This window comes from Cajanus cajan, chromosome 8 (assembly GCF_000230855.2).
Source record: "Cajanus cajan strain Asha chromosome 8, NIPB_CcT2T_4, whole genome shotgun sequence".
In the NCBI taxonomy this organism is placed as follows: domain Eukaryota; kingdom Viridiplantae; phylum Streptophyta; class Magnoliopsida; order Fabales; family Fabaceae; genus Cajanus; species Cajanus cajan.
The window spans coordinates 48,179,643-48,468,000 of NC_138524.1; the positions used below are offsets into that span (position 1 = coordinate 48,179,643).

Here is a 288,358-nt window from a genome sequence, read left to right on the forward strand (position 1 = left end):
GAACGGCCCGTTCTAATTCCAGAACGGCCCGTTGTCCAAACCAGAACGGCCCGTTTGCTTCTACAATTTTGGCCATACTCACTATTCCAGAACGGCCCATTTCAAAATTGAAACGGCCCGTTCTGGGCCACGAATTGGGCCTTTGGCCCACGAAAAATGGGCTGTTACAATACTCCCCTCCTTTAAGAAATTTCGTCCCCAAAATTTTTGTAATGGTAGACTTCTCTCTTCTTACTTTCTATTCCTTATGCAACCTCACTACGTTACTGATATACAACTCTATCAATTTTATCAAAGGATTTCTAAGGGTAAGACATATAAACTTGGCGAGTCTATCCACTGAAACACAAATAAAATTAATCTCTTAAGCGTCTTAGACAAACCTACCACTGAGGTCTATCCACTCACCATCTCACTTCCAAAATGGAGCGTCTAAGTGCTACAAAATTCTTAAAGATTTCTAGTATGCTAACCACAAGTATACAATTGCTTTACTCCTCTCTTCATCTTAGGTCACTACACTTCCGCTGCGCTACTCTGATACATCGTAGTAGCTCTTAAATGAATGCTAAGAGTACTCTTATGTTCTTTTTCTAAGATCATCCATTAATTCACTAGTCACTTTCAACATAATCAATTCAATGCTCCTAAGGATAATCTCACACACCAAGCATAAGTCTTTAAATTCTTCAATCAAATCTAATCCTTAAATCATCAAGAATGACATATCAGAGGTTATCATAATCAAGGCATCTGCCACAATATTAGTTTTACTTCTATGATCATTTCTAAAGATCAAGCACCTAAGCGTAAGTTCACTAGGTATACATATCAGATCTCTAATTTCACCACTCCATCTACACCTAAGTCAAATTCTTATCCATCACCTTATCCTATAGCGTCATATCTTGTCCACAAAGTTATGCCTCTCCAATTTCCTTCAACAATCCATTCATTACTCAAGTCATACTTAGTCTCACACTACTAAGGGTAACCTTATAAGCCAAACTTAAATCTCTAATTTGAGCCAAAAGGATTCATCTCTCTAATCATAAGGAAATATAAATATAAAGGTTTCCTACACAAAACATCGGTCACCACAATGACTTTACTCAAATAACAACTAAGTTTGAAATATTAGTCCTCTAGAAAGTTAAACTATCTCTTTTGTCTAATAATTAACTCCTTCAGTCAACCAATAATTAAGGCTCTAATTATCAATAAATACCTCAAGCTTAGATTCATATAGGCAGTATCTCTAAATATTACAACTGCTAACTTAAAAAATCATAGGTAAGGTAATTCCTCTAATGAGTTTTCAATTTCCTAGAATCATAAGCTACTACCTTTCCTTCTTGCATCAACACTCCACCCAAACCTATCTTAGAAACATCAACCCATACCACAAAAGGCTTACTAAGATTGGCCAATGCTCACACTAGTGCACTAGTCAATCTTTCCTTAAGAATTTGGAAACTACTTTCACACTTACTATCTCACACAAAAATAACACTCTTCTTACTCAATTTGCTCAAAGGTAGTGCTATCTTAGAAAGTTACTCAATCAATATCCAACAACAATGAGCTAATCCAAGACACTCATAACCTCGCTAATAGACTCAAGTATCTCTCACTTAAGCACAACTTCTATCTTAGATAGATCTACGTTTTACCTCCACAAGAAATTACATGGCTTAGAAAACTCTTCTTATACAACCAAAATTCATACTTAGATAACTTAGCCTAAAGCTATCTTGGATAAATCCTCACTCTTAATTCCAATTTGATGATAGCACACCTTAAGGTCAACCTTACTGAACACCCGCTAATTGATCCATAAGGTCATCTATCCTCATATCAACATACATGCATATCAAATCATATTAGAATACCTATTTAAACCTTTATATATATCATTCCCAATCATATATATGAATCTATCACTATTTTACACCATATAACATGTGCATGAACTTAACTTTACCACATAGCATCATACAACCTTTAACAACCTTATAATCCACATGACAACACCTAAGAACATCATAACAAAATCATTTTTATCCTTGCATTGCCTAGTAACTCAAAAACATCATGATAACATATACCTCCCTAAGCATGTATGAATTGATCATCTTTTACACCATGAACCAATCATATCATTTTAATCAACCTTTCAATGACCAAACCTCAAAACATCACCAAATCCATTTTTAACCTTGTTATGCCTAAAATCTCAAAAACATTCATAACAGCATATATCTACCTGACACATAGAGTTATATTCATCCAAATGATTTCAAACCTATCTCAAAAGAAAGCTAAAAAAAATAAGCTACAACTTTTATGAAAACATAAGATTCCCAAAAGATCATTTTCTTAGCTAAAAGTTCAAAAAAAAAAAATCACCACAAATGTATTCCGCTCTTACAACTAAACTTCTGATCACCAAAGCAATTATAACTAAAGTTCTAGACCTCTGTTTTATGTTATTCCAGTTTCATTGGAAAGATAATATCCAAAGCCACAACTTTCATGAAGACCACAACATCTAATTCTGTCAATACGATACTCATACTGGCACAACAAAACTCTAGTGAAAATATCTTCTACACCAAACAACAATAGTGTATGCCACAAACTACCTCGACTCTTTCCAAACTCACACCTCAATTTCTCATTCAAGTCTCTCACTACTATCCTCAATGAAAACAACTCACATGCTACCTAAACCATAAATAGTTAACATGCCAGTACTAACACTCAAGGGAATTACCGTCATTTCAATCTCTCACCAAGGAGACAATCACCTTAGATTCAACCGCTACAACTATAGATGTCAGAAACTCCACCAATCGCAAATTCTTAGTACACTCGACAAATCAATGTATCACTTACATCTAAAGTTCTAGTTGGCTAGCACAAGGCTTCGTTCACTATTAATGGCACATGTGTTCGTAACACGAGCGATACTATTTAACCACTACTTCTTACATAAGTAAGAAGTATCAAAACCAATGAGTTATCATCAACTAAGCTATATCATATCTTCCAAATAAATCCTAAGAACACAATGCACACAAATAAACAAACAAAATCAATCATCACATTAGCACATCAATAAGTTACAATCAAATCATCACATTACTCATCACCCAAACAAGCATAGTAGACTCATAACTCACGGCCGATTGGATCGACCTGCTCTGATACCACTAAATGTGACACCCTTACTACCCCAACACATATATTGTAATAATGAAAACTTAACAAAAACAATTTCTCTATTTCGGTAAAAGGGTTCACATGAGAATCTTCAAAATTATTCTTCAATAACCACAACGATAAAAATGAAACGTGAGAGTTTACAAATGATTTTCAAAAATAATATTTACAATTCTAATTCCATATAACAATCTATGTCCTAAAGAAAATCCTCTGCCCCGATGTCACAATATCAGAGCATAACCACAACTCAACCGTTAGCATTCTAGATGTCACTCATAGTCGGATCTTCCTCACCTAAAATATCCACAAATCGCACGGTGAGAAAAGAAAACATCTATATATATAACACATAAGAACACACAACATATTATCTCATTATAACTTAATATTCATAAATATTTCAACATATCGTATTTCAATCAATCATACATCGTCATCACATCATAATTCTCAATCACACCAATCATCACAAATCTTGCACTTCACACTATGCCAAGGTCACGCTACCCATTTAACAATCTCAGGCCGTGCTCACCCCTGATATAACACTGTGCCAAGGTCACGTTATCCCTATCCCAGGGCCGTGCTCACCCTTGACATGTTAACCAAGGTCACGATACCCACGTAACAATCCAGAGCCGTGCTCACCCCTGATATAACACTGTGCCAAGGTCACGTTATCCCTATTCCAAGGCCGTGCTCACCCCTGACATGTTAACCAAGGTCACGGTACTCATGTAACAATCCAGAGCCGTGCTCACCCCTGATATAACACTGTGCCAAGGTCACGTTATCCCTAACCTAGGGTCGTGCTCACCCCTGACATGTTAACCAAGGTCACGATACTCATGTAACAATCTCGGGTCGTGCTCACCCCTGGTCATAGGTGTGAAGAACCACAATCACATCTCATTCACATCCACATTCACATTCACATCCACATCCACATCCACATCCACATCCACATCCACATCCACATCTCAATTCCACAATACATACACAATCCACACAAAATGGTGATTCACATACCCCTCAAGTAATTCATCATCTAGATCATCAAATAATATAACAATAACATTCATAAACTAATATAACAAACAACAGAATTATCAATTTAATATAATTTTAACGTAAACAGTAAAATCCCCAATTGTTCCAAAACCTAACTTACATGCACTTTTCTATAATTTCGTTCTCTCTCCCAGAGCATCATTTTTACAAGTTAAACATATATTCGTAATCCTAAATATATATAGAATCACATAAGATAATTAATTCTCCAAACATAAATAATTATAAAATTATTCATAACCCTAAGGGCTCTTCCTCTACCCAATTTCCTCATGTAACTCTACATATAAATAATCTCCTTTTCCCCCGTACCTGGATAAATAGGAACTCGGGCAGAACCTCCTCCTCTTTTTCCTTAAATAAGGATCGGAACTAAAACTGGAGCAGAACCTCATCCTCTGAGTTCCCCTTGGTCTTCAGAGAGAAGAAGAGGAACGAAAGAGAGAACAGAAGAGAAGAGAGAGTGAGAATGAGAGGTGTGTAGAAATGAGAGGATTTGAGGCCTATTTATAGGATTTTTCGCCCACCTACCACTACGGCCCGTTCCAAAATCGGAACGGCCCGTTCTGGGGCCTTCAAACCTACGTAAAATTTTCAACTGGAACGGCCCGTTCCCAAACCAGAACGGCCCGTTCTCAAACCCAGCAGAACGGCCCGTTCTAATTCCAGAGCGGCCCGTTCTCCAAACCAGAACGGCCCGTTCTCCAAACCAGAACGGCCCGTTCCTTCTACAATTTTGGCCATACTCACTATTCCAGAACGGCCCGTTTCAAAATTGAAACGGCCCGTTCTGGGCCACGAATTGGGCCTTTGGCCCACGAAAAATGGGTTGTTACATCCATCGTATTCCATTCATGACATAATTTATTGAGATCTCTTCATTTTCAATAATTTCAGGTACCTGAGTTTCTTCTGGAACTGGAATATTAGTTATGTCAGAGAAATCTTTTTGAGTTTTTACATCCTCAATTTGGTCATTTTTCTCTTTAGCTCCCTTTTTTATTCCAGGATTCTTATCCTTGGAACCAATTGGTCTACCACGCTTCAGGCGTATTTGTGACTCGTTTGTAGTATTAGATTGTCCAACGGGGACTTCAACTCTTATTGGAGCATTAGCCGCTGGTACATATGACTTAATCACCCTTTTTGGATCTGTGAATACATTTGGTAATTGGTTGGCTAGATTTTGCAAATGAATTATCTTTTGAACTTCTAGTTCACATTGTTCTGTACGAGGATCAAAATGAGATAGTGATAATTCATTCCAACTAATATCTTTTTCTAACTATTTGTGTTCTTCCCCAAATGTTGGGAAAATCAACTCATTAAAAGAATGAGATGTGAATTCACCAGCATTATCCAAACGAATTTTCTTAATTAGATAGTCAGGAAAATGAGCTCTTAATCTAATTAGTTGAGCTAATAATCTCGCAAACGTCTGGTTGCGAATTGATAATAAACAAACATGTGACCATCTTGTTGATACATCAATTAAAATGATAAAATATCTAAATGATCCACATGGGGGTGTATTAGTCCACAAATATCACCTTGTATCGTTCTAAAAATAAGATAGATTCATCCCCAATTTTTGCTGGTGATGATCTGATTATTAACTTCCTTTGAGAACAAGCAGTACATGAGAAAATATTTAATTGAAGAATCTCCTAGTTCTTCAATAAATGTCCACACATGAATTTTCAATTATTTTTTGCATCATAATAGTCTTAGGATGACCCAACCGGTCATGCCAAACCTCAAATTTATTTTGATTTGTAAACTTCTGGTTTACAATAGCATGTGTTTCAACTGTATTAATATACATGCAATACAGTCTATAGGAAAAAGCAAATAATTTTTCCAATACTTCCTTTTTATTCAAGTGGAGTTTCGTGATATAAAGATATTCTACATTTCCTTCATTGTTTGTTTCAATATGAAACCCATTTAAACGAATATCCTTGAAACTTAATAAGTTTCTATAAGACTTAGAAGAATATAATGCATTTTTAATATGCAACTTCATTCCTCCCGGTAACAATATATTAGCTCTTCCGGAGCCTTCAATTATATTTGTAGTACCAGATATGGTACTAACTTTGATTTCTTGCATCTCTAAATTTGAAAAGAATTTATTATTCTTGAGAATTGTGTGAGTCGTTGCACTATCAGCGAGACACATATCTTCAATATTAATGCTATGGTCAATATCCATTCTTAAAATATTTGTCTCGATAAATATGATCTTCTTGAAGAAAATTCTTCACAGCTTTCTCTTGTAGTTGTAACACCAATAGGTAAAAGACTATCGTGCTGATAACGTGTTCTAAAAAAAAGAAAAATAGAGAGAACATATAAGATAATATGAGATGGAGAAAAGAATCTGACTGGTGTACTCTCTTTGGGAGAGGAGTAACCTATTTATAAGTACATGTGGTAACTGAACAATTACACAATAAAGGGAATAATACATAACGAACATATAAATGGTAATGATTGATAATGAATATTGGCATCCACTAATTAAGTCACTAATTATTATTCATAACAATAATAAAAAGATTGCTTTGTTTGGTGTATATAATTTTTTAAATAATTTTATTTTTAAATTTTTAAGTAATAAAAATAATATTAAAAAACAATATTTTTATAAATATAAAACAAATTCAAAATTTTTAGGTTTAAGGATCAAATATAAAATCAATTAATTTATCAAATATTGATAACTTTTAAACACCTTTATTAAATAAAATATAGAGATCTAATATATATATATATATATATATATATATAGAAACCGATACTATAACCATAGAAATTAAAGGATTCTGACACCTTAAATTTCATGGATAAATGAGTTTAAAAAATAAAATCCAAATAACCAGAAATTTCAAATTAAAAATTGATATCAGATAAATTATTCAAAAGGACTAATTTAAAAAAAAATTATAAAGATAAGAAAGATTACAAAAATGGTTGAAGATTGAAATTAGGTTTTCATGCTTCTAATTATCTCAACTCCTTTCTACCTAATCATTAGGCTAGTGGTTTAAATTTTATTTATATAAAAGTGAGATAGAATTACAAAAATTAAAAACAAAAAATTATAATAATACTATAAAAACATTAAAAAAAGAGAAAAATAATAAATAATATAACTGAAAAGCTAATTTATATTATAAATTCAAAAGATTAAATCAGAAAAACTATAACATACTAACAAAGTATTTAATTATAATAGATGCTATTATAAGATAAAACATCTAAAGAAATATATAAAATAATATAAAGATATAGAAAATTTTATAAAGATAAATTATTAAAAATATTAAATTAAGATAAAAGTGACAACAAATAATTACAGTTGTTGGACTATTAGGATATCCTTCAATTTTTCTGTATTATATAACTCTTCACACTCTTTTAACCTAAGTATTGTGAAAACCTCTACCGAGGCATCAACGTGAATTACTCAGGTTATTGTTTCTTTCTTTATTTTCCCCAACATTAGTTTTCATGCCTTTTGGCATTTTTTTCCCTTGTTCAATCTAATTATTTCTTGAGTTGAGGCATTTAGTATAGATGAGACTCCCACATTAAATATAGTCGGATACTATGTGTAACATAAAAGATAACTCCAAGCATGTGGTTCAACGATAGGGGTTGATCCTGCCTTGTGTATGCAGCTGCATTAAATCTTGGGATTGACTATCCCATTCTTTGAGGTGCCTAGCAAGGAGATTAGTCACCCTTATCAAGAATGAATACTCTAGGAACGAACAAAAAAAGAAAAGACCACATCCATACACCTGATGCTTTGACTTGTGTGATACTCACGTTCTTGAGATCTCGTGTTTTCAACAATTTTGAATTGTTTTATTAAAAATGATTTTTCATTCAATTACCTATATCTATTATATCATTACACATTTTAATATTTGTCGAACAATTATTTGTAACCTTTTAATATTTGTGTAACTATTAGAAATAAGAAATGTTCAATAAAGAGTTTGAAAAGCTGAAATTGGGATAATTTCATGGTGATCGGATATACAATCGTATATGAAAAACCCTATTTTTTAATCGTGAATAATATCGTAAATATTTTGCAATTAAAATTATTTTATATTTTATATATCAAAATTTATAATAAATATTCTCCTATTACAATCATTTTGTATTAAATTTATAATAAATATTCTTATATTAAATTTAATATATATTAAAATTAATTAAATATTTGCATATTTGTATTTAAAAAACTGTTACAGATTTTAGATTTTATTTAATATGGATTATAATAATTTTAGATTTTACTGATTTTATTTTCAGATTTTAGATTTTCGTTATGATTTTATAATATTTTATTTAACCGAATTATGGATTCGTCAAGTTTAAAAGTATAATACAAATATTGTTACAGGCCCATAAAAGGCGTAAAGCATAAATGTAGTGTGACTCACTTGATACGGTTATTTTTTACTCTTTTGACAGCGAAACACCTCTTTAGGAGTGACGGCCATTTTTCATAACTTAAATTTCGTTGCAGAAAATGTGGAACAGGGTGAATGATATAAAAAAATTCATCGAAAATGGTGTTAAAACAAGGCATAGATCCATGTTTGTCATCATTGGCGACAAGTACCACAACCAGGTATCCTATTTATGAATATCCAATACAGAATGGAATAAAGAAAAAGGTTGATTATATCCAATTCATAAAATTGGTAAGGAGGAGAAAGTGGAGTATTATATAGAATTTTCTATCGTCAACATTCATCTTATTTTAAACAATTCAAATTTGAGATTGATTATGATTTAATTCCATTAAACTTCTTTCCATCGATCAAACAACAAGCATTTTGAAAATCCATTTAAGGCTAGCATAATTTGAGTACTAAGTGTAGTTTCTACTATGTGCAGATTGTAAATCTTCATTTAATGCTTAGCAATGCACAAATAAAATCTAAGCCAACTGTTTTATGGTGCTATAAGGACAAGCGGTATGTAATTGATGAATCTATCTTGTGTTAATAAACTGCAATGTACTGATTGTGATGACGTTTGAATGTAGTCATAAGAAAAAATATGAGCAGAAGATTGAAAAATTGTGGCAGAAGGGTCTCTTGGATTGTGACCAAGCCAATCCATTTTCATTGTTTCTGCATAACGTAAAATGTTGTTTATATAAGAATTCAGAAAGTATTATGGGTAATACATATGGAATGTGCATTCTGCAGGTATCTTTGACTTCCTACTAGCTCAATCTCTTATCTTTTTAGGTTGTCTTTCTCTGTCTTTTTTTTTTTTTCCAAGATAAACTAGTTTTGTCTTTGTCTTTTCATTTTAGGATTTTGAGGCGATAACGCCTAATCTGCTAGCAAGAACGATAGAGACAGTGGAGGGAGGGGGCCTGGTTATTTTGCTGTTGCGTTCTCTATCCTCATTGAGAAGTTTGTACACCACTGAATCACACACTGAGGTTATTGGGCGCTTTAATGAACGCTTCTTATTATCACTTGCTTCTTGCAAGTCATGTTTGTTCCTGAATGATGAGCTGAATATTTTACTAGATTCATTTCACGTAAGGTCTATTGTCCCAATTTCTATCAAAGAGGTACTCTCTCTTCGTATTTAACAATTCTTTCCTCTTTTTTCTTGATGGAGGTTGTAGATGACTTTGGCCTTTAATGGCACGTAAAATTAAAGACATGCTTGTTATGTACTTTGTTAGACATGGGAGGATATGAAGACCTACTTATAAAGCTAGCAAATATGCAAAATGAATTCTGCGTGTTTTAGTTTTTTCCTAGGTTTAATTCTAATGACTTCAAAGGGTAATTTTTGAATATAATGATAAAAATAGGTATTTTCCTCCCCTGCAAGAGCGTAGAGGGACGATGTTCTTATTTGTTGTGCTTTTAATGTATGATAATAAATGTTTCATTCCCTTTCCATTCCATTCCTTTTCTCGGGAGCCAAGCAATATGCTTGTATGTTTAAATTTTTGTGGAATATTCTGCATTTATTTGTCTTTGAATTTATGTTAAAGGACTTTGGGGGACCCTCAAAAGCATATCTGAATCTGAAGAACCTTCAAGAAAAACTAAATGAAAATTTATTCATTGGACCATTGGTTAAGAAGTGTTGCACATTGGACCAGGTAATTGTTTACCTCTCAACCTTTCATTGTCCACTGTGGTAGACCAAATTGGTTTTTCAGTGTTCTTAATGTGAGCTCTATATGGTTTCTGTCAATAGGGAAAAGCTCTTGTCACATTTATGGATAAAATTTTATCGAGGTCACATCCTACTACAACTGTTGCTTTGTTGGCTGCGCCTGGCCGAGGGAAATCAGCTACCCTTGGTTTATCTATTGCTGGAGCCATTGCTGTGGGGTATTTTTCTTTAGACATCTAGATATGATTGTTTATGATAGGTGCACAACTGTTTTAGCTTCTCATATGAAAATTATCGGTGTAGGTATTCAAATATCTTTGTAACTGCACCGAGTCCCAAGAATTTGTCAACCTTGTTTAAATTTATATGCGAAGGACTTAATTTACTTGATTACGAGGTATCGTTTCTCTCCTGCATTCACATTTATAGCCATTATTTACAAGAATGTGAATAGGAACATTTTATGGTTTCTCTCCTGCATTTACATTTATAACCTTGTTTGTCAACGTTGTTTAATGGTTTTTCAATGTGAATAGGGACGTTTTGATGAGGTTAAAAGTCAAAATCCTGAGTTCAAGAAAGATACTATAAAGATAAATATTTACAAGCATCACAGGCAAACAGTTCAAGTAAGTTCATTGGTTGTGCTTCTACATTAATATAAGTGACTTAAAAGATGTCCTCGTGTTAAAAAAACTTATCGCTGTGAGATTACAAGGAAATGAAATTCTGGACTTCTTTATGGTTTTGATTTCTTTCAGTATATTTCTCCGCACGAGAATGAAAAGCTTTCACAAGTTGACATGTTGGTTGTTGATGAGGCTGCTTCTATTCCTTTGCCATTGGTGAAGTCTTTGCTTGGCCAATATCTGGTTTTTTTGTCTTCTACTGTTAATGGGTATGATAATGTTTGTTTTGGTGAAACCTTCCATATAGATTTATCTATTTATTTGTATTGTTAGACATTCCTCCCCCCCCCCCCCCCCAACCCTTTTTTTTAACACAGTATGATATATATTTCCATTTAAAAAAGTTATTTGTACTCGATGCAAACTGATTATTTTTCTTTTGAACTCATGGAAAGTTATGAAGGAACTGGACGCTCTTTATCATTGAAACTTTTGCATCAGTTGGCAGAGCAAAGCATTGTATCTTCCAAGAGCACAGAGGACACTGGTTCTGGTAAACATATTTTCTTCTAGCTTTTAAAATGATTATAATGCATAATTTTCTTTTTGAAGGGACATGTGTATTGTTGCTAAAATTTTTATCTCTCAGGTCTTACGAAAATTGAACTGAATGATCCCATCAGATATGCTTCTGGAGATCCTATTGAAAATTGGCTTAGTTCGCTACTTTGCTTAGATGTTTCAAATATCATCCCGAATCTTAATAGGTTATTTCTAGAATATTTTGTATTTACTTGGAAGTGATGTCATTTTTTTAATATCTCTGTTTACAGTTCTTTTGTCCTGAAATTAGGTTTCCTCCATGTAATGAGTGTGATCTATACTACGTGAATCGAGATACCCTCTTTTCATATCACAAAGATAGTGAAACATTTTTGCAGGTAGATTCAGATTTATCTGGTGATGTTTTGGGTCTATATTTTCTTGAGTTTAAAAGGATACTAAAATATTGGTAATCTGACAGAGAATGATGGCCTTATATACTGCATCACATTACAAGAATTCTCCAAATGATTTGCAACTGATGGCAGATGCTCCGGCACACCACTTATTTGTACTACTTGGTATACTAGGCTTTCTTTCTTGTTCTGTGTTTCAACTCTGTAAATCAATGTAACATCTCCTTTGTTCTTCTCGAGTTAGGCATATATATAACAGTAATTTTATGACAGGACCTGTTGATGAATCAAAGAATCAACTCCCTGATATTTTCTGTGCCATTCAGGTTTGCAGATGTTCCTCCTTGTTTCCATTTTCAATGTTTATTTAGGAAAGAGCAAAAACAATGTTTAGGTGTTTTCACCTTTGCATGTACAAATATTTAAAAACAAGAAATAAAGTGAACATAAGATAATATTTTTGTAATTATTTTGTGATAACATGAAATGGACACATAAAGTAAAAGTACCAAAAAATTAAAATAGAATAGAGACCAAGTTTACGATACTAATGGAAAATACAAGTCTGTGTCAAGGTGATGGTGGGTCCTAGTCTTCTAAAATACAACAAACATGTGTTAAAGCAAGGAAATAAACTAGCCTAGGCATATTTTTTAATCAGATAGCTTAGGCAATCTGAGTGCTCCCAATCTTTCTCAAAAGTCCCAATGAATTCCCAATTATTTCTCTATCCGAATATGAGGGGTGCTAGCAACACTTTCTTTAACACGTCTCTTAACACACTCATTCTCATTGGTTAGAATTTATTGAAATTTACAATATTAGGTGAGAGAAACATTAAATAGGGTGAGACTCACCAAAATGCGTTTTCCAATAAGTTTCAACCAATTAAAGAGAGTGTTTAAAAAAGTGTCAACCCTACACCACCCCGTACTTGTAGTTACACGTAACCAGTAGTATTTGGCATCTGAATATAACCCTTTTAGCAGAAACACGTAACCAGTAGTTATGATACCCTACATCACCCCGTCTTCTTTCTCCTTACACCATGGTTATTTTAAGGGTGTTATCATTCACCAAAGAAAGCATCAAATCTAACCATAAAGAGAGATCTTGAATTAGATGGTATATAATTGTTTTTTGTCTTGTGATCTTTTACGAAGCTAGAAGCCTATGACATATCATGGAATATGTAAGAAACAATCATTTTGATGTCAATAATATCTGCAAACTAAATCGATATCTTTTACTGGTTTAAAATGCTTGAAGCTTTTGGCTTCCTTTTAAGTTGACACTTGATAATGCTCAACAGTTTTTACACATACGTGGAGCTGTTGTACATGATGTTTGACTTCTAAACTTTCCTTTTTTTTTCCTTTGTACTTTATCATGCTGCACAAAACTTGTAATTTGAGGAATATCTTAAGTGTTTTGAATTTTATGGTGGTTGCATGATTTTCTGTACATGATGTTTGACTTCTAAGCTTTCGTTTTTTGCCTTTGTACTTTATCGTGCTGCATAGAACTTGTAATTTGAGGAATATCTGAAGTGTTAGAATTTTGTGGTGGTTGCATGATTTGCTTTACTTAGCTACAATTTTTTTTTTATGTTTGTTTGGTGTTAACTTTATAATTTCTTGTTATGTATGTTTTTAATTCTGTTTATCTGTTTATTAATGTTGCTTTCTTGTTTTGACACCCCATATTTCATATATTTTATTTACAGGTTTGTCTCGAGGGGAAAATATCTAGTCAGTCAGCAATCCAAAGTTTGAGCAATGGTCATCAACCTTTTGGAGATCAAATACCATGGAAGTTTTGTGAGCAATTTCGAGAGACTGTTTTTCCTTCCCTTTCAGGTGCTCGCATTGTACGCATTGCTACACATCCGAGTGCCATGAGGGTAACTTCTATTTTCTGGCATACAGTTCTATATTCCTCCAAAATCGTAATGCCCTTCTTATCTTTTATCTCTCTAACTTCAGCTTGGATATGGTTCACGGGCAGTTGAGCTTTTAATACGGTGAGTGGATAACATTTCTTACTTTTGGTATTTGTGTATGATAAATTAGTTCTCTAATGAAGCAGCCGACTCATGTTGTAAGTAGGATTGTAATTATAGTAAATAATACTTAATTAGTAAAAATACATTCTTGTGTGGTCTTGTACACAAATCTAGTATACTCCATTTTCTACTGCAAGGCTGTTTCCTTTGGACCTAGTGGTCATAGATTCTTGTGATGGAAACAGCCTTTATATCTATGGAACCAGGTTATGCACATCTAACCCTCTTAAACTGCAAAATGGTGGGAGCTCCATTCACAATGTTGTTGAAAATAGGGCTTGGCTTTCCTATGAATCTAGTTTATTAGTACTTTGCAATAAAAAATGTTGTAACATGGTTCTCATTTTAGTCTTTTTATATGTCAAAATGTTAAGCAGAACATTTTCAATCTAATCATTTACATACTGTCTACAGTTACTATGAAGGACAAATTGCTCCAATCTCCGAGATTGATGATGAAGGTGAAGTGCAAGCTACGAGACTTAGAGTTATGGAAGCTGCAGAGAAGGTAAGTTTCTTCTACTCAAGACTGAGTAATATTGTATTTCTTGTATCAATGGGCGAGGCGAATATTCAATACGACCGGGACAATATTTTAACATATTCTTTTACATTATCTCAACACTATGTACATCATATGCAATTATGCATCCAACTTGTCACATGTAAGTTATTAGAGGACCCATAGAGATTTAATAAATATAATGATGTTGATCCTTATAATTGACCAAGAAAATTTTGATGATTTAAAGATAATATTTTCTGTACTTAAATGACAATTGACTTCTATATGTTTTGTCCGCGGAAAACTGAATTGGAGAGGTGCAATGCACACTGGTTATCACACAGGTTCCAGCGGACAACCTCACAAGAATGTAGTTATTGCAGTAAATGTTTCAACCTCAAAGGATCACAATTCGCATGAGCCATAACTTCATATTTAGTTGTAGTGTTGCTCTTAAATGGAACAAAGTTTTTGCTCTTCCATGAAATTAGATTTCCACCCATGAATAAGTGTAGTGTTGCTGCACCTTAAATGGAACAAAATTGTGTTTTGTTTCCTTTAGTTTCACAGCTAATGAGGTTTTCATAAAATCTTTCTATTTTTAATATTTGTAAAAGACGAATTAAATGAGATAAAGGAATAATATCAAACAGTTAGGAGGTTAAATGACAATAATAAACTACATTGAAATATAAATTCATCAAGGAGAAAACTCTACTATGCAGAGATAAAATAATACTCAGCAATATAGAATAGAGCATGATGCTTCAAGAAAATAAATGAAATGTACTAACCATAGAAAATTCAGAGCTGAAGAAAAACAACAAACTATATTGATTTGTTATTGTCTGCGCTTTTAAGCATATAAATATGTGTATCATATCAATATATGCTTGACCATTGTATTAATTATATGAATATATGAATTCAGGCATCACTAGTTAAAGAAAACATAAACCCACGAGCAGATCTTCCTCCTTTGCTGGTACATTTGCGTGAAAGGCGCCCAGAGAAGCTCCTTTACATTGGTGCCTCATTTGGGCTAACCTTGCCCCTGTTTTGCTTTTGGAGCAAGCTTAAATTTGCTCCGTTCTACATTGGCCAGATTTCAGTTAAGCTTTTTTTGTTTTAATTAATGGTAATAGTGCATGAGTAATTTTATCTTTTAATAACCAATTAAATGTTGTTTGCTTAGCATAACAGAATGCTGTGACCGGTGAGCATTCATGTATGGTCTTGAAAGCCCTAAACAATGATGAAATTAAAGTTGATGGATCAAATGAGCGGGATTTTTTAGGCCCATTTTACCAAGGTGGGTTCATCATCTGTTGTTGTTATGATCTCTTTTTATTATTTGTGATTCATTTTGTTAATTCTTGGTGATTTGAAATGTTCACTGTTTTAGATTTTATTCAAAGATTTACTAGGCTTTTATCTTCTACATTTTGTCGCATGGAATACAAGCTTGCTATGAGGTTAGTATTGAAAGTGTTTATTATTAGTATTATTATTATTATTATTATTATTATCAATTCACAAATATTGACATGAATGTTTTGAAGTTACTTGAATTCAAGGGAACTAGAGTTATGAAATATATGAAAATCGATTAAATTGTTGATAAGATTTCCACATCTTTATTTTTTAAAAACAGAAGTATTATTATAAAATATAAAGTGCAAAAGATGAGGATAAGATATGGTTCTGAAATCAAACTGAACACACTACACAGAAAAGATAAAGCAAACTTGAAAGACGGATGAATAAAAAAGCTTGATGGTCTTTTCTTATGTCTAATATCTAATATCTTTAAGAATATACTTCATATCACATCATGAGTTTTGAAGATCACTTTATCCCATACTTATGGGAAGAGAGACACTATGTGCCTTATGTATTTATTTTTAAAAAAATAGATATAATAAATAAAAAATGATTTATAATTGGAAGGTGTGAGTGATTTTGCGGTAGTCATATGGGTAAATAGACCAAATAACTACGTACACGAAAAAGACATCTGTATTATATATATAGAGAGATAAATAGATGTATAGATTAGAAGCAATAACTTGTGAAAACCACTTTATGACATTAGAATGGACACTGAAAATATAACTTCACCTTAGAAGAGAGGTCTGACTTTCAAAGGAGATTAGCAAATTAAAGTGGGGCTGCTTCTTTTGGAAGAAAGAAACATAGTTAACTTGCATACTCCATGAACCAAAACATTAATATGCCCTCTTCTTCATGAACTAAAAACATGACTTTTCACTTTGGTTTTTGCTAAATACTTCATTTTCACTGTTCTGTATAAATATAAAATAAGGCTTTCTTGTACATGAAATGAAATTAAGCGTAACATCTTACATGTGAAGGGAAATTTGCTTTTCTTTATTTTTGATTCGATGCATAATAGTAAGATTTGAAACTAGAAAAGCATCTCGTGTCTTTCACAAGATACCACTACCACTCTTCCTTTCTTCCATTTTCTTTAATGTAATTTTAGATAAGGAATTTGTTTATGGTATGAGAAATTAAAAGTAGATTATATTATGTTTTTATTATTCCATAAAATTTAAAGATGATTCATAATCTTATTTATTTATTAGAATTCCGATCTGTAAGTGAATATATTAATAGCTTTATGCCTTTTGGAATTTCTTGAATTAAGTAAAATCTGCACCTCTCTATTGTATATCGATCCATCTTTGAAATGCTCATTGTAGCGATAATTTATACAGGATCATAGATCCAAAGGTCAATTTCACAGAGCAAGAGTCTAAGAAGACCACTCCTGGTAAACTTTTGGGATCAGTCAGAGAATATTTATCACCACATGATATGAAGCGACTAGAGGCATATGTCAACAATCTTGTTGACTTTCATCTGGTGAGATATCAAATGTTGGAATCTGGTTACTTTTTCTTAATGTTTCTTGATGAGGACTTGTCATCTTATGTCTAACAATAAAATGTGATTCCCTTTAAGTTTATTATAGTAGAATCTATCTTCCTTTCCCCTCCCTCCTTCAATATTTTGGAAATTAGTACATTCTTACCCGAAATATTTGTCTTTTTATTCAGTATTATTGTTCACTTACTGAAGTAAACAACATCATATGGTGGAAAAACGGTGGTGGATAGCGGCTAATGGTTGCAAGTCAAAAATCTAGCATAACACGCATGAAAATCATACTAAAAGAACTGTATAATATAACAATATAAAATAAAAAAACTAAGAAGATAAAGAACCATTGAATCAAGGTGACATTCATATAGAATAGAGATTAAGCAACGAGTGAAATAGAGTAAGAATAGTATGTATAGGATCTTAAATTCAAATCCTATCACCGTTATTGTAATTTTTATAGATAAAAAGACTGAAGAAAAAAAATGTGGAATAGACAAAGAATTAGAATTAGAATTAGGATCTAAGGTGAAGATTGTCTAATCCTTATCTCTAGTTGATATCTAATTACTAATGCGGGTTGAATAATGGGGTCTCAACAATCAATTCACATCTAGGGCTGGATATTTGGTGTGTGGACAAATGTTGGTTTAATAACAGAGATCTTGGGACAATAATAGAATGAGTTTAAAACTTAATTCAACCCTACAAAACTTAACTTGTAAATTGATAACTGCCCCAATTTTTATAACCACTACTTGGTAGTTTGTAGTTGATGTGGGACTCTTAACACCCCTCCTCACTCTAGGCTAAACATATGAAGTGTGGACCAATGCGGGTGAAATAAAATGGATCTCATCCCCCCAAGTGACTCATAGGATTTAACATTGAGACTATGGAACCAATCTAGAATTTAGACATTTGGGCTAACTCAATGTCACAAACCTGATTTGTAAGGTGAGAACCGTTAAAGTCCTATAAGCACTACCTAGACCATATCATTAGTTGTAATGGGACTCTTAAGACGCCTTCTTGAAGTGTGGATTAATGTGGGTGTAATAAAAGTGATCTCAACAAGAATAGAGTAGGTGGAACATGAAGGACTTGAGAGACATATAAAATAGAGAAATATATAATGCGTTGTTGTGTATAAGCTGCAATACCAAACCCACTACGGCTACCATTTTATGACACACACTATTGAAGCCATGGTGTAATTATACTAGTTCATTCTATTGATATAATATAATGCTGAATACCTTTCTATGCGATTTGGAGTGCTTTTAAGCATGATATTGACATTTGTTTTTGTTTTTTTAATGTCAGATTTTAGATTTAGTTCCCATTCTTGCACATATGTATTTTCAAGAAAAGCTTCCAGTGAATTTGTCACATGTTCAAGCTTCTGTGTTGCTCTGCATCGGTCTGCAAAATCAGAACATTTCGTACATTCAGGTCTGGTTAACAACTTACTATGTTGTTTACTTGCAATTACTATCAAATGTCTTGGTAGAACCTAATGACTTGTACATGCAACCAATAAAAACAAGCATATGATAAATCTCTTGAATTGTCTACATTATTTTCATTATTATTTTGAAGTTTGATATTCTATATTACTTTGTTCAGTTTTAGATGTATGAGTAGATCCCATTTTGTTCTTGTCATGATGTAAAAAAAATCCCATTTAATGTCTTCTATTGCTTTTTAAAATGATGTTGGAATATATTTTCTAATGAGTTTTCATCTTATAGGGACAAACGAAGTTGGAAAGACAACAAATATTGTCTCAAATTTTAAAGATTATGAAAAAGTTTTACAAATATCTTTATGGCATTGAATTCAAGGAAACTGAATTGCGATCGAAAGAAGTAAGCTTTTGAATGATTAATTAACTTTGTTGCTGAAACTCATAGCAAGTATGTTTATTGAATTTTTGTTTTGGACTATTTTATCTTCAGATTGTCATGGAACCCCATGTATCTTTGGATGAAGATCACATTGCAGCTAAACAAGTTGAGGTATATATTTTATTTTACTTATAATCTAACCTATATCCCTATTCTTTCCTGTTTCTAGCATCACTTTTTATTAACTATTATATCAAATCATTTTCTGTATAGGATGACATGAAGTCAAAAGCGGAAGCACCCACACCCTTCACTCTTGAATTGCTTCAACAATATGCCATTGATGATGGGGGATCTGGTTTTGAGACCGTGTTAAAAGATAATGGTGAAAAAATATCCACGACTGGTCTTATTAGTGTAATGTCTAGAAAGAATGTTGTTGAGACTGTAAAAAATGAAAAAAAGCGACGCAAAGACAATCTCAACCATAAATTAAGCAAAAGGAAAAGATCTTAACTAAGATCCGTTAGAGGAAAAAATGGATTGTATTGAGTTTTTTTTGTTTTAGGTTAAAATACAAATGATATTTATATTGAACATATAATCAAATTGTAGTGTTATACTTGCAAATAGAGTTGTGTTGATATCTCAATTCACATAGGCTGCCAACAAATGGGTTGGACTTTGTTGGCTTTGGAAATAAATTGATCAACAAAATTGTTGGTTTGTCTTGGTCCACCGAGTGATAGGTTATATAACTTAGAAAAACTTTAATTAATTGGAAAATAATGATTATTTATTTATTTATTATTAAGACATTATACTTGTTGCAGATGACAATTAGTGAATGTTAGTTCATAAAAATCAAAGTTGAAAATTTCAAGTAAACGTAGTTAACTTTTAATATTTTTTGTCTTTTATAATTTTTTTGTATAGCTCTTGATTAACATGAGATAGTTAGCAAATTAAGAGTTAATACGTTTCTTCAATTTTGCAAATGAATAATGTTCTTTAAAAAAATAGATCATAAACTCTTATTAGTGCAAATTTTTGCACGAATGAAATAATATATTAACTATTCTGTTATAAATTTATTTTAAAATAAAATAATATATAGATAAATAATTTATGGCATTATTAACTATTTTAAAAATAAAATTGGAGCATAATTGTGATTGTATAATTTGCACTTGAACAGTGTAATATTTAACAAGAATCCTCTTTCTCATGAAAATTATGCAATCACATAATTAACAATAACATGAGACATGTGATAGATGATGTGTTGAATTGTGTTTATTGTTGTTGTGATGCTAAGTTGTAGAGTGTTGAATATGTGTTGAATTGTATTTATTGTTGTTGTGATGCTAAGTTGTAGAGTGTTGAATGTGTGTGTTTTGAATGCTAAGTTGTAGAGTGTTGAATATGTGTGTGTGTGATGCTAAGTTGTAGAGTGTTGGCGCCTAGGGTTGATTTTCTTTTGTTGACTACCTTTTTGTGGTAGATCATTTGTAGATATTATAATTACATATCTCGGAATCTCCTTTATAATAAGTATAGATAATATTTTTATATAAAAAAGGTTTTGATAAATTTTAGAGGAAAGAGAGTTGAAACTTTTGAAGGGAAAAGGATTCTTGTAGAACCTTTTAATAAAAATATTTTAATCCAAATATTTATATATATATATATATTGACTTTTTTCTCTTTTTTTTTTAATACATTTTTATACATTTTTTTTAATTTATATTTAGTTGCAGCTTATTTACTAATTTTTTGCTTTAATTTTGATATATTTTTTTAAATCATATATATATATATTAATTTATTATATTTTGATAAATAATATTTTTATATAAAAATGTTTATTTTATATTATCATAAAATATAATAATTATTAGAAATTGTTAAAATATTTTAATCTAATTATTTTCATTTTGATAAATATTGATAATATATTCTCATTTTGAAATAAAATCAAATAATAATACTAATATATTATAATTGATTAATAGTGTATTAGTTTCAATTTGCATTACTATATTTTATTTATATAAATAATATTTTTATATAAAAAAAGGGTTTTGATGAATTTTAGAGAGAAGGGAGTTGAAACTTTTGAAGGGAAAGGAGCTGTTGTAGAACCTTTTAATAAAATATTTTAATCTAAATTTATATATATTGACTTTTTTCCTCTTTTATTTATTTTTTTATTTATTTATATTTTTATATATTTATTTATTTAATTTATATTTAGTTTCATTTTATTTACTAATTTTTTCTTTAATTTTGATATATATATATATATATATATATTATATCATATATTTTTATATTATCGCAAAATATAAAAATCATTAGAAATTATTAAAATATTTTAATTCAATTATTTACATTATTTTTGTATATATTGATAATATATTCTCATTCTTAAATATTATTTTATACAGCTAAAGATTAATATTATTTTCTTTTGACAATTATCTTAAGTTTTTTTTTTAAAGAAGATGGATATGCTAATGCATCATTATGTAGGCAAGAGATCCTAACTAGGTTAACACCTTAGCCCACATCATTCATCTGCAACATATCAAAAGGAGCTAAAATATAAAGGAATATAAAAGTACAAGTACAAGTGGAGGGACCAAACCAAGACCCACTAAGCAAAGTGAAAAAGCAAAACTAAGTAGCTAGACATTGCCACCACAATAGGCATAGTTCACAAAACAAATCATTCAAACTAGGTACAGGCAGGTTGCACTCCCTAAATGTTCCAATTTAAGAGAATTTAGCAATCTTGACGGCCTTTGCTTAGGATCTTAGCTGATATGTAGCATAAGTTTGCTTGGGCCTACCCGGGGGGTGCTTTCAATATCAGTTGCTGTCTCAACACCACTCGTGACTGTTGCAGCCTCCTTGGCCTTTTTTGCAGATTTTGTTGAGGCACTAGCAGCCTCTGTCTCAGCTGATGGACAGGTATTTAGACGAGACAAAATTGCAGCATAAGCCTCTCTAGCATTGAGCTAGTTGGCCCTAAGGGTGCCTATATCCATTGCACCATTTTGCAACTGGCCAGCTTCTAAACCAGCTGGATTTCTTCTTGCAGTGTCATAAGCTTGCGCAGCCTTGATCCAATTAGCCTTAAGTTTGTCAACCTCTGCTGCACCAAAATGCACCTCATTTTTAGATTTTCTCCTACTAGCGTCAGCCTGAATTAAAGGAGAAAGATCTATCCAAGGGAACATGCCATCAGATGAATTAGTGTCACTCTTGTTGACTTTTTTTGCAGCCAAACTATCTCCAGCAATTGGATATTGTCCATCAACTTCAGCTACGTCTGGAATAATGATTTTTGGAGTTACATTTACTACCTTAGTAGCTGAGTCAGCAGCTGAATGAGCAGCTGGATCATTAGTTGGATCCGTGACCAGATTTGCGTCATGATGATGGGTTTTAACCGACGCTGTCATTGTAGAAAAAATAAGAGAGACGAGGTAATACTAATGTTGTGGGTGAACGTAGCAACTCACTGTGTTTTTTTATTGAATAAGAGATGGCCTTTAAATAGCCATTTTACAACGTACTGAACTAACAAGAAGATAATAAAATATCTTATCAAATCAAAACTTATCAAAAAACTATCTTATCTAATCTGAAACAAAATAACTCAAAAGATAAATCAAATAATTCCAGATAACTTAAATCGGATATCTCGGAATCTCTAGAAATTTAAGATTTTCTAACAAAACTCCCCCATAATCTTAATTTTTTTTTTTCGATGCCTTTTCCACCAGAGCGCGATACTCCTCCGCGGATCATGGCCCCGCGAGCCACGCGACGTCCAGCACCCCCGGCGCCGCGGTGGCCGATGCCTCTTTTGGGACACAAAAATACCTGTTGTTCTTTGGTCCACCTCTAAACCCAGAAAATACTTCATGATGCCCAAATCGGTCATCTCAAACTCCCTCTTCATCACTTCTTTAAACTCCTCAACTAGCTCAGCTTTGCTTCCCATCTCACTCTTCTCAATTGATCTGATCTCCTCATCCATTTCTTTCTTCCATCTCTCATCAAGTACCACCTCTTCAAATTTTATGTCTTCTGTTCCTGTCAATAGACATACTACATGTAACTCGTCAGTGGAGTTGTAGATGTCTTGCAAGCTCCGAGTTCTAAGCTGCTCAGGTTCATCATCTTCCTCGGAATGCTCATTGGTCCTATCCGAGCTTCTCCCTATTATCTCCGAGCTCTCCCTCTCAGAGTTCGAGCTCCCCGAAGTCTCTTCGAAATTACTCCAGCTCCACTCGCTTTCCTCATCTACCTGGACATCTCAGTTGTAGATTTGGAGAACGGGCCGTTCCAGAGGGAGAACGGGCCGTTCTGGTTTGGAGAACGGGTCGTTCCGGAGGGAGCATGGGCCGTTCTACTGGGATTGGCAATGGGCCGTTCTGGTTTTGGAACGGGCCGTTCCAGTTCAAAAATTTGCGTAGGTTTGAAGGGCCCAGAACGGGCCGTTCTGATTTTGGAACGGGCCGTAGTGGTAGGTGGGCGAAAAATCCTATAAATAGGCCTCAAATCCTCTCATTTCTACACACCTCTCATTCTCACTCTCTCTTCTCTTCTGTTCTCTCTTTCGTTCCTCTTCTTCTCTCTGAAGACCAAGAGGAACTCAGAGGATGAGGTTCTGCCCCAGATTTAGTTCCGATCCTTGTTTAAGGAAAAAGAGGAGGAGGTTCTGCCCGAGTTCCTATTTATCCAGGTACGGGGGAAAAGGAGATTATTTATATGTAGAGTTACATGAGGGAATTGGGTAGAGGAAGAGCCCTTAGGGTTATGAATAATTTTATAATTATTTCTGTTTGGAGAATTAATTATCTTATGTGATTCTATATATATTTAGGATTACGAATATATGTTTAACTTGTAAAAATGATGCTCTGGGAGAGAGAACGAAATTATAGAAAAGTGCTTGTAAGTTAGGTTGTGAAAAATTTGATGATTTCTGTTTGAGAAATTGAGGATCCCATTAGATTCTGTATGTGTTGAGGATTATAGATATGCTAATAATTTGTAAGAATGATGATCTGAGAGGGAGAACGAAATTGTAGAAAAGTGTCTGTGAGTTAGGTTTTGGAACAATTGGGGATTTTACGGTTTACGATAAAATTATATTAAATTGATAATTATGTTGTTTGTTATATTATTTTATGAATGTTATTGTTATATTATTTGATGATCTAGATGATGAATTACTTGAGGGGTATGTGAATCACCATTTTGTGTGGATTGTATGCGTATTGTGGAATTGAGATGTGGATGTGGATGTGGATGTGGATGTGGATGTGGATGAGAATGTGGATGTGGATGTGGATGTGGATGTGAATGTGGATGTGGATGTGAATGAGATGTGATTGTGGTTCTTCACACCTATGACCAGGGGTGAGCACGGCCCGAGATTGTTACATGAGTATCGTGACCTTGGTTAACATGTCAGGGGTGAGCACGACCCTAGGTTAGGGGTAACATGACCTTGGCACAGTGTTATATCAGGGGTGAGCACGGCTCTGGATTGTTACATGAGTATCGTGACCTTGGTTAACATGTCAGGGGTGAGCACGACCCTAGGTTAGGGGTAACGTGACCTTGGCACAATGTTATATCAGGGGTGAGCACGGCTCTGGATTGTTACGTGGGTATCGTGACCTTGGTTAACATGTCAAGGATGAGCACGGCCCTGGAATAGGGATAACGTGACCTTGGCACAGTGTTATATCAGGGGTGAGCACGGCCTGAGATTGTTAAATGGGTAGCGTGACCTTGGCATAGTGTGAAGAAGTGCAAGATTTGTGATGATTGGTGTGATTGAGAATTATGATGTGATGACGATGCATGATTGATTGAAATAGGATATGTTGAAATATTTATGAATATTAAGTTACCATGAGATAATATGTTGTGTTTTCTTATGTGTTATATATATAGATGTTTTCTTTTCTCACCGTGCGATTTGTGGATATTTTAGGTGAGGAAGATCCGGCTACGAGTGACATCTAGAATGCTAACGGTTGAGTTGTGGGTATGCTCTGATATTGTGACATCGAGGCAGAGGATTTTCTTTAGGACATAGATTGTTATATGGAATTAGAATTGTAAATATTATTTTTGAAAATCATTCGTAAACTCTCACGTTTCATTTTCATTGTCGTGATTGTTGAAGAATAATTTTGAAGATTCTCATGTGAACCCTTTTATCGAAACTGAAAATTGTTTTTGTTAAGTTTTCATTATTACAATACATGTGTTGGGGTAGTAAGGGTGTCACATTTAGTGGTATCAGTGCAGGTCGATCCAATCGGCCGTGAGTTGTGAGTCTACTAGGCTTGTTCGATAGATGAATGATGGAATGCATTGAGTGTGAAGCTTATTGATGTGCTAATGTGATGATTGATTATGTTGTTGTTATTTATTTATGTGCATTGTGTTCTCAGGATTTGTCTGTTAGACATGATATAACTTGATGATGCTATTTTTGATTGCTCTTTCTTAATCTCATGATTGCTTAATTATTTTGATACTTCTTGCTTATGTAAGAAGTAGTGGTTGGGTGGCATCGCTCGTGTTGCGAGCATAGGTGCAAGTAGTGGTAGTAGACGAAGTATCTTGCTAACCAACTAGAACTAGTGGAAGCTTGGATGTGGGTAAGAAATTGACTTATCGAATGTATTAAGAGTTTACGATTGGTGGCGTTTCTGAAAGTTATAGTGGTAATGATTGAATCCAAGAGGTTATGTGTCGAGCATTAGAACTTTGAGTGTTCTTGATGAAAGGTCAAAGTGTTGGTGATTTCCTTAAGTTTTGATGCTTGCATATTAATCTTGTTAGGGGTTAGGTTGCATGAGGATTTGATTTTAGCTCTAAGTCTTTTGTGGAATAGGTGAATTATTTTCGTTTAGGGATTGTAGTTGGAAGCTTGGATATGAGTTTAAGGTAGAAAGAAGTAAGTTTGGAAGGGTTGAGGTATTCTGTGGGATGTTAGTGCACTATTGTTGTCTAGTGTAGGAGATGTTTTCACTGTAGTTTTGTTATGCTAGTAGGAGTACCGTATTGATAGATTTGGATTTTGTGGTCTTCATGGAAGTTGTAGCCTTGGATGTGATCTTTTCAATGGCACTGGAATGAGGTAAAATGAAGGTTTAGAACTCCAGTTATAGTTGTTTTGGTAATCAGAGGCTAGTTATAAGCGTTAAATATATCTGTTGTGATTTTGAATGGTTAGCTGAGAAGAGGATCTATTCAGAATCTCATGTCTTCATAAGAGTTATAGCTTATTCTTTTATCTTTCTTTTGAGATAGGATTGAGATCGTTGGACAAGTGTAACTCTCTAGGTATCATTTTCCTTGACAGTTATTGATGGGATATGTATGCTATCATGATGTTTTTGAGTTACTAGGCAATGCAAGGATAAAAATGATTTTGTTATGATGTTCTGAGGTGTTGTCATGTGGATTGTAAGGTTATTCAAGGTTTTATGATTCTATGTGGTAAAGTTAAGTTCATGCACATGTTATATGGTGTGAAATAGTGATAGATTTATATATATGATTGGGAAGGATGTATATATGAAGGTTTAAATAGGTATTCTAATATGATATCCATGTATGTGGATATGATGATAGATGACCTTATGGATTAATTAGTGAATGGTTGTGTGTTTAGTGAGATTGACCTTAAGATGTGATATCATCATATTAGAGTTAATTTTGAAGATATATCCAAGATAGATTTAGGCCTTGTAATTTCTTGCACGGATATAACATAGATCTACCTATGGTAGAAGTTGTGCTTAAGTGGGAGATATCAAAAGTCAATTTGTGAGGTTAGAAGTTTTATTGAGATAGTTTATAGGAAATTTATTGAGTAAATTTTTAAGATAGCCGTTCACGGTTTAGGCTGCTCTCGTTTATCTCGTCGCTACTATAGGAATTGCTTTTGCTTTCTTTTCTTCTAGCTACTAAGATGTTTTAGTTCACTAAGTTGTCTTTTTCCTACCCATGAATTTAACAGTAGTTCAAAAGGTTAACCTATATCGAGGATCCCCGGACCTATGCTTATTTTCAACTCCCCAAAGCATTTCGTCGCTTACTTCTCTAGGTTGCTTACTATTTGACTAGATTGACTAGGAAAGACTTGCCTTTGTATGGGATAATAAATGTGAGAGTATGTTTCAAACTCTTAAGGAAAGATTGGATAATGTTACCGGATTTTAGTAAGTCTTATGTGGTATACCGTGATGCTTCTAAGATGAATTTGGAGGTAGTGTAGATGCAAGGAGGAAGGGTAATAACTTATGTTTCTAAGCAATTGAAAATTTATGAGAGGAATTACCATACCCATGACATTGAGTAAGCAATTGTGATATTTACACTAAGATTTGGAGACACTACCTATATGATTCTAAGTTGGAGGTATTTAGTGATCATTAGAGCCTCAAATTTTTTTTGACCCGAAGGACTTGAATATGGGACAAAAGAGATAGTTGGAAGTTTTGTGGACTAGGATTTCAATCTTAGTTGTTATTTGCATAAAGTCAATGTGATGGTTGATGCTTTGAGTAGGAACCCTCTACATTATTTTTTCTTATGATTAGAGAGATGGATCTTTTTGGCTGAAATTAAAGATTTAAGTTTGACTTATGAGATTACTCCGAGTAGTATGAAACTAGGTATAACTTGAGTAACGAGTGAATTGTTGAAGGAAATTGGAGACGTATAATTAATTGATTAATTTTGGTGACAAGATATGAGACTATAGGATAAGGTGATGAATAAAAGTTTGACTTGGGTGTAGATGGACTGGTGAAATTAGAGAAATTAGAGATCTGATATGTATACCTAGTGAACTTACGCTTAGGTGCTTAATCTTTAAAGATGATCACAGAAGTAAAACCAATATTGTGGCAGATGCCTTGATTATGATGACCTCTAGTATATCATTTATGATGATTTAAGGGTTGGATTTGATTGAAGAATTTAGAGACTTATGCTTTGTGTGTGAGATTATCCTTAGGAGCATTGAATTGATTATGTTAAAAGTGACTAGTGAATTAATGGATGAGATTAGAGAAGCCTAGGAGTCAGATCCTTTCTTAGAGAACCAAGTGGAGAAGATTGGTAGAAGTATAGATAACCATTTATGATTAGAAATCGACATTGTTTTGAGGTGCAAGAACAAACTTGGGTGCATAGTAACCTTGAATTAAGGAAGATGATTTTAGAGGAAGGACATAACAGTACTCTTAATATATATATTTAGGAGCTAATGAGATGTATCGGGACCTTAGGAGGATGTATCTGAATAGCGCAGCGGAAGTGAAGTGACCTAAGGTGAAGAAAGGAGTAGAGAAATTGTATACTTGTGTTTAGTATGCTAGAAGTCTTTAGGAATTTTGTAGCACTCAGACGTCCCATTGTAGAAGTGAGATGATGGGTGGATAGGCCTTAATTGTAGGTTTGTCTGAGATGCTTAAGAAGTTGATTCTATTTGTGTTTTAGTGGATAGGCTTGCCAAGTTTACTTGTTTTGCCCTTAGATATCTTTTGATAAAGTTGTATATCAATAAGGTAGTGAGGTCGCATAATAATTAGAAAGTAAGAAGCGAGGAGTCTACTATTGCAAAAATTTCGAGGACGAAATTTCATAAAGGAGGGAAGTATTGTAACAGCCCAATTTTCAATGGGACGTAGGCCCAATTCGTTGCCCAAAACGGGCCGTTTCAAAAGTGAAACGGGCCGTTCTGGAATAAGTTAAAGGCCCAAAATTTGAGAAGCAGAACGGGCCGTTCTGGAGGGAGAACGGGCCGTTCCGGTTTGGAGAACGGGCCGTTCCAGAGGGAGAACGGGCCGTTCTGGTTTGGAGAACGGGTCGTTCCGGAGGGATCATGGGCCGTTCTACTGGGATTGGCAACGGGCCGTTCTGGTTTTGGAACGGGCCGTTCCAGTTCAAAAATTTGCGTAGGTTTGAAGGGCCCAGAACGGGCCGTTCCGATTTTGAAACGGGCCGTAGTGGTAGGTGGGCGAAAAATCCTATAAATAGGCCTCAAATCCTCTCATTTCTACACACCTCTCATTCTCACTCTCTCTTCTCTTCTGTTCTCTCTTTCGTTCCTCTTCTTCTCTCTGAAGACCAAGAGGAACTCAGAGGATGAGGTTCTGTCCCAGATTTAGTTCCGATCCTTGTTTAAGGAAAAAGAGGAGGAGGTTCTTCCCGAGTTCCTATTTATCCAGGTACGGGGGAAAAGGAGATTATTTATATGTAGAGTTACATGAGGGAATTGGGTAAAGGAAGAGCCCTTAGGGTTATGAATAATTTTATAATTATTTCTGTTTGGAGAATTAATTATCTTATGTGATTCTATATATATTTAGGATTACGAATATATGTTTAACTTGTAAAAATGATGCTCTGGGAGAGAGAACGAAATTATAGAAAAGTGCCTGTAAGTTAGGTTGTGAAAAATTGGATGATTTCTGTTTGAGAAATTGAGGATCCCATTAGATTCTGTATGTGTTGAGGATTATAGATATGCTAATAATTTGTAAGAATGATGATCTGAGAGGGAGAACGAAATTGTAGAAAAGTGCCTGTGAGTTAGGTTTTGGAACAATTGGGGATTTTACGGTTTACGGTAAAATTATATTAAATTGATAATTATGTTGTTTGTTATATTAGTTTATGAATGTTATTGTTATATTATTTGATGATCTAGATGATGAATTACTTGAGGGGTATGTGAATCACCATTTTGTGTGGATTGTGTGTGTATTGTGGAATTGAGATGTGGATGTGGATGTGGATGTGGATGTGGATGTGGATGTGAATGTGGATGTGGATGTGAATGTGGATGTGGATGTGAATGAGATGTGATTGTGGTTCTTCACACCTATGACCAGGGGTGAGCATGGCCCGAGATTGTTACATGAGTATCGTGACCTTGGTTAACATGTTAGGGGTGAGCACGACCCTAGGTTAGGGGTAACGTGACCTTGGCCCAGTGTTATATAAGGGGTGAGCACGGCTCCGGATTGTTACATGAGTATCGTGACCTTGGTTAACATGTCAGGGGTGAGCACGACCCTAGGTTAGGGGTAACGTGACCTTGGCACAGTGTTATATCAGGGGTGAGCACGGCTCTGGATTGTTACGTGGGTATCGTGACCTTGGTTAACATGTCAAGGATGAGCACGGCCCTGGAATAGGGATAACGTGACCTTGGCACAGTGTTATATCAGGGGAGAGCACGGCCTGAGATTGTTAAATGGGTAGCGTGACCTTGGCATAGTGTGAAGTGCAAGATTTGTGATGATTGGTGTGATTGAGAATTATGATGTGATGACGATGCATGATTGATTGAAATACGATATGTTGAAATATTTATGAATATTAAGTTACCGTGAGATAATATGTTGTGTTTTCTTATGTGTTATATATATAGATGTTTTCTTTTCTCACCGTGCGATTTGTGGATATTTTAGGTGAGGAAGATCCGGCTACGAGTGACATCTAGAATGCTAACGGTTGAGTTGTGGGTATGCTCTGATATTGTGACATCGGGGCAGAGGATTTTCTTTAGGACATAGATTGTTATATGGAATTAGAATTGTAAATATTATTTTTGAAAATCATTCGTAAACTCTCACGTTTCATTTTCATTGTCGTGATTGTTGAAGAATAATTTTGAAGATTCTCATGTGAATCCTTTTATCGAAACTGAAAATTGTTTTTGTTAAGTTTTCATTATTACAATACATGTGTTGGGGTAGTAAGGGTGTCACATGACGTATATTTCTCTTTATCTATTACTATAGATAATCAAACAACTATATATTTAAATATTTTTCTTCCATTCATTTTCTCTGTCTTTATCTCTACTTTCTATATATAGATTCATTGAAGTTTTAAATACTCATATTTATACTCGTTACTTTGTATTTTACTGATTTACTTAAATATAAAATTCAAAAATCAATAAAATGTAAATTTAAGAAATTAATACAACTTAAAGAGAGATTTTTAATTCAATCAGTTATTAGGAACAAAAATAATTATTTAGTGTAATTATTTTAACTTTAATGTTTTAAGTTTTAAATAAAGAAGATTTAGTCTAGAAAAAATTCCATTAACCCCTACTTGAAGTTTTTCTCAATAACGTCATACGTATATCTCTTCTCAAAATTTTAAGTGAGTATTAATTTTCTTATTTATTTATTTAAGTGGGACATAAAGATAATACTATTTATATACTAATAAGAGAAAATAATTTATTAATACAAATATCATTAATTAAATGAGATTTGATCTCTTATTTCATTATTTCAACTTTTTTGAATTTTATTTTAAATATCATGCACACTGTGATTTAAAAAATATATTAAATTTAAGTAATAATTTTGAAAATGAATTGAAAAAAATCTTATTTTCAAAATTGAAGATCAATGAAAGTTTTCATGAAAATGACATGCATAGTATTGGATGTAATTTAGAAATAAATGATAGATACATATATATGATATTTGCAGAACATAATTTAACTTTTTTTCCCTTATTTAATTAATAACGTTATTTTCAAAGAGATGAGTGATTTTTAATAATTAAAGAAAAGATATGGTATTCTTAAATTTGGACGTCATGTGTTGGTATTTTTCAAGATAAGTAAAAAAAAACACATTTATGCTAATTAGTTTATAATTTATAATAACCTAAACATATAATTATATATAGGTAATATAATATAAGTCATACCTCACACACTTTGATTTATATTTATCTTATTTATATTTTGAAAACACCCATATAATAATGAAAATATTATATAGTACATTGTTGTGTGTATCGATGCGATTAGGATTGGTTGCATTTGAAAAATAATTGGCTTAAATTTTATTTAATAATTTCAGACGGATTTAAATCCGTGGGAAATTCTGTTCAGAAATTTCAGACGGATTTAAATTCGTGGGAAATTCTGTTCAGAAATTTCAGACGGATTTAAATCCATGGGAAACTCTGTTCAGAAATTTTAGACGGATTTAAATCCATGGGAAAACTACACCAAAAGTGGCATTAGATAGCGCTATTTAGAGAGCGCTTAATTAATAAGTGCTGTGTTTTAAAACATAAAACATTAAAAGAGCGCTTAATTAAATAAGCGCCATAATAAGGTTTTATATAGAGAGCGCTTATTAAAAAAAATGCTATCTTTGTATTATTTTATTTATGAAAAAATATGTTATAGCACTTTTTTAAAAAAGTGCTTTCTAAAAAAAATAAATAGATAGTGCGTTTGAATAGAAGCGTTATTTATAAGATTTTATAAAAAGTTTTATATAGAGAGCGCTTAATAAAAAAATGCTTTCTTTGTGTTATTTTATTTAGAAAAAATATGTTATAGCGTTTTTCTAAAAAAGTGCTTTCTAAAGAAAATAAATAGATAGCGCGTGTGAATAGAAGCGTCATTTATAAAATTTTATAAATTAATTATTTTTTTAAAAAATTATTATGGCGCTCATTGAAAAATCAGTTTTGTAAATAAATAAAAACAAAGCACTTATTAAAAAAAACGCTTTCTATTGGTCCCTCACGCTTTTTATTAAAAAAATTAATCTGAACAGATTTTTATTCACGCTTTCTATTAATTGGTCGCTCACATACGTTCACATTGTTATACTGTTCAGATTTTTATTCACTGTTCAGATTTTTATTCACACTTTCTATTAATTGGTCCCTGATCACGTTCACATTGTTATTCACTGTTCAGATTTTTATTCACTGTCTCTAGCCTTTCGGTTCTTTTCCTATTCTCTAGCCTCTCGGTTCTTTTCTTATTCATTGTCCCTCTCGGTTCTTTTCTTATTCACTGTCCCTCTCGACCTTCATGCCATAATCATCTTTATCCCTCCCGATTGTGAAATCTTCCTTCACCATCGTTGTTGTTCGATCGTAAAGTGTATCTCAAGTTACGCTCAGCAATCACGTTATTGACTCATATTTCAGTTTTTATCATTAGGTGTTTTTTTTTTGTTTCTTTATCGAATATTTTTTTCCATTAATGCTTAACTTTGATACAAGTTTGAAACAAATATTAAATTTCGTTTCTTTTCTTTCTGTATATTAAATTTTGTTTCTTTTCTTTCTGTACTTTTTCTTTAATCAATTTTCTTTGATCAATAGATGAATGCAATGCACCGTGACAAATTACGTGATGAAGACGTTAATTTATGATAAATTTTAAGATGCTAATCTTTTCCATGGAAAAATCTAGGGCTTTTTTTTGCAAGATTCATCCTTGACTAGACTTTTTGCAAGATTCATTGAAGTTACGTTCGTTTCTTCTTATAAGAAATAAAAAAGGTGAGTTCTTGTATATGCGATTACCTTCTTTTAGTCAAATATTGCATTTATTTTTTATTTTTATATTTACTATTTTTGTTTTTAGTTGCGAGTTTGCTGCGAATGATGTAGGATGGATTTGTGTTGTTTTGAAATTTTAATAATTAGACAAGATTATCTCTGCTTTATTGCATTCGAATTTCTGGTTTTGTAACCTTTTACACTTACTATATTATTGCATTCTTTCTGTAACCTTTTATACTTACCACTGTGCCACCGAATAAGAAGGGGCTTGGTTCATAGGGTTGTAGTGATTGGTAATCTGCATATTTTACAAAAAAACATTCAATTAATCACAAGACACAAATGCATAAAAAAAAACAAAAAAAAAAAAGAAGATTTGCCTCCTATATTATCAAATATATGTACAAGGGAATGAAGTGGTTGAATCTCTTACTCTTCGTAAGACTTCTGTTCCCCACCCTGACAAAAGAAGAAAACACGAGGGCACCTATAGAAGCAATTATCAACAAGCCTCACATTCACCTCACCCGCTTCAAGTGCCATTAGGGCACTCGGAATCCCCCCGAACAAGTAGTTCCCCCCAACAGAAGCCTCTTCAACCGCGCCACTCCACCTGAGTTTGTTGACTTTGGGTGAGATGCTGGATGAGTATATCTGCTTGAAGGAGCAGAAGGTGATGTTGGATCAAGATCGGGTCGTTATGGAGCAAGAGAAGAACCGGGTTCAGATGCTGTTGCAAGGCATGCATAATGTGATGACTGCTTACAATGCCAGTGGAAACCTCCCTGCACCTTCTGCAAAATCAGCGGTTGTAGCGGTTCCTCAACCAACTTTTAGTTACAAATCTCATCCAGGGAATCCTACTTCTGTGCAAAAAAAATTGAACACACCATCAGTGCCTCAATCTAGCAATTTAAATGCCGAGGGTGGAAACATGTTGACAGTACCAACAGTGAATGTATCTGACAGAAAGAGAAAGGATACTAAAATTGCGGATGCTCCTCCCGCTGCTAAAAAATCTCGTGGTAGATCATCCAGTAGGAAAATCCCTGTCCAAGGTCAAAATGCTCCTCAACAATCTGATAACGTTGTCAATAATACAATTGTAGCTCAGCCTTCAGCCATTCAGCCTTCATCAGAGAACTGCATACCCAGGCAATCACAAGTTCAGGGATCCAATGTTGCTAAATACTTATTCAACCAGTCTACAACATCTGTTCCAAGTAATTCACCGGTTCCAAAGACACCACCTAGAACAAAATCTTCTCACAGTGATACACATGTATCCCCTTCTGAGATTTCTTCAGTTGCAACCGATAAATGTGCAGTTACACCCAGCCGTTGCGCTGTAAAGCCTCCACCGACCAAAACCCATTGAATGACAGCGTCACCTGCTGCAGCGCGGGAAGCTCGAACAGCGCAAACGGAACGGCGCAGTTTAGCCTGTTGGAGCTCAAATCCAGAACTTGCAAATAGTTTAACTTTTTAGAGGTGGAAAGCATCTTGGAAGACTCGGGAAATTCAACTTTTGTTGTGGGTAACTCTGCATTGGCCTGTAACAGAGGTAGGCTCGTTCCTTTGAGTGCATGCGTTGTTGACTACTTTGCTTCCTTTTTGATATACACGTGTTCGAAAGGACATGGGTAAGACACTATTTTCCTAATTATTGGTGTACCAATTTTAATATAAATAAATAAAAAAGGTTATTTTAATTCAGGTTCATATTTTATGAATATAATATATAGCACATCATAAATATCGGTGGCACTATTTTCCTAATTATTGGTGTACCAATTTTTGTTACCAAGATAAAATGTATGGTTACCTTGAAAAGCCAACAACAATTTAACAAAATGAAATATGATAACTAATTTTGATTCAAGAACAATATTATTAGTAGTGATGATAATATATTAATTATTATATATGTTTAAATTTTCTTTCCAAAATTATTGACTTTAACTGGTTTGCGATTTTGGCTAAGACACTTTTTTTAATATTTATTATTATTACTACTTTTTAATTAAAAAAATTTATTTTTCTCTTAAACAAGTCACTTTTTAAAATTTATTTTTTTAATATTTATTATTATTACTACTATCATTAACTAGTTGATTATAATCACTTTAATTGTCAAAAAATTATTTTAAAATTTCTACTTTAATTTTATTTTATGGCAGGTTGATATTGTTGAACTTGCAACTACTATTGAAAAGATTGAAGGCCTTATTGTACTTGTTGAAAGTTTTTCCTTTACAGATTTAAAATATTAAGGTAAGTCTTTAAAGAATTTTCTTTTTTATTTTATTATTTGATGTATGAAAATTATAGATAAACAATAATTTTTTTTAAAACCATGCATTTATGTGATTAGATGTTAACATTGATGTAAATATTATCAATGACTAATATGATAGATCAAGAAAAAATGGATCGAAAATGGATGTCTGCTAGTCGATTGTCAAAAGAATATGAAGATGGGGTGAAAGAGTTTCGTAGATTTGCAGTTGAGCATGCAAAAGATCCTAGTAGAATTATTTGCCCTTGCTTGAAGTGCTGTCATTCAAAGGTAGTTAATGCGGATGTGTTGGAAGAACATTTAGTATGTTTCTTACTTTTCTTTTATTTTCTCCTCTTCTATTTAATTTTGAATATTAATAACTTTTTGTATTGTTGAAATTTAAAAATTATTTAAGTTATTAATTATATTTAATTTAAAAATTGTTAAATATTAAAAATTGATTATTATTTACATTTGTAAAGTTATATATATATATATATAAATGTATACAAACAAATTAAGCATGTGATAGAATCTAATTATCTTATTTAAATAAAAAATTTAAATTTTAAAATTTTTAAAATATCTTAATTAAAAAAAAATCTCAAACATAACATAAGAATTAATTTGAAACATTGTCTCTCAAAAGCGCAAAAACGTCATGTAGGTACTTAGACATAGATAGCGCACTTAAAAGGAAGTGCTTTTTATTTGCATATACATAGTTAGCGCACTTAAAAGGAAGTGTTGTCTATACATTCAAAGATAGAGAGCACTTCTTTTTAAAAGCGTCATGTAGGTACTTAGACATAGATAGCGCACTTAAAAGGAAGTGCTTTCTATTTGCATATACATAGTTAGCGCACTTAAAAGGAAGTGCTTTCTATTTGCATATACATGGATAGCGCTTTTTTAGAAGCGCTATCTATTAATAGACATCGTTCAAATAGAGAGCTCTTTTTAAGCACTGTCTATCATTAAAATAAGCGCCATCTATTGATGTTTTTGACGTAGTCTGTTCAGAATTTTCAGATGGATTTAAATCCGTGAGAAACTCTGTTCAGAAATTTCAGACAGATTTAAATCCGTGGGAAATTATGTTCAGGAATTTCAGACGGATTTAAATCCATGGGAAATTCTGTTCAGAAATTTCATACAGATTTAAATCCGTGGGAAATTCTCTTAGAAATTTCAGACGGATTTAAATCCGTCGAAAATTTCGTAAAAAATTTCAGACGGATTTAAATCCGTCGGAAATTCCGTCGAAAATTCCATCATTTAAAAATCCGTCGAAAATTCCGTCAGAAATTTCCCACGGATCTAAATCCGTGGGAAATTTCTGACGGATTTTTGTCCGTGGGAAATTATCCGTGGGAAATTTAACTTTTTCTTGTAGTGATAATTAACAAAATAATGTTGTTATAACTTCTCATATTAATATCTTAACATTTATAACATACAATAAAAGGAATTTCTTATTTGGTATACATACTTTTAGACAATTTTATCCTTAAATTTTTAAATGTTAAAAATTAATCATTTTTATAGAATTAAAACTTAAATTCAAGACCTTTAGGTTTGAACACTAAATACAACATTAATTGATCTATCAAATAATAATAATTTATAAAAAAAAATTATTAAATAAAATATAAAGTCACGAAGTGTCTCAACCACATTATATATAATTATAATAATAATAATAATAATAATAATAATAATAATTGTGTTGATTTATTTCCCAGTGCTTAAGTTGTGAATGTAAGTTGATGATAATTACATCTAGTTCATAATATGTTGATATATGATGCTTATCTAAGTTGATTAAGAAGTAAGTTGTTTATTATTTAAAGTTGTATGATGTAAGTTAAGATAAGCATGAGATGCATGTTTTAAGTTGTTGTTACATAAAAATTATAGGAGAGAAAAGTTGTTTTGAAATTAAATATTCATTCTTGTTGATATAAATTGTGGTGCTTAGGGAGACCAAAGTTGAAAATTCTTCAGTGAGTAAATTACCTCTTGATTGGGAAGTTTTTGTCTCCTATAGGTTTTTCAGTTAAAAATAGTATGGTGGAGGTTGAGTCATACTAATTAAGAAGGGACCAACAAAGTAAGATATGAAATTGAAGGATAAAATCCTTAACTAATTGTTGGAAAGGTGCATAGTATTTGAAGGATAATTGACAGGTTAATTCCATATAAGGCTTAAATATGCATCCTAAGGCCATGGTAGACTCACATCCAACTTGTTCTACCTTGACAATAACACTAGATTTTCCTAGTTTAAGTGTCAAAATCTGAGAAATCAGTTTAAGTTATTTACCAAGCCCTCAAGGTGGCTTGAAGTGTATGTACATAATCTAATTGTGATAGGTCAAACATAGTGATTCAATAGGGTCAAGCTACTTAGACCGCTCACTTTTATTGTAGGAGATCTCCATAAGTGGATATGTGTGACAACACGTTAGTTGTTTAAAGTTATTTAAGTTGTGATTAAAGTTATTTATGTAAAGAATGTTATATATGTTGTAAGTTATGATAGTTGTTGAAAGTTGTGATTAATATTGCTATGTTATGGTTGAAGTTGATTTAGTTGTTCATTTGCTTAATTTTTTTTAGTTGATTATTTACTACTACAAAAACACTATTTAACATCGCTATATTTACATCGATTTTAGTAAAACCGATGTAAATCATAAACGCGGTGACAAACTTGTAAATAAATAGAAAATGTAAACATATTTACATTAGTTGGGAGGAGAAACGATGTAAATATGAGCATTCTACATTGGTTTTATGATTGAATGATGTAGAAATGGAATCAGGAAGTTATTCTACGGTTTTACTTATGATCAATGTAGAAATGAGACCCTCGTATGTGCCTCGCGAACACCCTAGGTTAAAGCATACCCTTTCACTCAGCAACGTCCCCAGCCGCCGCCAGCAACGACGGAGAGCGAACCCTCTTCTCTTCATCTGGTGAAGCGCCTTCTATCTTCCCTTTCCTCCTCCTCTTTCACTCACACTCACCAACTTGTTACTATCACAACACGCATCCTCACCGGTGCCAACATGCACCGCCAACTCCCCCACCTCCACCACCTCCTCCTCTCCTCTCACCCCAACCACATGGCCCACTCTTCCATCACTTCCATGGTCTGGGTCCTCGCCCAATTGGGCCACGTCGACCAAACCCTCTCCCACTTCAACCTCCTCCTCCGCTCCACCCTCTGCCTCAATCGCCCCGACCTCGTCACCTGCCTCTACACTGACATGCTCGCTGCACGTGTCGCCCCTCAAACCTACACCTTTAACCTCCTCATCCCGCGCCTTCGACCACGCCCTCCAACTGTTCGACAAAATGCCCCAAAAGGGATGCCTCCCCAATGAGTTCACTCTCGGGATTCTTGTTCGCGGCTTGTGCCGCGCCGGCCTTGCCAAACAGGCCTTCAACCTCCTTCACAATAACACTTTCTCCCACATTGCTAACAGGGTCATGTACAACACTCTTGTTTCTTCGTTTTGTAGAAAGGACATGAACGACGAGGCTGAGAAGCTTGTTGAGAGGATGACCCAGCAAGGTGTGTTGCCTGATGTGGTTACCTTCAACTCCAGAATCTTGGTGCTTTGTCGAGCTGGGAAGATTCTAAAGGCTTCGAGGATTTTCAGAGATATGCAGATGGATGAGGCATTGGGCCTTCCTAGGCCCAATGTTGTGACTTTTAATTTGATGCTTAAGGACTTCTGCAAGCACGAGATAATGGACGATGCTAAGGGTTTGGTTGAGACAATGAAGAAAGTTGGCAAGTTTGTCTCTTTGGAAAGTTATAACATTTGGTTATTGGGGTTGCTTAGGAATGGAGAGTTGTTGGAGGCTCGGTTAGTTCTTGATGAAATGGCGGCCAAAGGTGTTGAACCCAATTCTTATCACAATGTTAATCTTGCTTCATGATAGCTTTTTATGCTTCATGTAATCCTGTTTTGGCAGTGGCAATTTAGATTCAACATCATGAAGCTGTTTTGGATCTACAGGTGATAATTCTTGCTAGGGAATCTGGATTAAAGCTAGAATTGTCTAATATTCTAGTTGAAAGCCTTGTGCTAGAACCATTGTGAGTAAGAACCAATTTATATTGATTGTTAAGTTTTTGGTTTTAGCATGTAGCATGTTAATTGACAAAGATGTTATGATGATTCTATGCAGGGTTGTGCATCAGCTCAAGAGTTTATGCAAGAGCTACCAAAATTTGATCAGGAGTTCACAAAGAATAGTATTCCATATATGTATGTATATTTTGTTAAAGTATTTAAAAGAATAATTGTATTCCATATAGACCTTGATTCAAGTAAACAGAACGGTATAAGAATTGATTTATATTGGGTTTATGGCTTCCTGTTTGTGTCCTTCAAAATATATATGTATGTATATTTTCATTATGACACCTCTCTCATATATCACAACTCAAATTGTTATATTTGAACTCTGAAGGTCTTGAGATACGTGGGAGTGGTGGACGTGACTAATAAAAAAAGAGTGGTAGAACTGCGAAGATACAAGAAGGATCTTCCGTTTGCACAATTGTTTGGGTTAGATAATATTATTGCATTTACAACAAGAAGGTATTAGGATCAGCCTCTAATAGTTCGTGGGCCAGGAGTTGGTGCTCAGGTCACAACTGGTGGAATATTTTGTGATATTTTACGACTTGCTTCATATCTTGGTGCTCCATCATAAACATACTCTTCATAACTTTCACTTTTAATTCTTATGTATGAATTTTTAGATAGTATTTATTGCTTCATATCTTGTATGTTACTGTTTGGTGCTAGAAAATCATGTGTCTAATTGGAACGTGTCAAATTGTTTTTGTGTAATTTGTAAACAAATTTCTAAAGCTATATATATGTTCATTACAAGTAATTAGAAAGAATCCAAAAATAAACATGATTTTATTTTTTTAAAAAATGCAATCTACATTGGTTCTCAAGAAAACCGATGTAGATTTATGCTTAAATCTACATCGGTTTTCAGAACCGGTGTAAAAATGTATACATTTTTTAAGTTGCTGTATTCTACATCGATTTTTGAACCGATGTAGATGACTTTAGAGAACCGATGTAGAATATGCATCTTGTAGTAACGATTGGAATGTTGTTCTCCTTGATTTTATGCTTTAAAGTTATAAAGCTAATATGAGGTTGAGTTGCTTATATTGCTTTGATGGTTTTAAATTGATCAACATATTTTTGTTGCTAAGTTATGAATATTACTAAAGTTATTGCTATAATTTTAAGTTGAAAAGCTAACTTGTTGCCTTAGTTGTATATGTTGTTATAAATTGCTTATTTCTTACATCATATCGTATGTCATTTTCTTTCACAAGTTTATCCTTATTTATTTTTTCATGTTATTGAATTGCGATGATAATACTTGGTATTGAAATAGGGCAAGATATCGTTGGAGGGCACACTTGGTGATGATCATGTTGGAGATGGCCTTATTATGTTGTGTTGTTATGATACAGTAGTTGTTTTAGAGACACTTAATTTGTGTAAAGGTTTCTATGTTTTACTAGATGTATACTTGTATATATGTACAAGGTTTAATTATAATCCCATAAGAGACTTTATGTTTTAAAGTCAAAATTGATTGATTTAGTAGATTTTGTATATTCGATTGCACAATTGTTGTACTATATTAAGTGTAGTAACCTATCATATGGTTACCCAATTATTTTAAAACTGTAGAGGATCTTAATTTCATTATGAACAACTCAATGTGAGACAATGAAACACAATTAAGTTTAATATAAACTCTTGAGCTAAAACTACCAAACAACTTTAGTTTCAAAACTTATTAATATTTTAATGTGTAATGCACATGCATACTTATTATACATAATTAAAAATTAAAATAAATTATTTACATAAAAAAATGTTACATTTAGATATATAAATTATATTTAACATTTGTAATTTATATTGTAGAAAAAAATCATTTTTTTATTTATTGATAGTTTATTTTAAAATATTGATATTCATTTCATTAATATTTATGATAAATAAAAACTAGATTAGATAAAAAAGTAAAAGAATTTCTACAAACTTTTTCATTATAGAAAAATCCTAAAAATATTATTACACAACATAAGAATTTGTTTTTAATATATTAAAGTCGATTTTAAATTTTTTACTTCAAAATAAATTTTAAAGAGGAATTTTTTTATATTAGAAAATAGTTTTGTTGTTTTAAAGATATGTTCGAAAGAAAATACATGGCAATTAAATTATTATATTAATATTGAATTAAAGTTCTATTTGGATATTTTTTTGGAAGTACTAATTAAAGAAAATTTTAAAAAATAAGATAAACTTATCCCATTAATTAAAACCAGTTTTTGGGAAGTTTCAATCATTTAATTAATCTAAAAAGTTGATTTAAATTCATGCATAAGTTGATTTTAATTTTAATAGAGGAAATTAATTATGTTTTTCTTCTCCAGCAAGTGCTTATAAGAAAGCTCGCTAACTAGCTTGGACCGATACACTGCTTGTAATTCATATATTTGATTTTCAAGGCTCAAAATCCCTCTAAATAGGGTATCTAAAACTGCAATTGGCATTCCTTCACTTTTAATTGAGGTAACCTTTGAGCATTTGCTGACACACAAAACCCAGACAAAAAGAGCAACATTCCAAAATTTTCCATTATCTTGGCTTTAGGACCTATTATGTCCAATGCTATGTAAGGTCCACACTATAGAACTTATATGCATAGTTTTAAAAATCAGATCGGTGATCAAACTGGTTTGGGTACTGGGTCAGTGGGTCAAAGGTTAAACCGGTGGGTCATTAATAGAATCACATGACTCGGTTTTTATTAATTTTTTTTAAATATTTATATTAAATATATTTTATACTTATAAATTTTAATAAATTCATATCCTATTTTACATTTCAGTTTTCATCTTATTTAAAATTATCTTTATTTTTATTTTATATAAAGAAATACATAAAAATTACATGTTAAACAGTATATTAATACAAATTAAAAATATAAATAATATGTATATATATAATATTCTTACAATTTATATTACAAAATAATATATGTAATATCTACATAGATATTATATTATTAAATATATAATTTAGAATTAATAATATATTATAAAAGTTATTTAAGTTGCATATATTATATACAAATATATTAGAATAAATAGTTATTCTTATGCTTAATAAGACTCTTTACTCTTCCATTAACAAATTTATTTCTCATTGTTATTTTTGTGGTTTGTGGTCCTTTAAAAATTTTTTTTTAAAAAAAATGTGGTTGAACCGGTTTGACCCATCGGTTCATTGGTTGAACAAGAAAATTGACCGGTTCAATCCAGTTTGGAACGGGTCGAATGCATAACCGATCCAACTTAAGATTCAGATCAGCTAGACCACCGGTTCTCGGCTCAACAGATCCGGCCGGCGGTCCGATCTGGGTTTTTAAACACTGCTTATATGTACACCAATAAATATTAAAAAACATGATACCACTAAAAGTGCGCTTCCTAAACAACCTGGGATGAAACATTCGAAGTTAAGTGTTCCACGAAACCCTACCTCAGTATGATGTATTTCCATTTTCTCATCACAAAACTCATCTGCAAAATATCAATATGACAACTTTCTGTGTATATAAAGAAAATATATCCAAGTACTAGTATCAAATAGCTTACCTGCAATATCTCGATTTTCATGGATCTTAGAGTCCTTCACAATAATCTGATCTCCAACAAATATATTTACATCCACAAGTGTGGTACATTCATCATCAACATCAATTGTTCTATCACCCTTTTGTAGAATCTGATTTTCTTTCACAACTTGAGAGGGCAATTACCATATGTAGAAAAAAATACGTTATACATTATGAAGAATTAAATTGATTGCAGTAATATATATATATATATATATATATATATATATATATATATATTAAACAATGTTGAGAATCTGAATTAGCATCTATTATTTGAGTGTATTTCAGATTAATGGAGCATGTACCATCCGTATCGCTATGCCGAGCTCGAGCTCGGCATCTCAGCGCAGCGTGACCTCGGACACGCGCTGAGCCACGTCAGCCCGGCATCCAAATAGGTCATGAACTGATCTCAGGCCTAAGGCCCAACGAAACCCTAATTCACACAAAGGTACGTGCATTACTTATACGAGACATATACTCCCACAAACACTAACTTTAGCATCGGAGTCTCTTTTGCAGGTACCACCCCCATCTTGGAACAACAAGCGTACCAGTGAAGGAGGCTCGCCGATCTTACCCAGCAGATCGTCCCCCACGACCGATCTCCGGTAAGAACATTTGGCGCCCACCGTGGGGCCAATCAAGACATAAAAGCTACTAAATGCAGGCTTCATCCGTGAGGTCAGGTACACCACGTGGCTGGAAAACGTGGTCCTGGTGAAGAAGAGCTCGGGGAAGTGGCGCATGTGCGTCGACTACACTGATCTGAACAAAGCATGCCCCAAGGACTCGTACCCCTTGCCGAGCATCGACAGGCTGGTTGATGGAGCATCTGGGCACGCCCTCCTCAGTTTCCTCGATGCTTACTCCGGGTACAATCAGATCATGATGTACCCACCAGACAAGGTGCATACGTCATTCATCACCGATCACGCCAACTACTGCTACCGAGTGATGCCCTTCGGCCTCAAAAATGCGGGAGCCACCTACTAGCGGCTGATAGACAAGGATTTCCACCAGCAGATCGGACGGAACATGGAGGTCTACGTCGACGACATGGTAGTCAAAACCACCTCGACCGAGGATCATGCTGCCGACCTCGCCGAGGTGTTTGGGCAGATCAGGAAGCACAACATGTGCCTCAACCTAGAAAAGTGCGTCTTTGGCATCCAGGGAGGTAAGTTCCTTGGATTCATGATCACTAAATGGGGGATCGAGGCCAACCTGGAGAAGTGCAAAGCCATCATTCAGATACAGAGCCCTCAAAATTTGAAGGAAGTCCAACGCTTGGCGGGGAGGTTGGTTTCCCTGTCCCGTTTTATCCCTAGGCTGGCAGAGAAAGCGGGGCCCATCTTCACCCTGCTGCGCAAGCCGAAAAATTTTGAATGGACGGATTGGTGCGAAGAGGCTTTCAAAAGCTTCAAAGCCTTCCTTACGACTCCGCCAATTCTCCAAAGGCCGGATCATCAAGCCGACCTCCTCCTTTACCTGGCCGTGGCAGAAGACGCGATCAGCACAGTTATAGTGCAAGAGAACCAGAAAGTGCAGACGCCAGTCTACTTCATCATCCGAGTCCTCCAGGACACAGAGAAACGGTACCAGACGATCGAAAAGCTCGCACTGGCGCTTGTCACCGCAGCTCGGCGTCTCCGACCCTACTTCTAGAGCCACCAGGTAGTCGTCAAGACCGACTACCCAATCAAACAAATCCTGAGAAAGCCAGAGCTCGTCGGGCGGATGATAGCATGGTCGTTAGAATTGTCTGAGTTTGGCATCCAATACGAAAGTTGCGGCGCCCTGAAAGCTCAATGCCTAGCCGACTTCGTTGCCGAGCTAACGCCAACCTCAGTCGATGAACCGCAGGTATGGGCTTTACATGTTGATGGGTCCTCCAACTCTAAGGGTGGTGGCGCAAGTATCATCTTGGAAGGACCAAATCAAGTCACTTTGGAGCAATCCCTCAAGTTTGGCTTCAAGGTGTCCAACAACCAGGTGGAATATGAGGCACTTCTCGTAAGGCTAAGGCTGGCCCGCGACCTCGGAGCACGAAGAGTGAGTTGTAATAGCGACTCAAAACTCATGGTAGAGCAGCTCAGCGGGACATACCAGGCCAAGGATGCTCTTCTACAGCGGTATTTCCACATGGCATCACATCAGATCTCGTCCTTCGACGAGTTCACTATACAGCATGTACCACGAGAGCAAAATACCAAAGCCGACCTCCTATCAAAGCTCGCCAGTACCAAACGCCTTGGATAGCATCGGACCATTATCCAAGAAACCTTGCATTCACCCAGCTTGGACGACAAGGTCGTCAACACCAGCGATAGCGAAGAGCAAAGGTGGATGACATGTATTTGGAACTACTTGAAGGCAGGAGTTTTACCCAAAGACAAAGATGAAGCTCGAAAGATGAGGGTAAGGTCGGCTAAGTTCGCAATTATTGGAGACGAACTGTTCAAGCGCGACATCTCTACTCCTTTGCTCAAATGCTTGACCACACCTCAAGCCACTTATGTCATCAAAGAGATCCACCGAGGTATATGTGGCATGCATTCCGGAGCGCGCTCGATGGCGACCAGGGTGCTTCGAGCTGGATACTACTGGCCCACCTTGAAGTCGGACTGCCAAGCCTACGTGCAAAAATGTAAAGAGTGCTAGTAGTTCAGCAACACGCATCGACAGCCACCTGAAGCTCTCCACCAGATGATGTCTCCGTGGCCCTTCGCCTAGTGGGGAATGGACATCTTAGGACCGTTCCCCCTCACGAAAGGTCAGCTCAAATTTCTCTTGGTGGCAATCGACTACTTCACCAAGTGGATTGAAGCGTGCCTACTCGCCAAGATCACCACTGAGAACATACGGAAGTTCACCTGGAAGAGCATCATATGCAGGTTCGAAATTCTGCATTCCCTTGTTACCGGCAACAGCCGACAATTCATTGCGCAGAGCTTCGAAGACTTCCTTCGGGAACTTGGAATTAAGCACCTCCGACCTCGGTGGAAGACCTGCAGACTAATGGCCAAGCAGAAGCCGCAAACAAGGTGATACTCCGAGAGCTCAAGAAGCGGCTAGGGAATGCCAAGGGACAATGGGCTGATGAACTTTCCAGCATCCTCTGGGCGTACCATTGCACCCCTCAATCAACAACGCAGGAGACACCTTACAGGCTGACTTACGGAGCTGACACAATGATCCCAGTGGAAGTCGGGGAGACGTCTCATCGACGCCAGGTCTTCAACAGCAATCAAAACACTCAAGAGATAGCAGCCGATCTCGATCTGATTGACAAGCTCAGAGACAAAGCTCAGATTCATGAAGAAGCTTGTAAACTCTGAGCTTCCAGACGATATAACACGAGAGTGCGACCTCGCTCTTTCCGAGTTGGTGATTTAGTGTGGCGACTATTGGGCGACGCACGAAGAGACACGTCAGAAGGAAAGCTTGCTCCCAATTGGGGTGGCCCATTCCGAGTGATAGAAGACTTAGAAAATGGGGCATACAGGCTAGAAGAACTCAGTGGCAAAGCTATCCCACGGACTTGGAATGCCACGCATCTCAAGTTTTATTTCAGCTAAATTTGTACGAATGAGCTGTGCACTTTTTTCCCGCCTCAGTCTTTTGTCCCAAAAAATAGAAAAATGGGTTTTGGTTGAGAGGGTTTTTAATGAGGCACACATAACATCAATAAAATAACTCATTCTTTTCCATTCATATTCTCTTAATTCTGCATCATTTTACCATAAGATGCTTCATGTTACACCAAGGTCGAGTTCGAACCTTGGTACAATTCATTGCACTCTAAACCGAGGTCGAGTTCGAACCTTGGCACGATTTATTTTACTCTACACCGAGGTCGAGTTCGAACCTTGGTACGATTAATCCCACTCTACACCGAGGTCGAGTTCGAACCTTGGTACGATTAATCCCACTCTACACCGAGGTCGAATTCGAACCTTGGTACGATTAATCCCACTCTACACCGAGGTCGAGTTCGAACTTTGGTACGATTAATGCCACTCTAAACCGAGGTTGAGTTCGAACCTTGGTACGATTAACTTCACCCTAAGCCGAGGTCGAGTTCGAACCTTAGTAAGATTTACTTTACTCTAACCCGAGATCGAGTACGAACCTTGGCACACATTATTTTTATCCTACGCAGAGGTCGAGTTTGAATCTCGGTCTGAATCGTTCTATCTCACCAAGGGTCGAGGTCGAACCTTAATACGAATCATTTACTCCAGGCCAAGTTTGAGCACCAGAAAAGCACAAAAAACACAAGTGCATAAGCAGAAGGTCAAATAGAACCACCAAAAGCGCGAGGATAAAATCTCGAAAGAAAAAATATTATATACACAACAATGTTTGCAGAAGTTCAACACATGAATCCAAAGAAAAAATCGAGCAGAACAGAATAAACTAAGCTATTACAAAATCGGCCTAGGCAGAGGCATTGTCGCTTGAGCTATGCTGGACATCGTCCTCTTTCACCAGCTTCCCGAAGCGCACCTCCTTCTCAACATGCATAGCGGAGAAGTCGAACCCCGGCGCAAGAAGACTCTCCTGGCGAGCAGCCTTGAGGAATCTCCTTTTGTGCTCGAACAAGACAGCTCGCTCAGTTCCTTCGAGCTTCCTCTCCAGCTCTGCCTTTGTCGCGACCATCCTCGCCAAGTCCACCTTCAGAGCGGCGACCTCCTCTTCTTTCCCACCAAGAAGCACCTCATCGCAAAGGCGCTTCTCGACCGTCGCCACCAGATCAGCCTTGAGAGAGGTTACCTCGTCTTCCAGGGAATGCACTCGACTCCGGGAAGAATTGGCGAGCTCCCGCAGCTCACTCACCTGGGCAGCATGAGTCTCATTAGACCTTAGAGCAATCTCCAAGGACTTCTGAACTCTCTCCAACTCCCTTCGGGTGGCTTGAAGCTCGGCCTCGTTCTGCAGCTTGGCATCCTCGAGAGCACCTGCCAAGGCCCTGTTCTCTTCCTTCAAGGCCTTGGCCTCCTCCTTCAAAGGCTGAACTCGAGCCTTCAGCTTTGCCAAGTCCTCCTGCTGCTTGGACCACTTGTGCTTCCAGTGGTCCACGATGGCCATGGTCCTCTGCAGGAAGACCTCGGTAGCATCAAGGCCTTCCACGGGTCCGACCGACTCGATCATGGCTCGGTCAGCCGTGCTCAGCGAATCTTTGGCGAAGAATTTCACCGAGGTAACCCCCGTGCTTCAAAGAGAATCTATATCCTCCGAAGCGCTCATGTGGTCCAACCGCTTCTGAGAGCGCTCCTTCCCAAAGCGATGGGCGAGGTATTGACTTTTAGGAGCCCCCTTTGGTAGACCAGACGGCAGCGCCGAAGTCGCTGGAGTGGATGACGGTATCTCGGAACTTGGCCCCTTGCCGCGAGCCTCAGCAGAAACAGTAGCAGGAGTCCCATGCTCAGTGTGAATAATCAATTTTATCCAGATTCACAAAAATAATGAAATGCACATCTACCATGAAGAGAAGGAATTTCCAAAGTATAGAGGCAACACCCTATGACAACCAGAGAGTTAAAAAACAAAAAAGTGAAGTAGCCCAGAACGGCCGTTCCAAATTTGGAACGGGCCATTCCAAGTTACAAAAAGACACCACAAACCTAATTGAGAACGGGCCGTTCCGAAATGGGAACGGGCCGTTCCAAGTCAGCAGAAAGGCCTACAACCCTAACCCAGAGCAGGGCGTTTTGATCTTAGAACGGGCAGTTATTTTTTTGGAACGGGCCGTTCCAAATTGGAACGGGCCGTTCCGAAATTCAGAACGGCTGTTGCGCGTTTAGAACGGGCTGTTTTGAATTTAGAACGGGCCGTTCCAGATTCACATTTAACACATAACGTCCATTTTCAGAATGGGCCGTTCCGATTTTGGAACGGGCCGTTCTGAGTCAGGTCTGACGTCTATAAATAGACGTCTGGGGCACAGTTTTCAGGACCTGAAAAATTTCGTCCAGTACTCTTCAGAGCTCGAAATTTTTTCTCTCTTTTCCCCCTCTCTTTTGTATTTCTTAAAATTTGTGAGACACCTCTGTAGTGTGAAAGGTAGCCAAAAAGCACCTTCTTGATCATCATATTCAAAGATTCAACTCATTTGGTATCGTTTCTTCTCTTAATTTATTTATTATTATTATTATTTTATTTTTGTTTGTTTGTTTATTTATTTTTGCTTATTGTTTGTACATAGTGAATACGATTTGTTGCCTTTAAGATTATTATTTAAAAAAAATATTTAATATACGACCAATAATAATGTTAATTGAATAACATTTTTATCTTTAACATTATTAGGTCCTGGGATTTAATGACTAGTCATTTGCTAGCTTAAACTCTCATATATGAAATTTCTTTCTAAAGAGTAAAGATCTGTTGCAACCAATAACGTTAATTAAATAGCATTTCTATTTTTATCGTTATTGGAGGGATTTATTGATTAGCCATTTGCTAACTTGGATCCTTGTGCAAAGTCTATTTCTTTAAATAAAAATATAAACATAATTTTTCTTATGTACATTTATTTTTATGGTTAATGATATTAATTGAGTAGCACTTCTACCCTTTAATATCATGTAAATCATAAAAGTTAATATAATACTTATTCATTGTCCTACACTTTAAGCATATTTTAGTATCAACAAATAAAAGTCAATAACATGGATTGAATAGCAATTCTATCTTTCATGTTATTGGAGGGTTTATTGATTAGCCATTTGCTAACCCAAATCCCTATAATTTTCTAATAAAAAAAAATAAAAAAGGGGGCATGTTAGATTAAAGAAAATATATCTCACATACGTTTTTGAGGAATAAATTAAATATTTATAAATTCATATAATTTTGCGCAATTAATTAAAGGTACTATTTTTACGGGCGTTGTAGGGTGCTAATACCTTCCTTACACGTAATCGACTCCCGAACCCAACTTTAATTTTAAAGATTATCTTTTAAAGAGTTTTCCAATGTTTTTCCCTTGAAATAAAATATTGGTGGCGGCTCCATTGAAAAGAAATGTTAGCGTCATCCCGTCGTGATCCCGGTTACGACAGCTGGCGACTCCACTGGGGATGTTTGAGAGTCAGGCCTTGTTAAATTAATTGCGCAAAATTATGACTTTATAAATATTATTTTTTTCCTTTCCTTTTATTTTATTTTATTTATTTATTTATTTGTTGTATTTATTTGTTTTATTATTTCTGTTTGATACGCATGCTTTGTTTGGATTTAAGTTTAAATTAGAGTTTTGTTTATTTTATTTGCATGTTTGTTTGTTATCTTACACACCCATTAACACTTGTACCTCACACACTTTGGGCTCTATACCCGAGCCTATGCGAGCCTAAGAAGAGAAGGTGGCTTGATGACTGTTATTGAGGGGCTTGATGCTCACTTGACCGTTGTTGAGTTACCGCTCAGGTTGTTACTAGTTGCATGGGTTAATCATATTGAGAGGGTATGTTCCCTACTTGTGATTAATTCATGCGCTAGGTCCTTATTTATATGATAAGGGAAACCTGGGGACCAATAAATCTTGGGGAGTTTTTAGATCCACCCACAAAACCATGTACTAATAGGTGGACTTAATGACCTTCCAAAGTAGGGTGTTAACCTTAGAAATTTACTACCCTAGGCTTACCGTAATAGGTCACATCGCACTACTCTCTATCCCTCTTTTGATATATGTTCATACTAACAAAAAAAATGTTATACATTCATGCATCATAAATTTATATTCAATATCAATTTTTTAGGTTGTTTTTCTTGCCTAAAATAAATTTTTTAATAAATAAAGGATAAATGATAAAAAGTCATGCATACATGCATATTAGGGGCATAGTAAGTCACATTTTAATTAAGTCTTTGTCTCATTTTTTTTCTTCTTTTCATTTAATTAAGTCCTCATCTCATTTTTTTTTCTTTTCTTTTAAACCTTAAAATAATTGATAGTATTCAATATGGAGGAGATTCAAAATCATACTAGCAATGCATCAGGGTTAAGTAAGAGTATCAGGATAAATGTGCTAAAAAATGATCTCCAAAGGGTAGGTAAGATCTGCCAGAAAATGAGTAAGGAGGTTCGTGCGAACTTTCAAAAGAAATATGGACAGATTCTGGATTTGCTATTGGTCTCAATAGAAACTAATATGCTAAGTGCATTAGCCCAATATTGGAATTCAGATTTTAGGTGCTTTGAGTTGCCTCATATGGATTTGGTTCCCACAATTGAAGAATATGAGATAATACTAAGGTTACCTCTCAAAGAAGAAGCTGATGTTTATCTATATAAAGGGAACTATGTATCAAGAGAGAAAATTGTTGGTTTAGGGTTTAGGGTTTAGGTGATTGGGAACATTTCAACAAGACTCTAGCTCTACTTATTTATGGGTTAGTTTTGTTCCCATTCACAATGGGCTTAATCGATCAAGCAGCTATGGATGTGTTCTTCGCTTACGAAACACAAAAAAAGAATCCTGTTCCAGCCATTCTTGCCGATAGTCTCCTCTCTCTGGAAGTATGCCATCAAAAGAAAAGAGGAATGCTACGATTTTGTAATCATTTATTATATGTTTGGATCATGACCCATTTATATGCTTCCAATCATATGGGATATATGCCAGATCCTCTAAGAAGCTTCCATCGTATTCCAGTGAAGAAATTAGAAGCATCAGAGTGGAAAGGAGATCTTTCGACATTAAAAGAAGAGAATTTTACATGGGTATGTCCTTGGTACCATCCTAGAAATACAATTTTTAGTTGTGGGGATTTCTTGAATGTTCCATTAATGGGGTCGAGAGGATGTGTAGCATACACCCCAACAATTGCTCTTAGACAACTCAAATGGACTCAATTTGTGCCTCAGAGCAAAGAGTTAGGAGGTTTGAGCTTTCAATATGCTTCAGATAATATGAGGCAACAGGCAGAAGTTAGAGCTGCTTGGGGGAAGATCAAAAAGAAAGGGGAAGCAGAGCTTGGAAAACCTCGTGTGACAGCCTCTTCAGAATATAAAGAATGGAGGAAGGCCAGAAGAATTTCCATCCCGATTCTCAAAGAAGTCCAACATGAAGAGAGTCAATCTCATGAAACTAACCAAGCATTGACTTCTTTAACCTCTCAGTTAGAAGTCATGAAAGCTCAAATGAGGTTGATGGAAGAAAAAGAAGAACGTGCTCAAACTGAAATAGAGATTCTTAAGAGGCAATGTCAGAAGAAGGACATGGAAATTGAACACCTAAAAAATGAATGTGCTGATGCTTATGAAAGTTCAACCCATGTGAAAAAAGTAAAGAGAATGGCAGAAAAAGAGTCAGAAACCCTTTTGAAAAATATGGAAAGAGAGATTGAAAAAGTAAAAAATGAGATGGCAAAAATCCAAGAAGAAAAAGAGCGTTCAGAAATAGGTGATCGTGAGAAAGAACAAAAAATAGAACGCATGCAAGAGGAGCTAACAGATGCACACCAAGAGGTAGAGAAATGGTGGAATGTGGCTATAGAATACTCTGAGTCACTCAAGATGGCTAGTCAAAATGAAGAACAATTATTGAGAAGAATTGACGATTTAACATTAGAGCAGGACCAGCTAAAATCTGATGTCAATGGGTTACATTTAATTGCAAAACACCATCGTGAGAAGGTGAAAGAGTGGATGAAGACGTGTGGAGACATGACTGAAGCTGTCCAAAAACAAGTCGAAAGCTTGAAGATTCATGTGCACGAAGTAAATGAAGAGATCAACTCAAGTCCTGGAATAAAGCTTCCTTGGAAGATCTTCAAGCTCGTGAAATTTTGTCAAAATTTAGCTAGGAGTCTCATGTAAAATGAGATAATACAATTATTGTAACCCATTTTGATTTGGAGTATAATAATAGCACATTTGACTTGATATATTGTTTTAGACATCATTTATTGAGGAGAGAATTCTCCCTTGAATGATTGTTGATCACATTTTTATCTTGAGATGATTGATCATTGTTTAGAAATGTGTGGTTCGTACTCTTGCATTGCTAGTAAGATGACCTTATCCATTGAGGAGTGAATGCTCCCTTGAAATAAGTGTCAACCGTTGTATAACCTAAGAGATTTTGCCTCTAGCATTAAGATATGGGGAATCACTCTTTAATTTGAATACAAAACCAATATCTTCACAAAAAAAAAATTAAATAAATAATAATAATAATAATAATAATTTGTGTCTTCTTTTTTCTTTTATACTCATAAAAATTTACTTTGTATTTTGAAAGCAATAAAGCAAAAAAACAAAGTGTTTCCTCGGCATCGTTATAGAACACGCTCTCAGGCCAAGATCATGGATGAGATGGAGGAACGCAACGAAGAAATGAGAAATGATATCAATTAACTGAAGGAACAAATGGCTCAAATTATAGAGATGTTGCAATCGATACAAGTGAAAAACATGGAAGGGACCCCTCCATTAGCTAGAGGAGAATCATCAACCTCTCATGCGTATCCACTTGGCTTTACCCCAGCCCCAACACAACCATTAACTCTACATCTTAATCCCGACCAACATGTTGACCCTCCAGAGGTCCAATGGCCACAATATGGCCTTCCGCCCAACTACACACCTCCAACAATCATGGATCCTCCGGATAAGCACCAACCATTAGTGAACCAGCCGCCTAAACAAATGCCACCAACCCAACCTGAGGTTCCACCTATGAATGCCACCTCTTACAAACATCAAATTCCCTACCAAGCCCAAAATCCTAATTTCACCAACCAAGGGAATCCTCACCAAACTTCTGGGGGATATCAACCAACCTCAGGAATTGAACATGTTCAGTCTAGCGAAAAGTTACAAATTCTAGAAGAGAGGCTAAAGGTTGTGGAAGGAGGTAGCTATGATATCGGTGAAGCTGTCGATCTTTGTTTGGTTCCAGACATAGAGTTCCCCCCAAAGTTCAAAGTTCCTGAATTTGATAAATATAAAGGAACAAGTTGTCCAAAGAATCACATGACCATGTACTGCAGAAAGATGGCAGCGTATGCTCGCAATGATATGTTGCTTATTCATTGTTTTCAGGATTCTTTAACTGGGGCAGCTTTGAATTGGTATATGCATCTTGAACGGGCCTATATCCGCTCCTGGAAGGATCTAGCTGATGCTTTCCTTAAACAATACAAATACAATATTGACATGGTTCCAGATAGATTTGAACTACACAACATGTCTAAAAAGGATGGTGAGACATTTAAGGAATATGCTCAGAGATGGAGAGAAGTGGCAGCACAAGTGGAACCTCCTTTGTCCGATAGAGAAACGGTAGCCCTGTTCATTGATACTTTACGAGCATCGTTCTATGATAAGATGATTGGGAATATTTCATCAAATTTCTCTAATATAGTTATCATTGGGGAAAGGATTGAGAATGGCATGAGGAGTGGGAAGATTGTGGTTGACCCAGTTGGAATAGCTGGTTCAAGGAAATTTTCAAGTGGTGCAGGAAAGAAAAAGGAAGGAGATACAAACGCAGTGACATTCAACTCTCCTGGGATACCTAAAAACAAGTCTCCTCATTTCTATACCCCTCACATGGCCTACCCAAATATTACCACCATCTCACAATATCCTCAACAACCGGTCCATCAAGCTCTGCAAGCTTCACCCGCAACATCCACCATACGACCATCTCAATCTACCCAACCATGGAACCAAAATCCTAGTCATACAAGGTCACAAAACACCCAAGACCGAAAACCAATTGAGTTTGACCCTATCCCTATGTCCTATACTGAGTTGTTCCCTCTCCTACTACAAAATTCCTTAGTAGTACCTTGCCCGATGAAGCCCGTGGAACCACCATATCCTAGGGGGTACGATGCTAATTCTAAATGTGATTATCATGCAGGAGCTATTGGTCACTCCCTCGAGAATTGTAGAGCTTTAAAATTTAAGGTACAAAGCTTGATTAAGGCCGGATGGTTAAACTTCAAAGAGGATAATCCTAATATCGGGAACAATCCTCTACCAGGGCATGGAGGGCCTACAGTTAATTTTATTGAGGAGAATAAAGATCAGCTCATGATAAGGAGAGTGAAGGATGTCAAAACTCCCTTAAACCTCATTTTTGAAGAAATGTGTAAGTTTGGAATGTTGGAAGGAAGTTATGGTAAACAGGAGGGGTGTGGATTGCATCCTGGTAAGAGTCACAAGATTGATGAATGTGACGAGTTTAAACAAATTCTACAAGATTTAATGGATAAGCAACTTATACAGGTCGGCTGTTTTGAAAGTCATGTGTGGGCTGTGGATTCAAATGTAGGTTGCCCAAAACCCCTGGTTGTCCATTATACCAGGGGTACGAACATTTTGAATGTTGACAGACCAAAGCCTATCACAATACAAGTACCAAAAGCTTTTCCCTACAGAGATAACAAAGCAGTGCCATGGAGATATGGTGCAAAGGTTTGCATTGATGTCTCTAAAAAGGGATTAGAAACCACCGACATTACAAATGTTGCTGGGGTTGGTGGAATGACTCGAAGTGGTCGAATTTACACTCCTGAAGAGTTGAAAATCAAACAAGCTAAAGAGGTAGAGAAGAGTCACGAGAAAGGGAAGGAAGTAGTGGATGAAAGGATAATCAAAGAGCGAGAAGAGGAGAAAAAGGAAGTCTCCGATGAAGAGGCACATGAGTTTCTAAAACTCATACGACAAAGTGAGTACACGGTGATTGATCAGTTGAACCGAATCCCTGCCAGAATATCACTTTTGTCATTGATGATGAATTCTGAATCCCATAGAAGAATATTGCTGAAGATATTGAATGAAGCGCATGTCGTTCATGACATTTCTGAGGAGAAATTCGAAGGTATTGTTGGAAACATCACTGCCAATAACTACCTTACCTTTACTGATGATGAGATACCAAAGGAAGGAGCAGGGCACAATAAAGCTTTGCATATATCAGTAAAATGCACGGACCATATCTTGGCAAGAGTTTTGGTTGACAACGGTTCTTCGTTGAATGTGATGCCAAAAGCAACATTGGCAAAACTTCCTTTCGATGGATCATACATTAGGCCAAGCACTATGATAGTGAGAGCTTTTGATGGGTCTCGTAGAGAAGTGATCGGCAAGATAAGCTTACCTATCCAAATTGGTCCCGTTAATTTTGAGGTAGTATTTCATGTGATGGACATTGCACCAGCTTACAGTTGGCCTTTTGGGAAGACCGTGGATTCATTGTGCAAGGGCTGTACCCTCCACACTTCACCAAAAGCTGAAATTTATTGTGGATGACAAGTTAATCATTATATTGGCTGAAGAGGACCTATTGGTTAGTAAACCTTCATCCACTCCTTATATTGAAGTTGCTGAAGAAGCTTTGGAGACTTCATTTCAAGGGCTTGAAATTGCAAATGTAAGTTATGGAAAGAACATCGTGAAGCCACAACCATCTGGTGCCTCCATGATGGTAGCTAAAACCATGTTAGGGAGTGGATATCAACATGGTTGCGGACTAGGAAGAGATGCACAAGGACCAAGCCAATTCCTTGAATTGATAGATAATAAAGATCGATTTGGTTTGGGCTACAAACCCTCAAAAGCTGACAAATGGCGGGTTGTGTATGAGAAAAGAGAAAGGAGGCTAGCCAGGCTAGAAAATAGGGAGGCAAGAATTAATGGGGTCCCTATCTGTGATCTACGAGAAAGCTTTTGGAGTGCCGGGTTCGAGTTTCCAAACTTAATAGCTGTTGTTGAGCAAGACTTTCATGAGGACGAACAGGCTAGTCTGGTTCGCGCTTGTCCACCGAACATGGAGCTTAATAATTGGGAGATTGTCAAGCTGCCTGTTGTTTTTAATTCAAATTTAAAGTAATTTTCTTGTAATGCTAATCTTATTGCTCTGCCCAAGGCTTTAAGATTTATTTCATTGAATAAGGGCTCATGTATTTCCTTTTAATATTAAATAAAATGCATTCATTCTTCTTTCATGTCTTGCCTCTTCCTTTCTCCTTAATCTCTTTATCAATCTTATCCTAACTTCAAATAATGCAGATTTGAGAAAAATGCGCTTGAAAGTAACAATGCTAGTGTTGCATCAAATAATTTTGATTGTCCCGTTAATCAAACTTGTGAGGAAATAGAGGATGATTTGGAGCCTTCCCCTGAGTTATTAAGATTAGTGGAACAAGAGGTCAAAGAGATTCAACCACATGAAGAGCTAACTGAGACAATTAATTTGGGCGACGAAGAGGAAAAGAAAGAAGTCAAGATTGGCACGCTCATGAAAGAAGCTGAACGTAATAAGTTGATAAGGCTTTTACATGATTACAAGGATGTATTCGCTTGGTCGTATCAGGATATGCCAGGGCTTGATACTAGCATAGTGGAACACAAGCTACCGTTGAAGCCAGAATATCCTCCCGTCAAACAAAAGTTGAGACGAATGAAACCAGAATTATCTTTGAAGATTAAAGATGAGGTCAAAAAGCAATTTGAAGCAGGATTTCTAGCTGTTGCCAAATATCCACAATGGGTTGCCAATATAGTACCTGTTCCTAAGAAAGATGGGAAAGTTCGTATGTGTGTGGATTATCGAGATTTAAATAGAGCCAGTCCGAAGGATGATTTTCCACTACCTCACATTGATGTGTTAGTGGATAGCACAGCTCAACATTCATTCTTTTCTTTCATGGATGGATACTCAGGATATAACCAAATCAAGATGGCTGAGGAGGACAGGGAGAAAACGACATTTATCACACCGTGGGGCACATTTTGCTACAAGGTTATGCCATTTGGGCTAAAAAATGTTGGGGCAACATATCAGAGGGCAATGGTGACTTTGTTTCATGACATGATACATAACGAGATTGAGGTCTATGTGGTTGACATGATCGCAAAATCAAGAAAAGAAGAAGATCATGTGATCCATATGAAGAAATTGTTTGAGCGGCTAAGAAAGTTTAAGTTGAGGCTAAATCCATCGAAGTGTACTTTTGGCGTGAAATCTGGTAAATTGTTGGGATTTATAGTCAGTCAAAAAGGGATAGAAGTGGATCCCGACAAGGTTCGAGCAATTCTTGAGATGCCACCGCCTAGCACAGAAAGAGAAGTTCGAGGTTTCTTGGGAAGATTGAATTACATTCCCCGATTCATATCTCAATTAACAGCTACTTGTGAACCCATTTTCAAATTGTTACGTAAAAATCAACCAATGAAGTGGAATGATGATTGCCAAGCAGCCTTTGACAGAATAAAACAATATCTACAGAGGCCGCCAATTTTAGTGCCACCAGTCCCTGGAAGGACTCTCATTATGTATCTAACAGTGCTTGATGGGTTTATGGGTTGTGTCTTAGGCCAACATGATGATTCTGGAAGAAGAGAGCAAGTTGTCTATTATTTGAGTAAGAAATTCACCGATTATGAGATCCGATATTCATTGTTGGAGCGAACTTGTGCCTTGGCATGGGCAACTCATCGTCTAAGACAATATATGCTTTGTCATACAACATGGTTAGTGTCTAAAATGGACCCAATCAAGTACATCTTTGAAAAACCCACTCTCACAGGAAGGATTGCTCGATGGCAAGTTCTCTTATCAGAATATGACATCACTTACATGACCCAGAAGGCAATTAAAGGAAGTGCTTTGGCAGATTATCTAGCACATCAGCCTATAGACGACTATCGATCAATGCAGTGTGAATTCCCAGATGAGAACATAATGGCACTATTTAATGGAGAAAGGTCACCACAAGAAGATAAATGGATCATGTTGTTCGACGGTGCTTCCAACATGTTGGGGCATGGAATTGGAGCTATACTCATTTCCCCAAAAAAAAATATACTCCTATCACGGCTAGGTTGTATTTTTATTGCACCAATAATGTAGCAGAATATGAAGCATGTACTCTGGGGATACAAGCAGCTATAGAAGCAAAATCCAAAATACTTGAGGTATACGGTGATTCAGCCTTGGTTATTCATCAGTTAAAAGAGGAGTGGGAAACTCGAGACGCAAAATTAATTCCTTACCAAGCTTACATTAAGGAATTGATAAGGAAATTTGAGAAAATCACTTTTAATCACATCCCTCGAGAGGATAACCAATTGGCAGATGCACTAGCCACCTTGTCATCTATGTTCACGTTGAGTAATGATGAAGATATGCCACTTATAAAGATTCAATGTCGTGACCAACCTGTATATTGTCAGTCAGTGGAAGAAGAGCCAGATGGAAATCCTTGGTACTATGATATTAAGGAGTATATCAAAAGTAGACAATATCCACCAAATGCTTCAGAGAATGATAAGAGAACTTTGAGAAGACTAGCCATGAGTTTCTTTCTAAATGGAGAGGTGTTGTATAAGAGAAATCATGATATGGTTTTGCTTAGATGTGTAGATGCAGTTGAAGCTCAACAGATTATCAAAGAAGTTCATGAAGGCTCTTTTGGCACTCATACCAACGGGCATGCCATGGCAAGGAAAATCTTAAGGGCTGGTTATTATTGGTTAACCATGGAGAATGATTGCTTTAAATACATGAAGAAATGTCATAAGTGCCAGACATATGCTGATAACATCAATGCTCCGCCAACTTCCCTTAATGTTTTATCATCACCTTGGCCATTTTCGATGTGGGGAATGGATGTTATTGGCCCTATTGAGCCGAAAGCGTCAAATGGACATCGCTTCATTCTAGTTGCTATTGACTATTTCACCAAATGGGTTGAAGCCGCTTCATATGCCCATGTGACTCGAAATGTGGTTGTAAAGTTCATCAAAAGGGAATTAATTTGTCGTTACGGTGTGCCAAGCAGAATCATTACTGATAATGGAACAAACTTGAACAACAGAATGATGACGGAGTTATGTGTTGACTTTAAAATTCAGCACCATAATTCTTCTCCATACCGCCCAAAGATGAATGGGGCAGTTGAAGCAGCAAACAAGAACATCAAGAAGATCATTCAGAAAATGGTGGTGACATACAAAGATTGGCACGAGATGTTACCCTTTGCCTTACATGGATATCGTACCTCAGTTCGAACCTCAACTGGGGCAACCCCATTTTCCTTAGTTTATGGAATGGAAGCAGTCCTTCCAATCGAGGTTGAAATTCCATCTTTAAGAGTATTGATGGAAGCTAAATTAGAAGAAGCAGAGTGGGTCCAAACCCGTTTGGATCAACTAAATCTCATTGAGGAGAAAAGGTTGAATGCAATTTGTCATGGCCAATTATACCAAAAAAGATTGAAGAAGGCGTTTGAAAAGAAAGTACACCCTAGAGAGTTTCGAGAAGGAGACCTAGTGCTTAAGAAAATTCTACAAGTTCAAAAAGATCATCTTGGTAAATGGGCACCAAATTATGAAGGACCTTTTGTAGTTAAAAAGGTTTTCTCTGGGGGAGCTTTAATCCTCACAAATATGGATGGTAAAGATCTCCTACATCCTGTAAATTCAGATGCAGTAAAAAAATATCATGCCTAAAAAAATATATGAAAATAAAAATAAAAATAAAAATGCTCGATAGATTGAAAACTCGAAAGGGCGATCTAGGCAAAAGTTAGAGTGACCCGCTAGGTTGAAAACTCGAAAGAGCAATCTAGGCAAAAATTAGGGCAAAAAAAAAAACTGAAAAAGGAAATCTAGCAGATAGGTATCATGCCTATTTTGAGGTATCAATTGGGGCAAGCCATGACGGAGCTGAAAACTGGGGCAAAATGCATTGAAGTATCCTCTAAAGTTTATTGGCGAGCAATCAAGATTATAGAAGTGCAGTACTAGCATTGTTCATCTGGAAAGCGTCACTCACATGATAAATACCTCCCATTCCTACCATTGTATATATCTGTCATTCTTGTCATACAATGACTTCCTTTGTAAACACATTTCTTTCTTGAATAAAATTATCCTACCTTTTTGTTGCCAATTCTTTTTGCATTTTATGATAATATACCGAAAGGAAATGCATGTTACTTCTACAAAAATAAAATTCAAGGCATTACAATTTATTTTTATGAGTTTTAAAAGCCACAGTATGCTTGATAATTTTTGGAAAAAGCGCAACCAACAAAATAACTTTGTTTCAACTCATAAGTTCTTACAATAGCTTAAGGGTAACCCAAGGGAATAACCAACTTTCATTCAAGTAAAAGAACGTTCAAAGGCCTCACTCATCCATGATACTTGGCTGTGTGTCACGATGAGGAATTTATGAAAAATAAAGCAAAAGCAAAAACAAAAAGGGAAATAAACAAAAGTTTAAGTCTTGAAAGTTGTGTCTCATAACATTTTGCATCATATCACATTTCATTTGCATCTCTTGCTTCCTAGAACTTATGACGTAGAGTTTTTAGGCTAAGCACCTACTTCACATTTGACTTTCTTTTTAAGCCCAGTATCTGCCTGGCACCAGTTATATTTTTCTTTTTAAGCCCAGTATCTGCCTGACACCAGTTATATTTTTCTTTTTAAGCCCAGTATCTGCCTGGCACCAGTTATATTTTTCTTTTAAAGCCCAGTATCTACCTGGCACGAGTTACATTTTTCTTTTGTATAAAGTCCAGTACTTACCTGGCACAAGTTACAATTTCTTTTTATAAGCCCAATATTTACCTGGCGTGACCCATTGACTAATTCAGCACAAGCATCTGGTCGATCCAATATCAACATTCAATCAACCCAGCACCGACATTTGATTGAATTGGCACCAACAATCGGTCGATACAGCACAAGCATTCGACCACTCCAGCATTAGCATTCAGTCCATCAACATTCAATCAATCCAGCACCAGCATTTGATTGAATTCGCACCAACATTCAGTCGATCCAGCACAAGCATTCAATCACTCCATCAAACACAAATATTCGGTTCATCAAGCACAAGCATTCAACTATTTCAGCATAAGCATTCAGTCAATCCAGCACAAGCATTCGACCATTCCATCAAGCACAAATATTCGGTTGATCAAGCACAAGCATTCAACCACTTCAACATTGGCATTCAGTTGATCAAGCACAAGCATTCAACCCCTCTAGCACAAACATTCAACATTAACATTCGATTGATCCAGCACTAGCACTTGATGATCCCAACACAATATTCTAGCATTGGACTGTTCAAGCAAAAGCATTGAATCTTTCAAGAACTTACTCCATCAATAATAGGAGCTATGTCTTGGGTAGTTGGATAAAATTAATTCACATCTTTATTTATTTCTTATCACAAATGATCTAAATTACCTTATTTAGATTATTTAATAAGAAATAAGTAAAGAGGGGCAACTGTGAATAATCAATTTTATCCGGATTCACAAAAACAATGAAATGCACATCTACCATGAAGAGAAGGAATTTCCAAAGTATGGAGGCAACACCCTATGACAACCAGAGAGTTAAAAAAAAAAAAAAGTGAAGTAGCCCAGAACGGTCGTTCCAAATTTGGAACGGGCCGTTCCAAGTTACAAAAAGACACCACAAACCTAATTGAGAACGGGCCGTTTCGAAATGGGAACGGGCCGTTCCAAGTCAGCAGAAAGGCCTACAACCCTAACCCAGAGCAGGGCGTTTTGATTTTAGAACGGGCAGTTATTTTTTTGGAACGGGCCGTTCCAAATTTGGAACGGGCCGTTCTAAGTGACTAACAAGGACCTAAATTCCTTATCTGGAACGGGTCGTTCCGAAATTCAGAACGACCGTTGCGCGTTTAGAACGGGCCGTTATGAATTTAGAACGGGCCGTTCCAGATTCACATTTAACACATAACGTCCATTTTCAGAACGGGCCGTTCCGATTTTGGAACGGGCCGTTCTGAGTCAGGTCTGACGTCTATAAATAGACGTCTGGGGCACAGTTTTCAGGACCTGAAAAATTTCGTCCAGTACTCTTCAGAGCTCGAAATTTTTTCTCTCTCTTCCCCCTCTCTTTTGTATTTCTTAAAATCTGTGAGACACCTTTGTAGTGTGAAAGGTAGCCAAAAAGCACCTTCTTGATCATCATATTCAAAGATTCAACTCATTTGGTATCGTTTCTTCTCTTAATTTATTTATTATTATTATTATTTTATTTTTGTTTGTTTGTTTATTTATTTTTGCTTATTGTTTGTACATAGTGAATACGATTTGTTGCCTTTAAGATTATTATTTAAAAAAATATTTAATATACGACCAATAATAATGTTAATTGAATAACATTTTTATCTTTAACATTATTAGGTCCTGGGGTTTAATGACTAGTCATTTGCTAGCTTAAACTCTCATATATGAAATTTCTTTCTAAAGAGTAAAGATCTGTTGCAACCAATAACGTTAATTAAATAGCATTTCTATTTTTATCGTTATTGGAGGGATTTATTGATTAGCCATTTGCTAACTTGGATCCTTGTGCAAAATCTATTTCTTTAAATAAAAATATAAACATAATTTTTCTTATGTACATTTATTTTTATGGTTAATGATATTAATTGAGTAGCACTTCTACCCTTTAATATCATGTAAATCATAAAAGTTAATATAATACTTATTCATTGTCCTACACTTTAAGCATATTTTAGTATCAACAAATAAAAGTCAATAACATGGATTGAATAGCAATTCTATCTTTCATGTTATTGGAAGGGTTTATTGATTAGCCATTTGCTAACCCAAATCCCTATAATTTTCTAATAAAAAAAATAAAAAAAGGGGGCATCTTAGATTAAAGAAAATATATCTCACATACGTTTTTGAGGAATAAATTAAATATTTATAAATTCATATAATTTTGCGCAATTAATTAAAGGTACTATTTTTACGGGCATTGTAGGGTGCTAATACCTTCCTTACACGTAATCGACTCCCGAACCCAACTTTAATTTTAAAGATTATCTTTTAAAGGGTTTTCCAATGTTTTTCCCTTGAAATAAAATATTGGTGGCGGCTCCATTGAAAAGAAATGTTAGCGTCATCCCGTCGTGATCCCGGTTACGACACTCAGCAACAGGGGCGCCCACCCCTAGCGCCTCCGAGCTCGGAGGCACCGAAACCTCAACAGCATTCCCCGCCTGCAGAAGACAACCCTAAGTCAGGAAATCAGGAGAAGGACAACATAGAAGAAAAACCATAAAAAGAAAGAGAAACAGAAAAAGGGCACTAACCTCGGTCGCCTGGGCAACTTGCTCGGAAGCCTGCGCTACCTCCTTGGTGGCCACCTGGGGAGCTCCCTTGGGCGGAGAACCCCCAGTAAGGTCGACCGCATCGACGTCAGCAGCCTTTGAGGTCACTTCCTCAGCATCTCGAGGGGCAGAGGTCCCCCCGACCTCTTTCTCTCCCCTCTTTCTTTTTCTTCGGGTCTCTAGGGGGGCCACCTCCTCCTCTTGAGGCTTAGGAACCTCAATCTCGGCAACATTGTAGTGCAACTTCAACTTGCACCACTTGTTTTTGCCCATTATACTTGCAAGTACAACAATCAGATACGTCAGTAAAAGCAACAATTCCCAAACCCTTAACAGCCAAAAAGACAACGATATACTCACTCTCTAGGCCCCTTTCCCTGTACACCGAGTTAGCAAGCGACAAAACGAGCTTACAGTCCAAGGGACGAGGGAGCGCCTCTAGGCTGGCAATGGCAGCATCCTCTGTGACACCCTTCTACCCCATAATAGATAAGTAACAACAATAAGAATAATTCAACAAATATAACAGCAAGAAGGGTCCACATATTTTAATAAAAACTCATAGGTTCACAAGTCTTGAAATAAATAGAAATAATAATAATAATAATAAAGTTTTACTCTTAAAAGAAAATTATCAAGGTCTCTAAAGAAAAATGAAAGGGATCCAGAATTTACAAATATAAGGTGAATATAAAACTCCTAAAAATAAGTCTCCTCAAACGACAAATAACAATTCATAACTAAAGCATCCTAAATTCATGCCCCAATGTCACATCCTATCAGAGCAGAACCCTTTCCCTTTAGAACTCAACACTATGAGTGCCTTCATCTTCACCTAAAAGAAAACCACATAAAAACAGGACGGTGAGAGATAGATAACATCATATATGAACATAGAGCTACCCAATTCCCACCCCACACCGTGCACCAAAATATCATCATTAACTATAAACAACAAATACATCTCATATAATTACCAAACATCATTTTTTTTCAATCATACAAGCTTTCATACACATGCTCACTATATGCTCATACACATCTCCTCTCCTAAGAGTCTCAACTTGGCACTCCGCACAATGGGCGTACCTCGTCAATTCCCTTAGTTGTTGCCAATGCGGGCATACCGTTCTCACACCCTCCCAGGGCCGGTATGTTGCACGGTTAAACACCCAGCGGCCCGTGCAAAGGCAATCCACCCACCGTTAAACCCTCTGTGGCCAGTGAGCTGCGCAGTTAAACACCCAACGGCCCACGCATGGAATGCCTCCCGTCATGGTCCCCCCTGTCTCAACCCCTCTCTGGGCCCAGGGTCCAATGCAATATAGCCACGTCTGGCTTCTCAAGCACCACATGCAACTCATAAGTCTCATGCAACTCATGCATCCCACGTAACTCATAATTAATGCATCTCCATTATATAACATCATCACATGCCAATAACAATCCATGCAATATCATCCTCACATGCTAGGTACCTATCATTAATTTATCAACATCATAGATCACAAATTTCACATAATTCTTCACACACATCACAATATCTGTGACATTCAGTTAATAATTTAACCATAACTCGAGATATACATATCCTTTCTAAGTGATCCCGACTCCATTAGTATCCTAACATCAATATCTACAACTTTCGTGAAGAACACAAATCCTAATAAAGTCGTTTAGGTTACCATTCAGGGCTCACAAAAATTGATGTTGTGGTTCGCACACAGATTGGAAGGCTCAAATTGAAACTCACATAACTTGATCAAATATTAATATTTTTACACGATTCTTGTGTCTAAATGGTAGCCCCAGATGTCTGGTTTCTAACAAAACAAACGACACTCGATTTGGATAACTACACAGAAAGATATCGCAAAATTACAAACGTATGTCGGGGTCCCGACGCCCGACGCCCAAAACTGGCGCTGAGCGCCCAAAACTGGCGCTGAGCGCCCAAATCTCTGCCCAGACTCCCCTCTGTGAAATTAAACCTGCGTTTTACGAGTTTTAACAAGGTTTTTACCAATTTTCACTACTTCTACACCCCGTTGGTTCAGTTTAACTCCATTTATATTCTTCATACGTTCCAAATCAATCCATACACATCTCAAGCCTCAAAAATTGGTTTCCATTGGTTTTACAAAAAAAAAATCTAAACTCTTCTTAACACATAAAATTCAAGTCATCAAATTTAAGGATAAAGAATTAACAAGAAAGCCCCAATGGAATTCAAAGACAATTCAAGAAATAAGTTCTTCGAAATGAATTAAGAATTTAGAACATCGATTGCACAGATAATCGTTCAGAATTTTAAATAGAGTTCCTAGAGGGACTTAGGGATTGCCCTCACTACCCGAACACCCCTATATTCACATATGAAGAAACCCATCTCCCCCGTACCTGGATGAGCAGAAGATGAATGGTTTTGGTGTGATCTAAGATCGTTCCTGAGTACTCTTCCTTAGAGCTCTTTGTTTCTCCTCTTTTTTTCCCTCACCCTTCAGAACGCAAATGAGGCAGATAGGGTTAACACCACCTGACTCCTTTCTTAAAATTAATCCATTGGACTGGGTCAACCCAACCCATTTTCCTTCTCTTCTAACCCACTTCTAATTTTCCTCAAAATAATTAAATAAAATAAATACATGTATATTATAAAATATTTTTTCTCTATAATAATAATATATTTCTGACCCTAAATATAATAATATAATTTCAATAACAAAATATCATATAAAATCAACCTTCTCTTAAAACATATAAATATTTATTTAAAAATGCTAATAAAAATACTTATTTAATACGTACAAAATAATTGTCCAAAATAATAATTATTTAAAACGTACAAAATAATATTCCTCTATAATTATTAAAATAATTATGACCAAATACCATCTAATAATAATAATAATAACCTTTTTGAAAATTGGGGTGTTACAATACTCCCCTCCTTTAAGAAATTTTGTCCCCGAAATTTTGTAATGGTAGATTTCTCTCTTCTTACTTTCTAATCCTTATGCAACCTCACTACCTTATTGATGTACAACTCTATCAATTTCACCAAAGGATATCTAAAGGTAAAACAAGTAAACTTGGCGAGTCTATCCACTAAAACACAAATAGAATCGATCTCTTAAGTATCTCAGACAAACCTACAATTAAGGTCTATCCACTCACCATTACAGTTCCAAAATGGGACGTCTAAGTTCTACAAAATTCCAAAAGACTTCTTGCATACTAAACACGAGCATACAATTTCTCTACTCCTCTCTTCACCTTAGGCCACCATGCTTCCGCTGCACCACTCTGATACATCCTCCTAAGGTCCCGATACATCTCAGTAGCTCCTAAATGAATGTCCTTCCTCTAAAATCATCTTTCTTAATTGAAGGTTACTAAGCACCCAAATTTGTTCTTGCACCTCAAAATAACATCGATTCTACTCAAAAAAATTATCTACACTCCTACCAATCTTTTCCACTTGGTTCTCTAAGAAAGGCTCTAACTCCTAGGCTTCTCTAATCTCATCCATTAATTCACTAGTCACTTTCAACATAATCAAATCAATGCTCCTAAGGATAATCTCACACACAAAGCATAAGTCTCTAAATTCTTCAATCAAATCCAACCCTTAAATCATCATAAACGATATACCAGAGGTTATCATAATCAAGGCATCTGCTACAACATTGGTTTTACTTCTATGATCATCTCTAAAGATTAAGCACCTAAGCGTAAGTTCACTAGGTATACAAATCAGATCTCTAATTTCACCACTCCATCTACACCCAAGTCAAACTCTTATCCATCACCTTATCCTATAGCCTCATATCTTGTCACCAAAATTGTGCTTCTCCAATTTCCTTCAACAATCCATTCGTTACTCAAGTCATACTTAGTCTCACACTACTAAGAGTAACCTTATAAGCCAAACTTAAATCTCTAATTTGAGCCAAAAGGATTCATCTCTCTAATCATAAGGGAAGATAAATATAAAGGTTTCCTACACAAAACATCGGTCACCACAATAGCTTTACTCAATTAACAACTAAGTTTGAAATATTAGTCCTCTAGAAATTAAACTATCTCTTTAGTCACATAATTAACTACTCAGTCAACAGATAATTAAGGCTCTAACGATCAAAAAATACTTCAAGCTTAGAATCATATACATAATGTCTCCAAATCTTAGTATAAATATTAAAGCTACTAACTCAAGGTCATAGATAAGAAAATTCCTCTCATGAATTTTCAATTGCCTAAAATCATAACCTACTACCTTTCCTTCTTGTCACAATACTCCTCCCAAACATATCTTTAGAAGCATAACTATATATCACAAAAGGCTTACTAAGATCGGCCAATGCTCACACTAGCGCACTAGTCGATCTTTCCTTAAGAATTTGGAAACTACTATCACACTTACTATCTCACACAAAAATAACACTCTTCTTACTCAATATGTTCAAAGGTAATGCTATCTTAGAAAGTTACTCAATAAATATCCAACAACAATGAGCTAATCCAAGAAACTCATAACCTCGCTAATAGACTCATGTATCTCTCACTTAAGCACAACTTCTATTTTAGATAGATCTACGTTATACCTCCGCAAGAAAATTACATGGCCTAGAACACTCATCTCATACAGTCAAAAATCATACTTAGATAATCTATCCTAAATTTATCTTGGATATATCTTCACACTTAACTCTTAATATGGTGATATCACATCCTAAGATCAATCTCATTAATACACAAACATCCACTAATTGATCCATAAAGTCATCTATCCTCATATATACATACATGCATATCAAATCATATTAGAATACCTACTTTAAAATCTTCATATATACTATCCTTAAGCATATACGAATCAATCATCGTTTACACCATAAAGCATGAATCAACTTTACCACATAACATCATACAATCTTAAACAACCTCTCAATCCACCTAACATCTTAGAATCATGACAAAAATCAATTTTTATCCTTGCATTGTCTAACGATTCAAAAATATCATGACACCATACATATCCCTTCAACAATGATCAAAGAAAATGATACCTAGAGAGTTATACTCATCCAAATGATCTCAAACCTATCTCAAAAGAAAGCTAAGAGAATAAGTTAAAACTCTTATGAAGACATAAAATTCTAAAAGATCCTCTTCTTAGCTAAAAATTTCAAAAACCGCAGCAGATATATTCGGCGCTTACAGCTAGACCTTTGATCACCAAAGTAGCTATAACTGGAGTTCTAGACCTCCGTTTTACCTGATTCCAATTCCATTCGAAAGATAACGTCTAAGGCTACAACTTTTATGAAGATCATAAAATCTAAATCTGTCAATATGGTAGTCATAATGGCACAACAAAACTGCAGCGAAAATATCCTCTTCACCAAACAGCAATAGTATATCAATATATCTAAGGCCACAAAAATACATCAACCCTTCCAAACTCACACCTCAACTTCATATTCAAGCTTCTCACTACAATCCTAAACCAAACAACTCACATATTTAGCACAACAGACTTAGAAAATAAAACTCACATGCTACCTAAACCATAAACGGTAAACATGCCAACACCAACACTCAAGGGAATTACCAACATTTCAATCTCTCATCAAGGATACCAAAACTCCAATTCTCATATACAACCTCCTTGGATTCAATCGCTACAACTATAGATTCTAGAAACTCCATTAACCGTAAACTCTCGACAAATCAATGTCTCACCCAAATCTAAGGTCCCAATAATTTCTAGTTGATTAGCAAGGCTTCATCCACTACTACTGGCACATATGCTTGCAATACGAGCGATACCACTCAACCACTACTTCTTACGTAAGCAAGAAGTATCAAAACAAATAAGCAATCATGAATAGCCTCAACTAAGCTATATCATGTCTTTCAGCCAAATTCTGAGAAAACAATATAAGTGTAAGCACAACACTAACAACACAAGGGAAACATCATCATCATCATCATTATCCTCATCATAAAGCAAAACATATTCCATCATTCATCTACCAAACAAGCATAGTAGACTCATAACTCACGGCCGATTGGATCGACCTGCTTTGATACCACTAAATGTGACACCCTTCTACCCCATAATAGATAAGTAACAACAATAAGAATAATTCAACAAATATAACAGCAAGAAGGGTCCACATATTTTAATAAAAACTCATAGGTTCACAAGTCTTGAAATAAATAGAAATAATAATAATAATAATAAAGTTTTACTCTTAAAAGAAAATTATCAAGGTCTCTAAAGAAAAATGAAAGGGATCCAGAATTTACAAATATAAGGTGAATATAAAACTCCTAAAAATAAGTCTCCTCAAACGACAAATAACAATTCATAACTAAAGCATCCTAAATTCATGCCCCAATGTCACATCCTATCAGAGCAGAACCCTTTCCCTTTAGAACTCAACACTATGAGTGCCTTCATCTTCACCTAAAAGAAAACCACATAAAAACAGGACGGTGAGAGATAGATAACATCATATATGAACATAGAGCTACCCAATTCCCACCCCACACCGTGCACCAAAATATCATCATTAACTATAAACAACAAATACATCTCATATAATTACCAAACATCATTTTTTTTCAATCATACAAGCTTTCATACACATGCTCACTATATGCTCATACACATCTCCTCTCCTAAGAGTCTCAACTTGGCACTCCGCACAATGGGCGTACCTCGTCAATTCCCTTAGTTGTTGCCAATGCGGGCATACCGTTCTCACACCCTCCCAGGGCCGGTATGTTGCACGGTTAAACACCCAGCGGCCCGTGCAAAGGCAATCCACCCACCGTTAAACCCTCTGTGGCCAGTGAGCTGCGCAGTTAAACACCCAACGGCCCACGCATGGAATGCCTCCCGTCATGGTCCCCCCTGTCTCAACCCCTCTCTGGGCCCAGGGTCCAATGCAATATAGCCACGTCTGGCTTCTCAAGCACCACATGCAACTCATAAGTCTCATGCAACTCATGCATCCCACGTAACTCATAATTAATGCATCTCCATTATATAACATCATCACATGCCAATAACAATCCATGCAATATCATCCTCACATGCTAGGTACCTATCATTAATTTATGAACATCATAGATCACAAATTTCACATAATTCTTCACACACATCACAATATCTGTGACATTCAGTTAATAATTTAACCATAACTCGAGATATACATATCCTTTCTAAGTGATCCCGACTCCATTAGTATCCTAACATCAATATCTACAACTTTCATGAAGAACACAAATCCTAATAAAGTCGTTTAGGTTACCATTCAGGGCTCACAAAAATTGATGTTGTGGTTCGCACACAGATTGGAAGGCTCAAATTGAAACTCACATAACTTGATCAAATATTAATATTTTTACACGATTCTTGTGTCTAAATGGTAGCCCCAGATGTCTAGTTTCTAACAAAACAAACGACACTCGATTTGGATAACTACACAGAAAGCTATCGCAAAATTACAAACGTATGTCGGGGTCCCGACGCTCGACGCCCAAAACTGGCGCTGAGCGCCCAAAACTGGCGCTGAGCGCCCAAATCTCTGCCCAGACTCCCCTCTGTGAAATTAAACCTGCATTTTACGAGTTTCAACAAGGTTTTTACCAATTTTCACTACTTCTACACCCCGTTGGTTCAGTTTAACTCCATTTATATTCTTCATACGTTCCAAATCAATCCATACACATCTCAAGCCTCAAAAATTGGTTTCCATTGGTTTTACAAAAAAAAAATCTAAACTCTTCTTAACACATAAAATTCAAGTCATCAAATTTAAGGATAAAGAATTAACAAGAAAGCCCCAATGGAATTCAAAGACAATTCAAGAAATAAGTTCTTCGAAATGAATTAAGAATTTAGAACATCGATTGCACAGATAATCGTTCAGAATTTTAAATAGAGTTCCTAGAGGGACTTAGGGATTGCCCTCACTACCCGAACACCCCTATATTCACATATGAAGAAACCCATCTCCCCCGTACCTGGATGAGCAGAAGATGAATGGTTTTGGTGTGATCTAAGATCGTTCCTGAGTACTCTTCCTTAGAGCTCTTTGTTTCTCCTCTTTTTTTCCCTCACCCTTCAGAACGCAAATGAGGCAGATAGGGTTAACACCACCTGACTCCTTTCTTAAAATTAATCCATTGGACTGGGTCAACCCAACCCATTTTCCTTCTCTTCTAACCCACTTCTAATTTTCCTCAAAATAATTAAATAAAATAAATACATGTATATTATAAAATATTTTTTCTCTATAATAATAATATATTTCTGACCCTAAATATAATAATATAATTTCAATAACAAAATATCATATAAAATCAACCTTCTCTTAAAACATATAAATATTTATTTAAAAATGCTAATAAAAATACTTATTTAATACGTACAAAATAATTGTCCAAAATAATAATTATTTAAAACGTACAAAATAATATTCCTCTATAATTATTAAAATAATTATGACCAAATACCATCTAATAATAATAGTAATAACCTTTTTGAAAATTGGGGTGTTACATCCTCCGAGGCCGTCAACTAAAGGTCGCCCGACCCGTGAAACCTGGCTGGAGCTTGCCGCCAATAAGCCTGGAAAGAGAGGATTCACTCCTGACCCAGTCGTATCCAGGAATGCCGGTGAGGGGTTCCTTTGGCTGGTTCTCCCCCTTTTTCTTTTTGGCGGCAGCCGTTCCAGCAGCCACCGCCTTGCCGCGCACCTTACCCTTTCCCTTGGCAGGCGCAGAAGTTGCGGCACCACTGTTACCAACCATCAAGAAGGAGAAAAGATTTTAGGAGAGGGAGAAGATTGAAAGATCGAAGTACCTGGTACTCCTTTGACAAACAAAAAGACAGAAAGGAGAGGAGGAAAACTCGGTTGCCGGAGAAGGCGACGGAGGAAAATGGAGATGGCAGAAGTAGGAAGGCAAAGAAAATCGGCGTGCCCAAGAAGCCAGAGAGGAAAGAGAGTGCAAAGAGTAAAGTGAAAGGGGAAGAGGCGCGAGAGAGAGAAAAGAAACCTCCAAAATTCAAAACAGTCACGACACGTGTCAGCTAGGGAGCACAACTAACGACACATTTAATGATCCCCATTATGACAAGCACAAGTCATCATTGCGTAACCGTCACTTCCCATTAACGCGCCGCCCACGCGTTATGGGAACGAGGCAACGATTATGACACATGGCATCTTTACAGACGGGCGTACGCGAAGGGTCACGGCCCCTTGAGGAGCTCGGTCTTAACTCGTCGACCCACGATCTTCGGAGCTCGGGGGGCTAGTGTACCATTCGTACCGCTATGCCGAGCTCGAGCTCGGCATCTCAGCGCAGCGTGACCTCGGACACGCGCTGAGCCACGTCAGCCCGGCATCCAAATAGGTCATGAACTGATCTCAGGCCCAAGGCCCAACGAAACCCTAATTCACACAAAGGTACGTGAATTACTTATACGAGACATATACTCCCACAAACACTAACTTTAGCATTAGAGTCTCTTTTGCAGGTACCACCCCCATCTTGGAACAACAAGCGTACCAGTGAAGGAGGCTCGTCGATCTTACCCAGCAGATCGTCCCCCACGACCGATCTCCAGTAAGAACAGAGCATTATTAGAATTTTTACGGTTATGAATTTTAGTTATAGGAATTATAGGTGCTGTTAGACTTTTATGAGTATTTACATTTGTCATTTAGTTTTATGTTCATAAGCAGAATTTGTATCAACTTTCAATTGTGTTTTGTGTATTTAAAAGGTTGCAAGTATGAATAAAAATATGAGTTTCAGCCTTCTAATTTTTCTGAATTCCAACAAGTATTATCAAGAGCTTGCTTCTTACAGGTTGTGAAGGAAAAATTTATTGAGTGCTAAACACATTGAGGTTGAGTGCAAACACTAAATTGCGTGATTTATTGTTTAAACAATTTTTGGTGCAAGGATGTCTACTTCCACCAATTCACCTGCAATTCCAATGTTTAATGGTGAAAATTATCATATTTGAGCCGTCATGATGAAATTTGTTTTAAGATCTCAAGGTTTATGAAATGTTGTAATTTTGGAAGCTGATCCACTACAATTGAGAGAAAATCCAACCATCGTACAAATCAAAGTTTATGAGGAGGAGAAGCTGAAGAAAGATAAAGCCATCACTTGTCTACATGCAAGACTTACAGATCATATTTTTACTAAAATCATGGACTTAGAAACACCTAAATAGGTGTGGGACAAGATTCAAGATGAATTTGAAGGCAATAGCAGAGTCAAATCTGTTAGACTTCTCACATTGAAGAGAGAATTTGAATTGATGAAGATGAAGGATAATGAATTTGTCAAAGATTATTCTGGCAGATTAATGGATGTTGCGAACCAAATGCGACTTCTTGGTGAAACATCATTTACAGATCAAAAGGTTGTCGAAAAAATCATGGTTTCGGTGCTTGAAAGATTTGAAGCCAAGATTTCTGCAATTTAAGAGTCTTGTGATTTGCAAACTCTGACAATTACTGAATTGACCAGAAAGTTTCATGCACAAGAACAAAAAGTCTTCATTAGAAGTGATGAAGTTGTTGAAGGTGCCTTTCGAGCGAAGCACAATGGAAGGAATTTTGGAAAGTCACGAACTTTCAATAAGAACAAAGGAAAAGATCACTACTAGAAAAATGGAAATTAGAGACGGAAAAAATCCGTCACAAAATTAAAGAAAATCCGTCACAAAATTATTAGTGACGGAATTTGTGACGGATTTTGGGTCGTCACAAAAAATGGCGTCACAAAATATTTAGTGACGGAAAATTCAGTCCGTCACAATTAGTGACGGAAATATGTCGTCACTAACTAATAAATTTTCCGTCGCAATTTGTGAGGGAATGCATTCGTCACAAACTGGGTTCAAAATCCGTCACAAATTGTGAGGGATTCAAAATCCATCACAAAATCCTAATTTTTTATTTTTACGAATTTTTAAATAAAAAATAATTAAATTATTCCAGATTTATTAATTATATAATATATATTATTTTCACTTTTTTTTTTCTAATCTACAAGTATTAATTATTAATTTTCAGATAATTGGCAGTGGTAAGATTCGAACACCTTACCTTCTACTCATTCTAACCTTAACACTTCTTCTCCAGCCATCTGTGCTACCTTATCAGTTCAGTACTTATTTAACAATATATATATAAATATGAAAGAATATCAATTTTTATCACAATAATATCAAACATCATTAAACATCAAACTAATAAATTTAAAATAGATTCATAATTAAAATCATAATATAATTTATTTTAGAATTTTTATTTTATTAAATTAATTGGAAATTAATTATATTTTATCATTTTTTAATCAAGTAAATGAATGATAATGAATTAACAAAATTTTTAAAATATATTTTAATTAAAAGTATATTTTTAGTAAATATTTGAATATAAAAGTATTTTTATAAATAATTAAATGAAAAATTTATTTTAAAATTTATTTCTCTCATAACACTACTTAAGTAAAAATTTTCAAAAAAAGCTAAACTTATATTTGTTTGCATTATTTTTCCAAAAAAAATAAAATAAAAAAAAGATCAAACCTTTTGATAATTAAATCATCCAAAAATTAAGACAAAAAAATAATGTTGATTGGACCAAACTACCGAATACGTACGGGCTGAGTTCAGTGTGATATACTCCACCAAAAAGAAAAGGACAATAGACTCCGAAACTGTAATGCATAAATATAATTTGAAAATTAAAACAGTTTATTCGAAACGGTTACACGAGGAAAAACGAAAAGAATAAATAGTTGTTTAGATTGTGAAACTTGTAATCAATTACTAAAACCTTATATTCGATTACTAGATGATTTTATAAATTTAACTTTAATTCTAATACTTATAATCCTTTAACTAATTTTTTAATTAATAAAAAATATTATAAATAATGATTTTTTTTATAATATTTATTAAAATTATACATGTAACACTTAAATCCAAAATAATAATCAAGTGCCATAAATTCTCCAGTATCAACCATATATATATATATATATATATATATATATATATATATATATATATATATATATATATATATATATATATATATTATTTTTACATTACTTGCATTCACAGATATTGATCTGCTATATTAGAGTCACATCTTTATTAATTTATTAATGAGTGTTTTTACTTTCATATATTATTTTATAAATTATATATTATAAATTATCATAAATATTTTTTAAACTAATTATAAAAATTAAAAGAAGTTTAAATAAATGCAAATGACAAAATTCTAATTTTTTATTTTTACGAATTTTTAAATAAAAAATAATTAAATTATTCCAGATTTATAATTATAAAATATATATTATTTTCACCTTTTTTTTTCTAATATACAAGTATTAATTATAAAGTGCATTATATATAATACATATAATACATTTTATAATTAATTATATATATATATTTTCTAATATATATATATTTTCACCTTTCATTAATTATATAATATATATTAAATGATTCCATTTAGGTGTATTATAAAGTATGATGATAATATTTTTATATATTTATTGATAGACTTAATTGTATTTTTTATTAAATGATCAAGCATAATGAATTTTCTAGCGTCAACCATTATATATATATATATATATATATATATATATATATATAATTATATATCATTTATAAATATACTTTTATATATTTATTTTTAGTTTTTTAGTTAAAATGGAAATTAATATTGTATTTTTATAATTTCATAAGTACTTTTAAATTAAAAGTTTTTTCCTAATTCATATTTTAATTTTTTATACTTCAAAATGACAAGTTATTATTTAAATTAATTCATTTCTTATGTTTTAATTTTTAATCTTTTGATGAAAAAAAATATTTTAGTTTCATAATTTTTTAATTATTTTTTTTAGCAAAATATTTTTTATTTATACATAATTATTAAATATAATAATTGTACAATAAAATTTTCTATCTTGAGAGGGATACGTAATCCCTCACAAATTGTGACGGAATTTGTGACGAAATACAATTTTTAAAAATTTTTCGTCACAGAATCCGTCACAAATTGTGAGAGATTCAAAATCCGTCACAAAATCCTAATTTTTTATTTTTACGAATTTTTAAATAAAAAATAATTAAATTATTCCAGATTTATTAATTATATAATATATATTATTTTTACCTTTTTTTTCTAATATACAAGTATTAATTATAAAGTGTATTACATAATATATATAATACACTTTATAATTAATTATATATATATATATATTTCCCCTTTTATTAATTATATAATATATATTAAATTATTCCATTTAGGTGTATTATAAAGTATGATGATAATTTTTTTATATATTTATTGATAGACTTAAGTGTACTTTTTATTAAATGATCAAGCACAATGAATTTTCTAGCGTCAACCATTGTATATATATATATATATATATAGTTATATATAATTATGTATAACTTATAAATATACTTTTATATATTTATTTTTAGCTTTTATAGTTAAAATGCAAAATAATATTGTCTTTTTATAATTTCATAAGTATTTTTAAATTAAAAGTTTTTTCCTAATTCATATTTTAATTTCTTATACTTCAAAATGACAACTTATTATTTAAATTAATTCATTTTTTATGTTTTAATTTTTAATATTTTGATGAAAAAAATATTTTAGTTTCATAATTTTTTAATTACTTTTTTAGAAAATATTTTTTATTTATACATAATTCTTAAATATAATAATTGTATAATAAAATTTTCTATTTTGAGAGGGATACATAATCCCTCACAGATTGTGACAGAATTTGTGATGAAATATTTAGAGAGGAATAAAATCCGTCACTAAATCCGTCGCAAATTTTTTTATTTATTAGTGACCCCGTTTGTGACGGAATTGTTAGAGACGGAAATTTTTCCGTCACAAACTCTAAAAATAAGTAGTCCGTCACAAAAATAAATTTCCGTCACAAAAGTCGTCACTATTAGTGACGACATTTTATCCGTCACAAATTTTCGTCACAAATTTTAATTTTTTTAGTAGTGGATGAAGGTTCTCGAAAAAAGGAAATTTTTTGCCTTGTTTTCATTGCCAAAGAACCAACCATTCTAAAGAAGATTGTTGGTTTAAAGATAAACCACTTTTTCACTGTAATTTTTGCAATAAAAATGGTCACAATGAAAAATATTGCAGATTAAAGAAGAATCAGCCACTACAAGAAAATGACGATTTTGCGACGGTTATATGGCCTACATTGCGACGGTTAGTGTGACACCCTCTACCCCATTATTAATATACAAAAAATGTAACAATAAAATATTTCTTTTCTTCTTTTTGGGTAAATAAAATCTTTCATAGTTGACAAATATTTCAAATATAACAAGGTAGAAGATTCACATTCGTAACTCATAAATCATAACTCCAGTGTAAAAATTATAAAAGAAAAGAAGTTAAGATTTTCAATACAATTTAGTGTAAAACAAGAAATCATATATATACAAATAATAATAAAGGAAATATAAATTAACTCCAGTAAAGGTGGTAGTGCCTCCTGGTTAGGGATTAATTTATACTCCCAAATCATATAATAAAATATAACAAAGATGTACATTTTGGTCTTTTATCAAGAACGTTTAAATTACAATTCTTAACATACATTTTCCTTGAATTATAAACTTTATCTACGTTGTCTCTTCGTTAGAAATTACAAAAGAAGAGAAACTAAAGTTATTAAAACAATAACATATTAAACTAAAATAACTATGCCCCGATGTCACATCCTATCAGAGCATGCCCAATTGAAGCCTTTAAGCCTCATCACCAACATCTTCATGATGCTGATCACCTGCATCATAATTTAAACATATACAAGAACAACAAGGGAGTGAGAAACATCTCACTCAGTTTCAGGTGCAGAAATAAAGGTTAAATAGCCCACACACACAACAAATATAATTAGTCACATGTAAATAACATACATAAATAATCAATATCACATATATATTCATTTATCATGCTATGATGTCATGGACTCGACTCATAAATGCGTGCATGTGGCGCCATAAAGAAGTTTCACATATCATCACTGGTGACCCTAAGGTACACCTTGTTAGTCGTGGGTGACCATAAGGTACACCTTATTAGCATGTTACATCGTGGGTGACCATAAGGTACACCTTGTTAGTCGTGGGTATGCGGCCTCAGCGGAACACCTGGAGTAATATATGCATATGATGCATGTCATACATTCATAATCTCATGGACTCAACATTTAACTTATTACAGAATTTCATTTAATACATCATGTCCTCATTTTTCATAGTCTCATAATCATAGTTTGTCTCAATAGTCCATTCTTAGGTCTCATGTCATTTGTCCATATTTCACTAGGTCATGTCATAAATACTCCTCATAAGGTCCGCACAGGAATTCACAGAGATCCAGAGAGCATTCTTGTTCATATTAAACCTCATTTATTATTAACATTAATTTCATATTCATTTATTACTTTCAACAAAGAACAAAGTAGAATAAATAGAAAATCGGACAGAACAACGGCACCTTTAACAAAAACAAAGTAGAGTAAATAGAAAATCAAACAGAACAACGACACCTTCAACAAAGAACAAAGTAATGTAAATAGAAAATCAAACAGAACAACGACACCTTCAACAAAGAACAAAGTAAAGTAAATAGAAAATCAAACAGAACAACGACATCTTCAACAAAGAACAAAATAGAGTAAATAGAAAATTAGACAGAACAACGACAAGGGATTGGGGGCCAATCCGACAAACAACTATCTAACAATTATCCCCACACCCCTGAGCGAGGTTCTCACTCCCCCCCCTTACCTGGATAAGCGGAGTTGAAACTTGGGCAAAGCCTCCTCCTCTGGATTCCCTCCTCCTTTCTCTCTCTGTTTCTTTTTTTTTCTCTCTCTCTCTCTCTCTCTTTCTCTTTCTAAGATTTCACTTCTCACTTCAGTATAAAATTTTCACCCCCTGCCTCTTATTTATAGGCAATCTGACGCACCCGGAACGGCCCGTACTGATTTCGGAACGGCCCGTTCCGGATCCTTCAAACATGGGCAAATTTTTCAGCTGGAACGGGCCCGTTCCAAATTCGAAACGGCCCGTTCCCAAAAAAGCAGAACGGACCGTTCTGAAACCAGAACGATCCGTTCTCAATCTCAGCAGAACGGCCCGTTCTCCCTCCGGAACGGCCCGTTCTCCATACCAGAATGGCCCGTTCCAGGCCCGTTCTGGGACTACAAAAACCTCACATTTTCAACATTTGGAACGGCCCGTTTCACTTTTGGAACGGCCCGTTCCGGAACCCAAAATACCCCTATAACTTTATTAAAATTACGAAAATGCCATTATAATAATAATAATAAAAATTGGGTGTTACAATTCTTCCCTCCTTTTAGAAATTTCGTCCCCGAAATTTACCTGAAAACAGAAATGGATAAGCTTCTCGCATCTTGCTTTCTAATTCCCATGTAGCACTTTCTTCAATATTTCCTCCCCAAACGACCTTAACCAAAGGGATTTCCTTTCCTCTTAGTTGTTTCACCCTCTTGTCATCAATTCTTAAAGGAACCGTTTCATAGGTAAGATTATCCTTCAACTGAATGTTGTCAGACTCAATGATATGGGAAGGATCATGAACATACTTTCTGAGTTGGGAAACATGAAAGACACTATGGAGATTTGAAAGAGATGGAGGCAAAGCAATTTGATAGGCTACTTCACCGATCCTTTTAAGAATTTGATAAGGACCAATGAAACGTGGAGTAAGCTTACGGGATTTCAGTGCTCTGCCTACTCCTGTCCAAGGAGTGACTTTAAGGAATACATGATCACCTTCTTTAAACTTAAGGTCTTTTCTCCTCTTGTCATTATAACTCATTTGCCTACTCTGGGTTGCTCTCATCTTCTCTTGGATCATCTTAACCTGTTCAGTAGTTTGTTGAACTATCTCAGGTCCTAACATGACATTCTCTCCAGGTTCTGTCCAACATAAAGGTGTTCTATATCTCCTACCATACAGAGCCTCATATGGTGCCATCCCAATACTAGAATGGTAGCTATTATTGTAGGTAAACTCTATCAAAGGTAGGAAACTATCCCAACTACCCCCATGTTCCAAGATGCAAGCCCTCAACAAGTCTTCCAAAGATTGTATTGTTCTCTCAGTTTGACCATCTATTTGGGGATGGTAGGCTGAACTCAATCTAAGCTTAGTGCCTAAAGCCTTGTGCAAACTCTCCCAAAATCTAGAGGTGAACCTAGGATCTCTATCAGACACTATACTATTAGGAACTCCATGCAACCTCACGATCTCACTGATGTACAACTTGGTTAACCTCTCCAAAGGGTACCTAATATTAATGGGAATAAAATGGGCAGACTTAGTCAATCTATCCACAATGACCCATATAGCATCCAAGTTCTTTACAGTCTTAGGTAATCCAACTACAAAATCCATAGAGATGCTATCCCATTTCTGTGACACCCTTTACCCCAACATACATATACAGTAATTATAAAAAAATAAAATATTTCATCATTAAAAATCAAATTTCCAACCACGTAAGGGTAAAGAGTTCACATTCATAAACTTAATACAAATAACATGTCGGTAAAATTACAAAGAAATAAAACTGAATTTTCCAAAATAATTTAATAAAAACATCTTAACACTAATCATATCTATGTCCTGATGTCACATGTCCTATCAGAGCAAAACCCAACATAGAAGCCTAAGCTTCATCATCAACATCCTCAGCCTCACGCTGATGATCACCTGTATAACAGTCAAAACAAAACAACACGAGAAAAGGGAGTGAGAAACATCTCACTCTGGCTCACAGTGTAGAAATACACACCGGATAGCCAAACACAAACAATACAGATATAGCATAGACATGTTAACACAATATTACATCTTACTCATCCAAGACATAAAAATATCAATTTATTATATAACATTGAAAATGCACATGTATGGACACGGACTACATATTATCATGCATGTGGCGCCAGTAAAACATCACATGGCATATTGCCGCTAGCAATACACGAAGAGTAGTCTAGGAGTACATGCCGGGTCACACCCTCTGCGCACTCTCACTAGAAGGATATACTACCAGAGTCTCGTCGGGATAGCTAAGCCGCGCAAGATACATCCCATGCACACAATGGGCGAGACTGGGACTTCCAAACCGAGCTATCCCCAAGGACTAATCCCCAAAGCTTTTACACTAGGGGGCCTTCTCTGGCGGTGTATTCCATATCGTACCCTTAAAACACTTATGCAAATGATGCATGTCAATCAAGACTTTATGCATTCTCATATCACATTATCATTTCTCATTCCCATATCACATTATCATGTCGCATTATCACTTTTCACATCATCTCATCATATTCACATAGTCATCACTTTTCACATCATCTCATCATATTCACATAATCATCATTTTTCACATCATCTCATCATATTCACATAGTGTCTACAGAGCACTCAAAATCATATCAAAACTGATATATTTTAAAAAATAAACACATATTTATACATCTCATTCAACAAGGAATACATCAGAACAATCAGAAAACAAAACAGAAAACATTCATATTTTTCCTGTTTCTCATAGGGTTCCCACAGGAACCCACAGAGCACTCTAATTCATATCAAAACTTGTTTATTTTCAAGATTATATACATATTTACACTCAGCAAATATCAAGAAACACAACAGAAAACTCAGAAGGTAAAACAGAAAACATTTAAAATTTGCCTCTTACAATTATTAATGCATTCCCTTAGGGTTTCCCATAGGAACCCATAGAAATCTCAATTCATACGATTAATTACATATAAGAAAACAATAGGCAAAACAGATACAATTGGGAAAAACTCCTCATACATAAGCATACAAAAAATGCAACAAACACAGGATTGGGGGCCAATCCCACTACCCAGCATACAATCCCACACCCAGAGCGAGGTTTCTCACTCCCCCTTACCTCGATAAGCAGAAGCTGAATCTTGTTTGGTTGCCCCCTCTAGGTTTCCCTTCGCCTTTAGAGAGGAAGGAGGAAAAATATTGGAAAATGAAAAAATGAGTTTTAGAGAGTGCAAAACGCTCTATTTATAGGCATCAGGCCGCGGCCAGAACGGCCAGTTCCGAATCTGGAACGGCCCGTTCTGGGCACACGGAATACGTACAAAAGCCTCTCCCAGAACGGCCCGTTCCAACAGCAGAACGGCCCGTTCTGGGGTTTCCGGAACAGCCCGTTTCAATGTGGAACGACCCGTTCTGAGTCAAACTTTGTTCTTTTAAAATCACATCCGGAACGGCCCGTTCCCAAAGTGGAACGCCCGTTCTGGGTTAAAATTTTACCCATGCATGTCTGATTTGGAACGGCCCGTTCCCAAAGTGGAACGGCCCGTTCCAGAGCTATGAAAATTCAGAATTATTAATTAATAAATAAATAAATAACACATATATATATATATCAAATTAAAATAAAATATCAATATAATTTAAAACATGATTTTCTTCAAATAATAATTATAACAAAATATCATAATTAATAATATTTATACAAAATAATTTTCATAAATGATTATTATTAAAAAACTTTAAAACTTCAATCAAACCCATTTAATTAATCAAAATAATTATAAGGAAATAATCTTCATAAATACAAAAATAAATAATAATTATTCGTAGTATTAATAGGAAAAATTCAGGGTGTTACAATTTCCACACAGGCACATCTAAAGGTTGCATCAGACCTGAAGGTTTTTGGTGTTCTACCTTAGCTTTCTGACATACTAAGCAAGCATACACAAATTCCTCCACTTCCCTCTTCATCTTAGGCCACCAAAACATCTTCTTAAGGTCTTGGTACATCTTAGTGGCTCCTGGATGGATACTAAGGATACTCTTATGACCTTCTTCTAGGATTGCTCTCTTAAGCTCTAGTACATTAGGAATACACAACCTATCCTTAAATTTCAAAACTCCATCCACTCCAACTCTAAACTCACTTTTCACACCTTGATTCAACTTCTCTACCTGACTCAATAAGAAAGGATCCATCTTCTGACCTTCTCTAATCTCATCTATCAAGCTATTAGTCACTCTCAAAGCTCCCAACTTAATACTCTTAGAGGTCAACTCACACCCTAAGCTCATATCCCTAAACTCCTCAATCATTTGCAATTCCCTAATCATCAAGGAAGACACTTTCAAAGATTTTCTACTCAAAGCATCAGCTACAACATTAGCCTTGCCAGGGTGATAATTCAATTGAAAGTCATAATCTTTAAGAAACTCTAACCATCTCCTCTGCTTCATATTCAATTCCTTTTGGTCAAACAAGTACTTAAGGCTTTTATGGTCACTAAAAACCTCAAATCTAGACCCAAACAAGTAATGTCTCCACAACTTAAGCACAAATACTACTGCAGCTAACTTAAGGTCATGGGTAGGATAGTTTTGCTCATGAATTCTAAGTTGTCTTGAAGCATAGGCTACTACCTTACCCTCCTGCATAAGCACTCCTCCTAAACCCAATTTAGAAGCATCACAAAATACCTCAAAAGTCTTACTAGGATCAGGTAACACTAACACAGGGGCACTAGTTAATCTCCTCTTAAGCTCTTGAAAACTTTCCTCACACTTAGAATCCCAAACAAAAGGTTGGTCTTTCTTCGTCAGCTTAGTCAAAGGAAGAGCTAGCCTAGAGAAATTCTCTATGAACCTTCTGTAATAACCAGCTAGTCCTAGGAAACTCCTAATCTCAAATACTGATTTAGGTGTTCTCCACTCTAACACAGCTTCTACCTTAGCAGGATCTACAACTATCCCACCCTTGGATATCACATGTCCTAGAAAGTTCACACTATCCAACCAAAATTCATATTTTGACAATTTAGCATACAACTGCTTCTCCTTAAGGGTTTGAAGAACGATCCTAAGGTGCTCAACATGCTCTTCCCTAGTCTTGGAATACACTAAGATATCATCTATGAAGACCACTACAAATCTATCCAAGTAAGGGTGAAAGATCCTATTCATGTAGTCCATAAAAACACCAGGTGCATTAGTCACACCAAACGGCATAACTAAATACTCATAGTGCCCATAGCGAGTCCTAAATGCAGTCTTAGGAACATCCTCAGCTCTCACTCTAATCTGATGGTATCCTGACCTTAAATCTATCTTACTGAACACACAAGTTCCAACTAGTTGATCCATAAGGTCATCTATCCTAGGCAAAGGATACTTATTCTTAATGGTCACTTTATTCAGTTGCCTATAGTCTACGCACAACCTCATGCTCCCATCTTTCTTCTTAACCAACAAAACAGGCGCTCCCCAAGACGAGACACTAGGCCTAATGAATTTTTTTCCTTGTAATTCCTCTATTTGTTTCTTAAGCTCAACTAACTCTGTTGGGGACATCCTATAGGGTGCTATAGATATAGGTGAGGTACCTGGCACTAAGTCTATGCCAAACTCAATCTCTCTCTCAGGTGGTAAACTAGACACATCCTTAGGAAATACTTCTGGAAATTCTCTCACTAAGGGAATCTCATCTAGCTTACTATCAGTCTCAAGTGTTAAAGAAGCTAAGATCATGTACACTCTTTCGTTTTCTTTTAAACAAGTTTTAATGTCAGCAGCACTAAGAAATTCCATACTCTTACATTCACCAAAAGAAATAGATTTCTCAAAGCAGTTTAAAAGGACATGGTGAGAAGATAACCAATCCATACCAAGAATTACATCTAATTGACTAAGAGGCAAACAAATTAAGTCAACTAGAAACTGCTTATCAGAAACTGTCAAAGGACATTTCAAACACACTAGGGATGTAGTCACAGGACCATTAGTAAGGGTTTCCACAACTAAATCAAAATCTAACAAAGACACAAGCAAATTCAATTTTTGGACACAAGAAACAGAAATAAAGGAATGAGTTGCACCATAATCAAATAGTACAACAAAAGGAGTCTCAGCTATGAAACAAGTACCTTGTATCAAATTTTCTGACCGAGAAGCTTCAGTACCACTAAGAGCAAATACTCTCCCCACAGTCTTTGGACGCTCAGTTTGCGAACCCGATCCAATAACACGTGTTCTTCGTGGTTCAGGACATTGGGTGCTGATGTGACCCTTGCCACTGCAATTGAAGCAGGTAATCTCCTTGTCAAGACGCTCAGACTGATTATGACCAACACGTCCACACTTCCCACATCTTCCTGAAGGAGTGGACACAGACCCTCCAACACTTCCAGTAGCACTAACAGTGGATCCTCTAGTAAGCAACTTGCTTTTATTAGCAGCAGCTTTACTCCCTTGAAATCTATTAGAAGCGGAGAATGGCTTACTCCTTCCCGAAGTACTAGAATTCACAGCACGGATAGGACCTCCAACTCCTTTATAAAAAGCAGCACGAGCACGATTGTCACGATCATAAATGCTGCACTTATTGACCAGAGTGGGAAAGTGATATATCTCCTGATAGTTAATTGTAGTTTTCACTTCAGGACGCAGACCATTTACAAATTTTATGCATTTAGCTCTTTCACCACCCTCACCATGGTAGTGTGTACAATAACGAACCAAAGCATCAAATTTGGCAGCATACACAGTCACTGTGTCGTTCCCTTGATTCAGCTCAAGGAATTCCATTTCTTTTCGACTTCTCACATCATCTGGGAAATACTTCTCAAGAAAGACCTTCTTGAAGTTGTCCCAATTCAAGTGCACCCCTTCATCAATCATCCTTCGAAGTGCTCCTTCCCACCAAAAGTGAGCATCAGCAGTCAACATGAATGTGGCCAACTTCACCTTCTGAGCGATAGGACAATCCATAACATTGAAAATTTTCTCTATTTCTGTTAGCCAATTCATAGCAGCATCTGGGTCATATCCTCCTTTAAAGGTAGGTGGGTGATTTCGTTGAAATTGCTCCAACCAGTTAGGAGTAACTTCAGTCCTATTGTTATTATTCATAGCTTGTGCTAATGCTTGAAGAGCATCGGCAATCGCACGATCATTTCTACCAGCCATAGTATAAGAGAATAATACAATCAATAAACATAATCAATCATCATACTAGCATACCAACAAGTTTTACAATCAGTTCAGTCCATCATTCATGTACCAAATAAACATAGTAAACCAAATAAGCATAGTAAACTCATAACTCACGGTCGATTAGATCGACCTGCTCTGATACCACTAAATGTGACACCCTCTACCCCATTATTAATATACAACAAATGTAACAATAAAATATTTCTTTTCTTCTTTTTGGGTAAATAAAATATTTCATAGTTGACAAATATTTCAAATATAACAAGGTAGAAGATTCACATTCGTAACTCATAAATCATAACTCCAGTGTAAAAATTATAAAAGAAAAGAAGTTAAGATTTTCAATACAATTTAGTGTAAAACAAGAAATCATATATATACAAATAATATTAAAGGAAATATAATTAACTCCAGTAAAGGTGGCAGTGCCTCCTGTTTAGGGATTAATTTATACTCCCAAATCATATAATAAAATATAACAAAGATGTACATTTTGGTCTTTTATCAAGAACGTTTAAATTACAATTCTTAACATACATTTTTCTTGAATTATAAACTTTATCTACGTTGTCTCTTTGTTAGAAATTACAAAAGAAGAGAAACTAAAGTTATTAAAACAATAACATATTAAACTAAAATAACTATGCCCCGATGTCACATCCTATCAGAGCATGCCCAATTGAAGCCTTTAAGCCTCATCACCAACATCTTCATGATGCTGATCACCTGCATCATAATTTAAACATATACAAGAACAACAAGGGAGTGAGAAACATCTCACTCAGTTTCAGGTGCAGAAATAAAGGTTAAATAGCCCACACACACACAACAAATATAATTAGTCACATGTAAATAACATACATAAATAATCAATATCACATATATATTCATTTATCATGCTATGATGTCATGGACTCGACTCATAAATGCGTGCATGTGGCGCCATAAAGAAGTTTCACATATCATCACTGGTGACACCTAAGGTACACCTTGTTAGCATGTTACATCGTGGGTGACCCTAAGGTACACCTTGTTAGTTGTGGGTGACCATAAGGTACACCTTATTAGCATGTTACATCGTGGGTGACCATAAGGTACACCTTGTTAGTCGTGGGTATGCGGCCTCAACGGAACACCTGGAGTAATATATGCATATGATGCATGGTCATACATTCATAATCTCATGGACTCAACATTTAACTTATTACAGAATTTCATTTAATACATCATGTCCTCATTTTTCATAGTCTCATAATCATAGTTTGTCTCAATAGTCCATTCTTAGGTCTCATGTCATTTGTCCATATTTCACTAGGTCATGTCATAAATACTCCTCATAAGGTCCGCACAGGAATTCACAGAGATCCAGAGAGCATTCTTGTTCATATTAAACCTCATTTATTATTAACATTAATTTCATATTCATTTATTACTTTCAACAAAGAACAAAGTAGAATAAATAGAAAATCGGACAGAACAACGGCACCTTTAACAAAAACAAAGTAGAGTAAATAGAAAATCAAACAGAACAACGGCACCTTCAACAAAGAAAAATGTAAAGTAAATAGAAAATCAAACAGAACAACGGCACCTTCAACAAAGAACAAAGTAAAGTAAATAGAAAATCAAACAGAACAACGGCATCTTCAACAAAGAAAAAAATAGAGTAAATAGAAAATCAGACAGAACAACGACAAGGGATTGGGGGCCAATCTGACAAACAACTATCTAACAATTATCCCCACACCCCTGAGCGAGGTTCTCACTCCCCCCCCTTACCTGGATAAGCGGAGTTGAAACTTGGGCAAAGCCTCCTCCTCTGGATTCCCTCCTCCTTTCTCTCTCTGTTTCTTTCTCTCTCTCTCTCTCTCTCTCTCTTTCTCTTTCTAAGATTTCACTTCTCACTTCAGTATAAAATTTTCACCCCCTGCCTCCTATTTATAGGCAATCTGACGCACCCGGAACGACCCGTACTTATTTCGGAACGGCCTGTTCCGGATCCTTCAAACATGGGCAAATTTTTCAGCTGGAACGGCCCGTTCCAAATTCGAAACGGCCCGTTCCCAAAAAAGCAGAACGGCCCGTTCTGAAACCAGAACGGTCCGTTCTCAATCTCAGCAGAACGGCCTGTTCTCCCTCCGGAACGGCCCGTTCTCCATACCAGAATGACCCGTTCCATGCCCGTTCTGGGGCTACAAAAACCTCACATTTTCAACATTTGGAATGGCCCGTTTCACTTTTGGAACGGCCCGTTCCGGAACCCAAAATACCCCTATAACTTTATTAAAATTACGAAAATGCCATTATAATAATAATAATAAAAATTGGGTGTTACAGTTAGAACTGCCGCAAAGACAACATTGCGACGGTTTGGGAACCGTCGTAGAATCGTCCGTCACCAGGCAATTTTGCGACGGTTATCAGAACCGTTGCACAAACCGTCGCAAAATTGGAATTGCGACCGTTTCATCAACTGTCGCACCAAATGCCTCTATATTAACATTGCGACCCTTTCATCAACTGTCGCACCAACTGCCTCTAAATTAATATTACAACCCTTTTTTACCCGTCGGAAATTATAATTTTTTTTATTTTAATAAATTTATTAATGTAACAATCCTCATATTTGGCCTTTCAATGATTTTATTTCACGAAATTTCACTGTTTAACATGTTTTATCCTTACTTGTGCAATTTCTGGGAAACTTCCCAGAAGGTCACCCATCCCTGTACTACTCCAGGTCAAGCACGCTTAACTGTGAAGTTCTGATGAGTAAGCTACCGAAATGTATATGTATGTTGTCAGTATAACTTGTACAAATTAATTCATTTAAGTCATTCTCAAATATACAATCTCATATTTGTACTATAATAATAATATATAATAATTTTATATTACAAATAATAATAATAATAATAATAATAATAATAATAATATATTTAGTTATTCTTTATTTATATGTACTTACTTTTATAATTAACATCTACTTATTTCGATTTAAAATTATAATTTAAATTATTTAAATTTTTTAATTTATAATGACAATATAATTTATAAAATTATAAATATTTATTTATTACATACTTATAAATTAAATTTTAATATTTTAAATAAATTATTAATTAATTTAATATATTTATTTACCTTAAATCAAACATATAAAATTAAAAAAAATTGTATTTATCCTTGTTTTATTTTCTAATTATCAACTATTAATAAAATACTAACTTAAAATCTTATCTAATTATATATAATATTCTCATATCAAATTTAAAACCAGATATTAGTTATACAAAAATATTAAGATCATATAGTAAATTGTCAATAACATTTTAGTTAAATAATTTAAAATAATTAATGTTTCAATTATATTGTTAATTAGAAAATAATTTATTTCAAAACTAATTAATTTTTTTATATTAATTATTAGTAAAATTTAATAATTTTTAAATTAACAATTAATTGGATCGATGAAATTCAACACACACGATGAGTTATTGAGCGGAATAACTTTACCAAGAGTTATTTTGTAAGTTATCTTAAATCAAACATATAAAATTCAAAAAATGTATTTATCCTTGTTTTATTTTTTAATTATCAACCATTAATAAAATACTAACTTAAAATCTTATCTAATTATATCATAATATTTTCATATCAAATTTAAAACCAGTTCTTACATTTTTGACAAATATAAATTTTTCTGAAATATTACATTAATAATATAGCTTTTCCTACAAAAATTTTCTCATCGAAAATATAAATTTTCCGACAGATTTAATTTTGTTTTTATAAGAAATCATCTTCGATTAATATAACATTTTGTGTATATGATATAACAGTAAAAGATTTTCAATTCAACGGTTAAATTTACAAAATTCACATTTAATATAAAGTTATTGAGTGGTGTAACACTTAGTAAAATTTACACTGATGTAATTATAAACCCCCTCATATATATATATATATATATATATATATATATATATATATATATTAAATGTGACTTTTACTAAGTATTACACTGCTCAATAACTTTATTTTAAATGTGAATTTGGTAAATCCAACTGTTAGATTGAAAGTTCATATCTCTCATAGATTATATATACAAAACTTTATATTAACCCAAGATGATTTGATACTTCATTTTTATAAAAAAAAATTGATGTAATATATTCATTTCAAAATACACTAAAATATAAACAATTTGATTACCTCCCAGTTGTTCAATTTTAACAAAATTTGATATACACTTATAAAGTGATATGAACTTTTAATTTAACGGTTGGATTTACAAAATACACATTTAATATAAAGTTATTGAGCAGCATAATACTTAATAAAAGTTACATTGGTATAATTATAACCCCCTATATTTTATATATATATATATATATATATATATATATATATATATATATATATATATATATATAGGGACGGATGTAGTGGGCACTTGCCCCACTACTATTTGACATATACATAATTTTTTATCTAAAAAAATAATATATTTTAAAAAATAAAAATTATATTCTAATAAAATAAAAATATAGATTCAGAAAAAATGTTTCTTTATTTTATATCTGTCAAATTTTTGAAAGCAATTAATTCTCATGTAATAAAAAAAATTTCTTAATAATGAATTAATTTTTTTAAAAAGTTTAATTATAATATATATATGTATATATATATGTCTTAATATTCACATATATAATGTAATATATTAAAATAAAAAGTTTTTTGATAAAATAAAATTTTTACCATGCATGTTTATCTTTTGTGTTTTTTATTTATTGTATACGTTGATTGAAAAAATCAAAATAGTAAAATTGTATATATTGATTAAAAAAATCAAAATAAGAAAAATCAGAAGATTTATGTTCCATTTAGAATTGTTATTATAAGATATATTTTAAAATAAATTATCATCTAAAAATATATATTAGATATTAAAAACATATTTATATCATAAATAAATTAAACTGGATTTTTATAAATTTTAACATATTTATTTTTATATTTTTAATAGTGTTAAAAAGATGGAAATTTAAAATAAAATTTATAAAATTTAACATTGTAAATTATTCAATAATATGTGATGTGATAACTCAAAAATTAAGTTATAAAATGATAATTATACTTATTTATATACTCTAACACATCTTACATACAAGATAAATTCATAAGTTTGTTGAAAGATAAATTTATATTCTAGTCACGATTTTGAAATTATATAAAGAAAAAAAATCGTGTACCTCATGTTAAAGAAAGTATATATAAAATTGTTAATAAAATATAAGTTCATTAAGATAATATACATAATACTTCAAAAAAAAAAACTTTTAAATTCTAATAAAAAAAATGCTGAAAATTTTGCGACGGTTTATGACTAACTGTCGCAATGTTAAATTTGCGACGGTTTATGATTAACTGTCGCAATGTTAAACTTGCGACGGTTTATCATAAACCGTCACAATGTTAAACAAATTTTGCGACAATTTATGATAAACCGTCGCAATGTTAAACAAATTTTGCGACGGTTTTGAAAAACTGTCGTATGAAGGGTCGCAATATCAAAGCGACGACGGTTTCTAGACAACCGTCGCAATTTATCATTTTTCTGGTAGTGAGCCTGAACAACAACTAGAAAAATGGCAAATGTGATTGAAGAAAAAAGTGATGATGAAGATGAGTATATATTTATGGCATCTCAAGAATTCAATTCACATGAATTGAATACTTGGCTCATTAATAGTGGTTGCACTAGTCACATGACTAAATATTTATCATTTTTTACCTCCATTGACAAATCAATTGAGTTAAAAGTCAAGATGGGAAATGGTGAAATTGTACAAGCCAATTTAAAAGAAACAATTTCTATTGCAACCAAGAAAGGTATGTTAATTGTTAAAGATGTTCTCTACATTCTAAAATTGGACCAAAATGTTCTTAGTGTTCCACAAATGCTAAGGAATGATTATGGAGTCTCTTTTAAAGAGAATTATTATTTTATCATGGATGAACATGGTTTAGAGATTGTAAAGATTGAGATGACCAAAAATGGTTTTTATTTGAAATTTGATTTGGTTGAAGATCATGTGATTTTATTGCTAAAATTGATGAGAGTAATGTTTGGTATGAAAGATTTGGTCACACTTTTATGCAAGATGTATTTGATATGACAAATTCCAACAAATGATATTCAAAGACAGGAGGAGGAGTTAGATTGAATGAGAGAAGATCAATTGGCAGACATCTTCACAAAAGCACTTCCAAAAGGAAAGTTTGAAAACTTGAGAGGGAAACTTGAAGTAATAGCTACTGATACAAGGAGGAGTGTTGAGAATCTGCATCACTATCTATTATTTGAGTTTATTTCAGATTAATGGAACATTATTATAATTTTTACGGTTGAATTTTAATTATAGGAATTATAGGTGCTGTTACACTTTTATGAGTATTTACATTTGTAATTTAATTTTATGTTCATGAGCAGAATTTGTATCAACTTTCAATTGTGTTTTGTGTATTTAAAAAGTTGCAAGTATGAATAAAAATATGAGTTTCAGCCTTCTAATTTTTCTGAATTCCAACAAACAACAAAATCAACAGAAGCAACTCCAATTCTATTTTCAGTTTAGCAGGCCATCATCATTCCTAAATTATGCATAACCATCCAAGTTAGTTTCGGTTCCACTTGATATGAAATGCTTTTACATAAAAAGAAAACTCAATACAAATATGTTGGAAGCTTCAGCTTAATGCACAAACTTGGCTTTACCCCAAAGGATTCCCATATCATCATTTTCAGCTGGTAAATTGATGTTGAAGAAGAAACTTTTAGACTAATGGAATTCCCAGTTTTAGTCTTTCGAGAACGTTTGGTATTTCGGGAACGTTCGGATACCCATCTGTCTGTTTCAACAAAGCCCTTTGAAGCCTCCAAGATTGATCTGGGGACCTCCTTTCCGCGGACAAGAATTACATTAATGTCCTTATTGCAATAGATAAGCTTCTGCATTAACTCACAGCTTTGCTTTTCTCCAATGTAACTTTCACAAACCTGCATAATGAGGGGGAGATTATAGTTCCAGTAAAAATTAAATAGAAAAGTTTCTACTTCTTAGTAACAACATAAAGTAGGTTAAATTAGTTATATGGTAGCAAATATGGGAGTGGAGTGGACACTGATAATGTGACCTAAAATCAAACTATTCACTCAAGAATAAAATTATTTTCAGTCAAGTCACATAAACACACATCTGGAAGTAGTTTTTTGAAGACGCGATTAATGCTTTCATTTAGAAACATGCACTACACCCATAAAACAAAGGGTTATTGTGCCATGCATATGCTGAAAATAGCTAACAGGAAAACTAGAAAAATCAAAGACAACATCCATTCATATATATCAACAGAAAATACCATATTGGATTATTTGTCAAATATATGCAACTTGTTTCCACCATTTCTTGAGAAATTTTTAAGATAAGAAACAAAATGCACAAAATGTGGTATTTTTGTAATTATTAGAAGAAAACTAAAAGAAATATATCCACAAACCATGCACAAGGTTAACTACTAAGAAACCAAGGTGCAAGAAAATCAGGATCAGGGCTGAAATAGCATATCCAATAGAATATGGCAGAGTTTTGGATTACCTTGGGACAAGTCTTAATCACAAATTGTCCATTCCCATTTTCATTATTCACTTTAGCCCAAGTGTTGAGCTGATCCTCACATATTGGCATCTCTTTGCGATCCAGTCAAAGCATTTTCTAAATAATTAATATTTGTTAGATATTTGATTTTGTCTTGCACACGTAGCAGTTTTATTTAGTTTTATTTTAGTTTTATTTACTTTTCTTATTGTTTTGAATTAGTCCTAGACTTTATGAGAAAGTAACCACTTAGTCCTAGTCACCCTAGACTTTAGGAGAAAGTAACCACGTTACTTTAGTTAGTTTCTTTTTTTTTTTCTGCAAGGCATTATAAATGTATTGGCAGCCAGAATAGTAGAATTTAATTCCCATTATCTTCACTCCAGAGTTAATATATTCATCTTAATATTTTGTTTCTTCTCTCTCCCGCTGTGCTCTGCTTTTGTTTTTGTTGCTGCACTTGTCTCTCAAAACCAACAACTGGTATCAGAGCTCCATTCTTACGGACCTGTGAGCCCTATTCTTACAGACCTGCGAGCCATTTTTCGTGTTGACTTGTGAAAATGGAAGCCGAATCAAATTTCTCTCAAATTGCACCTCCAATCTTCAACGGAGAAAATTATGATCTTTGGGCTGTCAAAATGGAGGCTTACCTAGAGGCTTTGGATCTTTGGGAAGCTATAGAAGAGGATTACGAAGTTCTTTCGCTGCCGGATAATCCCACTGTTGCCCAGATCAGAAGCCACAAGGAGAGAAAAATACGAAAGGCAAAAGCAAAGTCATGCCTTTTTGCGGGTGTTTCTCAAACAATCTTTACAAGAGTCATGGCTCTCAAAACGGCAAAATCAATATGGGATTATTTGAAGGAGGAGTATGCTGGAGATGAAAGAATTCGAAGCATGCAGGTACTTAATTTAATGCGGGAATTTGAGTTGCAAAGGATGAAAGAATCCGAGACAATCAAGGAATACTCTGACAAATTGTTAGGTATTGCCAACAAGGTGAGGTTGCTGGGCAGCGATTTTGCAGATTCCAGAATTGTCGAGAAAATTCTGATGACGGTGCCGGAGAGGTACGAAGCATCTATAGCTTCGTTGGAGAACGTAAAGGATTTGTCTAAAATCACTTTGGCTGAAGTGTTACATGCCTTGCAAGCCCAAGAGCAGCGAAGAATGATGAGACAAAATCATGTTGTAGAAAGTGCTTTGCCGGCCAAGCATCATGAAGTTGAGCAGAGAAAAAAGAAACATTTCAAGAAGAATCAAGCATCAAGCAATCAAAGTCCAACAAGAAACCAAATGAAAGGCAAAGGAGGTAAGAAAAACTATACCTTGTCAACACTGTGGCAGAAAAGGTCATCCACCTTTCAAATGCTGGAGACGACCTGAAGCAAAATGCAGCAAATGCAACCAGATGGGGCATGAAGCTATAATTTGCAGAAACACAAATTGTCATGATGAAGGAGCTCAAATTGCTGATCAACAGGAGGAGGACCGACTGTTTGTGGCTACTTGTTTCCTGAGTAGTGAATCAAATTAATGAAAGTTGGCTAATTGATAGTGGGTGTACCAACCACATGACCTTTGACGAGGCACTCTTTAAAGATTTGAGGCCAACCAATATCACTAAAGTCAGAATAGGAAATGGTGATTATATCACAGTCAAAGGAAAGGGGACAGTTGCAATCACAAGCTGTGTAGGCACAAAATTCATTCTTGATGTTCTTCTTGTTCCTCAACTTGACCCAAAACTTGTTGAGTGTTGGTCAACTGATTGAAAGAGGATTTAAGGTTATTTTTGAAGACAAATACTGCTTGATTCAAGATGCAGCCGGACAAGATATGTTCAAGGTAAAAATGAAAGGCAAAAGCTTTGCTCTAAATCCATTGGAGGAGGAGCAAGCTGCCTTCTCACTTAAGGAAAATATCACAGAAATCTGGCACAAAAGGCTTGGACATTATCATCACCAGGGGTTGTTACAGTTGAGTGAAAAAGGATTGGCACGTGATGTTCCTGAGCTTCAGGATCGAATTTCAAATTGCAAAGCTTGTCAATTTGGCAAGCAAAATAGAAAGCCTTTCTCAAGGACAACATGGAGAGCTTCAAAGAAGCTGCAATTAATTCACACAGATGTTGCTGGACGTCAAAGAACACCTTCTTTGAAAGGTAACCTTTATTATATTCTCTTTATTGATGACTTTACCAGAATATGTTGGATTTTTTCTTCAAGAATAAATCAGAGGTGGCTGAAATTTTCTAGAAGTTCAAAGCCAAGATTGAGAATGAAACTGGTTCCAAAATTCAAATTCTGAGGTCAGATAATGGCACTGAGTACACATCTAAAAAATTCAATCAATTTTGTGCGAATTCCGGCATTGAACATCACCTGACTGCTCCTTATACCCCACAACAAAATGGGGTCAGCGAGAGGAGAAATTGATATATCTTGGAAATGACGAGATTCATGTTGTATGAGAAGAACTTGCCAAAGGAATATTGGGCAGAGGCAGCAAGTACAACTGTTTTTCTTCAGAATAGACTTCCCACCAAAGCACTAAACGATCAAACACCATTTGAGGTCTGGTATGGTTACAAACCATCTTTTAAATTTCTCAAAATATTTGGTTGTTTGTGCTTTACTCATGTTCCACAGAGCAAGCGAGATAAGCTAGACAAGAGAGCTTCACCAGGTATCTTCATAGGCTATAGCATTGTCAGAAAAGCCTATAAAATATTTCAGCCACAAACAGGGAAGATAGTTATTAGCAGGGATGTTCACTTTGTGGAAGATGAAGAATGGAATTGGGATGATAAAGGGAAGACAGATATGACCTCTCCAAATGTGAAGCTCAAGACTCCATTCTCAACCACACAGAATGAAGATGAAAACTGGCAAAATGAATTGGTGGATGATGTTCCAACACGAGGTACCAGATTACTCTCTGAAATTTATGAAAGATGCAACATTTCTGTATGTGAACCTGCAGATTATGAAGAAGCAAAGAAAAATCCAAATTGGGTAGCTGCAATGAAAGAGGAGTTATCAATGATCGAGAAAAACCAAACTTGGATTCTTGTGGAAAAACCTCAAGGCAGAAAAGTAATTGGGGTCAAGTGGGTATATAGAACCAAGCTAAATGCTGACGATTCTCTCAACAAACACAAGGCAAGACTCGTGGTGAAAGGTTATGCACAGATTTTTGGTGTGGACTACTTAGATACATTTGCACCAGTTGCTCGATTGGAAACCATAAGGTTGTTACTTGCTATAGCTGCGCAAAAAGAATTGGAAGGTTTATCAACTTGATGTTAAATCAGCCTTTTTAAATGGTTTCTTACAAGAAGAAATCTATGTTGAACAACCCCAAGGCTTTGTGAAGGAAGGAGAAGAAGACAAGGTTTACTTACTCAAAAAGGCTCTTTATGGGCTAAAACAAGCCCCACGATCCTGGTATAGCAGAATTGATGATCATTTGTTGAACTTGGGATTTGTCAAAAGCTTAGCTGAATCAACATTGTATGTTAAGCATAATAAAGCTAATATTCTTATCATCTCACTCTATGTCGATGACCTTCTTGTAACAGGAAGCAACACAAGACTTGTAGAGAAGCTTAAGAAAGAAATGCTGGAGGTATTTGAAATGACAGACCTTGGCTTAATGACATTTTTTCTTGGCATGGAGATCAAACACGGAGAACATGAAGTCTTTATTTGTCAAAATAAATATGCCAAGGAGATTTTGAAGAAGTTCAAACTTGATGAATGCAAAGAAATGAGCACTCCAATGAATCAAAAGGAGAAGCTTAGCAAGGAAGATGGAACTGAGAAAATAGATCAAGCATATTTCAGAAGCATGATTGGGTGTCTCATGTACCTTACAGCAACCTGTCCTGACATTTTAAATGCTGTAAGTATTTTATCCCGATTTATGCATTGTCCAAGTGAAATGCACCTCAAGGCAGCAAAGAGGGTGATTAGATATGTCAAAGGCACTTGCAATTTTGGCATCAAGTACAAGTGGACTGAAGAATTCAAGTTAACAGGTTTCTCAGATAGTGATTGGGGTGGCTCAATTGATGATATGAGAAGTACTTCTGGATATTGTTTTAGCTTTGGATCAGGTGTGTTCTCTTGGAGCTCAAAGAAACAAGCAACTGTTGCTCAATCTACAGCAAAAGCAGAATTTGTTGCTGCTACAGCTGCTGTTAACCAAGTCTTGTGGTTGAGGAAAATTTTAATTGATCTTAATATGGAGCAGAAGGTAAGCACGGAGGTTTTTGTTGACAACCAAGCTGCAATAGCTATTTCTCATAATCCGGTCTTTCATGGGAAGACTAAGCACTTCAACATTAAGCTGTTTTTCTTAAGGGAAGTACAAAGAGATGGAGCTGTTGACCTTGTTTATTGCAAGACAGAAGACCAAGCTGCAGATTTATTCACCAAGCCACTTTCAATCAACAAGTTTGAGTTCTTAAGAAAGAAGACTGGGGTTTGCACATCCAAAATCAAGGAGGAGTGTTAGATATTTGATTTTGTCTTGCACACGTAGCAGTTTTATTTAGTTTTATTTTTGTTTTATTTACTTTTCTTATTGTTTTGAATTAGTCCTAGACTTTATGAGAAAGTAACCACTTAGTCCTAGTCACCCTAGACTTTAGGAGAAAGTAACCACATTACTTTAGTTAGTTTCTTTTTTTTTTTCTGCAAGGCATTATAAATGTATTGGCAGTCAGAATAGTAGAATTTAATTCCCATTATCTTCACTCCAGAGTTAATATATTCATCTTAATATTTTGTTTCTTCTCTCTCCCGTTGTGCTCTGCTTTTGTTTTTGTTGCTGCACTTGTCTCTCAAAACCAATATTGCAGATATTCCTTTGGTCTCAATATCACCCCATTCTTCACAGAAGCATTTCCAATCATCCTCAAATATGATGGTGAAGCTACCTGCCTAGAATCCAGAATGTAAAATATCATAAAACTGAGAAGCGAAAAGACTTACTTTCTGAAGCATTTATGTCACATTTATACGCAAAACGGAAGAAAGAGAAAGCATGTTGATATTGGGAACATACTATTGAAGAAAAAAAAAAGATTTGAAGCATACTAAAATTACTGAATTTACTTTCTGCAAATAAAACATCAACAAAATTGCAGGTGCGCACACAGGGGCGGAGGGACGGGGGGCTGGAGGGGCCATGGTCCCCCATTTTTCTTAAAATATATCAAAATTACTTTAAAAGTAGTTTTTTGGCCCCCATAAAACTTGTAAAATAATATTATAAGTTAATAGATGAAAATCATCATGTTAGTTTACACTTAGAAAAAAGAAAAACAGAAATAAATATAAAAATTAATATATAATTTGATAGAAAGAGATAAAAAAAAGTATAAATGATATTAAACTATTTATGATGTTAGAATATTCACGTATAATTGTTAAAAAAATCTTGGTCCCCCTCAAGACAAAGTTTTGGCTCCGCTTCTGGGCGCACATATATGTCACTTGACCACTAAATTGTAGAAATTCCTTTATTTTTCCAACTTACAAAAGATTCTCTCGAGATTATAGCACGCATCTGAAAACCAGTTCAGGAGGCCTTTCAACGAGTCGTGAGTGCTGAAACAGACATAAAATCATGAAATTGCTAAAGACTAAACTTGACAGATCGGTTGTGTGTGAGAAAACCCAATCACAATGACAATTTAAGAGTTTGAATCCACAACTAAAATTCGTTACATATATGACATAAAATAACCTTTCAAGTAAATACTTTCATAATATTTGCATACCAAAAAAATTCAACTCAAATTTAACAAAATGCTAGTAAGAAGTATACTAAACTGAGACATGCACATTACATTCATATGAACAAGATGTACATAACATGACAAGAAAACCGAGGTGACGTAACGGTACCTTTCCACATATCAGTGAATCAATTACCCCATCTAAAGTTTCAGGTTTATCTGAATCCTTGACAGCTAAATTAATGTAATTTCTCCATTTTGAAATCCAACGAAGAAGGAACTAAGAAATACTTGCAATGTAGAGAAAGCGTCATTCTTTTACCAACAAATAGTTTCTCATGATTTCGGCGCTGCGTTTGTTTTACTAATCTGCATCGTGAAAACAAATTCACTTTAAATTTTCTCTGTCAGTCCTATATTAATACAAATGTACAAAGAAATCACCTCAAAGAGTCCTCCAAGCAAGCGACTTTAGATAATTCATCACTGCATTGAGAACATTCTCTGGAGTCTAAAGGAAAAGTAAGACAACCTAAAGGATCATCAGGTCTAAGAGAAATGGCATCTTTATATAAGAAAAGCCAGAAACTGATGGAGGACCATCCTTGAAGAGACATGTGGGCCCCATCACTAGGTCCATGGCTAGGAGGGTCGAAGAGGAGGAGGGTGTTCACACACCTAGGGATACTCTCCTCATGATCATAGAGTATTAGTACTCTCCTAAGCCTCATTAGTATAGGGTTTATTTTATTTGCCAATTTTACCCTTGTATTTTGGGGTATTTTAGTCATAGGATTTATTTTCTTTGTATTTCCTATTTTACCCTTGTATTATGGGGTGCTTTAGATGATTAGGATTTTTTAATTTGGGCTAGGGTATTACATAGGAGGTGACGCCTAGTTTGGTGAGTTTGGACCTATTTTTTGGTGATTAGAAAGGCTTAGGCCCAATGGAGGACAAAGGTTGCATGGACTTATCATGCACCTAGAAATAGCCAATCTAATCCCATAGATTCCAAACTTGGCCACCAAGTTGCATCTAGGGTTAATTTGGCATTACATTTGGAGTGCATTTGCCTTGGCATTTTCGGCCATGCACACCCTAAATGCAACTTCTCCTATAAATACTCCACCCCCCACCACTTGTAAATACTTTGGATGTATATGAATTTGAGTGAGCATTCTTATGCCTCAAGTCCCTATCCTTAGTCCCTAGCTAAATTCGGCTAGCCTACCTTCATTCTCCACCCTTGGAGAGTGAGACCTAGAGTGGCCTCCACCTACCTTGGAGTGAGCCAACCTAAATCACCAAACACCATCACCTAAATAGCTTCCGCCAAACACCTCCCTTTTCACGCAACCCACTCCTTTCTCCACCCCAAAATCTCCTTGTGTCTTTCCTTTGTTGAACCTAGATCAAGGGCAAGGCTTCCTCTCCATCATCTCTACGTCATTTCATGGAGAAGGAACCCATCAAGTGGTATCAAGAGCCAAGGTTCTTCAAGGGTAACATATAGTACTTTTGTGTCTTCTTTGAGTCTTCTTCTTGTTTTTTTTGCTTTCGGTCATTTTCTTTCTCCTTGCCTTCTTTGTGTGGCCGAATAGCTTTAGGGTTCACACCTTGTCCTTGTGAGCCTTCCTTGCCATTTTAGGTTTCCATGTTTTTTTTAGGGTTGCCATGCTTTTCATTTTTCTTGAGTCTCATATGAACATGAAGAACATGCTTTTTGATTTTTGAATCCACCTAAAGTTTTGTCATTTCTTTTGTTTCCTATATTTTGTCAACATAAATTCCATGTATGTGCCAAACACTTTGCATGAAACACATGAACAAAATATGCCATATTGCATGATAGTGGGCGTGACATTTAGAAGTTCTTTAGAGGTCATTCATGCATGCTAAATAGTCCTAGCATGTTCCTTGTAATTTTGAGTTTCCATGTGTGAAATGCTTCCTTGCACATGCATATAACTTGCTGCCCACTTTTCCCTTGCATTCCACTTGTTTTGGTTAATTTTGTATGCTTAAAGGAACCCTAAAAGAATCTAAGAGGTGGCTGAAAAAAAAAAAATTGTGCCAACAACTTGTACCAACTAGTACAAACCTTTTCCACTAAAAAGATTCCTTAAGGAACCACTAAGAAACGCCACTTGTCATCCTCTCTTCTCCTAAATTTTTTAACCTAATTTTTGACCAACCACAAGTGCAAAACCTAAGCAACATTTGGGCTTAATTTTAAAAAAAAAATTCGGACCCAAGATATATTAAAAACAAGATTGCCGTGAGCAACAAAGAACAACATCAAAGAACAAAAAAAAAAAAATTATTGGACCAAAAAGGACTTGTTGCTAGACTTGTGGACTTGGACAAATACCTATGCATTTGGGAGTTGGACTTATGACAATTTGACCTTATTTTGGGACTTTCCTTTGGCTGGACCGAAACACAAAAAGAACTTAATCAAGTGGACTAAACACTAACCTAATTCTAGTGCCTTTCTAGGATTATTCTTTGTGTGCTTCCTTTCTTTGATTGAGTCTTAATTTTTTTTGCTTGTCTTTCTTGGCCTCTTTTGTTTTGTCATCTTAAATTCTCTTTGAGTTTAGCCTTTCTTAATTGTGCTTTTCAGTTTTTATTTCTTGGACTCTTGCTTTGGGTTGGTTTTAATTTCATTGTAGGTCAAAACCCACTCTAGTCAATTTTCACACCTTTGGTGGATTTGAGTGGAGGGGTGAACCGAATCCAAGCCTAGCCTTTGGAGGGACTTACACCACACATAAAGGAGTGAACAAACACTTGGAGAGGTCTAACACGTTTGTTCATTGTGAAGGAACCCCATTGGAGGAGTTTGAAGACTTAAATTCTTGTTTTTGTCTAATTTTTTGCTTACTTTTTCTCTCTCGGCCTCTTTGTTGTTTTTGGCCTTAGTTTCATTCTTTTGGTTTGTAATTTGGCCATTTCTAAACCTCTTCAACTTGGTTTTAGTTCGTGTAGTTGAAGGTGATTTGAAAACCTTCACCTAGGACCTCGACTAGAACATGTTTTAAGTGCTTTCCTTTTGCATGTTTTAAAGCTTTTAGTAGTATAATTGCTTAGGACTTTATCTTTGTGCAATTACGTTTAGAAGGCTTGTTTTGCCTACTAGGGGTAACGTGCACACACTCACCTTTGATTGTGCCAATTCGTTTTTGTAAGAAAAAGTAGAAAAGGCTTAGTGATTTTTTACTTGATAGGGCTTGGTTATTAAGTGATTCCTTGTAGTCCACCTCCCCTTGAAAGTTCACTTTGTGCACTTAGGCCTTTCCTACCTATCTTGCACCTTGAAAACCTTTTCGCGAAAACCTTTTATCACTCACTCTTTGTGAAAACCATTTTCAATCCCTTTTTGAAAACAATTTGTGAAAACCTTTTCTTGATCAAAGATGAGTGATCATTCTAGTGTCCATGGTCATAATTCTCGTAGTACTAGGTCTAGTGTTAGGGATGAACTTAGGGAATTGAAAGAGTACCTAAGAAAAAAAGAAGAGGAAAATATAAAAAGAGAAGAAGAATTGAAAAGGAAAGAAAAAGAGTTTGAAAGAAACAATGAGGAAATAAAAAGATTACTTGAAAGATTAGTTGTGGGAGGAGAGGCTAGTGGTTCAAGACCAAGAGTCACTTCTCCTCAACCCTCAAGAGGAAAGGGGCATGTGCATTCAAGTGTTCATGAGGAGGAAGGGCATCACACCCAACCTCCAAGTGATACCTTCATTAGTAGCCATCACAATGATGGTTACTATCAAAGACCCCCAAGGCATCATAGACATAGGGAGTCTTCCAATAGGGAACCTAACATCACTCTTCCCCCATTTCATGGCAAAGATAATGTTGAAAATTATCTAGATTGGGAAATGAAAGTGGAACAACTTTTCTCTTGCCATGGAGTGAGTGAAGATAGGAAGGTTTCTTTAGCAACCCTTAGCTTCCAAGGGCATGCTATGTATTGGTGGACCTCCTTAGAAAAAGAAAGGAGAATAAACCATGAGCCTCCAATTCAATATTGGAATGAGCTCCGTAGTGCCTTGAGAAGGAGGCATATTCCTCTATACTATGACCGAGAGCTTATGGATAAGCTACAAAGATTGAAACAAGGGTCATCTAGTGTGGAAGAATATAGGCAAACTATGGAGTTACTCGTGATGAGGGCTGGGATAAGGGAAGAAGAGAGGACCACCATTTCAAGATTCCAAAGTGGTCTTAACCTTGAAATAAGGGACAAAGTTGAGCTCTTACCATATAGAGATTTGAATGAGCTTGTTCAACTTTGTTCTAGGGTGGAGCACCAACTTAAAAGAAAAACTTTTAGAAAAGACTCCACTCCATCTTATTCCAAGAGTTTTAAGAAGGAGGGTCCCTCTTCCAATCTTTTTCCCAAAGAAAAAGCAAAAGAAATCTCTCAAAAGACGTCTTCCAAAGACACTAAAACAAGTGACATCAAGTGTTTCAAGTGTCTTGGCCGTGGGCACATTGCTTCACAATGTCCCACTAAGAAAACCATGATTTTAAGGGGCCAAGATCACTATAGTGTTGAGCTTAGGAGAATTGGAAGCTTTAAGAGTTTTGATGATCACAACATGAGAGGAACAAATTGGAGATCACAAGTGTACAACAACAACATTGGACACAAAAACAAAGTCAAGGAAGAGTCAAGAAAAATGTGTTGGAGAATGGCTATGTAATAGAACTTAGGAGATGAATTTTTATATTTGTGTATACTTGTATGTGTGCTTTGTGCATTGAGCAAAACTTGTCTAAAATCAAGTAGGGAGTAGATGATGATGAGTTGAGAACATTGGAAAATTATTTTGAGTCTTAAAATGAAGTTTTAAGAACTGACTCAAAATAATCGATTATTGTTAAATATAATCGATTATTTCAGCAAATGGGCTAAGTGGAATGCCTTGCTGTAATAATCGATTATCTGCCAAAATAATCGATTATTCCTGGAACAACTCTCTGGAATAATCGATTATCCAGCTAAATAATCGATTAAATTGTTCTTGGTTGATTTCCAGAAATCTGAAGAACAAAATAATCGATTATTCTTTAAAATAATCGATTATCTGGGTTTGAACTTTTATAAATAGACTTGAACTATTTTGAAACTTCATAACTTCGAGTAAGAACTGATAATCAACTTCTAAAAACGTTTTAGAGAGTCTGTGTGACATCTTGGAGAGGTTTCTTTGTGAAAATCCAAGAAGAAAAACATTTGTGAAAGATCTTGTGAAAATCATCATCATCATCATACTCTTGAAAGAGAAGGACAAAGAATTGTTCAAGAACTCCAGGTGAATTCGTTTCATTTTTGTTTCTTTGTGAATCTTTGTGGAAAATCTTGAGAAGGGTTTCTCAAGTGATTAAGGTTCTTGTAGTGGGATCTACAAGGGGTGCTTTCTTGGGGTCAAGAAAGTGATTATCTTTTAGTAGTGAAGTATATGCATGTGTGTTTGCTTGTAAACCTTCTTGCTTAAAGATAGTGGAAAAATCTTAATCAGGTGGTGATTAAGGACTGGATGTAGGTCACATGTGGAGTGGCTGAACCAGTATAAAAGACTTGTGCAATCTTCTTCAACCTTATCTCTTGTTTTGCAATTTCTTGGTTGAGCTTTAAGGAAGATAAAATTTGATTAGCAAGTGTATGTAATTCTTGATGGTTTAAATCTGTAATTGATCATTATTAGTGAACCTCATAATGTTGTAATCAAGTTAGTGTATTGCATTCATATTATCATAACAAGTCTTGAGAAGTGCTTCATTTGAAAATTCTGTCATAGAAAAGTTTGTAATTGAAAGTGAAGATCCAAAAACTCTGATAAATTTTTAAAGGGTCATTGAATCCAATTCACCCCCCTCTTGGATTTGGCCATTCTTTTCTAACATATAGTAGCCTTGATGAAGCTACTTCTTCATCTTCAAGTGATGAAGAAGAAGTTTTAGCATCCGAGGAAGAGACTTACCCATGTGAAGGAGACTTATTAATGGTAAGAAGGCTACTTGGTAATCAATCTAGTGACTTAGATCAATCCCAAAGAGAGAACTTATTTCACACAAGATGCAAAGTTTTAGACAACATTTGTTCTCTCATTGTGGATAGTGGATCTAGCTGTAATTGTTGTAGTACTAGATTGGTTAACAAATTAGCTTTGACTACTCTACCTCATCCTAAACCTTACAAGTTGCAATGGATCAATGAGGAAGGAGGGATTGTAGTTGACCAACAAGTAAATATTCCTATCTCCATTGGCAAGTATAAAGATGAAATTTTATGTGATCTAGTGCCATTGGATGCTAGCCATATTTTACTTGGGAGGCCTTGGCAATTTGATAAGAAAACCATGCATGATGGCCTCACTAATAAAATAAGTTTTCACCACCTAGGTAAGAAAATTATTTTGTGTCCTCTATCACCTTCACAAGTGAATGAGGACCAAATAAAAATGAAAGCCAAGAGAGAAGAAGAAGAGAAAACAAAAAAAAAACAACAAAAAAAAAACAACAAAAAAAAAACAAAAGAAAAATTCCCCCTTGAATGAAGAAGGGGAAGAGAAGGTATCAAGCTTAGAGGCTAGTGTCTCCTCTAAGGGAGTTGTACACAAAAGTCATTTTTCCCTTAAAAATGATATTAAGACAACTCTTTTGTGTGAACAACCTTTATACCTTCTCTACTTCAAAGAGACACTAGCTGCCACTAGTCATGAGCTTGAGTCTCTACCTCAAGAGGTTCAAAAACTTTTAAAGGAGTTTGATGATCTATTTCCTCAAGAGGTTCCTAGTGGACTTCCACCTTTAAGAGGAATAGAACATCAAATAGACCTCATACCGGGTTCTAGTCTTCCTAATAGGCCCGCCTATAGGACTAACCCACAAGAGACCAAAGAGATAGAAGCTCAAGTTGATGACTTGTTGAAGAAGGGTTGGGTTCAAAAGAGCCTTAGCCCTTGTGACGTCCCCGTTCTTTTGGTGCCTAAGAAAGATGGCAAATGGAGAATGTGCACGGATTGTAGGGCCATCAATAACATTACAATAAAGTATAGGCACCCAATCCCTAGGTTAGATGATATGTTAGATGAATTACATGGGGCCATCATATTTTCCAAGATTGACCTTAAAAGTGGTTATCACCAAATTCGAATCAAAGAAGGTGATGAGTGGAAAACTGCTTTTAAGACCAAATTTGGCTTATATGAGTGGTTAGTGATGCCTTTTGGCCTCACTAATGCCCCTAGTACTTTCATGCGCCTAATGAATCATATTCTTAGGGATTGCATAGGTAAATTTGTGGTTGTCTACTTTGATGACATCCTTGTGTATAGTAAGACCTTAGATGAACATCTTGGACATCTAAGGCAAGTCCTAATAATTCTTAGAGTCAACCACCTCTATGCCAACCTTGAAAAATGCACTTTTTGTCAAGAACAAGTTAAATTTTTGGGCTTCATTATTGGCAAAGAGGGAGTGCAAGTTGACTCCGAGAAAATAAAGGCTATCCAAGAATGGCCCACCCCAAAAAGTGTTGGAGAAGTTAGAAGTTTTAATGGCTTAGCTAGCTTCTATAGAAGATTTGTAAAAGACTTCTCCACACTTGCATCCCCTCTTAATGAGCTTGTTAAGAAGGATGTACCCTTCCTTTGGGGTGAAGCCCAAGAAAAAGCATTTAAAAACCTAAAAGAGAAACTCACCAATGCACCCATTCTAGCTCTACCAAATTTTGATCAAACCTTTGAGCTAGAATGTGATGCATCCGGTTTGGGCATAGGTGCTGTGTTACTTCAAGGAGGTCACCCCATTGCTTACTTTAGTGAAAAACTTCATGGGGCCACCTTGAATTATCCCACCTATGACAAGGAACTCTATGCCCTCATAAGAGCTCTCCAAGTTTGGGAGCACTACTTGGTGACTAAAGAATTTGTTATTCACACCGACCATGAGTCACTCAAGTATCTTAGAGGGCAAGGAAAGTTGAATAAAAGGCATGCAAAGTGGGTGGAATATCTTGAACAATTCCCCTACATCATCAAATATAAGAAGGGAAAGAGCAATGTGGTAGCCGATGCCCTTTCAAGGAGGCACACCTTGCTCTCCACCTTAGGAACTCAAATACTTGGCTTTGATGATGTAAAGGAATTGTATGAGCTTGATTTAGACTTCCAAGCCACTTATGCCAAATGTCTCCAAAAGCCTTTTGATGGATTCTATCTTCTTGAGGGGTATCTTTTTAGAATGGGCAAACTTTGCATACCCCAAGGATCCATTAGAAATCTTTTGGTCAAAGAAAGTCATGAAGGAGGTCTCATGGGCCATTTTGGGGTTGATAAAACCCTAAGTTTCTTGAAAGCTAAATTTTATTGGCCACACATGAGAATAGATGTCCAAAGGCATTGCTCCAAATGCATTACTTGTTTGAAGGCTAAATCAAGAGTAATGCCTCATGGACTCTATACCCCCCTTCCTATAGCTAGCTCCCCTTGGGTAGATATTAGCATGGACTTTGTGCTTGGTCTTCCAAGAACTCAAAGGGGATTTGACTCCATCTTTGTGGTAGTGGACCGTTTTAGCAAAATGGCTCATTTTATACCATGCCACAAAGTGGATGATGCTAGCTATATAGCTAAACTTTTCTTCAAAGAAGTGGTCCGTTTGCATGGTCTACCCAAAACAATTGTGTCCGATAGGGATGCCAAGTTCCTTAGTCATTTTTGGAAAGTTTTATGGGAAAAACTAGGAACTAAGCTCCTCTATTCTACTACTTGTCATCCTCAAACCGATGGCCAAACCGAAGTAGTAAATAGATCTCTATCCACTTTGTTGAGGGTACTCCTCAAAGGAAATAAGAAAACTTGGGATGATTGTCTCCCCCATATAGAATTTGCATACAATAGAGTAGTCCATAAGACTACTAATCTTTCCCCCTTTGAAGTTGTCTATGGCTTTAACCCAATCACTCCTCTTGATCTTTTGCCCCTCCCTAATACCCTTTCCTTGTTTCACAAAGAAGGAGTATCTAGGGCAGATTTCATTAAGAAATACCATGAAAAGATCAAGAGTCAAATTGAACAACAAACTCAAAAATATGCCAAATACAACAACAAAGGAAGAAAGAAAATCACTTTTGAAGTAGGGGATTGGGTTTGGCTTCATTTGAGGAAGGATAGATTTCCTACTCAAAGGATGTCCAAACTAAACCCTAGGGGAGATGGACCATTCCAAGTCCTTCACAAAATAAATGACAATGCATATATATTAGACCTTCCTTCTGAATATGGCACTAGCTCATCTTTTAATGTTTGTGATCTCACACCATTTTTAGGAGCTGAGGAGTTGGATGAAGAAATTAATCTGAGGACAGATGTTTCTCAAGAAGGAGGGGATGATGGAGGACCATCCTTGAAGAGACATGTGGGCCCCATCACTAGGTCCATGGCTAGGAGGGTCGAAGAGGAGGAGGGTGTTCACACACCTAGGGATACTCTCCTCATGATCATAGAGTATTAGTACTCTCCTAAGCCTCATTAGTATAGGGTTTATTTTATTTGCCAATTTTACCCTTGTATTTTGGGGTATTTTAGTCATAGGATTTATTTTCTTTGTATTTCCTATTTTACCCTTGTATTATGGGGTGCTTTAGATGATTAGGGTTTTTTAATTTGGGCTAGGGTATTACATAGGAGGTGACGCCTAGTTTGGTGAGTTTGGACCTATTTTTTGGTGATTAGAAAGGCTTAGGCCCAATGGAGGGCAAAGGTTGCATGGACTTATCATGCACCTAGAAATAGCCAATCTAATCCCATAGATTCCAAACTTGGCCACCAAGTTGCATCTAGGGTTAATTTGGCATTACATTTGGAGTGCATTTGCCTTGGCATTTTCGGCCATGCACACCCTAAATGCAACCCTAAATGCAACTTCTCCTATAAATACTCCACCCCCCACAACTTGTAAATACTTTGGATGTATATGAATTTGAGTGAGCATTCTTATGCCTCAAGTCCCTATCCTTAGTCCCTAGCTAAATTCGGCTAGCCTACCTTCATTCTCCACCCTTGGAGAGTGAGACCTAGAGTGGCCTCCACCTACCTTGGAGTGAGCCAACCTAAATCACCAAACACCATCACCTAAATAGCTTCCGCCAAACACCTCCCTTTTCACGCAACCCACTCCTTTCTCCACCCCAAAATCTCCTTGTGTCTTTCCTTTGTTGAACCTAGATCAAGGGCAAGGCTTCCTCTCCATCATCTCTACGTCATTTCATGGAGAAGGAACCCATCAGAAACCCTCGGTGTTAAATTATGATGCAAATTCTAGAAAAAAAAAGAATATTCTAGAAACATAAGATAATATGTATAAGAAAGAAAAAGAATATTTTAGAAACATAATATAAGATGTATAAGAAAGAAAAAGAATATTCTAGAAACATAAGAAAAGTTGTATAAGTCTCTAGAAAATAAAAGAGTGTAGAGACTTGAAGAGTCTAGAAAATTTTAGATATTTCTGCCATCATCTAGAGATGGAGCACCATACCTATAAATAGGCAAATTGGGACTTTATTGTAACAACAACAACAATTACCACAACTACTACTACTCTCTAAATACAAATAAGTTTCTATTATTCCACCAACTATTCCCTTGACAACTATCATATACTAACAGTAGTATCAGAGCTACGTTCGGTCATCTTCTAGGCGTAGAAAAATTACCCAACTACTTCTAAAATTCCCTTCTATACTTATAAACATTTTTCTTAGATCTATGACCTCCAATACTGTTAATTTTTCATCTGTCCCTTTACTAGTTTTTACTGGTGAAAATTTTGATCTTTGGAATCTCAAACTAAAGACATATTTTATCTCACAAAAACTGTGGGATATCGTTCAATCTAGTTATACAAAACCAGATAATACTATCACTCTGTCTAAGGAAGAGCAGAAGAAGTTAGAAGATTGTGAACAAAAGGATGCCCAAGCACTGTTTGTTCTTCAAAAAGTTGTGGGAGAAACTATTGCTAGAAGGATCATGGATGCCGATACTGCAAAAAAGGCATGGAATATTTTGGAAGAAGAATTTGAAGGCAATGAACAGGTACGCTCCGTCAAGCTACACTATCTAAGAAGAGAATTTGAGACCATTAAAATGAAGGAATCCGAGACCATTGAAGAATACTATGGAAGAATAAAAGAAATAGTTAATAAAATGAAATTATATGGAAAAGAAATTAAGGAGAAGAGAGTGGTAGAAAAATTTCTTATCACTCTCACAGAAAAATATGATTCCATTGTAGCTTCCATAGAAACTTCCTCGGATCCATCTTCTCTATCAGTGAATAAATTAATTGGTCTCCTCGGAATGCACGAAGCAAGGTTAAATAGTCGTGTCGATACAAATTCAATTGAAAATGCATTTCAATAAAAGCTTAAATTACAGTCTAGAAATAAAGAAGTTGGAGGAAAGAACAATGCCGGAGAATATTCTAGAAACAAAGATTCTAGAAATTTCTCTGGAAACAAAAAAGATAAATACCCTTCATGTGGTATTTGCAATAAGCCGGGACATGCAGAAAAAGATTGTTGGCATCGTGGAAAACCAATATGTCACTATTGCATTAAACCTGGTCACATGGAGAAGTACTGTCGTAACAAAAATAAACATCAAGCAAATTTATATAAGAAAAGCCAGAAACTCTCAGTGTTAAATTATGATGCAAATTCTAGAAAAGAAAAGAATATTCTAGAAACATAAGATAAGATGTATAAGAAAGAAAAATAATATTCTAAAAATATAAGATAAGATGTATAAGAAAGAAATAGAATATTCTAGAAACATAAGAAAAGTTGTATAACTCTCTAAAAAACTAAAAGAGTGTAGAGACTTGAAAAGTCTAAAAAATTCTAGATATTTCCACCATCATCTAGAGATGAAGCACCATGCCTATAAATAAGCAAATTGGGACTTCATTGTAACAACAACAACAATAATTACCACAACTACTAGTACTTTCTAAATACAAATAAGTTTCTATTATTCCACCAACTATTCCCTTGACAACTATCATATACTAACACTCAGGAACAAGCAACCGCTTAGCACCAACAGCTTGCTCAGGCATAAGTTGTCCGTGTGGACAACTAATGGCTGCTGTTGGTCCAGCATCAACGTCAGATGGAGCATCAACAACTTTTCTTTTCCACCAGTGCTGCAACCTACAAAATTAAAATCATCGCGACGGTATGACAGGCTTTAGTATTGTTACTTTTGAACTATCCTAACAGCCAAGGCAAGATAAAACATAAATTAAAACTGATCAAAACGGGTGATAGATATCTTTAACTACGGATCTGTTTAGATAAGTTTCTCCAGAAAAAAGAAATATAAGAAGCTTATCCATAAACTAAAACTAGCTTTTATATGAGTTAAAAATTAGATTTTGGAAAAGTTAATAGGAGAGAACTTCTAAATATTAGCTTAAGGGGAAGTTAATTTTGTTTTTCCTTCCGGTTTTTCTCTCTTAATCTCTTAGAAGTACTTTTGAAGAAGTTTACACGAATCCTAATGCTAAGCTAGGTAAATTCTACTATTTCATAATGAAACAGAAAACCCAACACTTAACCATATCTGCACCGCCCCTTATCCCTTTCTAAATAAGCAGAAATGGCAGGAGAAAAATTTTGCAGTCATACCATGGTCTAGACACATAGTACATTCCATCTTCACAACTTCCATCAAGAATATCTCGTGCAAGTTGCTTCAATGATTCTCTTTGATCCCGATAGGTGTCAGCTGACACCACATTCTAAGCTCCATTGATCAGACAATCCCAACAGCAGTCATCGTGAGAAAGAGTTGGTCCCCCACCATACTGAATTATATAAGCCAATAAAGGAAAAACATCAAGGACATAATTTTGACAACAATGGCAAAATAAGAGGAGATATATATGAATAAACAAGTCCATAACTAAATCAATAGTTTCTAAATCTCTCAAAGAAGCTTACACTTACTGTTATTTTAGTACACTGCAATTCATTCAGACAAGTGTGTACTACATTCAATTATTCACATCAACAAACAAACACCATAACAGCCTACTTCACAAAGACTTATCATTTATCAAAAATGTTTCTCCTCCAGTTCTCCTTCAGACACATTTATGACAATAGTTTCCTTGCTCACATCATATGAACAGGCTTCATGATGAGAACGGCCTGCTGAATCTGTTCAGTAACTCACTTATGAGATACTAGTTTTTCTCTGCTTATGCTCCCTCTAATAAAAAAAATTTATCGTCTCTCCCACTTGTATTAACTATATCAACATGTAAAATAGAAAAAAATTCCAATTTATTCTTCCAAAGCTACATTACCATTCTTTTTCGTATTGATTTTAAAGTAGCTACAAAATCAATGAATGGCATCATAACACAAGGAGACTAATATAAAAAGGAATCAAGTACTAAACGTATAACAACTTACCTTAGACAATAATTTATCCCACATGCTTTAGAAGATAACCGCTTTATTGAGGTAATTAACCTTTGAGACTGGAACTTTCCCATGTGAACATTGGATAGATGTTGTAACACCCAAATTTTTATTATTATTATTTTAATGGCATTTTCGTAATTTTAATAAAGTTATAGGGGTATTTTGGGTTCCGGAACGGGCCGTTCCAAATGTTGAAAATGTGAGGTTTTTGTAGTCCCAGAACGGCCTTGGAACGGGCCGTTCCGGTATTGAGAACGGGCCGTTCTGGTTTCAGAACGGGCCGTTCTGGTTTTTTTTTGGGAACGGGCCGTTTCGATTTTGGAACGGGCCGTTCCAGTTACAAATTTTGCCCAGATTTGAAGGATCCGGAACGGGCCGTTCCGAAATCAGTACGGGCCGTTCCGGGTGTGTCAGTTTGCCTATAAATAGGAGGCTGAGGGGTGAAAATTTATATACTGAGTGAGAAAGTGAAATTTTAGAGAGAGAAAGAGAAGAGAGAGAGAGAGAGAGAGAGAGAGAAAGAAAGAGAAAGAAAGAGAGAGAGAAAGGAAGAGGGAATCCAGAGGAGGAGGCTCTGCCTAAGTTCCAGCTCCTGCTTATCCAGGTAAGGGGGGGGAGTGAGAACCTCGCTCAGGGGTGTGGGGATAATTGTTGGATAGTTGTTTGTCGGATTGGCCCCCAATCCTTTGCCGTTGTTCTGTTTAATTTTTTTATTTACTCTACTTTGTTTTTGTTGAAGGTGTTGTTGTTCTGTCCGATTTTCTATTTATTCTACTTTATTCTTTGTTGAAGGTGTCGTTGTTCTGTCCGATTTTTATTTATTTTACTTTGTTCTGTGTTGAAGGTGCCGTTGTTCTGTTTGATTTTCTATTTACTCTACTTTGTTTTTGTTGAAGGTGTCGTTGTTCTATTCGATTTTCTATTTATTCTACTTTGTTCTTTGTTGAAAGTAATAAATGAGTATGAAATTAATGTTAATAATAAATAAGTTTTAATATGAATAAGAATGCTCTCTGTGAATACCTATGCGGACCTTATGAGGAGTATTGATGACATGACCATGTGAAATATGGACAAATGACATGAGACCTAAGCATGGACTATTGAGACAAATATGATTATGAGACTATAACAAATGAGGACATGATGTACTAAATGAAATTATGTAACAAGTTAAATGTTGAGTCAATGAAATAATGAATGTATGACATGCATCATATGCATATCTTATTCCAGGTGTGCCGCTGAGGCCGCATACCAGTGATGTAACTTGCTAACAAGGTGTACCTTAGGGTCACCAGTGATGTAACCAGGTGTACCTTTGGGTCACCAGTGATGTAACCAGGTGTGCCTTAGGGTCACTGTCGCCACCCGCCGAAACGGACCCTGGCATTCGCGACGATGGTCGGACTCTTATTGATTTTGAAAAAAATGATGGATCGCTAGAACGACTTATTCTCAAACTGAGACCTTGTCGAACTATCAATTTTATTAAAATGGTTCACCAATCCATGTTAATCCCAAGCGGGACCCTCCATGGATTAGTGGTTTTCGAAAAGTAGGGTTCTTGGAGTCGCCACCAATGTTTTACTCAAAACATTGGAAAAAGAGTTAAGGCAATTGATTTCGCAAATCAACTTAGGCCATTACAACCAGAGTTGGGTAAGGGAGTCGGTTACGTGCGGGGAAGGTGTTAGCACCCCACAACGCCCCTTTCGGGTTCCCTATGACAGATTATTTCATGAATAATAGCTTAAAATTATTAAATTACCCCTATTTATTAGAACGATATTAAGTGAATTATCTACATGATGAAAGCTTTAAACATGCAATGCAACAATCAGAAAGCGATAAAGAAAGCAATAAAAGACGAGTTTTGGAAGAAAACCTCTTGAAGCGTGCTTTTATATATTTAAAAGAACTAGGAGGCTTTTTGGCGCTCCTTCCCACTACACGCTCGCTTTCTCCTTTCCCTAAAATAAAATTTTTACTAAGGAAATCAAATAGATTTCCCTTCGACTCGTTCGAATCTCAAGCAAATGGCTTATGATTCAAGAACTTCGTCGGATTGGCTTTCAGAGAGATTTCTAGGGCAGAGCACTGCTCAAAAACCCAAGAATACTCAGCCAGGGGGTCCAGAAGTCTGGAAAAAGTGTGGAATGACGTCCAAATGACGTCCTATTTATAGGAGTGAGGCGCAGTACGGCCTCTGACATCAATACGGCCCGTACTGAAGATTTGAACTACAGTACGGCCGTATTGAATTCAGTACGGCCGTACTGAAGTTTCAAAAACTTCAGTACGGCCGTATTGGTTTCAGTACGCCCGCACTGAAGTTCAAAAACTTCAGTACGGCCGTATTGGTTTCAGTACGGCCGTATTGTAGTACAAAATGTGCAGTACGGCCGTACTGAACTCCAAGGAGGCCGTATTGAGCTCCAAACCTCCCACTTTCTTATTTTAAGCTACTCTAAGACCTCTAAACCTACAGATAATCATCCTAGGGTCTTCCAGGAGTCCTTCTGGCTGACTTTCCTTCGGTCTTTGAGAGTCTTCGAGTCTTATTTCCGACCCGGACAATTTTAGGGGTCTACAGCTGCCCCCCCTTTACTTAGTCGGACGGCCTTTTGGTGTACCGGCTGACAAGTAAAGGAGTTGACCCAATTGTCCGGGTGATGTGCCATCCTTCTGACTTGTAGCGTCTTCCGGTGGAAAATTGTTGAGTAGCCTCTCCAGGTTGAGTATTAGTCGTCGCCTCTCCAGACTCATGCATACCTCAGTGTTTCTGACAACCTCGGTAGCTGAGTACCGCCTCTCCAGGCCCTGCCTCTCAACATGAGGCAGTTGAGTATCGCCTCTCCAGGCCCTGCCTCTCAACATGAGGCAGTTGAGTTTACCCTCTCCAGGGTCTGCCTCTCAACATGAGGCCCTGCCTCTCAACATGAGGCAGTTGAGTTTACCCTCTCCAGGGTCTGCCTCTCAACATGAGGCCCTGCCTCTCAACATGAGGCAGTTGAGTTTACCCTCTCCAGGGTTTTGAGATAAGTTTGTCTCCACAGTCCACAATGCTGCTTCGACGGTTTGTTTTTCTGATTTTGTGCCGCTGAGGGCTGGATAACGCAGGGATCCGTCTAGGGGATGTGCAGTCATTCATAGGTTTTTGTGCCCTAACTTGCATTGCTTAGTTGGTACCCATGGGGAATTTCTAACTCCTTGGGGTGTAGACACAGATGCTCTCTCTCTGAGTTGAGCGATGCCTTATGTTTGGCTGACGTCCTTTTGACGTAAGTGGAGTATCCCGGTTGTCCTTATTCGGGTGTCTCTTTTGATTTTTTCAATTTTGTTGCCTCTGCGTAGGCTGTTATCCACTAGGGGATTCTGTCGTAATGATTTTGTCTCCACAGTCCACGATGCTGTTTCGACGGTTGTTTTTTTTTATTTCGATGCCGCTGAGGGCTGGATAACGCAGGGATCCGTCTAGGGGATATGCAATTACTCATAGGTTCTTGTGCCCCAACTTTCTATTGCGTAGTTGGTGCCCACTGGGAAATTCTGATTCCGTGGGGATGCAGACACAAAGATGCTCTTCCTGAGGTGAGCGATGCCTTATGATTGGCTGACGTCCTTTCGACGTTGGTGGAGTATCCCGGTTATCCTTATTCGGGTGACTCTTTTTGATTTTTCTGATTTTGTTGCCTCTGTGTAGGCTATCATCCGCTGGGGGATTTTGTCGTTTTGTTGTGATTAGCCTCTTTTGTTAGGCAGATCATCTTGACGCTTGATGTTTGGCTCGATGCCGAATTCCACTTGGGGAATATTTATTGATATATTTTTTTATTTTTCTCCTTTTGTAGAGGTGCCTCTTGAGTAGGCGACTGGGGATTTGGGGATCTTATGTATCCCAGAGTATTATTTAGGAAGCCTCTACAGGCTTAGCCTCACTCAGCGCTTGAGTCAGAGAGCTATCTTCCACTGAGGAAGTTTCAAGTCCTTTGACTGAATATTTTGCTTGGATGATCGCGCTTCCATTGGGGATTTTGACGATCTTGCTTTGATAGCTCTCGCTGGGGATTTGTTCCATGAGCTTAAGCTGAGGTTTCTCTAGGGAGTATTATTTCTGCGAGCCTCTCCAGGCTCAGTTATTCTGAGAGAGTATTATTTCGGCGAGCCTCTCCAGGCTCAATTATTCTATACAATTGGGGAGTATTATTTCGGCAAGCCTCTCCAGGCTCAATTATTCTGAGAGAGTATTATTTCAGCAAGCCTCTCCAGGCTCAATTATTCTGAGAGAGTATTATTTCGGCAAGCCTCTCCAGGCTCAATTATTCTGAGAGAGTATTATTTCGGTAAGCCTCTCCAGGCTCAGTTATTCCGAGAGAGTATTATTTCGGCAAGCCTCTCCAGGCTCAATTATTCTGAGAGAGTATTATTTCAGCAAGCCTCTCCAGGCTCAATTATTCTGAGAGAGTATTATTTCGGCAAGCCTCTCCAGGCTCAGTTATTCTGAGAGAGTATTATTTCGGCGAGCCTCTCCAGGCTCAGTTATTCTATACAATTGGGGAGTATTATTTCGGCAAGCCTCTCCAGGCTCAATTATTCTGAGAGAGTATTATTTCAGCAAGCCTCTCCAGGCTCAATTATTCTGAGAGAGTATTATTTCGGCAAGCCTCTCCAGGCTCAATTATTCTGAGAGAGTATTATTTCGGCGAGCCTCTCCAGGCTCAGTTATTCTATACAATTGGGGAGTATTATTTCGGCAAGCCTCTCCAGGCTCAGTTATTCTGAGAGAGTATTATTTCAGCAAGCCTCTCCAGGCTCAATTATTCTGTACAATTTTTGTGGGATTTTCTGTATTTTGCCTTTTTTGTCGTTTTTTGGCTTTTTCTGTATTTTGCCTTTTGTTGACTTTGGCTTTTTTGTTCAGAAATTAAAAGTGCTAAAGAATTTGAATTCAAAATGACAAATTTCATTAATAGAATGAATTTGTACAAAGATGATTAAAAAGTGGGGCAAAGCCCAATCAAGCAAATACACAAAAAGCGAGAAAAAGATAGCCGGTCTTCACTCCTCTGCCGGCGGGTCCTGTGGAGGGTCTGGGAAGCGGCGGTGTAGCCAGACCGACAGGCTGTCAAACTCCTGTCTGAGGGCATCGATACCATGCTGAGCAGCATCAAATCGAGTGTCGAAACTCTGCTGCAAGGCGCCGATGCTATGCTGAGTGGTATCGAATCGACTATCGATGCTCCGCTGTAAGGCGTCGAAGCGGGCATCGAAGTAGGCCCTGTCCTGCTGTGAGGTGCCGGCCTCTGGCTGCGGGTTCACGTCACCTGGGAGCTCGATGTTCTCGAAGAGCTCGCTGAAGGTGTCGCGTGTGGTCGCCCGTACAAATTGCCTCCCTGCCCTGGCAATGATCTTCATGTTGATCAGGGTGGCAGCATTGATGGGCTTGGGCGCCAACTCCCCTGCGTCTATGCCATCGGGGCATCCCCAAGTCTCGGCGAGTCGTGAAAGGAACGTGGAGACCATGATGTAGCCTCGCCGAGCGTCACTACCCTCTCTTGCCCCCAGATTCTTTATGTGCTCGAGGAAAAAGAATCCGGGGTTAGCTTTCTGTCCAGTGACCATGCAATAGAGAGCCAGTAGATCCTGTCGTGTCACTGACTCTGGGCTCTTTGGTCTGGCATGGATGGAGCCTGTGACCAGCTTGTGGCAAATGCGGAGCGCTGTCGGGAGCCAAGTACCCTTCACTCCGGCGTGGTAGTCTATCTGACCCGTAAGCTCTCTCCACATTTCGTTCGTGGTCAGATTATCGGGGCACTCGCAGATGGCGTCCCGATACTCCAGCTGATCGGCTCGCTGGAAGAAACCAGCCTGGACATTGAATTCGTCCAGCGTTAGGGAGCGGTATCCTCCCATCATCCAAAAGTCCACTGAGTAGACCGTCGCACCGTAACTGTTCGTCGACTCTGTCATGCCGACGGTAGCTAGGAACTCCTTCGTTGCCGTCGGATAGATCCTAGGGTGGGGGTCAAGGAGGAACCCCCATCCTATGGCGTTGATGTAGCCAACGACCTCATCCTCCCATTCCATCGCTCGAAGGATGTTGAGGTCGAGCACCCTTGACGGTTGGAATATAAACGACTCAAGGAGCTCCAACCTTTCTTGATGTCGCGCGGTCATCTCGATTTGCGCGGGGACCCTGTGCCTCTTTCTTGATGATTCGGCCATTTCTCAGAATTTGGGAAGATCTCAGACACACTCACAAAGAAAGTATGCAAAGGAGTGAAGAATGCTGTGCAGAAATGAGAGGGGAAGGGGCCTATTTATAGAAAAATTTACGTCAGTACGGCCCGTATTGAATTCAATACGGCCGTACTGACTTGGCCGTTAGTGTGCAAAAAATGGGGGACCAATACGGCCCGTATTGGATTCAATACGCCCGTATTGGTGTGTCTGTTGAGGTCAATACGGGCGTATTCCGTTCAGTACGCCCGTATTGAACTGAAGGGTTGCCCGTAACCCTAGTTTCAGTACGGGCGTACTGAAATGGGTACGGGCGTATTGAGCCTACTCCACTGAATATTTTTTTTTTTTTTTTTTTTTTTTTTTGATAAACAGAGAATAAGTTATCTTCCATTACACCTATCATCTGTATGCATGTATGCGGTATGATGCACCTAATTCTATTTGATTTATTTTTTCAAAAGAATTAACCGATGCGTTTCTTTGTTTGGATCTTGCCATTCCTCTAGACGGGCTGTGCGTTGCCGATTTCTGTAACCGAGGAATGATGCGTGTTATATTGAGATGGGTGTCATCAACCCAGTGATCCTCCCCTTCCTTTAGAAGACGTGTCAACCCTCCTATTGACCACTATATCTCCATGTTTCCACTAGATTATCCTAAAATCATTTGGGACAAGAGAGAAAAGAAAGGAAAGATATTTTTGTTCTGAAGTTTGTGTTTTAGAGGGGATTTATTTTTCAAAAATGGTTTTTGTAAGAATGGTTGGCCAAGGTAGGCTTATGTGTTTAGGCTTGTTTGATTAAACACTTATGAAGTTAATAAAATCTTGTTTATTGACGTTGTGATTTTGACAACTTGGATAGCTTCCCTTGAACCTTTCTTTTTGAATTCGGTTCATGGTACCATCATGGATTTCTTTTGCTTTTTGATAGTCCTTATTTTTGCCTAAAACACCCTTTTGTGGCGTTTTAGCGGACTTTTGTTTTTGTTCATTTTTGCAACCCTAACTTTTGCCTAGGTCACCCTTTCGTGGGATTCCTAGCGGGTCTTTTGTTCTTATTTTTGCGCAGCCCCCTTTTTGGGTTTCCTGCCGAGCTTTTTGTTTTTAGGATTTCTTTTTACCCATGATGGCACTTGTTAAGGCCAAGGGAAGGTGCTCCAAGTTGTCACACACACTTCCACATAAAAATGATGCGGGTTTATTGTTATTAAGATGATTTTAACCTCATTCATGTTTATTCAAACAGGGTTAAAAAAATAATGTGGCTTAGAAATTTATTGTAAGCAAGAAGAGAAACAATAAGAAAGAATAAAGAATGATTTTATTATAATCATAGTGGAAACATGTGCCCTATCGAGGCTCGGGGGTCGGGCTGTCCCCGAGGAGTGATCTCTAATAGTCATCAGGTCTATACATCCCTATCAGAAGGAGAAAAGCACTTGATGACGACGACCGGCCTTGAAGCTTGTGAACCGGCCTTTCTAAAGATCTGGCTTAAAGAACGTCGAGAATGATCTTTGTTCCTCTTCGTCCTTTGATCTTTATTAGGGTTGTATCCTAACCCTTGTTTCCCCGGATTATCCTTAATAATAGGTAGCTCGGGAATTCCTTGGGAATCCTTGCCAAGTCCTTGTCCAGGCAAGTATCCGTTCTTGGTGAGCATGGAGGCTACCTTCTTCATTTCTCGGGAAAACGTTTCAACATTGGCAATTTCCAATGCTTGGAAGGCGGTTTCTAGAGCCTCCTCCGCTGCATCCACGTAAGGTATGGCAGATGGCTTGCTGATGAGTATGTCATCTTCAGCTTGTACAGTCACCAGCTTGTCACCCACTATGAACTTGACTTTCTGGTGGAGCGTAGAAGGAATAGCTTTTGCATCATGAATCCAAGGTCGGCCGAGGAGACAGCTGTATGCGGGAGTAATGTCCATCACTTGGAATTCGACATTAAAGATAGTGGGTCCAATTTGGATTGGAAGATTGATCTCTCCCACCACTTCTCTTTTAGAACCATCGAAGGCTCGAACGATCATGTTGCTCGGGCGCATTTGGATTCCCTTGATTGCCATTTGATCGAACGTTCTTTTTGGCATCACATTCAAGGAAGATCCATTATCTACCAAGACTTTAGCGATGTGATATTCCTTGCACTTGACAGAGATGTGCAAGGGCTTGTTGTGGTTCGGTCCCTCAGCGGGGAGTTCTTCATCGGTGAAAGTGAGGTGATCATTAGCCGTGATGTGACTAACAATACCCTCAAACTTGTCTTGGGAGATAGTATGCGATACATATGCCTCGTTCAAGACTTTCAACAGAGCTTGCCGATGCAGTTCGGAGCATAGGATCAACTACAACAGAGTAATCTTTGCTGGCGTCTTATGAAGTTGATCCATGATGGAGTACTCGCTCTGTCGGATATACTTTAACAGCTCGTCTGTCTCCTCCTCGGATTCTTTATTTTCCTCGGTTTTCTCTTCTTTTTCTTTCCCTTTATTCTTGGGAGCTTTGTCATGAAGATCTTCGGGAGTGTAGATCCTGCCACTCCTAGTCATGCCCCCAAGTCCAGCGATGTTAGAGATATCGCTGTCGGCAGAAGAATGGATGTCGTATATCCATGGCACAGCCTTATTTGATTCGTAGGGAAAAGGCCTTGGAGTAGTGATCCTTAACGGTGTTGGACCTTCCCCTTTGTTTGTCTTGATTACCAACAACGGAGTTGACGTGTGTTCGCTTGGTGCGGTTGTTGGCTTGCATTTAATAACAAATGGCGTGCGATCCACTCTTTGATTATACGCATCGATTAATTCTTTCTTTTTATTAATGTTTTATTATTAAATTACTTGGAGAGATGTATGCAAATGAATGACTATGAAATGCAAAGGCAATTGAGAGATTTCATAAATCAAAAACTTGATTTCATTGATCATAGAAAGTGTACAACTTATCATACAATGCTTTGAAGCAATTTTTTACAATATGAGAAAAGCCGATAAAAACCCACAGGCGGGTTCATTTTTCTTCTCCATTCGTCTTCGGCTTCCTCCACATGACGTGCCATTGCTTCAACTTGCATATGGACGGCTTGGCTCATATCATCACTAATCTTCTGAGCGTCCTTCGCCTTTTGAGTGTGATAGTTGATCATGGCCTGCAGTTCGTTAAGCTCGTCTTCGGCTCGATCCTTCTCCTCTCGGAGTCTAGCCATCTGTGCTAGTCCTTCCCTTTCTCTCTTGCGGAAATCGGAAAGGCTTGCGGTTTGTTGTTGAGCAACTTCCCGCCATTGCTGTGCATCGGATCGAGTCAAGAGCAGATTGTCTTGCATGTCCTTGATCAACTGTGCCTGCCTTGCATGTTCGGCTTCAAGGTGTGCTATCTTTGCGTTGACTTCTTGGAGTTGACTACTCGGTCCAACCTTTGGCATTTTGGATGCCCGAGTAGCCTCCTCATTGAGGTTAGCACACTCATCCTTGAGCCGCTCTATCTCGTGGTCTTTCTTCTTGCATTGCCTTTGTAGACCATCGATGACGAAGCTGGATTCTTCATTTTTCTCTTCAAGAACTCTCATTTGAGCTCCCATAATTTCCAGCTTCTTGGTCAAGGCGTCGACTTGTTCTTGCATTATCCTCCTTGTAGTTGCGGTTGCGCAAGAGGTGGATGGTTGGGACACCCCTCTCTCGCTCCTCCATATCTCGTAGTCGGTGGAGGCGGATACCCGAGGCTTTCCAAGCTCTCGATCTCCCTCATAGATTGGTTTCTCCCACGCTCTAATGACAGCGTGCATATCCCTCTGATGCTCGGAATCAAAGGAGAAACACGACCCTCCAAGCTCCTCTTGAACAGGAACAATCTGAGTCCTCATAAGTTGTCTCATAACCAATCTAGGTGAGTAGGCTATGCAACCTCTGAGGCCCATCAATGGTATGCTTGGATAACTACCGCATCTTGTCAATACATTGCTCGGACGGAACCAAGGGCAAACCCACGTGAAGTGCTCAATACTCCACTGTTCCATCTCTTCCTTCCATTCGGAAGCATATCGGCGGCGTACGGGGATCTTCGAAAAACTTCTCAAAGGGTCGGGCAAGGTCCCCAGGTGACTAGAGGCATAAAAGTGTGTGATGCCCCACACATACAACAAAGAGGTGCAGCATCGAATAGTCTTCCCTTGCTTCTGCTGAGATAGGTTGACAGAAAGCAAGGTGTCAGCAAGAATGGCAGGCACGGGACTCTTCATGTGTACGTCCCAAGCGAAGAAAGCGTCCATGGCAGCGTGGTCCACTGTGTTAGCGTGAAAGGGGAATAAGATCGTCCCAAACACGGCTAACGCTAGAGTCTTGTTGAAAGCTAACCAATCTCCCTCATCAGCCAAGGAAGAAAGGTGGTCTTCAATCATAGCAAGCTTCCAACCCCTGATACTGTCGTTCCCCACTAAAGCGGATGATAGTGATGGCAGTTTGACTTGAGTTGCGACCCTCTCTACGGCCACATGATTTCCATGGAAGATATAGACCCCTGCTGATTTGGGCCATCGTAGCATGAGCTCATACTCCTCGAGAGTAGGAACTAAGTCAAACTGGGGGAACTCGAAACAATGCAGATCGAGACTCCAAAAATGGACCAAGGCTCTCAGAAAAGCTGGATCCACACAAATCTTCATCAAATCGAGAACTCGTCCATAAGATTTTTCAAACTCCAAACGAGCCTCTCGTGGCATCAAGGAACAGAGGTGATCCAACCTCTCGGCACGGTACAACAAGAAGTCCACTTTCTTCAACTGCCCTTGCATTCCCCTAGATCCCTCCATAATCTACAATAAAATGCATGATATGAGATGATGGTGGTGAATATGCATGCATAGTGTTTATTTAACTAAGCATTATCATGTTTTCGGAATGTTCCTAAGATGATGCATGATATTGCTTGGTTTGGATAAATAATATTTTTCTTTTGGGTATTTTTTTTGTATTTTTTTGGGTGAAAAGGGAAACTACCTATATGAATGTGATGAAGGTAGATGTTAACACCATGTAATGGAAGATTCTTATTTCTATTTATTCTTATTTTAAAAAAGGATGTTGTATGTTTAAAGAATGCAATGTATGCTCAAACAATTTCACATAATCAATGCACAAACAATTCACTCATCCACGAACAGTCACGAGCGAATCACGAGGTAGGGGTATCCTGCAGAAAAGTGCATATTCAAGGTGGTTCTAACTGTTCTCACTGGTCTGAGGCCCCCAAGGTGCCCCCATTATAGGGACCCAATTCCTCTCGTCGTAAGTCGATGGAAAGTTCCAACGCACTGTCGGACTTGAGTTCATGGTTATCACCTTGAGTGATGCTTTCCGACAACGGTCTGCGGGCACCTATAGACCCATTCGACAACCGGCCGTACTAACATCCACTCCCTATGGATTACCACTCATGCCCCCGGGTATAGAGGGAACTGTTGTGTGCAAAGGTTTGTGTGCAGTTTTTATTTCAAACAATTGCAAAAATTTAAACATACAACAGTTATTAAAAACCACATAGATAAAACATATTATCATACAAGTGAGGGGTAATGAAGTAATTTTAGACTATCATTTTAGAAATAATCCATCACTAAATGGGACTGACTCTCGAGGCTTCCCCAGTGGAGTCGCCATCTGTCGCCACCCGCCGAAACGGACCTTGGCATTCGCGACGATGGTCGGACTCTTATTGATTTTGAAAAAAATGATGGATCGCTAGAACGACTTATTCTCAAACTGAGACCTTGTCGAACTATCAATTTTATTAAAATGGTTCACCAATCCATGTTAATCCCAAGCGGGACCCTCCATGGATTAGTGGTTTTCGAAAAGTAGGGTTCTTGGAGTCGCCACCAATGTTTTACTCAAAACATTGGAAAAAGAGTTAAGGCAATTGATTTCGCAAATCAACTTAGGCCATTACAACCAGAGTTGGGTAAGGGAGTCGGTTACGTGCGGGGAAGGTGTTAGCACCCCACAACGCCCCTTTCGGGTTCCCTATGACAGATTATTTCATGAATAATAGCTTAAAATTATTAAATTACCCCTATTTATTAGAACGATATTAAGTGAATTATCTACATGATGAAAGCTTTAAACATGCAATGCAACAATCAGAAAGCGATAAAGAAAGCAATAAAAGACGAGTTTTGGAAGAAAACCTCTTGAAGCGTGCTTTTATATATTTAAAAGAACTAGGAGGCTTTTTGGCGCTCCTTCCCACTACACGCTCGCTTTCTCCTTTCCCTAAAATAAAATTTTTACTATGGAAATCAAATAGATTTCCCTTCGACTCGTTCGAATCTCAAGCAAATGGCTTATGATTCAAGAACTTCGTCGGATTGGCTTTCAGAGAGATTTCTAGGGCAGAGCACTGCTCAAAAACCCAAGAATACTCAGCCAGGGGGTCCAGAAGTCTGGAAAAAGTGTGGAATGACGTCCAAATGACGTCCTATTTATAGGAGTGAGGCGCAGTACGGCCTCTGACATCAATACGGCCCGTACTGAAGATTTGAACTACAGTACGGCCGTATTGAATTTAGTACGGCCGTACTGAAGTTTCAAAAACTTCAGTACGGCCGTATTGGTTTCAGTACGCCCGCACTGAAGTTCAAAAACTTCAGTACGGCCGTATTGGTTTCAGTACGGCCGTATTGTAGTACAAAATGTGCAGTACGGCCGTACTGAACTCCAAGGAGGCCGTATTGAGCTCCAAACCTCCCACTTTCTTATTTTAAGCTACTCTAAGACCTCTAAACCTACAGATAATCATCCTAGGGTCTTCCAGGAGTCCTTCTGGCTGACTTTCCTTCGGTCTTTGAGAGTCTTCGAGTCTTATTTCCAACCCGGACAATTTTAGGGGTCTACAGTCACCAGTGATGATATGTGAAACTTCCTTATGGCGCCACATGCATGCATTTATAAGTCAAGATCATGACATCATTGCATGATAAATGAATATATATGTGATATTGATGATGTATGTGTATTGTTTATAAGTGACTTATATTTGTTGTGTGTGTGGGTGCTATCTAGCCTTTATTTCTGCACCTGAAATTGAGTGAGATGTTTCTCACTCCCTTGTTGTTTTTGTATATGTTTAAATTATGTTGCAGGTGATCAGCATCATGAGGATGTTGGTGATGAGGCTTAAAGGCTTCAATTGGGCATGCTCTGATAGGATGTGACATCGGGGCATAGTTATTTTTAGTTTAATATGTTATTGTTTTAATAACTTTAGTTTCTCTTCTTTGTAATTTCTAACGAAGAGATAACGTAGATAAAGTTTATAATTCAAGGAAATTGTATGTTAAGAATTGTAATTTGAACGTTGTTGATAAAAGACCAGAATGAATATCTTTGTTATATTTTATTACATGATTTGGAAAATATAAATTGATTCCTAACTAGGAGGCACTGCCACCTTTACTGGAGTTAATTTATATTTCCTTTATTATTATTTGTATATATATGATTTCTTGTTTTTCACTAAATTGTATTGAAAATCTTAACTTCTTTTCTTTTATAATTTTTTTACACTGGAGTTACGAATGTGAATCTTCTACCTTGTGATATCTGAAATATTTGTCAACTATGAAAAATTTTATTTACCCAATAAGAAGAAAAGAAATATTTTATTGTTACATTTGTTGTATATTAATAATGGGGTAGAGGGTGTCACATTTAGTGGTATCAGAGCAGGTCGATCTAATCGACCGTGAGTTATGAGTTTACTATGCTTATTTGGTTTACTATGTTTATTTGGTACATGAATGATGGACTGAACTGATTGTAAAACTTGTTGGTATGCTAGTATGATGATTGATTATGTTTATTGATTGTATTATTTTCTTAGACTATGGCTGGTAGAAATGATCGTGCGATTGCCGATGCTCTTCAAGCATTAGCACAAGCTATGAATAATAACAATAGGACTGAAGTTACTCCTAACTGGTTGGAGCAATTTCAACGAAATCACCCACCTACCTTTAAAGGAGGATATGACCCAGATGCTGCTATGAATTGGCTAACAGAAATAGAGAAAATTTTCAATGTTATGGATTGTCCTATCGCTCAAAAGGTGAAGTTGGCCACATTCATGTTGACTGCTGATGCTCACTTTTGGTGGGAAGGAGCACTTCGGAGGATGATTGATGGAGGGGTGCACTTGAATTGGGACAACTTCAAGAAGGTCTTTCTTGAGAAGTATTTCCCGGATGATGTGAGAAGTCGGAAAGAAATGGAATTCCTTGAGCTGAATCAAGGGAACGACACAGTGGCTGTGTATGCTGCCAAATTTGATGCTTTGGTTCGTTATTGCACACACTACCATGGTGAGGGTGGTGAAAGAGCTAAATGCATAAAATTTGTAAATGGTCTGCGTCCGGAAGTAAAAACTGCAATTAACTATCAGGAGATATATCACTTTCCCACTCTGGTCAATAAGTGCAGCATTTATGATCATGACAACCGTGCTCGTGCTGCTTTTTATAAAGGAGTTGGAGGTCCTATCCGTGCTGTGAGTTCTAGTACTTCGGGTAGGAGCAAGCCTTACTCCGCTTCTAATAGATTTCAAGGGAGTAAAGCTGCTGCTAATAAAAGCAAGTTGCTTACTAGAGGATCCACTGTTAGTGCTACTGGAAGTGTTGGAGGGTCTGTGTCCACTCCTTCAGTAAGATGCTGGAAGTGTGGACTTGTTGGTCATAATCAGTCTGAGTGTCGTGACAGGGAAGTTACCTGCTTCAACTACAATGGTAAAGGTCACATCAGTACCCAATGTCCTGAATCACAAAGAACACATGTTATTGGATCGGGTTCGCAAATTGAGCGTCCAAAGACTGTAGGGAGAGTATTTGCTCTTAGTGGTGTTGAAGCTTCTCGGTCAGAAAATTTGATACAAGGTACTTGTTTCATAGCTGAGACTCCTTTTGTTGTACTATTTAATTCTGGTGCAACCCATTCCTTTATTTCTGTCTCTTGTGTCCAAAAATTGAATTTTCCTGTGTCTTTGTTAGATTTTGATCTAGTTGTTGAAACCCCTACTAATGGTCCTGTGACTACATCCCTAGTGTGTTTGAAATGTCCTTTGACAGTTTCTGATAAGCAGTTTCTAGTTGACTTAATTTGTTTGCCTCTTAGTCAATTAGATGTAATTCTTGGTATGGATTGGTTATCTTCTCACCATGTCCTTTTAAACTGCTTTGAGAAATCTATTTCCTTTGGTGAATGTAAGAGTACGGAATTTCTTAGTGCTGCTGACATTAAAACTTGTTTAAAAGACAATGAAAGAGTGTACATGATCTTAGCTTCTTTAACACTTGAGACTGATAGTAAGCTAGATGAGATTCCCTTAGTGAGAGAATTTCCAGAAGTATTTCCTAAGGATGTGTCTAGTTTACCACCTGAGAGAGAGATTGAGTTTAGCATAGACTTAGTACCAGGTACCCCACCTATATCTATAGCACCCTATAGGATGTCCCCTAAAGAGTTAGTTGAGCTTAAGTGATGGAAGAGCATGGGCTAAAGGCCCAACCACTAGAGCTATGGCCAGGAGGTTACTTGAAGATTTGACTGCTTCAGAGCTTAGTGGGCCCAATGGGCTTGGTGGGCCTAGGGTGCTTCTTACTTGGGCTTAATTGATTATACACCATGTTTAATTGTACTTTCTTAGTTTAGGAATCTATTTTCATGTTGGTCTTGTATTTTGACCATAGATTAGGGTTTAGGCTAGTTGGGCCTAGTTTTGGGCTTCATGGGCCTTTGGGCTTTTGGTACCCAATATTGGGCTCATTATTTTCCTTGTAATATTTCCTATTGATTGTATTCATTAGACCATTGTATTTTGGTCATTAGTTTAGGGTTTAAGGAGGTTTAATAGTTCATTTGAATTAGGACAAATTAGGTCAAATTTAGGATGAATTTAAGTTGCATTTAGGTCACACTTTTGGCACCACCTTGGTTGCACAAGTGTGACACCGAAATGCAACCCTAAATTCACTCTAAATTCAACCTAATCTATCATTTAGCACTACATGACCGGTCATGAGCATGTGACACAAGGTTTGAATTCAAATTTGAATTTGAATTCAAATCTTGGCGCCAACATGTGACCAATCATGTGGCGCCAAGTGTGCTCCTCAATTTCGGATGCTATATGTTTCCCTCCTCTCATCTTTTGTACACACTTTTGATCATAATAGAAATTTGAGTGCCTTTGGCCGAGTTTCCCTCTTCAAAAGTCTCTTTGAGTTCATCTTCAAAACCTTAGGATTTTCCCCTAGAATCCTTCTCTTTGAAGTGTGCTCTCCCTTGAAGCTTAAGCTTGGATGCTTCCCTCCTAGTTCTAGGTTGTTTCATCCGTGAGTTCTTAACCTTGAGTGTGTGGAAATTGAAGAACAAGTCTCCATTGAAGAAGATCCGGTCCAAGCAATTCCATGGAGAAGCATTGCCTTCACTTCTCCTAGTGTTGCTATCATTTTTGGTATCAAGAGCAAGGTCTTCAAGGAGATAAGTTCTTCATCTTGTTTTTGGTCCGAATATTTTTGTGTTCTTTGTGTTCTTATGTTTGTCTTAATTGAGTTTCAATTCGGATCTATATTTTGATGCTATTGAGTTCATAGATCCATTGTTGATTGTCTTGATTTTTCTTCCATAATCAACTTGTTAGGAACTATTTGCTTTGTGCTAATTTTGAGTTTATTTTGAGTCTCTCCATTCCTTGTATGTGTCCGTGATTGGACCTCATGCATTGCATTTAGATTTTGTTTTTAAATCTTTGTTTTGTCTTAGAAGTTTGTGTTTAGTCCTTACTTGTTGCAAATTCCTTGAATAGCATGTTTAACCTAGTTTTATTTTGAGTTTTGTGTCCATATTTTGCTTTCGGTTTACCTATTGTTCTTGCCTCCTATATGTGCTTTTTCTTTTGCCTTTTTGTGTTCATAACTTGCTATTAGTTCTAGTAAGTTTCCTTAGAGTTAGGTTTCCTTTGTGTTCTTAAGTTTTCAAATCACCTTCCATTAAAAATCTTCTAAAAAAAATTTTCAAGTGTAATCCTATTTCTAGTGCACTTTCTTGTGGATTCAAATTTTAATAAAAAAAAATTTAGAGGCTGAAAAACAGAGATAAAACAGAGCCTAAAACAAAAGAAAAGACCTAAAGTTCAAAAGAAAAATAGTTCAAAAAGAATCCAAACCAAAACCTAAAACTAGTGCACTAGTTTATCATTCTCACTTGAAATTTGACCTAATTTTTGGCTGATTTGTATTCTCGGTTTCTATAGCTTGGAACCTTAGAAAAATTTGAAATAAAAGGCAAAAACACTCTCTGGAATCTTAATTTGATACTGGAAAAAGAAAGAATTAAAAAAAAAAATATATAATACAATTTAAAATACAAAAGCCGAGAGGTGTACATTGGTGAAAATTCATTTGGTTCCTTGTTATTGTTTTGGCTACTAATTTTGCTATACTTGTCCAATTGCTTTCAAATTTTTTTTGTTTTGTTCATCTATTCTAGTACCTATCTAGGAACTCTTCTCTCTGAGTGCTAGCTTTTATTTGGAGTCTTAATTTTCAGTTTTACTTGTTGAACTTCTTTGAGTCTTGTCATATACACATATTACTCTTAATTTTGGTATAAGCTTTCCAAATTGTGCTTTGTTGCTTGTCTAGTTTTCTTTCAATATTTTCCTGTGCTGGAAGTGACCTTAAATCCTTGCTCAAGGATCAAGCATTGCTCAACAAAGAGTAGGAAAAATTTTGGACACTATAATCACCAAATTTGACCTAATTTAGTGACCAAAATCCTCCTAAATCTCCTTCACTTGAGTGACCAATTCCTTCACCTTGTGAGGCAGCCACCTTAACCTCTTTGTTGTGTTTCTTTTGCAGGTCCAGGAGCAGCATATTGAAGGATTAGTGGCGGATTAAACACTTGGTTAAGTGTTAGAAAAGTTGAACACAAAACCGCCACTAATTGGTCACCAAAGCCGCCACTTTATTGTTTTTTAGGCTAGTTTAATTTTTGTCAATTCTCTTGTATTTTTAAACCAATTTGTAAAGCTTGGAGGGAGTATTAAGAAGCTGGTCAGGTATATCTACATCCTTGATAGACTCTCACGTGTAGTACTAGTGGAAGTGGCTTGGAAATTTCATATGTTTCAAGCTTCCACTTAGGATATCCGACTAGTTGCTTAACTTGCTTCTTTTAAGATTTTTTGTACTTAATTGCTTTACTTTGTTGCCTATAAACGTCTAGAATTGTGTAGTTTTATTTGCTCACGTTGAGTTAAGTGTCAAAAACAAACAAATTGTGAAAAAGCATACAAAATTTTTTGTGAAAAGTTTTGAGGAATTGGAAATACCACAAAGGAGTTTAGTGATTTCCACTTGAAAAGGCTTGGTTATTAAGTGGCTCTTTGTAGCTCACCTCCCTTGATAGTGCAACTTGTACACTTAGACTTCCAAGTGCTATTTTCATTCTTAGAAAATACCAAAAACATTTTATAACTTTTTGGCATAGCATACAAATTCTTTTTGCTTAACCATGAGTCATCATTCTCAAGGTAGTAGTGACTTTGATACTCCTAAAAGTTTTGAAAGAATTGTCAAGGAGGTTGAAGCACTAAAACTTTGGAAAAATGATGAGATGCTTCAAAAACAAAAAGAGAAACTTGAAAAAGAAGTACAAATCATGGCTTTGGAACAAGAAATCCAAAAGATTAAGCAAAGGGAAGAAAAACTTTTAAAAAGATTAAATAAAAATAAAAGTCCAAAAGGTTCTTCTAGGAGCTCACCCAAGAGCTCCAATGATTCTCAAAGTCAAAATAATGATGGTAGTATCCAAATGGATGCTTATTATCAACCAACACCTAGGAGAGTCATTAAAGAACACAAAGTGAGGGAATCAAGGGTTGATCTCCCTTACTTTCATGGAAAAGATAATGTGGACACCTACTTGGATTGGGAGATGAAAGTGGAGCAAATCTTCACTTGTCATCAAGTAGGTGAGGAAAGAAAAGTTCCTTTGGCCACCCTAGCTTTTCAAGGACAAGCCATGTATTGGTGGACATCCTTGGAAAGAGAGAGAAGACTTCACAATGATCCTCCCATCACTTATTGGAATGAGTTGAGGAGTGCTATGAGAAGAAGGCACATACCTTCTTATTATAGTAGGGAGCTTATGGATAAGCTCCAAAGGCTCCAACAAAAGGGTATGAGTGTTGAGGAGTATAGGCAAAAGATGGAGTTATATCTCATGAGGGCTGGGATAAGGGAAGAAGAAAGATTGACCATTGCTAGATTTCTAAGTGGTCTTAATTTTGACATAAGAGATAGAGTTGAGTTACTCCCTTATAGGGACCTTGATGATTTGGTCCAACTTTGTATAAGGGTGGAACAACAAAATTTGAGAAAATCTTCTTTTAAAGGAAAAACTCAATCTAGTTCTTATGTTAAAAAAGACTACAAGAGGGAGGGTCAATTTGATTCCTCTAAGAAATTTGGTAAAGGTCTTGAAAAAGATAAAGAAAATGAAAAAGAGAAAAACAAAAATAGTGTCACTTCTAGTAGTAAGACTAGTGACATCAAATGCTTTAAATGTCTTGGGAGAGGCCATATAGCTTCTCAATGCCCCACTAAAAAGGTGATGATTTTGAAAGGGGAAGACGTTTATAGTAGTGTTGATGAAACTAGTACTACCACTTCAAGTGATAGTGAAACTAGTGAAGAAGATCATCACATTGAAAGTGCATATCCTTATGATGGTCAACTTCTCATGGTTAGAAGGCTTCTAGGAAGCCAACCTCATGAGTCTCATCTTTCACAAAGGGAGAACATATTTCACACAAGGTGTAAAGTTTTAGACAATGCTTGTTCTCTCATTGTGGATAGTGGGTCTTGTTGCAACTGTTGTAGCACAAGGTTGGTGGAGAAGCTTGGTCTTACTATTATTCCTCATCCGAAACCATATCAACTTCATTGGATTAATGAAGATGGGGATATTAATGTTAATCAACAAGTGAAAGTCAAGTTCTCTATTGGTAACTATGAAGACCAAGTGGTTTGTGACATAGTTCCAATGGAAGCTTGTCATATTTTGTTGGGAAGGCCATGGCAATTTGACAAGAAAACCATGCACAATGGCCTTACCAATGAAATTACTTTCACTCATAAAGAAAAGAAATTTGTACTTCATCCTTTGTCTCCTTCACAAGTGATAGAGGATCAAGTACAAATGAAAAAGAAAAGAGAAGAAGAAAAAAAAAACTTGAATAAAAAAAAAGAAAAGAAGGAAAAGAAGCATAAGTTTCCAAAGAAGGATGAAGAGAAATCTTTTCCAAAAAAAGGAATTCAACAAGAACCTTTAAAAGAAACTTTGATTGTTGAAAAACCTTCTTACATTCTTCTTTGTAAAGGTATGCTTCAGTGTCATAATTTAAGTATTGAACTTAGTTCTTTATCTCCTCAAGTTTCTCATTTATTAAAAGAATTTGATGATATATTCCCTCGTGAAGGTCCACAAGGCCTTCCTCCTTTTAGGGGTATAGAACATCAAATTGATTTTGTGCCTGGGGTTAGTCTACCCAATAGACCAGCCTATAGGACAAATCCTCAAGAAACTAAGGAGATCAAGAATCAAGTCCATGAATTATTGAATAAGGGTTGGGTACAAAAGAGTTTGAGTCCCTGTGCTGTGCCTGTATTGTTAGTGCCCAAGAAAGATGGAAAATGGAGAATGTGTTGTGATTGTAGGGCCATTAACAATATCACAATCAAGTACAGGCACCCAATCCCTAGACTTGATGATATGCTTGATGAGTTACATGGTGCTTCCATATTTTCTAAAATTGATCTTAAAAGTGGTTATCACCAAATAAGAATTAAAAAGGGTGATGAGTGGAAAACTACTTTTAAAACCAAATTTGGATTATATGAGTGGTTAGTTATGCCTTTTGGTTTAACTAATGCACCAAGTACATTCATGAGGCTTATGAATCATGTCTTGAGAGAATGTATAGGAAAATTTGTGGTTGTTTATTTTGATGATATATTAATCTATAGTAGGTCTCAAGATGATCATTTAGGACATCTTAGAGAAGTTATGATGATCCTTAGGGAAAACCAATTATTTGCAAATCTTGAAAAATGTACTTTTTGTGTAGATCATGTGGTTTTCCTAGGGTTCATTGTAAGCAAAAATGGGGTTCAAGTGGATCCCGAGAAAATTAAAGCCATTCAAGAGTGGCCAAAGCCTAAAAATGTTAGTGAAGTTAGGAGTTTTCATGGTTTAGCAAGTTTTTATAGAAGATTTGTACCTAACTTCTCTAGCATTGCTTCACCCTTGAATGAGCTTGTCAAAAAAGATATTTTATTTGAATGGACTTCCAAGCATGACCAAGCATTTCAATTACTTAAAGATCAACTTACTAATGCACCCATTTTAGCTCTACCTAATTTTGAAAAGACTTTTGAGCTAGAATGTGATGCATCAGGAGTTGGCATAGGAGCTGTGTTATTGCAAGGAGGACACCCCATTGCATATTTTAGTGAAAAACTAAAAGGTGCCTCCCTCAATTACCCTACCTATGATAAGGAGTTGTATGCCTTGGTTAGAGCTTTACAAACTTGGGAGCACTATCTTGTGTCCAAAGAGTTTGTCATCCATAGTGACCATGAGTCACTTAAATATTTAAGAGGTCAAGGTAAATTAAATAAGAGACATGCCAAATGGTTAGAGTTTCTTGAACAATTTCCATATATTATTAAATTCAAGAAAGGAAAATCCAATGTTGTAGCTGATGCTTTATCTAGGAGACATACCTTGCTTGTGTCCCTAGGAACTCAAATTCTTGGATTTGATAATATTAGGGAATTGTATGAAGAAGATCTTGAATTTGGTGTTAATTATAAAAAATGTCAACAAAAAGCTTTTAATGGTTTCTATATGGCTGAGGGGTATTTATACAAAGAAGGAAGATTGTGTATACCCCAAGGATCCATTAGGAAACTATTAATTAAAGAGAGTCATGAAGGTGGGCTTATGGGGCACTTTGGTGTTGATAAAACCCTTAGTTTGCTAAAAGAAAAATTTTATTGGCCCCATATGCGAAAAGATGTCCAAAGGCATTGTTTTAGATGTTTAGCTTGTTTACAAGCGAAGTCTAAAGTAATGCCTCATGGAACATACACACCTTTGCCTGTTGCTTCTTCTCCTTGGGTGGATATTAGCATGGATTTTGTGCTAGGTTTACCTAGAACCCAAAGGGGAATGGATTCTATTTTTGTGGTAGTGGACCGATTTAGTAAAATGGCTCATTTTATTCCATGCCACAAAGTAGATGATGCAAGCAACATTGCAAAACTCTTCTTTAGAGATGTGGTTAAACTTCATGGGCTTCCTAAAACTATAGTTTCAGATAGAGATACAAAGTTTCTAAGCCATTTTTGGCGTGTCTTATGGTCAAGACTAGGAACTAAACTCCTCTTTTCAACTACTTGTCATCCTCAAACAGATGGCCAAACTGAGGTAGTGAATAGATCTCTGTCTACTATGCTTAGGGCAGTCCTAAAGGGTAATCACAAATCTTGGGATGAGTTTTTACCTCATATTGAATTTGCCTACAATAGGGTAGTTCATAAAACTACCAATATTTCTCCTTTTGAGGCTGTTTATGGGTTTAATCCTTTAACTCCTTTGGACTTGATACCTCTTCCTAATGTTGAACATTTCATTCATAAGGAAGGGGCTTCAAGGGCTGATTTTGTTAAGAAACTTCATGAAAGGATTAAAATTCATATTCAAAATCAAAATGAGAAATATGCAAAACAAGGAAGTAAAGGCAAGAAGTCTATGATCTTCGAGGAAGGTGATTGGGTTTGGCTTCATTTAAGAAAAGAACGTTTTCCAAATCAAAGGAAGTCTAAACTCAGTCCTAGAGGAGATGGTCCCTTTCAGGTCTTACAGCGTATCAATGATAACGCCTATAGACTTGATTTACCCTCTAACTATGGAGTCAGCACCACTTTTAATGTCAGTGATCTTAAACCTTTTGTAGGTGCTAGTGATGATGAGGAAGAGTCTTCAGATTCGAGGACGAATCCTTCTCAAGAGGGAGGGAATGATGGAAGAGCATGGGCTAAAGGCCCAACCACTAGAGCTATGGCCAGGAGGTTACTTGAAGATTTGACTGCTTCAGAGCTTAGTGGGCCCAATGGGCTTGGTGGGCCTAGGGTGCTTCTTACTTGGGCTTAATTGATTATACACCATGTTTAATTGTACTTTCTTAGTTTAGGAATCTATTTTCATGTTGGTCTTGTATTTTGACCATAGATTAGGGTTTAGGCTAGTTGGGCCTAGTTTTGGGCTTCATGGGCCTTTGGGCTTTTGGTACCCAATATTGGGCTCATTATTTTCCTTGTAATATTTCCTATTGATTGTATTCATTAGACCATTGTATTTTGGTCATTAGTTTAGGGTTTAAGGAGGTTTAATAGTTCATTTGAATTAGGACAAATTAGGTCAAATTTAGGATGAATTTAAGTTGCATTTAGGTCACACTTTTGGCACCACCTTGGTTGCACAAGTGTGACACCGAAATGCAACCCTAAATTCACTCTAAATTCAACCTAATCTATCATTTAGCACTACATGACCGGTCATGAGCATGTGACACAAGGTTTGAATTCAAATTTGAATTTGAATTCAAATCTTGGCGCCAACATGTGACCAATCATGTGGCGCCAAGTGTGCTCCTCAATTTCGGATGCTATATGTTTCCCTCCTCTCATCTTTTGTACACACTTTTGATCATAATAGAAATTTGAGTGCCTTTGGCCGAGTTTCCCTCTTCAAAAGTCTCTTTGAGTTCATCTTCAAAACCTTAGGATTTTCCCCTAGAATCCTTCTCTTTGAAGTGTGCTCTCCCTTGAAGCTTGAGCTTGGATGCTTCCCTCCTAGTTCTAGGTTGTTTCATCCGTGAGTTCTTAACCTTGAGTGTGTGGAAATTGAAGAACAAGTCTCCATTGAAGAAGATCCGGTCCAAGCAATTCCATGGAGAAGCATTGCCTTCACTTCTCCTAGTGTTGCTATCATTAAGAAACAAATAGAGGAACTACAAGGAAAACAATTCATTAGGCCTAGTGTTTCGCCTTGGGGAGCGCCTGTTTTATTGGTTAAGAAGAAAGATGGGAGCATGAGGTTGTGCGTAGACTATAGGCAACTGAATAAAGTGACCATTAAGAATAAGTATCCTTTGCCTAGGATAGATGACCTTATGGATCAACTAGTTGGAGCTTGTGTGTTCAGTAAGATAGATTTAAGGTCAGGATACCATCAGATTAGAGTGAGAACTGAGGATGTTCCTAAGACTGCCTTTAGAACCCGCTATGTGCACTATGAGTATTTAGTTATGCCTTTTGGTGTGACTAATGCACCTGGTGTTTTTATGGACTACATGAATAGGATCTTTCACCCTTACTTGGATAGATTTGTAGTGGTCTTCATAGATGATATCCTAGTGTATTCCAAGACTAGGGAAGAGCATGTTGAGCACCTTAGGATCGTTCTTCAAACCCTTAAGGAGAAACAGTTGTATGCTAAATTGTCAAAATGTGAATTTTGGTTGGATAGTGTGAACTTTCTAGGACATGTGATATCCAAGGGTGGAATAGCTGTAGATCCTGCTAAGGTAGAAGCTGTGTTAGAGTGGAGAACACCTAAATCAGTATTTGAGATTAGGAGTTTCCTAGGACTAGCTGGTTATTACAGAAGGTTCATAGAGAATTTCTCTAGGCTAGCTCTTCCTTTGACTAAGCTGACGAAGAAAGACCAACCTTTTGTGTGGGATTCTAGGTGTCAAGAGAGTTTTCAAGAGCTTAAGAGGAGATTAACTAGTGCTCCTGTGTTAGTGTTACCTGATCCTAGTAAGACTTTTGAGGTATTTTGTGATGCTTCTAAATTGGGTTTAGGAGGAGTGCTTATGCAAGAGGGTAAGGTAGTAGCCTATGCTTCAAGACAACTTAAAATTCATGAGCAAAACTATCCTACCCATGACCTTGAGTTAGCTGCAATAGTTTTTGTGCTCAAGTTGTGGAGACATTACTTGTTTGGGTCTAGATTTGAGGTTTTTAGTGACCATAAAAGCCTTAAGTACTTGTTTGACCAAAAGGAATTGAATATGAGGCAGAGGAGATGGTTAGAGTTTCTTAAGGATTATGACTTTCAATTGAATTATCACCCTGGCAAGGCTAATGTTGTAGATGACGCTTTGAGTAGAAAATCTTTGAGAATGTCTTCCTTGATGATTAGGGAAATGCAAATGATTGAGGAGTTTAGGGATATGAGCTTAGGGTGTGAGTTGACCTCTAAGAGTATTAAGTTGGGAGCTTTGAGAGTGACTAATAGCTTGATAGATGAGATTAGAGAAGGTCAGAAGGTAGATCCTTTCTTATTGAGACAGATAGAGAAATTGAATCAAGGTGTGATTAGTGAGTTTAAAGTTGGAGTGGATGGAGTTTTGAAACTTAAGGATAGGTTGTGTATTCCTAATGTGTCAGAACTTAAGAGAGCAATCCTAGAAGAAGGTCATAAGAGTATCCTTAGTATCCATCCAGGAGCCACTAAGATGTACCAAGACCTTAAGAAGATGTTTTGGTGGCCTAAGATGAAGAGGGAAGTGGAGGAATTTGTGTATGCTTGCTTAGTATGTCAGAAAGCTAAGGTAGAACACCAAAAACCTTCAGGTTTGATACAACCTTTAGATGTGCCTGTGTGGAAGTGGGATAGCATCTCTATGGATTTTGTAGTTGGGTTACCTAAGACTGTGAAGAACTTGGATGCTATATGGGTCATTGTGGATAGATTGACTAAGTCTGCCCATTTTATTCCCATTAATATTAGGTACTCTTTGGAGAGGTTAACCAAGTTGTACATCAGTGAGATCGTGAGGTTGCATGGAGTTCCTACTAGTATTGTGTCTGATAGAGATCCTAGGTTCACCTCTAGATTTTGGGAGAGTTTGCATAAGGCTTTAGGCACTAAGCTTAGATTGAGTTCAGCCTACCATCCCCAAACAGATGGCCAAACTGAGAGAACAATACAATCTTTAGAAGACTTGTTGAGGGCTTGCATCTTGGAACATGGAGGTAGTTGGGATAGTTTCCTACCTTTGATAGAGTTTACCTACAATAACAGCTACCATTCTAGTATTGGGATGGCACCCTATGAGGCTCTGTATGGTAGGAGATGTAGAACACCTTTATGTTGGACAGAACCTGGAGAGAATGTCATGTTAGGACCTGAGATAGTTCAACAAATTACTGAACAGGTTAAGATGATCCAAGAGAAGATGAGAGCAACCCAGAGTAGGCAAAAGAGTTATAATGACAAGAGGAGAAAAGACCTTAAGTTTAAAGAAGGTGATCATGTATTCCTTAAAGTCACTCCTTGGACAGGAGTAGGCAGAGCACTGAAATCCCGTAAGCTTACTCCACGTTTCATTGGTCCTTATCAAATTCTTAAAAGAATCGGTGAAGTGGCCTATCAAATTGCTTTGCCTCCATCTCTTTCAAATCTCCATAGTGTCTTTCATGTTTCCCAACTCAGAAAGTATGTCCATGATCCTTCCCATATCATTGAGTCTGACAACATTCAGTTGAAGGATAATCTTACTTATGAAACGGTTCCTTTAAGGATTGATGACACGAGAGTGAAACAACTAAGAGGAAAGGAAATCCCTTTGGTTAAGGTCGTTTGGGGAGGAAATATTGAAGAAAGTGCTACATGGGAATTAGAAAGCAAGATGCGAGAAGCTTATCCATTTCTGTTTTCAGGTAAATTTCGGGGACGAAATTTTTAAAAGGAGGGGAGAATTGTAACACCCAAATTTTTATTATTATTATTTTAATGGCATTTTCGTAATTTTAATAAAGTTATAGGGGTATTTTGGGTTCCGGAACGGGCCGTTCCAAAAGTGGAACGGGTCGTTCCAAATGTTGAAAATGTGAGGTTTTTGTAGTCCCAGAACGGCCTTGGAACGGGCCATTCCGGTATTAAGAACGGGCCATTCTGGTTTCAGAACGGGCCGTTCTGGTTTTTTTTTGGGAACGGGCCGTTTCGATTTTGGAACGGGTCGTTCCAGTTACAAATTTTGCCCAGATTTGAAGGATCCGGAACGGGCCGTTCCGAAATCAGTACGGGCCGTTCCGGGTGCGTCAGTTTGCCTATAAATAGGAGGCTAAGGGGTGAAAATTTATATACTGAGTGAGAAAGTGAAATTTTAGAGAGAGAAAGAGAAGAGAGAGAGAGAGAGAGAGAGAGAGAGAGAAAGAAAGAGAAAAAAAGAGAGAGAGAAAGGAAGAGGGAATCCAGAGGAGGAGGCTCTGCCTAAGTTCCAGCTCCTGCTCATCCAGGTAAGGGGGGGAGTGAGAACCTCGCTCAGGGGTGTGGGGATAATTGTTGGATAGTTGTTTGTCGGATTGGCCCCCAATCCTTTGCCGTTGTTCTGTTTAATTTTTTTATTTACTCTACTTTGTTTTTGTTGAAGGTGCTGTTGTTCTGTCCGATTTTCTATTTATTCTACTTTATTCTTTGTTGAAGGTGTCGTTGTTCTGTCCGATTTTTATTTATTTTACTTTGTTCTGTGTTGAAGGTGCCGTTGTTCTGTTTGATTTTCTATTTACTCTACTTTGTTTTTGTTGAAGGTGTCGTTGTTCTATTCGATTTTCTATTTATTCTACTTTGTTCTTTGTTGAAAGTAATAAATGAGTATGAAATTAATGTTAATAATAAATAAGTTTTAATATGAATAAGAATGCTCTCTGTGAATACCTATGCGGACCTTATGAGGAGTATTGATGACATGACCATGTGAAATATGGACAAATGACATGAGACCTAAGCATGGACTATTGAGACAAATATGATTATGAGACTATAACAAATGAGGACATGATGTACTAAATGAAATTATGTAACAAGTTAAATGTTGAGTCAATGAAATAATGAATGTATGACATGCATCATATGCATATCTTATTCCAGGTGTGCCGCTGAGGCCGCATACCAGTGATGTAACTTGCTAACAAGGTGTACCTTAGGGTCACCAGTGATGTAACCAGGTGTACCTTTGGGTCACCAGTGATGTAACCAGGTGTGCCTTAGGGTCACCAGTGATGATATGTGAAACTTCCTTATGGCGCCACATGCATGCATTTATAAGTCAAGATCATGACATCATTGCATGATAAATGAATATATATGTGATATTGATGATGTATGTGTATTGTTTATAAGTGACTTATATTTGTTGTGTGTGTGGGTGCTATCTAGCCTTTATTTCTGCACCTGAAACTGAGTGAGATGTTTCTCACTCCCTTGTTGTTTTTGTATATGTTTAAATTATGTTGCAGGTGATCAGCATCATGAGGATGTTGGTGATGAGGCTTAAAGGCTTCAATTGGGCATGCTCTGATAGGATGTGACATCGGGGCATAGTTATTTTTAGTTTAATATGTTATTGTTTTAATAACTTTAGTTTCTCTTCTTTGTAATTTCTAACGAAGAGATAACGTAGATAAAGTTTATAATTCAAGGAAATTGTATGTTAAGAATTGTAATTTGAACGTTCTTGATAAAAGACCAGAATGAATATCTTTGTTATATTTTATTACATGATTTGGAAAATATAAATTGATTCCTAACTAGGAGGCACTGCCACCTTTACTGGAGTTAATTTATATTTCCTTTATTATTATTTGTATATATATGATTTCTTGTTTTTCACTAAATTGTATTGAAAATCTTAACTTCTTTTCTTTTATAATTTTTTTACACTGGAGTTATGATTTATGAGTTACGAATGTGAATCTTCTACCTTGTGATATCTGAAATATTTGTCAACTATGAAAAATTTTATTTACCCAATAAGAAGAAAAGAAATATTTTATTGTTACATTTGTTGTATATTAATAATGGGGTAGAGGGTGTCACAGATGTATTGTCAACAGCACTACAGTAACATTAAGAAGTAAGTAACCTATAGATTAAGTGAAATAACCCCACTCAATAATTGGCAGAAGGAAAACTTGGCAACATTATTAAATAAATGGAATAAAACCTTTTATTTTCATGGTAAAAAATGCAATAGAAAGTATGCACTTACGTTGGAATAATGTTGTTAGCCCACTGGCGAAGCCAGTCACTACAAATCCAAAAAAATGGTTGCTCTAGAGGTTTTGTAGTAGCTTCAGCTAAAACAGATCGAACTTCCTGTCTCCTCTCATCAATACGACTCAATTCTAACTTTTTCCTATGCTTGTACTGCTCGCAGGAATCTAGATAAGAGGCATTGAAATTTCGAATCTCTTCAACAAGATGAGAAGGAAGACAACCGCTGTCTTGTACAATATCTGCATTGCCCTTTACCTCTTTAAGGTTAGCACCATAAACCATGGCCCCCTTTTTTCCATGCTTAAGATGGTACATCAACATGTATGCATCACTACATGAAAATGTCTCCACAAGCGAAGGTTTTAAATGAGTGGCATTTAAACCATTTCCATTACTGTCAGCTACCATTGCTTCAGAGCAATTTGAATGAAGTACATCTTTCTTAACAAATTTAGAAGAAGAAGCTCCTTCCCCAAATGGATGACAACCCAAGTTAGTAACATGTTCCTCATCAAATTCCCACCATTGCCCAGTGTTTACATCCTTGATGTGGGCAATGTAATGACCACTATTAATAGCTGTTCCTATGTGAATCAGTACAGCTGACAAGTCATATTTCAATTCAAACTGAGATGACTCAGACAATCTGTGGCACATATCAAGTTCAGCAGGAAACGAAAATGCAGAAGTAACTTTCTTCTTCGTTGTATTCTATTGGTGGAAATAGAAAATGTTCCTGCGTAGAAACACTCCTTTTGTCGCTCTTTCTTCTTGGTCTTTTGGTTCTTCTTAATCTTCTATGTCCTTGATCTTCCAAGGCTTCGGTCCAGACCGAATACTGTTTCCAAGGGGTGGGGAGGGTACCTGCAAAGGCACTCCGACGATCAAGTAAGTATTCGGTATAGAGCAATAAGTGCTTTTATAGGGAATAAATCATACCTCTTTTATGTCTCATCACCTGTGTATTTATAGTGACATATTTGGGCCTGGTGGGCCTTCTGTCTCGGGGAATGGGTAATAGGTTGTTTAGGCTTAATCTCTCATAATTAGGTGTGTAATCATTGTGTAATAGATGGCCTAATCTATCATGTGTCTTTCATGAGTTGACCTTCTTCTGGGTCTTCGTCCAAACTTGAGGCCGAAGGGGTGCTCGGCCTGTCCCGAGGCCGAAGGTGTATTCGGCCTGCCTTGGGGCCGAAGGGGTGTTCGGCCTGCCTTGAGGCCGAGGGGGTGTTCGGCCTGCCTTGAGGCCGCAGGGGTGTTCGGCCTACCTTGAGGCCGAGAAGGTGTTCGGCCTGCCTTGAGGCTGAAGGGGTGTTCGGCCTGTCTCGAAGCCGAAGGGGTAATGTCTCCGGTTTTGGTGAATATCTTGGCCTACGACCTGGCCGGGGAGGTGAGGTGCCTACTAGTACACTGCCCCCCCAAGCCCAAGGAGGAAGGACGAAGGGGTTTGAAGGGTTTTGGGGATTTCTAGGGTTTCCGTACTCGTCTTGGGAGTCGTGACGCTTGGGTGAAAGTGACTGTTGCATGCGCAGCTGCCCTAGGGTTTCGAGCCCTTAGCTGGCGTCGCTTCAGTTGAAAGAGCATTAATTAGTGACTTTTGGGTTTTCGGTGGATTTGCCTATATATATGGTGGTAGGGCAAGGTCTTGGGTGTGCCATTTATTTTGAAATCCTCTGCCCCGACGCCCTGATCGTCTTGTCTCCCGAGTACTTCACTTAAAAAAAGGTAGATTTTAGCTTCTTTTTTAATGGCAACCGAGCCAATTGATTTGTCATTGGGGTCGTCTATGAACTCTAGGGTATTATCAGTTGATGTCGAGGCCGAAGTGTTGGCTTTCAATGCCGAGGTCGAGGCAAGGAGTTCTCCTCAATTGGGGCTTAGTAATAATATTGGGGAGTCAGATAGTTCATCCGGTTCGGACATTCCGGATGCTGAGATGAGTCTTGAGGACTATAGGCAAAAGTTCCCCCCTTGTGAAGTTCCCGGCTATGAATGGGTGGACGGCGAAGTGGCCACCTACTTTTCTCGTTTTCATGCGAGGAGTGCCGTGGAGCACCTTGTCGGAGTGTGCACATTGGCTCGGTGGGAAGATGTGGAGCCATATCCAGTCAAGTTACGCCGGTGCCAGGCCGAAGGCCCTGGGGAGTTAGACCTTGTATTCCTTGCGAAGCAAGAGGGTCAGGTTGATTACTTTTATATGTATGAGTGTCTTTTCTGGGAACTTGGGGTGTCGCTCCCTTTGGATGATTTTCAAATGGGAGTACTTAGGGTTTTGAACGTTGCGCTGACCCAGTTGCATCCGAATGGGTGGGCGTACATGCAAGCATTTCGGGTGCTTTGTAGATATCATTATGTAGAGCCTAGCGTAGGTTTATTCTTGCACTATTTCTGTACTCGTCCCTCAAATAAATTTGTGAAGTGGCTGTCTCTTATTCGGAATGCCGACCGGCCACTCATGAGGCCGTATACCTCCTCTTTTAAGGGATTTAAGTCGGGGTTTGTAAAAGTGACGATAGACCCGGTTGCTGGCCGGAACTATTTCTTTGATGCCGAGCGAAATCCTCTTTTTCCTTTGTATTGGACTACGCAGCCTCGGAAATATGACGAGTTTCCGTTGGAGATGTTGACCGAGGCCGAGGTGTCGGCCGCAAACGTTTTGAATGGATTACCCCAGGGGATCCCGGCCAGTTTTCTGGTGCTGTTGCTGAAGTCGCTTCGGCCTCGGTTCGAATTGGAGGGTATGTAATGATTGTCTTATTCATTTGGTCTTGTTAAGTTGATTTGTGACTTTTGTGCTTTTGCAGGTTGGATGGCTCAACAAGGTGTCGGCCTTTCGTATCGGCAACTCATGAGGAATCGTGCCCCCGCCGGTTCCTCCGCCGAAGACCATAGGAATGTGACAATTGATCAACGACCAGTAACCATGGCTGCGCTGCCCCCGCCTCCTCATGTTATTGCCCTCCCGGATCCGCATGGGAGGAAGAAAAAAGACAAGGGGAAAAGAAAAGCCGACCTTGCTGCTGGGGACTCCAATCGACCGAAGCAACGACGGGTGGAGACCCCTTCAACTGACCTGGCCATCCCGTCAGCCATAGTGGCCAAGGATTTTCTATCCGAGGAAGTGCGACCGGCTCGGATGATGTCGTCGGACCTGTTGTCGGACCAAGGCCACCGAATGCTTGATTCGGCATTCCCGTCGGCCCAATGGGCAATGGCGTGTGAGTTGCAAGTTCGGGCGACAGCTATACTTTGGAAGTTGGCCTTAGAGCCCATGGCCGACGTGCATTTATTGAAGAAAAGTTTGGATAAGACTAAGTCGGCACTGCATCAGTCCATTGAGGCACATGAGGTAACTTCTGCTGAAAAGTTATCATTGGATGCCGAGGTGGCCCGATTGAAGGAAGCCTATTCGGAGATGGAGGGCCGAGCGCTTGCGGCGGAGGATGCCGAGCGGCTGAGGGTCCGAGAGTTAGAAGAGCTGACGGCTCGGGAACAACAAGTTAAAGTCGAAGCCGATGCGGCCATGGCGTCCTTTCGGGCCGAGGTTGAGGGCAAGATTGTTAAGGAGCACGAGGAAGGGTTTTGGCATTGTGCTCGGCAGGCGACCCACTTCGACACTTTTCCTCCAGATTTCTCCTTCGCACTCAGCAAGGACTTTTTTCAAGGGGTGTACATGGACTATGCCGAGGCCGACCCAAATGCTGAGCCCGATCAAGCTGCTCCTCCTCGGTCTGCTCCTGAAGACCCCAACACCACCTTAAACGATGATGAGGAGACCGAGCAGACCGGCAACGCCGATTGAGGGACGCCTCGACCTTTTGTTTTTTGATTATACATCTGTTTTGTTTAAGATGTATAGATTTAGGGTATACTATTGTTTTTTGCTTTTGATTCCTTTTGGGCCGTTAGAGCCATTCTTGCCTGTACCCTTCGGCCAATAGTGCCGCTTTGACCTTAGAGTCCTAATGAACTGTTTTGCCACCTATTCGGATTCTTCTTTATTTTCTGTTGTGCGCCTTTGTATGCAGCTTTTCTTGTTTCGTATGTGCTAGGATCGCCTAGACGATTTTCCTGTTTTGGCCGAGAGGTACTCGGGAATGCGTTGGGCGAGGCAAGTGGTCTTCTTGGTTGAGGGTTAGTCGGTAAAGGGTTTGATAATTAAACTTTGGCCGAGTTGGAGTGTCTCGGGAGAAAATGCTTCGGCCATCGTTGGCCGGGGAGCTATGTCGGAAAGGATTGTCATGGTCTACCTTGGCCGAGAAAGTCTCTCGAGAGAGATTGTGAAGTTCAACCTTGGTCGAGGAATATCTCGGGAGGGAAACATTACGTTCAACCTTGGCCGAGAGGGTACCCCGGGGGGGATTGTGTAGTTCAACCTTGGCCGAGGGGTATCTCGGGAGGGAAACATTACATTCAACCTTGGCCGAGAGGGTACCTCGGGAGGGATTGTGAAGTTCAACCTTGGCCGAGAGGTATCTCGGGAGGGATTCACTACAAGAAAAATCAAGATTATCTATGGAAAAATCCGTAGATAAACATAAAAATTCGTAGATAAAATGGTCGTAGATAACGTTATCTATGGAATTTTCCGTAGATAACGTTATCTACGGAACATTATCTACGGAAAATTTTCGTAGATAATGTTATCTACGGAATTTTTCGTAGATAACTCACAAAAGTTGTTATCTACGGATTTTATCCGTAGATAACTTTCAGGAAATTTTTATTTAATTTTAATAAATTTATGAATGTAATAACCCTCATATTTGGCCTCTCAAGGATGCTATTTCATTACACTTCACTTTTCAACATGTTTTGTCCTTATTGCACATTTTCTGGGAAACTTCCCAGATATCTACGGAAAATTTCGTAGATAATGTTATCTACGGAATTTTTCGTAGATAACTCACAAAAGTTGTTATCTACGGATTTTATCCGTAGATAACTTTCAGGAAATTTTTATTTAATTTTAATAAATTTATTAATGTAATAACCCTCATATTTGGCCTCTCAAGGATGCTATTTCATTACACTTCACTTTTCAACATGTTTTGTCCTTATTGCACATTTTCTGGGAAACTTCCCAGAAGGTCACCCATCCCTATACTACTCCAGGTCAAGCATGCTTAACTGTGGAGTTCTTATGAGATAGGCTACAGAAGAGCTAATGCATGTTATCAGTATAAGTAGTACAAATTAATTCATTTAAGTACAATCTCATACTTATACTATTTTTGGATCCCTCTCATTTTGGTATGTTCAGACTGCTATAAAAATATATATAATAATTATATTACCAATAATAATAATAATTATATTATATTTAATTAATATTTATTTATAAATATACTTACTTGTATAATTAACAATCTACTTATTTCTATTTAAAATTAATATTATGATACAATTTAAATTAATTATTATAAATTTAAAAGTTTAAATAATAATTTATATATTTTAAAATGATAAGGGCTGAAATAACACTAGTGTAACTTTTACTAAGTATTACACCGTTCAATAATGTTATATTAAATGTGAATTTTGTAAATTCAACCGTTAGATTTAAAGTTCATATCACTTTATATGTTTATATCAAATTTTATTAAAATTGAACACAACTTGAAGGTAATCAAAATTTTCATATTTTAGTATATTTTGAAATGTATATATTACGTCAATTTTATTTTACAAGAATGAAGTATCAAATCATCTTAAATTACTATAAAATTTTGTATATATGAGCTAAGAGTAAAAAACTTTTAATCTAACGGTTGAATTTATAAAATTCACATTTAATAAAAGTTACATTTATATTATTATAACCCTTCTCTTTTAAAATATTATTTTTATAAATTAAATTTTAACATTTTAAATAAATTATTAATTAAATTAATATATTTATTCATCTTCAATCTAAGATATAAAATTCAAAAAATGTATTTATTCTTATTTTATTTTCTAATTATCAATCATTAATAAAATACTAATTTAAATTCTTATCTAATTATATCCTAATATTTTCATATCAAATTTAAAACCATATATTAGTATGTTATTTTTTTTATCATCAATTAATTTATAAAAATAAAAAATTTAAGATGACAATTTTTAATAATATTTATTTTAAAATATTATAATGAATTAAATAAAATTTTAAAATATATTTTAATCATAAATAATTTTAAAATATATTTTAATCATAAATATATTATTTGGTCAATACGATAACTAAAAGTATTATGATAAATAATTAAATTAAAAAAATTAAATCATATAATGATTCTTTTTTTAATGATGCTATATTAAATATTCTAATTATTTTACAATAAATTAAAATGAAAAGATAATAAAATATGTTAATTGATGTTTCAAATATGTAACCTAAGAAATTTATTTACGGGTGAAGTTATCTACAGAAATTTCCGTAGATAACTTATCTACGGAAATTTCCGTAGATAAGTTACCTACGGATATTTCCGTGGATAACTTATCTACAGAAAAATCCATAGATAAATTATCTATGGAAATTTCCATAGATAACTTATCTACAGAAATTTCCGTAGATAACTTATCTAATGACAATTTTTAATAATATTTATTTTAAAATATTATAATGAATTAACTAAAATTTTAAAATATATTTTAATGAAAACTAATTTTAAAATATATTTTAATCTAAAATATATTTTAATCTAAAATATATTTTAATCTAAAATATATTTTAATCTAAAATATATTTATTGGTCAATACAGTGACTAAAATTATTATAATAAATAATTAAATTAAAAAATTAAATATTATAATAATTATTTTTTTAATGATGCTAAATTAAATATTCTAATTATTTTACAATAAATCAAAATGAATAGATAATAAAATATGTTAATCGATGTTTCAAATAAAATGTATTACCTACGGAATTTATCTACGGGTAAAGTTATCTACGAAAATTTCCGTAGATAAGTTATCTACGGAAATTTCCATAGATAACTTATCCTCGGAAAAATCCGTAGATAACTTACCTACGGAAAAATCTGTAGATAAGTTACCTACGGAAAAATCCGTAGATAAGTTACCTACGGATTTTTCCGTAGATAACTTATCTACGAAAATTTTCATAGATAACTTATCTAATAAGAATTTTAAAAATATTTATTCTAAACTATTATAATGAGTTAACTAAATTTTAAAATATATTTTAATTAAAAATATTTATTTTTTGGTCGATACGGTGACTAAAAGTATTATAGTAAATAATTAAATTTTAAAAATTTAAATCTTATATTGATTATTTTTTTAATGATGCTAAATTAAATATTTTAATTATTTTACAATAAATTAAAATGAAACGATAATAAAATATGTTAATTGATATTTCAAATAAAATGTTTTACCTACGAAATTTATCTATGGGTGAAGTTATCTACGGAAATTTTCGTAGATAAATTATCTACGGAAAAATCCGTAGGTAACTTATCTACAGATTTTTCCGTAGGTAAGTTATCTACGGATTTTTCCGTAGGTAAGTTATCTACGGAAATTTTCGTAGATAACTTATCTAATAAGAATTTTAAAAATATTTATTTTAAACTATTATAATGAATTAACTAAATTTTAAAATATATTTTAATTAAAAATATATATTTTTTGGTCGATACGGTCATTAAAAGTATTATAATAAATAATTAAATTTTAAAAAAATTAAATCTTATAATGATTATTTTTTTAATGATGCTAAATTAAATATTTTAATTATTTTACAATAAATTAAAATGAAACGATAATAAAATATGTTAATTGATATTTCAAATAAAATGTTTTACCTACGAAATTTATCTATGGGTGAAGTTATCTACGGAAATTTTCGTAGATAAATTATCTACGGAAAAATCCGTAGATACTAGTTATCTACGGAAATTTGCGTAGATAACTAAATATTATCTACGGAAATAATTCCGTAGATAATATTCCGTAGAGAACTAAAAATTATCTACGGAAAAAATTCCGTAGATAATATTTCGTAGATAACTAAACATTATCTACGGAAAAAATTCCGTTGATAATATTCCGTAGATAATAATCATTTTTCTTGTAGTGATTGTGAAGTTCAACCTTGGTCGAGAGGTATCTTGGGAGGGATTGTGAAGTTCAACCTTGTCCGAGGGGTATCTCGGGAGGGAAACATTACGTTCAACCTTGGCCGAGAGGTATCTCGAGAGGGATTGTGAAGTTCAACCTTGGCCGAGAGGTATCTCGGGAGGGATTGTGAAGTTCAACCTTGTCCGAGGGGTATCTCGGGAGGGATTGTGAAGTTCAACCTTGTCCGAGGGGTATCTCGGGAGGGAAACATTACGTTCAACCTTGTCCGAGGGGTATCTCGGGAGGGAAACATTACGTTCAACCTTGGCCGAGAGGTATCTCGGGAGGGATTGTGAAGTTCAACCTTGGCCGAGAGGTATCTCGGGAGGGATTGTGAAGTTCAACCTTGTCCGAGGGGTATCTCGGGAGGGATTGTGAAGTTCAACCTTGTCCGAGGGGTATCTCGGGAGGGAAACATTACGTTCAACCTTGTCCGAGGGGTATCTCGGGAGGGAAACATTACGTTCAACCTTGGCCGAGAGGTATCTCAGGAGGGATTGTGAAGTTCAACCTTGGCCGAGAGGTATCTCGGGAGGGATTGTGAAGTTCAACCTTGTCCGAGGGGTATCTCGGGAGGGATTGTGAAGTTCAACCTTGTCCGAGGGGTATCTCGGGAGGGAAACATTACGTTCAACCTTGTCCGAGGGGTATCTCGGGAGGGAAACATTACGTTCAACCTTGGCCGAGAGGTATCTCGGGAGGGATTGTAAAGTTCAACCTTGGCCGAGAGGTATCTCGGGAGGGATTATTTTCAACCTTGGCCGAGTAGTTGGTACTCGGGAGGGATTATTTTCAACCTTGGCCGAGTAGTAGGTACTCGGGAGGGATTATTAAGTCTTGCGATTAAATTGAACAAAGATGCCTGAGAGATAAGGGGCTTGTTTCGTTGATATGGTGCCTCGTTAAAAACCTTTCCCAGAAAAAACCTCTTTCACATTTTTATAAGAGGACAAAACCTGAGAAAGGAAAAGAGTACACCGAAACAATTACATAATGTTAACTGAAATAATGTTTCAAATGCGTTGCGTTCCATGTTCGGGGAATAGCCTTTCCTGTGAGCTCTTCTAACTTGTAGGCTCCGTTCTTCAAGCTGTGCATTATGCGGAAAGGGTCGTCCCAATTGGGTGCAAGTTTGCCCTGAACTTTGTCCTTCCTTGCTTCTCCTGTAACTCGCCACACGAGGTCCCCGGCCTCAAATTCCCTTGGTTTCACTTTGGTTCGAATTTTCCTTGCTATCCTGGTTCGGCACGCTTCCATTTTGACAAGAGCTTGGTCTCGGACCTCGTCCACCAAATCCATCTCAATGTTGAGTGCTTCTCGGTTGGTGTCTTCATCGAATTGTGTTCGCCTTAGCGAAGGTTCTCCCACCTCAACCGGAATCATTGCATCTGTGCCATAAGTTAGCCGGAAAGGGGTCTCCTTGGTTGAGCTCTGTGGAGTGCACCGGTATGCCCAAAGGATGTCCGGTAAGTGGTCCGGCCAGGATCCTTTGGCCTGCCCGAGTCGTCGCTTTAACTCCCTTAGGATGACTTTGTTTGCTGCTTCAGCCTGCCCGTTGGATTGGGGCTGTTCGACCGAGGTCATCTTATGTTTGACACCTAACTCGGTCAAAAATTCGTTGAAGCATCGATCAGTGAATTGTAGACCATTATCTGTTATCAAGGCGTATGGGATTCCAAAGCGTGTGACGACATTCTTCCAGAAGAACTTTTGGACATTGTTGGCCGTGATGGTGGCCAACGGTTCTGCTTCAATCCACTTAGTGAAATGATCTACTGCTACCACAAGGAATTTCACTTGTCCCTTACCCGGTGGGAATGGTCCTAGAATATCCATGCCCCAAACAGAGAATGGCCATGGAGTGGTTATAGAATGGAGCTCCTCTGGAGGTTGATGCGTCAGAGGTCCATGTTGCTGACACTGCCTGCATTGTTGTACAAACTTGGCACAATCAGTCTTCAAGGTGGGCCAGTAGTAGCCAGCCCGAATCACTTTTGTCGTGAGAGTCCGGCTTCCAGAATGAGTTCCGCACACTCCTTCATGAATTTCTCGGAGAACATAATTTGCCTGTTCGGGAGTGAGGCATTTCAACAAGGGGGAAGAAATGCCTCGCTTATACAATTCTCCAGCGATCAACGTATACCGTGCGGCTGTGGTCCTCATCTTCTTCGCGTCTAGGGGATCTTCGGGCAACTCCCCGGTCCGAAGGTGGTTTACTATGGCATCCATCCAACACGGGCTTCCCTGATCAATCTGCAGGCATTCGGTTTCATTGATGCTCGGGCTTAGCAGCTCTTGTTGTATCATGCTACGCAAATGGCTAGTTTTCTTGCTACTAGCTAGTTTGGCTAGCTGGTCGGCCCTAGCGTTGTGTTCCCGGGGAGTGTGTGTGACTCGGACATTTTCGAAGTTACTTTTTAGCTTCTGGAAGGCATGAAAGTACAATAACAAAGTCGGATCTTTGATCTGGAAAGTGCCATTGACTTGCCCTGTTACCACTTGCGAATCGCTAAAGCATTGGAGCTTAGTGATGCCGAGATCGGCGGCCAACCTGAGTCCTGCGAGAAGGGCCTCGTATTCTGCTTGGTTATTAGAGGTTTTGAATCCAAACCGCAGTGACTGTTCTATTATCATTGTCCCTGGTCCTTCCAAGATGATGCCGGCACCGCTACCCTGTTGGTTGGATGATCCATCTACGTGTAGCGTCCAGGAGTGCGGCTCGGAGGTCATTGGTGGAGCGAATTCATTGATGAAATCGGCCATACATTGCGCCTTGATGGGTCCCCTTGGTTCAAAATGAATATCAAATTGTGACAATTCGATGGACCAAGCGACCATCCTTCCGGCCAATTCGGGTTTCCGTAGGACTTTGACAATGGGGCTATCTGTTCGGACTAGTATCTTATGGCTTTGAAAGTAGTGTCGAAGGCGTCTGGCAGTATGTACAAGGGCTAACACTGTTTTGTCAAGGTGTTGATACCTTGTTTCGGCGTCTTGCAACACCCGACTGATGAAGTACACCGGCATCTGTTCCACTTTTTCTTGTACCAAAACCGTGCTAATGGCTTTGTCCGAGACTGATATGTACATTATCATGTCTAGTTGAGGATCCGGTTTGGTCAATAATGGGGGCGACATGAGCATTGTTTTGAAGTTCTGAAAAGCTAACTCACATTCGTCGTTCCATTGAAACTAAGTAGATTTTTTCAGTAAGGTCATTATGGGCCTTGATTTCTCAGCCATGCAGGGAAGGAAACGGGCCAAAGAAGCGATGCGCCCGGGCAGTCGCTGTACTTCTTTTACGTTGCGAGGACTTCGCATGCTGATAATAGCTTGGCACTTGTCGGGGTTGGCTTCTATGCCCCTTTTTGTTAACATGAATCCTAAGAATTTTCCGCCAGCTACCCCAAAGGTGCATTTTGCTGGATTCAGACGCATGTGATGCCGCCTTACTTCATCAAAGATCGTGCTGAGGTCTTTCAAATGGTCGGTGGCTGACGTGGACTTGATCACCATGTCGTCCACATATACCTCTAGACATGTCCCTATTTGGTGGCGGAAAATCTTGTCCATGAGTCTCTGGTAGGTGGCACCGGCGTTTCGCAATCCGAATGGCATTACTTTATAGCAGAAGTTAGCCGAGTCGGTAATGAAGGCTGTCTTTTCTTCATCCGGTGGGTACATAGGTATTTGATTATATCCCAAATAGGCATCCAAGAAACTCAATCTTTGATGGCCGGCCGCCCCATCAACCAGCGCGTCAATGTGGGGTAAAGGGTAGGCGTCTTTTGGGCACGCCTTGTTTAGGTCCGTGTAATCTGTGCACATCCGCCACTTCCCGCTTGATTTCTTGACCATCACCACCTTAGCCAACCAAGTAGAATACTTGACTTCCCTTATGAATCTTGCTTGGAGTAGCTTGGAGGTCTCTTCTTTTATCGCTTGGGCCCTTTCTCCACCCATTTTTCTCTTCTTTTGGGCGACGGGCTTGGCGTCTCGACATATTGAGAGTCGGTGGCAATGGAAACTTGGATCAATGCCCGGCATGTCGGCTGCGGTCCAAGCGAATAAATCCGAGTTCTTTCGTAGGACTTGCTTAATATCCTTGGCCTCTACTTCAGATAGTTGAGAGCTCAAGAAGATGACTTGGTCTTCATTCCTTCCGAGTTGGAAAGGAACCGTCGTTTCAACGGGTTCGACCTTATCATCATCCTCCATCCTCGGATCAAGTTCTAGGCCTTCAACTAATTTCTGTTGGTCGACATCACCAACAACGTTAACATCTCGTCGTGGCTTTGGAGTTGGCTGTATTTTCAAGCTGGCGAAATAACATTCGCGTGCCGTTTTCTGATCAGCATGCACAGTGATCACGGTCCCTTCCTCTGATGGAAATTTCATGGCCAAATGTGGGGTGGATACGATGGCTCGGAGCTTGTTCAAAGAAGGTCTACCCAATAAAATGTTGTACGAGGTGTTGGCCTGCACCACCACGTAACGCACCTTGATCCGCCTACGCTGGTCATCCCCGAAGTAGGTGTATAGGTCTATGGTTCCTTGAGTATCCACCCGTTCGCCCGAGAACCCTACCAAAGGCTCATCATAAGGCGTTAGCTCTTGTTCCGGGATGCCTAATTGTTCGAACGTCTTCCAGTATAAGATGTCGGCCGAACTTCCCTGATCGACCAGCGTCTTTTTTACAAGACAATTGTTGATCTCCACGCTGATGACCATTGGGTCGTCTTGCACCGGGTCAATGCCGTGGAAGTCTTGGTCAGTGAACGTTATAGGGGGCATACAAACGGGAGATGCTCGTCCTATAACGTTAACCGACTTGATAGCCCTCAAGTGTCTCTTCCGGGCTGAAGACGAGCTCCCACCCCTTGCGAAACCTCCAGCAATGGTGTTTATGACTCGCCTGGGCTGATTGCGGTCTCGTTGGTCGTTTCTTTCTTGAGACCTGCTACGCTCGCGGGATCGGTTCTGGGGAGGTGCTCGATTTCGGTTGTCCCTTCTGTGCTCCCCTCTTCCAGGGCGGTAGTCGTTTCTTCTGTTATCTGTTGTCCGAATGAAGTTTTGGAGGTGACCGGCCTTAACGAGATCTTCGATGCGATCCCGAAGGGCGGAGCACTCCTCCGTAGTGTGTCCTCTATTCCGATGGAATTGACATGCTTTTGTCTTGTCGGCGTGAAGGGGGGTCAAGGCTCTTCGAGGAGCGGCCAAAACTTTCGTGGCTAGAGCTTGCTCCAACACCTTGGCCCTGCTAGTGTTGAGCGGCGTATATTGCATATACCTTGGACCTCTGTTATTGTTCTTCTCACGATCAGTTGCTTCTCGAGGACGAGACCTAGGGGGTTCCTTGTCATTCTCTGTTTTAGCGAGAGACAGGTCGAGTCGGTTTTGGTTGCGAAACTCGGCCAGTTCCTCCATCTGCATATATTTGGTGGCCCTTTGCCGCAGGTCGTCTAGGTCACGGGGTGGCTTTTTGCATAAGCTATTGACAAAAGGCCCGGGTCGCAGCGCAGTGGTGAGGTGATGCATTGCTACGGCCGGGTCTAGATTTCGAATAGACAACGTCATCTTTCCGAAGCTCTCCATGAAAGCCCTCAAAGGTTCTTTCTTCTTTTGGCGTATATTGACCAACGCGATGGATGTGAGCTGATGAGGCCGGCTCGTGGCAAACTGTATTACGAAACGAGAGGACAGGGACGTGAACGAATCAATAGATCCGGGAGGGAGCCGCGTGAACCAATTGAGTGCTGGTCCTTTCAACGAAGTAGGAAAGACTTTGCACATGATTTCATCGTCGTCGGTGTACAGACTGACCTGCGTGACGAACGCGTCGAGGTGTTCCTCAGGGTCGGAGGTTCCGTCATACTTTTCTAGGGTCAAGTTTTTCCAGTTGTCAGGAAAACGAGCCCCGACAATGTCTGGTGTGAATGGCGTCCTTCCTTGCCGTCGTTGTTGATCTTGCGTCGTTGTAGTCGGTCCGCCCGATGGCCAAGGGATGTTAACTTCCTTGTACCATCCTGAGGATTCGCCCTGATCCCGGGTTGATTGATTTTGTACATCGTGTGAGGGGTGCCACGTCCTGTTATCGCTCCTGAGCTCGGCGTTCTCTCTTCTCAGGACTGATAATTCGTGAGCGTCCTTTTCTCGGAGTCTTCTAAGTTCCATCATTTCGGCCTTCAGTTGCTCGAGGGCCGACGAGGGGTTTGGCTGTTGAGATCGGTCCACGTACGATTCTTCCATTCCGTCGTTCTGATTAGTTTTCCGTATGGGGGTGCCTCGGGGCATCCCGAAAGGGTAATCGGTTGCATTTTCTTGTTGACTCCTTGTAGTTACCATCTTGCTTCAGGGTCGAGAACCGTTATCGTTTCGGCCCCACGGTGGGCGCCAAAATTTTCCTGCGTAGAAACACTCCTCTTGTCGCTCTTTCTTCTTGGTCTTTTGGTTCTTCTTAATCTTCTAAGTCCTTGATCTTCCAAGGCTTTGGTCCAGACCGAATACTGTTTCCAAGGGGTGGGGAGGGTACCTGCAAAGACACTCCGACGATCAAGTAAGTATTCGGTATAGAGCAATAAGTGCTTTTATAGGGAATAAATCATACCTCTTTTATGTCCCATCACCTGTGTATTTATAGTGACATATTTGGGCCTGGTGGGCCTTCTGTCTTGGGGAATGGGTAATAGGTTTTAATCTCTCATAATTAGGTGTGTAATCATTGTGTAATAGATGTCCTAATCTATCATGTGTCTTTCATGAGTTGACCTTCTTCTGGGTCTTCGTCCAAACTTGAGGCCGAAGGGGTGCTCGGCCTGTCCCGAGGCAGAAGGGGTATTCGGCCTGCCTTGGGGCCGAAGGGGTGTTCGGCCTGCCTTGAGGCCGAGGGGGTGTTCGGCCTGCCTTGAGGCCGCAGGGGTGTTCGGCCTGCCTTGAGGCCGAGAGAGTGTTCGGCCTGCCTTGAGGCCGAAGGGGTGTTCGGCCTGTCTCGAAGCCGAAGGGGTAATGTCTCCGGTTTTGGTGGATATCTTGGCCTACGACCTGGCCGGGGAGGTGAGGTGCCTACTAGTACAGAAAATAAAAGACAAAAATTTATCAGAAAGAAATTTAGTATTACAGAAAATAAGATAAAATCCATAGGCTTGATGGAGACAAAAAATTACAGGGAGAAAAAACTGGTGTAAAAAACCACTGTTACGTGAAGATACCCAAAGAAAGAAAAAACATGTAACTATTAAAGTTTCTATCTCCAGAAAACTACCCTTGCATAATCACTACCCAAAGAAAGAATTTCAAAATATATCCTATAAAGTTTTGCAAAGTAAATCAAGCATCTCTTCTTCAAAACCATTTCTCTCTTTTACTTTAATAAAATTTGAAAATAAAGAAAACAAAATATCCTCCTAAAACACACCAAAAATACAAAAGGCATAATTAGAAACAAGAAAGCAATGCTCTCATAACCCTGCATGTGAAAAACAGATCGATCACAGTTCTTGCATTGCTCTCTGATAAAGTATTTAGACCAAGATAATTGGTATAAATGGTGATACACACACCAGAGGTATTTTTTCATGTATTTGACTTGAGGCTTTGTCTTAATTGGGAAAGTTATGTATAGAGAGAAACACACGTACAGACGAATATGAGGCAGTTTTCAGGACTCTAGTGCATATGAACTATGAGGAACTCCAATTTTGTAAGGCCAGAATTTGTTTTCATAATTGTAGAAGATAAAATCATCAACAGTTTCTAGAATGATCTTCCATTACAAGGATTTCATAGCACGCTGTAGTAGATGCTTAAAGAGATAGATAATTTCCATACAAGTTTTTTTAATTCTTTGAAGGGATATTCATTCTTTTTGTTAGCTCCCTATCATTCTCAATCTAATACAATAATACTTATTTCTCTCCTGTACCCAAAACAAAAGAACTGTAATTAACATAAAGAATATGTAAGCAATGAAAACTACACAGCATTTAGTTGTATAATGCTCCCAATAATAAAAATAATAACTCAAGTTTTCTCAATACCTGTGGGAGGAATACATAACGTTTAAGTTGAAAATTAAGTACATCAGGTAATGTACACAGCTTGATGCTGCGAGTAGCATCAACTCTTGTTTTACATGCCTGGCAAAAATATTGATTGTCTCCATGAAGCTCTTCAATAGCAAGGTAATCATCTAGGCTCTCATCTAAACCTTTCAATGCTCTAACCCATAGAAGTCTTCCAGTTTGTAAGAAGCTTCAGAGTCTCTTCCACATTGTGAACAGCTGCAAAGCAAAGAAATATAAGAAAATATATGAAATTTATTTGGGATCATTTGATCATAAAATACCAGATTCATTTCTGACCTATGAAGCATAGACACTTAAAAAAAGGCCGTGTTGGAAATATGCCAAAAATTGAGTTACACACAAAACAACAGTACACTACATGATAGACATGGAAACGTCAAATTTTGTTGTGCTGCTGTGTCTGTCACTGTCATGCCTTCTGTCCATATCAGTGCCCATGCATCTTAGGTTTTGACCAACAACGAGAAAAGGATTCAGAACAACCAGTACCATTAATTATATTATCAATACGAAACAATACTTAAAGGCATATGTTACAGCCAATTTAGTACATAAAATTAATACCCAAAAGTGTCATTTGGTAATATCACACACACTATCAGAGGAAACAAAATCAAATATGCAGGAGGAATCAAAAGCATCCACCAACCAACTGTATTTTACATGTTAGCAACATTAACAACATTCCCAAGATAATTGTTCATTGGGCCTTTTAAGGAGTGTGGAGGGAAGGATCAAAAATAAAAGGGGAAATTTTGACATATTTGAGAACTCTCATATTTCAACAGTGTCATCCCCACAAAATAAAATAAAAATGATTTTATATTATTCAATGATTTACCCACAATCAATGATTCTTACGTTGCCACATGAGACACGCTTCCCCGGAAAAGATCTTGAACTATTGTTCTTGCCTTGGCAATTTGAGAATTGCTCAAGCAACACTCGAGTAACGACAGAGGCAATGTCAGGAACTCGTGGCTATCCTGCTGAACATCATTGTCTAACTCCAGAGTTTTTACAAATGGAGAAGAATCTACGAAGGCCATTTTACTAGCATGCAACTGTACAAAAAGTCGAGCCAGTTGATCCAACACTGGTTGATGTTGTAAAACATCCCGTTCTAAAGAAAATATGCCTTCTCGAAAAGACTTATTCATGTATAAGCACCGTAGTATACTTGTTAAAAAAACCAGAACAGAAAAACTAGAACAGAAAAACTGGAACAGAGAAGTAAAGTTTCTATTTTTGGTGTTTCAAAGAAAGGAAGAAAAGTGATCACAACATTTCATTACTCTTTTTCACTCTTTTTCGTAAAGTTACATTACACCAATATATGTCAAGAGGGCTTCTGATATGCAGTACATACGCTGCAGTAAATCTCCACAAAATAAGGACAAACACTCCTATTTACCTAAACATTTGACCAAGCAACAAAAAATCCCTTGAAATAAGGATTAACACTTATCTACACCTAACCACCTCAGTAGCAACTAAGATAGAAATAAAACAGACATAAATATTTAATATTTTCTTAAAGTATCTAGAAAAATCTCAACTTCTAACACTCCTCCTTAAGATTTTTCTTGGATACTCCAAGCTTAGATCTCAACATTTCAAACTTGCTCTTAGAGAGAGCTTTGGTCATGATGTCTGCAATCTGATTCTCAGAGCTGCAATGCTTCAAGCTAACTTCCTTTGATTTCCCTGCTTCTCTGATGGCATGATATTTCACTTTGATGTGTTTGGTTCTACCATACTAGACAGGATTTTTTGCAATTGCAATGGCTGATTTATTATCGACCCATATGATAGTAGCTTCATTTTGATGTTGCTTCACATCATACAAAATTTTTCTAAGCCAAATAGCATGATTTGCAGCTGCTGCAGCTGAAATATACTCAGCTTCAGCAGAGGATTGGGCCACTACTTCTTGTTTCTTTGAATTCCATGTGAAGACACCACTCCCGAATGAGAAAACATAGCCTGAGGTGCTCTTGGAATCATCTATACTACCTGCCCAGTCACTATCAGCATACCCTTGAAGCTCTCCACTCTCATTTTGTAGAAACCACAAACCATAATCATTTGTACCCCTTAAATACCTCAAAACTCGTTTTGCTGCACCATAATGAGCTTGACTAGGGGAATGCATAAACCTGGACAGCAAACTAGCAGCAAACATTATATCAGGTCTGGTGGCTGAGAGATACAACAAACTTCCAATTAAGCTTCTATATAAAGAAGCATCAACTTTAGCATTAGCATCATTAAGTGATAGCTTCTCATTTACAACAAGGGGAGTGTCCACTGGTTTACATTTCTCCATATGAAACTTTTTCAATATCTCCAAGACATATTTTCTTTGGGAAATGAAGATTCCTGCATCACATTGGTATATCTCCATTCCAAGAAAATAATTCATTTGTCCCAAATCTGACATTTCAAATTCATTCTCCATATCATGCTTGAATTGTCTAAGGGAATCAAAGTCACTCCCTATGACCAACATATCATCAACATATAATGATATAATGAGCTGCACTTCATTCTTGGACCTTTTTACGTACAGAGTAGCTTCATTTTCACTTCTTTCAAAGCCTTTTTGCAAAAGGTAATTATCAATTCTGGTATACCAAGCCCTTGGTGCTTGTTTCAACCCATAAAGAGCTTTATGGAGTTTGTAGACTTTATTTTCACTTCCCTTAACTTGAAAACCTTCAGGTTGATCAACATAGATGTCTTCTTCAAGCAAACCATTTAAAAAAGTTGACTTCACATCAAAATGATAGATCTTCCAACCAAATTTTGCTGCCAATGCCACTAGCATTCTAATTGTATCATGTCTTGCCACTGGAGCAAATGTATCTAAAAAATCAACTCCATACTGTTGATGATAGCCTTTAACAACCAATCTAGCCTTAAGTTTGTTTACAGAACCATCATAATTAAGTTTGGTTCTATAAACCCACTTAAGACCAATTACCTTTTGATTAATTGGCTTGTCCACAAGCTGCCAGGTATTATTTTTCTCGATCATATTCATCTCCTCCTGCATAGCAACTCTCCAACCTTCAAGTTCAGCAGCTTCAACATATTATTTTGGTTCCAGTGCAGCAACATTACACCTTTCGTAAATTTCAGCTAGATCTCTTGTGCCTCTAACTGGAAAATCAGCATCATCATTCAAATTTTCTTCTTCACTTTCTGAATTTTGTTCTTGGAGATTGTCAACTTCAAGTTGCCTTTTGCTTGAGGCTTCTGCTTTGGATTTCTCCCAATTCCATCTAGATATCTCATCAAACTTGACATTTCTGCTGACAAGAATCTTCTTAGTAGCTAGATTATAGATTCTATAACTTTTAGAGTTACTGCTGTACCCCAAGAAAACACCAACTTCAGATTTTTGATCCAATTTATCTTTTTTCACTTCTGGAACAAGAGAATAACACACACAACCAAAAACTTTGAGATGCTCTACTGAAGGCGTTCTTCCATGCCATGCCTCAAATGGTGTTTTACCCTTCAAGGCTTTAGTGGGCAACAAATTCAGTAAGTATACTGAAGTATTAACAGCCTCAGCCCAAAAGGTTTTAGGAAGGCCCTTTTCAAAGAGCAAACACCTTGCCATTTCCATAATTGTTCTGTTCTTCCTTTCACTCACTCCATTTTGTTGAGGAGTGTAAGGAACAGTTAATTGATGCTGAATTCCAGCCTGCTCACAGAATTTTTTGAACTCTCCTACTGTGTATTCAGTTCCATTATCGGATCTTAGTCTTTTAATTTGAAATCCAGTCTCATTTCCAACCATAAACTTGAACTTCTGAAAATTGACAAATACATCTGACTTTCTCTTTAAGAAAAACACCCAACTCATTCTTGTAAAGTCATCTATAAACAATAGAAAATACTTGCTGCCATTTAAAGATGTTGTGCTCATTGGACCACACACATCAGTATGTACAAGTTGTAATTTTTCAGTGGCTCTCCAACTAGCTTCTTTTGGAAATGGTAGTTTCCTTTGCTTTCCATATTGGCATACATCACACAAATTAGCATTATCTTGGATTGCAGGCAGATTTTCAACTAAGTCATTTGAACTCGTACGCTTTAAAGTAGAGTAGCTAAAATGTCCAAGTCTTTTATGCCATAAGAAAGAATCATCTACTGCACTTGGAAAAGCATGCATGGCTGTTTGTTTCCATTCTATTGGAAAACTTTTATCTCTCATTCTAATAGTCATTAATTCACATCCAGAAGGATCAATTATTTTGCACTTCATATCTTCAAAATGCAAAGCATAATTCTTTTCAAGCATTTGCCCCACACTTAAAAGGTTTAGATTTATCTCTGGTACAAACAAAACATCAAAAATATACTTGGTACCTGAGGGAGTTTCAACAGCAACAACTCCTATGCCTTTGACATCAACACATTCTCCATTGCCAATGGTGACTTTGGAGAGGTAGGACTGATCAAGTTCCTTGAAAATGCTAGCATCATGAGTCATATGATTTGTGCATCCACTGTCTATGAGCCAAGCTTCTTTGTTATTGTTTGCAGAATAACAAGAAGCAACAAATAACTGCTCCTCAATTTGTTCTTGATGCTCAGCAACTTGAGCTTGCTTGTTTTTGCAAACCTTCTCCACATGGCCAAGTTGGTTGCAAGCCCTACATTTGACTCCAGGTCTGAACCAGCAAAAATTTTCTGTATGGTTTTTCTTCTTACAATGAGAGCAAGGTGGATATTTTTCCTTCCAAGCTCTTCCTTTGTTTCTGTCTTCTTCCTTTTTTCCCTTTGCCTTTCTTCCCACCAAATGGCTTTTTACCAAAGCTATTGTTGCCTTGAGCTTTGCCTTTGGTGTTAGCTGCAAAAGCACCTTCAACATTTTCTTCCATTTTTAAAGACCTTCTCTGTTTAGTAGCTTGCAAAGCATTCACAAGCTCTACAAGTGATATTTGAGAAAAATCCTTGTTTTCTTCAAAAGAGGAGATTTTTGATTCAAACCTCTCAGGAAGACTGTTGAGATTTCCGTTGAAACACTTTTGTTAATATTTGTAAATTCGTTTAATTCTATCAACGGTCTCAAACACGGCAAGTATACCGGCCGTTCAAGTAGTAAAAATATCGTATCCACAGGGATTAGAAGGTAAAATAAGCATTTATTGACTATTCGTGACTAAAGAATAATTCCAATTTCATAGTTTGTCATGTGAATTCAAAGTTGTGACTATTGGAATGAAAGCTATAAATAAATATTGGTTTGTGAGTGGAAAAGGATAGAAATGATATAATGGTTTTGTGAGGTTGTGGGGGTTAGATTTCACCAAACGTCAGACTAATGAATCCTTAATCTCTTGTTACATACATTGCTTAGTCAACCCATAAGTTTACTCAAACCTAATCCCTTAGAGAAAGAGTCTAGGTGCGGACATTGAATATCAATCCCTTGAGTACCCAATATCTACACCCGCATTACGGGTTAGGGTTTAAGACTACTAATGGGTCAAGCTCTATCCTAGATACAATCTCCACTAGGCATACGTTCCAGAACTAGTTTCAATGGTATTTCCCAATACTCAATGGAACCTTAAATCATGCAAAGGGTGATCAATCCAAAGCAAGCATTAAGCGTAGAAACGTACACAACAAAGAATGAAACAATACATATATATATCATTAAAAATGTAAGGATTACAATAGAGTACGTTGGTTACATCTAACCCCAAAAAAATGGGTGGAACCACTCAACAATGAGGGTAAATACAAAATAGAGATGAAAGGAGAAGTGAAGAACCGAAGGAATGATCCACACACGAACGTTCCCAAGCTCGGAGAATCCCTTCTACCGCTCCAAGGAGGCGCCCCTGCGTGAATGAGGGAGAAACCCTCGAAAATGGCTTCAAATACGAGCTTGGGGAGTCAGATTAGGGTTCACACGCCCGACGCATAAATCTTCGCGCCCGGCGTAGGTCTTTCCAGAGAAGTCAAGCACTCTCTGTCTCAACACAAGCCCGGCGTAATTCCTTTTGCGCCCGGCGCAATATAACTAGCAGAGATGAGATACTCTGTTTCGGTCACGCCCGGCGCGGGTCATCTTGCGCCCGGCGCATTCACTCTTCTCTGCTCCTTAGCTTCTTAGATTTCCAATCCAAAGGATCTTCAAGTTTTCACTCTTCCTCAATACCTGCACAAAAAATGAGGTGGATTAAGGTATTGTTAGATGAATTTGGGTTAGTTATATCTGCATACAAAATGAACCAAAAAGAGAACAATTATATTGCAATGGTTCAGAGGATGAGTGGAATTTGTTCAATAAGTCTCATCCAAAAAGAAGTAAAATTGAGACTTAACAACTCCCCCAAACTTAGAACCTTGCTTGTCCTCAAGCAAAAGGTAATAAATCTAGCAGATAACAAGCAATGCATGTGTGTCCAATTCTACATCATAGTTCACTTGTACTTTCCTTTCGCAAGCATGAACCTCAGATGAACTTTCAGTCACAATTATTGCAATGGAACATGACAAGGTACAAACAAAGGTTTCAAAAGAGATCAAAGAGCTGAGAAAAGTTAATGACTATCTGTGAATGCATCTTCACTAGGAAAGTGTTTCTCTCTATGCACACTAGTGTATCAAGGTGAGTGTTTCTCTCTAGTCTACTACTCACGCCACATGATTCAACTTTGCTCTTCGTTTCCAAATGAAACCAATGGTAAAACAAATGCAGGCACTTATCACAAGGTCTTTATTAGGGAAATCTGGGTCAAGCAATAGCTATTTTATGGTTTTTCAAGGATTGAAAGTGTTATAGCTTAAGAGAGCAGTTGAGATTTTACACTGATGTCCCTCTCCATACCCTAATACAACATTTTGGCACATGCCCCTTTACCGGATCCAAGCCATTAGCCTTTATGTGATGCATATTTACACTTTTGCATCTTAATGTTTTTGTTTTTGTTTTGTTTTGTTCTTCTCTTTTTTTTTTATTATTTTTTTTTTATTTTTTTTTATTTTGTAATGGCTGACCACATACTTTCTTCTTTCCAAAATTCCCCATTCTTCAACTCCCCCAAACTTATTTGATGTCATCAATTTGCTCTCTTAACCAAAGCAAAGGTTATGGTTAATCTTTTTCATGGTTTGGGATAATTGGAAGATGTGGTGTTTAGGCTTAGGAAGGTATGAGTCAAGTGAAAAGTGGAGATGGCTTTTTGGCTTAGATGGTTGACAAAATAAGGAAAAATGAGTGCCTTGATCATATAAGTACACAACATAAGAAAACCACCAGGGAAACTCAGGCAAAGTCTATCATGCAACTTAAGCGTAGTTCACTCATAAGTATTTAGGCTCAAACCTCACCTGGTTATGCATCCACAAATTATCACACTCAGCTCAGTTCTATGATCAACATTGAAACCCGTATGCAACTAGTCATGAACTAAAGATCTAACGTGACTTGAAAATGTCTAAGGTACACACACCATAAACATCAAGCAAACTAGAATCTAGAATCAACCACAAGCAAAACAAGTATCAACAAGATTCAAAACCGTGCTAAAGCAGAGTATTCACAAAAAGAACCAACAGAGTAATCACCAAAAAGACTATATATAAAAAAAGTTAAAATACTGAAAATAAAAGACAGAAAAAATAAATTGCAATAGACAAAGGTAAACTAAGGTAAGCTCCATCTACTTCCATCTATGGGGTCTGGTCATCATCATCTCCAAGAGCTGCTCCACCATCATCAACTCCATCAGCATCAGCAGCTCCACTCCCCCAAGTTTAGGAGCCTGGTCCCCAGGCCAACCAGTATATGCCTGAAAGTCCTGGTAACCAGAAGTGATTGCAGAGTGTACTCATGAAAGAACATGGTGAGCACAAAAATTATACACAGTGATGACCAAGCAAATATAGCAAAAATGGAGAATATCCTTAGACCAAAATTAAGCACAAGATGCATGCATACGGAAATGGACTATAACAATGCAACATAAAGCACACAAACATACAACATACAACAGAACATAAAGAAACATGATTGAAAATAGATAAAGATTGGGTGTCAGGGATGTGGTGCGCCGGGCGCAACACAGATGCGCCGGGCGCAACACAGATGCGCCGGGCGCAACACAGATGCGCCGGGCTTCATATCAGTAAAAATCAGCGAGGCTTCAAAATCTGATATCGCGTTGGGCGTGATTTAAGCGCGCCCGGCGTGGTGGTTCCAGAGAACAAAAATTGAGTACTAAGCCGGGCGCAAAAGTGTTACGCCCGGCGTGTAGCCACTTACATGGTCAATTTGCCTAAGTTTTCTTTACGAGAAGGCTTTATCTCCACCCAGAAACAGAGTTACCTCATTCCTCACATTCCAAACAAAATGTACCCTATATTTACCCACTCAAGCATGATTTTAACAATTACATATAACACAAAACAAGATATAACATAAGACAACATATAACACAAAACAACACATATAGCACATAACAACACATATAGCACAGAACAACATATAACACAAAACAACTATGCATAACGAACATTAGCACTGAAATCTAAAACACGAACGAGATGCGAAACACAAACAAAGTTCAGATCTCTGGGTTGCCTCCCAGGAAGCGCTTGTTTACTATCCCGAGCCTGACGGTGACCAACTTGAATTGCTCTGATTCTCCTTCTCCTCCTGTTGCTCTTGTTCCCCTTTGCCCCGTGTGCAACCTCATGATTGCTCAACAAAGGCTCAGAAGGATTGGTCAATCTAATTTGAACAGTACCTTGCATACAAGAGAAAGCTGAAGACTAGAGTACACAGGTTAGTTCCAACAATTCATTACTAACATAAAAATACAAAAACAATAAAGGATTAAATCACAAATAGCTATAAATACTAAATTGCCTTTCTAATCCCCGGCAACGGCGGCAAAAACTTTTGAGATTTCCGTTGAAACACTTTTGTTAATATTTGTAAATTCGTTTAATTCTATCAACGGTCTCAAACACGGCAAGTATACCGGCCGTTCAAGTAGTAAAAATATCGTATCCACAGGGATTAGAAGGTAAAATAAGCATTTATTGACTATTCGTGACTAAAGAATAATTCCAATTTCATAGTTTGTCATGTGAATTCAAAGTTGTGACTATTGGAATGAAAGCTATAAATAAATATTGGTTTGTGAGTGGAAAAGGATAGAAATGGTATAATGGTTTTGTGAGGTTGTGGGGGTTAGATTTCACCAAACGTCAGACTAATGAATCCTTAATCTCTTGTTACATACATTGCTTAGTCAACCCATAAGTTTACTCAAACCTAATCCCTTAGAGAAAGAGTCTAGGTGCGGACATTGAATATCAATCCCTTGAGTACCCAATATCTACACCTGCATTACGGGCTAGGGTTTAAGACTACTAATGGGTCAAGCTCTATCCCTAGATACAATCTCCACTAGGCATATGTTCCAGAACTAGTTTCAATGGTATTTCCCAATACTCAATGGAACCTTAAATCATGCAAAGCGTGATCAATCCAAACCAAGAATTAAGCGTAGAAACGTACACAACCAAGAATGAAACAATACATATATATATCATTAAAAATGTAAGGATTACAATAGAGTACGTTGGTTACATCTAACCCCACAAAAATGGGTGGAACCACTCAACAATGAGGGTAAATACAAAATAGAGATGAAAGGAGAAGTGAAGAACCGAAGGAAAGATCCACACACGAACGTTCCCAAGCTCGGAGAATCCCTTCTACCGCTCCAAGGAGGCGCCCCTGCGTGAATGAGGGAGAAACCCTCGAAAATGGCTTCAAATACGAGCTTGGGGAGTCAGATTAGGGTTCACACGCCCGACGCATAAATCTTCGCGCCCGGCGTAGGTCTTTCCAGAGAAGTCAAGCACTCTCTGTCTCAACACAATCCCAGCGCAATTCCTTTTGCGCCCGGCGCAATATAACTAGCATAGATGAGATACTCTATTTCGGTCACGCCCGGCGCGGGTCATCTTGCGCCCGTCGCATTCACTCTTCTCTGCTCCTTAGCTTCTTAGATTTCCAATCCAAAGGATCTTCAACTTTTCACTCTTACTCAATACCTGCACAAAAAATGAGGTGGATTAAGGTATTGTTAGATGAATTTGGGTTAGTTATATCTGCATACAAAATGAACCAAAAAGAGAACAATTATATTGCAATGGTTTAGAGGATGAGTGGAATTTGTTCAATAATTCTCATCCAAAAAGAAGTAAAATTGAGACTTAACAACAAACCAAGACTTTCTCCACAACTCTTTGATCACTAAGTTCTTCACCTAGCAATCTGATTTGTGTAACCACCTTAGAGAGCCTATCAGAAAACTCCTTCACTATTTCAGACTCCTTCATTTTGATTGCTTCAAATTCTCTTCTCAGATTCAGCACCTTCATCCTCCTTGTTCTTTCACTTCCTTGGAACTCCTCCTTGAGTTTGTCCCAAGCCTCTTTTGTTGTATCAAGATTCAAAATCTTGATAAAAACATCGTCATGAACAGCCTCTTGTATGATGGCAAGTGCTCTGCCTTCTTTATCCACTTCATCATTGTGAAATCTTACCTGAGCCATAGTTGGGTTGTCTGGTAAGTTCTCATCTTTGCAGCCCACAAATCATAATTTTCTCCAGCAAAAACTCGAGGTGGAGGTAAAGAGCTGCTACTGGAAGCCATTCTGGTTTTGGTGGGTTTTCTGATACAGGTCTTCCTGCTGGTTTTCTCTCACTCACAGGTCCTCTATTTTTCAGATTTTTTTCTTTCTCCCTCACAGACCCTAAAAGATCAATGGAGCTCTTGATACCATGTTAAAAAAACCAGAACAAGAAAACTAGAACAGAAAAACTGGAACAGAGAAGTAAAGTTTATGTTTTTGGTGTTTTAAAGAAAGGAAGAAAAGTGGTCACAACATTTCATTACTCTTTTTCACTCTTTTTCATAAAGTTACATTACACCAATATATGTCAAGGGGGCTTCTGATATGCAGTACATACGCTGCAGTAAATCTCCACTAAATAAGGACAAACACTCCTATTTACCTAAACATTTGACCAAGCAACAAAAAAATCCCTTGAAATAAGGATTAACACTTATCTACACCTAACCACCTCAGTAGCAACTAAGATAGAAATAAAACAGACATAAATATTTAATATTTTCTTAAAGTATCTAGAAAAATCTCAACTTCTAACAATACTGTTGGCATAGCATGTTGCACCAAGATTTGTTAGACATGTAGGTGAACTAGCAGAAGCACGAAGATCCATATTTGGGTCAGGGCCAAGACTTTCAACAAAATCAGACATCTTCTACCATAAGCCAGACTTCCGGGTACTATTTGGTGGCGGAACCAGTGCACAGAAGCAATTTGGGTTGTCTTTAGTATTTACACGACAGCCTGAACAAACCGACTTCCAAATCATATACAATTGGTTCAGGATATTTTGGTGTCATTTATTGTTTCATGTGACTGTTTTATGGAATTACATGTCTAATTGGTATTGGGAATTGGAAATGGACTAGTTTTATTCAAGAATTTATGGTTGTTTTGTAGTCATGTGAATACAGTTTCGGTTTGGATTGCATATAGGTTCCATTTTAGTTTTTGGAATCTTTCATGTTACATATATGAGTTATTTTGGTTTAGAATTATAGTGGAAAGCTTGGATATGAGTTTGAGGTGGAAAGAAGTGAGTTTGAAAGTATTTTAAGGTATTTTTGTGGCCTGGATGTTGGTACACTATTTTTTTGTCTGGTGCAAGGGATGTTTTCGCTGCACTTTTTGTTGTGCCATTACAAGTACTTTATTTACATCATTAGCTTTTGTGATCTTAATGAAATTTGTAGCCTTGTATGTTATCTTTCCAATGACACATGAATCATGTAAAACGGAGATGTAAAACTCTAGTTATGGCTGTTTTAGTGAATGGAGGTCGAGCTGTAATCGCCGATTATATCAGTTGCGAAATTTGAAGTATTTAACTAAGTAGATGATCATTTTAAAATTTTATGTCTTCATAAGAGTTGTAGCTTATCCTCTTAGCTTTATTTTGAGATAGGTTTGAACTTATTTGGATGAGTATAACCCTCTATGTGTTATTTTCTTTGACAGTTGTTGAAGGGAGATATATACTGTTATGATGTTTTGAGTTGTTATGCAATGTAGGCATGAAAACTGATTTTTTTTTATGATGTTCTAAGATGTTATCACGTGGATTGAAAAGTTTTTTGAGGTTTATTGGTGCTATGTGGTCAAGTTGGTTCATATACATGCTATATAGTGTAAATGGTTATTGATTCATATAAATGCTTAGGGATGAGATATATGATGTTTAAACATAGGTTCTAACATGATTTGATATGCATGTATGTTTGTAACACCCCAGCAACCCGCATGTGGATATTGTCCGCTTTGGCCGCAGCCCTCACGGTTTTGCTTCTGGCAATGGCACTCATGCCACCCCAAAACGCGTCCACACAAGGAAGGTATCCACACCCATATATATGGCATGCTTCGTTCTCCTTCCTAACCGATGTCGGACTTCACAATCCACCCCCCTCAAGGGAGTCCAGCGCCCTCGCTGGCACACCAGCCCGGGTCCCGGCTCTGATACCAAATGTAACAGCCCAGCAACCCGCATGTGGATATTGTCCGCTTTGGCCGCAGCCCTCACGGTTTTGCTTCTGGCAATGGCACGCATGCCACCCCAAAACGCGTCCACACAAGGAAGGTATCCACACCCATATATATGGCATGCTTCGTTCTCCTTCCTAACCGATGTGGGACTTCACAATCCACCCCCCTCAAGGGAGTCCAGCGCCCTCGCTGGCACACCGGCCTGGGTCCCGGCTCTGATACCAAATGTAACACCCCAGCAACCCGCATGTGGATATTGTCCGCTTTGGCCGCAGCCCTCACGGTTTTGCTTCTGGCAATGACACTCATGCCACCCCAAAACGCGTCCACACAAGGAAGGTATCCACACCCATATATATGGCATGCTTCGTTCTCCTTCCTAACCGATGTGGGACTTCACAATGTTGATGTGAGGATAGATGACCTTATGAATGAATTAGTGGGTACTTGTGTGTTTAACAAGATTGATCTTAGGTTGAAATATCATTGAATGAAGGGTGAGGGTATACCCAAGACAACTTTTAGGAGACATTATGGGCACTATGAGTATGTAGTAATGCCTTTTGGTGTGATGAATGCTCCAACTTTTTATATGGATTATATGAATCATATTTTTCATCTGTAATTGGATAAATTTATAGTTTTCTTCATAGATGACATACTAGTTTATTCCAAGACTAGAGAGAAGCATGAAGAGCACTTGAAGGTAATAGTTCAAACTCTTAGGAATAGACAACTTTATGCTAAGTTGCCGAAGTGTGAGTTTTTGTTGTATGAGGTGACTTTTCTACGTCTTGTAATTTCTAGTGGAAGTATAGTAGTAGATCCATCTAAGGGAGAAGTTGTACACAAGTGGGACATACCTAACTCAATTATTGAGGTTAGAAGTTTCCTTGGGTTAGTTGGTTATTATAGGAGACTTATAGAGGGATTTTTCAAGATAGTCTTACCTTTGACTAGATTGTCTAGGAAAGAAGTTTCCTTTGTGTGGGATAGTAAATGTGAGAGTAGTTTTCAAACATTTAAGGAAAGATTGACTAGTGCATTGATGTTAGTAATCTTGATCTTAGCAAATATTTTGTGGTATATAATGTGATGCTTCTAAAGAGGTTTTGGGTGGACTTATTAATGCAAGAAAGAAAGGTAGTAACTTATACTTCTAGGAAATTGAAATTTCATTAGAGGAATTACCTTGCCCATCATGACCTTGAGTTAGCAATTATAATATTTACACTAAGATTTGGAGACACTATCTGTATGGTTCTAAGCTTGAGGTATTTAGTGATCATAAGAGCCTTAAATATCTTTTTGACCAAGAGGATGTAAAGATTCATGGAGTAGTGAATCAACTAAGCTCTGAAGTATGAGAGAGCATGAGAGTTTTGATGATAACAAATGGTGGATTCTAAGAGTTGAAGCTGACCAAGGATACAAACTAGTCAAGAAGAAGATATGAATATCATAATGTGTAATAGAAGTAGTTTATAAGTTCTTATGAGTTATATTGTTTTGATTAGCTTATTTTGCATGTGTATGCTTTGTGCATTAGTAAATTTTAATCTAAATTGACTGAGAGTGAGTATAATGATGATTTAAAATACTTGAAAATATTTTTGAAGTATAAAATTGAGTTTTTAAAAACTAACTAAAAATAATCGATTATTCCTGGAAGCACTCTCTAGAATAATCAATTATCCTGCAAAATAATCTATTATTCTGTTCTTGAGTGATTTCTAGAAATCATGAAGAGAAAAATAATCGATTATCCTTTAAAATAATCGATTATCTGGTTCTAAAATTTTTATAAATAGCTTTCACACTTTGAAACTTCAGAACAGAGAATGAATTGAGAATCAATGAGAGAAAAACTATATTGTGAAGTCTTTGTGACCTTCTTGGAGTGTTTTCTTTGTGAAACCAAGAAGAAAAATATTTTGTGAAATGCTTTGAAAGAGATCATCATCATCACTACATTCTTGGGAGAGGAAGGCGTACACCTATATGCCCAAAGGACTTCGGGTAGTTGCTCGGCCCACGCCCCTTTCGCCTCCCCTAGCCGTTTCTTTAGCTCGGTTAGGATGACTTTGTTAGCTGACTCGGCTTGACCATTCGTCTGAGGGTGCTCCACCAAAGTAACCCTGTGTTGTATACCTAGTCCTGTTAGGAACTCATTCAGTTTTCGGTCAGTGAACTAGAGGCCATTGTCGGTCACTAATGTTAATAGGATGCCAAATCGGGTAATGATATTCCTCCAAAGGAATTTCTGGACTTGGTGGGCCGAGATGTTTGCCAAGGGCTCGGCCTCGATCCACTTGGTGGATTAAGTTACCATGACTTTGGCAAGGATGACACCTCTTGACGAAAGTGGAACAGTCGATATTCATCGTTGGCCAATAGTAGCCGGCACGCAATAACCAAGAAACGGTTGTTCGGCTCCCAGAATGCATTCTATAGACGCCTTCGTGCACCTCACGCATCAGATAGTCAGCCTCCGATTGGTTCAGGAATTTGAGGAGTGGAGTAGAAAATCCTCGTCTGTATAATTGATCAGCGATAACGACATACCGACTAGCTTGAGTTCTGAGACATCTTGCCTCGTCTGGATCATCTGGGGCAGTCCCCTGAACTATGAACTCTTTGATTTGAGCTCGCCAATCCGGGGGTTCGGCAATGCCCAAGGGGTCGGCAGCGCCTGAGGGGTCGGACGTGCCTGAAAGGTCAGTTTCTATGTTGGCTATCTCTTCATTGACACTAGGGTGGTCCACATCTTGCTGAATGATGGTTCATAATTGGCCCGGTTTCTTACTCGAGGCCAACCTGGCTAACTGATCTGCCCGGGCGTTATTCTCACGCGGGATGTGCTCGACTGAAACTTCCTGGAATGTCTCCTTCATCTTATAGTAGGCGTGGTAATATTTCATCATGTTATGATCCTTGACTTGGAAGGTACCACACACTTGTTCGGCTACCACTTTGGAGTCGGTTAGGCACTTAACTTTCGTAGCACTCATGTCCTCAGCTAGTCTCAATCCTGCCAGCAGGGCTTCATACTCGGCCTGATTGTTCGAGGCCTTGAACCGGAACTGCAAGGATTGTTCCAGGATTATCCCTTTCAGCCCCTCTAGGATGACTCCCGCTTCACTCCCTTGGTTATTCGACGAGCCGTCTACATGAAGAGTCCACCAAAATTCTTCGATTGTGCCATGCGGATGAAGTTTGTTCACGAAGTCTGCGAGACATTGGGCCTTGATCGGACCTCTCAGCTTGAAGGTGATATCAAATTGCGATAGCTCAACTGACCAGGCCATCATTCTTCCGGCCAGCTCGGGCTTACCCAACACTTTGGAAATCAGGCAGTCGGTATGTACAACAATCTTATGACTCTGAAAATAATGTCGGAGGCGTCGCGACGTGTGTACCTGGATGAGTGCCACTTTTTCTATCAACTGGTATCGGGTCTTGGGGTCTTGCAGCAATCGGCTGACAAAGTATATGGGCACTTGGTTGCCCTCTCTATCTTGCACTAAGACTGAATTGATCGCTTCTTCCGAAACATCTAGGTACAGTTCTAACAGGTTCGAGGGCTCGGGTCTCGTAAGAATCGGTGGCGACGCTAGGGTCAGCTTCAACGCTATGAACGCGGCTTCACATGATTCGTTCCACAGGAAGGATGAACTCTTCCGCAAGAGTTTCGTCATAGGACCAATCTTATCGGCCAAATGAGGGAGGAAACGGGACTGGGCGACCAACCTCCCGGACAATCATTGAAACTCTTTGAGGTTGTTCGGACTCCTCATATCTATGATTGCCTTGCATTTATCTTGGTTGGCTTCGATCCCCCTAGCCGATAGCATGAACCCCAGGAATTTTCCCTCTTTGACCCCGAAAGTACACTTCTCGGGGTTGAGCCTCATCTTGTGCTTACGTAACTCACCAAATATTTCACCTAGGTCGGCAATGTGCTCGGCCATGGAATTGGACTTGACCACCTTGTCGTCGACATAAATCTCAATGTTTCTTCCAATCTGCCTCTGGAATACTTTATCCATTAACCTTTGGTAGGTTGCCCTAGCATTCTTTAACCCGAATGGCATGACCTTGTAGAAGACGTTGGCGGTCTCAGTGATGAACGCCGTTTTCTCTTCATCGCTTGGGTGCATTTTGATTTGGTTATAGCCAGAATAGGCATCTAGGAAACTGAAGATAGAGTTCCCGGATTCCCCGTCCACGAGGCGATCGATGCAAAGGAGCGGATAGGCGTCCTTGGGGCAAGCCTTGTTGAGATCGATGTAGTCGGTACACATCCTCCATTTCCCATTCGCCTTTCTGACTAAAACTATATTGGCCAACCATGTGGTGTATGTGATTTCCCTTATGAAGTTGGCTCCTAGCAACTTTTGGACTTCCACCTCCGCGGCCTTCCTCTTCTAGTCGCCCATTTTCCTCTTCTTTTGAGTGACTGGTCGAGCATCTCATCACACTACAAGTTAGTGGCAAAGGAATCTCAGGTCTATGCCAGGCATGTCAGCCGTCGTCCATGCAAACAAGTCTTTGTTCTTACAAATGACACTCTTTATTAAGTCTGTTTTGGTTTGGTTTAGTTGTGATCCGGTGTGGGTGACCTACTCGGGTTTTCGGCCGAGTTGAAATGGAATGAGGTCTTTTGCCGACTTGACTCTCTCCTCTTCACCAACCCGAGGGTCGACATCGATGTCCTCGGCCTTTTCTTGTCTTACTTCATTGACACCTTTTGACACCGGGTGGTCAGAGATGGGCTGCATCTTCAAACTGGAGAAGTAACACTCCCTAGCTATCTTCTGATCGGCGTGGATGGTTACCACTTGCCCATCCCTCAACGGGAATTTCATGCATAGGTGAGGGGTTGACACAATGGCGCCGAGGGCATTGATGGATGGTCGTCCTAGCAGGATATTGTAGGACGTGCTGGCGTGCACTCTTGACGTCTTAGAATGTTTTCTGATCGAAACTGAAACTGGTGTATAATTTTATGCATCCTCTCGTCATCACCCTTTACCCTGAGAACCCTACCAGGGGTTCTTGATATGGTTCTAGGCTCTCCTCTAGAATCCCCATTTGCACAAAGGTGTTCCAATATAGGATGTCCGCCGAACTCCCTTGGTCGACCAGTGTCTTCTTCACAATACAATTGTGCACTTCAACAGAAATCACCATCGGGTCATCCTAGACGGGGTCAATTCCTCGAAAGTCCCTATCAAAAAATATTATAGGGGGCATCCGGGGGGACCTCGGGTGGTCCACGACATTCACAGACTGCACTGCCCAGAGATGTCTTTTCCTTGCTGACGAGGTGGAACCTCCTCCAGTGAATCCACCCACGATGGTCGGACTTCTTTGTGATAGGACCTCTCGCCTCCTGTCGGGTACTGGTCGGCTGTCGTGACGCGATCTCCAGAGGTCACAAAGTTCCTTCAATGTCCTTGTTTAATAAGGTCCTCGAGCTTTTCTTTCAGCGCTGAACATTCTTCAGTCGAGTGCCCCCTATTTCGGTGGAATTGGCAAGTTTTGGCTTTGTCTACTCTAGGGGGAGTGTTCGCCCTTTTCAGCATAATGAGGATCTCGGAGGCGAGGGCCTGTTCCATTACCTTGTCCCTACTCGCATTGAGGGGGTGTACGGCGTGTAACGTGGTCCTCTTAGGGGACGAGCATTTGGGGGGTCGGTATTCACCTTCCTTACCGGCTCTCGACCGGGTCTTTTCGGCTATATCCCTCTTCGACCCTAGCCTAATTTCTAGTCTCCACCAACTCCTCCATTTGCATGTACTTCTCCGCTCGGCGTCGAAGATCGTTCATATCACCAGGGGGTTTCTTACACAGGCTATTCACAAATGGCCCCAGCCTTAGGGCAGTGCTTAGTCGATCCATCGCCACGACTGGGTTGAGATCGCCGATCTCCATGGCGATTTTGTTGAATCGGTCTATGAAGCTTCTCAAGCTTTCTTTCTTTTCTTGTCGAACTCCCGCCAATGCTAGACAGGTCGTCTTGTATGGCTTGCTCGTCGCGAATTGTAGGGTGAACTGAGATGACAAGTCATTGAATGAGTCGATGCAGGAGCTCGGTAATCGCGTGAACCAGCTCAACGCTCTTCCCTTCAATGACGTGGGAAATATCCGACATAAGGCGGAGTCATCTTGAGTCGAGAGGGTTACTTGTGTCAGAAAAACATTCAAGTGCTCCTCGAGGTCGGTGGACCCGTCGTACTTCTCGATTGGCATGCTCTTCCAATGGTCCAAAAGGGTGGCTTCCATTATACTTCGAGAGAACGGGTGCCTCAATGAGTGAGAGGCATTTTCGGCCTTGTCGCTGACTAACGAGGTAACCGGTGTTTGGGTAACCTGGTCGGTTGGGGCATGATAGGCTGATTCTTACACAAGTGTGGGGGTCAACGGCACATAAGTTTGGTTCAAACTCTGGAGCTCGGCATTTTATCGACGAAGTTCAGCCAATTCCTTGGCATCGACTTCTCTCTGTCTACGTATAACTGCCATTTCCTCGCGCAATGCGCGTAAGTCATCGTGGAGGTCAGGCTGGGCTCTGGCGACAGTAGCGGTTCTGGCGGTGTTTGGTTACGTTGCAGGCTTTGGTTGTGTTTGAGGCATTCCGTACGGGTATCATTCTTGGCCGGCCATGCCAGGATTTTTCTCGGGGTTAGGGATCGGTTGAGTCGATGTTGAAGGTCCTTTGCGCGTGACTACCATGTCTTGGTCTCGGTCGATAGAGTTTAAAGGGGATGAAATCGTCTCTTCGGCCCCATGGTGGGCACCAAATGTTCCTGTATTAGGATACACACTTTACTTATCCTTACTGTTGCGGGTCTGGTCTTGGGTCTAGGTCTTCTTGTTCCTTTTCGAGTAGTCCGAAATGAGGGGGTGCCTACAAAGACACTCTAACGCTCAAGTAAGTGTTCGGCATATTAAATGCAGTAGTTGAAAGTTAGTTATGTACCTCATTAGGGTCCTATTTATAGTGATTCTTGTTGGGCCGTGATTAGGGACTGGGCCCGGGAAATTAGGGGATAAACTGGCACATTACGTAAATTAATCCCTCCTTAATTATTTGGTTTATTTCCATGTCGCTATATGTTCGGGATACAACCCTGGTCGCCTGGCCAACTTGACCGAGCACTCGAAAACCGAGGCTTCTCGAGTAGTCGTGCTCATCGTGTTCGTTATAATCGGCCAGGCCTTGTGTTCGGTATGGTCGGCCACCTCCCAGTATAGGTACCATAGTGAGATCAATTAACATGGAAATGAATTGAGATCGATCCTCTATTGTAGTCCTCATCGTGGACATGGCAATGTTGTGCCAAAAGAAGATTATATCAAAATATGATATGATGCACGGTTTCATATATAAAACCGTACGGTCCAGGTCGGGAACCGACCGACGTCCTTTACACGGGGTAGGCTGACCCTAGCATGAGCCGACTCCTCCTTCTCTCTAAAGAGGCACTTGGCCATTATCCGATTGGCTGCACTACGTACGCCCAGTCGGTCGAGTTCCGACTACACTAACTTAAGAAGGGCCACTCGGCCCATACCCAACTGGACCCCAGTATGGGTCTGGTCGGTCAGGGACCGATACGATTTCCCCATGTAGGAGCTACCTGATAGCCAGGGCAAGGTCCCACTCTCATTCACCAAATATCTCCCAGATCATAACGACTAAGGAAATCCCTACATTCCCGGGGCCCGTAAGGCCCATGAACAAGAAACTACAAAACCCAAAACCCTAGGGATGAGACGACAGATTACACTTTTGAATGCTCTGGCTTTGAGGCTTGACCTAGGAAGAAACCTTAGTCCACCCTTTGGCCTGAACATTTTGGCGCCCACCGTGGGGCTACGGTAAAACCTTTCATGCGCCCCAAATCATAGAGAAGAACCCGCACTTTACCATGGCGAGAGGCGGCACATCGAACAACGACTCACAACACCCTACCATGGAGGAGATGATGGCCATGATCAATGGCTTAAGGGAGGAGAATGCGCGGTCCAGGGAGAGAGAGGAGGCCATTCAACGCGAAAACGAGGAGATCAGGAGGCGAGCAGACGAGATACAGGCCAGAATAGTAGCCAGTACCAGGACGGTGGAGGAAGACGTCATGATGGAAGTCCCTAGGGATTTTTGACCTTTCTCGGAAGCCATAGAGGCCGAGATCATCCCCAGGGATCATCGGATACCCCAAGTCGAGCCTTTTGATGGAACCCAGGACCCTAGTCAACACTTGACGGACTTCCGAGCACAAATGCTGATTTGCGGCGGGAGCATGGAAGTTCGCTGTAAGCTGTTCATGGGCACGCTAAAAAAAGCTTCCCTTGATTGGTTTAGTAGTCTCCCCGACCGATCCATCACCGACTTCGATGTCTTCAGTCGACTCTTCATGGCACAATTTGCCGCTAACAAGAAGAAGCCACCGATCACGTCGGACTTGTTCGATCTCAGGCAGTAACGAGAGGAGTCGTGAAGGATTTTCTGCAAAGGTTCAATGAGGTCTCCTTGAGGATAACATCTTTGGATGAGAGGATGGCAGTCATCGCGTTCCAGAAAGGCTTAAGGTCTGGGGCTTTCGACATCGCGCTGGAAAGAGCAAATTGTCAAACGATGTCAGAGGTGAGAGCTTTCGCCCTGAGTCACATCAAGACGGAGGAAGGACAAATTAACAAGAGGGCTGCTGAAAGCTGAGAGGAGGCAGGGGGTAGCAATAAGGAGGGCAACAAACATCTTCAACCGCGTTCAGACTGGAATAAGCGATGTGATCGCTATAATATGAAAGAGGGCAATTACCGACAGGCCGATCGAGGCGGTCGGCCAAGGGGCGAGTGGACACGTGCCAATGACGAAGAGAAGTTTACCCCATTCAACGTCCCTAGGAGGCAGATACTCCATGATGTCAACAGCGCAACATTATTCGAGTTCCCAACAGCGACGGAGCGCCAGTTGGGTCCCTTCAAGACCGACTGGTGTGAGTTTCACAGGACTCACGGACATTCTACGAAAAATTGTTTCGTCCTTGGAAGACAGATCGAGCGCTTGATCAAGGAAGGACGTCTAAAAAAGTTTGTGGCAAGGAAACCGGAAAAAGGGTCATCGGATAGGAGACACAGGCGTGTACAGGACGACATAAGGAGGGATAGGCATAGAGAGAGAACTCCCCCCAAGGACACTCCAGCAAAATCATCGGAGGTCCATCAGCAAGCAATTCATGGGGATTTCAACACAGTGGCAGGAGGATTTGCAAGGGGAGGGGTCACCTCGGCTGCTCGGAAAAGGTACACCCGCTCCGTCATGTCCGTATTGAAAATCCACCGACCACCCCAACCCACGATTTCCTTCTCGGACGCCGACTATGAAGGGGTAGCTCCTCACGAGGATGACCCTACCGTCATTTCGACGATAATGATGGGCTATAATGTGAAGCGCGTCCTGGTCGACCAGGGGAGCTCGGCCGACATCCTCTTTTGGGAAGCTTTCGTGGGAATGAAGATCCCCAACGACCGATTAGTACCCTACACGGGAACCCTAGTAGGTTTTGCGGGAGACCAGGTTATGGCTAGAGGGTACGCTGATTTGGAAACAACCTTCGGACAGGGATCGTAGATGAAAATAGTAACTATCCGATATTTAGTGGTGAATGCTCAGTCGTCCTACAATATACTTATCGGCCGACCTACACTGAACAAACTGGGAGCCATAGTGTCAACTTCACATCTGAAGGTGAAATACCCATTGCCAAATGGGGATGTCGGGGCCCTCAAAGTAGATCAAGAGGTCGCCCGAAAATGTTACGAGGATAGTTTGAAGGCAAGAAGGCGATTATATACCGCTCCAGCTGAGAAGCACATCCATTCCGTCGAACTGGACCCCAGAATGGGTCAGTTTGATCACCGACCCGCCCCCGTGGAGGATGTCAAGGAAGTGGAGGTAATGGAAGGGAGAAACGTAAAGATAGGTACCTCTTTAACTCCCGAGGACGAGGAAAGGTTGGTAAGGGTTCTAAAAGATAATGTGTCGACATTTGCGTGGCATTCCAGCGACATGCCTGGCATTGATCCAGATTTCTTGTGCCACAAACTTGCCATAGACCCTAGTGCGAAGGCGGTGATCCAGAAGAGAAGGAAGTTCGGCGAGGAGAAACGAAGGGCTATCGCAGAAGAGACGCAAAAGTTGGTAATGGCAGGGCATGTCCGAGAAATCCAGTATCCAACCTGGTTGGCGAATGTAGTCATGGTGCGCAAGAGTAGCGGGAAATGGAGAATGTGTACGGATTTCAGCGACCTGAATAAGGCCTGCCCAAAAGACTCATACCCGTTGCCAAACATAGACTGCCTGGTGGATGGAGCGTCGGGATACGAGTTGCTGAGCTTTATGGATGCTTACTCGGGATACAACCAAATCCGAATGCATCCAGTGGAGGAGGACAAGATAGCCTTCATAGCAGATCAAGCCAATTTCTGCTACAAGGTTATGTCGTTCGGTCTAAAAAACGCAGGGGCGACTTATCAGCGACTGATGGACAAGGTCCTTGTGAATCAATGTAGACCCCTAAAATTGTCCGGGTCGGAAATAAGACTCGAAGACTCTCAAAGATCGAAGGAAAGTCAGCCAGAAGGACTCCTGGAAGACCATAGGATGACTATCTGTAGGTTTAGAGGTCTTAGAGTAGCTAAAAATAAGGGAGTGGGAAGATTGGAGCTTAATACGGCCTCCTTGAAGTTCAGTACGGCCGTACTGCACATTTTGAACTACAATACGGCCGTACTGAAACCAATACGGCCGTACTGAAGTTTTTGAACTTCAGTGCGGCCGTACTGAAACCAATACGGCCGTACTGAAGTTTTTGAAACTTCAGTACGGCCGTACTGAATTCAATACGGTCGTACTGTAGTTCAAATCCTCAGTACGGGCCGTATTGATGTCAGAGGCCGTACTGCGCCTCACCCCTATAAATAAGACGTCATTTGGACGTCATTCCACACTTTTCCACACTTCTTGGACTCTCTCCTTGAGTATTCTGGGGTTTTTGAGCAGTGTTCTGCCCTAGAATTCTCTCCGAGAGCCGATCCGACGAAGTTCTTGAGTTCTGAGCATTTAGCTTGAGAATTCGAACTAGTCGAAGGGAAATCTTTTTGATTTCCATAGTAAAGATTAATTTTTAGGGAAGGAGCGAGCGAGCGTGTAGTGGGAGGGAGCGCCAAAAAGCCTCCTAACATTTGAATATATAAAAGCACGCTTCAAAGGTTTCTTCTTCAAAATCCTTCTTTTTACTGCTTTCTGATTGTTGCATCGCATGTTTAATTTATTCATCATGTAGATATCTTATTCATAGCCGTTTATAATAAATAGGAGTAATTTAGTAATTTTACACTGTTATTTATGAAATAATCCGTCATAGGGAACCCGAAAGGGGCGTTGTGGGGTGCTAACACCTTCCTCACACGTAACCGACTCCCTTACCCGACTCTGGTTGTAATGGCCAAAGTTGATTTGTGAAATCAATTGCCTTATCCCTTTTTCCAATGTTTTGAGTAAAACATTGGTGGCGACTCCAAGAACCCTACTACTTTGCGAAAACCACTAATCCATGGAGGGTCTCGCTTGAGATTAACATGGATTGGTGAATCATTTAATAAAATTGTTAGTTCGACAAGGTCTCAGTTTGAGAATAAGTCGTTCTAACAATCCATCATTTTCCAAAACATTAAAAAGAGTCCGACCATCGTCGCGAATGCCAAGGTCCGTTTCGGCGGGTGGCGACAGATGGCGACTCCACTGGGGAAGCCTCGAGAGTCAATCCCATTTAGTGATGGATTCTTTTCAAAATAATAGTTTAAAATTACTTTATTACCCCTCACTTGTATGATAACATGTTTATCTATTTGGCTTTTAATAACTGTTGAATGTTTAAATTTTTGCAATTGTTTGAAATAAAAACTGCACACAAACCTTTGCACACAACAGTTCCCTCTATACCCGGGGGCATGAGTGGAAAGCCATAGGGAGTGGATGTTAGTACGGCCGGTTGTCGAATGGGTCTATAGGTGCCCGTAGACCGTTGTCGGAAAACATCACTCAAGGTGATAACCATGAACTCAAGTCCGACAGTGCGTTGGAACTTTCCATCGGCTTACGACGAGAGGAATTGGGTCCCTATAATGGGGGCACCTTGGGGGCCTCAGACCGGTGAGAACAGTTAGAACCACCTTGAATATGCACTTTTCTGCAGGATACCCCTACCTCGTGATTCGCTCGTGACTGTTCGTGGATGAGTGAAATTGTTTGTGCATTGTTTATGTGACATTGTTTGAGCATACATTGCATTCTTTAAACATACAACATTCCCTTTTGAAAAATAAGAATAAATGGAAATAAGAATCTTCCATTACATGGTGTTAACATCTACCTTCATCACATTCATATAGGTAGTTTCCCTCTTCACCCAAAAAAATAAAAAATAAAAAAATATACAAAACAAAATACCCGAAAAAAGAAAAAAGGGTTATTTATCCAAACCAAGCAATATCATGCATCATCTTAGGGACATCCTAAAAACATGATAATGCTTAGTTGAATAAACACAATGCATGCATATTCAACGTCATCATCTCATGTCATGCATTCTTATCAAAGATCATGGAGGGATCTAGGTTTGCATTTCATACATCCCTCCCAATAAATCATTAATAAACATTAATAAAAAGAAAGAATTAATCGATGCGTATGTTCAAAGAATGGATCGCACGCCGTTCGTTATCAAGTGTAAGCCAACAACCGTGCCAAGCGAACACACGTCAACTCCGTTGTTGGTAATCAAGACAAACAAAGGGGAAGGTCCAACACCGTTAAGGATCACTGCTCCAAGACCTTTTCCCTACGAATCAAATAAGGCTGTGCCATGGATATACGACATCCATTCTTCTGCCGACAGCGATATCTCTAACATCGCTGGACTTGGGGGCATGACTAGGAGTGGCAGGATCTACACTCCCAAAGATCTTCATGACAAAGCTCCCAAGAATAAAAGGAAAGAAAAAGAAGAAAAAATCGAGGAAAATAAAGAATCCGAGGAGGAGACTGATGAGCTGTTAAAATATATCCGACAGAGCGAGTACTTCATCGTGGATCAACTTCATAGGACGCCAGCAAAGATTACGCCGTTGTCGTTGATCCTAAGCTCCGAACCGCATCGGCAAGCTCTGTTGAAAGTTTTGAACGAGGCATATGTGTCGCATACCATCTCCCAAGACAAGTTTGAGGGGATTGTTAGTCACATCACGGCTAATGATCACCTCACTTTCACCGATGAAGAGATCCCCGCCGAGGGACCAAATCACAACAAGCCCTTGCACATCTCTGTAAAGTGCAAGGAGTATCACATCGCAAAAGTCTTGGTAGACAACGGATCTTCCTTGAATGTGATTCCCAAAAGAACGCTTGATCAAGTAGCAATCAAGGGAGTCCAAATGCGCCCGAGCAACATGATCGTTCGAGCCTTCGACGGTTCTAAAAGAGAAGTGGTGGGGGAAATCAATCTTCCAATCCAAATTGGACCCACTATCTTTAATGTCGAATTCCAAGTGATGGACATTACTCCCGCATACAGCTGTCTCCTCGGCCGACCTTGGATTCATGATGCAAAAGCTGTTCCTTCTACGCTCCACCAGAAAGTCAAATTCATTGTGGGTGACAAGCTGGTGACTGTACAAGCTGAAGATGACATACTCATCAGCAAGCCATCTGCCATACCTTACGTGGATGCAGCGGAGGAAGCTCTAGAAACCGCCTTCCAAGCATTGGAAATTTCCAATGTTGAAACGTTTCCCCGAGAAATGAAGAAGGTAGCCTCCATGCTCACCAAGAACGGATACTTGCCTGGACAAGGACTTGGCAAGGATTCCCAAGGAATTCCCAAGCTACCCATTATTAAGGATAATCCGGGGAAACAAGGGTTAGGATACAACCCTAATAAAGATCAAAGGACGAAGAGGAACAAAGATCCTTCTCGACGTTCTTTAAGCCAGATCTTTAGGAAGGCCGGTTCACAAGCGTTAAGGCCGGTCGTCGTCATCAAGTGTTCTTCTCCTTCCGATAGGGATGTATAGACCTGATGACTATTAGAGATTACTCCTCGGGGACAGCCCGACCCCCGAGCCTCGATAGGGCACATGTTTCCATTATGATTATAATAAAATCATTCTTTATTATTTCTTACTGTTTCTCTTCTTGCTTACAATAAATCTCTAGACCACATTATTTTAACCCTGTTTGAATAAGCATAAATGAGGTTAAAATCGTCTTAATAACAATAAACCCGCATCATTTTTATGTGGAAGTGTGTGACAACTTGGAGCACCTTTCCTTGGCCTCGACAAGTGCCATCATGGATAAAAAAAGAAATCCTAAAAACAAAAAGCTCGGCAGGAAACCCAAAAAGGGGGCTGCGCAAAAATAAGAGCAAAAGACCCGTTAGGAATCCCACGAAAGGGTGACCTAGGCAAAAGTTAGGGTTGCAAAAATGAACAAAAACAAAAGTCCGCTAAGACGCCACAAAAGGGTGTTTTAGGCAAAAATAAGGACAATAAAAAAAAAAAAAAAAAAAAAAGAAATCCATGATGGTACCATGAACCGAATTCAAAAGAAAGGTTCAAGGGAAGCTATCTAAGTTGTCAAAATCACAACGTCAATAAACAAGATTTTATTAACTTCATAAGTGTTTAAACAAACAAACCTAAACACATAAGCCTACCTTGGCCAACCATTCTTACAAAAACCATTTTTGAAAAAATAAATCCCCTCTAAAACACAAACTTCAGAACAAAAAATATCTTTCCCTTCTTTTCTCTCTTGTCCCAAACGATTTTAGGATAATCTAGTGGAAACATGGAGATATAGTGGTCAATAGGAGGGTTGACACGTCTTCTAAAGGAGGAGAAGGATCACTGGGTTGATGACGCCCATCTCAATATAACACACATCATTCCTCGGTTACAGAAATCGACAACGCACAGCCCGTCTAGAGGAATGGCAAAATCCAAACAGAGAAACGCATCGGTTAATTCTTTTGAAAAATGAATCAAATAGAATTAGGTGCATCATACCGCATACATGCATACAGATGATAGGTGTAATGGAAGATCGCTTATTCTCTATTTATTCAAAAAAAAAAAAATCAAACTTCAGAAAAACAAATGCGCCCGTATCATGTTCAGTACACCCGTACTAAAAATAGGGTTATGAACAAATTTTCAACTCAATACGGGCGTACTGAAATGGATATGGCCGTACTAGCCACAAAGAAATTTTCAAAGACCTCTTCATGAGGCAATTGCATAAAATAGAAAAATAGGAAAAATTGCTTGTGTATGGCAACGGTCAACAGAAAAAGCCGCAAATTGACAAAAAAGGCAAAAATACAGAAAAAGTCAAAAAATGACAAAAAAGGCGAAAATTCAGAAAATCAATCACATCATACAGAATAATTGAGCCTGGAGAGGCTTGCCGAAATAATACTCTCTCAGAATAACTGAGCCTGGAGAGGCTTGCCGAAATAATACTCTCTCAGAATAACTGAGCCAGGAGAGACTTGCCGAAATAATACTCTCTCAGAATAATTGAGCCTGGAGAGGCTTGCCGAAATAATACTCTCTCAGAATAATTGAGCCTGGAGAGGCTTGCCGAAATAATACTCCCCAGATATATCTCAGCTTCCACGCTCGGACCAAATTCCCCAGTGAAAGCTATCAAAGCAAGATCAGTAAGATCCCCCAATGGAAGCAATGATCATCCAAACGAAATATCCGAGTCAAAGGACTCAGACTTCCTCAGTGGAAGATAGCTTTCCAACTCGAGCGACGAGTGAAGCTAAGCCTGAAGAGGCTTTCTAAATAATACTCTGGGATACATAAGATCCTCAATCCCCATTCGCCTACTCAGAGGCACCCTTTCAAAAAGAGAAAAAATCAAAAAGATCAATAACCATTCCCCAAGCGGAATCCGGCACTCAGCCGAACACTGAACATCAAGATCATTCGCCTACTCAGAGGCACCCCTACAAAAGGAGAAAAATAAAAAAATATATCAATAAATATTCCCCAAGCGGAATTCGGCATCCAGCCAAACACCGAACATCAAGATGATTTGCCTAACAGAAGAGGTCAGTCAAGATTTGAATGACAGAATCCCCCAGCGGATAATAGCCTACACAGAGGCTACAAAAATCAGAAAATCAAAAGAGACACCCGAATAAGGATAACCGGGATACTCCACTTACGTCAAAAGGACGTCAGCCAAACATAAGGCATCGCTCAACTCAGAGAGAGAGCATCTGTGTCTACACCCCAAGGAGTCAGAAATTCCCCATGGGTACCAACTAAGCAATGCAAGTTGGGGCACAAAAACCTATGAATGACTGCACATCCCCTAGACGGATCCCTGCGTTATCCAGCCCTCAGCGGCACAAAATCAGAAAAACAAACCGTCGAAGCAGCATTGTGGACTGTGGAGACAAACTTATCTCAAAACCCTGGAGAGGGTAAACTCAGCTGCCCATGTTGAGAGGCAAAACCCTGGAGAGGGTAAACTCAGCTGCCCATGTTGAGAGGCAAAACCCTGGAGAGGGCAAACTCAGCTGCCCATGTTGAGAGGCAAAACCCTGGAGAGGGCAAACTCAACTGCCTCATGTTGAGAGGCAGGGCCTCGAGAGGCGATACTCAACTACCTCATGTTGAGAGGCAGACCCTGGAGAGGGCAAACTCAACTGCCTCATGTTGAGAGTCAGGGCCTGGAGAGGCGATACTCAACTGCCTCATGTTGAGAGGCAGGGCCTGGAGAGGCGATACTCAACTGCCGAATGTTGAGAGGTAGGGCCTGGAGAGGCGGTACTCAGCTACCGAGGTTGTCAGAAACACTGAGGTATGCATGAGCCTGGAGAGGCGACGACTAATACTCAACCTGGAGAGGCTACTCAACAATTTTCCACCGGAAGACGCTACAAGTCAGAAGGATGGCACATCACCCGGAAAATTGGGTCAACTCCTTTACTTGTCAGCCGGTACACCAAAAGGCCGTCCGACTAAGTAAAGGGGGGGCAGCTGTAGACCCCTAAAATTGTCCGGGTCGGAAATAAGACTCGAAGACTCTCAAAGATCGAAGGAAAGTCAGCCAGAAGGACTCCTGGAAGACCATAGGATGACTATCTGTAGGTTTAGAGGTCTTAGAGTAGCTAAAAATAAGGGAGTGGGAAGATTGGAGCTTAATACGGCCTCCTTGGAGTTCAGTACGGCCGTACTGCACATTTTGAACTACAATACGGCCGTACTGAAACCAATACGGCCGTACTGAAGTTTTTGAACTTCAGTGCGGCCGTACTGAAACCAATACGGCCGTACTGAAGTTTTTGAAACTTCAGTACGGCCGTACTGAATTCAATACGGCCGTACTGTAGTTCAAATCCTCAGTACGGGCCGTATTGATGTCAGAGGCCGTACTGCGCCTCACCCCTATAAATAAGACGTCATTTGGACGTCATTCCACACTTTTCCACACTTCTTGGACTCTCTCCTTGAGTATTCTGGGGTTTTTGAGCAGTGTTCTGCCCTAGAATTCTCTCCGAGAGCCGATCCGACGAAGTTCTTGAGTTCTGAGCATTTAGCTTGAGAATTCGAACTAGTCGAAGGGAAATCTTTTTGATTTCCATAGTAAAGATTAATTTTTAGGGAAGGAGCGAGCGAGCGTGTAGTGGGAGGGAGCGCCAAAAAGCCTCCTAACATTTGAATATATAAAAGCACGCTTCAAAGGTTTCTTCTTCAAAATCCTTCTTTTTACTGCTTTCTGATTGTTGCATCGCATGTTTAATTTATTCATCATGTAGATATCTTATTCATAGCCGTTTATAATAAATAGGAGTAATTTAGTAATTTTACACTGTTATTTATGAAATAATCCGTCATAGGGAACCCGAAAGGGGCGTTGTGGGGTGCTAACACCTTCCTCACACGTAACCGACTCCCTTACCCGACTCTGGTTGTAATGGCCAAAGTTGATTTGTGAAATCAATTGCCTTATCCCTTTTTCCAATGTTTTGAGTAAAACATTGGTGGTGACTCCAAGAACCCTACTACTTTGCGAAAACCACTAATCCATGGAGGGTCTCGCTTGAGATTAACATGGATTGGTGAATCATTTAATAAAATTGTTAGTTCGACAAGGTCTCAGTTTGAGAATAAGTCGTTCTAACAATCCATCATTTTCCAAAACATTAAAAAGAGTCCGACCATCGTCGCAAATGCCAAGGTCCGTTTCGGCAGGTGGTGACAATCAACTAGGTCAGAATGTGGAAGCTTATGTGGAAGACATGGTGGTGAAGTCAGAAAGCGTCAGTCGGCATTTCGACGACTTGCAGGAGTTAATCGACATTATCGGCAAGTACCAGCTCAAATTGAATCCCGAAAAGTGCTCTTTCAGGGTCCAAGCAGGAAAATTTCTCGGTTTCCTACTAACTCATTGTGGCATTGAAGCAAACCCTGACAAGTGCTCGGCTATCATCAACATGAGGAGTCCATCCACGGTGAATGAAGTCTAGCAACTTACGGGAAGAATGGCTTTGCTGTCTCATTTTCTGTCTAGGACAGCTGATAAGGCGTTACCGCTTTTCCAATGTTTGAAGAAGAATGATCGTTTCGCTTGGACGACCTAGTGTGAAGAAGATTTCACAGAACTCAAGAGATCACTGGCATCGCTGCTGATTCTGACAAAACCACGACTGAACCTCCCTTTGTTGGTTTACATATCGACATCCGATCGAGCAGTTAGTTCGGTTCTTGTACAAGAACAGGAAGGTTCACAAGTTCCTATTTATTTCATGAGCAGGGTCTGACAGGGAGCAGAGACAAGGTACCAGAAGATTTAAAAGCTAGCCCTCGCAATACTAGTTACCGCAAGGAAGCTGAGGCACTATTTTCAGAGCTACGAGGTGGTAATCCGAACTGACCATCCGATTCGCCAAGTCCTGCAGAAACCCGATCTGGTAGGTAGAATGATGAAGTGGTCGGTCGAGCTATCAGAATTCTCCATCAAGTATGATCCGAGAGGAGCAATCAAAGCTCAAGCATTAGCCGACTTCCTGATGGAGTTGACCCCTCCAGTTGAGGAGGGCACAGTCGGAGAAACCCAATGGATTTTATCAGTGGACGGTGCCTCGAATCTAGAAGGAAGTGGAGCTGGAATTGTCTTAGAAGGCCCGGGGGGAATACTACTAGAGCAGTCATTACGATTTGAGTTCTGGGCAAGCAACAACCAAGCCGAGTACAAGGCGTTGTTAGCAGGGATGAGTTTGGCAAAGGAGATGGGGGCGACGAGCTTGTCAGCTAGAAGCGACTCCCAGTTGATCACCGGACAAGTTGCTGGAACCTTCCAAGCAAAGGATCCTCAATTGGCCAAGTACTTGGAAAAGGTCAAACTCCAATCGGAAAATTTCTGAGAGTTCACACTTAACCACGTACCACGAGAGCAAAATTCGCGGGCCGATCTACTCTCCAAGCTCGCAAGCACAAAGAAGCCAGGAGCCACTCAGTCGGTTATCCAAGAAACTTTAACTCAGCCAAGTATCAACACTCCACAGGGGAGTGTTCTTTTCATCCAAGAAGAACTTGATTCGTGGATGGGACCGTATATTGCGTACCTGACAAGGGGAGAGTTGCCAGAGGATAAAAGGGAGGCATCATTGATACAAAGGGAGTCAGCCAGATTTGTGGTCATCAATGAGAGATTATATCGAAGGGGTTTCAGCAGTCGCCTTTTGAGATGCATGGCGGCATGTGTGGAAGCCATATCAGAGGACGAGCATTAGTATACAAAGTTGCGAGGGCATGCTACTTTTGGCCGACTCTGAGAAACGACTGTGTCAGTTGGGTTCAAAAGTGTGATGGGTGTCAAAGGCACGCAACTTTACACCACTCCCCAGTTGAACGACTCCACTCGATCTTATCTCCTTAGCCGTTCAACAAGTGGGGTATTGACATTCTCGGCCCATTTCCGATCGCGGTGAGACAGTTGAAATTCTTGATAGTGGCTGTAGACTACTTGAGCAAATGGATTAAAGCAGAGCCTGTATGATGGACTCCTTCCACCAAGGGGTTGATGATGGACGTCCAAGGTGGGAAGAACATTCCTCTTGCCTCCTTCAATATATCACCTCTTGGTCTTCTTAGTCTTAGTGTTATTCCATCACTGTAGCAACTATCTCGGCGGAGAAGGTAAGGACATTTCTATGGAAGAATGTAGTATGCAGATATGGCATTCCCCAAGTCCTCGTATCAGACAACGGGACTCAATTCGCGAGCGGGAAAGTCCGCGTATTCTGTCGAGGGATCGGCATCCGAATGACGTTCACCTCCGTCGAACATCCCCAATCTAATGGCCAAGCGGAGTCGGCCAACAAGGTTATACTCTCGGGTTTGAAAAAGCGCGTCCAGGACTCAGGCGCTTCGTGGGTGGAGGAGTTTCCCCAAGTGCTACGGTCATATCACACAATTGTTCATTCGTTGACTCAAGACACTCCTTTCAATCTAGTGTACGGAACAGACGCCATGATCCTGATTGAAATCACAAAACCCTCAGTATGTATTACAGCTTTTTCTGAGGAGGAATCCGACCAGGGAAGACGAGTTGATTTGGATTTGATCACAGAAATAAGAGAGAGAGCAAGGATAAATCAAGTAGCAGCCCAGAGAAGAGCAGCTTTCAAGTACAATACAAAGGTCATTCCAAGAGATTTTGTTGTAGGAGACCTCGTTTTGAAGCGTGCTCAGCTAACTCAGATGAGGAACAAGTTGTCACCTAAATGGGTCGGCCCTTATAAAATTGACGATGTGGTCGGCAAAGGAGCTTACCGACTGAGGACCTTGGATGGAGGGATGATACCGAGAACTTGGAACGTTGCAAACTTACGCTTCTATTATAGCTAGCCTCCCTTTCCATTTGTATTAGGTGCACTCTTTTCCTAACTCAGTATTTTTTCCCCGTAAAAATGAGAGGGGTTTTTACTGAGAAGATTTTTAACGAGGCACCACAAGCTAATAATTTCTCAATTCTAATAAATATCATCTCATATTGATTTCTTCTATGATTTCTAACATGTATTATTTTAAAGGCAACAAACTCGTGATTGATCTGCAAAAGTCCGGCTGGGCGAGTATAAATAACTCGAAGACAAACTCGTGATTGATCGGCAAAAGCCCGACTGGGCGAGTATAAATAACTCGAAGACAAACTCGTGATTGATTGGCAAAAGTCTGACTGGGCGAGTATAAATAACTCGAAGACAAACTCGTGAATGATCGGAAAAAGTCCGACTGCGCGAGTATAAATAACTCGAAGACAAACTCGTGATTGATCGACAAAAGTCTGACTGGGCGAGTATAAAAAACTCGAAGACAAACTCGTGATTGATCGGAAAAATTACGAATGGGCGAGTATAAATTACTCGAAGACAAACTCGTGATTGATCGGCAAAAGTCCGACTGGGCGAGTATAAATAACTCGATGACAAACTCGTGATTGATCGGCAAAAGTCCGACTGGGCGAGTATAAATAACTCGAAGACAAACTCGTGATTGATTGGCAAAAGTCCTACTGGGCGAGTGTAAATAACTCGAAGACAAACTCGTGATTGATCGGCAAAAGTCCGACTGGGCGAGTATAAATAACTCGAAGACAATACTCGTGATTGATCGGCAAAAGTCCGACTGGGCGAGTATAAATAACTCGAAGACAAAACTCACGTTGGAAGTTGATTTTTAACTTGACTCATGATTTTTAACTCGATACATTCATTCACCTTTTCGTAGTCAGAATTACGGCGATTCAAGACGCATGAGTCGGATTTTAGACGACTCCTTCATATAATTACGGTTGAATTTTCATCTGATAAATTAAAGTAGGAATTTTGGCAATTCGAGACGCAGGAGTCGGATTTTGGACGACCCCTTCACGTGATTGAGGTTGAATTTTAACTTGATAAACTTTATTCATCCTTAAAGTCGAATTTTTGACGATCAAGGACAGACAAGTCGGGTAAAAGATGATTCCCCTTAGTTAAATTTTTATTGTCAACTGGGAAGAATTTTCATTCATTATTTAATTCGGGATTTGGATGATTGTTTAGACCAAGGCACCAACTTCCAACAGGTTTACCACTAATTTAAATCGGTAAAGGGGCGATTTTTCACCCAGCTCATTAGAAATTTTTCCGCTTATCACTGACTCGGAAATTGGGCGATCTGGCCCTGAAAAATTTAATTGTGGTAAGCCAACCTTCAATTGATCCTATGTATCAATTTCATTTTAACTTAGAAATTTTTCTGCTTATCACTGACTCGGAAATTGGGCGATCTGGCCTTGAAAAATTTAATTGTGGTAAGCCAACCTTCAATTGATCCTATGTATCAATTTCATTTTAACTTAGAAATTTTTCCGCTTATCACTGACTCGGAAATTGGGCGATTTGGCCCTGAAAAATTTAATTGTGGTAAGCCAACCTTCAATTGATCCTATGTATCAAATTCATTTTAACTTAGAAATTTTTCCGCTTATCTCTGACTTGGAAATTGGGAGATCTGGCCCTGAAAAATTTAATTCTGATAAACCCTAAACTTGTCACTTTGGTTCAATCGGTATCTGGGCGACTAGTTAAGCCAATCCTCAATTTTTAAACGTAGAAAAATTTTGTTTCTTTGTTCCAATCGGTTTTTGGGCGACTAGTCATCCCAGTGGCTTTTAATTTCGATCTTCCCATGAAATCGGCGTCGGCATTTAGCCGATCCTGTGTATTGATTTCATATTAGAAAAATTTCCATCTCACTTTCCAAATCGGCATTTAGGCGATTCATTCGTCACTTCTTTTTAACAGAAAATTTTCTCTTTTTTGAGTCGGCATTTAGCCGATCCTATGTATTAATTTCATTTTAACTTAGAAAAATTTCCATCTCACTTTCCAAATCGGCATTTAGGCGATTCATTCGTCACTTCTTTTTAACAGAAAATTTTCTCTTTTTTGAGTCGGCATTTAGCCGATCCTATGTATTAATTTCATTTTAACTTAGAAAAATTTCCATCTCACTTTCCAAATCGGCATTTAGGCGATTCATTCGTCACTTCTTTTTAACAGAGAATTTTCTCTTTTTTGAGTCGGCATTTAGCCGATCCTATGTATTAATTTCATTTTAACTTAGAAAAATTTCCATCTCACTTTCCAAATCGGCATTTAGGCGATTCATTCGTCACTTCTTTTTAACAGAAAATTTTCTCTTTTTTGAGTCGGCATTTAGCCGATCCTATGTATTAATTTCATTTTAACTTAGAAAAAATTCCATCTCACTTTTCAAATCGGCATTTAGGCGACTCATCCGTCACTTTCCTTTTTAACCTAAAAAAAATTTTATCACATTTTTTAGTCGGCGTTTAGGCGATTCATTCGTCAATTTTGATTTTTAACTTAGCAAATTTTATCACATTTCTTAGACTGCATTTTGGCGAGTGCCTAAGTTTTAAACATGGAATATACATTCTAACTCTAATTGCACACAATATCAAACGAAAAAAACATACTTCATATCAAAACATTGTTGTCCGGTTTACAAGGGTAATGCAAAAAAGCCAAGAACACAAAAACACAAAAACAAACACAAGATTTTAAAGTAAAAGATCAATCGTCTTCCGGAGGATCCACGAGCTCGCCGTCCACAACTTCCTTGAAGTAGCCAAGACTTCCAAGGTCGATATCAGCATGGAGAAACTTCACTTGACCTGTGGCAGCATCGAAACCCTGCATAAACTTTTTCAACGAATCCATTTTGACAGCTTGGAGATCAACCTGCAACTTCTCAACCTCCGACTTCGCCAAGGCCAAGTCATTCTCAAGGGTCGACTTCTCGGAAGCCCAAGTCTTCCTCTCCTCATCAAAGCCATGCCGACTTTCAAGTAAATTGTCTCGCTCATTTGACACCCACTTGAAATCGGCTTTGCTTTTAACCAAGCTCTCCTAAAGGGACAAAATCTTTTTCCCCTGTAACTTAGTCTCCCGCACCAACCCACGGATCTTATCCTCGTTAACAAGTGAGACAGACGATTAGTCAAGGACTTGATCCCCTTGGCGATGGTGAATGAGCTCATTTTCTCCAAGTCCCCTTTATCTCCATCGAGCAAGTCAGTGCTGCAGATATGCGCGGAGTGATTGAACTTCTCGTCCCAAAATGACGCGACACCGCTGCGCTCGGTGCCATGATCCACTGGATCCCAGTTATCGCCGAGGCAGGCACTCAGAGTCCTCTCAGCCGATTGGACCTCAGTATCACCCTTATCCACCTCGGTGGCTACCAGTGTCTCCAAGTTTACCACAGAGATGACCTTTTTGGTCTCTCACCGACGCTTATGTGAAGACTCACCAACGCCTCTCGCCACAGCCACGGGCCTCTCGGTCTCCACCCCCTTCTCGGTAGCCGATTCGCCCACCCCAGCATCCTGGGAAGCTTTCTGCTGCTTCCATAGTTTTGCCAATTCTCGGTTGCTCATGCTTGCCATTTTCTCTATGGTAAGAACAACAAAAAACATTACAGGCAAGACCGATTAAGTCACAATAAACAATATAAACAATCGTCAAAAAATATTAAGTACCTATATAAGTTTTCAATTCAGTAGGCCTATTTTCTAAATCTAGAAGTTTCGTTGTGTTGAAAATAACTTTCAAGTCCTCAAGTTTTTTAACGTCCTCTCGGTCGGTTTTCGATAGAGAATCAACACCTAGCCCTCCACAAGATGTCAGTTTTTCACACCAATACAATGGATATCCCTCAAGTATATGTTCGTTGCCCGGGGTACAACGAATCTGGAAGTAAACTCTCTTGAAGTCTTTATACGATGACTGAAATAGGGACAATAAGCCTCGACCTATGACCCCACTCACCGACACCCAACTACTGCGTTTGGTTATCCGACTCTCAAAAAAGTAAAGAAATTTGCTTGAAGTCGGTAATATCCCGAGTCCTAAGCATAAAATTTCAAACCCACAACGAATGCCCAACTGTTTGGATGCAACTGAGTCAGGGCTACATTTAACTCTCGGAGTACTCCCCTTTCACAGTCGGTCAGGGGCCATCTAATCTTAAGCTTGGAAATAAAGGTTGTATAGCAAAATGTAAAACGTTCAACGGAGGCAGAACCAACGCACACTGGCTCCCTATCTACACATGGTTCACAAACAAGGACATTTTCACCTTCACTACACACTACATGATCCCTACAAAAACTATCCATGGCGGCCCAAGGACTTATGGAAGATTCACATTTTAAGACGTCATTTTTAGCCCACTTATACATTTCCTCATAACTTATGGCGGCCATTATAACAATCTTTACCTAACAGAAGACTCTAAAGGGTTGAGTTTTTAGAAGAAGAAACCCCCAAAGGGATAAAATAAATACGCGTACCTAAAGGCCCTTACACCAACTTCTCTACTCACAGAAACAACCACAGAACCATCGTGCACCACCGTGGACCACGAGAAGGCAAGAACAACCGCCGGAGAAGATGACGCGCGAAGCAAGAGGCAAAAAACGAAGTCAAAAATGTTACCAAGTGACCCATATTTATAGGGTTCAAAGGGCGCGCGTGAGGGGTAACACTCAAGAGTCACGACGCGCGCGTGAAGGGTGGAAACTGAGGGTCACAACGCGCATGAGACAATGCAACCCCTGACCCTGGGGGGCCCCACACCGTTAAACTTTAATAGCTTTCACCTCCACGTGGCAACACCATTATTAGCACCCTGCAGCGCCAACTTTGCAATAAATGTTTGTCCCTTCGTGGGTAATGTGAAGAGACGTCCCTTATCAGGCTTGAGTCGCCTCGCTCTGGAAGATAAACTCATGATGTGTCTCGGTCTATTTACGACATGAATCGTAGGGGCTAGGTCTTAAGCCATCTCACCTTATAGGCTTAGGGCTGGAAGGCAAGTGGACCGTCCAGGTCTGAGTCCGACTTATATTCCCTACAGACACTCTGATCCCACATTTGAGCTCGGTCAGTTTGATCTCGGCTGAGAACCGAGTAGGCCCACCCTTCAGAAAACAAACCTGTGAGATGCCTCGGTTTATTTCCGATATGAATCGTAGGGGCTAGGTCTTAAGCCCTCTCGCCTTATAGGCTTAGGGCTGGAAGGCAAGTGGACCGTCCCGGTCAGAATCAGACCTAGGCTCTCTGCGCAAGGCAGATCGGCTACACATAAGCCGACCCCCTGTTAACTAAGCCCTTCCACCTTATAGGCTCAAGGCTGGAGGGCTAGTGTACGGTCGAGGTCGGGAACCGACCGACATCCTTTACACGGGGTAGGCTGACCCTAGCATGAGCCGACTCCTCCTTCTCTCTAAAGAGGCACTCGGCCGTTATCCGATTGGCTGCGCTACGTACGCCCAGTCGGTCGAGTTCCGACTACACTAACTTAAGAAGGGCCACTCGGCCCATACCCGACTGGACCCCAGTATGGGTCTGGTCGGTCAGGGACCGATACGATTTCCCCATGTAGGAGCTACCCGATAGCCAGGGCAAGGTCCCACTCTCATTCACCAAATATCTCCCAGATCATAACGGCTAAGGAAATCCCTACATTCCCGGGGCCCGTAAGGCCCATGAACAAGAAACTACAAAACCCAAAACCCTAGGGTTGAGACGACAGATTACACTTTTGAATGCTCTGACTTTGAGGCTTGACCTAGGAAGAAACCCTAGTCCACCCTTTGGCCGGAACAAAAACAAAAGATGAAAAGGTAATGGTCCAAGCACTATTCATTAATTATGGACCCCATGGTAATAGCATTTTGTTCCGCTCCATTTCGGGGTGTATGCACCGCTGCTCTGATAAGGCAGCATAGCCAAGAAAGTTACTTTGGTCTGTGTATGAAGCCAGGAGCGGAAGGCCTATACATTGAAGTGCACTCATGAGACATGATAATATTATATAGTTGTTAATGCTCCACCTAGTCTGCCCAATAGTGCTTGTTCCATCATCTTATTGCCCCCGCTCGGGTCACAAGCTAGCACTGCCTAGCTCGGCGACTCATCAAGTTCGTCAGAGCCTTATAAACACTCGAGTATTTGCTGACCTGTCAAATGTGGGCCTTCAAAATGCCCTGACCCGGTTCTTTTACTGTAACACCGTTTCCTTTGTTGCATCGGCGACTCGTTCGACTGATGTGCGGAGGATCAGGTAGCTTGCAGCATTGCTATGATCTTAATGACTAACCATGTCTGCATCTTGCAACTTCCATATAATTGAGATGATATGTTGAAGAAAATACCAGTATTTATGGACGCACTGATTCATTTTATAATGGTTTAACAATTCTAATGCTGTTTCAAACGATTATGGTTCAGCTGCTCCTTCAAACTTCAACGTGAGGTTTAACATATTTAAGAAATTCCTCTTGCTAAAAAGGACAATTGCATTGATTTCCCTACAAATAGCAATAAATATATATATCTAAACACTATATGTTACTTAGCCACTTATTTTATATGTTGTGCATGTGACCTTCATATTACTTCAGAAAAGTTATTCATACATCTATTTTATGTATATGAATCATAAGCATGGTACGTCAAAAACAAGGAACTGAAATCAAACCGGAGGCAAGACTTGTTCATTTCAATGTACCGCAGAAATTATTTATCTATATAACAACTAAACTTTAGTTATCTTAGAAGACAATCTTCTATAACAATAATACTATTCAAGAGCAACATTGCAGCACCAAACACTAACAAATGATAAAATCTTGAGTTGTTGGGAGTGAGAGGTGTTCGCTACTCTGTGAAACCAGCCTCAGATTGTGTCCTCCACTCTAAGAATCAAGAGGCATGCTTCCCTTAAGTACCCTAGTTCAACTCTCATCTTATTTTTGTCATAGCTTATTTTTAGACATAAGTAACAGGTAAAGAATAGTGAAGAAGATTAGGCATGTAATTTTGCCTATTGTTTTTGGTTTTTCACTTGGATCATTTAAAAGGAGGTGCAAAATCATACAATGTCTCTCAACCCCAAAAAGAGCTATCCTTCATCAATTTCTATTCTTGCTTTGTATCTTTTGCATAATTGTACCTTCTCTACTGCAATGTGAAAACAAGACCAATGAAAGTAGGTGGAGGCACGACATCCCAATGTAACATGCTATCTAGAAGATTGATACTATTTCTTGCAGTCCTCAACGCTGACAAAACCTATAACAAGCTTATATAAAAAGATGATGGTTCAAGCATAAGATCCTGAACACTTGAAAGTGCAGTAGCCGATGCCTTCCACAAGTGTGCAGAGGATTTCTCAATACTCCCAGAGTCTGTAGGCACCCACTGCTCTGTCAAGGCAGTGTGAGCAAGAAAGAACAACTTTCCTCCTTGCTCTGTGAGGCAATATTCCAGCTCCACATAGTGCGCTCTGGTTTCTCTTTCGAGTCACTCATAACCATTATTAGTGACCCTACCCTTCACACACAAGCTACCAACATAATGCACTAACTGGCTCAAGACAGCAATGTTGTATGTTGTTCCATCACTTTAATGCCCCCACTTAGGTAACAAGTTAGCGCTACTTAACTCGGCATTCAGTGGAGTTTGTGAGAGATTTATAAAGACCAAGTTATTTCATGAACTGTCCGATGTGGGACTTGTAAATGGGGCACTAGGTTGTTTTGTTATAGCACCTGCCTTTTGTAAATTATTAGGTAGAAGCAAAGATAATTCAGTTAATTTGGGGAGGACCAAGTAGGTTGGAACATCGTTAGGAGCCTAGGATCACTAACCATGCCCAAATCCTGCAATTTGCAACAATCGGGACAATAATATACGTAGGAAGAAAATACCAAGGTTCATGGATATATACACTTTTGTACTAGTAGATTCTGCATTACAATTGAAATTGTCAATAAGGTACACTTGAATATAAGCTTACAAATTTCAATCCATGTATGTTAGCTATGAATTGGCAATACATCATAAGATCTTTCTGAAATCTTGAAACTGAAAAACACTATGAATAAGGGAAACATATATAAATTCAAGCAAACCAAAGTCACTGCGCATATATTGAATCTAGCTGAGTGGGACTTGTAAAGGGGTTTTGATGAACTGGTTTGGTTTAAATTTGGAATAAATTAATATTAGAATGAATCAATTTTGTTAAGTTCGTTTCGATTAGATTTATCAGAAGATGAAAAAAACTTAAGATTGGAACCAAACTAAATCAATTAACAATGAGTTGGTTTGATTTGGATAAATATGTTTTCTTAAAAAAAGAAGGAAAAAATATTTTTTTAAAAAACACAAAATGCATTATTTCATCCCAAAATTCAAATAAAAAAATGTTATTAAAAGAGTAAATAACATTCAAATGTAAATAAAAAGTGAAATAGAAAATATGAAATTAAAGTATTCTAACATTTAAAATTAAGGGGGTGTAGTGTGTTTGAATGAGAGAATTTAAGATGGTAATTCATTTTTTTAAGGAATTTTAAATACTTTCAAGGGTAAATTATCTTGTTTAAATTCTTTAAAATATTAGAATTTCAAATTCTCCCTCCCAACAAAGTAAGAATTTTGAATTAAGAATTTGAAACTCTTCATATTTTTTCTTTTTTATTCTCCTTTTTGCTCTCTCATATTAAAAATATCAATAGTTTTTTTTTTAATTATTGAACATTCAACTTTTTTACAAAAATATTAAATATTATCTAATTTTTTTTAAAAGATATTAAATATTTAAAAATTGACTACTTTATAAAATTTAATTTTAAAATTTGAATATTTATTTATTTATTTAAAATCAATTATTCCTATTGTGTAAATTAAATTTTCTTATCCAAACTAAGAATTTAAAATTTAATAAATATGAATTGACTTATCCTTATTAATAAAATATTTAATGAATGATAGAAATTGAAATCAAAGTAATTTAAATTTCAATAATTTTAAATTCCTTGAATTTATAGAATACTACATCCAAACACAACCTTAAGATTTTTTTAAAAAACTTTTATAATATGATTTTGTACTATAGATTTTAATAAATTTATATCATAAGGATTTATAATAGGCTTAAATATGTTTTTAGTTCCTCAAATTTAGGATAAATTTGTTTTTCCTCCCTTAAATTTAAATTTGATGTTTTTAGTCTCTATATTTTCAAAAAAATATTATTTTAGTCCTTATATTCAAATTTTGTTAAGAAATTTATCAAATATTATTACATGAAATCTACCTATTAGTGTTTCTGTTAATGAAAATATCACATTAAATCCAATTGATATTGCATGACCGTCTTAATTTGTTAATTTCATATGTTATTGGTAATTTGAGGGACTAAAATAAGATTTTTGAAAATTACAAGGACTAAAAATAAAGGTTTTTAATTTGAGGGAACCATGCACCTGCTTGAGGGTACACTCGTAGTCTTCTTGGTTAGAAGGGCCGAACGGATACTTCAAACGGACTCTTCAGAGGGGGGAGGTACCTGCAAAAGGCACTCCGACGCTCAAGTCAGGACAAGCACGATATTCTAGGATAATTAATGAACAGTGACATACCTTGACAAAAGTGACTTATTTATACTACCACTGATGGGCCTTGTCAGTAGTGGGCCTCTCCTGAAGTTTACCAAATTAGGTAATACGATGCTAATAGGCTAATTATGCCTTAATCACACACTTATCCTTATTAACCACGATGAAGGCTCTCATTATTGCCTCCTCATTCGGCTCGGCCTTAGACCGTGCTGTTACGCGTTTGCTGCGCTGAACTGCTTGTTCGGGGCTTGTCCGAGCCGGTCTGTGGCCTGCAAAGATGTCTATGGTTCTATTCGTATCGGCCTCAAGCTGAGCCGATCGTGCTATCAGGCTCACTTCGGCCTTCGGTTATAGCCCGAGCCGATGCTGATGTCAAGACTTTTGGGCATAATTCACTTCGCGTGGGTGTCTGATGGGACGGCACGTGTTGGTCCACGTGACCGATAGGGTCCTCCCGGTACACAAGCCCCCCAGCCTTGAGGAGTTGAACGATGCAAAGGGTAAAAGTGTCTTGGTGGTGGCCTTGAAGATGAGGTCAAGCGTTGGCGGGAAACGAAGAGTTGCAACGGTTGAGTATTAATTACGCGAGGAGTTATGGCCGCTGGTGGAAGACTAAGGGTTGTGCCCGTTGGGGGAATACCAAAGGTTGTAACCGTTGGGTATTAATGACGCATGCGAAAGGCCGCGTGTTGTGAACCATTGGATTCCAGTGATCCAACGGTGCGCATAGGGGTGTGGCCTTTGGGGTGTTCGCGGGGGGAGCCTATAAAAAGGCGTGTGGGGGGGGACCTCAAAGGTACGCAGTGAGAACTTGCTCCGAGCCGAAATCATTCAAGTGCTGGATTATTCATCAACGATAGGTCAAGCTCAACAATCAGGTACGTAATGCCTGATTTAAATATCGTTCATGTTGACTCCTCTGGGGATACGGGTGGTTCTGCTAATGTCGCGACGGGGGCAGCGTCGGACCGACACGATGTATCGGCTTCGGCCTCGAATGGGTCGGGCCACGCGGGATCTGCTTCAGGGTCAAGGCACATGACGAGTGAAGGCGATTCCGCATCTGTAATAGGTTCAGAGGATCGGCCCTCCACGACTTCGAGGCAGTTTCCTCCTATCGTGACGCCTGGTTATTCATGGGTGCACGGGGAAGTGGGTAGTGTCTACTCTCGGTATGCCGACAAGAATTCTCACGCGCTTTTTCTTTCGGCTACGAATTGTGTAACTTTCCCAGCCGAAGAGGATCCCTCTCCGATCTTCTTTCAGCCGTGCCAACGCAAGTATGATACCGTGTCTAAGTCCCGACTGTCTCCCGAGGAGCGAACTAGCTTAAACTTCTTATTGAAGCTGCCTCGACCACTGCCTTGCCGACCGCTGGTTCGCCTGTTTGAAACGGCTGACCCGACCGAGGAACTACTTGGTATAGTAACTTTCCTAGTTATTTGAATTCTTACGTTATCATTGATTTTGACTAATGATGTGCAGGTATAATGGCAAACCATGCTGATGATGACTTGGACATCCGTACGCTGATTAGGAACCAACTGGCGGCGACGGCGGGGAACAGGGTTCCAACCAACGTTCCCGTGGCTGGGAATACCTCCACTCCACAAGGTGGTGGGTCGAGGCCAACTGCCTGGGTGTAGAAAGGGGGCAAAGGTCCGACCCAACCTCATGGTGAAAAGAGAGGGCCCGAAAGAGTAAGGGTCGTGGATGAAAGCCGGCGGGCGAAGCAGCAACGGCTAGCCAACCCGAACGCTCCTGAGGGGTTGATTGGGCCTAGTTTCTTGGCCGGCAATGTCAACGCTCAAGATTTCTTGAGCCAGGACCTGACCTCCGAGGCTAGGCAAGGGGTGCTGAGTCGCATGAGCTCGGCTCAAAAGTGGAACTTTTTCTGCGAGTTCCAGGTTCAGGCTATCGCCTTGGCTTAGAGTATTGTGATGGAGCCGAACGGAGAGGCGGACGACCTCCGTCGTCAGCTGGCGGAGCAGGAGAAGTCTTTACAAGAGACTTTGGCAGTGCTGACCGACGCCCAAACGGTCAACAGCAAGTTTCAGGCCGAGTTGGACCGCCGGGGGCGTACGGCTGATGACTTGGCGCTGAAAGTCCAGCGTCTAGAGGTTGCCTTGAAGAACGAAACGGGAAAGGTTGAGCTGCTGAGCAAAGAGCTGGAATCCGAGAAAATAGCCTTCGGGGCTTATCAAGAAAAAGCTCGTAGCAAGGTTCTGTCTCAGCATCAGGCTGGGTTCAACCAGGCGGCTCGGCAGGCGCGTTGCTTTGGTGACTTCCCCTCTGACTTCCAGCTAGACATGACCAAGGACTTCTTCCAGGGGAAGTTAGTGGATCTAACTTTTATCCCGCCGAATCAGCAGCCGGAGGAGGAGGCTTTGGTTCGTGCAGCCGGGCCGAACGAGGAGACGGCCTATGAGGAAGGCGCTCCGGAAGATGGCCCAGTGCAGGGGGAGGCGGAGGTGCAGTCTTAAATTGTTTCTTGTGTGCTTTTTGTGTTAATGAGCCGGTAGTGCTCTTTCAATTTTCATCGCTTTTTGTATGAATGGGCCGATAGTCCCCTTTTATCATTGTACTTCTTCAGGCCGATAGCGCCTTAATGAACTTGTGTTGTCATTACTCCTTAGCTGTTCAACTTACCCTGCTTGTGTAATACTGAAAATTGATTTGTAAAAAATTTTAACCATGAGCCGTATCCTTGACCGAGAGGCGTCTCGGGGGGGAAGACTTAAAAAAATTTTAACAAGCCACATCCTTGGCCGAGAGGCGTCTTGGGAGGGAAAACTTGATAAGATATTTGAAGCCACATCCTTAGCCGAGAGACATCTCGGGAGGGAAGACTTGAATTAGTGAAAGTCGCATCCTTGGCCGAGAGACATCTCGGGAGGGAAGACTTGTTAAATGATTAAAGCCACATCCTTGGCCGAGAGACATCTCGGGAGGGAAGACTTGTAAAAATAATTAAAGCCACATCCTTGGCCGAGAGACATCTTGGGAGGGAAGACTTGTATAATTTAACACGAAGACGAAACAATTGACAAGCTTGAATACTGAGAATGTTTTTTCATTAATGAACTGGTGCCTCGTAAAAACCTTGCCAAGCAAAAACCCCTTTTCACAATTTTCTAAGAGGAAAAAAGATCGGTTCAAGGAAAAGAGTGCACCATTTTACACGCAGTTGAAATGTAAATACAGGTTTAGCTATAATATGTCTTCAAATGAGTGGAGTTCCACGTTCTCGGAATGATCTTGCCGAACAGTTCTTCCAGCTTGTATGCTCCATTGTGGAGTGCGTGCCGTATCCGGAACGGTCCGTCCCAATTGGCCGAGAGCTTCCCTTCGGATGAGTTGCGCCTGGCCGACCCAGTCGCTCGCCAAACAAGATCTCCTTCATGAAACGTCCTTGGTTTTAAGTTGGAATTAAAGCGTCTACTCATGCGTTGCTTGCAGGCCTCGGCTACAATTTGTGCCCTTTCTCGCACTTCATCAAGGACATCGAGTTCGGCTCGGAGTGAATCATCGTTAGATTCTTCATGGAAGTGTTGTCGTCGAAACGAAGGTTCTCCTACTTCAACCGGAATCATTGCATCTGCGCTGTATGTTAGACGAAAGGGTGTCTCCTTGGTTGTTGATTGTGGTGTACATCGGTATTCCCAAAGGACTTCCGGTAATTCTTCAGCCCATGCACCTTTAGCCGAACCAAGTCGTTTCTTGAGCCCTGTGAGGATAACTTTGTTCGCGGCTTCGGCCTGGCCGTTTGATTGGGGATGCTCGACTGATGTGAACCGTGACGAATGCCAAAATTTTCAAGGAAGGTGTTGAACTTCTTGTCAGTAAATTGAAGGCCGTTGTCCGAGATGATGGCATAGGGAATGCCGAAGCGGGTAACCAGATTTTTCCAAATAAACTTCTGGACACTCGCTGCGGAAATGCAAGCGAGTGGTTCGGCTTCTATCCATTTTTTAAAATAATCTACTACAACCAGGAGAAACTTAACTTGCCCTTTTGCCATAGGGAATGGTCCAAGCACATCGATACCCCATAAAGCAAACGGCCATGGAGAGCTGATGCTATGCAATTCGACAGCCGAGGCATGGATGAGATTCCCATGTCTTTGACATTGAACGCACTTTTTGACGAACTCGGCGCAGTCTCCCTTCAGAGTTGGCCAATAATAACCGGCTCGCAAGACTTTAGCCGCCAGGGTTCGCCCCCCGAGTGAGATCCGCAAATGCCTTCGTGAATTTCCCGCATCACATAATCGGCTTGTAGGTTGTCAATGCACTTGAGCAGTAGGGTGGAGAATCCCCGCCGATAGAGCACTTCGGCTACCATGGAGTACCGAGCCGCTTGAGTTCGTAATTTCTTGGCTTCCATCGGATCGGTTGGTAATTCGTCTCGAACAATAAAGTTTCGAATGGCGGTCATCCAGGTTGGCGCTTCGACTTCGGTTGACATGCAATCGGCCGCCACACTCGGGGAGGGAATCTCTAGGTGAATGGTTGTGCGCAACTGTCCGGGCTTCCGGCTGCTGGCGAGCCGGGCTAACTGATCAGCTCGTTCATTGTTGCATCGTGGGACGTGCCGCACCTGAACCTCAATGAAATTGTCCCTGTGCTTTTGGAAGAGGTGGTAGTATTGCAACAAGTTGGGATCCTTGACCTGGAAGTTGTCATTGACCTGTTCGGTCACAATCTTCGAGTCAGTCCAACATATGACTTTTTTCACACCCATCTCGGTTGCCAACCGCATTCCCGCTAGCAAGGCTTCATACTCCGCTTGGTTATTAGAGGCTCGGAAGCCGAAACGCAGAGATTATTCTACAGTGATGCCCGAGGGACTAGCCAGAATTATACATGACCCACTTCCTTGAGTGTTAGAGGACCCATCAACATGCATGGTCCACGACTCGTCTTTGAAATGGCCCGGAGGAGTGAGCTCGTTGATGAAGTCGGCTAAATGTTGTGACTTGATGGGGCCTCTCGGCTCAAAAGTTACGTCGAACTCTGAGAGCTCAACTGACCATGCCATCATCCGGCCGATAATCTCAGGTTTCCTCAGGACTTTGGCAGTTGGACAATCGGTTCGGACAATTATCTTGTGGCTTTGGAAGTACTGCCTGAGCCAGCGGGCGGTGTAGATGAGCCCTAAGGCTACTTTTTCTATCAACTGGTAGCGTCGTTCGGCATCCTGCAATATCCGACTGATGAAGTACACCAGCTGTTGTTCGTCTTATTTTTCCTGAATCAGGACGGCACTGATTGATGTGCTAGAAACGGCTAAATACACAATCATGTCGAGGTCGGCGACTGGTTTGGAAAGGATTGGAGGTGCGCCCAGGCGTTCCTTGAACTGTTGGAACGATGCCTCACACCCCGGGGTCCATTTGAACCGTTCAGCTTTCTTCAGTAAAAGAAGGATAAGTCTAGCTATCTTGGCCAGGCAAGGAAGGAACCGAGAGAGGGAGGTGAGTCGGCCTGCTAACTTTTGAACCTCCTTCAGAGTACTTGGACTTTTCATGTCTAGGATGGCCTGACACTTGTTGGGATTTGCCTCAATGCCTCAGTTGGACAACATGAATCCTAAAAATTTATCGCCCGAGACTCCGAACACACACTTCTCGGGGTTGAGTCTCATTTGGTGGTGCCGAAGTGCCTGAAACACCTCGGTCAAATCTTGTGCATGTGCCGACACTGTACTTGACTTCACCACCATGTCATCAACGTACACCTCCATGCTTCGGCCAATTTGATCATGAAAAATTTTATTCATTAATCGCTGATATGTGGCTCCGGCGTTTTTTAAGCCGAACGGCATTACTCGGTAGCAGCTGTTTCAGTAATGAACGCTATCTTTTCTTCGTCTTGAGGGTGCATACGGATCTGATTATATCCTGAGTATGCATCAAGGAAGGATAAAAATTTGTGGCCGGATGCCCCATCAACAAGTCGGTCAATGTTGGGCAAGGGATATGCGTCCTTAGGGCATGCCTTGTTCAAGTTGTTGTAGTCGGTGCACATGCGCCACTTCCCGTTCGGTTTCTTGACCATGACTACATTGGCCAACCATGTTGTATAATGTACTTCTCGGATGAACCGAGCATCTAATAGCTTTCCCACCTCAGCTTCGATCGCCGCCTTCCTTTCCTCTCCGGCCTTCCGGCGCCGTTGAGCGATCGGCCTTGCTTGCTTGCTCACTGATAGCTTGTGGCAAAGAAAGTTGGGGTCAATGCCGAGCATATCAGACGGGTAGCAGGCGAATAAGTCACTGTTTTCAAGGACCACTTGCTTAAGGGTCAGGCGCTCTTGTTCGGATAAATTGGTCCCGAGGTAGGTGACTTGAGCTCTGGACACCCCCACCTGGATGGGTTACTTGTCTTCAATAGGCTCGACCCTCTCATCTTGATCAATCCGGGGGTCGAGGTCTAAGGCCGACTGTTGTGATACCGAATGTACCCCTGCTGGTTTTGTTGCTTCGGGCTTCATTTCCGGTAATCGCAAACTAGCAAAGTAGCACTCTCGCGCGGTTTTTTGATCAGAGTGAACCATGATTACTCGTCCTGAGTCGGCTGGGAACTTCATAGCCAGGTGCGGAGTGAAGACGATTGCACCGAGCCGATTTAAGGACGGCCGACCGAGCAAAATGTTATAGGACGTGTTGGCATGAACCACCACATATTTGACCGAAACGTCTCTGTATTCGGTTCCTTCAAACCCAAACCGGGTTGACAACTTGATATAACCCTTTGTTTTGACTCTTTCCCCTGAAAATCCTACCAAAGGTTCATCGTAGGGAATCAATTCGGCTTCTGGGATACCCAATTGTTTGAACGTGTTCCAATAAAGGATATTGGCTGAGCTCCCCTGATCTACCAATGTCTTGCGCACAATGTAGGTGTGAATTTCAACACTAATTACCATAGGATCATCCTGGTATGGGTCGATACCTTTGAAGTCGGCCTCGGTGAAAGTTATGGTGGGTAGGCGGCGACGAACAGTTTCGACAGCATGCACATGTCGAACGGCCCGTAAGTGTCTACGCTGCGCCGATGAAGACGAACCGCCGCCAGCGAAGCCTCCGGCAATGGTGTTGATGACCCGGCGAGGCTGCGTCGAAGGCTCTTCTCGCCTTTCTCTAGACCGACTGCGTTCTCGATACGAACGACTTTCTGTTCTTTGTTCAGCCCGATCGTCCCGTCGCGACCGGTGGGTGTTTCGGGATGAGTTCGAGCGGTCGACGAAACCTTGCAAATGTCCTTGTTTGATCAGATCTTCAATCTTATCCTTCAAGGCCGCACATTCTTCTGTTGAATGCCCTCGATTGCGGTGATACCTGCAAGACTTCGTTGTATCGGCCCTAGGAGGGGTCGAAGCCCGTTTCGGGACGGCCAGGACCTCCGAGGTCAACGCTTGCTCTAGCACTGCCGACCGACTGGTATTGAGCGGTGTGTATTGTGAATACCTTGGGCCACGAGGGGGCCTCTCGCGGGATGCTAATTCTTTCGGACGGCTCCGAAAATTGTTTTCAGTCGGCTTTTCCGGCTTAGCGGCTGTCTTCGTTCTAGCTTGATTGCGGAACTCTGCTAATTCTTCCATTTGCATATATTTATCGGCTCGTCGCCGCAAGTCATCCATATCGGTCGGCGGTTTTTTACAGATGCTGTTGGCAAAGGGACCCGGTTTTAGAGTAGTTGTGAGATGATGTAGAGCCACAGCAGGGTTTAGGTCTCGGATTTCGAGAGCCGCTTTGTTGAATCGGCTCATGAACGTCCGAAGAGACTCCTTTCTTTCTTGATGAATGCTAACTAATGCCAACGAGGTTAGCTGATGAGGGCGGCTGGTGGCGAATTGGATTGTGAACTGGGAGGCCAGCGTGCCGAATGAGTCGACAGAATTGGCTGGGAGTCGGGTGAACCAACTCAGCGCTCGCCCCTTCAAGGATGTCAGAAAGATTCGGCATAGCGCGGCATCATCGGTGGTGCTCAAGGTAACCTGTGTCAAAAACACATCCACGTGCTCATCTGGGTCGGTTGTACCATCGTATTTGTCAAGGGGCAGGGACTTCCAGTGGTCAAGAAGTGCCGATTGCATGATGTTCGGCGTAAATGGATGTCGGTGTGCCCCGGCGGGCATTGGCTCTTCCGGTCTTCCGATCGAAGCATGGATGCCTGGGGGCGCGACAGAGGTATGAGGGATAGAGGTGTGATGACCGTGCGAGTTGAACGATCCCTGAGTGTGGTTCGTCTCAGATGGTTTCCATGTGGGGTCTCGGTATTGGTTTTTTAGAGCAGCATTCTCTTTTTTCAATGCGGCCATCTCGGCGGCATCTCTCTCTCGTTGCTGTTTCATGGCGATCATTTCCTCCTTCATCTGGCGTACCATATCGGTCAAGTTTGTCTCCTCAACCGTCTCGGCCCCGGACTGGTGCTCCTCTTCGGACTGTTGCCCTTCAAAATTAGTATTCCTTGTCTTTACCATGATTCTTTTACTCGTAAACTTTCGATGTTTCTGCAATGCTTCCGGTTCGGCCCCACGGTGGGCGCCAAAATGTACCTGCTTGAGGGTACACTCGTAGTCTTCTTGGTTAAAAGGGCTGAACGGATACTTTAAACGGACTCTTCAGAGGGGGGAGCGGTACCTGCAAAAGGCACTCCGACGCTCAAGTCAGGACAAACACGATATTCTAGGATAATTAATGAACAGTGACATACCTTGACAAAAGTGACTTATTTATACTACCAGTGATGGGCCTTGTCAGTAGTGGGCCTCTCCTGAAGTTTACCAAATTAGGTAATACGATGCTAATAGGCTAATTATGCCTTAATCACGCACTTATCCTTATTAACCACGATGAAGGCTCTCATTATTGCCTCCTCATTCGGCTCGGCCTTAGACCGAGCCGTTACGCGTTTGCTGCGCTGAACTGCTTGTTCGGGGCTTGTCCGAGCCGGTCCGTGGCCTGCAAAGATGTCTATGGTTCTATTCGTATCGGCCTCAAGCCGAGCCGATCGTGCTATCAGGCTCACTTCGGCCTTCGGTTATAGCCCGAGCCGATGCTGATGTCAAGACTTTTGGGCATAATTCACTTCGCGTGGGTGTCTGATGGGACGGCACGTGTTGGTCCACGTGACCGATAGGGTCCTCCCGGTAATAAATTTATATCATAAGGATTTATAATAGGCTTAAATATGTTTTTAGTTCCTCAAATTTAGGATAAATTTGTTTTTTCTCCCTTAAATTTAAATTTGATGTTTTTAGTCCCTGTGTTTTCAAAAAAATATTATTTTAGTCCTTATATTCAAATTTTGTTAAGAAATTTATCAAATATTATTACATGAAATCTACCTATTGGTGTTTCTGTTAATGAAAATATCACATTAAATCCAATTGATATTGCATGACCGTCTTAATTTGTTAATTTCATATGTTATTGGTAATTTGAGGGACTAAAATAAGATTTTTGAAAATTACAAGGACTAAAAATAAAGGTTTTTAATTTGAGGGAACCAAAAACAAATTTATCTTAAATTTGAGGGACGACTAAATACTTATTTAAGCCTTCATAATATTTGAAAGGATTTTATAAGATTTTAAAGGATGGAGTATTCTAGAAATTCAAGAACATTTATGAATTTTTAAAAAACAATAAAGTTAATTAAAAAAAGAAAAGAAGAAGAAGAAGAAGAAGAAAAGAGGAGGAAGAGATAGGTAAAGACGAAAAGAGAAGATAGTGAGAGAGAAAAGAAAAGAAAGAGAGAAAAACAAATTTAAATAATTATGAAAAATTTTATTAATTAAAGAGAGGTTTGTGCAGGTATTTTTATTATTAGAGATAGATATGTATTTCATTTATTTTAATGTATCTTTATTATATAGTATTGTTTTAATTAATGTGTGAGGGAAGGGATAATTAACTCGGTTGCTTTTTTAGCTTTAAGAGTGAAGTGTGTCTTAAGAGGTTTATTAGAAGAGGTGGGGTTTTAAAAAGGGAAGTTTATATACAGAAGTCTAGTTTTACGCTTCATAGTTTCTTATGTTTCTCTCTTTTTTTTTTTTTTTTTGCAACTCAAGAACCTAGGGATCAGAAAGCCACTAGAGATCATGAGTTTAGGCTTGGGTAGAATCCCAATTCTGACTTGAATGTTGTGAAATTGTGTTTCATATGGTTTGTATATACTTTGTGAGTGATAATTGTGATGTATGTGAAGACAATTTTGTGTAAATTGAACTATGGGTGAATTTATGACTCTTCAAGCTTCTTTATATAGATACTTGATGAAGATAAATATTGCAAATCCTTGAACTTCACTCGTGAACTTGTTTCATCACTCTTCATCTTCCTCCCTTGTAGAATAAGATATTTGTTGGTGCATTAAATACAAGTAGTAAATATATTTCACCAAATTATCACATTTTCTCTAATTAAAGAGGTTATTTATCACCTTTAATGTACAAAACAAGAGGAATTATTGTGTCAATCAAAAATGACTTTATCTATAACTTTGCACACTTTGAGATATTTACTTATCCTTTTTTTCTGAAGAAAAACATATCTTCATTCTTTTTTAAAGTTCAAAAACCAAAGAAGTTTTTATTCCTCCAATCTTTTAAAGGAGAACATAAATCAATCAACAATGAATTGGTTTGATTTGGATTAATAGATTTTCTTTAAAAAAGAAGGGAAAAATATTCTTTAAAAATACATAAAATACATATTTCATCCCAAAATTTAAATAAAAAATGTTATTAAAAAAGTATAAATAACATTCAAATGTTAATAGAAAGTAAATTAGAAAACATGAATTTAAAGTATTCCAACATTTAAAATTAAGGGGGGTTGTAGTGTGTTTGAATGAGAGAATTTAAGAGGCTTATTGGTTTATTTAAGAAATTTTAAATACTTTGGAAGGTGAATTTTCTTGTTTGAATGTTGAATTCTTAAAGAAATTGAAATCCAATTATTTAAAAAATTCTTCAAAATATTAGAAATTCAAATTCTCCCTCCCAACATAGTAAGAATTTTAAATTATGTAATAATTCGAAACTCTTCCTATATTTCCTTTCTTATTCTCTTTTTCACTCTCTCTCATATTAAAAATATAAATAGTTTTTTAAAATTATTGAACATTCAATTTTTTAAAAATTTATTAATATTATCTAATTTTTTAAAAATATTACATATTTAAAAATTGACTACTTTATAATTTTTTTTAAAATTTAAATATTTCTTTATTTATTTAAAATCAATTATTCCTATTGTGTAAATTAAATTTTCTTATCTAAATTAAGAATTTAAAATTTAATGAATATGAATTGATTTATCCTAACAAAATATTTAATGAATGATAGAAATTGAAATCAAAATAATTTAAATCTCAAGAATTTCAAATTCCTTGAATTTCTAAAATACTCCATCCAAACACAACCTTAAGATTTTTTTAAAAGACTTTGCAGAAATGTAATAACTTTTAAGATTGTTTATTTTTTTTAAGACTTTTATAATCAAGATTTTGTAATATAGATTTTAATAAATTTATATCACAAGGATTTATAATATTTGAAAGAATTTTATAAAATTTTAAAGGATGGAATATTGTACATATTCAAGAACTTTTATTGATTTTTTAAAAAACAATAAAATTAATTAAAAAATATAAATGTAAAGGTTTGAATAAGGAAAAATAAATTATATACAATTTATTTTCAATCTTCCAATAAAAAATTGATTTTAGATTCATCTTCTCCTAAATAACATTTGTTTATGTATAGCTCTCCAGATTATTGAATTTGAATAATCTATTCAAATTTATGATATTCATTAATTGATAAAACTATCAATATTGATCTAGTCTGATGTGCTGACTCATTGGCATGCTTTCTTAAGTTGGTTATTTTTATGCCCAAAAAAGATCAGGTCAATTTGCCTCGACCCAATGGATCAATCAGGTTAAGCTAACCCATAAAAATAAGGTTGAAAAGGTATCGAGTCTATTTGGTCCGATGATGTTTCATTTTTTTTCCTTTAAATTACATGTAAAATTAATATTATATATATATATACACACACATAGACACATATATTAATTTAATTATATTCAAGTTAATATTCCATATAACTTAAATAATGAAACTTTTAGTCTCATAATCACACACACACTCAAAGTTCTATTTTATCTCTTTCGATTGTACATTTCATATACCAATTTTATAAATAACCTACAAAATTCTCTTAAGTTGTGTTTAAATAGAAAGTTTAAAAGTTGAAATACTTGAAATTTTTTTATATAAAAAAAATTAATATATGTTTAAAATTTTGATATATTAATATTAAATTTCATTAAATAATAAAAATTAGTTAAATTTTAATAATTTAAAAATTTTAATAATAGATAATATTTAATAATCTCAAAATAATTTTAAATATTTAACAATTCAAAAATATTGATAAACTAAACATCAAATTTAATAGATAAAAAAGATAGGAGAAAAAAAATAAAGAAAAAGAAAAAGAAAAAGAAAAGAAGATAATGACAGATATGAACAAAAAAAGAAAGAGAAGATGAGATAGAGAAGAGATGAAAAGAGAGAGAAGAGGAGAAAAGGAGAAAACAAAGAAAGGAGAGAGAGAGAGAGGAAATAAAAGAAAAAAAATCATATGAAATCTTAGATTTTGGTGAGATTGTTGGTACAACACCCTAAGTTTTCTAAAATTATTGAAAGGATATTTTAATTAATTAAATGAGTTTTATAAATACATCAAATGCTTTTAAATAATTATGAACATTTTTATTAATTAAAGAAAGGTTTGTGCAAGTATTTGTTTTATTAATTATTAGAGATAAATATGTATTTAATTTATTTTAATCTATTGTGATTGTATAGTATTGTTTTAATTAATGTGTGAGGGAAGGGATAGTTAACTCAAGGTCAATTTTTTAACTTTAATAGTTAAGTGTGGCTTAGGAGGTTATTAGAGGAGGTGGGATTTTAAAAGGGGAAGTTTATCAACAAGAGTATAGTTTTACGTTTCTTAGTTTCTTGTATTTCTCTCTTCTTTTTACAACTCAAGAACCTAGAGATCAAGAAGCCACTAGGGATCACTTGTAATTTTTCACCCTTTGTTTAACATTGATCGAGGTAAGGGAGAATGAGTATTCTTGCTCTAGGGTGTGGGTTATATGCTAGGTAGAGAGATTGACCATTAATCTCTTGTCTATGTGTAGAATCCTAATTTCGACTTGAGTGTTGCAAATTTGTGTTCCATATGGTTCATATATGCTTTACGAGTGATAATTGTGATGTGTGTGAAGACAATTTCGTGTAAATTGAACTATTGGTGAATATTCATCTTCCTTCCTTGTAAAATAAGATGTCTATTGGTACATTATATGCAAGTATTAAATGCATTTCACCAAATTGTTACATTTTATCTGATCAAGGAGACTACTTATCATCTTTGATATACAAAATAGGAGGAATTGTTGTGTCAATTAAAAATGACTTTATCTATGACTTTGCACACTTTGAGATATTTATTCCTTCAATCTGTTAAGGGATTGATGGAAACCTACTCCCCAAGGATCCCTTTGGAAGAGATAAGATCAAGAAGGGCGAAGGTTGACCCATAGGAAGCTCACACTTGAAGGCCATTGGACTTTTAACAAGGACCATGGTTAGGAGGCTAGAGGAGACTTCTACATAGGAGGTGCTTCTTAGACCTATGTTGTATATGAACATTGAGTATGATTCATCTTTTTGTCTCATAGTCTCTATTGTACATACCTTGTATAGTTTGAGTTTTTGTACCTTGTATATAGTAGATACATGTATAGGCTTATTTTTGTCTTTGAATTTGTAAGGCATCTTCGTTTTTCTTTGCTAGTCATACCCTTAGCATTTTATGGTATGTTGCTTGGAGTCTTTTACTTCATTAGACCTTGTATTTTGGATCAAGTAGTGTAGGATTTTTGTTCCTTGTATTTTGGTAATTAATAGTTTATAGGAGGTGTAACTAGAAAGACCATGGGATTGTTTGGTCTTGGATGGCCCAAATGGGTTTCTAAAATACACCAAGATTAGACGTCCACTTGCCTAGGTAAGTGGTTTGGACGTCCAAGCTTGGTGAGGAAGCCATCCAACATCTAAAGCTTATAAGAGAAGCTTTCACATAGCCTTGAAAGTGACATCTCAAATAAACTAATAGAAGTAATCATTAGGTTAGCTAATTGGAGTTAAGTTAAGCTAACTTAAGTCATTTTTAAACTAAGGTTAGCTTGTCTTGCTCCCCAAGCTTTTAGGAAGGTAACTAGGGATAGTTGGCTTAACTGTAAGAAGGCTAACTATGGTTATATTTGAACCATGGTTAGACTAACTTACACCATAAGCTACCTATTCTTTATATAAGGCCTTTCAATCACTTTGTAGACATTTTTGGATGCATAACAAAGAAAATTTTGAGTTATTACTTCAGATTTCTCTCTCCTAAAAGTCTTCAAACTCTTTGATTTAGATCTAATTCTCTTATCCTCTTCTTAAAGAGTGTGGTGAGGATTAAAGTGACTTATCTTCTTCCAAGGAGTGATGCCTCTTAAAGAGTGTTCTTCACCTTCCAAGGTGAACTCAGGGTTTTTTACCCCTATTAGAAGCCTAAAAAAACTTGAGAAGTGTCAAGAAGCCAAAGGTGTAGGGAGAAACTTGAAGGAGAAGTCAACACCAATCCGATTCTCTAGAAGGTTTCCATCAAGGATAACATAGACATACAAGATATGGTTATCAGAAATAATAAATAATATATTTAATGTATTCACCTTAGATATACGAAGTGTTCCATTTGAGAGACTTGTCAAATAGATACGTCATCATAACCAATCATTTTATGCTATTGTTTTTCTTATATGATCTTTAAAATATTTCTTTGTCAAAAACATTCAAGTTAGTTAACATTAAAGCATGTATTCCTAAAGGATCTAAGATTTTCCTTTGATCTAACACATAACATATACCAACATTTATCGGTACAACATAAGCAACAATGATAACTTAAGAATAACCCAACATTAATAAGTCATGATTCACACGAACGAATGGACACAAACTTCACTAAATTATATGCATGTGACACTAGTAAAACTCTTTAACCCTACCCAAAGGCATACATAGAGTAAACTAGGACAACATGACAAATGTGACTTCCTTTATCCAAGAGGTTTTTGCAAATTGTTTCCCAATATTAAAGTTATTTTGAACTTTTTAATCATCTATTCTATTTATATGTACTATAGAAAATGAGGCATTATGTGTCTCTGTATTTAAAATATAAAAAATATAAAAAAGAGTAAAAAAAAAGTGGAAAAAAAGGAAATCAGATACCTTTTCTTAAAAAAAATGTGTGTAACAATTATTTTCAAAATTTATTCTTTAATAACTAACAAATCTATTATTCTTAAGAGGTAAAAAAAAAAAGTAAATGTGTACACAAAGTGGCATATTATCTTTATAATAGTCATAGATATGTTGGGAATAGCTCGACCATACCAGAATGAGAGGGATCTAAAAATTTGTAAAGTTGTGAGACCGTGTAATTGAGTATGACTTAAAATAATTAATTTTTATTACCTATACAAACAAGATTCATCTATATTTTGATAACTCACCACTTAAGAACTCCACAATTAAGCGAGCTAGACTTGGAGCAATTTAGGAATGGGTGACCTTCTGAGAAGTTTCCCAAAAAGTGTATGAGTGAGGACAAAGCACACTGAAAAGTCTTATGTTGGCTTGTGAGATCCATATATTGTTGATCCTAAAGGTAGATGAACTTCTCAAAAAGGGCAATCCATAGAGGGTTTTGACCAATGAAGGGTTCTAACCAAGAAGATTCGTGTGAAGTGTCATGAAGTGGAGCTGTAGAAATGTCAAATTATTAGATGGATCTAGAGATTTGCACATGTGTGAAACTATGCAGTTGAGAATGACTTAAAAGAATTAATTTGTACTGCCTATACAGATAAGATGCATATACTTTTCGATAACTTTCTACTTAAGAACTCCACAATTTAACATGCCTGACTTGGAATTCTTTAAAGACATGATATTATGAGAGGTTTCCTAAAGTGTGCAAATAAGCATTAAACATATTAAAAAGCTTTGTGTTGATTTGTGGGGTCAATTTTTGATACTAAAGGCAGACAAAAATCTTAGAAAGGGCTATCTATTGAGAATTATGACTCATGAAGTGTTTTGACCAATGAGGAATCATGTTAAGTGTCAACGTGTGAAGTGTTGTGGAGTGGAATCACTAAGACATCAAATTTGACAATGTTACACTTGGATGAGTGAATTATATGTAAATTCTACTAAAAGAACTCAGAAAATCCACCCTTCAAAATAATCAATTGAAATCTCTATGTTTTCAAATACCATTAGACTTTTTTAAGTGAAAAAAAAAATCTTAATTAAATAACTATATTTAATCTTCTCTTAAAAAATCTTGATTGTCTTAGAAGGTGTATTGGATTGAAATTTCATAAGACTTAGCATGAAAAAATCTTATGGATTTGAAAAGATTTTGAAGAAATTTAATGATTTTTAAGATATCTTTTAAAATACTTTTATAATTGACAACCTTTAATTTAAGTTTTAATGGATTTATATCCTAAGAATTTGTAAAAGAATGAAGTATAACCCATTTCTACACTTAAGCATTATCATGGTTCTTATTCTAAAAGTAGTTAAGATGCGCAGAAAAAAAAAGTAAAATAAATGCAAATAAAAATAAAAAAATAAAGAAATTCCCATATCACAAAGGAGGTGGTACTTTGGGAAACTGTTGATGAAGATGTCGAAGCATGGCCATCATGGTCACAAATCAGTAGACTATTAAGAGAAAACATCAAAACATTAATCAAATTGTGTTTACAACACATCAAAATAAGTAGTCATGCTCAACTCTATGGCGTTCAAGTAAACCATCAATGTTATGTGCCTGGTGAGGTGTTAATAGTGGCTAAGGATGAACCTCTTGATATTGGTTATCTTGAACTCCTAGTATGTGCTCAACATGATCATCTCTTTTCTTTCCTTGATAGTGAGATATCCTTGTAGATGATCTTCATCTACAACAATGTTGACTCTATGGCTTCCATGGGCAATTTGTGGGTAGATAACAATCCAAGACATCAAAAATGATATGTAATAATAGAAATTAGATATCCTACCATCATATGCCCTTGCTGGGTCTTGGGAAGCATCTTCTCCTATAAGAGATAGTGCTTGATGAATAGTATGCATGTGTTACATTCCCTTCCAGTGGATATGCACCATAATGGAATTAAGTCATTTGCAATGATGGTGCATTTGCTCTAGAAGCGGCCATGGATGGATCATGCTATTCATTAGTGGATAACTCTCAAGGTTGGGTCCTAAAGTTTAACGACCTTTGATTGACTGGATTGTACCTGTGACACCGTCTACCCCAACATATATATATAAAATAATAAAAAGAAATATCTTATTGGATAAAAAAAGTATTTAAAATTGTAACGACAATTCTAATAATCATGTGAGTAGAGAATTCACATTCATGTCCTTAATCCAAATAGCAAATAAAATTACAAAGAATAAAAATTGAATTTTCCAAAATATATACTTTAATAAATCATAAACAATCTCATATTCTAATTCTATCTATGTCCCGATGTCACATGTCCTATCAGAGCAAAATCCCACGTAGAAGCCTCAGCTCCATCGTCCACATCCTCAGCCTCATGCTGTTGATGGTCTCCTGTATATCAAACAAGGGAAATAACACAAAAGAAAGGAGTGAGAAACATCTCACTCTGGCTCACAGTGTAGGAACGCACACCGGATAGCCAAACACAAACAATATAGTTACCTCATAGATCAATCAACAACAATAGCTTATCCAATCATCCAAGTCAAACAAATAGTAATTTATCATCATTTAATAATAAGAATGCACATGCATGGACACGAACTACATATTATCATGCATGTGGCGCCAGTAAAACATCACATGGCATATTGCCGCTAGTAATACACGAAGAGTAGTCTAGGACTACATGCCGGGTCACACCCTCTGCGCACTCTCACTAGAAGGATATACTATCAGAGTCTCGTCGGGATAGCTAAGCTGCGCAAGATACATCCCATGCACACAATGGGCGAGACTGGGACTTCCAAACCGAGCTATCCCCAAGGACTAATCCCCAAAGCTTTTACACTAGGGGGCCTTCTCTGGCGATGTATTCCATATCGTACCCTTAAAACACTTATGCAAATGATGCATGTCAATCAAGACTCTATGCATTCTCATATCACATTATCATTTCCCATGGTCATATCACATCATCGCATTTCGTCATTATATTTCATTATCACATTTCATATCTCATGTCTCAATCACATTTCACTTTACATCATCATATTCACAAAACCTCCACAGAGCACTTTAATTTATATCAAAACTCGTTTATTTATAAAATTAAATACATATTTTTACATCTCATCAAAAAAGGAATATAACAGAAAAATCAGAAATCAAAACAGAAAATATTTCATATTTTGCCTATTTCTCATAGGGTTTCCCGGAGGAACCCATAGAGTACTCTAGATCATATTAAAACATATTTATTTTCAAAATTAACCACATACTCATGCATCACATCCAACAAGGAACACAACAAAGTAATCAGAAGGCAAAATAGAAAACATTCATATTTTGCCCATTTTCTCATAAGGTTTCCCATAGGAACCCATAGAGATCTCAAGTCATACAATTAATTGCATATAAGAAAAATAATAAGCAAAACAGATACAATTAGGAGAAACCCCTCATACATGAGCATACATAAAAATACAGCAAACACAGGATTGGGGGCCAATCCCACTACCCAGCATACAATCCCACACCCAGAGCGAGGTTTCTCACTCCCCCCTTACCTGGATAAGCAGGAGCCGAATCTTGTTGGTCGCCCCCTCTAGGTTCCCCTTCGTCTTCAGAGAGAAAGGAGGAAGAAGATTAGAAAATGAAAAAATGAGTTTTAGAGAGTGCAAAACGCTTTATTTATAGGCATCAGGTCGCGGCCAGAACGGCCCGTTCCGAATCCAGAACGGCCCGTTCTGGGCACACGGAATACGTACAAAAGCCTCTCCCTGAACGGCCCGTTCCAAAATCAGAATGCCCCGTTCTGGGGTTTCTGGAACGGCCCGTTTCAATGTGGAACGCCCCGTTCTGAGTCAAACTTTGTTCTTTTAAAATCACATCCGGAACGGCCCGTTCCCAAAGTGGAACGGCCCGTTCTGGGTTAAAATTTTACCCATGCATGTTTGATTTGGAACGACCCGTTCCAGAGCTGCAAAAATCCAGGACTGTTAATTAATAAATAATTAATTAACATATATATATATATATATCAAATTAAAATAAAATATCAAAACAATTTAAAACATGATTTTCTTCAAATAATAATTATAACAAAATATCATAATTAATAATATTATACAAAATAATTTTCATAAATGATTATTATTAATAACCTTTAAAACTTCAATCAAAGCCATTTAATTAATCAAAATAATTATAAAAAATAATCTTCATAAATACAAAATAAATAATAATTATTCATTGTATTAGTAGAAAAATTCGGGGTGTTACAATTCTCCCCTCCTTTTAAAAATTTCGTCCCCGAAATTACCTAAAGCAAATAAAAATGGATATGTCTCCTGCATTTGACTTTCTAATGTTTCAACTTAGACTGCTGGAATACTACACATGAGTCCACAACTTCCTCTACTCCTCTCTTCACCTTAGACCACCACGCTTCCGCTACGCCACTCTCATACATCCTCCTAAGGTCTTAATCCATCTTAATAGCTCCTAAGTGAATACTAAGAGTACTCTTATTGCCTTTTTCTAAGATCATCTTCCTTAATTCGGGATTATTAGACACATAGATTCTATCCTGAAACCACAAAACACCATCAACTTCCACTCGAAAAGGGCTATCTATACCCTTACCAATCCTCTCCACTTGGTTCACTAAGAAAGGATCTAACTCTTAGGTTCCTCTAATCTCATCCATTAATTCACTAGTCACCTTCGACATACTCAATTCAATGCTTCTAAGGGTAAGCTCACAAATCAAGCTTAAATCTCTAAACTCTTCAATCAAATTTAACCTTTAAATCATCAAAATGATAGATGAAAGATCATCCTACTCAAGACATCTGTCACCACATTACCTTTACCTAGATAGCAACTGAGATTAAAATCCTAGTCCTTAAGAAATTCCAACTATCTCTTTTGGTCAAAAGATATTTAAGACTCTAACAATCACTAAATACCTCAAGCTTAGAATCATATAGGTAGTGTCTCCAAATCTAAATGTAATATCATAACCACTAACTCATAGATAAGGTAGTTCCTCTCATGAATTTTCAATTGCCTAGAAACATAAGCTACTACCTTTCCTTCTTGCATCAACAATGCATCCAAATTCATCTTATAAGTACTACTATATACCACAAAAGGCTTACTAAAATCCAATAATATTAACACTAGTCAATCTTGCCTTAAGAGTTGGAACTACTCTCATACTTACTATCCCACATAAAGAGAATACTCCTCCTAGTGAATGTAGTTAAGGGCAATGCTATCTTAGAAATTCCTTCAATAAATCTCCAATAATAATAAGCTAACCTCATAAAACTCTTATCTCACTAACTGGCTTAGATATCTCTCCACTTAAACATAACTTCTACCTGAGACAGATCCATGTTTACCTCAACTGGAATTTACAGGAACTAGAAAACTTATCTCATACAATCAAAATAAATAAATAAATAAATCAATACATAAAATAAAATAAGATAAAATAAAATAAAATAGTAATACTTAGATAACTTAACATACAACCATCTTGGATATATCTCCACCCTCAACTACAATATTATCATATCACACCCTAAGATCAAGCTCACTAACCACACGACATTCACCAATTGATCCCTAAGATCATCTATCCACATATCAACATACATGCATATTAAATCATATTAGAATACCTACTTTAAACCTTCAAATATACCATCCATAAGCATGTACATGAACAACCCTTACCACATAGCATCATACAATCTTAAACAACCTCTCAATCCACATGAAAACACCTCAAAACATCTTAACAAAATCAATTCTTATCCTTGCATTGCCTACTAACCCAAAAACATTATTACAGCCTACTTCTCCTTTCAACAACTATCAAAGAAAATAACACACGGAGAGTTCTACTCATCCAAATGATCTCAAACCTATCTCAAACGAAAGCTAAGAGAATAAGCTACAACTCCTATTAAGACATAAGATTCTAAAAAGATCATCTTCTTAGCTAAAAATCTCAAAAACCGCAGCAGATATACTCAGCGCTTACAGCTAGACCTTTGATCACCAAAGTAGCTATAACTAGAGTTCTAGACCTCCGTTTTACCTGATTCCAGTTCCATTGGAAAGATAACGTCCAAGGCTACAACTTTTGTGAAGACCATAAAATCTAAATTTGTCAATACGATACTCATACTGGCACAACAAAAATTGCAGCGAAAATATCCTCTACACCAAACAGCATTAGTGTATCAATATATCTAAGGCCACAAAAATACCTCAGCCCTTCCAAACTCACACCTCAACTTCATATCAAAGTTTCCCACTACAAATCTAAACCAAACAACTCACATATTCAGTACAAAAGACTTAGAAAATAAAATTCACATGCTACCTAAACCATAAAAGGTCAACATGCAACCATCAAACTCTAGAAATCATCAACACTTCAATCACTCCTTAAGAATACCAAAACTCCAATTCTCAACATACATCATCCTCAGATTCAATCGCTACAACTATAGCTTTAAAAAAAATTCCACCAATTGTAAACTCTTAATACACTAAAAACAATCAATGTCTTACCCAAGTCTAAGGCCTCAATAGTTCCTATAATATTAGCACAATATCTCGTCTACCACTACTCGCACATATGCTTGCAACACAAGCGATATCACTCAACCACTACTTCTTCCGTAAGCAAGAAGTATCAAACAAATAAGCAATAATAAGAATGAAGAAGAGCGGTCATAATGGTATTAGCTAACACTATCATGACTATCATTCCTCTAATTACAAAATAACTTAACAATATCAAACTCAACAATATCAACACAAAAAGAACATCATCAACATCAAAGCAAAACATCATCATAGTACACAACAAACAAGACATAGTCAGAGTACACAACAGAATCATGATAAGTACATAACTCACGGCCGATTGGATCAACCAGGCTTTGATACCACTTAATGTGACACCCTCTACCCCAACATATATATATAATAATAAAAAAAAGAAATATCTTATTGGATAAAAAAAATATTTAAAATTGTAACGACAATTCTAATAATCATGTGAGTAGAGAATTCACATTCATGTCCTTAATCCAAATAGCAAATAAAATTACAAATAATAAAAATTGAATTTTCCAAAATATATACTTTAATAAATCATAAACAATGTCATATTCTAATTCTATCTATGTCCCGATGTCACATGTCCTATCAGAGCAAAATCCCACGTAGAAGCCTCAGCCCCATCGTCCACATCCTCAGCCTCATGCTGTTGATGGTCTCCTGTATATCAAACAAGGGAAATAACACAAAAGAAAGGAGTGAGAAACATCTCACTCTGGCTCACGGTGTAGGAACGCACACCGGATAACCAAACACAAACAATACAGTTACCTCATAGATCAATCAACAACAATAGCTTATCCAATCATCCAAGTCATACAAATAGTAATTTATCATCATTTAATAATAAGAATGCACATGCATGGACACGAACTACATATTATCATGCATGTGGCGCCAGTAAAACATCACATGGCATATTGCCGCTAGCAATACACGAAGAGTAGTCTAGGAGTACATGCCGGGCCACACCCTCTGCGCACTCTCACTAGAAGGATATACTACCAGAGTCTCTTCGGGATAGCTAAGCTGCGCAAGATACATCCCATTCACACAATGGGCGAGACTGGGACTTCCAAACCGAGCTATCCCCAAGGACTAATCCCCAAAGCTTTTACACTAGGGGGCCTTCTTTGGCGATGTATTCCATATCGTACCCTTAAAACACTTATGCAAATGATGCATGTCAATCAAGACTCTATGCATTCTCATATCACATTATCATTTCCCATGGTCATATCACATCATCGCATTTCGTCATCATATTTCATTATCACATTTCATATCTCATGTCTCAATCACATTTCACTTTACATCATCATATTCACAAAACCTCCACAGAGCACTTTAATTTATATCAAAACTCGTTTATTTATAAAATTAAATACATATTTTTACATCTCATTGTCGCCACCCCGCCGAAACGGACCTTGGCATTCGCAACGATGGTTGGACTCTTTTTAAGTTTTGAAAGATGATGGATTGTTAGAACGACTTATTCTCAAACTGAGACCTCATCGAGCTAACAATTTTGTTTAAATGGCTCTCACCAATCCATGTTAATCCCAAGCGGGACCCTCCATGGATTAGTGGTTTTCGCAAAAAGAAGGGGTTCTTGGAGTCGCCACCAATGTTTTACTCAAAACATTGGAAAAAGATATAAGGCAATTGATTTTCTCAAATCAACTTTGGCCATTACAACCAGAGTCGGGTAAGGGAGTCGGTTACGTGCGAGGAAGGTGTTAGCACCCCACAACGCCCCTTTCGGGTTCCCTATGACGGATTATTTCATAAATAATAGTGTAAAGTTACTAAATTACCCCTATTTATTAGAAACGATTATGAGTAAAATATTTACATGATGAAAACTCTAAACATGCAATGCAACAATCAAAAAGCAATAAATAAAAGCGGTAAAAGAAGGGATTTGGAAAGAAACCTTCGAAGCGGGCTTTTATATATTCAAAACGAAGTTTAGGAGGCTTTTTGGCGCTCCTTCCCACTACACGTCCGCTCGCTCCTTTCCCTAAAGATAATTTTTACTATGGAAATCAAAGAGATTTCCCTTCGACTTGTTCGAGTCTCAAGCTAATGGCTCATGACTCAAGAACTTCGTCGGATTGGCTCTCGGAGAGACTTCTAGGGCAGAGAATAGCTCAAAAACCCAAGAATACTCAGCACGAGGGTCCAGAAATGTGGAAAAAGTGTGGAATGACGTGCAAATGATCTCCTATTTATAGGATTGAGGCGCAATACGGCCTGGGAGGTCAATACGGCCCGTACTGGGTTTTTGAACTACAGTACGGCCGTATTGAATTTGGTACGGCCGTACTGAAGTTCAAAAACTTCAGTACGGCCGTATTGAGTTCACTACGGCCGTATTGCAGTTCAAATGGCTCAGTACGGCCCTACTGAACCTCTGGGAGGGTGTATTGAGCTCCAATCCTCGCACACCCTTATTCTAAGCTACCCTAAGACTTCTAGACCTACAAAGAATCATCCTAGGGTCTTCCAGGAGTCCTTCCGGCTGACTTTCCTTCGGTCTTCGAGAGTCTTTGAGTCTTATTTCCGACCCGGACAATTTTAGGGGTCTACACTCATCAAAAAAGGAATATAACAGAAAAATCAGAAATCAAAACAGAAAATATTTCATATTTTGCCTATTTCTCATAGGGTTTCCCGGAGGAACCCATAGAGTACTCTAGATCATATTAAAACATATTTATTTTCAAAATTAACCACATACTCATGCATCACATCCAACAAGGAACACAACAAAGTAATCAGAAGGCAAAATAGAAAACATTCATATTTTGCCTATTTTCTCATAAGGTTTCCCATAGGAACCCATAGAGATCTCAAGTCATACAATTAATTGCATATAAGAAAAATAATAAGCAAAACAGATACAATTAGGAGAAACCCCTCATACATGAGCATACATAAAAATACAGCAAACACAGGATTGGGGGCCAATCCCACTACCCAGCATACAATCCCACACCCAGAGCGAGGTTTCTCACTCCCCCCTTACCTGGATAAGCAGGAGCCGAATCTTGTTGGTCGCCCCCTCTAGGTTCCCCTTCATCTTCAGAGAGAAAGGAGGAAGAAGATTAGAAAATGAAAAAATGAGTTTTAGAGAGTGCAAAACGCTTTATTTATAGGCATCAGGTCGCGGCCAGAACGGCCCGTTCCGAATCCAGAACGGCCCGTTCTGGGCACACGGAATACGTACAAAAGCCTCTCCCAGAACGGCCCGTTCCAAAATCAGAACGCCCCATTCTGGGGTTTCTGGAACGGCCCGTTTCAATGTGGAACGCCCCGTTCTGAGTCAAACTTTGTTCTTTTAAAATCACATCCGGAACGGCCCGTTCCCAAAGTGGAACGGCCCGTTCTGGGTTAAAATTTTACCCATGCATGTTTGATTTGGAACGGCCCGTTCCCAAAGTGGAACGGCCCGTTCCAGAGCTGCAAAAATCCAGGACTGTTAATTAATAAATAATTAATTAACATATATATATATATCAAATTAAAATAAAATATCAAAACAATTTAAAACATGATTTTCTTCAAATAATAATTATAACAAAATATCATAATTAATAATATTATACAAAATAATTTTCATAAATGATTATTATTAATAACCTTTAAAACTTCAATCAAACCCATTTAATTAATCAAAATAAATATAAAAAATAATCTTCATAAATACAAAATAAATAATAATTATTCATTGTATTAGTAGAAAAATTCGGGGTGTTACAGTACCCATCTTCTCTAGTAAATAGTGATGGAAAATAAACCTATACCCATGGGTAATATTCGAACCCATCCCGACTTTGATAGGGAATACCCAATTTGACTGGGTATGGGTACGGATACGGGTAAAACTCGAAATATCTCGTCCCTATCCCCATCTGTGGTTTCACTTGCAAGATGAATTCTAATTTTGATTTGAGAAATTTCAATTTATTTTGTTATTTCAACTCAACATTGTGGTTGTTTATTTGTGACATTACTCAACATTTGTGGTTGTTTAATTTGTAAGATTTTAATTATGTGTAGTTGTTTAATTTGTAAGATTTTAATTATGTGTGGTTGTTTATTATGATGTGAAACATTTGTGGTTGTTTAATTATTAAGAAGTCTCTTGATTAAAATATGAGATAGACAAACAACTCAGTTACTATTGTAATATAATAGAAAGATAAGTTAAAAATAGTGTTTTTTTGAAAAAAAATATTAATTACTTTTTTAAGAGTATGGGTACGGGTATACTCGATCCCCGACGGGGACAGGGATGAGACGAATACATATCCGTCAGGTATCGGGGATGGGGACGGGGATGGGCTTAAACCGTGGGGACAGGGACGGGTATCATGAAACTCGTACCCACTTCGCCCCGTTATCATGCCTACTAGTAAAGGTGTGACACGCAACAAAATCTAAAATCTCAAAGGGAAATCCTAATAAAACATCCTAATACTTCTCAGTTCTAATGACCTCTATTGTTTCAAACCCCAAAAATATGTTGAACTTTGTAAAAGTCATCTTCCTCTCTGTCGAAACCCGAAAAATTCTGATCTTCCCGCAGATGGTTTAGACTTCCTTTTTGAAAATCTCATCAATTAGGGAATGCTCAAACATCAGACTAATCACTAACTAATGATTTTGAAAAGGGTTTATGGAGTCGCAACCGATATTTTACTCAAAAATATCAGAAAAAGAAGAAAAGATTTTTAAAATACCAAAACGATCTATACAACCAGAATTGGGTTCGGGGTCGATTACATTTAGGGAAGGTGTTAGGCACCCTACCACTCCCTGAATTGGTGCCCTATGATGAAACTATTGTGATTTTAAACAATAATTTAAATATTAGGTTCCCTTTTTATTAACAGAAAGAGTAAATAGTAAAGAAAGATACCTCTTAAAATGAACTTTTATAAATACTTCTAATATAGTAGACTTGAGGTGTTTTTTGGCTAACCTTCACACTTCACAATGCCTCACAATTCTCAAGAAGTACAACAAAAGAGAGAGAAAACTTCTAGAATTTAAAGGGACTATTCAAAGACTAAATTTCTGGCCTTGAGCACTGTGCACGAGCCTACTATTTATAGGCACAAAAATCCACCAAAACGAGCCGTTCCAAATTTGGAACGGGTCATTCTGGACTTTTCTATTATGAGCAAAATTTGAACCTGGAACGGTCTGTTCCCAAAGTGGAACGACCCATTTCAAATTTGAATTTTACACATAACAGCTTAGGTTAGAATGGGGCGTTCTGGCCTAGGGTGATAAACCTTTTTCTAAGGTTGGAACAGCTCGTTCCGATTTGGGAACGACCCGTTTCGAGCTACTAATTCTGGCATTTTGTGTTTTGGATCTCTGGATGTCATGTTTTCTCACTTTGGTGCTGTTTTCAGGCCTTCGAGAACTTCTTCTTCATGCTGAAAGTCCATTTCTTTTTTTTTTCTTGAGCCCCTAGATGAAATTAGGTGTCTATACTCTACATTCCCCCCATAAAAAAATAAATAAATAAGACCATGTTTACTAGGGAACCAAGGTCAATATGCCATGGGAGGTCTTTGTCTTCAGAAGGCTTCTATTCTCACTCATTTCATGTGGATATGAAGGCTATTAATTGAAACACCTCACTAATTGATGGATAGATGAGTCAATAGAGGAGTCTCCTTACTCCAAGGATCATGGATCACCAATAGCTCCTAGCCTTCAAGAATGAAAGTGGACGTCCAACGAGAGGATGAAGGGTTGTGATGTGTAGAACTTCTCTTACAAAGGTTGGCTCACTCTAGGGTTTTTCACTCACCAAAGGTGGAGAGAAAAGAAAGGTAGTTGAATTTTAACATAGTGACTAAGGATAGCATTTTGAGGCACAAATGGCTCACTCAATATCATAATAATCGAAAGTGTCTACATGGTGGGAGGCCTAGGGTATATATAGAAGGAAGGAAAACATCTAGGGTTGCATTTAGGAGTGCATGGTCGAGTAATGCAAGCCAAATGCACCCCAATTGTGGTGTGGATTCCTTTCCTCCTAAAAGACTAAAATACCCTTTGACCTAAAAATAGAAGAAAAAAAATGCACTTTGACCTCACAAGTCAAGGTTTAAGTCCAAAAATAAATCCTAATAAAATTTGCCGCATAGTACAAAGGCTAAATGAAAAATACAAAAGAAATCCTACCATCTAGGGTACCCCAAAATACAAGGTAAAATGGGAAATAAAAGCAATACATCCTATATTTCTAATGATAGGCTTAGGAGAGGATCAAAACTCTACACATATGATGAGCATATAGCTCTAGGCATGGTGTCTCCTTTATCCTCCTCTACTCACCTAGCCATGGACCTAGTAATGGGTCCCACATGAAGCTCCAAGGGTGGTCTTCCATCAGTTATTGTGGGTTCCTCAAATATGGTGCATTAATTGCTACCATATTGAGCCACTCAATAGTCACTAAGTAATGTTGAACTCATGAGAGCAACCTATAATGTTGTAAGTCAATCATGTAGAGACAATGAGTGGCATGCCACTAGAAGTGGGAGAGAGTTTTGTACCTATTAGCAAAAGTAGGAAAGGTATGAGCATCTATGGATGGAAGGGCAGCCTAGCCCCATTCTAATGATGATGACTTAGCCCCACAAGTTTGTGGTTTGGTGCATGGTCGCTTGCTAGAAGTGCCAAAGTGTCCATGTCTACAAAAGGAAACATAAAAAAGCCAAAAAAAAGAAGTAACTTGTTAGCTAAAAAAAATAGAAGGCATGTACAACCGTGCTATATTAAGCTCAACCACTATATCTGGGTTACACAATGGTGTTTCAAAACATTCACGGTCATGCTTTAACATGCACCATCATGGTTAAACATAAAAAATAATGCATAACCTTCAACTTGCACGATTGTGCTTACATGGTGTTCCTAAGCATGACCTTGCTTATCCTTAAGCATGATCATGCTTCATAGTTTGCAAAACCAAGAACTTGTAGAATCATAAGAAAATGTAGTGAGAGAGATTTTTAACATAAGGAAACAATTCAAAAGAAAAAAAAAAAAAAAAGAATCTATAGAACATAAAAACATGTGAAACTGTAGTTACCTTAGTAAAGGATGGAAGGGAGAAGAAAATGGTAAATATATAGAGAGTAAATATGAAGAGAAAATAGGAGATTAAAACATTTAGAGTTACAGTGTGCTTCAATGCACCCCCATGGCTATTTAAATTAACGGTGAGAAGCTCTAAAACACAGCGTGCATAACATGTTACATGACCATGCTTTTTTTTAAATCCCTAACAATTATAAATGTTGCATAATCGTGCTAATAGGGATCATGACTATACATCTTTCCTTTTGTGGGATGTGCTACAGTAAGATGACCTGTGTGTCAAGGGAGCATGATCATGCTAAAAGGAAGCATTTTTGTGCTTCAAAGCATGGCCTTAACATGGCCATTCCTAATGAAGCACGTTTAAACTCTAAATTGATGCACAATAATGCTTCAAGTTAGCACAATTGTGCTTAAAATATGAGCTTAATAAAATTAAAATTTAATTTAAAACAAAAAAATAAAGATAAGTTTTCTTTCAATAAGCAGTTTTCAAACAAGTTGCATCTTGTGTAACACTTGTTTAAATTCTTGAGATTGTTGATAAATTGAAGATTTTAATCCATTAATGGAGCAAAGATTTTTTTCACTCCATTAAGAGTTCATGAATTTCTCTTTTATGGATATCTTGTTATGATCACCACTTTTGCCTCCTCATAGAAGGTGGAAGGATTTGTCTACTAGAATCAAAGACTCGAAAGGTGATCTCCTCATCCTCCAATCCTACTATTAATCTGTCTTAAGAGACATCTATCAAGGCCTACGACATGTGTAGAAATGGTCGTCCCAATATGATAGGGACTTTCTTGTTCTCATCCATACCAAGGACTACAAAATCAACTAGAAAAATGAACTTGTCCACTTTGACCAAAATGTCTTCCACTACTTTTTCGGGATATGTAATTGTCTTGTGAGCAAGTTAGAGAGAGATGTTAATAGGCTAGGGTTCAGACATCCCTATCCTTTTAAAAATAGATAGAAGGTCAATTACCTCATTCTACCAATTTCCTTTTGTTTGAAATAAGTTATTTTGAAAATTTGACATACTTAGGCATTAAGGTAATGGCTTCAACAAAAGGGATGTTGATACGAAACTCTTAAGAAGCTCCATAAATTTTGCATTTTGTTCCCCATGCCCATCCTTTATTCTTGTGGAAAGGGAACAAATACCTTTTATTTATCAAGGGTTATTTTACCTTTAATCTCTATCTTAAGGTAATCCTTTTCAATAAATACCTCGTCATTCTTAGCTTGTGGGACTAGTTTCTCCTTCTTGGGAGGTAGATTCAATTTCTTCCTACTCCTCAAAATGATGGCCTTAACCTCCTCCCTTGGATTTGGTTGTGTTCAACTAGGTAGGGTTCTTGGAGCTCTTTGAGATATCAAATTTATCAAGTTTGTGATGTCTACATTTAGAGTGTTGAACCTATCATTAGTTTTAACCATAAGTAAACTCACAATGTCTTGTAGGTTTGGTCTCCTCTCCTTTTGTCTCTAGCCTTTGGGACTATAAGTGAGGTGGCTTGTATTATCCTTGATTTTGAGTTTGCCCCCCTTTTTAACAGCCCATGAGAAATTTGGATCATTTCTAGTGGTAGGGTTATAAATGGGAGAGAAGAGGTGTCTTTGGTTTCTACTCCAGTTTCCAACATAGTTGGCTTCTTCCACTACTCTAGAAAAGATATTTCCCATTTGACAATCTTTTCCCTCATGGCCAATGACTCCATACTAATCACACATAGGCAACAAGACAAGGGTCCCTTTCATTTGGGTCTCAGCCTACATAAGTGTCTCCATGTGCTTGGACAATGCATCCAACTTTTTTGTTTACTTAATGACAGATCCTCCACTAGATATATCCTTACTAGTCTTTTCAATAGTTGTCTATCAGTAGTAAGGGCCATGTAATTTTTTGAGGTCATATCTTCAATTATTTTCATAGCTTCCTTAGGAGACTTTTTCATTAGTGTTCCTCCACAAGTAGCATTTATGGATGACTTATTTTCGTAAGACAACCTGTTGTAGAAGATCCACATCAATTGCATTGTAACCATGGTGAGGGCCTTTCAACAAGTCTTGGAATCTCTCCAAAGTTTCATATATTGTATCCAAGTCATATTGTTCAAAAAAGGATGATAATCACCCCCCAACACCCTATCCTTCATGGAAAAAGGGAACAAACCAAGCTTAATAACATTTACTAAAACATTGTTATATTTGAGTATCAGTAATCCTTAAGAATATCTTGAAGTGACCTAAAGGGTCTTCATCAAGTTGCCCTCCAAATTGGCCACTACTTTGAACCATGGATGGATGTTATTAGTTACCTCAATGTATGGGAGGAACCATTTCTCTAATGTAAATTCTTCTATCGTGGCTACTTCTAATTTTTCCTTGTGTTCTTCTCATGCCACATATTTTTCCACCCCAACTAGTATGGGCTTGTACACTTCCTCTTCAATTATTGTGGTTGCACTTCGTGTTTCCTTTCTTTACCTATGAGTTATTGATGGAGGACCATCCTTGAGATATCATATAGGGCCTATCACAAGGTCCATGGCTAGGAGAGTAGAGGAAGATGAAGAACACACCACACCAAAAGCCATGATCATCATGTGTGTGGATTTTGGGCCCTCTCCTTAGCTTGTTGCTTTCCTTTCCTATTTTTCCCTTGTATTTTGGGGTACATTAGCTATTAGGATTTTATTGTGTATTTTTATTTAGCCTTTGTATTATGGGGCAAAAATAGGCTTAGGATTTATTTAGGGACTTAACCTTGACTAGTAAGGTCAAAAGTCCATTTCTTTCATTTTCTAGGACTAAGGGTACTTTAGTCTTTTTGGAGAGATGAGAGCCATTTCATTTGGGCTGCATCTAGGGTTCATTTAGGGTGCATTTGGACTTGAAATTTTCGGCCAAATGCTCCCAAGAAACCCTAGGATGCTCTCCTATCTCTATAAGTACTCTAGTCCCTCCACCTTGTACCCACTTTGGAATATATGCATTTTGAGTAAGCCTTTGTGCCTCAAAATCCTTCCTTAGTCTCCTAGGGTCCTCATGCCCAACCTCCTCTCCTCTCTACCCTAAAGAGAGTTTGAGTTTCCCTTGAGTGGCCTCCACCAACCCTTGGTGGAGAGAGCTAGCCAAGAGCACCAAAAACACCTTCCACCTTCCCACCTCCATTTTCATCCACCTTCACCTCCACCCTTCAATATTGTTTTTCCACCACCCTTGAGGAACATCCAGCCATCATCCTTCTTCCTAGACCGTGGAGAAAGAGGGAGCTCCTCCTTGGAAGCCAAAGAACACACCATGGAAGGAAGGAGCCCATCATGTGGTTTCAAGAGCCATGGTTGTCTTCAAGGGTGACTTGTTTCCTTCTCTTGTGTCTTTAAAATTTTTCCTTGTCATGTCTATGTCTTCTTACATGTCTTGATGTTATCTTTGATGTTGTCTTCTCAAATATTGCTTGAAATATTGTGTTCCTGTTGAGTGGTTCATTACTTGTTCATGAGCCTCCTTGTTCTCGTTTAGGATTCTCTTAAAATAGGTTCTTTTGTGCTTTTCTCTATTTTGTCTTGGCTGGACATTTTTTTTTCAAGAACATGATGAACATGTTGAATACTACATGAACTCTATTTTGATCTTTTCTCATCCAAGTTTTGTCAAAGTTATGTTTCCCTCTCTTTTTCTTTCTCCTTAAAATTCAAAATCTATGCATGGCACACCTTGGTTTGCATGAAACATGAAAAATGATGCATGACACCTCTTTCCTTGTGGCTGGCTGAATCATATATGTCCATCTTAGAAGTCAATCTTGCATGATAATTAGTCCTTAACATGCTCCAAGATTTTTTGAGTTTCTATGTGTAACTTGTATCTTGCACATTTATGGTTAGCCACTCTTGCATGCCACCATCACCCCTTGTCTTGTTGCCCATTTTATGAGTCAATCAAGTGAGATGTGAGTCTGAAATATTTCTGAACATACTGCAAAAATCTGCACCTAACAAGAAGACAAAAGTACCAAAGACACTTCACCCAAAACTTGTCATTTACATGCTATTAGTCCTTTTTGTCCCCTTCCTTTTTTTGTGTAACCTTGTAAACCACCACAAGTGTAAAAACCAAGCAACATAATAAGAAAAATAATATCAAAATCTGATCCCATGGGCTGGCCAAAAATCTGGTACGAAAATTGAATGGAAAAGAAAAGAAAAGAAAAAAAAATTAAAAGGAATTGTTGCTAAACTTGTGGACTTGGACCTTTTTACCCTATACATTTGGACTTGGACTTGGACTATCTTTGGACCTATGTGAGACCAAAATCTTGGCTGAACTTGGACAAATACCTTGGCTGGACTTGGGAGGATGGACATGAAATTATAAAGACAAGAAATACTAAACACTTAATTCTACTCTAGAACCATTCTAGGATTTCCTTTGAGTGCTTTCCTTTTTAAATGTGCCTTAATTTTTGCTTGTCTTTCTTGTAATTCTTTGTGTTTTGTCTCATCAATATTCCCTTTGAGTTTAGCCTTTCTAATTGAGCATTTTTAGTTTTCATTTCCTTGGCCTCCTTCTTGCTCTTGGTTGGTTTACTTGGTGTAGATAAAGTACACTACAATTTTCCCTTACAACTTTTGGGAGATTGAGTGGGAGGAGTTTTTCGTGTAGCCCAAAGTACTTTGGAAGGATTACTAAAAGTATTGGAGTGTAGACACCTTGGGAGAGGACTAACCAAGTTTGCTCATTGTGAAGGAACCACCATTGGAGGCTTGAAGACTTTAATTTCTTGTTTTCTCTTTTGTGCCTTTTTCTTTCCCTTTCTTGTTGTTTTTGTTGGGCCACTTGTGTATTGGTCCTTATTCATTTGTTGAGTTGTAATTGGCCTTTTAACTAATTAATTTTTGTAATAATTTCGTTTAGTACTTGTGGAAGTGTCTTGAATACCCCCAAGGTCACTTCAAGCTTCCACCTAGGGCCTCCGACTAGCCTATGTTTTATTGCTTTCATTTACTCTTTGTTATTGTTAGTATGCATGCTTTAGGTTCTCTTGTGCGTTTAGAAGGTTCTAAATTTTCCTACTAAGGGTCCGTGCCCACACTCACACTTTTGTGACAAATTTGATTTTTGTGAGAAAAGTGAAAAGGGGCTTAGTGATTTCTACTTGAAAAGGCTTGGCTTTTAAGAGATCCCTAGTGGTCCACCTCCCTTGATAGTTCACTTTGTACACTTAGGCCTCCTATCACTATTCTTGCCCTCAAAATTCTTTTGTGAAAATCGTTTATCACTCACTCTTTGTGAAAACCTTTATTGATCAAAGATGAGTGATCATTCAAGTGTGAGGGGTCAAAATACTCATAGTAGTAGACATAGTCTTAGGGATGAGCTTAGAGAACTTAGGGAGTATATAAAAAGAAAAGAAGAAGAAAATGAAAAAAGAGAGGAAGAATATAAGAGAAAAGAGAGAGAAAATGAGAAAAACAATAAGGAAATAAAATAGATGTTAGCAAAACTAGTCATGGGAGGGGGAGTTGGAGGATCTAACCCAAGGGTAAGCATCCCTAGAAGTGAAAGTGAGGGTAGTCAACACCCTACAAACCCCCTAAGTGATAGCCATTATAGTAGTCATCACAATGATGATTACTATCAAAGGCCACCAAGAACACAAAGACCAAGACCAAGGGAGTCTTCCAATAAGGAACCCAACATTACTCTTCCCTCATTTCATGGCAAAGACAATGTTGAAACATATTTAGATTGGGAAATGAAAGTTGAACAACTTTTTTCTTGCCATGGAATAAGTGAAGAGAAAAAGGTTTCTTTAGCAACCCTTAGCTTCCAAGGGCATGCTATGTATTGGTGGACCTCTTTAGAAAAAGAAAGAAGAATGCATCATGAACCCCCAATTCAATATTGGAATGAACTCCGTAGTGCCTTAAGGAGGAGGCATATTCCCCCATACTATGACCGTGAGCTTATGGATAAGCTTCAAAGGTTGAAACAAGGGTCATCTAGTGTGGAGGAGTATAGGAAACAAATGGTGTTACTTATGATGAGGGCAGGTATAAGGGAAGAAGAGAGGACTACCATTTCTAGATTTCAAAGTGGCCTAAATCTTGAAATAAGAGATAAAGTTGAACTCTTACCTTATAGAGATTTCAATGAGCTTGTTCAACTTTGTTCAAGAGTGGAACATCAACTCAAAAGAAATTTTTTTAGAAAAGACTTCTGATGTTGTGTATTTTACTCATATTTTAGCACTTTAATTCACAAGAATTCATAGCATAATCATGCATATCTTTCATGTTTTTAATAAATTTTTATATCATTTTCCTATTTTATGCTTTTCTTGGTATGTGTTGTGTTTTCTCTGAGCAGGATCAAGATTTAAGAATTAAAGAGGAAATGCTGAGCTACAGGGAAAATCACGGCCGTGATTCTAAATCACGCCCGTGATTCACCAGAGAAAATCACGGCCGTGATTCCCAATCACACCCGTGAACGCCACTGACCCTTCATAGATGTGCTCCAGAGAAGATCACGGTCGTGATTATCAGTCACGGCCGTGATTCACTTCGCGTCCCAGCTTTTTAAGTTTTATGTTTTATTTTTATTTTATCTTTGTAATTTTTATCTTGGTAGTTTTACCTTTTTACCCTTTTAGGTTATAAATTAGATTAGGTTAGCCTAGAACCGGGACTTTGGCCGGAGAGAGTTTTAGTTTTTGACACTGGGAGAAGGTTGGGCGCCTGTGCCATCGACTCTAAGGTTTGCTTTTCTTTTATTCTTATTTTCTTGGAGAACTACTATGAACTCCTGTGAGTAGTTTCCCTTTTTCTGGGATCAGGGCTTAGCCTCTGAGAACCTCTTTATTAATGCATTATTCAGTTTCTTAAATTTATTCCAATTCTTGATTTGTTCTTTTATATTTTATATATGAACTTTAATATCATTGTTTTCATAATAACATTAATTAAGGATGAACTGAGAGGAGAACTTGATTATAATTATGATAAACACTTAATCTTAATTTTCATAATCATAGATAATTAGGGATGAACTGAGAGGAGAACCTAATTATCGGAACCTAAAGGAACAGACTTGAGTGTTAAATCACGAGAGTAGATTTAAGCTTTCGAGGAGCAATAGATTAACAAAGATCTTAATGGGTTTAATTGAACGTAATTATCACGAGAGTAGAGATTAATTTTAATTAAACACGTCCTCGTAGCCTGAGAAGGTGCAAGGATTACATTAGGTTAAGACTACCTTCAAGATGGAATAGAATTAATTAATGAAAATAATAATTCAATAATGTTGGAACTCTTTGTGCGAACCCTAGATTCCAGGAAATCTCCTTATCTTATCTTAAAGTTTTATCTTATTCATTAATTGCATTACTATCTCTTTTACCATAAAATCTGATCTTATCATCTCAAAACAAAAATTCTATCTGTTTTAAAATTCAAATTAAAATACTAGTAATTCTAGGTCAAACACGTAGTCCCTGTGATTCGATATTTATTACTTGACGACAACCGTACACTTGCGATTTTCCACACATCAAGTTTTTGGCGCCGTTGCCGGGGACTACGTCTCTTGATTTAAATTACAATTATTTTAATTCGAATTTTTTTAAAAAAAAAAAAAAAAAAAAAAATTAAATAAATAAATAATTTTTTTTTTTTTTTTTTTTTTTTTGTGTTTACTTCTCCGATTCAGATTTCACGGGTCACTTTCTTTTTTTTTGCAGTGCCTTAGGGTTAATGCAAAAGAGATCTCTACGTCTTGGGAAACCAACACCACTTGATCCTGAGATTGAAAGAACTCTCCTGAGAAGGAAAAGAAACCTTTCTAGAGAATTTGACATGGCTGCACAACGAGATAATTTACCGCTTCGGGATTACTCTGCACCCATAGCTCGTGGGATACCTGGAGGGGAGATGCAAACTGGAGCTACTGTACCAGCTTCTCTGGTGAATATGCTCAAACAGAACACCTTTGGAGGACTACCATCAGAAGATCCTAATGACCACTTAGAGGGGTTCTTGGAAATCTGTGAGACCCAGCAATTTGATGATGAAGTTTCTGATGGAATGCGACTCCGCTTATTCCCACTCACCTTGAGAGATAAGGCAAAGGTGTGGCTAAGAACAGTGCCTAGAGAAAAGATAGCAACTTGGGAATTATGTGAAAGAGCTTTTCTTGAGAAATTCTTTCCTCCTTCTAAAACTAAAGAATTGAGGAAGAAAATCACTAACTTCCAACAAGGCACTGGAGAGACTATTTATGAAGCATGGGAGCGGTTCAAAGGATATCTTCAAGCATGCCCACAACATGGCTTCAACCGTTGGCTTACCATCCAATTTTTCTTTGAAGGATTGAACCAACAAAGCACCATGATATTAGACTCAGCAGCTGGAGGATCTTTCATGGGGAAACCTATTAATGACTGCATGATTATTTTGGAAAATGTAGCCTCAAATCACAGCCAATACAGTGAAAGAGAAGTCACAGCAAGGAAAGGAACTCCGGGACGATATGAAGTGAACAATATTGAGTTACTCTTAGCAAAATTTGATACTCTTAATCAAAGATTAGACAAGATGGAAAAAGCTAAGGTTAATTCAGTGGCTACAAATCAAGTATGTGACCTTTGTAGGGAACAAGGGCACACTGCAGTAGATTGTACCTCAATTTTTACTGGAGAAAAAGAAGATACTACTGAACAAGTGGCAGCTTCTCATAATTTCTATGACACTCCTCGAAGAGAGGAGAGTAATCCATATTCCAACACATACAACCCTGGTTGGAAGAATCATCCTAACTTTTCTTGGAAGAATAACCCAGTTCAAGGAAGTAGCAATCAGCAACCTAATTTCCGTCCGTCCAATCACTTCATTAATGGGGAAGGAAATCCAGTACAGACACCCTCAATTCAACAAAGTGTTTCAAGATTAGAAAACCTTATGGAGAATTTTATCACTAATCAAAAACAGACCAATGATTCAATGGCAAATTCTATTCAAAACCTTGCTGTCAAGGTTGAGAATATTACTCTCCACAACAAGATGCTGGAAAATCAAATTGCACAGTTGATGCCTAGTTCAAACAATTCTCCAGGTAAGTTCCCAGGTAAAACAGTTGCAAACCCAGCTGAAAATGTTAATGTTGTTACTTTAAGGAGTGGGAAGAAATTAGACGGACCTGTGTCTAATCAAAATGATAATATTGAGATTGATGAAGACGCTTCTCCTATGGTTGAAAAACCTGAAAAAGAGAGATTAGAAAAAGAAAAAGTATCTTCATCAAAGCCTCAAACTGTTTATCACCCTCCAATTCCTTTTCCTCAAAGGTTAGCAAGGACTAAACTTGATAGACAATTTGAAAAATTTTTAAATATGATCAAACAAGTGTATGTAAACATTCCATTTGTAGAAGCTCTACAACAGATGCCTACATATGCTAAATTTCTTAAGGATCTTTTAGCTAACCGAAGGAAATTGGATGATAGAGAGACTGTTACATTGATCCATCATAATTTGCCCAAAAAACTTAAGGATCCTGGTAGTTTCTCTATACCTTGTCTCATTGGAAATCTAAGGTTTGAAAAAGCCTTATGTGACCTTGGGGCAAGTATCAGTTTAATGCCTTTATCAATTTGCAAGAAATTAGATATGGGAGAATTAAAGCCTACAGCAATGTCAATCCAGTTAGCAGATAGATCTATAAAATATCCCATAGGAATTTTAGAAGATGTTCCAGTTAAGATAGGTAAATTTTTAATTCCGGGAGATTTTGTTGTTTTAGAAATGGAAGAGGACAAACAAATACCAATCATACTAGGTAGACCATTTTTGGCTACAGCAGGCGTGATAGTAGATGTCAAACATGGAAAATTGTCCTTATCCATTAATGATGAAACAATGGAATTTAATATTGCTAAATCTGTTAGACAACCTTCTCTTGAAAATATTTGCTGCAGGGTTGATATATTGCCTAAAGACATGGAGGAAGAAGTCATGAGATCTATTTTGAGGGATCCCTTGGAGAATTTTCTAGTTGGAGGAAAGCACATAGATCTTGAGGGGATTCAACCTAATTATGCTTGCTTGATCGATTCAAGTCCCCCGTGTAAAGAAAAAGATCCTCTAGTAGAAAGTCTTCTTGAGCCTTCAACAGATTGGGGTTAGGAGGATGTACGCATTTCATTAATTTTATTCCAAAAAAAAAAAAAAAAAAAAAAAAAAAAAAATTTCAGAGTTCCAGAGAGAATCACGACCGTGACTCTAAATCACGGGCGTGATCTTCTCTGGAAAATTTTTTGGAAAACTCCAGAGAGAATCACGACCGTGATTATAAATCACGGGCGTGATCTCCTCTGTTTGAATTTTTGAAAACTCACAAAGAGAATCACGGCCGTGATTTCCAATCACGCCCGTGATTCCCTGCTGAGGCTCAACCGATACAACCCGTGATTTTTGAAATTCCCCTTTCCCTTATATATTTTTCCCCCTCCTTTTACATTCTCACTTCTCTCAAACTTACGAACTCTGCCCATTCTCTCTTTTCTTCTCTCCCAAACCCTAGCTTCTCACTTCTTCTTCCTCTTCTTCCCTCTTCCTCCCACATTCACTCCTTCCGTTCATCCATGGCTCCCAAGCGCACCCGTACCGTTGGTTCGTCCTCCACCGCTTCCGATACCCACAGTTACGAGGAAGAAGCAAGTGAAATTCCGCACCTTCCTCCGAGGTTCTATCGGAACGATGAACAGCGTGAGCGGAACGAGGTATTACGCTTCCGCACTATCCATCCCACCAGGTATCTCGACTTCCCATTTATTCGTAAGTTGGGTTTACGTGCTGATATCAATTTCATGTTAACTAACATTGGGTGGACAACCTTTGCTACCATGCATAATGATGTTGTTTATCCTCGACTAGTTCTTGAGTTCTTGAGCTCTCTCCACACGGAAATATTATCTGGGCCAAATTGTTCTGAAGGTTTGATTTCTTTCCGTATGTTTAACCAAGAACACGAATTAACCCTGGCTCAGTTCAATAATATTTTTGGATTTCCCACTGGAGGGAGCACAAGAACCCCAAGTTCTTTCAACCCTGGTTCTTTTTGGTATAGTTTGACAGGTACAAGTAATTGGGTCGCTGGAAAATGTAATTCCTCTGCTTTCCGCCATCCCGCCATCCGTATTATGCACCGCTTTATTGCCTCTACTATTTTGGCCCGAGGTGATTCTGAAGGAAAGGTTCGTTTGAGCGACCTTTTACTTTTATGGGCTATGATGGAAAACAGAGAGGAGCCTATTGATTCTGGCAGTCACTTGGCACGACAGTTCCAGAGTATTTCCAATACCAGCCACGGTGCGATTGTGAATGGCGGCCTCATTACCACTATAGCCAAACACCTTGGCTATCACGCTTGGCTGGACCAGTTAGAACCACTCCCTGGAAGCCGTACTATTAATTTTGCTACCTGCTCTTCTATGAACTGCATTGCGAAAGATGAAGATGATAAATACTACTTTGTAGTAACCCAGTCGGGAGTGCACCACCAGTTACCAAATCCAACATACACCGTGAAGAACCGGGCTACATGGCAGTTTCCACTGGAGCCATTAGAGGACCTACCTCCAGCAGCTGAGGAAGCGGCTCCTGCAGATGAGGAAGCAGCTCCTGAACAACCCCCTCTACATCCTGGACCTGAGGTGGACAATGCTGCTATCCTAGCAGCTATTCAATCAATGGATAACCGGCTCAAACAAATGGATGAACGCCAGCAGCATTATAATTACATGGTTGATCAAATGTATCAATGGCACATTCAACGGTATCCAGATGATTTTCCACCACAGTGAGATCTTTCTTATTCCTTATTTTACTCTGATGCTTAGGGACAAGCATTTCTTTCTGTTGTAGGTTGGTTGCATATTCATGCATTTTATAATTTTGTCAAAATAATCTATCATGCATTCATTAGCTCTTTGCTTCGGGACAAGCAAATCTTTAAGTTTGGGGTTAGGAGGATGTACGCATTTCATTCATTCATGCAAAAAAAAAAAAAAAAAAAAAAAAAAAAAATTCATGCATATATACATATTCAGTTAATCCCAACTTGAATTTGTGTTTGAAAAGTAAATATTTTTAATGAAATTGTTCGTCTTTGAAAACACTGAATGTGATGAATTGAATCTTGAAGTCTCAGAACAAAAGGTTGAAAAATTAGCTGGTTTTGTGGCTAGCACTTGTTTCTTAGTATTGAGGGTTGAAATGATCGAGAATTATAAAAATAGTCTCTTGAAGATAAATTCTTTTTAATTCGTGCTTAAAAGCTTTTGGGGGGTAAAAAAAAAAAAAAAAAAAAAAAAAAAAAAAAAAAAAATCACCTAGCACCCCTTTGAGGTCATAGGTTAGAGGGAGAATATTCTTAACCTTAGAAAACTAAGGGAACTAATTAGCTACTGGGGAATTGTTTAGTAAAATAGCTAGCACCCCTTTGAGGCTACGTGTTCTTGAAATTATCATCCTCTCTACACTGATTGGCTACTGGGGAAATGTTTTAGGTGAGACAAAAACAAAAATAAAAATTACCCCTATTTGTGTCACAAGCATTGAAAAATTATTTCTGTTAAATTATCTTCATTTGACTAATGAGCTTTACAAGATTTGACATCATGAAACTCTTAGAAACTAAGAGCTGGCGCTAGTAATGAAAGATTAAGATTCTAATTGGACCTTGTGAGACTAAGAGTGAAGATTTTAAATGCTCAGTTAATTCTTGATGACTTTTTTTCAAAGTGCTAATTATTGTTTGAGGACAAACAAAAGTTCAAGTTTGGGGTTATTTGATGTTGTGTATTTTACTCATATTTTAGCACTTTAATTCACAAGAATTCATAGCATAATCATGCATATCTTTCATGTTTTTAATAAATTTTTATATCATTTTCCTATTTTATGCTTTTCTTGGTATGTGTTGTGTTTTCTCTGAGCAGGATCAAGATTTAAGAATTAAAGAGGAAATGCTGAGCTACAGGGAAAATCACGGCCGTGATTCTAAATCACGCCCGTGATTCACCAGAGAAAATCACGGCCGTGATTCCCAATCACACCCGTGAACGCCACTGACCCTTCATAGATGTGCTCCAGAGAAGATCACGGTCGTGATTATCAGTCACGGCCGTGATTCACTTCGCGTCCCAGCTTTTTAAGTTTTATGTTTTATTTTTATTTTATCTTTGTAATTTTTATCTTGGTAGTTTTACCTTTTTACCCTTTTAGGTTATAAATTAGATTAGGTTAGCCTAGAACCGGGACTTTGGCCGGAGAGAGTTTTAGTTTTTGACACTGGGAGAAGGTTGGGCGCCTGTGCCATCGACTCTAAGGTTTGCTTTTCTTTTATTCTTATTTTCTTGGAGAACTACTATGAACTCCTGTGAGTAGTTTCCCTTTTTCTGGGATCAGGGCTTAGCCTCTGAGAACCTCTTTATTAATGCATTATTCAGTTTCTTAAATTTATTCCAATTCTTGATTTGTTCTTTTATATTTTATATATGAACTTTAATATCATTGTTTTCATAATAACATTAATTAAGGATGAACTGAGAGGAGAACTTGATTATAATTATGATAAACACTTAATCTTAATTTTCATAATCATAGATAATTAGGGATGAACTGAGAGGAGAACCTAATTATCGGAACCTAAAGGAACAGACTTGAGTGTTAAATCACGAGAGTAGATTTAAGCTTTCGAGGAGCAATAGATTAACAAAGATCTTAATGGGTTTAATTGAACGTAATTATCACGAGAGTAGAGATTAATTTTAATTAAACACGTCCTCGTAGCCTGAGAAGGTGCAAGGATTACATTAGGTTAAGACTACCTTCAAGATGGAATAGAATTAATTAATGAAAATAATAATTCAATAATGTTGGAACTCTTTGTGCGAACCCTAGATTCCAGGAAATCTCCTTATCTTATCTTAAAGTTTTATCTTATTCATTAATTGCATTACTATCTCTTTTACCATAAAATCTGATCTTATCATCTCAAAACAAAAATTCTATCTGTTTTAAAATTCAAATTAAAATACTAGTAATTCTAGGTCAAACACGTAGTCCCTGTGATTCGATATTTATTACTTGACGACAACCGTACACTTGCGGTTTTCCACACATCAACTTCACTCCCTCTTATTCCAAGAACTTCAAGAAGGAGGGCCCCTCTTCCAAACCTTATTCCAAAGAAAAAGAGCAAGAAAAAGAAAAATCTTCTTTTAAAGCACCTTCCAAAGATGCTAAAACAAGTGACATCAAGTGTTTTAAGTGTCTTGGCCGTGGGCACATTGCTTCTCAATGCCCAACAACGAAAACCATGATTTTAAGGGGCCAAGATCACTATAGTAGCCTTGATGAAGCTACTTCCTCATCTTCGAGTGATGAAGAAGAAGTTTTAGAGTCCGAGGAAGAAACTTACCCATGTGAAGGAGACTTATTAATGGTAAGAAGGTGATGGAAACTTGTTTGGAGAATCCGGATTGATGTGAATCCTCTTCAAGTTCCTCCCTAGATCTTCGGCTCCTTGTTTCTTCCTAAGCTTTGCTAAGGTCTCCAATGGAGGAGGAGACCTTAGAACCACCACGGTTTGGTGGAGAACTCTCCCAAGAGGCGCCACTCCTTGATGAAGAGATAAGCCTATTCAATTCTCACCACACTCTTCTAGTGAAGGGATAAAAGAATTGGATGAATATCAAAGAGGTTTAGGGACTTTTAGAAGAGAGAAATCTGAACAATATTTCATAAATGAAATCTCAATACACCCAAAAGTGTTTTACAATGAAGGAAAAACGAAAATATAGGAGTAGGAAGCTTGGAGAGCAAGCTAGCCTTAACCATGGTTCACTAGGAACCATGGTAAGGTCTAGCTAACCATCCATGGTCTAGAGGCTTGGAGAGCAAGTTACTCACTTAGCTTGCTTGGTAAGAAAGCTAAGGAGAAGCTTGTGCTTCAAGCTTCTAAGCTTGAGTGTGAACAAGCAATGTGAACACAAATCAAGGTGGGCGGCTCATGGACTTTATTTTACTCCAACTGGTTTTGAAAAAATGTTGATTTGGTTTAGTTAGGTCCATCCAATGTGAATGAAACCTAGCTAAATCAAATCTATGAAAAATTAGGAGTAAAATGAGTCTAATATGTAAAATTTTGCCTAGGCCCATCTCTAGGCCCAATTGCTAGTAACACTCTCTAGCTTGCTAGTTACACTCTCTAGCTTGCTAATGCCACTCCCAATCCTACTACTAGAAAACTAAGAAAAGAGTGTATTTCTAGATTAGGTTAAATGGAGTCAAAGTGTCCAAGTAAATAAAGGAAATAAAGTGCCTCACAAATACAACGGCAAAAATACACCTATACAAGTATCTACTATATACAAGGTACAAGAAATCAAACTATACAATGTATGTACAATACAGACTATGAGACTAAAAAGAGGCCTCCTCTAGCCTCCTAACCATGGACCTAGTTAAAGGCCCAATGGTCTTCAAGTGTGAGCCTCCTTAGATCAACCTTCACCCTTCTTGGTCTTACCTCTTACAAAGGGATCCTTGGGGATTAGATTTCCATCATACCCTCCCCCTTCGAAAGGATTTGTCCTCAAATCCCGTGGTCCTTCCACAAGGATAACATCACCTACAAAAATAAGAAACAAAGCATTAGTAATGGTATATGCATATAATACATGTCAAAGTGCACCCTATGAGGAATCCCTTCTATAGTCCTAACAAGGGTTCTTAGACTAGGAAGGATGGGTTCTCTAAGCATAAGAATAGGATCCTCACTATAGTGTAGTCTAAGTGTAAAACTAAATCCTAAAAATGTTAAAGTACTAAAACTATAAGAAACTAATGAAGTACTCCTACATACTAAGGTATCTTTCCTAAAGTACCCTATGTAGTAACCTAGGCTTCTACAAGAAAACAAAGTGAATATAATAAGGAAACTACCTAGACAACCCTTGATCATAATATATGTTAGATACATCATGGAAGAGGGTGTAAAGAGTTTAGAAAATTCATAGAATCTAATTTGGTCTTGAAGGGAAGTAGTAAAATTAAGTTCAAAGAAGTTTGAACTTCCCTTAAGATCAAAAATAGAAAATAAGACACCATAAGATGTATCTAATAAACAATATAAACCAAAGGTTGGGTGCTTTATTAGAATAACTAAAGAAAGAGAAGTCCTAAATAGACAATGGTTGTCTACTTTGGGAACCACCAAAGAAGTAGCATAAGAAGTAGAACTAGGTGAAGTCCACTCCTTCTTCACAAGACTAAGAACTTGAGATCCTTTATTTTCAAAAGTGTTTAGGTTGTGGATCTTAAGCTCTAAGGTTGTGGCAGCAGTAGAAAAAGAGTTAAAATCTTTGTGAAGAAGAAAAGTCTTTTTGCAATCATTTTGAATTAAAAAATGACTTTCCTTTTGCACAAGATTTTTAGAGGAGACACTATCCTCCTTACTCTTTTCCAAGAGTAGTGTCTTTTTAGTATTAAGAAGGTGAAGAGGTTGTTCAACTAGAAGACATTTCTTGATAGAATGTTTTATTAAAAATTGACTTCTAGGAACAACTTCCTTGGAGGAGATACTACCCTCCAACTCTAGAACCTTCTTTTTCTCCTCTTTTCTTTTTTTTCGATTTCATAAATACTTGATCCTCCAACACTTGTGAAGGTGAAAGAGGAGTCAAGGTGTATTTCTTGCCTAGGTGGACTAGGCGAATTTTGTTTGTAACACCATCATGAATGGCCTTCCTATCATGTTGCCAAGGCCTTCCAAGTAAAATGTGGCTTGCATCCATTGGAATTATATCACATAAAATTTCATCTTTATATTTTCCAATGGAGAAAGGAACATTTACTTGGTCCTTAACTTCTATAGGTCCATCCTCATTAAGCCATTGAAGTTTATAAGATTTAGGATGGGCTATAGTAGTTAGGTTAAGCTTATCAACCAATCTTTGTCTTACAAAGTTATTACAAGATCCACTATCAACAATGAGAGAACAAGTTTTCTTAAAAATTTTGCATCTAGAATGGAAAAGGTTCTCTCTTTGTGATTGGTCTTGATCATTGGGTTAGTTGGTAAGTAACCTTTGAGCAATGAATAGGTCACCTTCACATGGTGCTTCCTTACTAGAACTAAGACTAGCATCTTCTTCACTTGAGGATGATGAAGAAGATGAAGTGCTTTCCTCACTTAGGATCTCATTGCCCCTAATGATCATGGTCTTTTTTGTGGGGCATTGGGAAGCTATGTGTCCCCTCCCTAAGCATTTAAAGCACTTAATAGAACTAGTTCTAGGCTCATCGGAAGGTTTTTCTTTTAGTGGCCTTTCTTTTGAATAGGAGGATTGACCCTCCTTCTTGAAGTCCTTTCTAGGGGTATGAGGTAGATTCCTTCCTAAGGGTAGGCTTTCTCCTAAGTTGTTGTTCTACTCTCACACAAAGTTGAACTAGTTCATTTAGGTCTCTATAGGGTAGTAGTTCAACTTTATCCCTAATCTCTAGGTTTAGGCCACTTTGAAACCTAGCTATGGTGGTTCTCTCCTCTTCCCTAATTCTAGCCCTCATCATAAGAAACTCCATTTGTTGCCTATATTCCTCAACACTAAGGTTTCTTTGTTGGAGTCTTTGGAGCTTGTCCATTAACTCCCTCTCAAAATATGGAGGAATGTGCCTTCTCCTTAAGGCACTTCTAAGCTCATTCCAATATTGAATTGGAGGCTCATGATGAGTTCTTCTTTCCCTTTCAAGGGAAATCCACCAATACATGGCATACCCTTGAAAGCTTAGGGTAGCCATAGGAACCTTTCTCTCTTCACTCACATTGTCGCAAGTGAAGAGTTATTCAACCTTCATCTCCCAATCTAGATAATCATCAACATTGTCCTTTCCATAGAAGGGAGGAAGGTCAAACCTAGGTTCTCTAGAAGAGGTTGTTTCATGCCTAGGCCTAAGGTGCCTAGGGGGTCTTTGATAGTAGCCATCATCATGGTGACTACTATAAAACCCTTCACTTGAGGATGGGTGAGTGTGTGAATGGTGACTATTGGACCTAGATGATCCTTCTTCATGTTTATGCCTATGGGACCTAGAAGGCCCCTCACCATCATGTCTTTTGGGCTTAGAAGGCCCATGACCCTCATTAGCATGGGGTTTGCTAGTCTCACCCCCCACCATAAGCTTACTCAACAATATAGTTTCATTATTCTTTTCATTTTCTATCTCTTTTTTCCTAATATAATTCCTAAGTTCTCTAAGTTCATCTTTAGTGCTTTTATGACTCCTAGGAGAATGATGACCATGCACACTACTTTCATGAGAATGATCACTCATTTTTGCAAGAGAAAGGTTTTCACAAATCTTAAAGAATTTTGCAAAGTGAGTGATAAAGATTTTCACAAAAGATTTTTTTTTTTTTGGTGTAATACTAAGTACTTGGAGGTCTAAGTATACAAGTTTCACTATCAAGGGAGGTGAGCTACAAGGAGCCACTTAATAACCAAGCCTTTTCAAGTGGAAATTACTAAACTTCCTTATACCTTTCTTACAAAACAAATTTTTCACACAAGTAAGTCAAGTAGTTGTGTGTGTGTGCACGAAACCCCTAGTAGGCAAAGGAAGCCTTCTGAACGAACTTAGAAATTAATCAAGTAAAAGGAAAGCAAGTAGAGCATATACTAGTCGTAGGGTCCTAGGGTGGAAGTCCAAGTGACACTTGAAGTCTTTTAGGACACTTCCACAAGTTCTAAACGTAGTATGAAAAACAAGTAAAACTAGGCGTATCCTAGTGGAAGCCCAAATGGCACTTGAAGCCTTTAGGGACCCTTCCACAAGTACTAAACGTGTCTATGAACCTTTATTTAATACTATTTAGGAAGTGGTGGGACTTAAACAATTTCCCAAACAACCACTCCTAAATGTAGGTTTGTTTTAACAAAGGAAACTAAAAGTTAACCCAAGGTAGGTAGGGATGGCAAGGGGGCGGGGCGAGTACGGGTTTCATGATACCCGTTCCCGTCCCCGCAAGTTAAACTCATCCCCATCCCCGTCCCCATACCCGTCGGGTATAGATTTTCATCCCCATCCCCGTCCCCGTCGGGTATCGGGTATACCCGTACCCGTCAATTTTTTTATTTTTTATTTTTTGTAAAAAAAATGATATTTTTAATTTTTTTTTTATTATATTATAATTATAATTAGGTTATTTCTTTATCTCATATTATAATAAATAATCACACATAAAAAATATTAATTTTTTTTAATATAATTAAATTGAAAGTGAATATTAAATTAAAAATGAAAACGGGGACGGGTACGGGTACGGGTACGGGGCGGGTAAGTACATACCCGTACCCGTACCCGCACCCGTACCCGGTCAAACCAGGTATTCCCCGTCAAATTCGGGACGGGTTCGGGTATTACCCGCGGGTACGGGTATATTTGCCATCCCTAAAGGTAGGGTTAAGAAGTTACAAAACAATGGAAACAAAACTAATCAAGAATGCTTGAAGAACTTCCACCAAGGGTGTTTGGAAGCAAGCTTGGACAGCCTTGGAGTCAAGTGAAACGTCCCAAATTGGTCTCCACCAATCCTTCTCTAAGTGTTCCAAATCCGTCACCAAGTTCTTCAAATTCGTCACTAATTTGCTTCCAAAATCCGTCTCTAACTTTGACCCAAAAATTAAAACAAGTCTTGGCTGCAAAAAGAACAAACAAGTGAGCCTTTCTAAGGTGTTTCACTCAAGTTATTTGTACCTCAATCTCCTTCAAGTGTAGACCCCTTTGAGATTAACCCAACATGTCTCAATTAGCCCTTCCTTCCAAGTGTAATGGCTTGAAAAGTATTATATCTCACCAAGGCTTAACAATCAATCAAGAGAGAGTAGAGGCCAAGAAATGAAAACTGAAAATCACAATTTAGAAAAGGCTACACTCTTGTAGGAATTTATGTGACAAAACAAAGAGAGCCAAGAAGACACAAAACAACAATTAAAGGCTAATTTCAAAAGCTAGCACACAAAAGATTAGTCCTAGGAATGGCACTAGAATGGATTACAAAAACCAAAACAAAATTTGTGCTAATGTTTTGAAGGTTTAAAAGTGTTTTTCCAACCACTAGACAGCAAGCAAACCTCAAGAAAAATCACACAAAATTTCAAGGCCAAGTGCTACTAATGATGTTTTGTTTTCACTTTTCTTTTTCTAGGTTTTTCTCTTTTGTTTTCTTTTCTTTTTCTTATATTTTTGTCTCTTTTCTTTCTTTCTTTTCTTTGAATACAGAGAGTAAGCACTTAAAACAGAGGCCACACAATTAGTAAAGAGGTTTCCAAGTGGTGGAGAAAAGAGAAGTAAGAAGAGTAGAAGTGTAAGTGTACTAGTCAAAATTTTCAACCACAAAATATTACTAGTTTTGATACTAGTTTGTTCTTAACTTTTGTACACTTTGATTTTCATTTTCAATACACTTCTAACTCTGTTTTCTTTTTTCAAAACAAGCACAAGACACACAAGGAATTTCTAGTCACAAATTGCTAAGAAACAAATAGCAATTGAAGTTCACAAAAAATTGACTCTAGAACATGTTAGGTCTAACAACATGCATTGGAATCAATTTATGAGCACTCTAAGAATTATTAATGTTCAACCAACAATGACACCATATATGAACAGAGGTTAACACATTTAGATTCAAAAATAAAAAAGGCACAACAAGGATTTAATGACAAGAAAAACAACTACACATGACTCTAAGACAAAACTAGTAGATTAAGAAATGAAAAATGCTTGTATTCTTGTTTCTTTTTAGGAGTTTCTTTTTTTAGTCCGAATTTATAGGAATCCAATGGAAGATGTTCTTACCGTAAATCTGCCGTAGGGATGATTCTCCGAGTAAGATTGGTGAGCCTCCTTCACGGGTACGTTGGTGCTCCAAGATGGGGGTGGTACCTGCAAAAGAGACTCCAATGCTAAAGTTAGGGTTTGTATGAGTGCGAGTCTCGTATAAGTAATGCACGTACCTTAGTGTGAGTTAGGGTTGCATTGGGCCTTGGGCCTTAGATAAGATATGATATGATATGATATGATTGGATAGCGGATCTCGTCTAGACCGAGATCTCTTGAGATTAGTTATGATCTATTTAAGCGCTGAGCTGACGTCATGCAAAGTGCGTCCGATGTCGTTCTCTGCAATTGCCGAGCTCGAGCTCGGTGCGGCGATGCGGATAGTACACTAGCCCCCCGAGCTCCGAAGACTGTAGTGACCTTTCGCGCACGCCTGCTTGTTGAGGTGTCATGTTTCGTGACTGTTCATTTCCCGGAAACGTGCAAGTAGTGCACTAGGGGAAATGAAGGTTATGCAATGATGGGTCGTATTTTTCATAATGGTTTTCCATTAATGTGGCGTCAGACCTGCCCCTAGGCTAACACGTGGCGTGGCCGTTTTGAATTTGGGAAGGACCTTTTTCTCTCTCTCGCGCCTCTTCCCTTTTCACTTTACTCTTTTTTCACTCTTTCGACTTCTTGTGCACATTGGTTCTCTTTGCCTTCTTCCTTCTGCTCGTCCTTCGTCTCCTTTCTCCCCGTTCTTACCGCCGTTTCCGGTAACCCCGTCGTTGTTAGGGTTGTTTTCTGAGGAGGAGTACCAGGTACTTCCTTTCTGCCGTTTTCTTTTTTCTTTTTTTTTCCAAATCTTCTTCGAGTCTTTCTGTTTCTTTAATGGCTGGTGGAAGTGGTGCTGGTTCCTCCGCGCCTGCCAAGGGTAAAGGTAGGGCGCGGGGCAAGGCGACGGCTACCGGGATGGCCGCCGCTGGGAAGAAGAAGGAGGTGGCGCCGCCAGCAGACCTCATTCTAGGTATTCCTGGGTACGACTGGGTTCGCTGTGAGATGGCGAGGGTCCAAAGCGTTTTTCGGTCCTTCCTTGAGGTTAATGGGGTCTTGAAATCGTGTAGGGTTTGTGACCCTTCCATTTCTCGGATGATCCAGCTTGAGCCTTGTCAGGCCGGTGAGGGCGTGTACATGGGGAAGTCCACCGACCCTCCCCATTTTTATATGTACCAATGCTTTTTTAGGGATTTAGGTGTTTGTCTTCCCTTCACTCAGTTTGAGTGTGATTTTTTGAACTTTATCAACTCGGCCCCTTGCCAGTTGCACCCCAATTGCTAGGGTTTTTTTAGGGCCTTTCAAGTTTTGTGTTCAGTGTTAGGGATAGAGGTGTCCCTTCCCGTCTTTCTTCATTTTTATCAATTGAAGATAGGCGTTCCGCCGTATAGCATATTGTCCTTGAGTGGGAGTAGGGATGGGGGTTTGTTTACCCTCTATGCCCAATCATACAAGAACTTCAAGCAAGAGTTTTTCCGGGTTGCTCTTGTGGATGTTGACCCATTGGAGGATGGGGCATTTTACTTCGGCGGGCTGCCATAATTTCCTTTCTATTGGTGCCCCAAACCGTCCAGGTTTCATGGGGTGGGCCAATTGAAACTGACGGCTTCGGAGGCGGCCGCCGTCGAGAACCTCGTCGCGCTTCCTCGTCCGCTGGATTGCAAGCTCGTTCTGTCGCTTGCGAACTCAGCATACAGGGAGAGGGGTCTGGAGAGTGAGTATTTCGTCTTCTTTTAAATTATCAGGGTTCCCGAGCCTCCGGAAGAGGAGATGTCCCCCCTGAAGGTCAACCGAAAAAGAAAGAGGGGCGAGAAGGAGGTTGGGGGGACCTCTGCCCTTCGCGGAATGGAGGAGGTGACCTCGAAGGCTGCAGATGTTGATGCAGTCGATCTCACTAGGAGTCCTCCGCCTAGGGAGGCTTCCCAAATGGCCGCTGCGGCGACTGCTGAGCGAGTTGCTCCTTCTGCTGAGGTAAGTGTCTTGTCCCCTTGGACATTTCTTCTACGTTGATTTGGCTCGGTTTGTTGAGGTATTGTTTCTCTTTGCAGGTAGGGATAGCTGTTGAGGTAGAGGTCCTGGTAACTGAGCAGGTCGCCCAGGCTGCCAAGGTGAGTACTTCGCCTTTTGCTCTTCCCTCTATCTTGTATGTTAGTCTCTTGTTTCTTGACATGAGATCAGTTATTGCAGGAAGGGGGCGCTGTCGAGACCCCGGTGCCTCCAAGGTCGGAGGTGTCAGATGTGGACTCCCCGTTGCTGAGCAGGAGACGCCTGTCTTTGTTTCTGTTGAGGCTCGCGGCAAGGGGCCGAGTGTCGAGGTCCCTAAAGCCGCGCCTGCCACCTCGGGGGCACCGTCAGGTTCGTCGTAGGGGGCTTCCCGAAGTCAGTACATAGCTCACCGCTTCGGGAAGGGCCTCGCTGAGGTGCGACTAGACCACGTGAGTGCATCGGCCGACCTGAATTCGCTGTGGAGCGCTGGGGTGACTGCCGAGAAGTTCTTCCCCCAGGGTTCACTGACCTCGGATGATCAGGAACTAATCGAGGGGGCTGGGCCCATGGAAAGCTTTGACGCCGCCCAGGTCTTCCTGTAGAGGACCATGGCGATTGTGGACCACTGGAAGCATAAGTGGTCCACACAGCAGGAGGATTTGGTCAGGCTGAGGAACCGAGTTCAACCTCTAAGGGACGAGAACAAGGTCTTGAAGGAGGAGAACAAGGTGCTGAGTGCCTCCCTTGGTGAGGCGAGGATGCAGGGCGCCAAGCTTCAAGCATTGAAGGCAGATCTCGCCAGGGTCCAGAAGTCGTTGGAGATTGCCCTGCGCTCCAACGAGAATTATGCTTCCCAGGTGGGCGAGCTGCAAGGGCTCGTCACGTCGTTTCGAGGTCAGGTGCGGAGCTTGGAAGATGAGGCGACGTCTTCTCGGGGTCGGGTTCGCTCTTTAGAGGACGAAGTGTCTTTTCTAAGGGGCGAGCTTGTTGTGGCGGCTGAGGAGCGTCTCCGCGATGAGGTCATTCTCGATGGCAGGGAAGATGAGATTGCCGCCCTGAGAACGGATCTTGCGAAGCTAGAGGCGGAGAAGGCGACGCTGGAGAAGAAGCTTGAGGAGACCGAGCGCTCGGTTCTGATTAAGCATAATAAGGGTTTCCTCAAGGCTGCCCGCCAGGCCAGGCTTCTTGCGCCGGGATCTGACCTTTCTGCCATGAACGTGGAGAAAGTCATCCGCTTCGGGAAGCTTGTCAAGGAAGACGATGTCGAGGACAGCTCGAGCGAGAATGCCTCTGTGTAGGCCAATTTTGTAATAGCTTAGCTACATTTTTTTTGCTTTTGTTTTCCTGTTTTGAATTCAAGTGTGGAACTCTAAAACATTGCTTGTATATGTATATTTCTCTTTGTCTATTTGCGTTTGCGTTTTGCCTTTGTGTTTATGCTTGATTTTTGCTGTTTTGCACGTTTTGAGACACACGTTTGATGTCTGTTGTATGCTTTTACATTTGGTGATACTTTACCTTGAGTTGATCATGCCGAGGTTCGAATTCGACCTCAGATTTTCGTGAAGTAATTTTTCATGAAGGTTCAAACTCGACCTTAATCATATCGAGGTTCGAACTCAACCTCGATCATACCGAGGTTCAGACTCGACCTCATATTTTTCGTTAAGTAATTTTCGTGAAGGTTCGAACTCGACCTTAATCATACCAAGGTTCAGACTTGACCTCAGATTTTAGCATAGAATGTGTTTCGTCAAGGTTCGAATTCAACCTCGGATTTTAGCGTTTTAAGGTTCGTACTCAACCTCGATTTTATGGCAGAATGTATTTCACCAATGTTCGAACTCGACCTTGGGTAAGCGCGTTAAGCATAGAGCATTTTGTGGTAAAATGGTGAAGATAAAAGAATGTGAATAGGAAAGAATGAGTTACTTTATTGATGAAAATATGTGCCTCGTTAAAAACCCTCTCAGCCAAAACCCATTTTTTTGTTTCTTGGGACAAAAGACTGAGGTGGGAAAAGAGTGCACAGCTCATTCGTACAAAGTTTAACTGAAATAAAACTTGAGATGCGTGGCATTCCAAGTTCGCGGTATAGGTTTCCCGCTGAGTTCTTCCAGTCTATACGCTCCATTTTCCAAGTCTTCTGTAACTCGGAATGGACCACCCCAAGTGGGCATAAGCTTCCCATCTGACGTGTCTTTCCGTGCTTCGCCTAGTAATCGCCATACCAAGTCGCCAACTCGGAAAGAGCGAGGTCGCACTCGTGTGTTGTACCTTCGGGAAGCTCGGAGCTTGCAGGCTTCTTCGTGGATTTGAGCTTCATTTCTAAGCTCGTCAACCAAGTCGAGGTCGGCCCCCAACTCTTGAGCGTTCTGCTCGCTATTGTAAACATGACTTCGATGGGATGTCTCTCCGACTTCTACTGAGATCATTGCGTCAGTTCCGTAAGTTAGCCTGTAAGGCGTTTCTTGCGTGGTTGACTGGGGGGTGCAATGATATGCCCAGAGGATGCTGGGGAGTTCGTCGGGCCACTGTCCTTTGGCGCTTCCCAACCGCCTCTTGAATTCCCGGAGGATGACCTTGTTGGCTGCTTCGGCTTGGCCGTTGGTTTGAGGGTGTTCTACCGAGGTCGGAAGATGTTTGATACCGAGCTCTCGGAGGAAGTCCTCGAACCCCTGTGCGATGAACTGTCGACCGTTGTCAGTAATGAGGGTGTGAGGGATTCCGAATCTGCAAATAATGTTCCTCCAGGTGAATCCTTGTACGTTCTCAATAGTGATCTTGGCGAGTGGGCATGCCTCAATCCACTTGGTGAAGTAATCGATTGCCACCAGGAGGAATTTCAGTTGACCTTTCGCAGGGGGGAATGGCTTGAGGATGTCCATTCCCCACTGGGAGAAAGGCCACGCCGACATCATGTGGTGGAGGGCTTCGGGTGGTTGCCGGTGTGTGTTGCCAAACTGCTGGCACTCTTTGCATTTTTGGATGTGGCTTTGGCAGTCCGCCTTCAGAGTGGGCCAGTAGTACCCAGCTCGGAGTACTCTGGTCGCCATTGAGCGTGCTCCGTAATGCATGCCGCATATCCCCTGATGGATTTCCTTGATAACGTAGGCTGCCTGAGACGCAGTCAGGCACTTGAGTAGTGGAGTGGAAACGCCACGTTTGAATAATTCATCCCCGATGATGACGAACTTAGCCGATCTCATCCTCATCTTCCGAGCTTCATCCTTATCTTCGGGCAAGGTCCCTTCTTTCAGGTAGTTCCAGATTTTTGTCATCCACCCTAGGTCCTCATTGTCATTGACATTGACGATTTTATCGTCCAAGCTGGGTGAGTGCAGTGTTTCCTAGATGATGGTTCGGTGTTGTCCAGGTCTTTTGGTGCTGGCGAGTTTTGATAGGAGGTCAGCTCGGGTGTTTTGTTCTCGAGGCACATGCTGTATGGTGAACTCGTCAAAGGACGAGATCTGGTGGGTTGTGATGTGGAAGTACCGCTGCAGAAGAGTGTCCTTTTCCTGGTATTTTCCACTGAGTTGTTCCACCATGAGTTTCGAGTCGCTGTTGCAACTCACTCTTCGGGCTCCGAGGTCATGGGCTAGTCTCAGTCCTGCGAGAAGTGCTTCATACTCTGCCTGGTTGTTGGTCACCTTGAAGCTAAACTTGAGGGATTGCTCCAAGGTGACTTGGTTTGGCCCTTCCAGGATGATGCCTACACAACCACCTTTAGAGTTGGAGGATCCGTCGACATGCAAAGTCCATACCTGGGGTTCCTCGGTAGTAGTCGGCGTGAGCTCGGCTACAAAGTCGGCCAGGCATTGGGCCTTCAGGGGTCCGCGACTTTCATACTGGATGCCGAATTCGGATAGCTCTACCGACCAGGCGATCATGCTTCCGGGGAGCTCAGGCTTTCGCAGAATTTGCTTGATGGGATAGTCGATTTTGACTACCACCTGGTGGCTCTGGAAGTAGGGTCGGAGCCGCCGAGCTGCGATGACAAGCACTAGTGCCAGCTTCTCGATCATTTGGTATCTCCTCTCTGCGTCTTGGAGGACTCAGCTGATGAAATAGATAGGTGTCTGTACCTTTTGGTGTTCTTGTACGATAATTACGCTGATGGCGTTTTCTGCTACAGCCAAGTAGAGGAGGAGGTCGGTGTTGTGATCCGGCCTCTATAGGGTTGGTGGAGTTGTGAGGAAGGTTTTGAAGCTTTGGAAAGCTTCTTCACACTCATCTGTCCACCGGAAGTCCTTTGGCTTCTTTAGCAGAGTGAAGATTGGTCCCGCCTTCTCCGCGAGTTTAGGGATGAAGCGGGATTGTGAGACTAACAGTCCGGCCAGGTGTTGGACCTCTTTCACCGTTTGTGGACTTTGCATCTGGATGATGGCTTTGCACTTCTCGGGGTTGGCTTCGATTCCTCTACTGGTAATCATGAAGCCGAGGAATTTACCTCCCTGAACACCGAAGACACATTTCTCCAGGTTGAGGCGCATGTTGTGCTTCCTGACCTGGGCAAGTATCTCGGCGAGGTTGGAAGCATGATTTGTTGCCGAGGTGGTTTTGACCACCATGTCGTCGACGTAGACCTCCATGTTCCGTCCGATCTGGTGGTGGAAAACCTTATCCATCAACCGCTGGTAGGTCGCACCTGCATTTTTGAGACCGAAAGGCATCACCCGGTAGCAATAGTTGGCGTGGTTGGTGATGAAGGACGTGTGTACTTCGTCAGGTGGGTACATCATTATCTAGTTGTACCCGGAGTAGGCATCGAGGAAACTGAGGACGGCGTGCCCCGATGCTCCGTCGACCAACCTGTCAATGCTCGGCAAGGGGTATGAGTCCTTGGGGCATGCTTTGTTCAAGTCGGTGTAGTCGAAGCACCTGCGCCACTTCCCCGAGTTCTTCTTCACCAGGACCACATTCGCCAGTCATGTGGTGTATCTGACTTCACAGATGAAGACAGCGTTCAGCAGTTTCTGTGTCTCGGAGACGATTGCCTCCCGCCTTTCGTCGCCGACCTTCCTCTTCCTCTGGGCGACTACCTTTGCCTCCTTGTGAATTGCTAACCTGTGACATATGAAATTGGCGTCGATGCCTGGCATGTCAGCGTTGGACCAAGCAAAGAGGTCGGCATTCTGAATGATCTCAGCTTCGAGCTGTTGCCGCAAGTTCGGGTTCAACTGCCTGCTGATCTTTGTGCACTGCCCAGGAAGTTGTCCGATCTGGAGGTCGTCAAGCTCGTCAATGGGGCTTGGTCTCTCATCATGAGAGTCGGATCTCGGGTCGAGATCGGTGATCTCCCCATGGGTGATGTGACCCACAGTGGGAGGATCCTTTTTGCCTGGTTCGCCGGTTGAAGAGATCTTCAGACTCTCGGCGTAGCATTGCCGAGCTGTTTTCTGATTTGCTTTGACAGAGATGATTTTACTGTCACTCCCCGAGAACTTCATAGTGAGATGTGGGGTGAACATTACTGCTCCAAGTTGATTTAACGTAGGTCTCCCAATAATGATGTTGTAGGAGGTGTTGGCCTCCACAAGGAGGTATCGGACCATGATTCTCCTTGTGTCCGGGGATATTCTGAAAGTGGTCAGCAGGTCCACGTATCCCCGAGTGTGAACTCTTTCTCCTGCAAAACCGACTAGGGGTTCTGTGTGAGGTTGGATGAGGGAGTGGGGGATGTCTAACCTGAGGAAGGTCGGCCAATACAGGACATCTGCCGAGCTTCCCTGGTCTATGAGTGTCTTGTGCACCTCCCAATTTGCCAGCTCCACGGCTATGACCATGGGATGGGATCATCCTGGTTGGGACTGACGCCGGCATAGTCATTGTCGGTGAAGGTGATCGGTGATGAACTTTGGTGTGAAGCCGCGGTAGCGGAATAGACAGTGTTGATGTTACGCAGGTGTCTTTTCTGGGCTGAGCTGGTGGCACCTCCCCCTGCAAGACCACCTGCAATTGTGTTGATAACTCCCCGTAGGGGAGCTGATCCTGTTTCATGGCTTACCTAGGCTTGCACTGCTCCGCTGGCGTTCTGCTGAGAACCAGAAGGTTGGTCCGTGTGAGCTCCTGAACCGCGGCCTCTACCTCGTCCGCGTCCACCATGACCTCCTCGGTGTCCCTGTTGTCGCTGGACATATTGGCCGAGATGACCTGCTTGGATGAGCTCTTCGATACGGTCCCAAAGTGAGTGGCACTCTTCAGTGGTGTGACCGTGATTTCTATGGTATCGACAGTGTTTGGACTTGTCGGCGCTGTTGGGGGTGTGACCTGGCGGTGGTAGAGTGAGCAGATTGTTGTTACTGGCCTCCTCCAGGATATGCACCCTGGGCGTGTTCAGGGGAGTATAGAAGTCATATCTCCCCCTCTGTTTGTTCTAGCCGATTTCTTGAACTGGCTGTCGTTGTTGACTTTGACCTTGTCCTTGTGACCCTGTTCCGGCTTCATTGGACCCTTTCCACGAACCTGGTCACGGAATGCGGAGTGTTCATCCATCTGAATGTAGCCCGCAACACGGGCGCGGAGCTCGTCCATGTCGCGAGGAGCCTCGCGGCATAGGCTGTCAACGAATGGCCCGGGCTTGAGTGCCATGAGCATGGCATGTAGGGCGACTTCGGGATTCAGGTTTCTGATCTTGACCGAGATTGTGGCAAATCGCTCCATGAATGCCTGGAGTGGCTCGTCGTCGCTCTGTCTGAGACCGGCTAGGGCGGCAGAGGTGATGTGGTGAGGTCGGCTCGTTGCGTATTGCGTTGTGAATCGCCTGACCAGAGTGCCGAAGCTGTCGATCGACTCAGCGGGAAGCTGGGTGTACCAGTTGAGTGCGGCCCCCTTGAGCGAGGTCGGAAAAGCCCTACATAAAATAGCATCATTGTTGGTGTAGAGGTTCACCTGTGTCGTATACAGGTCGATGTGCTCATCGGGGTCCGTTGTGCCATCATAGCGATCGAGGTGGAGAGGCTTCCACCCCTGAGGGAGTGGTGTCTCCATGATATCGTCCACAAAAGGATGACGGCGGAAGGTTGCTTGACCCCCTGTGACATGAGATGGGGCTCTGCTGACTTCATGGACCGACTTGTTCGTTGGAACATGAGACCGATGCGGGGCAGGTCGTGGATTCGGTGCCCTAGTCGCAGTCCGGGGCTGGTAGAATGAATGCTCTTCTCCCTCGTGGAAGTTGCTTGCTTCAGGAGGATGATCGAAGGGGCGTCGAGGGAGCTGGGCGCGAATCCGCTCGTTTTCAGCGCGTAGCGCTGCTAGGTCAGCTTCATTGGCGGTCCGCATTGCTGCTAGGTCCGTTTCGTGCTGGGCACGCATGTTTCACAGATCGGTGTCGTGTTGTTGCCACATCTGTTCAACCTGGTCGATCAGCCTCCTCAATGTCGCGTCGTTATCCATGGTGGTTGTGTAATTTGCGTCGTCTGTTGTGCGTCTGCTATGGCTTCTGGTGAATACCATAAGCGTGGCCGATAAGAGCTGTCTTGATCAGCCCCACGGTGGGCGCCAAATGTTCTTAGCTGAAATCTGCCGTAGGGATGATTCTCCGAGTAAGATTGGTGAGCCTCCTTCACGGGTACGTTGGTGCTCCAAGATGGGGGTGGTACCTGCAAAAGAGACTCCGATGCTAAAGTTAGGGTTTGTATGAGTGCGAGTCTCGTATAAGTAATGCACGTACCTTAGTGTGAGTTAGGGTTACGTTGGGCCTTGGGCCTTAGATAAGATATGATATGATATGATATGATTGGATAGCGGATCTCATCTAGACCGAGATCTCCTGAGATCAGTTATGATCAATTTAAGCGCTGAGATGACGTCATGCAAAGTGCGTCCGATGTCGTTCTTCGCAATTGCCGAGCTCGAGCTCGGCGCGGCAATGCAGATAGTACAGAAGATAAAAGCAATCCTAAAACATTTAAAAAGACATACAAAGAATACCTAAGGCACACACAAAGATTGATTCACAAGAATTTTGAAGATGAACCAAAAACAAGCAAGACAAAGTGAGTGTGTTCTATAGATTTATAGATGTGACACAAGAACCACTAAAGGCACACAAATACAAGACAATAAAAGGAAATACATGTAGGAACAGTTTAGACACATTTTAACATGATTTGAACCAACAAAACAAGACAAGAAAGCTTAAGAACGAATTTACCAAGGAGACCTAGCTCTTGATACCAAATGAAGGAAAACTTGTTTGGAGAATCCGGATTGATGTGAATCCTCTTCAAGTTCCTCCCTAGATCTTCGACTCCTTGTTTCTTCCTAAGCTTTGCTAAGGTCTCCAATGGAGGAGGAGACCTTAGAACCACCACGGTTTGGTGGAGAACTCTCCCAAGAGGAGCCACTCCTTGATGAAGAGATAAGCCTCTTCAATTCTCACCACACTCTTCTAGTGAAGGGATAAGAGAATTGGATGAATATCAAAGAGGTTTAGGGACTTTTAGAAGAGAGAAATATGAACAATATTTCAGAAATGAAATCTCAATACATCCAAAAGTGTTTTACAATGAAGGAAAAACGAAAATATAGGAGTAGGAAGCTTGGAGAGCAAGCTAGCCTTAACCATGGTTCACTAGGAACCATGGTAAGGTCTAGCTAACCATCCATGGTCTAGAGGCTTGGAGAGCAAGCTACTCACTTAGCTTGCTTGGTAAGAAAGCTAAGGAGAAGCTTGTGCTTCAAGCTTCTAAGCTTGAGTGTGAACAAGCAATGTGAACACAAATCAAGGTGGGCGGCTCATGGACTTTATTTTACTCCAACTGGTTTTGAAAAAATGTTGATTTGGTTTAGTTAGGTCCATCCAATGTGAATGAAACCTAGCTAAATCAAATCTACGAAAAATTCGGAGTAAAATGAGTCTAATATGTAAAATTTTTCCTACGCCCATCTCTAGGCCCAATTGCTAGTAACACTCTTTAGCTTGCTAGTTACACTCTCTAGCTTGCTAATGCCACTCCCAATCCTACTACTAGAAAACTAAGAAAAGAGTATATTTCTAGATTAGGTTAAATGGAGTCAAAGTGTCCAAGTAACCTACCCTAGAAACAATATACAATAGCTAATAAAAGAAATAAAGTGCCTCACAAATACAACGGCAAAAATACACCTATACAAGTATCTACTATATACAAGGTACAAGAAATCAAACTATACAATGTATGTACAATAGAGACTATGAGACTAAAAAGAGGAATCATACTCAATACTCATATTGAGCATAGATCTAAGAAGCACCTCCTCTCTAGAAGCCTCCTCTAGCCTCCTAACCATGGACCTAGTTAGTCTTCAAGTGTGAGCCTCCTTGGATCAACCTTCACCCTTCTTGATCTTACCTCTTACAAAGGGATCCTTGGGGATTATATTTCCATTAGAAGGCTTCTTGGGAATCAATCTAGTAATTTAGACCAATCCCAAAGAGAGAACTTGTCTCATACAAGATGCAAGGTTGTAGAAAATACTTGTTCTCTCATTGTGGATAGTGGGTCTAGTTGTAATTGTTGTAGTACTAGATTGGTTAACAAGTTAGCCTTGACTACTCTACCTCACCCTAAACCTTACAAGTTACAATGGATAAATGAGGAGGGATGTATTGTGGTCAACCAACACGTAAATGTACCTATCTCCATTGGCAAGTATAAAGATGAAATTTTATGTGATATAGTGCCATTGGATGCTAGTCACATTTTACTTGGAAGGCCTTGGCAATTTGACAAGAAAACTATTCATGAAGGCCTTTCTAATAAAATAAGTTTCCACCACTTGGGCAAGAAAATTGTGTTATGTCTTCTATCACCTTCCCAAGTGAGTGAGGACCAACTGAAAATGAAAGCCAAAAGAGAAGAGGATGAAAAAAAAAATAAGAAAACAAAAGAAAGAAAAAAAAGGTATCCCCTTAAAAGCTAAAGAAGGGGAAGAGAAGGTATCAAGTTTAGAGGCAAGTGTCCCCTCTAAAGAAGTTGCTCACAAAAGTCACTTATCCATTAAAAATGACATCAAAAAAACACTTTTGCTTGAGCAACCATTATACCTCCTCTATTTCAAAGAGACACTAGCTTCCACTAGTCATGAACTTGAGTCTCTACCTCAAGAGGTTCAAAAAATTTTGAAAGAATTTGATGCCCTATTCCCTCAAGTTCCAAGTGGGCTTCCACCTTTTGAGAGGAATAGAACATCAAATAGACCTCATACCGGGGGCTAGTCTTCCTAATAGGCCCGCCTATAGGACTAACCCTCAAGAGACCAAAGAGATAGAATCTCGAGTTGAGGACTTGTTGAAGAAGGGTTGGGTTCAAAAGAGCCTTAGCCCTTGTGTCGTTCTCGTTCTTTTGGTGCCTAAGAAAGATGGCAAGTGGAGGATGTGCACGGATTGTAGAGCCATCAATAACATCACCATAAAATATAGGCACCCAATCTCTAGGCTAGATGATATGTTGGATGAACTACATGGGGAAATCATATTCTCCAAAATTGATCTTAAGAGTGGTTATCATCAAATTAGAATCAAAAAGGGTGATGAATGGAAAACCGCTTTTAAAACCAAGTTTGGTTTGTATGGATGGTTAGTGATGCCTTTTGGTCTCACCAATGCCCCTAGCACTTTCATGCGTCTCATGAATCATGTGCTTAGGGATTGCATAGGGAAATTTGTAGTTGTATATTTTGATGACATTTTAATTTTTAGCAAATCCTTAGGTGAGCATCTTGGGCATCTAAGGGAAGTGTTAATAATTCTTAGGGACAACCACCTCTATGCCAACTTAGAGAAATGCACCTTTTGTAAAGAAAATGTGAACTTTTTGGGCTTTATAGTTGGCAAAGAGGGAGTGCAAGTTGACCCCGAGAAAATAAAAGTCATCCAAGATTGGCCCACCCCAAAAGGTGTGGGAGATGTGAGGAGCTTCCATGGTTTAGCAAGCTTCTATAGAAGATTTGTCAAAGACTTCTCCACACTTGCATCCCCTCTTAATGAGCTTGTTAAGAAGGATGTCCCTTTCATTTGGGGTGAAGTCCAAGAAAAAGCTTTCAATGCTCTTAAGGAAAAGCTCACCAATGCACCCATTCTAGCCCTCCCAAACTTTGCTCAAACCTTTGAGCTAGAATGTGATGCATTCGGTTTTGGCATAGGTGCTATGTTACTTCAAGGAGGCCACCCCATTGCTTACTTTAGTGAAAAACTTCATGGGGCCACCTTGAATTATCCCACCTATGACAAGGAGCTTTATGCCCTTATTAGAGCCCTCCAAGTATGGGAGCATTACTTAGTGACTAGAGAGTTTATCATACACACCGATCATGAGTCACTTAAGTACATTAGAGGGCAAGGGAAGTTGAACAAGAGACATGCCAAGTGGGTAGAATATCTTGAGCAATTTCCTTACATTATCAAATACAAGAAGGGAAAGAATAATATAGTGGCGGATGCTTTATCTAGAAGACACTCATTACTCTTTTCCTTGGGCTCTCAAATTTTTGGATTTGATAATATAAAGGAGTTGTATGAGAAGGATCAAGATTTCCAATCCACCTTCACCAAATGCCTCGAAAAGCCTTTTGATGGGTTCTATCTTCTTGAGGGGTATCTTTTTAAAATGGGACGACTTTGCATACCCCAAGGATCCATTAGAAAGATTTTGATTAAAGAAAGTCATGAGGGAGGTCTCATGGGCCATTTTGGGGTTGATAAAACCCTAAGTCTTTTAAAATATAAATTCTATTGGCCACACATGAGAGTGGATGTTCAAAGGCATTGCTCCAAGTTTATCAATTGTCTTCAAGCAAAATCAAGAGTGATGCCTCATGGACTCTACACCCCTCTCCCTATAGCTAGCTCCCCTTGGGTTGACATTAGTATGGATTTTGTACTTGGTCTCCCAAGGACCCAAAGGGGATTCGATTCTATCTTTGTGGTAGTAGATCGTTTTAGCAAAATGGCTCATTTTATACCATGCCATAAAGTAGATGATGCTAGCTATATTTCTAAACTTTTCTTCAAAGAGGTGGTCCGTTTGCATGGGTTACCCAAGACTATTGTGTCTGATAGGGATGTTAAGTTCCTTAGTCATTTTTGGAAATTCTTTGGGAAAAACTAGGAACAAAACTTGTCTATTCCACTACTTGCCACCCACAAACCGATGGACAAATCGAAGTAGTGAATATATCCCTATCCACATTGTTAAGGGTCATTCTCGAAGGGAACAAGAAGACTTGGGATGAATGCCTCCCCCATATAGAGTTTGCCTACAATAGAGTAGTCCACAAGACTACTAACTTATCTCCCTTTGAGGTTGTATATGGCTTTAATCCTCTTACCCCTCTTGACTTGCTCCCACTCCCTAATACTACTTCCTTGTATCACAAAGAAGGAGTATCAAGGGCTGACTTTATAAGAAAATACCATGAGAAAGTCAAGAGCCAAATTGAAAAACAAACTGAAAAATATGCCAAATACAACAACAAAGGGAGGAAAAAGGTGACTTTTGAAGTTAGGGATTGGGTTTGGCTTCACTTGAGGAAGGATAGATTTCCTACTCAAAGGAAGTCCAAACTAAGCCCTAGGGGAGACGGTCCTATCCAAGTCCTTAAGAAGATCAATGACAATGCATACATCCTAGACCTTCCCTCCGAATATGGAGTTAGTTCCTCTTTTAATGTTTGTGATCTTACACCTTTTGTAGGGACTAATGACATGGATGAGGTTGAAGATTTGAGGTCAAATCCTTCTCAAGAAGGAGGGGATGATGGAGGACCATCCTTGAGACATCATATAGGGCCTATCACAAGGTCTATGGCTAGGAGAGTAGAGGAAGACGAAGAACACACCACACCAAAAGCCATGATCATCATGTGTGTGGATTTTGGGCCCTCTCCTTAGCTTGTTGCTTTCCTTTCCTATTTTGCCCTTGTATTTTGGGGTACATTAGCTATTAGGATTTTATTGTGTATTTTTATTTAGCCTTTGTATTATGGGGAAAAAATAGGCTTAGGATTTATTTAGGGACTTAACCTTGACTAGTAAGGTCAAAAGTCCATTTCTTTCATTTTCTAGGACTAAGGGTACTTTAGTCTTTTTGGAGAGATGAGAGCCATTTCATTTGGGCTGCATCTAGGGTTCATTTAGGGTGCATTTGGACTTGAAATTTTCGGCCAAATGCTCCCAAGAAACCCTAGGATGCTCTCCTATCTCTATAAGTACTCTAGTCCCTCCACCTTGTACCCACTTTGGAATATATGCATTTTGAGTGAGCCTTTGTGCCTCAAAATCCTTCCTCAGTCTCCTAGGGTCCTCATGCCCAACCTCCTCTCCTCTCTACCCTAAAGAGAGTTTGAGTTTCCCTTGAGTAGCCTCCACCAACCCTTGGTGGAGAGAGCTAGCCAAGAGCACCAAAAACACCTTCCACCTTCCCACCTCCATTTTCGTCCACCTTCACCTCCACCCTTCAATATTGTTTTTCCACCACCCTTAAGGAACATCCAGCCATCAACCTTCTTCCTAGACCGTGGAGAAAGAGGGAACTCCTCCTTGGAAGCCAAAGAACACACCATGGAAGGAAGGAGCCCATCAGTTATTTTTTAATCTCAAAATCTGATGGAAAAGGTTAGGAGGAGTGGTAGATGACTTCTCCTTAGCTTCTCCTTTGCTCGGATCTTCTTTAAGGAGATGGAAACCACAAAGATGAACACTAGATGGAGGAAGAATCTCGGATATAGAAGAGGCTTAAGCCTTGGATGGAAGCATCCAAGCTTAAGGTGCAAGGGAAAGCTCACTTCAAAGAGGAGGAAAACCTAGTAGGGTTCTTAAGGTGAAGCTTTCTCTCATGGTGACTCTTGAACGAAATTTGGCTGAATAAGCTCTCAAATTTCATTATTCTCAAAAGTGAATACAAAGAGTAGAAGAAACACTTAAGTAGCATCCGGTTTTGCAAACATTTGGGCGCCTAAGTCAAAGCTCACAAGTGGCGCCCAAAATTTGAATTCAGATTTGAAATTTGAATTCAAATTTTGGCTCCCATGTGCTACTCCGAAATTTGAGGTACCTAATGTGCATCTAGGTCTGATTTGAGAGTCATTTAGGGTTAATTTTAGGGTCACATGTTCAGCCACCAATTGGTGCAAAACATGTGACTCAAATGTAACTTAAATGGCTTCCAAATTAAACCTAATTTAACCTAGTTAGCCTACTTTAGTATTTCTTGTATTTTCCTAATCTAATGACCTAAATACAATGGTCAAACAAATACAATGGAAAGGAAAAATTACAAGAATGAAAATGAGCCCAATATTGGGTACCAAAAGCCCAAAGGCCCATGAAGCCCAAAACTAGGCCCAACAAGCATAAAACCTAAAATGCTACTCTATGTGGTCCAAAATACAAGACCAAAAATATATGATACCTATACTAACATGATGTATACAAAACATATGAAAATAGCTATAACAAAATATAGCCCATGAAAAGTTCAACTTGGGCCTTCCCAGGCCCATTGGGCCCTGACTGGCCCAAACCTTCATGTCTAGCCAACTCCTCTTTGATCTTTGAGTATGTCACCTCTTGCACTCCAAAGCATGATTCCATCATCCCCTCCCTCTTGAAAAGGATTTGTCCTCAAATCTCGAGGATGAATGGAAGAAAACTCAACACCTACATGTATAACATACAATGGATAAGAGATGAAACTTTCAGAAATCCTAGGAGGAGTCCTTCTATCTAGCCTAAGAAAAAATAAACTATCAAAATTAGACTCCCTAAAAATAGGCTCCTCTTCTAAGCATAACCTAGAAGTAAACCCTAAAAAATGTAAGGACACTATAACTAAAACAATGAAAAAAATGATTTTTAAACACTACTATATCTTGCCTAAAGTACCCTAAATGGTAACCTAGGCTTTTCCTAAAATATAATGAAAAAACTACTAGAAAACGCCCTAAACAATTTTGGATTTGATTGTTTACTAGATACTCATAATCATTTAAGCTATATTTATCTTGTAGGGAAGGAAACATATTAAGTTCAAAAGAGTAAGAACTTCCCATAAGATCAAACATAGAATATAGATTATTACAAATTGTATCTACTAAACAATGTAAACCGAAAATTGGGTGCTTTATTAAATCCAAAGGAATACTTCCTTCCTTGTGCACCATCAAGAAAGTAGTATAAGGAGTAACACTAGGAATAGTCCACTCCTTCTTCACTATATCTCTAAGTTGAGAATTCTTGGTTTGAAATTTATTTTGTTTTTCATTCTCAACTCTAAGATAAGTGGCAGCATTAGGACAAGATTCAAAACTTTTATGAATAAAGAGAGTTCTTTTCAAGTCTTGTTTGGTCATAAAATAACTCTCCTTGGTCACAAAGGTTTTAGTGGAATCCCCTTCTTCCACACTCTTTCCTTCTTTTTTTTCTTTATTTCTTTTTCTTTTCATTTGCTTTTGATCCTCAAACACTTGGGGTGGTGTTAAAGGATTAAAAACAATTTCCTTATTTTTATGAGTGAAGGTTATTTTGTTAGTAAGGCCATCATGTATAGTTTCTTTATCAAATTGCTATGGCCTACCAAGCAAAATATGACAAGCTTCCATAGGGATCACATCACATAAAACTTTGTCTTTATAATCCCCTATAGAAAACTTGACCTTCACTTGTTGATTCACCTCCAATTCCTCACCTTCATTGAGCCAAAGTTTATAAGGGTGAGGGTGAGGAATGGTGGTAAGGGCTATCTTGTTAACCAACCTTGTACTACAACAATTTGAACATGATCCACTATCAACAATGAGAGAACAAGTTCTTTTGGAAACTAAACATCTTGTGTGAAAGATGTTCTCTCTTTGTGATAGTGAAGTGGGACAAGGTTGACTTCCAAGAAGCCTTTTGACCATAAGAAGATCACCATCAACAGGATATAGCTTTTCAATTTGAGGGTCTTCCTTACTAGTCTCACTATCACTTGAAGTGGTAGAACTAGATTCATCAAGGCTACTATAAATGTCTTGTCCTCTCAAAATCATGACCTTTTTAGTTGGACATTGAGAAGCTATATGGCCTCTCCCAAGACATTTAAAGCATTTGATGTCACTAGTTTTACTACTAGAATTGACAACATTTTTATTTTTATCACTTTCATTTTCTTTTTCTTTTTCTTGACCCTTACTAGAGTTTCTAGAAGAGTCATATTGACCCTCCCTCTTGTAGTAATTCTTGATATAAGAGTTAGCTTGAGTTTTTCCTTTTAAAGAATTTTTCCTTAAATTTTGTTGTTCCACCCTTATACAAAGTTGGACCAAATCATCAAGGTCCCTATAAGGGAGTAACTCAACTCTATCTCTTATGTCAAAATTTAGACCACTCAAAAACCTAGCAATGGTCAATCTTTCCTCTTCCCTTATGCTAGCCCTCATGAGATACAACTCCATCTTTTGTCTATACTCCTCCACACTCATATTCTTTTGTTGGAGTCTTTGGAGCTTATCCATAAGCTCCTTACTATAATAAGAAGGTATGTTCCTTCTTCTCATAGCACTCCTCAACTCATTCCAATAAGTGATTGGAGGGTCATTGTGAAGTCTTCTCTCTCTCTCCAAGGATGTCCACCAATACATAGCTTGTCCTTGGAAAGCTAAGGTGGCCAAGGGAACTTTTCTTTCTTCACCTACTTGGTGACAAGTGAAGATTTGCTCCACTTTCATTTCCCAATCCAAGTAGTTATCCACATCCTTCTTTCCATAAAAGTAAGGGAGATCAACCCTTGATTCCCTCACTTTTGGTTCCTTAATGACTCTCCTAGGTTTAGGTTGGTAGTAAGCATCCATATTCAAGCTACCATCATATTCTTGGCTTTGAGAGTCATTGGAACTCTTAGTGGAACTTTTTGAAGAACTTTTTTGACTTTTGCTTTTATGTATTTTTTTTAAGAGTTTTGCTTCTTGTTGCTTAATCTTTTGTATCTCTTCTTCTAAAGCAAGAAGTTGTACTTCTCTTTCAATCTTTTCCTTTTGTTTTTGAAGTACCTCTTCATGCTTCCAAAGTTTTAATGCTTCAACCTCCTTAACAATTCTTTTAAAACTTTTAGGAGATTCAAAGTCACTACTACTTTGAGAATGATGACTCATGATTAAGCAATAAGAATTTATATGCTATGCAAAAAGTTATAAAATGTTTTTGGTATTTTCTAGGAATGAAAATAGCACTTGGAAGTCTAAGTGTACAAGTTGCACTATCAAGGGAGGTGAGCTACAAAAAGCCACTTAATAACCAAGCCTTTTCAAGTGGAAATCACTAAACTCCTTTGTGGTACTTTCAATTTCCCAAAACTTTTCACAAAATTTTTTGAATTCTTTTCACAATTGGTTTGTTTTTTTGAAGCTAAATAAACGTGAGCAAATAAATCTGCACAATTCTAGACGTAATAAGGCAGCAAAGTAAACACAAATATGAACAAGAAGCTTAAAAGAAGCAAGGATAAGTAGCTAGTCGTATAACCCTAAGTGGAAGCTTGAAACATATGAAATTTCCAAGCCACTTCCACTAGTACTACACGTGAGAGGCTACCAAGGATTTAGATATACCTGACCAGCTTCTTAATACTCCCTCCAAGCTTTACAAATTGATTTTAAAATACAAGAGAGTTGACAAAATTTAAACTAGCCTAGAAAGCTATAAATGGTGGCTTTAGTGACCATGTTAGTGACGGATTTGTTGTCCAATTTTCTAAAACTTGTTTAAGTGTTTTAATCTGTCACCAACTCTCCAATAAAGAAGCTCCTGGACCTTCACAATAAACACAACAAAAGAGGTTAATGAAGGCTCCTCACTAGGTGAAAGAAATGGTCACTCAAGTGAAGGAAATTTAGGAAAAGTTAGGTCACTAAATTAGGTCAAAATTTTGTAGTCTTAGTGTCCAAACTTTTCCTACTCTTTGTTGAGCAATGCTTGATCCTTGAGCAAGGATTTGAGGCCACTTCCAGCACAGAAAATTTAAGGAAAGAAAACAAGACAAGCAACAAAGCACAATTTGAAAAGCTTATACCAAAAATGAAGAGTAATAGGTGTATATGACAAGACTCAAAGAGGTTCAACAAGTAAAACTAAAAATTAAGACTCCAAATAAATCTAGCACACAGTTAGGAAGGTTCCTAGATAGTTACTAGAGTAGATGAAAAAAACAAAAAAAATTTGAGAACAATTGGATAAGTATAGAACAAATAGTAGTCAAAACAATATCAAGGAATCAAGTAGATTTTTCAGCTTGTACACCTCTCGGCTTTTTCCTTTTAATTTGTTTTCTCTATTTTTTTTTTATTCTTTCTTTTTCTATATTCAAATTAAGATTCCAGAGAAGGTATTTGCCTTTTGTTTCAAAAATTTTTATGATTCCAAGCTATAGAAACCGAGACTACAAGTTAGCCAAAAATTCAAATGAAAATGATGAAACTAGTGCACTAGTCTTTAGGTTTTGTGTTTGGATTCCTTTTGTACTATTTTCTTTTGAACTTTTGAAACTTAGGCTCTGTTTTTTGTCTCTGTTTTCCAGCCTTAATACACTTTTTTTTTTAAATTTGAATCCACAAGAAAAGTGCACTAGAAGTAGGTTAAACACTTGAAATTTTAGGTAACAAAATTTTTCTTAAGATTTTTCAATGGAAAGTGATTTGAAAACTTGAGTACACAATGGAAACCTAACTCTAAAGAAATTTGCTAGAACTAATAGAAAATTATGAACACAATAAGGTAAAAGAAAAAGCACATATAGGTAGGCAACAATGAGAGCAAACCGAGAGCAAAATGTAGACACACAAATCAAAATAAAACTAGGTTAAACATGTTATTCAAGGAATTTGCAACATATAAGGACTAAACATGAACTTCTAAGACAAAACAAAGATTCAAAAACAAAATCTAATGCATATGCATGAGGTCTAATCACGGACACATACAAGGAATGGAGAGACTCAAAATAAAATCAAAATAGCACAAGCAAATAGTTCCTAACAAGTTGATTGTGGAAGAAAATCAAGAACAATCAACAATGGATCTATGAACACAAGAATATCAACAATATAGATCCGAAAATTGAAACTCAAATAGAACAAGAAGAACACATAGACACAAACACGGACACACAAAAATTTAGGGAAAAAAAAACTTATCTCCTTCAAGAACCTTGCTCTTGATACCAAAAATGATGGAAAAGGTTAGGAGGAGTGGTAGATGACTTCTCCTTAGCTTCTCCTTTGCTCGGATCTTCTTCAAGGAGATGGAAACCACAAAGATGAACACTAGATGGAGGAAGAATCTCGGATATAGAAGAGGCTTAAGCCTTGGATGGAAGCATCCAAGCTTAAGGTGCAAGGGAAAGCTCACTTCAAAGAGGAGGAAAACCTAGTAGGGTTCCTAAGGTGAAGCTTTCTCTCATGGTGACTCTTGAACGAAATTTGGCTGAATAAGCTCTCAAATTTCATTATTCTCAAAAGTGAATACAAAGAGTAGAAGAAACACTTAAGTAGCATCCGGTTTTGCAAACATTTGGGCGCCTAAGTCAAAGCTCACAAGTGGCGCCCAAAATTTGAATTCAGATTTGAAATTTGAATTCAAATTTTGGCTCCCATGTGCTACTCCGAAATTTGAGGTACCTAATGTGCATCTAGGTCTGATTTGAGAGTCATTTAGGGTTAATTTTAGGGTCACATGTTCAGCCACCAATTGGTGCAAAACATGTGACTCAAATGTAACTTAAATGGCTTCCAAATTAAACCTAATTTAACCTAGTTAGCCTACTTTAGTATTTCTTGTATTTTCCTAATCTAATGACCTAAATACAATGGTCAAACAAATACAATGGAAAGGAAAAATTACAAGAATGAAAATGAGCCCAATATTGGGTACCAAAAGCCCAAAGGCCCATGAAGCCCAAAACTAGGCCCAACAAGCATAAAACCTAAAATGCTACTCTATGTGGTCCAAAATACAAGACCAAAAATATATGATACCTATACTAACATGATGTATACAAAACATATGAAAATAGCTATAACAAAATATGGCCCATGAAAAGTTCAACTTGGGCCTTCCCAGGCCCATCGGGCCCATTGGGCCCTGACTGGCCCAAACCTTCATGTCTAGCCAACTCCTCTTTGATCTTTGAGTATGTCACCTCTTGCACTCCAAAGCATGATTCCATCAAAATCATACTGCAAAAATTTCATTTTGAGGGAGTTAGCATAAAACACAAGAGAGTTAGATAACAAAAAAAACTAAATAAAAAATAAAAAATAAGAGATTAAAAAATATATACAAAAATATAATCATCTAAAACCGTTTTCGGTCGATATTGCTTCGAACTTAGTCTCTGATGTGAAGTTAGGGAAAAACACATAGAAGGGGGGTTGAATATGTGTGTGTGTGAATGGAGGAATTTTAAAAACATTTTCGCAGAGGGACTCTTTTTCGTCCAATAAAAATATTATTTTGAATACTTAAGAACTGTGCAAGATTTGCTCAACAAAGGATTTTGCGTATGATAGTTTATCGTCTGCACAAGGAAGATGTTTCTTAAAATAACAAATGAAGCAAGTGTATTTTTCGTCTTAAGAGAGTTATGGTGAAGAATAAGCAATGGACGAAGTTTTCAGTAAGATATATCAACTAAACGAAATTGCATTTAAAACATAGATAAATAGTGCAAAGGTTTTTATACTAGTTCGCTCAGACTGAGCTACGTCCAGTCTCCTTCAATTGAAGGTTCCACTATATTTTCAATTAAGTACAAGTATTATCACCACTTCTGGTTTGCCAAGTATTGTCGACCACTTCTGGCCTGCCAACTTCACTTGTCAGCGCTAGTATTCTTTGTTCAGCCTCTACAGGCTCGTAGTGAGTATTCTCAACCACTCCTGGTCTTGAGTTTTATTAACCACTCCTGGTTGGCTAACTTCACTCATTAGCACTAGTATTCTTTGTTTAGCCTCTTCAGGCTCCCAGTGAGTATTCTCAACCACTCCTGGTCCTCGAGTATTATCAACCACTCCTGGTTGGCTAACTTCACTCATTAGCACTAGTATTCTTTATTCAGCCTCTTTAGGCTCTCAATGAGGATTGTGGACCACTCTTGGCCCGCTAACTTCACTCATTAGCGCTAGTATTCTTTGTTCAGCCTCTTCAGGCTCTCAGTGAGGATTCTTTGACAAGCCTCTCCAGGCTTATACAAGTATTCTTTCCCTAGCCTCTTCAAGTTTTACAAATGATAGATAAATTTTTTTGAGTGTGTGGTTTACTCTCATAGAGAGGATACAAAGATTTACTACACTCACTAAGGTTTATGTTCCTAAGTTACACTCAGTACTCCATAGTCTACAGAGATAAATACAATACAATATTGTACATTTGACTATGTTTTCTCTATCTCTGGTTTCGTTGCTTCTTAGGCTTGAAATCACTCTCTTCGCCAACCTTTCCAGGTTTGAAGTCATGACATATATATAGTCTCTGTAAAATTTTCCCGTTGCAAGTGTCCGTTGAAGCAAATTTAATCGTTCATGACTAGTTCGATCTTTCATTTAATGCATTAGATCTTGCATTAAATGTTGCTTCCTGTGTATAGACATTGCGTGACGTCTTCTACATTTTGGCAGCTATAGTGTCTGACTTTAACTGAGACCTAGGAACTTTTTGTCCTTTTTCGATCATCGTAGCTACAAAGACGTTGTCTTTATCTTAAAAAGTAATGTACTTTTTCTGACACATGCATGCTTCTACTTTTGCGCTTGCTTTTCTTCTTTTTCTTTTCTTTCTTTCATCGTGCGACCATGTTAAGAGCTTTTTTATGATTGTAGATGATGCCTGAATTATCCCTTGAGACTTGACTCTTCAAATGCTTGCATGGCAATCTTTGTCTGCGCCTGTTAGTCCATGTGCATCTCAAGACTTGATCTTCGTCTGAGCAGTTGTCATTAATGCTTTGACTTTCTTTGGTCTGGTCAACATAGTAGATGGACAGACTTTGTTTCCGTCTAGAATGCTTTTCAGTCTGTGTTGTCCTTCGTCTGATATGTAGTTAACTTTTGTCTGATTCTTGACCAACCTTCGTCTGAGTTCTTATGTTGCGTTCTAGGTTGTGCTTGACACACCTACGTTTGATATTTGTTCAATCATCATCTAACGCTCATGTTGTATCTCATCTATCATTTGGCTTTGTTTCGTTTGATCCTCGTGCTATGCTTTGCCTTGACTCATCTTCGCCTGTTGCTTGAGGAAGTTTTGTCTGTGATCTATATGGACTAAAACTTGATCATTTTCCTTCTTGTGCTAGGCTTAGCTTTGTTTGACATTTCCATATGATGCTCGAGGCTTTCACCCTTGATCTTGGTTCTAGTATAACTTTCTTGTACTTATATTTTTCTAAAACACTAACACACTTGTTAGAAATAACAACATGTATTATATTTGTCTCATTCAAAACTTTGCTAGGAATTTCTTCTTCTAACTTAACATGATGACACCAAAAACTTATTGTGTATAAAATACGCTTAAAGCAAACGTATCTTACCACAGTAGTAACAATTGAACAATGTCCAAATATCAAACCAAAAGGACTAGTTTAAGCAATAAACAACTTAGTCGAGGCTTCTAGTAGTTTGAAGAAATAAGAATTGATAGTCAGAATATGATAGCAATTTATAATTCCAAAGCAGAAAATAGATTGATTAAGATTCAAATATATGAATCCTAAAGCTTTGACTTATTGTCCCGGATCCACCAAGATGAATTTCTTGAATTATAAAACATTAATGTCAATTTACTTCTAAAGTTGCTAACAACCCTTAATCTAGGAAGTCAATAGTCTTTATTTTGGGAAAACTCCAAATTGATTATAAGATGTTGTGGGGAAAAGACACACACTAGAAGGGAGTTGAATAATATGTATCAAAAACTCACATTTGTCTAGTGAAAAGTATATAACTTATTAGATGAAGCGCTAGAGAAGAATCAGATGAAACAAGAGACTTTTATACTGGTTTGTCTCAACCACCGAGACTACATCAGTTCTCAATTTAACCAAATTGAGTTTCACAAAATTTGAGCAAAGTTACAAGTATTCTTTTACCAAGCCACTTCTGACTTAATCCTAAGTAGCCTTTGACTTGCCTCTTCAAGCAATTACCTAAATATTCTTTGAACAACAAGCCTTTACAGGTTCAACACCAAATATTCTTTCAAACAAGTCTCTCTAGGCTCAACACATACAATAACGGTACGTAACAGATGATTACAAGGTTGTTTCGTCTCTTCTAAACGTGTTGCGACAAACAATGAAAGCACAAGTATTCTACAAAGAAATATATACAAAATTTACATTAAGTGTTTATTTGTATGCAAGTTTCTACTCCGTGTATCTCAATATACTTCACTTGATGTGTCTTCCTTAAAGGTTTGCTCCTTATATAGTAGCTTCAAAATAGATGACCATGTAGCAATTTGAGTTGAACTCACCAAAATTGTTTCACGAGTTTCTTCATATGTCCTCATTGTTGATCCAAAAGATTATCGTTGCTTCGTTTAATGCGAGCATTAAATGTCTTTCAGCAAAGCATGTTTCTCTTATCTAATCTAGTACGCTATTTATTATCATTTCTTTCTAAAATGAGCATAGTAGAAGTAATGTCAGCATAAAGCAGTTAAAGTCAGCGTAGAGCAATTCTTGTAAAGCCTTTTTTTTGTTTTTCATGATTTTTTGGATTTTTCTTTTTGCTTCTGACGGATAATTTGACTTTTCCTTTTTTAACAGATTTTGAGAGTTCCAAGACTTCTTTCTTGTTCAATCACTTAAGGAATAAATCATTTAATGAAATTTATTGATAGTCTCACTTACAAGTATATGTTTAATGCATAATGAGATAGACGATATGTTTCATCTGATTTTATCCATCTTACAGACAATATATAGTTTACACTTCATTTAATATAAAATATTTTGTAGATAATTCATTTTGTCTAAGAGAAAATATTTCATTTGTTGTCATTAAAACTTAAGGGATCTAAAATTGTCTTTTGACTTAATAGAAGTTTATTAAAAAAATTAAAAAACAAAGCCTAAAAACACATAAGTGAATTAATAAATTAATTCAATCAAAATTAAGAAGACAATCTTGATCACACTATTAGAAAAGTGTCATTTTCCTACGAATTTTCCTACAAAAAATTTCGCAGAAATATTTTGCGAATTTTCTTGCAATAATAATTTCACAAAAAAAAATTTACGAATTTATTAGTAAAAAATAATTTACAGATATTTCTTATAAATTTTTTTATGAAAAGTAATCTACAAGAAATTTTTGCAAATTTTGCTACAATTTTAATGATCATAGAACTTTTTTTCCATGGTAAAAATTTACAGAAAATATTGTAAGAATTTTATTTTGTTTCTTGCAGATTTTCTTGCAAAAATAAATTCGCAAGTAATATTTATTAAATGGTAGAAAAATTTTATAGGTAACTTTTCCTGCTGATTTTCTTGTCAATTTTAATCCGCAAGAAAAATATTTAAATTTATAAGTTTAATATTTTAAAAAATCTTTAAGTTCCACATCGATTGAAAATAAAACAATTAAAAAGTATATAAGTTGGGGCAACACTTACCTTACAAGTTGATTTATATGGTTTAGTGTTAGGCTTATAATCTACGATCTTAGAGTTTAAAAGATTATGTATCACATGTTGGAGGCGTGGAAACAAATGCTTTGGATGAATTCATTGTGAACATTTGATAGTTGAAGAATTATTGATAGAATTTGTAGTAATTTCTTTGATTTTTTTCGTAAAAAATATTCCTGCAAAATTTCTTGCAAAAAAATTCGTAGGAAACTTTCCTGTGAATTTTTTTTGCAGGAAACTTTCCTGTGAATTTTTTCGCAAGAAATTTTGCAGGAAAATTTCTTGCGAATTTTAAAATTTGCAAAAACATATTATCCACGCGAAGGTATTACCTGCAGATAAAATTTCGCAGAAAAATTTGTAGGAATAATGTTTGTTGCAGATTTTAATACAAAATTCGCATGAAAAATTGCATATAACAAGAGAATTATAGTAATATCATGCAAATTTCTATAATTCAATCATTTTAGAGTTCTTTTAATTAAAAGAGTTTTATCATACACTTCTAATTAAATAAATAAGATAGAAATATAAAACACTAAAACAATTCAACACACAAGAAAATAATAATTCATGTAATTTAGCATTAGGAATTTACTAGGAACAATTACTTCAAGATCTTAAAACAAGAAGAATAGCAACCCAACATACTATTAAAATTATTCAATAAATTATATAAGGCCTCAAAGGAGTGTTTAGCCAAAAAAATTATTTTAATAATTTATAATTTTTATAGTTTTTTAATCCTCCTTGAAACAAATAATTATTCAATAACCAGGTATAGTGAATGTCACGAAGAAAACTTAATCTTTAACATATAATTTAACTAAGCCAGTGATCCTTTTCAAATGTAGACTCAATCATGTGATGTGTTTAGAGTTCTAATAAAAGGTTTTAAAAAAATTGGTAACTCTTAAATACCGTTTTATTTCTTTATTTCAACGTTAAAAACAAAACCGTTGCCGCCAATTGAATTAGTCAGCAAACTTATCTATTTAAATACAATTGCATAGAAATGGAAAGCTATATTAATGGGTGTTTCTGGGAAGCTGCCATGGTCACATCAGCATGCATAACATTTAATTCTAAACGTCAAGGAAACTGGAAGGAAAATTCTTAACGAATGCACATGCTGTTTGAAAATGGTAATTTTATTTTTATCTTTCTAGATATATCAGGCATATCCTAACACTTTAACAATGATTTGTATATAATAACAACGCAATGTTCCTCTCTCACACAAACACACATGAATATGATAATATAAATGTTTTTTTTTTCTCTATCTTAAGAAATATTACAAAATTAATAATAAGAATTCAACATAGGTTTCCATACATACGAAACTACACCTAGATCACAAGCGATATGCATAAAAAATATATTGTACCGTCTTAGGGATAGTCCGACCGCCATGACAGTTAAGCCCTTCCGCCTTAGAGGCTCAGGACTGGGAGGCAAGTGTACCGTCTCGGGGATAGTTCGACTGCCATGACGGTTAAGCCCTTCCGTCTTAAAGGCTCAGGGCTAGGAGACAAGTATACTATCTCGGAGAAAACCCGACCTAACATCCCCAAGCATACATTCTCGGTTGGAATCTGATCTGGCCCCTCGGGCGTGATCCCTCGGTGACAAGCCTACCTTACCTCCCTGACCTTGCCTTCTCGGTCATAATCCGACCAGACCCCTCGCAAACACACCACCTCGGTTAGATTCTGATCCAATCTCCTTACGCAAATATCGGGAATAAAATCTTATCATTAATAGCCGAATATTCCCCAAATAAAAACAGTCACGAAGATCTTCACGCTTACAGAAGGTATAAAAAGCTAAAACCCCAGAGCCACAAGGGCAGAGATTACGCATTACATACTTGAATACTCTGACTTGGGAAGGTTGACCTAGGAGAAGAACCCTAGTCGCCCCCTTAGCCAGAACATATATAAATACAAAATAATCTTCAAACAACATGTCAATTTTATATGCTTTTTTTTTCTATTAAGTTGGCTTTCTGACCTTGCCGAAAAGTTTTACCTTTTATCAAGATAATGTTTAAACATAATAAGTTTGGTCGGTGTTTTATTTGCGGACTTCAGGCTATCCAAAGCACATAGCACATTAGAGTGATTTCATCTTTTGGTCCATTTTCGTTCTGTTCCCACTATACTGGTATTGAAAAATTAATGTGTTTGGGATTTTATGTACTTCCTATTTTGACGCATTCACAAAATCAATGAAGAGATAGATAAACTTTTTTTTATAAATTATTTGTGTACCACTCAATTCAATCAACCTGAACTGCCCTTGTATCCGAGTACATTCTATTTAGACGCATTTACAAAATCAATGAATAAAAACTATTGAATATAAAAATTGGACAACTCAAAATTTAATATCCATTTTACGTCTAACTCAAAATTCAGCAGTTTTGATTCACCAACATATGTCTGCTTCAAATAAAGAGATGAATAAACCTTATTTTTCCAAATTATTTGTGTACCGTTCAACTCGATTAGATCGAACAGACCTTGGGTCCAAATTGAATAGGGTGAGCAAAACACCAGCTTGCTCACACTAGGTGTCGGGACCTGAAAAATTCTGATCTTGCCCACAGATGGTTTGGACTTCCATTTTGGAAACTTCATTAGTTAGGGAATATCTAGAAACCAGATTAATCCTTAATCAATGATTTTAGAAAAGAGTTTGAAGGAGTTGCTACCGATGTTTTACTCAAAATATCACAAAAAGAATATATTTTTAAAATTATCAAAATGGTCCTTATAGCCAAAATTAGGTTTGGTGGTCAATTACGTGTAGGAAAGCTATTAAGCACACTATAATGCCCTATATCGGTACTTTATGATGAAACTAGTGCAATAGAGAATAAAAGTTTAAATATTTGGCCTCCTTTATTAATGATTATTTTTTTTTTTTTTTTGATAAGCCAAATAATTAAAAATAAAGGAAGTACAAGGGGTACTCCAACCCATTACAAAATACTACATGTGAACTAAAATTACCGTTCCACAACAAGGAACCTAAGCTAGACCATCACAACCATCCCACAACATTGAAATAAAAATTGCAGAATTAGATTTCTCTAATAAACTCGTTTACCACCTGAATACATTTATCTAGGTGAGGCAAGCTGCTGGATTCATGGACCAAGAAGCAAAGTCGTACCTAAAATTTTTATGCCTTGTCTTTATTAATGATTATTTACATGCTTAATTTTAATATTAGACAATTGAACCTAAGACGTCTACATTTTTTAAAAAAAGGTAGATTTGTTATAGCATCACTATGAAGGGAGATCCTAACTAGGTTAGCACCCCGCAATGCACCAATCATATGCTACAAAGACAAGAAAAGTAGTGTAAACAATGCCATTCACAAGGCATGATCCAAAACCATATCAATCAAATTATATACAATTAGCTTGAACCCCCAAAATCACCAAAAGATTGTTTAAGAGTATTTAGATGACTTAGGAGCCCTCATTCTCAACCTATAGGCAGACCATGTCTCCACACGAGTCATGCACCTAGGAGTGCTGTGAGATTGCTTAGATGTATTGGCCAGGACTAAGTTGGTCGGGGCTGAGCCATTTTTGAAGTCAACCTCTGGATCATGTTTTGCACCACAACTATGAATGTCCTCATTTGACAAGTCCTCAAGTGAAGGCATACCTTCAAGAGATGAATCAGCTACATCACGGATAGCAGCTGCTAAATGAGTTGCTGAACCAGCCACCTTTGTATCAGCTGTTGCATTTCCCAATTCTATCTTTGGCAGATCAAGTTTAGCTACAGCGCCAGCACTTCTTACCACACCTGATTCAGCAGCTGCCTCCTCATCTAAACGAGCTGCTGCACCAACATCAATCATCACAGTTGCACCAGTTGTTGCCTTATCCGAAATTGTCCCTGGCATCACAGTTAAACATGGCTGGACTGGAACCAAAATAGCAGCTGGATGGCTACTGCATGATCAAGAGCCACATTACAATTCTCACCTGCTAAGTGAGTTGTTGTACCAACATTAATGATTACATTTGCAGCATCTGCTACATTCTCTGTGGCTGTCTCTTGAACCAAAACAGCAGTTAGATCACCTGCTACATGATCAGGATCAATTATGGCATCACCAACTGGTTGTCCAGCACTAAGCTTCACAGAATTGTTTTCTTTAGGCACCTTTGCAGTTGCCTTTGCCAGCTCCTGCTACAACTTACCATTACCAGCAGCACTAGGGTGCGGACCAACAGTTGTATTATCAACAGCGTGTGCACCAACTACTACACCTTATTGTTTACGTGGCCCCTCATTAGTCTTCTACATGGTTTGTGGACATACTCTAGTCCCTACATGGTTGCATGCAACGTCATCATGCCTATACAATTACATGTAGAACAAAACAAGGGTAGCTTATCAAATTTAAAGGTTACATAGAACGCATAACCTTCCCTTTCAACCATCAGCTGTGTAGGAATCTGATTCGAGACGTCTACTTCAATCAAAACTCTAGCAAAGTGTCCATAGGTCCGGTTCAAAGTGGCCTTGTCCAAAGAGATTGGAGTCCCCATAGTTGAGGCAATTGCAAGAAGGATTCTTGGACTCTAATATTCTTGCGGTAGCTCTAATATGCGCAGCCATACTTGAGCAAACGTGTTCTTGTGGTTTCTTGGATTGAAATCTGGCTTCCAAAGGGACAACCTTAGCAAACACGAGTCCAAGCTCCACGAACCAGCCGCAAGAACCACTCCAAGATCATAAGAATTCTAGAATTCTAGCTTAAAGAATCCCCTCCTGAGAGAGATGATAGACTAGCCAACAATGTGACTCCATAGCTTGGATAATTTGGCTATCAACTCCACGGTCTTGATTGGTTTTTGGCCTTTATCCAAGAGGACTCGCCCATGCAAATGTTTGGAGCACCTTGCAAACCCTTCTTGATATGCATCTTTAGGTATTTTGATGGCAAGTGACTCCCCTTTCCAGCACCGAAGAGGATACAACCTTTGCAAAGGAAAGCTTTGAAGGATAATTCTGACTTGGTGGCTGACCAAGGCAAGGCCACGGACAAGAAAACTTGTCCACCATGCCTAAGCATGGATGGGAAAGAAGACTCCTACGTACTTGGAGAATTTCTTGGAGAGTTCTTGCAGAATTTTTTGAAAGTGAATTTTGTACAAGGTCGCTTTTATTTATGGCAATGTTTGTGACAGAAATAATAGATAATAAAGAAGGAATTTGATGGGAATACCTCTTGAACGAGCTTTTATGAAATATACTTCAAATATGGTGGACTTGAGGTGCTATTTGGCTGCCTTGCACACTACAATTTATCTCACAAATCTCAAGAAATACAAAGAAAGGGAGAAAGAGAAGATTTCGAGCTATATAGGATTCTAGTAGGCAGTTTTTTCCTCCTTCAACACTGTACACAAGTCTCGTATTTATAAATGTTAGACTTAACTGAAACGATCGTTTTGATCACCAGAATAGGCCGTTCCGAATTATTTTGTTATGAGCAATTTTTAAATTTGGAACGGCCCATTCCAAAATCCAAATGGCTTGTTCTGGATTTGAAGTTAATTAATAACAACCTTGGTCAAAATGGTCGTTCCGGATTGGGAACGTCCCATTTTGACATGGGGCTTTCAAGCCATTTTAGAAGCTAGGAACGGCCGGTTTTAAATTGAGAACAACTCATTCCAGGCTCTTAATTCATCCTTTTTGGGTTTTTGGGTCTTCTGATGTCATCCTAGTCCATTATGATGTTAATGGGCCATCTTGATGTTGCATTAATCTGTTATAACGTCATATTCGGGCCTTCAAGAACTCCTTTGTCTCGTACTAAAGGCACATTTCCTTATTTGCATGTCTCGAATAAAATTATGTGTCTATAGATGCCCCTCTTTACTTGTCCTTTGGATAGCTATGTATTACTTTTTCAAAAGCAAGTAAAGACGTAGACATTTCGTCCAAGTCTTTTCTTTTGCTTCATAATGTAGGTGCTTCCACATTGTTTGCTTCAGGTAGATGAGTTTACCTGTATCCTTGTCCTTTGGAGCAACTGAGTGTCGAGTTATGTGTTTCGTTGGGTGACAAGAATGGTAAAATTGTACCATTTGGACTTCCGACTTGGTGTAGATGCTCCGTGTTGATGCCCTTGGTCATTTATTCAGTGATGGTGTAATTGAGGTTTTATTCAAAGCTTGTTGAGGAATGAATATATTCTAAGCTCAACCTCTCTAGGCTGGATTGACATTAAGGCTTCAGCCAACCTTTTTGCAAGTTGTTGTTGAGTATTCTTTGCTAACCTCTACAGGCTTGAGGCGAGTATTCTTTGCTAGCCTCTCCAAGCAAAGGGTGAGTATTTTTTACTAGCCTCTCTAGGCTAGGGGTGAGTATTGGAGAGAGATGAGTAGATGCCAACGCCCTTTGTGAAGGTGGACGTAGTAACCCTTGGCAAGATCATGATCTGGTGATCCTGGTGTCATTATTTGATTTAAGGAACTCGGCTATGTCCTTCAATTGATGTCTGTAAAATGTATCTGGGGTCAACGGACAAGGGATGCCTGAAATGCCCCGGGTTTTGGGCTAAGATTAGTAGGATGTTGGTGAGGCCCCGCTAGGTGAGTATTGTATTGCCTCTCCAGGCGTCTTATACTAGGGAATGGATAAATGGTAGAAACATTAGTGTTACCTCTACCAAGTGAGTATTGTGATGCCTCTCCAAGCATCTCCATTGGGAGATGAAATGTGTGGTAAGGATTCTGGTGTTGTTCCTGGTGTGTGAGTATTTTGATGCCACTCTAAGCACTGTATAGGGGATGAATGGCGAGATATTTGTATTCTTTCTACCGTGCGAGTATTATGATGCCTCTCCAGGCGTCTTCTGGGGATTCTTTTGACTAATGATTGGTTGGTAGGAATCTAGTGTTGCTCCTATGAGTATTCTCTATAGTTTCTTCAGATCGATGAGTGTTCTCTTCAGGCGTTTGAATATTCTCTATAGCCTCTCCAGATCGATGAGTATTCTCTACAGCCTCTCCAAGCTAGTGAGTATTCTCTATAGCCTTTCTAGGCCGATGAGTATTCTTTATAGCCTCTCCAGGTCAGTGAGTATTCTCTGCAGCCTTTCCAGGCCGATGTGGTTGTTGCTTGAACTAGATTATTTGTAGATGATTTGATGGAAGTGCCCTTATGCTGGTAGTGGGAAAAGGATCATCCTTTTTTTCGAGGTGATTGTAATTGTGTGGTCCTGCTCTTCTTTGTTGGGGAACTAGGAGGAGTCATTGGCGATGCTTCTTGTTTTTGATTGTCCCGTCTCTATTTGAGCGATTGGTCATTAGCGATTGTAATTGTAATGTTGTTCATTTCGAGGAGGAAGTGATGGCTTCTTAAATAAAGGAGGTATGACGACTCAACCCCTTATTTGAATTTATGATATCTAGTGGCCTGAACGACAATGAGTCTTGTATAACTTGGTTG

At 38.2% G+C, this 288,358-nt stretch overlaps 6 protein-coding genes, 1 non-coding gene and 1 pseudogene across 7 annotated transcripts; 2 read left to right on the plus strand and 6 right to left on the minus strand.

Annotated features, from left to right (window-relative positions):
* The first annotated feature begins 8,752 nt into the window (after positions 1–8,752).
* LOC109791806 (RNA cytidine acetyltransferase 1) lies at positions 8,753–20,126 on the plus strand. Its single transcript, XM_029269982.2, has 25 exons — positions 8,753–9,026; positions 9,223–9,302; positions 9,374–9,539; positions 9,650–9,916; positions 10,352–10,462; positions 10,561–10,697; positions 10,783–10,876; positions 11,016–11,108; positions 11,241–11,377; positions 11,564–11,661; positions 11,758–11,875; positions 11,962–12,049; positions 12,133–12,232; positions 12,341–12,393; positions 13,794–13,970; positions 14,053–14,090; positions 14,547–14,640; positions 15,569–15,748; positions 15,841–15,949; positions 16,043–16,112; positions 17,379–17,526; positions 18,871–18,999; positions 19,299–19,415; positions 19,506–19,565; positions 19,668–20,126. Exons 1-25 carry the CDS (start codon positions 8,892–8,894, stop codon positions 19,908–19,910), a joined length of 3,042 nt encoding a protein of 1,013 aa, XP_029125815.2. The 5' UTR covers positions 8,753–8,891; the 3' UTR covers positions 19,911–20,126.
* A 23,520-nt stretch (positions 20,127–43,646) lies between these two features.
* On the minus strand, positions 43,647–177,138 carry LOC109811529 (ubiquitin carboxyl-terminal hydrolase 26-like; annotated as a pseudogene).
* Positions 177,139–179,203: 2,065 nt separating this feature from the next.
* Positions 179,204–179,728, minus strand: LOC145950476 (uncharacterized). The gene has a single exon (XM_083061566.1). The coding sequence runs from the start codon at positions 179,726–179,728 to the stop codon at positions 179,204–179,206; it is 525 nt and encodes a 174-aa protein (XP_082917692.1).
* A 2,521-nt stretch (positions 179,729–182,249) lies between these two features.
* On the plus strand, positions 182,250–183,080 carry LOC145950477 (uncharacterized). Its single transcript, XM_083061567.1, has one exon. It carries the CDS (start codon positions 182,250–182,252, stop codon positions 183,078–183,080), a length of 831 nt encoding a protein of 276 aa, XP_082917693.1.
* Positions 183,081–208,250: 25,170 nt separating this feature from the next.
* On the minus strand, positions 208,251–208,844 carry LOC145950478 (uncharacterized). Its single transcript, XM_083061568.1, has one exon. It carries the CDS (start codon positions 208,842–208,844, stop codon positions 208,251–208,253), a length of 594 nt encoding a protein of 197 aa, XP_082917694.1.
* Positions 208,845–210,460: 1,616 nt separating this feature from the next.
* LOC109817213 (uncharacterized) lies at positions 210,461–212,569 on the minus strand. The gene has a single exon (XM_020382428.2). It carries the CDS (start codon positions 212,567–212,569, stop codon positions 210,461–210,463), a length of 2,109 nt encoding a protein of 702 aa, XP_020238017.2.
* Positions 212,570–241,507: 28,938 nt separating this feature from the next.
* On the minus strand, positions 241,508–241,614 carry LOC145950996 (small nucleolar RNA R71). The gene has a single exon (XR_014428822.1). It is a non-coding gene; the product is annotated as a small nucleolar RNA R71 (small nucleolar RNA).
* Positions 241,615–259,557: 17,943 nt separating this feature from the next.
* Positions 259,558–260,232, minus strand: LOC145950479 (uncharacterized). The gene is made up of 2 exons (XM_083061569.1): positions 259,972–260,232; positions 259,558–259,842 (listed from the first exon to the last, which is right to left on the minus strand). The coding sequence occupies exons 1-2, from the start codon at positions 260,230–260,232 to the stop codon at positions 259,558–259,560; spliced, it is 546 nt and encodes a 181-aa protein (XP_082917695.1).
* Positions 260,233–288,358: the final 28,126 nt, after the last annotated feature.

Coding starts and splice junctions, on each gene's coding strand:
- LOC145950477 (XM_083061567.1), top strand. CDS start 182,250: ATGAAAGAGGGCAATTACCGACAGGCCGATCGAGGCGGTCGGCCAAGG.
- LOC145950478 (XM_083061568.1), bottom strand. CDS start 208,844: ATGCGGTTGGCAACCGAGATGGGTGTGAAAAAAGTCATATGTTGGACT.
- LOC145950476 (XM_083061566.1), bottom strand. CDS start 179,728: ATGGAAGCCACCCTTTTGGACCATTGGAAGAGCATGCCAATCGAGAAG.
- LOC109817213 (XM_020382428.2), bottom strand. CDS start 212,569: ATGGTAAAGACAAGGAATACTAATTTTGAAGGGCAACAGTCCGAAGAG.
- LOC109791806 (XM_029269982.2), top strand. CDS start 8,892: ATGGTGTTAAAACAAGGCATAGATCCATGTTTGTCATCATTGGCGACA. Junction 9,027..9,222: donor ATATCCAATTCATAAAATTG/GTAAGGAGGAGA, acceptor TACTATGTGCAG/ATTGTAAATCTTCATTTAAT. Junction 17,527..18,870: donor ATCTTGTTGACTTTCATCTG/GTGAGATATCAA, acceptor TTTTAATGTCAG/ATTTTAGATTTAGTTCCCAT.
- LOC145950479 (XM_083061569.1), bottom strand. CDS start 260,232: ATGATCGAGAAGCTGGCACTAGTGCTTGTCATCGCAGCTCGGCGGCTC. Junction 259,843..259,971: donor CTACTACCGAGGAACCCCAG/GTATGGACTTTG, acceptor ACCAACAACCAG/GCAGAGTATGAAGCACTTCT.